The following is a 288,358-nucleotide window of genomic DNA, read 5'->3' as shown; positions in this document are numbered from 1 at the left end:
ACTGACCAGCATGTCATGGAGTGGGTGGGAGGTGTTATCCAACATTGTCTTTATCTTGGACAGCATCCGCCTCTCCGACACCACCTTGAGGGAGTCCAGCTCCATCCCCACAACATTGCTGGCCTTACGGATTAGTTTATTAAGTCTGTTGGCATCTGCGACCCTCAGCCTGCTCCCCCAGCATGCAACAGCATAGAGGATCACACTGGCCACAACAGACTCCTAGAAAATCCTCAGCATTTTCTGGCAGATGTTGAAGGACCTCAGTCGCCTCAAAAAATAGAGACGACTCTGGCCCTTCCTGTAAAGTGCTGTGGTGTTTTTAGCCCAGTCCAGTTTATTGTCAATGTGTACTCCAAGGTATTTATAGTCCTCCACAATGTCAACACTGACCCCCTGGATTGAAACAGGGGTCAAGTGTTTCCTGGTCTTCCTGAAGTCCACGATCAGTTCCTTGGTCTTTGCCACGTTGAGCTGCAGATGATTCTGCTCACACCACGTGACAAAGGAGTCGACCACAGCCCGGTACTCTGTCTCATCATCCCTGCTGATGCATCCAACCACCGCAGAGTCATCAGAAAACTTCTGAAGATGGCAGGTCTCTGTGCAGTGGCTGAAGTCTGTGGTGTAGAGGGTGAAGAGGAAGGGGGAGAGGACAGTCCCCTGTGGTGCCCCTGTGTTGCTAATCACCTTGTCAGACACACACTGTGGGAGACGTACATATTGTGGTCTTCCTGTCAGGTAATCAACAATCCAGGACACCAGAGAAGCATCCACCTGCATCGCTGCTAACTTATCACCCAGGAGGGTCGGCCTGATGGTGTTGAAAGCACTGGAAAAGTCAAAAAACATGACCCTCACAGTGCTCGCCGGCTGGTCCAGATGGGTGTAGACACGATTGAGCAGGTAGATGATGGCGTCCTCTGTTCCGAGACGAGGCTGATAAGCGAACTGAAGGGGATCCAGATGTGGTCTTACTATGGGTCGCAGCTGGTCCAGGATGAGCCTTTCCAGGGTCTTCATGATGTGGGAGGTCAGTGCCACGGGCCTGTAATCCTGGGGGCCACTGGGACGAGGCGTCTTTGGTACAGGGACGAGGCATGATGTCTTCCACATCACCGGGACCCTCTGCAGACTCAGACTCAGCATAAACAGTTTATGAAAGACTCCACACAGCTGGGGGGCACAGGTCTTGAGGACAAGGGGACTCACTCCGTCTGGTCCAGCAGACTTGCCTGAGTGAAGTCTCCTCATTTGCATCTCAACCTGGTATTGAGTGAAGGTGATGGGTGGGGGAGGGGTGTCAGGAATCTCACAGGAGGCAACATGTGAAGAGAGAGGCTGGCACAGTGGTGTGGCTCTGGATTCCAGGCTGACTACAGGTGAGGTTGTGGGGGTGGGAGCAGACACTGTGGTGTCGAATCTATTGAAAAACAGATTCAACTCGTCGGCTCTATTCTCACCTCCCTCAGCTCCCCTGCTGTTGGTTGGCCTGAATCCAGTGATGGTCTTCATGCCCCTCCACACCTCTCTCATGCTGTTCTGCTGGAGTTTCCACTCCAGCTTCCTCCTGTAATTGTCCTTAGCCTCTCTGATCTTGTCCTTTAGTAACACCTGGATCTTCCTCACCTCCTCTTTGTTGCCCCCTCTGAAAGCCCTCTTCTTGTTGTTGAGGAGGGCTTTGATGTCCTTAGTCACCCACGGCTTGTTATTTGGGTAACAATGAACAGTCTGAGCTGGAACAATGGAGTCGGTGCAGAAAGTTATGTAGTCTGTGATACACTCAGTAAGCCCATTGATGTCCTCGGCGTGAGGCTCACAGAGTGTTTCCCAGTCGGTCACCTCGAAACAGCCCTGTAGTTCCGCTATTGCCTCCTCTGACCACCTCCTAACAGTCCTGGTGGTCACAGGTTCCCTCCTCACAATTGGCACATAGCGGGGGGTGAGGTGAATCAGGTTATGATCTGACCTACCAAGTGGGGGGAGGGAGGAGGAGCTGTATGCATCCTTGACGTTAGCATACAGTAAGTCTAAAGTTTTCTCTCCCCTGGTGGGACAGTCCACATATTGTTTGAATGTTGGTAGTGTATTGTCCAGTGATACATGGTTGAAGTCACCCGAGATCACAATAAAGGCACTCGGGTGCTGAGTCTGTAGCCGAGCTATGGCAGAGTGGATAGTGTCACATGCAGCTGTGGGGTTAGCAGAGGGGGGAACATAAACAGCCACCAAGATGACATGAGAGAATTCCCTGGGTAAATAATACGGCCTGAGTCCAACAGCACACAGTTCAGTGTCCGGGCAACAAATCCTTTCTTTGATTGTTATGTTGGCAGGGTTACACCACCGGTTGTTAACTAAAACAGCAAGCCCACCTCCTTTCCGCTTACCGCTAGCGATGCTGTCCCTGTCCGCCCGAACAGTGTGGAAGCCTTCCACGGAAGCATTCTCATCGGGAATGTCCTGGTGCAGCCATGATTCGGTGAAACACATCAGGCTACACTCTCGATATTCCCTCTGACTCCGTACCAGTGCTGAGAGCTCGTCGATTTTAATTGCCAACGATCGCACATTTCCCATCACGATAGACGGCAGACACGGTTTAAACCTCCTCCTCGCTTCGAGCCTCCGCTGTCTCACCGTCACCTTTTTTCTTCTCTTCTGTCCTTGACCTCTGCATCCCCGATGTGTTTTCCTCCAAATTTCAGCTGGTACTTCTGCGGGCCTGGCCAGCGAGCCGGCCGGCATCAGGGCGATCAGCTGATCTCTGGAGTAAACAGTCCGTGCGTGTAGGAGATGTGCCGCGGTCCCGTTCCTTCATAAAAGTAACAGTTCCACGGCCACCAGAAGAACAAAAACTCTCTCAATCCACATGATTGAGTAAGAGATAGAAAACGGAGGAAAATACAAGTCAGAAAAAAAAAAATTAATTAAATTAATTAATTAATTAATTAAAATGAAGAGTCTTTTCTACTGGTTTTGAGGGGTGGAAATCTTAAAGAATAATTCTTGTTTACCTCTTTGTCAATTAAGCCTCTTTGTATACATACCTAAAACTAACAGTTGAATACCTCTGGTTACTTTCTCTTGTAATGGCTGCTAAGCCGCGAAACTGTCACAAAGTAATGAAAGCTGCAGTTACTGTTTGTTGAAGTCGATCTTAAGACTCTAGTGAATGACATTAATTGGAGACCTGCTTATTCTGAACATGTTAGAAGTGGCAAAGCAGAGAAAAAGCCATAGACTCAGAGCAATGGTGTGTCTAAAGCTCCTCAACTGTGTTTTTAGTCAAGATTACTAATCACATCTATTAGCCTCAGAACCAGGAGAGGATTTCATTTGTTGGCTTTATTGGACTTTTCTGAACACCGGAGTCAAAGGGATGCTGCTCATCTCAGATTTTTCTTCTGTCCTTCTGCACAGAAAGCTACAGCCAAAGGAGTTAGCTTTGTGCGTGTTGTGGTCAAAGGTCTTGGTCCTGGGCGTTTGGTGAGTAGTTTCTATAAAGAAATCTTTAAAGCTATTCCAGATAAAACTACGATTTATTTTTAATTAGTGTTATTATTTTTGTATCTTGTTGTTTGGTCTGTCTTCAGACTGAAGACAGTTAACAGGGATGGAAGCCTCATTAAAACAGCCTATTAAAAGAATTGTTTTGGCTTAGTAGATGATAAACTTGTACTCGTACTTTTATTTGGTATCGAAATTTGTCATATTTCTGTTAAAGGCAAGCATACAGTCATAACCCAATAAGACAACCAATGAAAAGAGTTGGCTTATTTTCAGACGACTGGACAGGCAAACATTTTAAACTGAAACTTCTTAATATTATATGTAATTTTACCAACATACTGTTACAACATTACATAGATCCTTAACCTCTGAAGCAAATTCTCTGATGGCTGTACTCTGGGAAAACATTGATTGTTTGGTCAGTATGCTCCCATCTGTCTTTCTCATTGGGGTGAGAAATTGCTGATGTTATTTTCACAAGTAGAAAAATGCTACACTGACAGCTCACCAGGACCCATCTATTGTTTTTTGCAATCGGAGGAGCAGCCTTTAGTACAGCAGCCTTCAAAGACATCATGTTAAAGTTATTGGTACGAGTGCATTTTGCTTAAATGTGCACAAGATTGACTTTTTCCTTTTGATTAATCTCATTTTAAAATAAAATGTATTTTATTTGTGTTACCTGTTTATTATGTTACCCTATCTGCACTGTTTGAAGAAGGATTAAAAAAAAAATCAAGGAACCATTTGTATGAAGAAGGAAAATTTACTGCAGGATAACAGGATGAAAATGAAACTAGTTTTGTTCCGCTGACCCTGCTCTGTGCCGATATGCAAGTGGGCGGTCAATACCAGCAAACCTGTCACAGCATGAAGAAGTGGTCCTCTAATTATTTCCAGACTTGTCATAATGAGGATAATTTAAGGAGCGGCAGACATGTTGATCTGTTCCCATTAGCTTTCTTAATGAATGAATGCATTTTTCTCTGCTCTGCAGTCTGCAATCAAAGGTCTGACAATGGGAGGTCTGGAGGTGGTATCTATCACTGACAACACCCCCGTGCCACACAATGGATGCCGCCCACGGAAAGCCAGAAGGACGTGATCTTTGTGTGCCAGAATGCACTGCAACAGGAGGAAGCTTTTGTGTTGAATTATGCTAATAAAGAGTTTTGTTGTGTAGCTTTTCTGGCTCTGAGCTGACCTTACAAAAAGCGTTTTGGGGAAATAATTGCAGATGGGTGTTATTAATGAGCAGAGAACAGGCTTCTCAGTCCTCTGCTGCTACTGTTGGCAGATGAATAAACCTTCATTCTCACTGCAGGCGCTTTTATGTTCATTAGTAGACTGATGTTTGTACACAGCACAGAAACGGCTCTGCGTGGGAACAACTAGTAGCCACAGGAACCCTTGATCCTGACTATGCTACACAGCTGAACCTACAGGACTGCAGATTGATGCAAGATTGCCCAAGTTTAACCTTCTTGTGTGCCTTTTTATATTTTCAACTTTCAGCACATTAGACAGCCACACATCTATTTAACATGATATCAGTACAAAAGTCTCCTCTCTTCCCCCCCTCCATTCTTCTTTTCTTTACATTTTGATAGGAAAATGGGAAAGAAATGCATGGAATTTTTTTTTTTAAACATGCAAGTATACATGTGAATGTAGGATTTAAGGCACAAACAGTTTCTATCATTCTAATGAGCTTGAAAGTCAATATTTGATATGACGACCTTTATTCTTCAACCTAACCTGAACTCCAAGCAAACCTTGTCATTTCTTTAAACAGCCGTCAGGAACAGTTCCCCAGGCATCTTGAATGACAGCCAACATTTTTCCTTTGATGATGGCTGCCTTTTGTTTCCTTCTCTGTCAAGACGATCCCACATTGCTTGAACAGCGTTGAGACCCAGGCTCTGGGAGGCCAGTCCATGACTCATAGTTCTCTACTGTGTTTTTTCCATGCATGTATGGCGTTTACTGGCAGTGTGTTTGAGGTCATTATCATTCTGCAAAAATGGAGCCGTTGCCAGTCAGATGCTTTCCAGATGGCTTAAATGCTGGATAGAAATCTAACCGTAGCATTCTGCATACATGCTGACAGTGATTTGAACCAAAAATTTCAAATTTATTTTGGTCATTCCATAAGACCTGCTGTCAGTCCAGTTCTTGTGTATTTTGGCATACCTCTGCCTTTTTGTATCTGTTTCCATTTCCTTTAGAATGGCTCTGTAACATCCACACGCTCACTGAGACCATGATGAGACTTCAGCGAACAGTAGATGGATCAATTCGAGGCCAGATACACGTCTTTGGTCCTGTGTCAGGTCTTTGCTGAACTTTGTCGTATTTCTTAAGGGATTCACTTTCAGATCTGTTCATTTGCTCTACATCAGAGGTAGGCAACCCCAGGCCTCAAGTGCCGGTGTCCTGGAGGTTTTAGATGTGTCCATGACCCATCACAGCTGATTTAAAGGACTAAATGACTCCTCAGCATTTCTTGAAGTTCTCCAGAGGTCTGGTAATGAACTAATCATTTGATTCAGGTGTGTTAACCCAGGGTGGGATCTAAAACCTGCAGGACACCGGCACTCGAGGCCTGGAGTTGCCTACCCCTGCTCTACATAGTATTTTAACTCCTCCCACTTCATCTTTAGTCCAGTTCATCTTAAAGTACAAATATTATTTTTACTCCTGTTAAACAGTCTTTGGCATTTTTTTGTAGATTTTGATAAATAAATGGGAACAAATTATGTTTTTGCAACAAGCTGCTAGCAACAAAGTGCCTAAATATGCAATTAATTTCTTTTTCTGAGTTATGCTTAGATAGAACACTGGTTCACCCTTGAATTAGGTGCATTTTTATGCTTGAATTATTCATAGATCAGTGTTAGGTGCCTTAACAAAATAAAAAATTGATCTGAAAATGTTCAAATACAAGGACTGGACTTAAAATGAATGAAAAGGCACCCAATGTTCAAAGAAAATTCTTTAGAGCAGGGGTAGGCAGCTCCAGGCCTCGAGTGCCGGTGTCCTGCAGGTTTTAGATCCCACCCTGGGTTAACACACCTGAATCAAATGATTAGTTCATTACCAGACCTTGGAAGATCAATCCTGAGTGGGGAAATGTGGAAATGGAAGCAAGTATATACCAAGTACCATCAATTTTATTGTGTTTCAACATCTCTTCAAGATTTTCTTTGAACCTTTCTGGATATTTTTAACATTTGAGACACCCAGAAAATTTTTTACACCTTAACAGGTGCAAATGTTTTTAACCTAGTCAGTTAGTCAGTTTTACCATATAAGTGCACATATAGTCAGTGCACGGTTTGGACAAAAATAGATTGCAACAGATGAAATGACTTACAGGGTCATGTGTTTGTGGGTTTCCAGTCTAAATGCTTCAGAGCTTTTTAAAAGCCTCACTGATACAGTGGTGATGAAAAAAAATACAGTATCACAAATAAAATACACGAAGACTAATCTGATGCTTTTGACCTACAAATATTGTATTTCATTAAAAGAACGACTACTATAACATGTGGCTTCCTGCCTGTTATGCCACCTCTGACCCCTGGTGACCCTGAATTGGGTACGTATTTAAGAAAATAGATGGATGAAGAAAAGTAGTTTTACCAACAATCTCCCGCTCTGCCTCAGGTTAAAAGCCTCATCGCTGCATATTTCAAACAACACAATGGGAGCCATTTTGTAAAATGTGGAACAGAACTGAGACTTATTGTCCTGCTGTTAATACAGACTCCACTGAGAGGTCTCATAAAATGCCATCTGCAAGCTAAATATTTTATTCATCTGCGTTCACATGGTATTTCATACACGCTAGAGGTGTTACCAAACTGATAAAACATGACTTTCTAGATTATTCTTTTATAAAGAGAGCAGCTGCAGTATCCAAACTGGAACGTACTGCAAGAGCCCCCAACTGTATTACACTGCATGTATTTTAGAACGCATAAATGAATAAATCTTGTAATTAGGCTGATCTTCCAAAAACAACACATTACCAAATCTATTAATAAAATTAGGGATACATATGCTTGTTATCGCACATTTTCTAATTTGATTAAAATAATTTTGTGACACAAAGGAAAGAAAGGAAAATTTGAGTCCAGCAGTGGATTTTGTCTCTACGGGCTCCGCTTGCATGACCTCGGATTTTAGCTCTGCTGAATACCAGAAACAACAGTGTAAATTTTTTATTCTATTCATCTTTATTTATGACACCAAATCATAACATTTGCCTCGAAGTGTTTTTTCCTCAAGGCATCACCTGACCTACCCCTGACTATATGCTTTTTTAAAAGTAGAGTAGAGAGGTTGTCTGCCTTCTGAATCCAAACTGGGAGCTGGTTCCAGTGAAGAGGGGCCTGAAAGCTAAAGGCTCTGCCTCCCATTCTACTTTTAAACCACAAGCTCTCTATTGGGGTGATACAGAACTATGAGTTCTTTAACTCATTCACTGCCATTGACGTCTATAGACGTCAATTACGTTTCCAATGGGAGGGGCTAGAATACAACCTCGGGCAGCTTGTCAGTGAACATCAGACTGCTTGAAATGTATTTTTCACAAAAAGCTCGTTTTCTCCCTTTTTGTGGTCAAAACAGGCATTTTTGGTGGAACCCACCTCTCTTCTACAGCTGATTACTAAAGAATGGCAAATGGTAGAAACAAGCTTTTTTTTTTGGATGGAAGAAGAGAGTCTGTTCTTCATTTTGGTAGGTTCAGCGTTTATATGATCATAACACACAGTTTTCTGTGGCTCTTCAAAAATGAGTAAAAATGCTCAAAAACCCTGGCAGTGAATGAGTTAAGATAAAATGAGGCCTGATTATTCAAGACTTTGTATGCGATCAAATAAAAAGTTTAAAAAGGTTGTATTCACCATGATGTCATCAGTTGATTAACAAAGTTTTGAGCCTATGAGCTGTTGCTCATAGGCTCAAAACCCCAAGCTGTTGAAAATAGAGATGGGAATTTTGACTGAGAAACAAAGGACACTGGATGCTCACACAGCAATGACGTGTCAGTTAGGCCCACTCTAAAGCATACCCTACCTTACTTTCTGTTTTACCCTACAAGAGACAATAATTTACATAATGAATGCCATGCTGTACTAAAGGTGAGTCCATAAATGCTTTGCTTTCCTTTTTACAATCAACACTACAGGGAGTGCAGAATTATTAGGCAAATGAGTATTTTGTCCACATCATCCTCTTCATGCATGTTGTCTTACTCCAAGCTGGCTCGAAAGCCTACTACCAATTAAGCATATTAGGTGATGTGCATCTCTGTAATGAGAAGGGGTGTGGTCTAATGACATCAACACCCTATATCAGGTGTGCATAATTATTAGGCAATGTCCTTTCCTTTGGCAAAATGGGTCAAAAGAAGGACTTGACAGGCTCAGAAAAGTCAAAAATAGTGAGATATCTTGCAGAGGGATGCAGCAGTCTCAAAATTGCAAAGCTTCTGAAGCGTGATCATCGAACAATCAAGCGTTTCATTCAAAATAGTCAACAGGGTCTCAAGAAGCGTGTGGAAAAACCAAGGCGCAAAATAACTGCCCATGAACTGAGAAAAGTCAAGCGTGCAGCTGCCAGGATGCCACTTGCCACCAATTTGGCCATATTTCAGAGCTGCAACATCACTGGAGTGCCCAAAAGCACAAAGTATGCAGAGAGCTCCAGTCCGACTCAGACGCCAGCAAGGTGGAGTACTGGTTTGGGCTGGTATCATCAAAGATGAGCTTGTGGGGCCTTTTCGGGTTGAGGATGGAGTCAAGCTCAACTCCCAGTCCTACTGCCAGTTTCTGGAAGACACCTTCTTCAAGCAGTGGTACAGGAAGAAGTCTGCATCCTTCAAGAAAAACATGATTTTCATGCAGGACAATGCTCCATCACACGTGTCCAAGTACTCCACAGCGTGGCTGGCAAGAAAGGGTATAAAAGAAGAAAAACTAATGACATGGCCTCCTTGTTCACCTGATCTGAACCCCATTGAGAACCTGTGGTCCATCATCAAATGTGAGATTTACAAGGAGGGAAAACAGTACACCTCTCTGAACAGTGTCTGGGAGGCTGTGGTTGCTGCTGCACGCAATGTTGATGGTGAACAGATCAAAACACTGACAGAATCCATGGATGGCAGGCTTTTGAGTGTCCTTGCAAAGGAAGGTGGCTATATTGGTCGCTGATTTGTTTTTGAATGTCAGAAACGTATATTTGTGAATGTGGAGATGTTATATTGGTGTCACTGGTAAAAATAAATAATTGAAATGGGGATATATTTGTTTTTTGTTAAGTTGCCTAATAATTATGCACAGTAATAGTCACCTGCACACACAGATATCCCCCTAAAATAGCTAAAACTAAAAACAAACTAAAAACTACTTCCAAAAACATTCAGCTTTGATATTAATGAGTTTTTTGGGTTCATTGAGAACATGGTTGTTGTTCAATAATAAAATTATTCCATAATTCTGCACTCCCTGTACAGGTGAAGTATCACTGAACTAAATCCCTATTAGCCCTGGACCTGGTGCTTTATAGTTCTGAGTAACGAAAGAAAGAAATACGGTTTTGGAAAAACATCTGAAATTATGTCTCAGAAGGTCAGATTTAGAAATCAAATATTTAATTATAAATCATATTTTTAAAAAGCATGACTGAAAATAGAGATTTTGTACACACTAGTTATACAAAAATACAATTTATTTTGAGTCGCAGTTTCTTTACACAAACATCTAAACTCTGAACCAGGCAAAAGTCAAACCACAAATGTAAGATATTAGATATTGTAGACTCCAGTCACAGAGTTCCTGTCCCATCTTGGCTTCTCTCACCAGCCACACATTCAGCAAAACATCAACAAAACAAAGCATAAACATCGAGTGCAACAATGCTTCATAACGACAGAACATAAATAACAAATTGAAAGTACATTACAACAGGTTCCACACACACCGCAAAATAAGCTCACAACTGACAATGACACTTTCAAGGGAAATGATGGAATTCTGGGAAATCCTGGGAATCCTTTTAACAGGAGTGGAAGTTTAGTAATGGGCAAAAGACTAATGATTATCCCAGGATTTTTTATGCTTCCCAGGGCTTTCCTCTATTCAGGAAAATACCATTTCCTTCATCATCAGGTGTAATGCTGACAAAGTTGTAAAGTGTCTGAATTAAGCCACTCTTTACATCACATCACTCATATCTTTACAGCAGCAAATATATGGTTTGTAAAATGACAATAGAGTCAACAACTACATGGACTGTAGCCATCTGCAGAGTGGGAAGTTTACAACAGTACTGGAGAAGATTGTCAGTCAAATCCCTTCTGGATAGGTTACAGAGAACAAATTGGAAAAAGTCTTCAGCATCTTCTGCTGATGTTGCCTTAACAAAGGCACTTAACCAGAGAGTGTCTCAGACAGCCATGAGACTGTGTTTAAGAGTGAAGCTGGGCAGGGCTGAGAAACAACGGCAGAATTTGATGAGACAAGAGCTTTGTATTTAATGCAGCAAAAGCATCTGGAGCGTATTAAATATTGCACTTTGAAAGAGGGAGATGCAACAAGGAGATTAAATATTAGAGTTACGAGGAGTGATTGTGCATAAAGCCCTCTCATTAGGAGACATAAAAGGAAAGAAAGGTTGGCACTGCAAGGTAAGAGCAGGAGTGGATTTGGTGGAGGAGTGTCACGGGAAAGTTTTGCGTTACTCTGCATCACTTCCCCTGCAGGTTGCTGAGCTCAATGTCATCCTTGCGGCGCTTTTGTTGGGTGAAGAGGGAGCTGAACGGGTAGAGCTTGGCTTTGGCCGGATAGCGCTGACCAGCAATGTCCACCTCGTAGTCCCCGCGGTTGATGAAGTCAGGAGTGATGGCTGTAGGGAGCCCCTCAGGGCCAAGGGGTGGAGACACAAAGCCCAGGCAAACATGGCGCTCCAGGGTGTAGCTGTAGGCGCTGCTGGTGGTTGTCCCCGCTAGTTGATCATTACGATAGACGGGCTCACCCCACCACGGCCACAAGTCGAGCTCGGTGTCATGGTCCTCCAGAACCAGCATGACAAACCGTCGTGTCACACCGTCCTGACGCTGCTGAAGCAATGCCTCACGGCCGATGAAATCTGTGTCCTGATGGAGAGAAAAAGGCAGGGGGTGTGAAGAAGATGACGATAAATAGAGGAAATTAGGCCCTAAGAACCTTCACTAAGTTAGTGAAGATCAACTTGAGTAAACAACACAATGGCCCTGCTATGTGCAGCTCTGCTGGAGTAGCATAAGACCACCATGTTTTAAAGTCACCCACCTTTTTTTTAACAACACCATAAAACTTAAAACAGTCTGTGAAACCAGCGTTAAACTGTAGATGCCTTTAATCAGCACCGCGCTGACACTGCTCTAAGCAGCAGACAGCTCACCTGATGTTCCACCCTTTCAAAATGAGACAGACAGTAAACTTTACACCTGCTACTTTAAAGTGCCACCTGTTGTGCCTGCGGGTGCAGCCCGGTGACAAATTCCCTGCTGCATCATGACAAAGACTGCACCAAGATGTTGAGTGCTTTAATTATTCTACTCTTCATCTCTCATCTTTCAACCATTTTAAAGCAAAAGAGGGAAAGTTTGAAACTTAATAAGTAGAGTCAAATAAAGCATCTTATGCATTTCTATCATATTGGCAAAGTAAAAATGTAGCTGACTAACTGATCAGTCTATTAGGATGAGGCAGTTCGATGTACAAAGAAAAACAGTCTCCAATATGGGTAGGATCAGATATTATATGTTTAAAACTGTCAACAGACCTTGTCAAACTTGACCCTGAACTCTCGTCCACACTCCAGCGGGGTCGTGAAGGCGTCGAGGTCTTGACCCCAGAAGGCGAAGAATTTCTCTATGCGTAGACTTCGCAATGCGTAGTACCCTGCGTTACGGATCCCGTACTTCTGACCCACTGACATCACCTCGTTGTACACGTGCAGTGCGTACTGTGGAGAGCAGAGGAACGGGTGTCTTATACTCTATATGGCATTTCCGGTACACTGAAATGTGAGAGTGTTTTTTGTTTTTTTAAACACCATCATACATGCCAGGTTCTCAGTAATCAGACAGAATAAGCCATGCAAAAATCATATCACTTTTAACCATTAACAATAAAAACACAACAACACATGTGTGACACTGAATTATCACAATTTTAAGTCCTAGAGTCCTGGTGACTCTTTCCTACATTTGCTACAAGAAACTGGATATTTTCTAGGATTTTCCTCTGGAAGTTTGTCTTGTGAAGATACTTGTATTTTATAACAACAGAGTCAAGGCAGCTAAGGACACTTTGATTCTCTTGGGACTTTAATTGGACATAATTTGACAGTATAATTGTGTAATAAATGTTTTATCCATCCTTACACCATTTTCTGCTTTTAAATGATCGTTGTAGTATAAAAAAAATAAAAAAAAACCCTCCTCTTTCAGCCATTCCTGAACTTCACACTGCAATCATCCATTTTGAAATTTGAAAATCTTCTCTGGTCCACCAAAACCTTCAACCACAACTCTGATCCTCATAAAAGGACAAGTTAAACCCTTGATTGTTTGTGTTTTTCACTCATTCATCCTTATCTTCTCACAGTCTAAGGTTGATTCCTTATTAATACACTTTTACTTCTACCACCTAATAAAGCTTTTTTTCAGTTCTTTCCCAGTAATGATGTATTACAAGAAAAAGATCAGAATCAAAAGATATTGTCAGAAATTTTTGAATAATGTTTCATTTTTTTAATCCTATGGCTATGCTTAACTCATTCACTGCCATTGACGTCTATAGACGTCAATTACGTTTTTCAATGGGAGGGGCTAGAATACAACCTCGGGCAGCTTGTCAGTGAATTTTATTTTTTCATATATTTGTAAATAAATTGTTTTGATAAAACAACCTTTCTCAGTGTTATTTCTGTTTTATAGAAGTGAAAAACTATTTTATATGTTAGAGGTGTCACAAAGCAAGAAATATTAGTGTCAAAGGCACTTTTCTGCTTGAAATGTATTTTTCACAAAAAGCTCGTTTTCTCCCTTTTTTTGGTCAAAACAGGCATTTTTGGTGGAACCCACCTCTCTTCTACAGCTGATTACTAAAGAATGGAAAATGGTAGAAACAAGCTTTTTTTTTTTGGATGAAAGAAGAGAGTCTGTTCTTCATTTTGGTAGGTTCAGCGTTTATATGATCATAACACACAGTTTTCTGTGGCTCTTCAAAAATGAGTAAAAATGCTCAAAAACCCTGGCAGTGGGGAGTTACCTGATTTGAAAATGGCTGGCAGTGAATGAGTTAATTAATTTCCTGTGAAAGTAAAAAACAAAACAAGAAGTGTTGTTTTTTTTTGTAAATGACTTGTTGTCACCCACACTTTGGAAAACAACAATAGAAAAACAATACTTATTTCCATCTTTGGCATTTCAAGATAAAACCCAAGTTATAGAAAAACTAAATGTTGAAGAATAACGGGGAGTTGTGTGATTAACTGTAAAAAAAAAAAAAAAAAAAAAAAAAAAAAAAAATTATATATATATAAAAAATAACAACTCATGTAACATACTCATGGGTTGTTGTCACTTTATCAACCATCCTGTGACGAGGTATCTATTAAATATCTGTGTGTGTGTAGGACTGCACCTCAATGGGGATGTAGAGCATGAAACCTGGTTCCCCAGTGTGAGTCATGCTCATGACTCTGATCCCGTTGGCATAGCCCACACTCATCTCCTGTAAACACACATGCACATAAACATGGTCAGTTTACTCCTCTTGGCAGGGTGAAGAGACAGACTGATGAAACAGTCATTTAAAAAAAACAAGCCATCAGCTTTGCTGTATCTAGCTTTCCCTACCTTACAGAACATGGAGGGGAAATGGTCAGGTGTCATGGAAACATATGACAGTTCAGCAAGAACATCCATAGCTCGAGGTCCAATCAGATTTAAAGCTGAGAAGAATAAGAGTTATAAACACTTAACAGACTTTCTGGTTAACAAAGCCCACATCTGATGTTATATTACACATGCAAAAACAGAATCTGGTACAACTGTTGCTCACATTTTACACAATTAAGATGACTGCATTAAAAATACACAAGATCTACTTTCAGACATGTAATTAATGCCATCCCTCCACAGACTTCATCCCTCTGGTGTCTGATTTTTAAGGTTATTTAAATAACTGGGTTGCAAGTCGACAGTGGATTGTTTTGACTTTTTGCATTGTTTCTCCTTTTAAATGTTATATGAGCACTAGATGGCGATATCAGAGCAGAAACCCCAGTTGCTGCATGCGTACCAGTGTACTTCCAGCTGACATCCTCTAGGTGGAGGTGTGGGTCATTAGGCATGTGCTTCTTTATCCAGGACCAACAGTGGACCTGCTGGTCCGTTGGAGAGATGATGAAGAAGCTGGACAGCAAATGAGAAAGTAAGCAATTTTTAAAAAATCTGTCATGTACTAGTATCTACAGTGCCACTGCACAGATGTTTCAAACCTGTTCTTGCTGAGGCGGACCACACTGCAGTCGTTCTCATAGCCACCTCTCTCATTCAGCATGCCGGTGTGGACAATGTGTCCAACGGGAACATCCAGGTCATTGGCACAGAGATGTTGCAGCAGTTCCAAGGCTTGGTCACCTGTTGACTGAGCCATCAGGACAGAGCAGAGGATTTAACCTGAATACTTTTAAAGCTACAGTGGGGCAAAAAAGTATTTAGTCAGCCACCGATTGTGCAAGTTCCCCCACCTAAAATGATGACAGAGGTCAGTAATTTGCACCAGAGGTACACTTCAACTGTGAGAGACAGAATGTGGAAAAAAAAAATCCATGAATCCACATGGTAGGATTTGTAAAGAATTTATTCGTAAATCAGGGTGGAAAATAAGTATTTGGTCAATAACAAAAATACAACTCAATACTTTGTAACATAACCTTTGTTGGCAATAACAGAGGTCAAACGTTTACTATAGGTCTTTACCAGGTTTGCACACACAGTAGCTGGTATTTTGGCCCATTCCTCCATGCAGATCTTCTCGAGAGCAGTGATGTTTTGGGGCTGTCGCCGAGCAACACGGACTTTCAACTCCCGCCACAGATTTTCTATGGGGTTGAGGTCTGGAGACTGGCTAGGCCACTCCAGGACTTTCAAATGCTTCTTACGGAGCCACTCCTTTGTTGCCCGGGCGGTGTGTTTTGGATCATTGTCATGTTGGAAGACCCAGCCTCGTTTCATCTTCAAAGTTCTCACTGATGGAAGGAGGTTTTGGCTCAAAATCTCACGATACATGGCCCCATTCATTCTGTCCTTAACACGGATCAGTCGTCCTGTCCCCTTGGCAGAAAAACAGCCCCATAGCATGATGTTTCCACCCCCATCCTTCACAGTAGGTATGGTGTTCTTGGGATGCAACTCAGTATTCTTCTTCCTCCAAACACGACGAGTTGAGTTTATACCAAAAAGTTCTACTTTGGTTTCATCTGACCACATGACATTCTCCCAATCCTCTGCTGTATCATCCATGTGCTCTCTGGCAAACTTCAGACGGGCCTGGACATGCACTGGCTTCAGCAGCGGAACACGTCTGGCACTGCGGGATTTGATTCCCTGCCGTTGTAGTGTGTTACTGATGGTGACCTTTGTTACTTTGGTCCCAGCTCTCTGCAGGTCATTCACCAGGTCCCCCCGTGTGGTTCTGGGATCTTTGCTCACCGTTCTCATGATCATTTTGACCCCACGGGATGAGATCTTGCGTGGAGCCCCAGATCGAGGGAGATTATCAGTGGTCTTGTATGTCTTCCATTTTCTGATGATTGCTCCCACAGTTGATTTTTTCACACCAAGCTGCTTGCCTATTGTAGATTCACTCTTCCCAGTCTGGTGCAGGTCTACAATACTTTTCCTGGTGTCCTTCGAAAGCTCTTTGGTCTTGGCCATGGCGGAGTTTGAAGTCTGACTGTTTGAGGCTGTGGACAGGTGTCTTTTATACAGATGATGAGTTCAAACAGGTGCCATTCATACAGGTAACGAGTGGGGGACAGAAAAGCTTCTTACAGAAGACGTTACAGGTCTGTGAGAGCCAGAGACTTTCCATGTTTGAGGTGACCAAATACTTATTTTCCACCCTAATTTACGAATAAATTCTTTACAAATCCTACCATGTGAATTCATGGATTTTTTTTTCACATTCTGTCTCTCACAGTTGAAGTGTACCTCTGGTGCAAATTACTGACCTCTGTCATCATTTTAAGTGGGGGAACTTGCACAATCGGTGGCTGACTAAATACTTTTTTGCCCCACTGTAAATGCATTAATTAAAATTGCCTGCATAATTTAAAGAGAAAAAAAACCCCCAACAACAACAAAAATTTTTTCGAGTAGCTAGTACAAACATACATACATAACACTGATAAATATCATATGCTAGCTGGGTATGACCACATAGACAACAGTAGGTAGCACAGCAGCAGTTTTTCCCCTCTCTGCAACCCAGTTCTAATTCTAAGTTTTCCAAAGTGGTTCATGACTCACAGTGAGTTCGAATTTGGTGAAGGAGGACATGTCGATGACACAGACGGCCTCTTTGCAGCATTTCACTTCTGCTCCAACTATGTCAAACCAGTCTGGCTTATAAAAAGTCTTACTCTGGTCCAGGGACAGCAGATCTACAGAGAGAAACAGTCCAATTCAACCAAGTAATTTAATTCATTAGACAAAACTGCCTTAAAATCCGTCAAAATCATTTGCAGTCCAAGACTTTGACTAAAGTATTTTTGTACCACTGCTTCTCACTGAGACAAACCTTTTCCTGGAGGAACAAAGTACTTGGGCCTTTCAAAGCCATGTTTCTCCATCCACCGAGCCCCCTGAGTGTCTAGGCGGTCGTACAGAGGACTGGTCCTCAGCTGGCGTCCGGTCTGGAAGTCCCACCGGGGAACCTTCAGCTCATACAGCAGGGCTGAACATTGACACACAAATATTAGAAGGAGAGATAGCAGAGCAAGAATTAGAATATACTGCACATTATAATAAATATCCAACACCTATAGGATTTATAATAATTTAGCTAAAGCAACAGCAGAAATTAATTATTTAAACAGTACACCAAGGTTCAGATGACTATACAGCCTTTGTCTACTTAAAAGCATGAACCAAACACCCAACAAGGCTCACTACTCACGCATGACTTCCATCACTCTGTGTCTCAGGAAGGTTCGGCTGCTCTGCAGGTTGCCAAAGCGTTTGATGTCCAGTGGCCAGACATTGGCGGTGGGGTAGCCATAGGTCATCCACTCTGCCAGGTACCTGGATACCAAACCACACAACAGGCCATTTATCCCTTCTTGTAATGCAAAAAAGGCACGTCCACAACACAGTCTTGATCGCTGCAACTGATAAACCATGGCTGAATTATTTCAGGTGACCCAGTATTGATCACGTGCTTACGTCTAGTCTTAACAGATACAATATATATATTTGTTCTTACTTTCCAGCCCCTCCAGCAAAGGCCAGGCCTGAGGAGTTCATCCCTGCCAGCACATAGTACCCAGACACACCCGGGGTCTCACCCATCAGACAGCGCATATCAGGTGTGAAGGACTCCGGACAGTTGACCAGCTGATGGATCTCAGCTGACTCGAGACTGGGCATTCTCCTCAGCAGGGCACTGAGCATCGGCTCTGAAGGCGGAAAACAAAAAGTGCTCTAAAATGTAGCAAATGCAGATGATAATTTAATACAGTTCACTCTAATTAACTTAAACAACCAACCACACCATAACCAAGAAATATTAGTGCTGCTTCTTGTTCTTTTGCTCACCTCTATTGTTGTACAATTACTGAAAAACCCTGAACCACCTCTCACCATAAATCATCTAAGAGTCTAAAGGTTCCAGCTGCAACCTTAACCCATGTTGTTCCATCAACAGTCCAACATGTTATTCCAAAATAAATGCTGAAAATGAAAATTAAAAAAAAAAAAAAAAATCTAAACCTAAAGACATCCAGGTTAGTATCACATAAGAAAAAAGAAGGCAGCAAATCTTCATATATTCGAGAATCCATAACCAAGGTGTTTTTGCCCATTAAGATGACATATTTTTAAAAATTTAATAATGGATTAACAAAATAATCAAATGAATTGCAGTTCTAACAATATCTATTACAATACATTAATATAATATACATTCATAAAATACAGTACATTCTAACATTATATATTGTGATGGATTCTTTCAACAACCTTTTCAACCCCTACACTTATAAGATAAAATAAATGGAAAAATAACGGCTTCAGAGCGGTCGATCACAGACTGGTTTGGTGATGTGTGCTGCTATAATAAACTCTTGTTTTTATGGCAGCCTGGTATGAGAAATCTCACATTACTGGTTTAAGGCCAAGGCAAACAGTCAGGTGTATTTTTACATGTGTACAGAGAGGTGGGTCAAAATCATTTAAGGTAGCCTTAAACAGAGGTGGATAAAAATAGATATGCCCAGTCTTGCTTGCTTCCTCAGTCTTCTGTAGCTGTTAAATGAAACCAATGAAGGTCTGACTTTGTGTTGTTATTTGAGAGGCAAACCTCATATATAATTTTCAACATTTTAAGACGCAGTCTACAACTGTGGCTATTTTACAGCTAAGAAAAACTAAACACACCTTGCCTTTGTGCTACATTAATGACAGGAGAGTTGATCAAGTGTTCTTCCTATTCAGTTACTCCAGCCATTAACATTATACAATTCAGTGCTGCGGGCAAGACTATTTCAGCTGTCACTGGGCAAGCAGCAGAGTATTGTAAAGTGCCCGACTAGTATTGTAAGGTTAAAGTCCTGCAATATTAGACAGAAAACACCAACAATCTAGTAACTCAATTTGCGCAAGTATTCAGTAAAGATTGGTAGGAAAACGTCCAATTGACAGGCTGAGACCCCCAGCAGAGCCAGGCTCATAGTGGGTCAGCAATCTACATGAAAGTGGTAGATACAGCTGTTACTAGAACCTGACATTCAACATAGGTCGATAAACCATGTTCCTAAAGCTGGGGTTATTTATTTGGAACAATTTTTAATGAATAAAAATACAACATTAATACTTTTTTTTTTTTTTACCAAAGTGATCCCAGTCCTCCTGCATGTTCTGGATCTCCAGCTGGTTGCGACCCTCAGTGAAGATGGGTTTGGGGTTTTTCTCAAAGCCTCCTGACAGAAGGCCTCCCTGCCACGGCCGTGCATATATCCTGCCATCCATATCAATCACCACTAGCAAAGAGACACATAGTTAGAAACATCTCCTGGCTGGACTTGTTTTTAGCCTTTCAGCAGGCATTACCATATTGCATATTGCTAAGCACATTATTTGGCTAAGTAAAAAGGTACAGCCTGTGCCCTAGTTTTTTCTTTTTACTATGGGACTAAAAAAAAGGACTAGACATAATTGTCGATCTGATATAAATTGCAATTCGTTAATTAATTTGCCAAAAAACAGGAAAAAAAAAATCATGAAGTGAATGTTCTTTAATACAGACACGATTTCAGCTGGCTACACAAATTGGACTTTAAAATTCAATAGTGTCTACTGCAAAGGTTACTTCCTAGCTTTTTAATATGTGAGACCTGGTGTCTTGGGTGGAAGTGGCTCCTGGAGAGGTTTGGTGAGGAGGTAGAAGTGTTCACATCCATGGAGGGGAACTGACACCTTCGTCTCACTAGCCTGGCCCAGCTCATAAGCCCACTGGAGCAGAAACAGTCAGAGCAACCAAATACAATCAGAACAATGTGTAGAAACAAGATACTTATAGTCACCATAGGAAACAACTGCTTCAACTAGTTTCAGAGGGAAAAAAGATTATGAAATAGAATTAAATTATTATTATTATTATTATTATTATTATTATTATTATTATTATTATTATTATTATTATTATTATTATTACGATGAAGGAGAAGGAAAAAATTGCTGCCTGTCCTGCTTACATATTTTTGACCAAGCATGACACTGAATTTCCACAGAAACAAAAGTAATTCCAAAATGTTTACAGAGGGGTTTTTCTTTTTTGTCACAGATTCCATTTCTCATGGTTTCAGTCTTATTAATGCATCTCCCATAGAGCAATCTACCTGTCCAGCACAGCTGACAAAATATTCACATTTAATGGAACCACGGTCAGTCTCTACAGCTGTTACACATCCCTTCTCTACCAGAACCTGCTGAACACTGGTTCGCTCCATGATCTGAACCCCTGAAGGAGAAGAAAGAGGAAACAAAGGACAAAAGAGGAGGTTACAATTATAGGGTGGGCCAGCAACAGCAGAATACACGATTTATGGTCTACCAAACCAAACTGCAAGTTTGTGTTACCTTGTCCAGCTGAAGCCACAGCAAGGGCATGGTTAACATCTGGTGGAGACACGACAGCATCTTCAGGAAGGTGGAGTGCGCCTACCAGGTCATGAATGTTAACAAGGGGGTGGAGTTTGGCCACCTCTTTAGGTTTAATAATATTACAATTGATCCCCATTACCCTGTGAATGAAGTGAAAGGGTCAAAAGTCATTTATGTTTTTAAATCAGTGAAAGGGGACAATCAGCTGACACTATTATTATTTTAAACAAAAACTTTTGAGTCCCCAAAAGCTTGTCCTCACAAAGCCACTAGAGCTTTACAGCTTAATCCACATAGCTGTGGTCTAAAAACTAACTACAGGACTTACTTCAGCCTTGATGCGAGGCGCTTAAGAGAAATGAAGCGATCCTGATTTTGAGCCAGACACAAAGACCCTGTCTTCACATAACCTGCAACACATACCACACACCACATATGACTCAGTCTATAATTAGTATTCTAGCTTTGCAGCTTGTTTATTGCTGGTGCACATCAAATGATATCTCGGACTTCAACAAATCTGAAATGTTTCTAAATGCATTGAGACAGAAGGCAGTATGTCACAATTTGCTCCCTTGTCTGTTTTATGCTTTAGAAGCTATAATCTGGGAAGATACAAATGCAAACTGTTCTATAATCTAAATTAATAATTAACATTTTAAAAAATATGTGGTGATGTGCATGTGGGAACTGTTAACTATCAGCACCAATAGTAAAATGGTGAAAAAGCAAACCCTTCTAAGAATAAAATAGTTTTAAAAAATTAAAAAAGTTAAATATGACAAAAGCCAAATTCTGTAAATCATCCCACCTGTTTTAACCCCCGTCTCCTCCTCCAGCTGCTGGTAAAGACTACTGGAGTAGTTGGCCATTTGACACTCGATGGAAATGGGCTTGGCCACGCTGACAATACCAGCACATAGTCTTGTTGTTCCTGCACCAAGTCTGGTTAGGATAATAATGGCCAAGAAAGTATTAACACAACAATATCAAATCTAACATTTCTTTCCACTATCACCTCCTAATGTTAAAGCTATCCCTACTCTCATATAATATCAGTGGTCTGAGTCAATAACATAAAGAACATCTCTCTCTTCGTGCTAATTTTAAGACAACAAACACAATAGCTTATCTGTAATTTGTTGAGCTGAAACACTCACCTGCCCTGCTCAAGTAGTACAATATCAGTCCAGCCCAGTCTAGCCAGGTGGTAGGCCACTGATGTTCCCACAATACCTCCTCCACAGATGACAACCCGGGCCTGCCTGGGCAATGGAAGCAGCTGGGAGTCTCCACTGACAGTCAAACACCGAGGGGAAGTCCAGAGACCCCTGCCTACCAATCTATACCCCGTCTGGTGAAGCAGCCGCAGCCGGGGGAGCATAACAGGGGACAGAGCCCTGGAGCTCCGCACACAGCTGGACATAGCTGTGCTTTCTGCAATAAGAGACACGGGATCTAAAGTTACTCTATAACCTTAAATAGAGGACAGTACCACAGTGAATACAGCAACAATGACCCTAACTTTACAAATATCATGATATAATTTTAGTAACATATGATCCGTTTTCTACAGTTTGCAGGGTGTGATATAGACCTCTTGTATTATTTTAAGTTGCTGTATTTTTTTTAATCTGAAATAATTTGATATTTGCTGTAGATAGGGTTGTGTCAATGTCACAGTTTCATTTTAATTTGGCTAGGTAGATACTAATAAAATTATTACTACACCACAATCTATACATCTCTGACAGTACTGCTGACCTTTTCTGCTAACAGCATGGATTAGTTTGCGTTCTAAAGTTGCTATGTCAGGGCCTTTGAAAGTGTCTACTATAAACCAGATTAAATTGTCAACACTGGAAGTCGCTAGTTTCCATAAGGTTACAAAGATGCACTGCTGTTCCTAAACTTAAGTTGCTACATTTAGCTTAACCAGACATAATCGAAAGTAAATACAACATTAAACACTTTGAATAGGGCCTGGGAAATCAGCAAGGTGAACTTACAACAGTCCTTCAAATGTCTTGCTTGTATTATAAAGACTGCTGTTAGCCTTGAAGCACTGCTTTAGCTTTACTTGTATTCTTAGCAGCACAGCTAGCTTTAGCTAACAGCATGTCGGTATCTTTGTGATTTTTTGTGATATTTAGATTAGTGGTAGATACCTAGCAGACGTGTAGATGACCAAAGTCACGCACAAAGTTCCTAACATTTGGGGGGTATGTGTTGGTACTACTAAAGTTAGCACTACTGATAATGTTAGTCACATAGCACAGCTTAGGCTATCGAAAAGCTAGCCAATGTTTATTATTTTTGCTAACACGACGGCTAAACCAGGCAGAAAATCTTCTCTAATCATAACACTTATTTTTCACAACTACATTAAACTTACCGATTTAGTTAAGTCCAGTGATTATGATATTTCAACAGAAGGATAGTCACTAAGGTGTAAATGAAAGCCAAATTCAGAGACTCCCGTTAGTTAAGTGGTACCTCTTCCGGTATAACCCTTCAAAATAAATTACGTCTGCGTCTTTTTAGAATGGCTTCAGTAGCGGTGGAGCGGTTATCAGCGAAAACATTGAACTCATCCAACTCAAATGCTTAGGGTATATCTAGAAAGTTGCAAACCTACTTATTGTTAATCTAATTATTTTTTCTAAAAATTTTATTTTTTTTCTATTTTTATTGTTTGTTTGTTTTTTTATTGTTTGTTTTGTTTTGTTTTGTTTTATCTCGAATTTACCTTTTCTTCCTGCCCCTTGTGCTGCTGTAACAAATTAATTTCCCCAATATGAGATTAATACTAAATTTCGCAGTGTGACTTTTAAAATATGTTAGGTTGCTGAATTGTTGCTGCAATGGACTACTTGCACTAGGGCATGTGACGTATTTCCGTTTCCAAATACTACCGCTTGGGCATTTCCGGTATGTTTGTTTATCTATCGTTTGCTATGCTAATGTCGCTTCAGAATGAGTATAAAAAGGAAAGTATTTAAAACAGAATATTTTCAAAAACAAGAGAAGAAATACTCCGAGCATTGCTGTGTCCCACTTTGTTCGGCTTCAGCCAAATTTAACGGCATACTAAGTTTTCATGGCTTTCCGACCCTTTCCGACTTGAGAAGACAATGGCTGGTAAACATACGACGGGATCATTTCACGATTACCTCTCACACCAGGGTCTGCTGCAGACACTTTGCCAGTGATCAACTCATAGAGCCAACAACCCTCGGTGGTCGAAGGCGGCTTATTAAAGGTGCTGTACCAACACTTTTTGAGTGGAATGGCTATAAAGTTGAACCACCGCGGCCTGGTGTTTGGGAGAGAACGGAGCGACGCCCAGAACTAGTTCCTCCTGACGATCAAGAAGACCACAGTCTTACAAGAGATCATGACTACTGCTCAGTCCCTGAGCCGTCTGCATTGGACATATCTGCATCAGCTGCAGAAGACCTGTCCAAAGACGTGGAGACTCTGAGGAAGGAAATACAGGAGTTACGTGTCCAGCGAGAATTTGGGTTACAGCGTTTTGCTGGCTCCGACACTGACATCCGATTCTATACCAGGTACACCTAAGTTCTATCCAAGCTAACTGTTTAAAATATACCAAGGTCACCATCAGTTAAATTTAGAAAGTTTTTCCAGTCTTAATGAAAACAAAATAGATATTTACTTTTTCTCTGCTGACTGTATGTTTCATCTAGATGCTTTAGTATTTAAACGATATTCTAATGCTACAGATAAAATACAACACCAAATACTCTTAATCAAACAATTTTATACAGCATGTCATTAGCATATTTGTCACAGTTTACATTATTTTTATGTCAGTGTGTAATGTTAATTAATGATTGACACGATGTATGTCTCTCTCGTGAATAGATTTCCAAGCTATGATCATTTGATGGCATTTTGGTTTTTGATTGAGCCTTGTATCTATAAAATGATCCGGGTTTCAAAGGCCAAGTCAGCTGCCAATCGGAACGAAGAAGTGTTGACACCTGCACGCACATCAACGGTAGGTTATGGGTTTGTTGGTAGTTAGAACTAGAGGTGTAATGTTATTGTATTTATGTACAATAACATTACATTATGTACAATAGCGCTAGACTCAGTATCCTACATACATACACCTGTGTACTACAGCACCTCATTGTTTACCCCATGGTACAGTGTAGTATGCATAACCATTACAAAACATTTAGCCAAGAAAAGCATAATTTTACTTGTTCATAGCTTAAGGAGTAACATTTTCCCTTTTGTTTTCACCTTCCAGAGGCAGCTGCTACAGCCAATTGACGAGTTTTTTCTTTTCCTGGTTTTCCTGTCAGTTGGTTTGAAGGAGAGGGACCTGGCACACCGATTTACCATACACCAGTCCACAGTGAGCCGCATTATTGCAAAATGGACAAATTTTCTTGCCACTGTACTGGGGTCTCAATGCATTTGGCTTACACGTGAAGAAGTGCAAGCTTACGTCCCTGAGGAATTCAAAGATTTCTCAGACACCCAGATGATCCTTGACTGTACAGAGCTGAGGTGTCAGACACCATCCTCACCACTTCTCCAAAGTGAAATGTACTCTTCGTACAAATCCCACTGTACGATGAAAGCCCTGGTTGGCATAGCTCCACATGGTCCAGTGACATTCATCTCTAATCTGTATGCTGGTTCGGTTAGTGACAAGGAACTATTCAAACAATCAGGCATTGCTGAGAAGTTGACTGAAGACATGGCAGTGATGGTAGATAAGGGCTTCCTAATCACCGATTGTTGTAAATGCAAAGTGTACTGCCCACCTTTTCTATCTAAGCAGAAGCAGATGCCAGCATACCAGGTTAAGGAGACGCAGGCCATAGCCAGACTCAGGGTACATGTGGAGCGAGTCATTATGAGGATAAAACAGAACAAACTTTTTGATAGCATCATTACCATGTCACATGTTTACAATATCAACCAACTGTTTGCAGTAGCATGTATGCTGTCAAATTACCAGAACACAGCATTAGTTAAAAAAATGGGTTAAGTGAGACAAGATGGTTTTTTCCCAAGACACCGGTGCCAGTACAAGTAACTTATGGAAAATGACCTGCAGCTGAGGCCACTACAGTTGCATTTCTTCCTTCTCAGTTGACAATACTTGATTACAGAAATAGTACTTGAGTGCTGATAGTTGAGTTTCAGTTATTAATAATTCAAATTCATTGCAAATGTTGAATGTTAATAATACTGTTTAATTATACTACTATATTACTATTCAGATTCAACAAAATTGTTTATCAAAATTATAAAGTAAATCACTAAATCGTTTTAAAATCATCATACCATTTGTCATTTTCTTCATTCAGTTGTGTTATTGTCTAAATGTATATCAGTATGCTAGGCATGGAGTTTTAAATACTTACCATGTAAATAAGTTCTGCACAAATTCAATCTTTTAATGTGTGTTTTTAAAAAATGAAATTGATGCCATTGCTTAAATAACTGTTTATTGATTTCACATAAAAGTAACATGTAACAACAAAAGAATTCATGAAATATATTGCAAATAAAACCTCAGTTATTTTGTTCCAGCCAGCCTGAAGGATCTGTTTTCCTTTTTGCTATGTTTTCACTGTTCATTTTTCCCCAAACACGGGTATCTTGGCATATATATGTGAAAAAATAAGTAGTCAGCCTTTTCTCTGATTGCATTGTGCACATCTGTATCCATGTATATTCTTTGCACTAGGTAGTCCTCTTGTGCCCACACAACAAAGTCACACCACTGCATCCCACTGATGAGCAGTTGTCCTTGCACTTGCCAATAATATGCGTGGCTCTTTTTTAGTTTAGGGGTACCACATTCCATTTGCACATATTTGCAGTCAAAGTTTTGCACATTGGGACATTTGCATTTGACGAGGCCAAACTGGGGGTATTCATTGGGGTCAAAAACAACACCATCAGGAGATGCAGCAAGCCAGGGGGCAATGGGGTGAATGACCAGACCACAGGGTGAGTAGTTAACATTCATTAGCCTACTATACTCTGCTGCTATTGCAAGCTCCATCTCAATTCCCCTCCTCATGTCTGCTGTCTGCCTTGTTCCCTTCAATATACGCTCTGCTAGTGACTGCAGAGCTCTGGCCTCTGACGTGACACACCTCCCGAAACCTAGAGGCAGTCACTCTGGGCCTGCAGAGCTGATGCCACTCAGACGAAGAGCTTTGCTCACGTGTAGCTTCCTCTATTTTGTGAGCCATTTCCAGAGTTACAGACAAGCTTTTCAGATGCAGAAGCTCTTCTTCTGAGCACACAAACACACAATCTGATGGCAAGATGTCATACCCCTCCAGAGGCAAGTGCGGTGTTGGTGGTGCATCACGGTGTAGTGTGATGTACCGGGTTGTCAAAACCAGCTGCTGATATGACAGAACACTGCCCTCCTGCACCAGCCCAAAGGCACTTTCCACAAGGGGCTTGTCAGGTCTCATGTTCATTGTGGTCACAAGTGGCCTGTCCTCAATATTAAATTTTGCATATGCCTCCGTTATTCTGAACAAGCAGGGATCTGGTAACGGACCCACCATGCCTCTGTAGAAGCCACTCCTAAAGAAAACATCAATGACAATAATGTAAGAAAGAAGGTTGTTATACTGAACAACAACTAAACTAAAAAGGTGTAAAACAGTGGTGCATAAGTTAGAGACTGGGATGTATATGTACATGACTGAGTTAGCAGTCTTCAGAAAGTGTAATGTTGTATGTAAATTAATACCTATTCTGACACATGTATGTATGAACAAATAGCAACATACATTTGTAACACATGAAACCAAATTTTACAAATCTAATTACCGTACTCCAGTCTGGGCCACCCTATTTGGTACCGGCTTAGTGAAGATCATGGAGTTGATGGGTCCTGGCTTCACACCCTAACAGAAGACACATTTACTATGGATGGTGTTGCTGTTCATATGTAAACATGGACTAATTCAAAAACTTTAACCTCATTTAAATTACCACTGTCCGTGGCTTGTGCCATTGCTGTTCAGATTCCATGCAGCTATGCACAGGGGGGACAACTGGCACTCTGAGTTGTGAGTAGTGTGCTGTTTGGAAGAGCAATGCCACTGTGTGATTGCACATAACAGCGCCTGCCACACAGGAGCACTCGCTATGTGTCAGTACCACCGGCGATGAATCCAGAAGCTTAATCTAAGAAGAAAGAACGAAAATTAAAAATGTAACATCTTCATGGAAGAGCCGAACAGGAACATAGTTCAGTGTTATGGTTACTGACCCCTACAGGCTTACCCTCTTGAATGCTTAGTGTTTCTTTCTCTCCCTATTAAAACAACTTAGCCATCCTTGATAACTGTAATAACTTAGATTGTGTATATTTGCAGTATTAATTTGGTGTCAAATGTTTCTGATCACCCACACACGTTGCGTAAACTATCCGACTAGTCAAATTAGGAGTGATAAAGCAGGGAGACAAGGAAAACATTCAAGTTGATGGGCCTTTAGGAATGAACTTAACTAATGCTTAAATAAACTGAACCCCACTGAACGGGGATTAACAACTTTACACAGCTTCCTGCCTGTGTGGTGCCTCACTCTTCCTCATTGACTTGTAGCACAGGGCTCTCACACCGACCTCCCCTGACAACCTGTCTTTATTGGACACTGAATAAAGATACAAGTACCATTAGCATTATTTCTGTATTACTCATGTCAGCACGTCTTAAACATATATACTTTACACTTAGCAAGAGTAGCATTAGGTAGTTAACTACCTCCTTAGTTAGCCAACTACATAACGCTATTATAACAGTGTCTAACAACAAAAGTGACATTAGTTAAGAAAACCTCAACTATAGTTTCGGACGACATAAAACACCGTTTAAGAAAACATGTAATATAGAGAATTGACATCAAATGAAGGACATAGCGGAGTAACGTAGTGTTTGCATTTGACGTTAGCTAGCGTTTCTTTGTCGGTTAATTTACGTTTTCTTACCTTCGTAGTTGTGTATATATGATGCAGCATATAACTTAAATCCTTTATCTAATTGCTGGCCGGGGTAGTCGTCAATCTGCAAATCCGATGAACATCAGTGATGTTCAATTTTGGGAGCTCTTGTAGGCAGCGAGTGTGGAACGTCGCCATGGTTTAACCACACCGGAAGCACTGGGGCAGGACTACATAGAACGCGGAAGTGATTGTGCAAGTTATTCTTCTCTTAAAAATATCAGCTAGGTTTGCACATCTGGAATATTTAAACATGTCTTTGGTTACATGGGGCCATGTACCTCATTATCGAAGTTTTTTTCTTTCTTTCAACTTCTCAAAGTCAGATTTATCAACACAACTGTCTATGCATACTTACAGTGTTAGGTATTCTGTACAGGGTTGGACACTCCTTTGCCTTGAAAACAACCTTAAATTATCTTATTATTGGTTTAATAAGGTGCTGGAAACATTCCTCAGAGATTTTGGTCCATTTTGACATGATGGCATCACGTAGTTGCTGTAGCTCTGTCAGCTGCACATTCTTGATCTAAATCTTCAGTTCCACCACATCCCAAAGGTGCTCTATTGCATTGAGATCTGAGACTGTGTGGAGGCTATTTGAGTAAAGTGAACTCACTCCAACAGGTAATACACTAGATGTTTCTTAAATGTGATGTTCAAGAAACATCAAGTGCATTAACTTTTTGAAGCCGCCTCTACTCTAAAGGAATATGAACATGGCCACCAGCAATACGCAGAAAGGCTGTAGGGTTTAAACAATGCTCAGGTGGTAAGGGGTCCAAACTGTGCAAAGAAAATACCCCCAATATGATTACACCAGCAGCAGCAGCCTGAACTGTTACAAGACAAGGTAGGTTCATGCTTTCATGTTGTTTAAGCCTAACAGAATGTTGCACTTCTATATTCATTGGACCAAGGCAGTTTTTCTAGTCTTCTATTGTCAAATGTTTCTGAGCCCATGTGAATTGTAGCCTCAGCTTCCTGTTCTTCGCTGACAGGAGTGGCACCCAGTGTGGTCTTATGCTAGTGTAGTTCTGCTTCAAGAGTTGACTTGTGTGCCCAGAATGGCCAGAGGTCGACCATTCTTCTCCGACTTCTGATATCAACAATAAGCATTCTAGAGATGGTTGCGTGGGAACATCTCAGTAGATCAACAGTTTCTAAAATGTTCAGACTAGCCTGCCCGGCACTAATGACCATGCCAAATTCAAAGTCACGTAATCACCTTTCTGACACATTCTGATGCTTAGTTTGAACTTCAGCAGGTCATCTTGACCGTGTCTGCATGCTTAAATGGATGACTGAGTTGCTGCCATGTGATTGGCTAATTACACATTTGTGTTGATAAGCAGTTGAATTGGGAAACTTAAGAAGGGGCTGGCAAGTGTGTATTGCAATAGCATAGAGCTGGGCCTGCACAGAGGTAACCACTGAGGGGAGCCAAAAACCTTCTGTATAGGATTTGTAAGTATTGTCTGCATGCTTCTGTGGCTGCAGTGTTCTAGTAAAACAAAGGGTACTAAATATGCGTTCCAGTCTATTTCTAGTTCTAATTAATATTCATGTTCACAAAAGGTAGAAATATAACTTACTCTCAGGAAGCGCTCCCTCATGTTAGTGAAATTAACTCCCAGAGGGTTAGTAACCCTGTTACTACTGCTACCCTATTTTCAAGAAGGTCAAAATGCAATATTATAATGCAATTAAGAATATTCTATAAGTAATTCAACTTTTTCAGCAGGTTTAATTTTACTGTTAATTTTGTTTTTACCTTAAATTGTCTGTACAATAGTCCAGCCTTCTCATTCAGTTTCACATTTTTTCACACAAACAAGGGAGAGAAAAATTAAATACATAGCAACAAAGTTCTTTTGAGATTTCACACGTAATCAGGTTAAACTGGGATTTGTAAAGAGGTGAACCCATGTCCACTGTGTATGGGGGTCACACAGAATAATCATTCTTGTAATCAGCTTTTCTAAATGTATTTTTAACATGTTGCACTGCAAAGTAAAATAAGTACGCAAATTTTATTTGTGTACTTATCTTTTAAATTTTAAAAGGAAGGAACCTTTTTTGAGTTTTTAGTGGAAAATAACTGACTACATTACTCCCATTAATTGTTAATAGTATATTTACATGTAATCTTTTCTTCATAAAACACATTCATGCTTATCTCTGTGTGTTTCCTTGTTTTTAATTCACTTAATAATTAGATAAGTTGCATATTTTAAATACTACTTAGTTTAAGTAGCAAAACTTTGTGTAATAATCCATTTAATATGCTAGGGGGAAAGTGCCGTGATTGACCGAGGAGAGAATCAAAAAACTGTTCCTAAAAATAAAAATGTAGCAATAGCAGATTCATCCTGAATATGGGGCTTTTATTCCAGTTTGATTTTATGAAAAGCTCACAATGAAACTCTGGAAGGTCTAAATCATTTCCATCCATCTATATTGTTTACAGCTCCTCTCTCATTGGATCAGTATAAAGATTCTATTATTAAAGCTTATGGGTTAAAGCCATGGGCTACCACTAGATTACTTACATGTATGCCTACTTGATAATTTAATAGAGAGACCAAATAATTTTTTCTGCTCTTCCAAAAAAAATGTCGTTTCAAATAGTCATCTGTCTTATAAAAACAAAGGAAAAAACACTTCAAGACACAGAATCAGTTGCTCCATGACAAGCCACGAAGGAAATATTAAACTATATTTATTGACATGTTTAAATCCAGCTATTTACAAGTTATAATAATGAGCAAGAAAAATATTCCACACTAGCACAGTTCAAGAACCCAACACTTTTTGTACACACTGGCGCTTCAAGAGCCAGTTATGTATGTTGCTCACTTGTACATGAAATAGCAATAGCCCTGTCTCAGGTGTATTTTGGCACAGTGATAAATCAACAGATTTGAGCTGATTTTTTTTTCCATTTATTTTCCACAAGTTACATACAGATTACTTTACATTACTGCTGACATTACCCAAACCATAAATTAAAAGAAAAATGATGTTGTCATTTTAAAGAGACTGACTTTTGCATTCTGCTCCAAGATAGTGGTATATTTAAGAGAGAGGAACTTACACATATTCAACATTAAGGATGCATGTACGCGTTTTAAGCATTACTGAAATAATACTAAAATTATTGGTTAAAATAATCATATAATACCTGGTAGCAGAACAGCAAGGATTATGCTACCTTTGTTGGTAATCTGACTGCCAGATTGTATAAAACAGTAAAATAAATCTACATTTTACTGTAAATCATTGCAGGACTACTATGGATTTTAAAAGTAAAAGCTTCCTTCAAAAGTAAAATGCCAATCAAATGAAACTGTTACATTTGATCAAGGGAACAGAATGGGAAGTCTGAAAAATGAAGAGTTTCAAGAGGTGGGAAACATGCCAGGTTATATGCAGTTTCAAAGGGCCTAAAACCTCCACTGGAGCATCAAACTATATGAGTGTTCAAAGGAGAGTTTGATAACATAAATACAAGGAATGGGAAAATAGAATCAGCACTTCAAATATCTCAGAACATCAAGGAACTCCAACAGAAGTCTCCGATTATGGGCTTCATTTTGGTTACTTAGATTTAATAGGTTTGATGATGTCAGACAAACATTGACATGTTAGTGACCGGACTACAAAACAGATCAATGAAAAGACTTCAGACCTCATTCTGTTGAGTGAGGTCTTCTGACACACTGTTGAACTCAGTGGCCCGAGTGCTCATCCCCAGATACTGCTTCAGGAACTCACTGAAACGTTTTTGGTTGTTCCACTTGCGGGCTGACTTCCGAATACCAACAAAGCCCCCATACCTCTTCTGGTAGGATCTTCCTGGAGACATGAGTCTCCTGTGGCCGTGCCTCCCTTTTACAAAGCCACCAAACCTTTTGGAGATTAGCGCTGCATCTCCCTGCCCTGCTGCCACATCAGGGTCTCCTCCTTCCTGACCTTCCTCCTCCTCTGCATACTCATCCTCCAGGGACATCGCATTCTGGGAATTATAGGCAGTGTTGAGGTGATTTCCCTTCCCACCCAGATCCCTCTCCTCTGCATCAAGTCCATGGGTCACATGATCAACCCTCTGTAGTGCAATAGGAAGAAACAAATGTCCATTCATCTGCTCGTCCTCCCCAGGAAACAGAGCCTCCACCTCCTCCTGAGATCGTTTCCACACTGAACCACTTGGGGACAAGATTGGTGACAGCAGTGCTTCACGACAGAGGTCCCATGAGGAGGATGGGGAAACGCTGCTTTCGCACTCAATGAAACACACCTGACAAAGACAAAGACAGGAGATAATCTTAATTTCCCAGCTCCCAACAGAGGAGATCTTTGTAACAGACAAAAGTTTGCACATAAGGTAATCTCTCAGATAAAAACACCAAAATAAATAATGCTGCTGCATTTAAAAAAAATGATAAATAGAAGCATGCACATCACTAAATTCGTATTTGTTTTGATGGTAATGTAATATCAACCAAAGATGAATTACAGTGAAGACTGAAGGCATTCTCACAGTATTCTTGGCTGACAGTCACACACTTACATCATTTTACCAGTTTCCACTTGATATCTGAGTTTACTGATGCTGATTCCCAGACATACAACTGACAACACAGCTGAAGTCCACAAAATGAAAGGACAAGGTTTATGACCAGATCTGTTTATTTTTGGCAGAGCTGTTTATATCATCTCTTAACAAATATTAAAATGAATCATAGTCATTGGTTTGCGCCATACAAAACCATACACCTACTCATGCTGACACGCTAATGACACTGACTAACATAGACTATTTGATTACTAAATTGATACATTTTGGATGAAGCTGTGTCTCTCCCATTATGGCTCCTGAGAAATCCATGACACACAAAATTAGGAAATATAACTATTACATACAACTGAGAAACTGGAAAATGCAATCATTGTTAGATGATTGGGTAATCTGAGTCCTGAACACGTCTATGCATTAAAAGCGTAGACATTTACACATGTGCTGCAGTATTAAAGCACCTGATCTGCTAGGGCTGCTTGAGTGGAAAGTCCTTAACTTGAAAAATGCCAAAATCAATAAGACAAAAGGACATTGATTAGATTTCTGCCCTTGTTATCACCTCTTTCTTCCACTTCAGCTGTTCAGTGGGCATTTGTGATATGTCTACATGTCTGCCTGCCTGCCTGCCTGCCTGGGTGTCTGTCTCTCAAAGAACACTGACATACACTAATTTCGAAGATACCCCTAAACTACTACATGTCAAGCACTAATGCTCACCTCAGCCCAAACCCTAAGCCTTAAATCACATCTTCACCGTTAAATAGGGAACCTGTTTTTCAACACCGAAGATGACATGTGTTGATGCAGTATGGATGCGGATCCATTCTGTAACTGGTATGCTGGTTTGTGTTACTGGACTGCATCTGTCAAAATAAGATTGAGGATTCGAACATGTAATGCATGAAATACTGAGGTGCTTGGAGGGCTGCAAGATTTCCAAGTGAAATTGAAAGAAATTGAACATTTAAATTAGCAAAGGTCAGCATAGCTTTAAATAACAATTTGTCTTTAAGCACTAGGCTCACTTGAGGTCCCTTTAAATACCACACCTGAGCTAAGTACCTAACACTAACAGTTTAAAAGGTTATGTTTTAAGCCATGTGGACTTGAATGTCTTCTAGTGTGCTCCCTGCCAAAATTGACTTAGAAGCAGACATGCCATTAAGTAGAGAAAAACAACCACCAGGCATAAACACGAAGAGAAACATACATCTATCCCCAGGAATCAATTAGCCACAACAAATTAAAACTCAAATGCCAAAAGGGTAGTTTGTTGAGTCAGTCAGTGAGGGAGCTGTTGAGAGGATGAGATAAATACAGGGAGGTGGAGTGAGGAGTTTCCACTTTATATTCACTAAATGAAAATAATACAAGTGAAGAGATTTATTTAGCGCTATATGTTAGCTGATTTATTAATGTGAGAGAAGACCTGTTTTGCCTTCATGACATATCTGCTGTGCATTATTATGTTATTAATATTTCATAGCTGATGTGTAGCAAAACTGAGCTTCATAGTAGTTTCATAATAAGATATTGTTGAAAAATTATTATGCATAATACCATCAACTACTGATTATATGGTTGATGGCAAATAATTAATAATTATTGATGTGAAAGTGAAGAATAGCAGCTACCTTTTAACTGCTCCCAGTTGACTCTTCTGTTGCCTTCACCTTTGTGACTATGGGTCACTCTCATAACCACAAGCGTGTGTGTGTGTTGATGTGTGTTGATGTGTGTTGAGCCCTTACCATGGTGTTAAAACTGAGCTGTTTGGGCAGGATGTTGTTGCAAGACAAGCAGTCAGCCTGGCAGTCACTCTGTCCAGGATCACAGAGACAGAGCAGAAGCAGAGCCACCACAGTCTTCATGGTCCCACCTTCTGTTGCACAACAGGACAGAGGAAAGGCAAGTGTTCAGTCCAACACTTTGATACTGAACTAACTACATCTCGGGTAACTTACATTCTGTAGTGTTTGGTGAGTGTGTAATTTTCAAACACTATCTGTCTTTGCAGAATAGCAGAGTAATATACTTCTATGTAATATAATATCAAATTGCTATGAAAAGTAGTTTCAGCTAAATGTGCAGTGATTAAGTCCGTATCTTCTGATATGTCATGGTTTGCCTTATTTTCTTGACACCAATAATAATTTCTGCGAGCCAAATAAAAATTGAAGAAAGGGACAAGGAAACAAATCCCTGCTGAAATCATAACTGTATGTCTATCAACGAAGTTTTGTTTATTTGTGGTGTCCTGCTACATTACCTATCAGGGTATCCAAAATCAAGCATGCAGTGTAGTCTTTAAAAAGCACTTTGTGCTTGTTAAGCCCACAATGTCATTTTCAATTAGCAGCATATTGTGTAGGCAGTATGAACACATGTTTTAAGCTAATGTGACAAGCTTGTTACAGAGTCCTTACTGTAACAGTTAGGGAGCAACATTGTCATAAATTTGGACTCGTGTTTCTGGCCACGAGGCAAATGTAATTGTAATATTCTGTCTCATTTAGCTCTGTTTTTTGTTTCAATAGTAGTTTTTTTTTTCTTACAAAGTCCTTGGGGAAATATAGCTCTGAAATTTCCCTCTAACTTCAGGTGCTAACTGTGTCTCTCTGACGCAGATATTGTACAAAGTATCCAACACATTTTTACAGGGTTTTCTATGGAAATATCTGCTATAGTTGATAATAGTATAATAAGAGAAGTTAGCATGAGACAAAGCTGTTTATTACTGTCATATTTATCAATTAGATTGAGTTTTAGGTTGGGTTTTTTTTTACTTTCAAATATATTTTTGATGAGACCTTGGACTGAGCTTGCCAAGCTCATTATTCTAAATTCAGCTAAATACATTGACAAAAACCTCAGTAGGCAGTTGATGAGGGATGAGGGAGCACTGACTGCATCCCTCAGTCAATCTGCCTTCACCTCTGCCCATCCCCGAAAAAGTACAGGAGAAGTGGTTTTGTTTAGTTGAACAAGTTAGCCTGCCTCACTGACTCACTGACTCTTTAAGTTAGGATGTGTAGTTCCCATCATAGCTCTAAAATACCAGTCAATATAAAGCAATAGAGCTGAAGTAGCAGACAGATTTATGCACCTTTTCTTGCAGTCCCACACATTTCACTTGGTCTGTTCTATATTACAATCTGTGTTCTTTCTAATAGTGACACTTCTTTCTATGTATTATATCAATAATAATGTTGGTATTTCTTCTCAGTTTGGCATTATGGTAATGACAGTATTGATTTTTGAGCTGGAACTGATCATATTTGGATGAGAGGATAGTTATCTCCTGTAAGGACTGAAAGGTGCATTCACAGACTGCATGGATGCATTACATTTGACAATTAGTTTTAAAATAAACATTCAAGAATGTTCTGCATGTTCTCCCTGTGTTTGCGTGGGTTCACCCCAGGCACTCCAGTTAGTTAGCAGTTAGTGGGGTTGGGTTAATTGGAAATAGGGGTGAATGTGAGCACAATTACTTGTCTTTGTCTATGTGTTAGCCCTGCGACAGACTGGCGACCTGTCCAGGGTGTACCCTGCCTCTCGCCCTAAGCCAGCTGGGATAGGCTCCAGCACCCCCGGGACCCCGAAAAAGGATAAGCGAATGGATGGCTGTTTTAAACTTTTACTAGCTTCTCATCAATGTGTGATTTGCACTAAATACTGTGTAGGGCAGACAAGAGTTCAAGAGGAAAAACAGCACATCCACATGGAAAAAAAAGAAATACTGAATGAGTGTAAGCGATAAATGAAACAGCATACAGACAGGGACAAAAACAAAATAAAACAGTTTGACCTTATTTTGGTAGGAAGAGTCTGGCAAGTCTGACGTCAGAAACACAATTACGGTTTTCGTCTCATTAAACAAACTCGTTAACTCCTTTAATTGATGCCTCAATAATGCCTCCGGCAACAAACTGAGTCATTGTTTCTTGATGACAAACAAATTTGAACTCATATGCACAAAACAGTGGAACACACACACTTACACGGCACACAAGCATATGTCCACACTGTATCTGTACTTCAATACATTAAAACAGACAGTACTAAAATGCAACTTTAACGGCTGGTTTAAATTATCTATTAAAACAGCTTAAAAAAATTTTAGAACTAATTTGTCTTCAGTGAAAAACTTTTTTAATATCTTAGAAATCTGGAATTTATTCAGGGTAATTAAAAAACGATAGAAATGTAATTGCAGTACAGTTCAGTCCAGTCTCTGACAACTCATGAAAAACAATAGCTCTGCAAAATTAATCAGCCTTCTCGTGTGCAAACAATAAAAGTGTGTGTCAAGTCTTTAATCTGATGGGAAAGAGGGTGGGTTTGCCAGTGAAGGACAAAAGAACATCACAGCTGTTTTAGGCAGGAATGTAAGACAGATGGCACTGGATTTAGACAAACAGCTTGTGCGCATTCATGTGGCCACAATACATCTCGTTCTCCATCCTCCTGTCACTGAATCTGTCCCTGCTTGTTTTCCAAGAGCAAGAGGATAATGTGCAAAGATGGCCACATTTCTCTACTGAGATGTGGTCAGAAGAGGAAAACACAGGTGAGCCACATATCCTTAATTTAGCAGTGAGTGAAGATAATTAAAGACGTACTCTTTGTTAGATAAACTGGTTTTATCTAATTACTTGGTTTTATCTCAGTTATCTCGTTTATTCAGCCATTTGCATGGCAGCAACTCAGTGCATTTAGGCATGTAGACATGATCGGTGCAACCCGTTGAAGTTCAAACTGATCATCAGAAAGGGAAAGTAAAGTGATCTTGAACGTGGCATGGTTGTTGGTTTATTTCCCAAGTGTTTGATCTACTGACATTTGACACAGCTATCTCTGGGGTTTACAGAGAATGGTCAGGAAAGAAAACCTATCCAGTGAGCAGCGGTTCTCTGGACAAAAAGGCTTTGTTGATGCCAGAGGCCAGTGCAAGAACATCTCAGAGTGTGTCCAACTTGAAGCAGATGAGCTACAGCAGAAGACCACACAGAACTGGCATCCTATCATATAGGAACAAGAAACTGTGGCTGCAAGTGACATGGCATCACCAAATCTGTACAATAGAAAATTCTTAAAAGGTTCTGATGAGTCTCGATTTCTGTTGTGGTATTCAGATGGCAGGGTCATAGTTTTGTATAAACAACATGAAGGTATGGATACATCCTGCCAACTGCTGGCGGTGGTGTAACGGTGTGGCGGATATGTTCTTACCTCAAACAGGTAAAAAGCTTTCTTCATCTTTCAACATCTAGCCTCTGTTTTAGGAATACAAATGCATGTCCCTCTGTATGCTGGATTTTAAATTATGTTTTATTTGCTTGTAAAATGGTTGCATTCAGACAAATCCATCTTCTCTACCACACAGATTAATGTTACGAGATGGAATAATTTAAATAAGAAAACAGTGAGCTTTTACCTTTAAACAAATCACATCTGGTTAAATCATGTTCATCAGGGTGAAATCATGCTGCTGCTTTTTGAGCTGAGCCTTTACTATCTCAGTTTTAATATTTTAGTATACTATACCGCTATACTACTACTAAACATTAGTAGTTATGCTTGCACCAAATGACTGCATTGCTTTTCAAGCCAATTTTCCATGTTTTAATTAAGGATTAATATTACTGTAATTTTATTTTATTTATGAATCACAACTTTCTGATTTTGTTAAATTGAAAGTCAGAGGGTGAGCTTCCAGCCGTCCATGCCTCAGTCTATTTTATTCCACTTACCGTATTCTAGGTTGGGCAATGGTGGTAACAGGCTAAGTAAATATCCTTCAACCAGAAGGACCTAGAAACCATTTTCCAGGTCCTTCTGGATGATTCTCACACATTCAGTCTAGATTAGATACATAATCCCTCCAGTGAGTTTTTGGCCTGCCCCGGTGCCTCTTCTGGGCTCTAGATAGACAAGATTTTTTTCAGTTTGACGTGCCTGGAAAACTTCCAAAGGCATTCAAAAGGCATTCTGATGAGAAGCCTGAATCAGATCAATTGGATCCTTAGCAGCAGCTTTACTTTAGGCTCTAGATGTCTCAGCTCCTCACCATACTGTATCTCTCAGGCTGAGTCAAGTCACACTAAAGGAAACTCCTTTTGCCCATTTAAATCTGCCACTTCATTCGTTTGGTCACTTCTTAGAGCCTATGACCACAGTTGAGGGTTTAAACATAGATCGATCAATTTAATGTTTTTATCACAATTTCCAGTTACTGGTAGAATATTTCACTTTAGACTGACTGACCAACAGAACAGTCGCAGAGTTATACATCTATACATTACTACTTCAACTAAGTCAAATGTTTTGGAAAGGTCTAAAAGCTTTTTGTTCAGATGATTCCCTCTTTCATAAGTTTCAGACAAAATAAGGCAACTGGCTAACCCTGTCAGAATAATATGATAAGTATTCTTAATTTTGTAAAAATTCAAATATGCTTGGGCAGCTGTCATTGGAGATGTAACGAGCAACCAGTGCTACACTTTAGGGAACAGATGACTATCCTATCTGGGCTAACTCTCTCACTGGCAAAGAACTAAGGCCCGATTTGCTATCCAGAATATACCAGAAGAGAACGAATACAGCCTGATAGCACTCACTGAGGATATTGGAGTACAGATATGTGTGTAAACAGAGGAGCCCTGAAGGTAGTGTTTATCTATATTTGACGTCTTTTCTAAATTGTTCAAAGCTCTGTAAAAATGAAGCACAGTGTGGATTTATTCTCAAGTCTGCCATGTTCTCTTGAGTGCCTGTAAGACTCAATTATTCTGCTTTTAATTAACTGATTAACCACTAAATAAACCAGTTAATTAAGTCATTACTGTGTGGCACTGTGCTGAGGCGCTACTGATGGATGTCTGCAGTCAAAATGAATAAGTCCAGCCCCCCGATGAAAGGAAATGCATTTCTCATTAGTGTCCAAACCTGTTATTTCTCACTGATTCTCAAATTGTGGGTCATAAAGTCAATGAAGGTTGGGGTGTGGCGAGCTAGGAGTAATATGAAGTGAAGCTAAAACATTTTTAAGAGGAAATAAACACTGAATGGTTGTTTCAGCAACCTCTATGTGATTAAAAATGTAATGGTATGCATTTTCTTTCATTTTCTATAATAAAAAAATATATTTTGACACAGGAACATAAGTTTGTACTTTGAAAATATGTGTGTACATTTATTTAACTCTATAATCTTCAGAATCTTCTAAATTACATCAAGGAAACTAGAAATAAGTGCTGTTAAGGTTAAAGAAGGTTAAAGAAAGGCTTATATTCCAGTCTAATTTCTGGTCTTGTCATCCAGCCACATACACCTCACTATAAGGACAGCCCTCAGAAATTCTCAAACTATCTCACATCGTATTATCGACTGTTTCCACCAGTGTTTCTCCCCATTATTGCCATTTTCTCATCAAGAATAGGAAATAAAAACTAAATTACTCCCAGCCTGAAGTACGGCTTAAAGCCGGATTATTTACGCGTGGCTGATCGGGGAGCAATGTGCATCCGTCTTGGAGTGCATCTTTTTTTAAAAGCAAAGCTGCAGATTATCGGGTAACTTATGTAAAGACCACAGTATTGCCAAATTTGCGTCAGTGCACCACGTCAGGGTCTCCGCTCGGCTGTAACTTTCCTCACTTTTTGTTTCCTCTGTGATGCCAGACACACTGTAGATGTGCATATGCACAAATGGCATTACAAGGCTGTGTGAGTTTAACTGTTGTCTGCCAAATGATGATGCAATGCTGATGATATGATTGCAATGACTCTGTTGTGTGGTAATGACTGGCTCTGAGTCTCTACTACAGACAATGCTCACTTTATGAACTGATGTGACAACCGCCACTTGATTTTAAACGTAAAAATTTGACTTGAGGAAGATGATGGACCATAAGTATAAAGGGGCAGCAAAATTGTATGAGTATAAAACAGATTACTATCCTCAGTGCATAGAGAGTTCGTGCAAATCCAAGTGTCACAAGCTACCTCTCTAATATAATTTTCTTAGCCTGCCTTGAATTTCCCCGTCTTATCTTTCTTTAACTTACTCTGCTACTTCACCGGCTGCTTTTATTGTAAGAAAAAAAAAAGGAAAAAAAAGCGCACAGGCGCAAAACAAAGTGGTAGTGAATAGTTTCATCATGTTTTATTATTTCATTCTACATATGTACATTTATTATATTTATGTTTATAAACAGTGTTGGTCAAGTTACTTGAAAAAAGTAATCAGTAACTAATTACTGATTACTTCCTCCAAAAAGTAATCCCATTACTTTACTGATTACTTATTTTCAAAAGTAATTAATTACTTAGTTACTTAGTTACTTTTTAAAAACACGATTTACAACCTGAATAGGTGATAAAGCGATAGATCTTTCAGCCCAATTCTACTTTTTCTACATAATCCATCATACAAAATGTAATCAAATGGAAAAGTCCCTTTTTAAAACTTGTTTTATTAGTTTTAATCTTTTAACTTTATGCATCAAGCAAAAATTTAATTATATGCAACATTCTCTGACTGGAAGAAATTTGTTTAATATTTAAACCTATTTTCTGCACATTCCAGCACATAAAATATTGTTTTTGTGTGCGTTTACACTCACTCTTTCAAATAGATGCAAGTAAAACACAGCAGAAAATAAATAAAGTCAAAGACTCAGCGGTCCTTTTGCTCTATTTTCACCTGTAAAGCAGGAGTCGGGTAGGCGGAGGTTTACCCTGATGCAGGTGTGCTGCAGCGGTCAGTGGAAGAATCCGCGAGTTTCTCTTTGAATTTCCCATTACGTTGTAGCGCACTCGGTGCTTGCTTGGAAGTTTAGGGGGGTTTTTTCGCTGTAAAAAGAAGTTTTCTTCCCACGCACAACGGACACTAATGTTTTTGTCACTTTTTATGGAATCAAACTCAAAGTAAGGTCAGTACTTCCACACTTTAAACGCCGCACGCTCATACTCTCTCCCGCACTCGATATATTATCCATTGTTGCTCTGCACACAGCTGTTTTCACGAACGTCGCACTCGCTTACGTCACTGTTATGAGACATTCTCGCAAAAAAAATCACAGTTTTAGTAACGCAGTAACGCAGCGTTCCTACGGGAAAGTAACGGTAATCTAATTGCCGTTTTTGCAATAGTAATCCCTTACTTTAATCGTTACTTGAAAAAAGTAATCTGATTACAGTAACGCGTTACTGCCCATCTCTGTTTATAAATATATGAATCTTAGGCATGTAGACATAGTGAAAATAACCTGATGAATTTTAAGCTCTTGTTAAGAATGAGGAAAAAAGATTATTCTGTATGTGCTGAACTTAGAACTGCTGATCTACTGAGAAAATGGTGTGAAAAGGCAAAACTGTCCAGTGAGCAGCAATTCTCTGGGTGAAATTGCATTGATGATGTCAGAGGAGAATGGCCAGACTGCTTTGAGCTGAGATGAAGGCAATACAAACTCAAATAACTTGCCATTACAACCAAGCACAAGAGCAAAAGAGCATCTCTAAGCCCACAACACATCAAGCTTTGAAGCTGAGAGCAACAGAAGACCACAGCAGGTACCATTACTGTCAGCTGAGAAGAGGCAACTGAGGCTACAGTTCATACAGGCAAAGCTGGAGAACAGAAGACTGGAAGAATGTTAGCTGGGCTGATAAATCTCAAACTCTGCTGCAACATTTGGATTGTACGGTCAGAATTTGGAGTAAGCGTGGAACCATCCTGCCTTGTATCAGGTTCATCCCTTTACAGCCACAGTGTACCCATCTTCTGATGGCTGCTTCCAGCAGGATAACGTGCCATGTCACGAGGCTTAATTCATGGATGGATGGCTTATCACATCATCGATGTGAAGCTGCCGAATCTACAGCAACTGTGTGACACTATTATGTCAATATAGACCAAAATCTCAGAGGAATGTTGAATTTCTCCTAAGGGACAATAAAGTATATTTTAAAAATAGTAACTGGTGTAATATGTCACGTAAAATTTTAATGCAACGCGTGCTTAAAGCATTTTTTTTTTACACTCTTCTGAATCCTTAGTTATGTACAGATTATTTTATGGGCTAATTCAGCTCAGACAACTTCTTCATAAGGAGTAAAATCCTTCCAACTCTTGCAGGAGTGAGGACGAGCAATTTTAAAGAAATATTAAATAACTGGAGTGAAATCACGATGTTGGTTTTATAAGCTGATGAGTCGATTTGACAGGTAATTAAATGTTATTTAGTCTTCTGCTTGCAGCCAGAGTACATTTTCTGTCAGAAAAGAGACTGTGAGTGACAACCTGTCCCAGGCCCACTCAAAATACATTGTGCTCTTTGTTGTAATATTGATGTCTAACTGGCAAAATGGCAGTGTGGTCATTGACGTGACACGTTTCAGGAGAGCAAATAAATCTTGGACATCAATACATGATTCTTCCTTATGCCTACGAGCACTCTTATACTCCCCTGTTATCAACTCTTCTTTTCTTTTAAGACGCCGTTTCAGTGTCTTTTGTTCTTTTCACACTTTATGCTGCTATTTTTTTTCACTTGCACTGTTTTGTTTCCCACCAAAACAAGATAACATTTCTACTACAACCTCTACTTTTTCTGCATGTATGTCTCAGTATCAATGTTCCAAAAGCTATAACTCATCTGTGTGAAAAACAAGGTTTATTTAAGTTATTTCTTTAAACTTTCTCTTTCGTGGTCAGAGGTCATGTCAGTTGCACCATTACTCATATAGTTTTGTGATTGATGCATCTGTGATTCGATAAATCTCAGATTTGAGGAAACATTTAGAAAAAGACCTCAAGTTTTGTTTTATTTGGTTTCTGGGGGGGAGGGGGTCATGTTCCCTGTCAGTCAGACTGAGTGTGACGTAGCAGCTAAAGCCATTAACAGCAGACACGCTAAGCTAAATCAATTTTCTTTCTCAATGCATCTAATCACCTGAAGTCAATTGACGTTGTAGAGGTGACTGACACATACTTACACAGAGGTCACACCAGACTGGTTTCCCAATGATTTTTCTTGTTATTATTGCACTTTTTTCAAGTTATTACAGAGATTCACTGACAGATGACTGAAATGAACAGGTCAAGTTGTGGCTCAGACTGCACGCCCTATCACCAAATTTCCTCAGTAAATTACTAACTCCTGATTTGGAACATGGATATGCCAGACATAATTTCCCTTGAACTTAATTTACACTTTGATCTGTAAAGTCAAAGCTGTAGATCAAGTTCCTTCAAAACCAGATTTTTTCCCTCTTTCACTGCCTACCGATTTACTACAGCATGATGTCTTTCACAGTTATTTGTAGTAGTAGTTTGAAAAGTTTTAAAAATCTAAATGTTAAAATGATTTGTTAATAAGTTTAACAAATGTTTATCATTTGTTAATAATAAAAAAATTACTGTATAGTGTTTACCTGTTTATTTATTCATTTTTAATCTTTTCTTGTTCTATATTATTATGACTATGTTAATTTAATTACAAGATTAATTAAAATCTGACAGATTCAAAAGGTATAACAGGCTGCAGGAGGTGATTGAGGTGGATATGAGACATACAAAGCACTCAGCTTTCTTGTAAAAAAACATTTTTCACATCCTGCCTCCCATCACTGGTTAGTATTAGGCAACAAATATAAAAATAAATAATTTTGCCTGAGGCTTGTACGTCATGCATAATAGCATAGAAACGTATCATGTTTCAAATCTTCCCCATATCAAAATGTAGCAGCAACAGATGTAGCAGGAACTACAAGTAAATATTGCAATGCAAGATTGAATAGTAAATATATTAACAATTATTTGTTGCTTGCCAAATGCACTAATGATCAAAGCTTTGTCGTTGCCGTAATAGATATAAAAAAAAATCTAATTGCATTTATGTCTTTCTGCTCTTGCAATTTAGTTTGAGGAAGCATGCAATTTCAAGGGAGTAGGCTCATCATTTGCCACTAAGAAGGTCACATCCAGGTCTTTTAATATATCCACGTGTTAAGACAGAGGGAAAGTATGGAGACTGTATCTAGACAGAAATAATCATGACTTCTAGTTTTTTTCTTGAGTAGATATCGAAGAAATTAAGTAACCTTAAGTAGGGTTTTCTTCCTCAACAGACTGTATCTGACATGAATCATTTCTATTTGGTGTTGAAACAGAGGGGAAAAGTGGAACACAGCAAGACGATAAGGAGAGGGGTCTGTGAAAGGATAGATAAGCATAAAAGGATGGCTGGAGATCCTGCTGTGTTAGGAACATTGCATCTTTGGATTAAGTCCACACGTTCACAGGCAGTTCAATGCTGCTGTCAGAGATGTGTACCCCGCCACTATGCCGTGTGACCTGTGATCCAGCAATCATTTCCTCATTCCATTTTCCCCTTCTACCCTAAATGAGAATGTTTTGTGAGTGTTAACGACGTGTATCCATATAGAATAGAATAGAATAGAATAGAATAGAATAGAAAAGAAAAGAATTAGAAAATAACATGTACAACAAAATTGTAGGTTCTTCACACAAACTGTGCTGGAATAAAATATATATATCTCACTATATAAAATAATGATATTGTGGAATGTATTTAGTGATAGGAAGAGAACTGTGGATTAGAAGGGATTTACAAGGCAGGAGAAGCATTATATTTGATGCATTTGGCTGAAGGCGTGAGTTGAAAATATTTCCAATAGGGATAAGAAATGTAAGAAATTTTCTTGTCTGAATAAAAACTGAGAAATTAAACTTGCAAGACAAGCTATGTCATGAACAAAAAAGCTCAGAGCTCCGTGAGTGAGCCTTCTTTTGTCTCTTTGGATTGATTCTACAATGTTTAAGATAGCTGTCTTAGATATTTCAAACATTTTGTTTGCAATTACAGTTTGTTTTGAAATCCCATCTCTCTCACTATCTCTCATTGTCACTTTGGCAGTGTTTGTCAGGTTGTCTGCAGGTACACAATGAAATCGCCCACAAAATGAAAGGATGTTCATCACTACAAGATTATGTGTTTCACAATGGTACAACTGAGCTACAATATAAACCTCATTTTGCATACATCAGTATCTCTGAATACAAAAGCGTGTTTACCTAAAACCACCCACACCAAATCCTCAACTTCTTTTCAAAGTATTCCTCAAAATGTAAGCATTACATTTTTATAGTGTTATTTAGTGTTCATGCAGCCTCACCAAAGACATTCCTTATCTGGTTTTATTCAGTCAACGCAAAACACCTGCAACGAGACAGCTATAGGAACATCTTCTACCCTGATCTGTTGTACCCACAGGAAATTTTGCTGTGAAGTGTAAGAAAGCAGACGCTTCTTTATTATTATTTTTATTCTTTTTAATAGCACTGTCTGTAAACATATTCATGAAGATGAATATAAACTGACACAAGACCAAGGATTAACAGTTGTTAAAAAGGTCTTTAAACAAAAGTTTACTACAGAAAATTCAATCATCAGTGTTGCCTTTGTTTAAACAATTTCTTTGAAGGTCAAAGGAAAAGTGTGCCCCAGGCTAAATATAACCTTAGGCTAATTATTAATATGAAAAAAGATATATTCAAATTTGTTATTGACTTTATAAAGATTTTTTTTAAGAGATTGAATAAATGCAGCTCTTAGTAATCAGTTTATTAAATGCCTAAAGGCACAGGAAGAATAATATTAATAAACTATGTAAGAAGGAGGCTGCTGCTATTTTAGTACTACTAATGCAAATAAATGACAGAAAAATAAGATTCATGTTTAAAATTGATTGATTAATAATTAGTTACAATGATTAATAGTAAATTAATTATTACATTTGTTAGTTAGACAACATGATTCATTAATTAAAGAAAATTAAAAACTATAATGGATGATGTATGTGTCATCAAATTGTCATTTGATAAATCTGATAAAAGATCCAACCATTTTAATCAATCCTATTAGCTTGATTCATTACTCCAGCTCTTGAACGGGGTAATAAAGAGCATTGAAGTCTGGAGCAAAACGATGGGCCAGATGTGTCCAGGTGCCTTAGATGTCAATAAAATCTATTTATATTACTTAATTGAACCTTTTAGTCTCTATATTTTATAAAGGGAGCTGAACAGCTGGTTCTGAATGACAACAACAAAACAAGCTTGAGACTTATTCACAGTTGTTGTCAGTAAAACCCTTGATTTCTGAGCCGCTACCTTTTAAAGTAGCAATGTTCATTCCAAATTACACCAGTGACTCAAAATAAGCTGAGAGCAGTCTATAAGTACTACATGAGAGCTCATACTGGTTAATGTTCATGTAATTGTTTTGGTCATAATTAACCCAAAGTATTTTTACTTTAATGAAGAATGTGGCAGAAGCTGTCATTAAAAACAACATAACCTTCAGGCAACTGCGTCAAAAAAAATCGAAAAATATTCCTCTGATGAAGGGAGTTCTGCAAAATCTTACCCTCATTAGGCAACATGAGCTCATCCAAATTACCTTTCATTACTTCAGATGAACCCAAACAACATATCCCTGCAAAGAGTCCCCTTTCATTCCTGGATCCTATCAGCTGTGAATCAGAGCTTGATGATTAATGACAAATCATGACCAGCAATTTATGACCTTTCTATCTGCTACCTGCCAATGTGCTTACAAATTAAAATGCATGTGTACTCCTCAGATGCAGCCTCTTCACGTCATGCTCTGTGTTCTGTACATAACTTTCTGCTTTTTAATCAACACTAATAGCTAACTTCTTAATCATACATATTAAGGAACATTGAGGTCTGTAGCTGCTCTTTAAGAGCAGATGCATTGACTCTATTGAACACAAAGTGTTTAACCTGAGGTACTGTGTTAACTCACACTGTCACTTACAGTTTGAGATATTTTTTATATTTTTTTTTTCAGTGAGATTAAGCTCAAATGTCAGAAGGTAACGACACAGAAGTAATTATTACTCAGTAATTATTAAAGTAATTATCCTGGGAGACTCCAGCAGGTGTGGGTGACAGAGTAGCAATGAAGACACGTACTGACTGGGATAATAAAGCTTTACTCTTAAAAAGGACTCACTGGTTTCTTCTTTCTCCTGTTTATCTTGTATTTTCTGCTAAATTTAGATTTCATTGTTATCTTTTGGGCTGTCTAAACAGGGCTTGCAATGCAACATCACTCACCCTTAAAGGAACTAAGACGAGTCAAATGAATGTAAATGTATAGTTTCTATGGGGTTTCTTCAACAATACACACAACAAACGGTTAGTGCATGACAATACTGAGAAAACTACAAAGGAAAAAATTCTTTATATAAAGGTCAGAGGTCAAGCAGTTTCTTTTCCTCCTGTACTACTCCCTCCTGCTCGCCAAGGATTCCTTACCTGTTCTGGGGCTGCCAATAGGAGGTCCCTTGGGTGAATGCAGTTTGTCAGCGTATGATTCCTTTCTTCTGTCTCAGTGTGGTGTTTCTGGCTACGTGGAGGCTGGAGGCAGCTGCTCTTATAGGGACCCACCCCTCCACTTCAACCTCCTCCTTCTGCTGTCTCTCTTTCTCTCTCACTCTCTTTCTTTCAAAAATCCCTCTTTCATTACTTAGAGAGAGAGAGGGATGGACAAGGGAGGAGGAGGCAGAAGATGGGGGAGCAAGGAGGAGTCAGGAGGTAGAAGCAGGGCTGCAAGGAGAAGACGAAGATAGACGAGAGATGGTAGATTAAAAAAACAAATGGACAACGTGTGTGGAAAGATGGAGAGGCAAATAAAGCTGAGAAGAAGGGAGAAAGACGTAAAGAGGAAGGACGGAAGACATATGTCTGCTGTGTTGTCATTTTCAGAAAATTGACGTCAATACATTTAAATACTAATAAAACAGAAAATACTAATACATTTAACTCAAAGATTAAAAAGATATAATATTCTTCTTTCAAAAGGTATTCTACAGTTATTTGATACTATAGTTACAACTACTACTGCTTCATTAAAAAAATACATAAATAAAAAGTTAATTTCAAAAGTTTAATTGCTGGATGCTTGAGGCATCTTGTGTGACAGAGGGCTCATCCTTGGTATATGTAAACGTGACCCTTCCCATGCCTGCATCACACTTCTGCAAGATGAATTCCATAAATGGTGACTTCAGATAAAAAATCTTTTTTACATACTCTATGTATATTTAGCTCTTAAACAAATGAAATAATGTGGACACAGCCCCCAAGTCTCTTATTCTGATGTCTTTGCACATACGTATTCAGCTGGTTCAGATTATTTTAGTCATTTTGTGTTTCTTTTAGGACACAGATGCCGATCACACTGTGCAACAGGTTGCACTTCATCCTCCGATATAGTTGTTACTATTAACTGATTCTCGTATTAAACATAGTCACAGTTTCAAATAACATATGTAAAAGTAATCTCTGTGAACCAACAGCTCAGGCTGCTTTAAACACTGTGTTTCAAACGTTTTTTTCTCCATAGACTTGGATCTATCTGATATTAATTAACCAACTAGATCTATTTTAACCCAGCTACAACAGCTGCAGGGATCAGAGGTCTCATTTTCTGACTAACAAGCTATCTCATTTCAATGCTGCAAAGATCACAGTAGGTTCCTAACACACTGCTTGACAGACGAATGAATGAGTCTAATCAGCGTCATCACCCTAAATTTATATTGCTGTTTGCTACCGCTGAGTAACCTAAAGTGAACACCACAGTCCAGGATAGTGCATCACTGTTCTCTCCCAGATCCATCTTAACCTCTGTCCATATCCCACAATATTCCTGGTGTTTATTTTAATACATGGTAAAAATATATAGCACTATAATTACTTTGGCTTAAATATAATATTTAAGCCAAAGACAAAAATCTGTAACATGTTACTATTTCTGTAACATAAAATACAAAGAAAGTAATTCACAGGGAAATAGTGATCCAAACAGTCTTGCTTAATATTTCATTTGAGCTGTTTGTTGTTTATTATCATTATATGAATGAACTCCACCACCTAAGTACTCTTATTTTCTTATAAAAAGAGATAAAACGTCATATTTAATGTGCAGAGTTGCTTTGAGGAGAGGTTGGAGGACATGTGACTGTCACTCCTCCACTATGTTGTGGGAGTGACAGTCAGATGTCCTCCAACCTCTCTTCAGGCAGTGGCAGGACTGCATTACTGTCACTCTGCTGAAAAAAAGAAAAAAATATTCTGGGCTGAAAACAAAAGAATCACGACAAGCGTGTATTTGAGAGCTACTTATTATGTGTCTGTCCGGCCTTCATTATGGGGAGGATGTGTCCTGTTTCTCTCTGATTAGGGCTGCTCTGCTTTGGCCATGCGTTCGCCTGTCGATGGAGGATGGAACACAATGAAACACAGTATCGCAATAAAGAAATAAACAAGTGAGGAAACAAGATACTGTTAGGGTTACTGTTCTGAAAGGACCAATCAAATGCAGGACACGGAAAGAGGCAGGTTGCAGTACCGAAGCTGTGCTTTACCTTTAAGCTAATATGAAATCAAAATCTTACATTAGCATAGGGAGTGAGGATGTACATTAACACAGGAAGCCAAATTAGAGGAAATTAGAAATGTCAATTTAAGACCTAAAAAAATGTAGTAAAAAGCACTTTGAGAAAATTGCTATATGAGTTCAGATCTAATTACCAAAGCACATTTTACTTTAGGCTGGGCCTATCTTGTGACTGATAGGCTGCTACAGTATGGGCTGTCCCTAACATTTTAGCGAGTTGGCGCTCTAAGAATCCTGAATATTAACCCACTGAGGGTATTGTGTGTCGCCCCTCAAAGAGACCAGCAGCAGCTAATTTGTGAAAAACCTGAGCCAGTTGTGTGTTGTGCGGTAGAGGTTAATGATTATTTTCAACATACTCATCATTTTAGTAAAGATGTAGGTAATTGTACTTACAGCTGTAAAGTGAATTAGCATTGTCCAGTGTACTGCTGGGCCAAGCCCAGGGCTGGACATGCTGATCATCAAGTATAACTTTACAGGTGAAAAACGTTTTCAACCATATTTTTCAGGGAAAAGCAATTTTTTTAAGTAGTTTTATCAGAATGGACTGGACCATCTACATTACGTGCAGAAATTAAAATGTGGCTCTCTGTCATCATCCCTGGGTTTTGTACCCAGGACTTTTTACGGGTTCATGATTCCTATTTGATTTTGATTTGTATTTTTGTATTTGTATATAAGTTTTGTTCCTTGTTTCTCTTGTAATAACTTGTAATGAATAACTGGATGAGGCAGTCGTCCCTTGAAGAACTTTAGACGACACACAGACGCACACAAATATACTGTGGACGTTTGAGTTTCTTCGCCCTGATAGGGATTTTCCTATAAGATTGTGGTTGTGTGTGAACCAAAAGCCTGTGAAATACTTATATACCTTAACACAGCCCTAGTGTTTCCTCTAATGTGAGGTGGTTCATGGACCTTTTCTTCCTTTGAGACACTACCACACAGCCTCTTCTTTTCTCAGTACTCGAAGTCTTGTGTTCTTAATTTATCAAATTCTGTACCTGTGATGAAGCTGCTTTTCTATCTCTGAGAGAACAAAGCTTGACGTATTGATCTTCCAGTAGTGTGTTACTTTTGCACTGCCTGATCGTGCTTTGGATGCAACTGATCCAGTTTCTGCAAAGCATTTTAGTGTGCCATGCGCTGCCCTGTAGGAAACCTTTAATCTAGCCAATATTTGATGCTGAGAAAGCATCTCCTTACTTACAATAAAACTTTTACTTCTTTCACTTTCTCTGATGCCTGGTTTCCCAATATCACAGTGTTACTTAGTCAGCAATGTTCTGCTGGAAACCTCAGGTACAGAAATAATTTTAAGTAATAATAATAATTCTTTAAGTAAACACACCCTTAAAGCCTACAACAATACAGGAGATAAAACCAATTAAAACTGCCAAAAATCTTACAGAGTCCCAATAGTAAATAGAGCTTTTGGATAAATAAAAAAGGGCCTTTCTCAAAATGTAGGCTATCAAGAACATGTAGTGCTGTGGCTTTCATTGTCATGATACATTGTAGATTTTCATGGATTCCACGCTGGACATGCTTCCACGGCACACTTAATTCTGCCAGATGCTTGGAAAAACATCTATGTGGCTTCCAAGACATTTCTTCTGGTTCAACCTCTTTTATTGTCCTCCAAACTACATTTGCTTTTCACAATCTCTTTTCACTTGTGGTTAAAAAAGCATATTAGTCTACCACCAAATATAATGTGTATGCCAGTGTTGCCCTAAATTAACAATCTAGGTAGTTTAAAAACTCATTTTTCATGCTTCTGTAATGGTTGCTCTACCAGCATGAACACGCTCTTTAATCAAAATGGTATTTTTAAATCTAAAATAAAATTATTGTTGTTATTCATGAATTTTGAATTTAAAAAAAATCAGAAATAATAGTGAAGCACATTTGTATTTCCATCCATCCATTCGCTTCCGCTTATCCTTTTCAGGGTCGCGGGGGGCGCTGGAGCCTATCCCAGCTGTCATAGGGCGAAAGGCGGGGTACACCCTGGACAGGTCGCCAGTCTGTCGCAGGGCTAACACACAGGGACAGACAACCATTCACACTCACATTCACTCGCACATTCACACCTAGTGACAATTTGGATTAATCAATTAACCTATCCCCACAAGCTGCATGTCTTTGGACGGTGGGAGGAAGCCGGAGTACCCGGAGAGAACCCACGCAAACACGGGGAGAACATGCAAACTCCACACAGAAAGACCCCGGCCTGATGGTGGAATTGAACTCAGGACCTTCTTGCTGTGCGGCAACAGTGCTAACCACCGTACCACCGTGCTGCACATTTGTATTTTTTAATTAAAATTACCATAATTTATTTGAATTCTTGTTTAAAAAACAATGTTTTTTGAATGATGTGTTTGAATTATTTCTTACATTTCAGACAAGTCCAGTGTGCTGGCTTAAATTTGGATATAATTTTTTTATTATTATTATAATGTTTTTCAAATAATTTTAAATTATAAACAAGATTTTGATAGATTCCAAAATATTTGTGTTTTTCTTGTTTTTATAACAGGCAATCTAACAAATGTGGACAGGTAAATGTCTTCTATGCTAATGGTCCTAGCCTAAGGGAGGCTTTCCTTGATTGGCTGGAAATCACATTATGTTGTGGGACTGAACCAAGCAGATGTAAAGTGTCACGAGTAGGAAGTAAAGCAATATCAAAACAAGAAATTTGTACAATAAAGGAATGCATGGAATACATTCATTAATATCATGCAAAATATAAAATATTTAACCAAAAAGCAAATGATAATAATAAATATGCCAAACATAAAATACAGTATAACTGCTTCCACTGGATGACAATTACAAATGCAAAACCAGCATCGGGAAAAAGAAAAGCTGCATGCTTCAAATATTTCGAGTTTAAAAAATACGCAATTTACCAGAAACCAACAAAAAGCAGACAGCAGCCATCAAAAATACACTCTTTATGATCAGCATGATTACAGGAAGAACAGAACAGAACTGGTATCACACCCCTGCTGATTCAATTACACTGACTCTCTGAACTGCAACAAATTAACTTTAAATTATCATTAACATTTAAGGCTCTTCTTTGTGCTACATATCTCCCTGACCTCCTCCAGACTTACCTTCCCTCCTGCTCCCTGCAGTCTGTATCGATAGATCAAGTGGCAGCCTCAGAGCTATGAGTGCTAGGACCTTCTTCTGTGATGTATTGACACTCTCATTCACACACTGGACTCCTTAACAGAAAAAAACTGCCTTATAATCCTGTCTTTTTAAACTATCTTAATCCCTTTTCTGTTTGACTTTTTTAATTAACAATACTACTTTTAACTCAGTGCTGAGCCATGCTCACTATTATTGTTATTAATAAAAATAAGGATTTCAAATAAGGTATTTTTTCTAAGTTGCCACAAAAGCTTAAAGAGCAGACAATTAAGGTCCTTTCCAAATTTTTAGTTGAGTTTCAACAATATGTGTACTTGTTGAAACTCAACTAAAGTACCATAAAGCATATGCCTACCGGTCCTTTTAAGGGGTCATGAAAGGATACAGTGTACTCCATCTAACACTGGACAAAAGCTGGGGTCAATCATGGAACTGAATAGGAGCTCAGGTCAATTTGGGTGGAAGCAACTTAAATAGGTTTTGTCAAGTGATCATTTCTTATGAGGATCCATGTCAACCTAGTGAGTTGGTTTACTGTTTCTGGAACGTTTCCTGCCTCCGGTCCATCATGTTTGGTTTCCTTGAGTCAACAAATGCCCTGTGAGATGGAATCTAAAAGCTGCAGCAGGGTGTGTTTCGTCAATCCTTGTATGCATCCAGACTTTGCAGCACACAATCTCCGCTTTTCTGATGGATAGACATTTCTGTTTGTTATTAAAGGGACAGCTTAAAAGGCAGAAAATACCCTTCAATTCATTCATTTTTGAGTTTAGCTTAGCATAAAGAATGATGAAACAGCCAAGCCAAATCTGCCCAAATGCAAAAAAGTCTTTAAGTACAGCTAAAACTCAACAATAAACATACTATAGCATCTAATTTATTTATTAATATGAATGGCAAGGCATTATACCATAAAATGCAGATTTTCTGGAGGCTCAAAAAGAAACAGTCTGAGGTGAAAAAAAGGTTTATACGGATTAAGTAGATGTGGTCTAATGTATTGGTCAAAGTTGCCAGAGAGATAACTGAGTCTTGGATCCAGCTTCCGTCTCTAATTAACTAGTTTTCATCCCCAATTGTGACATTTCATCAGAAGCTACAGGCGTCACGCAGGCATGCACTGATGCACCAGCTGACACAATGTTGGACAGCAACAGCAGCTACAAAGTACGCGTAAAGGGTGAATCACAAGTTTAGGAGGCTTCTAATTTGCATTTTGTTTTCACTCAGGGATCACTTTAACTTTCACGCACTGCTTAATTATGTTCCTTCAAGGAGCTGGTTGTTAACGCCACATTTTAAAAGGCTTAATTCATTTGACAGTGGGATCACTTGGGAATGACGCTGTTTGGCTACTGCTAGGCTGATGCAAGAATCCCAGCTCTGTGGCATGAAGTCAAAACTCTGAGTACCAACAAACCAACAGACAGACAGAGGTTGTTGTGGGAGTAAATGCAGTCTTCTGGAGGTCAATAGGCCATTATTGTGTTTGTCTCTTCTACTCAAAGGTTCATTAGTAGATAGCCATCAGAGGAGAGAGAGCAGCTTGGTCAAAGACTTTTCTCTTATCAAAACACAAATTACAGTGCCAACTCCCCTAATGTTTCCATCCACTGTACTGCATTGTATCATGACACACTTGAAAGTGCCAAATAACCATTTTTATTTCTGTAATATTATTTTTCTTCTTTCATTCATATAAATCGTGATCATCTAAAGTTCACTGTAGATTACTGACATGACTTCACTGCAAAATACTGCACTTTTTAATGCCTTGTCATTACCTGCATAATTACTTTTTGAAGTAATTACAGAGAAGGGAATGAAATTTTCCCCAGATGGTCTTAAAAAACTGACAGAGTGGTAATTAGTGCTGACGCAGGCTGCGGTGCTAGCTATGTTGTCAGAAAAATGCCAGAAAGAATGACATAATTTCACTTGATTCAACTCAGCCAAGCTTAGCTCAAATCAAATCAATACTGAATCAGCTCACACACAAATCACATTAACAGAGGGCAGAGAGCATGTAATAATGAGAGCAGACAGAGTCAACAGATACATATCTCCTTCACTTCAAAGTCACACTCTTGTCCATCTTCGTTTAACCTAAATGGAGGAAATAAACCTCTGCGACACAGTGATGGTCTACATTGCCGACTTATTTGCCCACCCTTGATTACACACTCTGGCATTCTGACAATCTGAAAGGTGACACAAAACGCTAAATGAGCAATTGGATTGGTTTGCGGAGCCAAGTTCCTCTAGTTGACCGCTAATTAAACCAAACCGGATGAAAGGTAACAAATGAATCTGTGCGGAAGAAATCTGAGAGATTTAAAGAAAGGTAGTATTGTCAAACACAAGGTGGCAAATGAAGACAACGACTGAGAAACAATTAAAGTCACTATTGTGTCTGATCTCAGTGTCCAATTCATGAAGCACATTTTCCTCCACCAAATGAATCAATGTCATTAATTAAATACTCGTTAAGACTTTTCCTGAGGGAAATGGCTGATAGCTAAACAGTAAATTAGACAGAACCACAACAGATGCTTATTTTAGCCTGCTACAAAACAACAAGAGGGAAGGAATCATTTAAAGTACAACAGTCACTTACATTAGCATGTCTTGCTGTGACTGAAATGAAATGATTATTTATTGACCAGTTCCTGTGCTAAGCTCACTTGCATTTCTTCGACAGGACGTGTGAGGTCATATAGAGCATACCTAATAGGCTAATCACCTGTAAGCATGCCCGCAGTAACACATAATTATTTGTAAAAAAAAAAACAAAACCTTGTGTGCCTCACCTGTCTATGTTATAGGATTTTATGAAAATTTAAATAATGTATTTATCTACTGGAGATAGTGATTTTTTATTTTAATGCCGCAAATAAACAGATTTAAATCTAGATCAATACAGTGTGTTAGTAGTATCAAGTTTGGTATTTTATCTTTTTATTACTTCTATGTTAGATAATAGACCAATTGCTTCCCCCACCATTGCCCTTCCAAAGAAAATCAATGCATGTGATGTTTTCTGCCATGTAAGTAATGATACGTGTCCACAGGTGTGTTTTGCACTCTATGGACTGTACTGCTTCCCTCCATTGGAGAGGCTTATGATAGGTGATTGACAGACGGCTTCTCCGTCGCATTGTTGCACTTGGACAAATGCCTCTCATAGGCTTTCTGCTCCTGGATTTCAGATCAACTCCAAGATAGAAGCTTCTTTCTAAACTTTGTCTTACATTAAGTCCCGCTATTCAAACTCCAACCTCCTTCTGAAAACAAAAGGTGAGGCTAGATGAACTGTGCAACTGCTAAATCTGTTTTCATTCTGTTTTCACAGGCTTCAAGTCACACCTGATAACTCTGATTTGCCTAAAACTCCACTTTATGCAAGCAAACCACTTAAGTAGGCAACTAGACTATCCAGTTCTCAAAATAAAATACAACAGTACTAGAATGCACTGCAAGGCTAGTTACATCATCAGCAAAAAAGAATGGCATTGACACATCAAGGAGAACCTGCAGTGTTGGTATGACAGAGAAAAATGCTTGGGATAAATTATTAAATGTCCATTTTTGGAATGAATTTTCTGACCTCTTGCAGGAAGTGGCAACAGGAAGTCTTGGTAACAACGTTGTCTGCATTCTTGTTCACTTATACTGAGTAGGCCACTAAAAAGCACAATCTTAACTTCAGCCAGTGGAGCTCTCATAAGACCGGGAGCTTTTTAATATTAAGACCATTATTAACTACATCTCTGTTGATTTTGTCTTCCATCTCTTTTATTCACTTTCCCCCATCTACCTGTCCACTCATGGGGAGGACAGAGAGAGGTTGCAGAAAGAGATAACGGGTCTTATCTTCTCCCCGCCAGACGCTCAGAGACCCAATCCAATCGAGACCTGGTTAAAACAATTCATCGACTTTTACGCAAAAAGCCTCAGTGGGAAATAGGTTCATGAGGGAGGGGAGACATTCTTTTGTTAAAAATTTGTGTCTTGAAGGAACAATGCATCGATTAGGTGAAGGGTGAACAGGGCATCAGCGTATAGAATGAGCAACGTTTTAAATCTATTTAAAAGAGATTAAAACCAACCAAATGAAAACAACACGTGTGCGCATGTTCTTTTAGGCCCCACATATTAGCCATAAAATGACACTTTACTGATTTTTCCTGGCAACGCAGCTCAGTTTCAGTTTGTGCTGCGCTAGGGAATTGGTTAGCATGTTGTTCATCAATAGGAAAATGTTTAGCTAAGACAGTAGCTAAGTAGCTACTTGAATACCATTTCATAACACCAGGCTGCACATGGATTTTATGCTCCCAAACCAGGTAAAGTAGCAAAAAGTAAAATATGTTGCTGTTGTGTTTTAGGAGGTTAAAAACAATCTTAAAATTTTTCTTCTTTTCTTTTCTGAGCCATGATTTTGTTTGGTTGCCGCTCTGGGGGCGTTTCACAGCACATGTAAAAACCTCTCTGTGGACCAAATGTCACAGAGGTGATTCATTCTGCAAGACGTCAGACCATGTCATTTTCCTACCCTCCAATGTGTCAGAAAGGTTACCGAGACTGCCCCTTTCCTGTCCACTGCAGACCACAGTTATTCTTTCATGTCTAATTTAGACACTTTCTATTAGGCCTAATGGTCCTCTTGCCACTACCAGCATTACACCTGATCAAGTGTTCACTGCAAAAACCTCTGGTGTACATAATTTATTAAATAACTCTTAGTAGAAAACAACCATTGCTTAGCTAAAATAATTCCAGTGTCATGATCGTTTTTTGTCTGGATTTGTATTTTTTTGAAAGGAGGAGATCATCGTGTCTGAATGTTATTTTTTAGGTTATCATGAGTTTTGTGATTGAGCCTCACTCATCTGTTAATGTTCTTTATGGCTGGTTTCTCTGAGTGTTCTCTCCGCTTCATTTCTTTGTCTCTCCAGTCTGTCGTTTGTCTCCATGTCTCTATATCCCTGTGTACGCCCTGTCTTACTTTCATAGTCTCTTGTCCTGTGCACGTTGTGTTCAGTTTTCTCATCAGTCAGACTAGTTTCAGACCTGTGGTCTGTTCCCTCATATCCTCTGTGTATTTATGTTGTCAGTCTCCCTCTGCTCATTGTCTTGTCGTCCACTCACGCTGTGTGTTTTCTAGTGTGAGTTCTGCCTAACCTGCCACATAGCCAAATCGTGGCATCTAGACTTATTTCAGCTGCTTTCAGTGAAATTTTGCAAATTTCTGAGTAATTCTGAACTAAAAGGATGCTCTGACAGTGCCTCTGCTAGTGAGCTCCGCCTCTCTACTAACTTTCACCAACCGTGTCGTGGTAATTTTGCCTGACAGACAGATAAAAAAAACAAACAGACAAGCGGACAAATGATAATGAAAACTCCACCTACAGCTTTGGTGACTGGCTTTTATTTAGCAGAAGATATTAGGGTTGGGGCCAATTAGAGTTCAATTTCACTTCTCTGCAATGGCTGATTTATCAGCCTTTAAAAGCCACACCGTAATGGCCACATCGGGTTGAACTCACGAGCAGATGGTTGAATAAATATATTTCTCCATCATTGTCTTGTGATGGCCCATTGCATCTAAGAAATTAAAGATGACTGAGAGCTGTGATAGCGCTGTAAACAAAATGCAAGACCCATAATTCATTGCAAAAAGTCATCTGCTGGTCAATGGTCAGAGTGTCAATTATCTAGCCAGAGGTTGTTCATTTAAGGAGTAATGCAGAAAATAAGGTGAATAAAAGGAGGACGCTTAGTCAGAGAAAGAGAAGGAATTTAACACACACCTCAGTTCCAAGATAAATCGGCTTGAGGGACCCAACCGGGAAATTTACGTCAAATGGTTTGATTTGCTCCCTCCCCGGCCAAAGAGCTCCTTATCTGGATGGAGACAGATCAGTGATAGAGCTGAAGGTCTCTATTAATAGGCTGAGGTGGAAGTTTGAGGTGGCATGCTTACCAGCAACAGTTCTCAACCCAGGAGGCAAGTCTAAGCAAGAGAGTGAGGAAATAACTAAATAATATGTCCTCTTAAACAACTGGAAATGATTCATTTTAGTTTATTTGGTCATATTTACTAATTTCACCATAAATATAAATGTAAAAAGGAGAAGAAAGAAGAAAACATGATTTCTGTACATGAATGCACAATTTGGAAGGAATAAAAGATACGTTTTTTTAAAAATTGACTTTTTTTTTTTTTAATGGTAAAAGTTACAGTACAGCACTTTGCATTCTTAATATATGATACAAAAAGTGAAATGAAGTATCCATTGACAGAAGCAGTAGTTGTTTTTCAATGAACTACAAAAATTCTCAGGTTTGATCTTTTCATTTTATGCATTTTCAGATCAGGATGTATAGCAAGTCCTTTACTGAGGCAATTCATTACCCATCAGTTCTTGGATCCTTTCACACTTATGTTTTGGTTCATGTTCCCACAGTCATTGATTGGGTCAGAGCTTTGGGGAGCATGTTTCTCTCTCTCTGGTCTGATTTCACTGAGCCCTTCACACATTCAAAACAGTCTTTCGAGCTGCCTCCATAGTATTTCATGTTGAGGGCAATGTTCCTTTCTTTGAAAGCTGTCTCCCAGAAGCATTGTGACTTGTCAAGATGCATTTCAGCAAACTCCAGTCAGGCTTTGTCATGTGTGTCTCTCAAAAATGGGGTCTTCTCGAGTCCAGTTTCTCCACAGTGCCCAATTTTGTTCAGAAAGCAAAAATCCTACCATGATCCACTGTTATTCCTCCATTTTTTGCCACTTTGGATCAGTTTCTGGCTTTTGGCCATACACAGAGACGTTAGGAAGGGTACCATGAAGATAAGATAAGATAAGATAAGATAACCTTTATTAGTCCCACACGTGGGAAATTTGTTTTGTCACAGCAGGAAGTGGACAGTGCAAAAGTTATGACGCAAAAATTAGAATACAATAAGAATAAATACAGTACACAGCTGTACAGAATAGAATAAAATAATATACTATATACAGTAGAATAAAATAGAATAAAAATATACAATAAGATAAAATAGAATACGAATGATATATACAACTGAGTAAAAATACAACGATGCCAGAAAAGATTATTGCACTTAGTGTTATTGCACATGTGTGGATGTGTGTGTTTGTTCAGTTAAAGTCTTTGTTGTGGAGTCTGACAGCAGTGGGGAGGAAAGACCTGCGAAATCTCTCCGTCCCACACCGTGGGTGCCGCAGTCTCCCACTGAAGGAGCTGCTCAGTGCTGTCACAGTCTGCTGCATGGGGTGGGAGACGTTGTCCAACAGGTATGACAGCTTAGCCGCCATTCTCCTGTCACTCACCACCTCCACTGGGTCCAGAGGGCATCCTAGAACAGAGCTGGCCCTTCGGATCACCCTGTTCAGTCTCTTCCTGTCCCCAGCAGAGATGCTGCCGCCCCAGCAGACCACACCATAAAAGATAGCAGAAGCCACCACAGAGTCATAGAAGGTCTTCAGGAGTGGGCCCTCCACCCCAAACGACCTGAGTCTCCGCAGCAGGTACAGCCTGCTCTGCCCTTTCCTGTAGAGGGCGTCTGAGTTATGAGTCCAGTCCAGTCTGTTGTTCAGATGAACACCAAGGTACCTGTAGCTGTCCACAGCCTCAATGTCCATACCTTGGATGTTCAGTGGTTGCAGTGGAGAATGCATGTGCCTGCGGAAGTCTACCACCAGCTCCTTGGTTTTACTGGCGTTGATCTGGAGGTAGTTCAGCTGGCACCAGTCCACAAAGTCTTGAGTCAGTCCTCTGTACTCCTTGTCGTCCCCATCAGTGATGAGGCCGACTATTGCAGAGTCATCAGAGAACTTCTGCAGGAAGCACTGGGTGGAATTGTGGGAGAAGTCTGCAGTGTAGATGGTGAAGAGGAACGGAGCCAGAACCGTTCCCTGTGGGGCCCCCGTACTGCAGACGACCCTGTCCGACACACAGCCCTGAGTCCTCACATACTGTGGTCGGTCGGTGAGGTAGTCCAGGATCCAGGTAGTGAGGTGATGGTCCACTCCAGAGTTCTCCAGCTTGTCCTTCAGAACCGAGGGAAGAATAGTGTTGAAGGCACTGGAGAAATCAAAGAACATGATTCTCACAGTGCTTCCAGCGGTCTCCAGGTGAGCGAGGGAACGATGTAGGAGGTGAATGACGGCATCATCCGCTCCAATGCCAGGCTGGTAGGCAAACTGAAGTGGGTCCAGTGATGAGCTTGTTAGGCGCCGAAGCTGAGCCAGGACCAACCGCTCCAGGGTCTTCATCAGGTGGGATGTCAGAGCCACCGGCCTGTAGCTGTTGAGGTCCTTGGGGCGTGAAGTCTTTGGCACTGGTACAACACAGGAGGTTTTCCAGAGCTGTGGGACTCTTCCCAACCTCAGGCTCAGGTTGAAGAGGTGCTCCATCACCCCACACAGTTGGTCCGCGCAGGACCTGACGACCCTCGAGCTGATGCCATCTGGGCCCGCTGCCTTCTTGCCATTAATCCTCCTCAGTTCCCTCCTAACCTGGGTGGTTGAGAGAGACAGGCTGGAGCCTTGTGTTGAGTGTGTATTGGATGCTGTTGTTGGGGGTGGGGAGGAGTGAGCAGGGTGAATAGAGGAGGTGTGAAGTGTCTGAGGTGTCAGAGGTGGAACAGCAGCAGTGGGGGTGGGTGAGTCTGCAGCCGATGTTGTAGACTGTCTCATGGTTGAATCAAATCTGTTGAAGAAATGATTCAGTTCATTTGCCCATCTCACATCCCTCCCAGGCAGAGAACCCTGCAGAATTGGCAATAGGGACTTGAGGCTGTTTCAGAGTGATCTTGTAGTCATTTCCTTGACCATATCTACAAATTACTTTTTTCCTCTCTTCTAGTTTTCTTTTTCTCTTTCACACCAAACAGTATAATGTTCAAGTTTAGATATGTTAACTGATAGAACTGGGGAAGATTTGGGTTCAGTAAATTAATCAAATCAATTTTAATCATAACAGTAAGGCTTCTAATTGACCTCTGTCTTTCTGTTAAAAACATGCTCTTGCATGAATTATTTGCCAGGAGGAACAATTCTAGAGTCTTACACATTATTCTTTCTATTATTCCCAGCCATTATCATAATATTATATAAGTATTGTAAATTATTTTTCCTACTAGATGACATCTTGTGGACTTTACAGCTTTACAGATACAGCTAAAGAAAGTAAAAGCGTATTTCTTGTAGCAACATCATGATATGCTGCAATCTTTTAAGTTATATCTACAAAATCTTATGTGCCATTTGTCACCTCACTGTTGTGTCATAAGCTCTCGATGCTGTGTTGATGTTGGCAAAATGAGGTTCAGGAGGAGCAGATAGCTGAAAAGAAAGTGTTCGTTCAAGAAGCAGGAAGAGCCGGGAACAGAACAGGAGGAGAGCGAAACGTGAAGAAGGATGGAAGAGGTGAGTCTGTGAGGAAAAGGGGCACTAATAGAGGTCATAACCATTAGCTAAGAAATCTGGATGTGGACAGAAGGCCAAAGCATCAGGGACTTAGAGATACACAACCTAGTGGTTTGCAGGGTTTTACTTCTACCTGAGGGTCAATCCAAATAAAAATGAGAAAAGTGACTCAAGGACAGCTGGTTCAGCAATACTTTAGAAATATTTAATACTTTTAAAATAGTAAATGCTTCTTTGTCACACAGCCCTTCATGGAGTTATAAGCACACACACACATTCACACATTCTCCAGTCTGTTTTCATTCCTCTGGGTTTTATCTGAAAGGGAAAGTGATTGGTATTCAGTAGAGCGGAGAACAGAAACACTCTGTTATCTACCAGTGTTCCCTGGAAGCTTCACTTCTGTCATGTCTCTGCTGTCTAACACACTCACGCACGCAAAACACTCACTGACTTGCAATCATGCACAGATTCAAGTACGCACACTCCCACATGCACGCACACATAGCGGCCACAGCCTGAGTTTGGTAAGCGGCACTGAGCACCTAATCTACAGTTAAAGCCTCTTTAAAGCATGAAAACAGTCTAAAAATGAAAAACTGACTTGGATTTTAAAGCTCAAACAATGTCTTCAAGTAATTGTAGTAAAAATCATTAATTTGGACAATAGTGCAACGGTTAGCACCTTTTCTTCACAGCAGAAATATTCTGGGTTTAAAAGTCTGCGTCAGAATTTGTTTTTTGCACATTACATTGGTGATCATGAGGGTTTACTCCAGTTTTGTACCAAAACAAACCTGCAAAAACATTCATCTTGGGATAATTGGAGGTCCGAAATTGGTGGTGGGTGTGGATGACTGAGGATAAAGCTAGTCCATTTGTGTCTCTGTGTCTATTTCCAAGGTGTGCCCATTCTCTTTCCCTGTGACAGCTCATCAAGGCGCCATCCCCCGCAACCCAAAGTTAGATACACAATCAAGAAAACTGACAAAAAATCTCTGTGTTTTTAGCCAGCTGTAACTGCCTCATTATAGAAAATGTTGTATGAGATGTTGTGGCTTTCCAACTTCTCACTAGAGTATAAAAGTGAAATTTAGCAAGTAATACATGAAGACAACATTATCGATAAATTATTAATGACTACTGCCCTTAAACTAACAGTGACAAATCAGTCAAATTACTATAAACGTTACAACAGTACTGTAAACACCTTTGCTTATGCTGTTCAAACTCACGCAGCCTTCAAATATTGCGCATATGTTCCACAATATGAAGTTACTGCTAAAATATTTATAAATTTACATGTGACAGCAAGTCAAGTATATGAAAGATTAATGTAGACAACATGGTATCACCCACTGGTTCATGGACTCGTTTTAAAGCCTCAGTGTTAGCGTTTTAGCCATCAGCATGTTCATTTTTTTTCTTTCAAAAGTGACTATTTGACTATTTGAATTGCAAAGTAGAATCCATGAGCTGCATGCACATGCACATAATTTGTGGGAAATAGAATGCAAAAAAAGTGAAACTGTAAATGCTAGAAATAGGATGCACAGTGATGTAGAGGTTAGCACTTTTCACTCAGAGCTTTAAGGTCACTGATTTAAATTCATCAACCAGCTGGGGGCTTTGTTCCGTGCATGTTTGGTTTACTTCTACAGTCCAAAGACGTGTGTTTTTTAACTACAAATTAAACAAATGTCTAAATGTGACTGTGAACGCTGTCTTTCTTTTTGTGTGTTAATCTTTTATTGTCATTTGTGATTCCTCTTGGATGTGAGTGGCATAAATTTCATCATTACATGAGGGCAAATATCTGTGCAGATGTTTGCATGTCTGGCTGTTTTTGTGAAGATACAGACACATCATCTAGGCAATGGGCTTAAAAGAAACTTCAAATAAGTATAAGGGGAAAGACTACTTAATCTCCACGTCTCGCTGTTTGTGTCCATGTCCACAACAGAGTAGGATCGAAGCTTTATACTGGTGACCTGCCGATGGTGTACCCTACCTCTTGACCTATGACCACTGGTATGGGTTTCAGCTCCCTATGACCCTGAACTGTATAAAGCAGACTTTTTTGGATGGACTGCTAGTGAAATTAACCTCACAGCAGTCTTAATAGTTTGTCACATAACTCCAGGTAAAAGCTATAAACACAACAAACACAAGTGAGAGGTCCGGCTCAGTCGTGATTGTGCTGAGGTGAAGTTTGATAGACAATCACCACAGCCATCATTCACAGCTGACATCCCCCTAATGATTTATAACTTTAAGCTCTGAAAAAAGGTAACTGACTCAAAAAAAACCAAACAAACGTCATCCTTATTGAGCTTTTTTTGTATATGGTTGCAAAAAGGTTTTGTTTGTTTTCTTGCTTGTTTTTTGGCTCTAAAGTTAATAATTTTAACATGGAAGTGGTGATGGACTCGATTCCAGAACTAGCCTCTTGTCAGGGACCCTGGGTCTGAGCGACCCAGGGTCCCTGAGCAGTTATGGACATGTGTGTTTTTGGAGTGCTGTCCCTCGTTCTCCCTGCTTGCAAGTGTGTGTGTGTGTGTGTGTGTGTGTGTGTGTGTGTGTGTGTGTGTGTGTGTGTGTGTGTGTGTGTGTGGATGCTGGTGTTTCTGAGAGCACCTGGTCTACAACTTAAGAGTGCGGTGGAGCTCTCTCCAACGCTGGATCATTGCGTGACTTCACTTTAGTCTCTTGGCCATTCAGTACGGTTAGTCTGCCGCATTGTGTGTGTCTTACGGCTGCCTGTTTGTTATCTCCCACAGGAGAAGCGTGGAGACGAGAGGTCAGCGAGCACGGGGTGCTCAGACACTGAGGAGCGGGGACAAGAAACACTGACACTGGGAAGAGGACACGTCACGGGAGTCGGAAACGCAGTGAGGATTTATTGTTATTTTCCATTTCACTGTAAATAAACGCATTGCTAAGCACACAGAGTCCAGCATTTGGGTCCTCCTTCCTCACATCCCCACGGTTGGCCAGCGTCAACCGTGACACCTCTTGCCACCATTCAATCAACTGTAGTTTTTGATACTGATGCATTAGCACAATTTGTCAAGCCGCCACTTTGTATTTCTATGGCATCAGCTGGAAAGAACAACAGGCTGCAGCCTAAGAAACAACAGAACATTCTGCCAATTACATTTATTAATTACTTTTTAATGCAAGTTGCCAAAGCGCTAAATGACCCACTTTATGTGGTTCTAGATTAAATCAGTTGCTGTGACGCTCTGCTCCTACCCTGACCACCACATGCCTGTTCCGTAACTTCTAGACCACTGTGTACCATCAAACCGTGGGTTTAAAATAACCCTGTCAGTGGTTGATGTGTGAGATGAACCAAACAAACTCCTGCAGCTCCCTATTGAACACTGCAGACCCAGGAAGCATCGGCCTGATGAGTCAATGCAGGAAGAGCTGATCATGATACTGCTGCTGTTTTTCATCACTGTCTGCCTGCCTGTTCATGGGCATCTACGCAAAACACATCCACTCACAATTATAGACATGTATACATCCAAAAGGTCCGCAAAGCCAGTGCATATAAACCAATTTTTTATTTTTTTTTTGAATTGTCTAAAATGCAAATTGAATCAAATTTATATTTAGACGGTACTCCAGAGACACTCTTAACTGAAATAATTGTAAAATATATAAAAAAAATGTAATACTTGGGTGAAAATCATTTACAGTTAAAGGTACCTGAAGCCCAGGGCTCAGCAACACCACCAAATGCTGTACTGATGCTTTTTACTGTGGCCACCTTCAGTTGCTGCTTCTTTGTGGGTCTCCAGTAACTCATGAGCATCTTTTGTTGGTTAGAGATCAGGTGACTGACTTGGCTGTTGACCAATGTCGTATTTCTTTGCCTTGATTGTAGACTTTGGCAATGCCGTACTTACCTCATTAACAGCTTTTTTCATTTTGCAAGATGAACCAAAGAAAGAAATTCCTTTCAGGTCTTTCTGTGTTGCAGAGCTGGCCAGTGCATTCAGTTTTAAGGCGGTACCAGACTGCTGATTTGGGAACTCCTAGAGGATTTACTATTTCTCATATTTATTTATTCATTTATTTATGTTTTCCAGCTAAATGACGGCCTCCTTCACTTGCATTGACATTCCCTTGGAACTTTAAGATTCCCAGCGAACAACAACAAAACACAAATTCAACATTTGAAATCAATTGGAGATCTTTTATCTGCTTAATTTGTGGTGGAATAATGAGCAAACAGCCCTCCCCTGAACATGAAACTGCATATCTAATAACTTTTGAGCCTCAGAAAATGTCCTAAACAATGTCCCCAAACAGTTAATGCAATACATTTATTAAATCCCTTTAATTTAATCTATATTCTGGTCTCCCATCACATCCGCTGTAATGGACAACAGAGGAAAAATGGTTTTATTGTCCAAATACTTACTGACCTCAGTGTATTGGAATAAAACTATTGGGTAGCTTAATCTGGTTCTGAGTTGATCATAATTAGAATGCAGGTATCAAAGATATTATAAAGCCTCATACAAGTACAATGCAGTACAGGATGTATGTATGAATGTACAGGTGAATCAACTTAATTATGGCTAGAGCTACAACACAGAAACCACAATATCTCCCAGGCTGTACAGGGAACACCCTCGGGTCCATTTTTACCCACAAACCAGTTTGCTATGTCCATGGTCATTGGTGCGGCTGATGATTAGATTGGCCTGTCTAAGTAATGAGCTCATGCCCATAAAACCGCTAAAGTCATTAACCTAATAGAGCTCACTGTAATGGACGGCCATCTTCTGCCATGGATCCCCGCCACCAAGGCCATAAAGTGCAATCTCTGATGTCTCCTGCCAGAACTCGGCTTTTAGCTTCATACCTCTACCCACCCCACCCATTAGGTCACATCCAGCAATAACTGCATCCCTACCATCCACAGAGGCAATAAAGACAATTATATTAAGCGACCATTGAGATCCTATTAAGTTTTGGTTGGTTAGAGTCTTTTGGTGTGGGTTTGCAAAGTGTGGGAGGCTCTGATGCACTGCCACGTGTAACTGACATCACATCTCTCAGGTCGTGACTGTCTGCAGATGGACATACTCCAGGTCAGGTCGTGTCCGGATGTTAAACGTCACTGAATGCTCTTCCTGAGCTTCCTGAGCTTGGGAGTGACAGCCAAAACTGGTTTGTGTCAGAATAATGTGGACTTAAAGCCCTTTATGTAAGGACGTCTGAGACCATCCACTCATTCACTCTCTATATGCTATATTCTCTATATAATCCACTCTCACTAGTTCACTGAATGGAGTTAACCAAAATGTCAGATGATTCAGACATTTATCAACACTGACCACATAGTGTACATAGCTATATCCAAAATTATTCCTTTTCATCTATTCTTACTTTCTTTATAACAACACTAAACAGTCTTCTAGCAAATTTATCATTCATTATCACTGAAAGTTGGTGCTGTCATTTTTGAGGACCGTATAACATTCACAGAAAGTAGGACATGACGTGATTTTTAATAGTTTAATTTTTAAGGCATTATATAGCGGATGACTGACACATAAATGATCCAGACACTGAAATAAAATCGATAAACGCAGTGCACTTTAACGAGGGAGTGGTTTTTGACGCAGCAAGAGTCTCACACAGCCTTTATTTCGGCCTTAATTGAGTGAGTCTAGAGATCGCCTCGGGGCTAAAAAGTACAAACAGTTTTCAATGTGAAACATCATTTAACAAAAGCTCTGAAGAGAGTGCGTGCTCATGTGTGTGGTTCACTGCTGGAGGGTAGCACCACTCAATGATGTCTCTATCCCGCCTGGACTTCCCGGATTCTTTTGGGAATTCAACCCAGCAGCACTCCAATCACCAGCTGGCTCCTGTAACCTGCTGCGAGTGCTAGATGTCTGCTGCAGACAGCCCAGGAAACAAGGATTACTGGTTAATGTCCAGAGTATGTGAACCATTTAATACATCACATTATCACACCCTGCACAGGGAGAAAGAATGTGTAATGCCCTCCTGATTTTTAGTAACAACTATCACCATGCCCATGAGCAACCTAAGCAACCGACTAAAATCTAAAAACATTTAAAACAGGGTGTCTCTCTATGGGAGCTGTAGGCCAGAGCAGTGCATCTAAATGAAGACAACAACCCCACCAGTGTTATATTAGGTACAATCCTATATACACCGATGTGCAGGGTTGAACCTTCAATTGCTTTCAGACCTGCCTTATTTATTTGTGGCATAGATGCAATAAGATGCTTGAAACATTCTTCAGATATTTTGATCCATATTAACATGATTGCTGCTGACTTGTTGACTCCACATTTATGATGCAAATCTCCCGTTCCACCTCATCCAAAAGTTCCTCTATGAGAATTTGTGACTGTGAGAGGCCATTTGAGGACACTGGGTTCACTGTCATGTTTAACAAACGAGTTTGAGATGATTTGTACTTTTTGACATGGCAGGTTATCCTGCAGCCATCAGAAGATGGGTGCACTGAGGTCATCAGAGGATGGGCTTGATCACCAACAATACTCGGGCTACTCAGGTAGGCTGTGATATTTAAATGATCAGTTGGTACTAAGAAGCCCAGTTTGTGCCAAGAAAATATCTCCGTAAATGCACTGGGTTCCTGACATGTGATTGGCTGCTTAAATATTTGTGTTAACAAACAACAGAACAGGTGTACCTAACAAAGTGGCTGGTAACTGTATGTTCCCAAGCAGTAAAAGGCACATCAGGTGAACTGTTTCTTCTTGATTCTGAGGTGCTATATCAGAACACTACACTCAAAAAATAACTTTTGAATGAACATTAAAAAAAATCATGGAACGGATTTCCATACAATTAAATTGCTTAATTTTAGCATTATGCAGCTCTGTTATTTCAACTTAATGTATTTGAGTTGGAGCTGATCCAACTCATGCAAATTACGTTAGTCCAATAAAAATACTTAATGCTAATAGAAAGCCATTTGTTAATGTGGAAATCCTTTCCATTATTATTTTAAGTTCATTTAAAGAGTTCTTTTTTTTTTTGAGTTTTCAATAAAGTCTGGTTAACATAAAACTTTAATAGATTTATAACAACTTTCACATAGTTGTCACTCCAACCATCCTCTTGTTTTTATCAAGGTTTATCAAGGTTGTTTGTGGTTTAACCTCATCTTTGGCAGGTTAAACCATAATAAATAGCAATAGTATACACATGTGTATGCTTTTCTGCCTCTTATATCCCCAGTGATTCTGCTGTGGTTTGAAATCTCACGTGATCTTGGACTCTCACGAGTCCAGGCAACCACTCTAACCACTCTTGCTACATTGTATCATGTAATCTCAACAAGAATAAATAAAGATAAGTTGTTTAATTTCATGCAGATCCTACATGATTTAATTACGTTCACCATAGAAACATGAAATTATTTTTGTTCAAATTACTTGTTAAGAGTCTTGTAAATGTAACAACCACCCATTTTTTGGAGTGTAGGCCAAGCACACTTGGACTAATTCATGAACCATTTGAAAAAAATTTTAACGTTAAAAAACAAAAAAAGGAGCTTTTTTAAAACATAAATAAAAGAACAGTTTTCACCACAATTCAGCGCTACTGCCAATAAGGTACAAAGCATAAGAATAAAAATACCTGATATTGGTGTACCCTTAAATGTACAAAAACTACTTTATTTATTATTATTGCACAATTGGAAATCATGACCCAATCAGGTTCCTCGAATACCTATTGTGTACGCCAAAATACAACAGGTATGCTTGTGAGAATCTCCAACACCCATCTCTCAACTAATCATCACGCACAATGAAAACACACACAAAGCAGGAACATACAAACAAACACACACACAAACCATCTCCTGCACTGGCCTGATTAGTGGCCGGAACAATTACTGCAATCATGTCATCTTAACAAAGGAACAGATAAGGAGTCAGTCCTTCCCCCTCCACCCTCCTCTCTTATCACTCAAATCACCACGCTCATGTTTACCCAGGCACACACACACACAAAGCCAAAGAAACACTGGTGAAAGCATCATTTCCTACAGATGTCCATCATCCTTTTCAGGTTGCTTTGGACATTTCAAGCGATTTCACCTAAAGCTGGGAGAAGAAACAATGAAACAGTTTGACAAAATCTACCTCACACAGTGAATTAATGCAGGACACAAATGTATCAATCTAATATCTGTAGTCCCAAGATGATACTGTACTTCCTGTTGATGATAGGCGGCTGACTTCTTCTGTAGCATTTGTTTTTGGTGATATATGACAGACTGGTGTGAAAGTAAGTTGAGACATTCATATCGTTCTCAGCAATAAAAGAAACAAGATTACTGTGAAAAAGCTTGCGTTTAGGTTAAAACAGGAGTGTGACTGTGTAGCCTACAGTTTCAGAGTTGATAACATGGCAGCTTGGATGTTATAGTTAACATTTTGCCCTTAATAACTCTGTCAATTTGTACCGGGTTTACAGAAAAAGGTTATAACTACAGTAAATGCTAAAAGAAGTGAGACAACACAAAACACAAAGGAAGCTTATAAGTAAATTTCAAGGGAGACAGGAAAGCTCAAAAACTACATACAGTATGCTGCCATAATTTCTGCTGTGAACTTTGACTAGCTTGCCTTAAGAGCCTTTTCTTTATTGAAGAACCAGCAGTAGAAATAACCAAACAAACCTCTGAAAACTCAGTTATAAAATGTGAATTATTTTTCTCTGTGGTCTCTTCCCAGCTGACAGGAAGTCAGCTGACCCCTGACCTTTCATTCCTCATTGCCCTAAATGGAAGGTGTTGATTTGAACTGAAAAATGTACACAGTAGGAGTGTTTTAATATTCTTTAAAACTCCTGCCCTTTGCCTAAGAAAACCCCTTAGTGGTCTTAATCATTCTTGGCCCTCCTAGTTTCTTTCTGTAAAATAAGTAAGTAAATAAGTAAACAGACGGGTAGGACATTAAGTAGGGTCCTTGTCCTTGTCCATCCTTGTCTCCTCTTCTCCTCTGACTCCCACCTCTTCTGTTTCTTGTGTCTGCTATTTCCAGTTCTCCTACGTATAAGAGGAGGGGTTTGTTTCGGTAATCATTTGACATCTACTCAGTCACTCCTGCTTAGCATTTACGTAGACACATACGTCATATGAGTGGCAAAGTGAACGGATGGAATAGTGGAGCAGAGTGCTAAAAATGAAACATACGCACGCCTTTTAACTGAGAATAATAAACAATAAGTCCTGTGTTTTCTTATACTTATTTATCAATTGATTTTCTATTATACATCACAATTATAAAAGGTCACAATGAATTCTGTGTAACGCATGCTTCCTGGGCTAGCATGTTATTGGAGAGTCAATTAAATGATGACAGAGGGATTCAGAAAAACTGCAGAGAGATACAAAATGATGAGACAGTGAAGCAAAACAATTACAAATGGACATAAAGAGACCACCATAACATTAACAATTACAAAGAAGCGCAAAACAACTACAAAAGATTAGACAATGATGAGACACAAGAAAAGGAAAAAAGAAACACAAAATTGCCAAAGACAATAAAAAAAAAAATTAAAAAGAGACACAAAATTACCACAGTGATAAAAACACAACAAATAAAGCCGAATAATCAAACAACTAGCAATTAAGATGGTTATGCAGACAAAATATGACTTGAGAAAAACAGAGAAGAGACACAAAAATACCAAAGCCATACAAAAATCAATAACAGACAAAAAATAGGATAAAAAAAAACTTTAAAAAAAAAAAAAAAAGCAAAACAACCTTTTCGTATCATTTTGTGTTCATTGTTGTGTTAGCATTCATATGATTTATAAAACATAATGAAACCTCAGGCAGCTAATGAGAAAGAGGGGAGAGAGGAGATCATCATCAGAAGGTCATATAAATGCCCTTCAGCAAGTTTCCCATTTTACCAGTCTGATCACGCAACTTTGGCTTTGCTGAGTTTTATGGTAAAATAGTTGGTGTAATAAAATGTTTCCTGTACATCTGATTTATTTCATTATGATTAAAGTGTTACAAGTGTCAAAATGATCATAGTGGTTGTCAATCAATATAACATTTCAGCCTCATGGCCTTCATCAGAGCATAAGACAAGTTGGAGGTCCTGTCATTTCCATGCACTTACTTACATTTGACAGGTAGTTGGCTGAAAGAGTCACCTGGTAATTCACAATCTTTGAGAACTCAGCATTGGAGTTACATAATCTCCATTTAGTACAGCATCTTTTTCACAGATTTCATTTCTAAATGTCATTTTTAGCGATGCTTTAGGTGTGTGTTTCCTTCAGCACCGTGGTACATGTATTCTATGAGGCATTAACAACAAGGAAAAAAGAAAAGTCTTTGAGATGCTAGTAACGACAACAGATGATGGTCGTCCTAGTAAAAATTGTCAGTATTGCTACTTACAATTTTGCATTTACTCTGACCTTCTGATAGCTGCAGACCGACAGATCTTGTTAGCTTATTCTGATTGTGAAGGTCATATAATTTAAAAATTTTCTCATACAAAGTTAGAGTTAGTAGAGACAAAAGAAACCATAAAATCAGCTCAGCAAGGTCTTGTCTGTTCTCCAGTGCCTCACCTTTAGTGCTGCCACATCTTGAGGCAGGGCATCCTCTAGTGGTCTGAACCATACACCACTGATTTATGTTGAACGACCATAAACAAGAAATGAAACCCCAGACTTCACTTTTTATTGTTGTTTTTTTGTTGTTGTTTTCTTGTTTGATTTTGTCATTAAAAGGCATGAAGCCTGAGCCATCTTAAGCTACTTTTAAAATATATTATAAGGCAGACACATTGTGAGAAATTTGGTTGGAAGAACATATGAAGATACAGCTTTCTTTCCAAAAAGTAAAATGATTGTTCTTAGGAAGGCTCAAATCCAGAATTGTATTTAAAAGTCTTTTACAGTCCTCACTATAGCCGGTGTCCTTTATCTCATTTTGCAAACTTTAGCTCCACCTAGATTCAACTCCAGAAACTTCCTAGCAGCCACAGTGGAAGCAGATCAACCAAATTTCTTTGTATAAACACATCTCACCCTTTGGCAGCCATGTTCAAATGACCATTCTGTAATAGTGTGATCCCAAACAGAATGGGGACACACAATCACCCCCACTATTTCTACCACTATCTTTGCTGTTCCACATTTCTCCCTCAGATTCAGTATTAATTTAAGTGCCTTATGATGTCTCTGGATCAAAGGTTTCAACTTTATCCTTTCAGTTTCACAGACCGAATGTAAAAATGAAATTATTCACTTACAGGATGATGTAATATAGTGTCATATTATGCATATCATTGTACAGTAATTAAACTATGGTGTCATGAATAAACAAATAGCTGTTGTTAATATAAGTTTGACTTTTTAAAAATTGATAATAATAATTTGACACAAATTATTATTACCAACAGTTCAGGCGTCCTTTTTTTGCTTGCAGCTCCACCTGTGGCCACTAGGTGTCAGGAATCTTCCAGCACGTTCAAAATCAAAACTGACAGTCCTTTGTTCATTTATGGATGTGAACTGACTTCCGTTATAAGTTTTTAAAATTAATAGTCAATCAACCTCGTTTTTTTGTTTTTTCTTTTTTGCAGATTTTTTTCTTGAGGCATTACACACTAATAATATGCATAGGCCTTTCTGTATATCTAATATAAACTATTCACGTTGATGAAATTTGTTACTTGTTACTGGTTCTGCCTGTTCAGTATTTTCCACGGACGTACTCAGATAATTACCTCCGAATTATTTCTCATTAAGGTTATTAATTATGAAGTGCTGTTTGCTCAGTGTTTGGACAGGCCATCTATTGAGCAGGTTCTTACAGAAAAGCTGATCGCTACACTGATATTTGGGTACAACTGTAAAATTATTAACTGTACTGCATAGCTAATATTTGAAGACATTGCTTTCTGTGTTAGCTCTTAAATGTTAACTGTATTTATTGATTTTGCTTTGTTCATTTGTCGCGCCTGAATTTAGAATTTGATTTTGTAACGTTATGTTATGATGTGACTTAGGAACATGACCCGAAATTGCAATGAGTGTCAAAAGGAGTTGTCGTGTTATATTTTGGAAAAAAAAAATATCGGAAGTATTCCGTATGCTGCGTTTAACTTGACGGTGACCACCGGAAGTGTCGCGTGACTGACTGAGTGGCCGGGGTATTGAACCGTTTTGGTAAAAAGTACTTTTTTTTTATCAACAATTTATCCAAAAGATTGTGGCATTTGCTGGTATCTGCTGTATTCACGCTGGTTATAGTTTAAAGTCACAAGTTAGTATCTTAAGAAGGGAGCTTGTTGTGTGGCTAGCGTGCTGTTAACGGACCCGGCTGGGCGTTTTGATGACGTACTCATGGCTGAGCGAGGAATGAACTTTAAATGATGAATAAAATTAAATTGAAGCCCACTGATGAATTTGTTAAAATCCGGCGCAACTAAAATGAGTTTGTAAAGTTTATACGTAAAGGTAATTGGCATAAAATCATGAAAGCAGGCGTAAACTGAAGCAGCTGAAATTTAGTTGTCAATGTGTTTGGTATTTTTCCTTATTTGACCTTTACTGTCAGTTCGTTATTTTAAGATAATTCAGTGTACTTAGTCGATGTTTGATAGCGGCGAGATAGAACAACACTTCGGGGCTTTTATTATGAAGGGAAAATAATTAAGCGGAAGGGCGGATGCTGCTCGGTGTTTGCAACTCGACGCAAAGGGAGGACAGCGGATTCCGTTGGGAAGCTGCATATCATCGGCAGGCAGTTCTCATCGGATCATTTCGCTTTAACTGACAGGTTAACGGTGTCACATCTGGGATGAATTCCATTAGGTGTGTAGCTCGTAGACTGGGTGTTGTTTTGGCATGTTATGGAGTAAAATGGTAGGAAAGATTCAAAACTTGCTCTTTTCCTGCCGCTGCTCCCCTTCAGTTTGCCTGGCAAATTAGCTGGTTAGCCCCCCTTTTTCTGGCTTTGGAGATAGCATATGTTTGCTCAGTCACAAACCCCAGCTACTGTAATATCTTGCTTGATTTACATTTCTCCTTCCTCTTCCAGCCTCCACGCCCCGGCGGATTTAAATTAGCCTGGAATATGAACAGAAGAAGAAAATAAGCAGCAGCGGCGGTGGTGGTAGTGGAGGTGGCTGTCTTCCTGCAGGATTTCACCCAGGCTTTTTGTTTTTTCCCGTGGACATGCCTGGTCTGTGGAGCAAAGCTGAGAGAGGCTAGCCGGCCCAGAGTCCGGCTAGCGGAGCATTTCCCGAGTTTTGGATGATTGTTCAGCTGAAAGGCGGATTTATTTTGGACAAGCGCTGCTTTCCCTCCCCGGGTAAAGAGACAGCATGGGGGAGCCGAGCCTGGACGACTCCAATGTCAAGGTGGCTGTTCGTGTACGGCCCATGAACAGGAGAGGTGAGAGGGTGGCTTCAGTCTGCTATGACTGGGGTTGATATCCATACAAAAAACTTTTATTTCATTTCTCACATTGTTGTCCATCCCAGAGATATAATCAGTTGCTCCAGTGTTTCTAGAAAGAGTGGGTAGAATCAGTTGGCTGACACATCAATTTCAAACATTTGGTGTGCACTTGTGTCTTTGAGGCTTCATCAGAATCTTGAATGCATCTCTGTGTGCCACCTGAGTCTTTTTCAGCTGCAACACATGTTCTCTAAAAGGAGGGCTTTTGACATCTCTGTACACATACAGCATGATTGCTTGTGCAGAGAAATTAAAACACTGACACTGCACATGATTCCTAGTTCTTCTTGACATACAGTAATGTCATGTTGGCAGTCTCACACTTTTATGCTGTATGGATTATTCACAGGAACCTGGGCTGACTTAACTGTTCCCCTTTTTCTGTTTTTTTTTTTTTTCCCTCTTAGGAGTAGGATGGCAGTCAGAGATTAGCACCCATTAGTGAAATGAGCTGGATGGCACATGTTTGTACAGTGCTGCCATAGGGCTTCCCTGATGGCTGCCTGCCATCCAGCCAGATTTAAAGCTGAGCTGCTGTGTGAAGATCTACTGTTTGGAAGTCTAGACGCTTTGTCTCCTTTACTGGCTGATACAGATGTCCGTAGCTTTTTGGCTTCAACTGTCATATGCTGAGGAGGCATGTTTTTGGTTCATTTAATGTAAATAACCCAAGAAGGCTGACCTAATGATGTTGGAGCAGAAATTTAGGCTTTTGTCTTTGCATCTCTCACTGTCTCTCCTGGGCTGCTAACATCTTAACATCTACATCTTGTTACATCTCTAATTTTAGAAAAGCCCAGATAACAAAAGCACAGTATTGCACAAATCTTTTGTGCATGCTCGAATGCGCCGGTCAAATGCATTCCAGATTTTTTTTTTTCCCTGCACTGCAGGAAGGAAGACACAGATGACATTTCCTGGTCAATTTCCAATTTGTGTTTGTGCCGTGGGATACCATGTGTCCCATAAAAGGAGGAGAAAGAGGAAAGCTGCTGAGGTAGAGTGGTTGACCAACAACCGGCAAAATGAATCACGTGTGTCCTCCCCCTCATTTGAACTGGAGATGTCGGTCACAAGATCAAGGCAGTGGATCACCACACTGATCTCACTGTGAACTCTGATGTAGAGTAAACTCTGCAGGGAGAAAGATGATTTTTTTTTTTCTTCACTGATGGCTCTCTGTAAAATTAGAAGTAAGTTTTCCACTTTAAAAAGTCCAGTTTTTCACCAACAGCTGCAAGGTAGTTGACAGGGAGTGAGGGGAATTTACTTGAAGTTCATTTGTCCTGTTTTGTCTTAGATTTCTTCAGTTTGTCCTCATTCAGTTATCCCTTTTCAGTGTGATATCTGACCTAACGGGTACAGCTGATATCTATGAGGGGATTTTATTGATACTTGGAGCACATTCTTTAATGCTCTTATTATTGATTCCATAAATAATAAAGGCTTGTGCAGCATTTTGCTGAGGATGGAGAAAGGCTTACATGTGAGTCAGGTGTGGAAAAAACAAACATAGTTTCTAAAGTCACAGTTACTTTACATGATTGCTTGTAGACTTGTGAATTTGTTACACTTAACAAAGTGAATTTTAATTCAGTGGATTTCCTGAACTTTGACAACATGCCCATCAGCCACAGCCACTTTAGATACACCTGTTCAGTTGGTGGTTAACATAAATAACTAATTAGCCAGCCAAGACAGCAGAAGATTGGAAAAAGATTCCCTGGTCTGATGAGACTTGATGTTTGTGGTGACATTTGCATGGTAGGCTCATAATTTGGCATACACAACATAAACATGGAAGCATGGCTCCATCCCGAGTCATGTTAATGGTTCAGACTGGTGGTTGTGGCTGCTTCCAGCTGGATAATGTAATATGCCAGGTCATAAAGCTTAAATGATCTCAAATTAGTTTCTTGACTATACTCAAATGGGCTTATATTTTCAAACCACTAAAAGCAACTTTCAGAAGCAGATTTAAAACTAGATCAAAGCCAGCATCCAGGTCTAGTAGTTAGTTAATGTTGTACATAAATCAGTTCCTGTATGCATCCTCTATCTTCCAGCAAGTTGAACCAATTATTATTTTGGCAAAAAAAGGAACAGGCAGGAAAATTGAGAGTTTGCTAAATGCAGTGGGAATAGGTTTGGAACTGGCAGTGCCACGTTTCCATAAGGGCCTTTTTGATGGTTTCTCTGTCTGAATGGAGTTTCTGTCCACATCTACCAGCATTCAAGTAGTATTTTTTTGATTTCATAAAAAGCAGTGGGCAAGAGTCACTCCAGGAGAAGTGCACTCACAAATCCTCTCAGATCTCAGAAAAATTGCTCTGTGTGGTTTTCCAGTTCACACATTCGCACCTTTGATCTGTTCAGCCACAGCTCTTACTCTGTTCTCCACCATCACACAGCTGTTTCTGGAAACAGTCATGGTAGTTAAGGGAGAGCACTTTCCTCTCAGCTTTCCCTAGCTGGTGTGGTGATTCAGAGTCTGAAATAATAAGCAGGCCCCTTTAACCCAAGGCCACTGTCCCCATGTATCCCAGGTTGAGGAGGAGAGGTGCTGTAGCTGCCTAGCTGGACAAAGGCAGGAAGGGAGTGAGTCTGAATGAGTATTTGCTAACGTTGCATAATCCTCCATGTTCCCATGGCTGTGGACTTCGAAGAACAGAGCAACCTCAGGCGTAGCAACGGCAACACCGCGGCCAATCAGCTTCCTGGCTGATGTCAGTGCTGTGGTGCCAAACCTCAGCACCGGTAGCCCAGGGAAGGCCAGTGGAAAGTGGGAGCTGGTTATGGAGCAACGAGAGGCAGATAACAATGGGTACATTTATCCTCTCAACCATGCTACATCACACTTTCCTCTCTGCTGAGCAGAAAGTACAGCTGCTGCACATGGGGCACATGGGTAATGTAGGCTGCAGTAACAGAAGGAAAAAGTAGAACAGAAAGTTTGCATTCTAAAAGCTGTATGTCTGTGTCAGCCCCCTTGTTTAACGTTTGCTCTTTCTGTCTGTTATGGGCTCTCTGTTGAATCAACCTGCCGTTTTTTCTTGCTTTCCTTTTTTTTGCTTTGTACTGCCCTTGACAGCAGAAGAATTGGAGCGTGATTCAGGTTCTCTGACCTTTGACATTAAGTTTCCATGGCTCTACCCTCATGCCTGAAACAGTAGTGCAAGCTCCACAAAGCAGACAGTTCAGCTTAAAATACATAATATTTCTAATTTGAATGACCACACTTGGCCTCCCCATCGGACGTCAGTTTTTCCAGCATACAGTAAACTTTGGTGCCGACCAGACAAGTTTTGCCCTTCCACCCACGGAAAATCACAAGACCTTTGATTTTGAACATCTTTGTAAGTTAGACTGATTTTGCTCAAGCATAAAGTACACGTTATTTGTCAAATTAACAAAAAATTCTGTAAAATGCGCTGACTTCTTTTAAGTCGAGCAATACAGCCTTCTTGTGCCTATGTGCCTTGGACCACAACTGTATGTGGTCCAATCATGCTCGCATCCATAACCCTGTCCGCTTAAGCCAGAAAAGCCTGGAGATGTACAACTACACACATTGGGATTCCCATTTGTATTGTATGTAAGAAATTGTACCAGCTAGATAAAGTGACTATTTGCATCTTGTTTGTTAGGCAAAGGCAGCTATGCTAATAATTCAGCATGTAAAACCACATACAACCTATTCACCAGCTACACAGCAATTGGAAATGCCCTTTGCTAAAGCGTGTTTTATTGCTTTATTTAACAATAAAGCTAACTTTTCATACTTTGTCACCAAACCATGAGAAAGGCTACTAATGTCTTCTGTGCACTAGGGTTATAAATATTCTCAAACTGTCTTACCCTCCCAGCTTTTAATTCTGTGAAATTAATTAATGTTTAAAGGCCATTCAGGTACCAATTTACCTAGAAATGGATTAGAATAAGCAAGTTTATTGCTTTGTGATCCAATCAAGTGGATTAATTGTGCAACTGTGGTTCAAAAATTATTTTATGGAATTTGGGAGATATTGTTGCACTCCTCTCATAGTGATATTGAATTGTTGGTTGTGAAGCTATGATTTGGCACATGGTGAGCGAGTGTATGCGTCACCCTGACTTGTTGATTATACCAGCAGTCATGACTTTGTTACAAAAAAAAAGAAACGACTGAAGAAACAGCACTTCTGTAACGCTACTTTAGACAGTTCTTGTTGCAGAAAGGAATTGAAACCACAAACTGTTTTTCCTGTCCTAACACATTTGCTGATGATCGAAACATCCCTACATGTTCTTGCAAGCCTACTGCACAGTTGAGAGGTTATTGACAGTCGTCTATTTCATATACTGTTTGTTTAATAAAAAGTCTAACAGCCCATATCTAAAGATTTGGCTGAAGTATTTACTGAATATGGTGGTAATTTGCACAGCAACAATGTAATAAAACTGCTACTCTATCATGCATATGTACACATGGCCTGAACAAGGTCATATGGTGGTGGTGGAAGGATGGTATTTATTATCAATAAAAATGACCTTGAGCAAATACTGATTTGCATTTTAAGGAACCCCATTGTGACCTCTGATCACAGGGTAATTTTATGATACTTTAAAGAGGCTATCGTTACCAGGGAGAACACAATTCCCAGCCATATATTTATGGTCTTAAATATGCTTCCCGCTGACACAGAAAGACATCCTATTGATGTGGTATGTAGCTGTGTTATTATTATGATTAAACATTAATTTATAACAAACTGACTAATTATGTTTATTCAGTATTTTGTGGCATGTAACCACAGTCTTAACTATAGTAATAATGTATAATTGTACACACTTGTGATTTTTTTTTTTTTTTTTTTTTTTTTTTTAAATTCCAGTGACTCTAATGTTATATTCTCCTATGAGTACATGTTTTTTTTTTAATTCAAATAAACAAGCAGTTCTGTCAGATGTTGGAAGCCCAGGATATGCTGGCAGCACCTACCATGCGAGTATGCAGACAACTATTATTAGGTCTCCTAAGGACGGCAGATGAATGGAGAGACATACCAGTCTCAATTATTTATTGTTATTTTCCAGTTTGGTTACTTTTACAGCTAGCTTTTTTCTTTTTTATAAATGAAAAAGGCATCAAGATCAGTCCTTATGCATGCTTTTAATTTAATCTATATAGTGTCAAATCATAACAAGTCCCCTCAAGTTGTTTTATATTATAAAGTTATGGATCTTACAGTAATAGCGAGACAATCAAACGCCAAGAATCGACCCACTTTTACTATAGTGTGTCATCTGATCTAGATTTAAGTATAGCCTTTATCAAACATGTCTAATCTTAAAAATAGAGAGAGTGTCTGTCTCCCGACAGACATGCTGAGTTGGAAGTGGGCAGTGGGTGGTCTGAAGGCCAAGTGTTACGTCACTGCACGAACAGGCCACGGTCAGAATGGAACGTCCTTAGTTCTGTATGTGTTTGTGTGCCCAAAATAACCAGGGTATTGATTAGCCAAATGCTTACTCTAAAGTAAAAGGTCATTTTTTTCTGAGTCTGTGATTGCTTTTCTGCACACACAATTGTTTAAACATAACGTTTGTTCCACAGGAAATTACGGCTAATATCTAATGCAGTTTAACTCCTGCTTGTTATGCAGGGAGGACGTGGCTATCAGAGCAGTGTTAATAAAAGTTACTTGGTGTCAGCCATGTATATAACACTAAGGATTCTGGGTCCAAATATTATGTTTGCTTGTGAATGGTTGCATTGACTGGGATGTGTGAGGTTTTGAGCTTCAGTCGTTTAGTAATAACACTTTGTGTTTTCTGATCCACAGAAAAGGAATTAAACACTAAATGTGTTGTGGAAATGGTGAAAAACCAGACGATCCTCCATCCTGCAGGAGGTAACCTTGGAAAAGGAGACTCTAGGTAAGTCTGTTTAGAGTGTGACTCATGTCAACAGCTGATGTATTTTCTTCACTGGCACCTAATTCCTCCCCCCCCCCCCCCCCCCCCCCCTTTTTTTTTTTTTCTTTCTCAATGAGGGCTGCAATGCATGTCTTGTGCAGCAGTGAATGAAAACAGTCATTTTGCATTGTTATGTGTTGACACAATTCAAGAGGATGTGGGTGGAACAGACTTGAGAAATTCTCAGAAAATGTTCTGAGGACATTACCTACTATGACCATTACAGATGTACATCCATAAATGATTTTAGTAATCAATGGAAAAAAGTTGGCTCTTACAACTCTAGAACCTGCTTGAGAATACCCCTATTTGACTTTTATTCTGACAAAACTATCCAGGGGTATTTAAAAGAAAGGAGCAATTTTTAGCCTGGGTTTTTACCAGGAAGTGAAAGTTTTTTGAGTGTCCTAGGCCAAAATAGGCAGCATGTTTTTTTTGGGTTTTTTTTGGTATTGTGGCAGAGAGTGGAACTCCCAAAGAAATCCCGTACAGGCATAATGTTAACTCCACTCCAGTGGTGTCACACATGTGACCTAGTCATTACCTACTGTAAATTCATCAGTTAAAGTGCAGTATCATGCCTTTTGTGGTGATGTCAGCCTTACTAAATATGTTTAGATCTAGAAAAGTTTAAATCATTAACACTTAAAAACTATTGGTGTTTAGGGTATAGGTTTCAGCACTCACACCAGGGACCCAAGTTCAAGTCATACACTTTATTTGTCATTTTAGAAGGTTTCAAGCTCTGCTGTCTTGACTGCAACAGCTACCTGTCCACACTTTGTCCATTCTAAACAAAATACATGTTGCGGACATGAAAATTAAATACCTCCGTTACAAAGTTGCACGAACTGTAATGTAATTTTGTGTTTTTTCACTTGAACAGATTGTTGTTTTGTGATATTTATTTTCTCTCTTCTTTATAAGTGAGTTAACTCTACACAGAAGGGTCCTGCCTGTATTTGAACCTTTAGCTATGAGGCAACATTGATAACCACTGAGACACCATGCTGATACGGGCTGAATAGACATACTTTTAATGGTTAAGCCAAATTGTAAGAAAATAAAGGATAAAATAATATTGATGTGCTTTCAGTGTCTTACTTTTAACGGCCTTAATAGTCACACATCTCATGAGCTGCCAGTAGCCCTCTTTTATTGCCCTCATACAGATTTATAGTTGGCTTTTTTTCTTATTCTTTTTTTTGCCCTTTTGTCTTCTGAGAGGTTTGCAGTGCTTTGGGAATTTTCTTATATCCTCCCTCTAATTGCTGTTTCTCAAGAGGTCTTGTCTCAGATTTGTCTGGAATGTCCTCATGATGTAGTTTTTGGCAGGAAGCAGACCAGCCACCTGTTGGGCCTCTTCAAGGCAGGTGGATTTTAACTCACGCCACTTGTCTCTTGTTTTCCACTCTTGGCTTTCCCTCCCATCTTGTTAACCAGCTGCTGTTGGTGGTAATGGCATAACTGTGCTCGGGGTGTCTGAGTTCCTGTACTGAAGGAATTAAGATGTGTTAGATTTGGTTGTAAAACACAGAACAGGATTGTGTGTGTGCTGTTAATTTGTGTCCAAGTTGTTCCAGACTAATGGTGAGATCGCTCAAACTGCGTCTCAAATTGATGGGAAGTAAGCGATTTTAATTAACCTTTTTTCGTCTAGTCTGATGGTTTGAGATCATCTATTAATCATTCTTGACTACGGATTCTGACTACTGACCATATTGGTGGAAGCCAGCTGTGTCAGAAGAAAGACCTCCTTGTGACTGCTGAAGCCGACTGCAGACTGCCAGATCAGACGCGGTGAATAATGGCTTCAGGCTGACGTTCATGAGCAGACAGCAGCACTGTGTGTGTGTGTGTGTGTGTGTGTGTGTGTGTGTGTGTGTGTCTGTGTGTGATATGCCTAGAAGAAAGACTTCACCATCGAGATGCACGGAGACAGAGAGAGTTGTATATATAAAAAGACAGACTTGACTCCTGCTCAACTCCTTGTGCCTGGGCTTCCTCCCTTTTTCTCAACTCTTCTGTTTCCTTAGCAACGCACGAGGAGGTTAACTCTGGGTCACTGCCAGTGACCGTAAAGCCCCTTCCTTGATTGAGGAGAAGATGGAAGAGGGGGGGAAAGCCTCATTTACACGAGCATCTGTCGCCCATAAACTTCCTAGAGGTGACTTTTATGGTGGCCTGAACAAGAGCAGCGCTGCCGCTTCTCCCACTGTCTGTCAGTGACAAAGGACTAACGAAGTGACAGAAGGATGGGCTGAGTGTTGTTTGCAGATGCTGTTTTTATTTTGTTTGCTTGGGTCCAGGTTTCATTGACATGGTGTTTACATTTGAGGATTATCTTTTACTCACCAAGTTTCCTGGTTGTTAAGGTTTCGAAAGACTGGAGTGGGTGCAATAAAGGTTAGGGTGTTGCAGGTGCACACTATTTGTTTAAGTTACTGAGTTATAAAGGTCCTCTGTTTAAAGCTGGGCAGAAGATAACGTCATCTTTACTGATAGCTTTATCTGCACAAACTAGCTTTATTATTATTATTATTAGACTCTCATTTAAATTTATTTACTTTAATTGGCATTAAGTAGAGTCTTATTACTGCACTTGTTAATATAATTCAAACAATAATAACAATGTTAAACAAATCACTACAGACTGTCAGAACTGTGGCTTACACTGTGTAAAAGCACTTAGTGTGGAACAATAGGCAGCTTGAAAATTGGACAGGACATTTGCTATACAAATGAGCTCAAGGAAGGAAGTTTTAAGTCAGAGGTCATGTGACATGTGGCCTTCACAAAAGGATTGGGATCATTTTGCTGGGCATCTACAGAGCAGTGACAGGTTTATTTAACTTTAGGGTAGCTCAATATGCATTTATATACAGCCCACTAGTACAATATATAATCAGCATAGTGTTGGTGAAGGATGAAGGCTGGTGTATAAGATAAGATAAGATACCTTTATTAGTCCCATGAGTGGGAAATTTCATGTTAAGGCTGCTGACCTATTGCACGCTATGGCGGCGCCATCTTACCCTCCGACCATACATACATTACACAAAAACATCACATGGGGAAGACAGGTCAGAGAGGTATAACAATGGAAAATGCACCACATGAGGAAAGATAAGGAGAAAAAAAATAACTCCCCCCAGACTGAGCTTCAATAGGGAGATCAGTTTGAGAACAGAAACACCTCTGCACATAGCACATGAAAAAACTCTTAATACACCAAAGAAACACATGACAAGCAACAGGGATGGGTAAAGGGTGAGAGACAGCCAATGTAGACAGTACATCCGGGCCTGCAGCAGCGCTGGACTCCTTGATCCACCATCGGCATGGAAGGGAATAAGCGTCGAAGGCGTTTGGAGGGGGAGGGGGGATGTGTGTGTGTGTGTGTGTGTGTGTGTGTGTGTCCAGAGTTATTCTCAGTTTCCTTAACCTAAGGTTGCTTTCTGACATACCGTTAGCTGTGCAAGAAAACACACTGCCTTGTTATTAATTAAAAAAGAAGCTGAAAACTTCACCTGTGGAAATGTTCACCTTCTAATGTAGTAGACCCCTAATCTCTGCCGTGAGACAGTTTTCAGTAACGTCTCCAGAAGTGTTTTTGTTGGGGGTTGTTGCCGAAACTCAGGATTAGTTCTGTTTAAATACAAATGAAGGATTTTCTTCTCTTAGGTTGTCAGGACCTGTGTTTCTAACCAGGCAGATAGGGGAAAGTCATGGCCACTGATCTGATTACTTGATCTGATATCTAATGGTAGCTTGGGAGCACAACTTTCATTTAAAAGGTATCTGCTCTCAAGCTTACTCCTGATTAGTAAATGCATGCATCCAGATGGACTTGGTGCTGAATGCCTTACAGCTGATGCACAAGCACCTGTCGGTTGTTTCATTTTAGACATATACCTCCAGTTTAATGTGGGTCAAAGCAGAGGACACTTTTTTTTTTTTTTTTCCAAGGCTAAATGACGATTACTTTTTGAAGACTTGTAGCTTATTGTGTAAACCGATACAGACATCAGCATATAGAAATATAAGGATTAGGACTTTTCCAAATGTAACTTATGTTCTCATTCCTGACTGTCTTGTTCAATGTGGAAGGAAAGAAAGGCAGCCAGCAGACAAGGTTGTGTACAGGATGGGTGAATAATAATAATAATAATAATAATAATAATAATAATAATAATAATAATAATGGATTGCATTTATATAGCGCTTTTCGAGACCCTCAAAGCGCTTTACAATTCCACTATTCATTCACACACTGATGGAGGCAAGCTACAGTTGTAGCCACAGCTGCCCTGGGGCAGACTGACAGAAGCGAGGCTGCCATATCGCGCCATCGGCCCCTCTGGCCATCACCAGTAGGCGGTAGGTGAAGTGTCTTGCCCAAGAACACAACAACCGAGACTGTCCAAGCCGGGGTTTGAACCGGCAACCTTCCGATTACAAGACGAACTGCCAACTCTTGAGCCACGATCGCCCTAAACCTTAAACAAAATTAACACAACAGAGCTTGTCCTTTCTATTTAGGCTTACTTGCAGCCTCTTTACGACAGCCTGTACTACAATAAAATTATTAAATAATAAAATTATTAAAGCACAAGTTTTCTCTGCTAGCCGTTTTTCAACATTGGACTGAAAAGATGCACCTCAGCACTAAGACGGTTCATTTACAGGGTGTTCACTTGCCCGTTAATGACTGTGTATTGTATTATTATTGTAATTATATTTTAAGTTAAAAATATTTTATTACACTACTGGTGATTTTCTTTCTCCCCTGGGTAAAACCTTTGAGGGAGGAAACAAAAACAACTAACAAAAATAACCAAAAAACAACTTTGCAGTGCGGATACCAACTACAAGTATTTGAAAGGACTCAGCAGGCATTTCCTTATTTTTTCCCTTTCAGTTGTGTGTCCTGTGTGTGGGTCTGATTCAGTTCTTCCTGGGCAGACCACTTTAGTTGTTCAGGGGACCACTCTATGACTCATATGTCTGTGAAGGTTCTCAGTCATCCAGGTCATCGTAGTCAAAGGAGCTTGCAAAGAAAAGCGTCTGGACTTCTTTAAGTTGCTTGAAGACGTTTCTCGGATGAGAGGTGAAACGTCTTCAAGCCAACTTAAAGAAGTCCAGACGCTTTTCTTTGCAAGCTCCTTTGACTCCATGACTCACTATAATGGTGATACATTTTTGATTGAAGTTGGAAATTTCTTGACCATCAAAGATACATTAATGATGTAATTATCTACCTCCCTATTCACTCTGTCAACCAAGGTTAATGAGTTTTTTGTGGGGGATTTTTTTGGTCTTTTTTTCGTCTTATATTAAATCTCTCATTAAACTTAGTATCCTTGGTGTTTTTCCATGTGTCCTTTCTCACCAGAGATGTCCTTACCTCCAGGATCTGCATTGCTTTGCCAGGGTACTTTGCACTTGTGTGTCTGATAAGCAGGCAGCTAACTTCCCTACAGCCACGTCATCAGTCGCTGCAGTTTGCATGATGACCTGAGGCTGTTTGCTTTGGACTCGTGAAGCTGAATGTTGACACACTCTGACAAAGATCTGTCTCCCATCAGATGTCAACGAGGCAAATACAGGCGGCTTGGTTTCCAAGGCGATACACAAAAGTGGCTATGTGGCCCCTTATCTTGAATTGATGCTGGATGAGGTGTGTGTAACACCATATGTCTGAGGGCAGTATACATTGTGCTTGTAAGAGTGGTTTTATTGTGCTCACTAAGATTTGTGTTGGGAGTGAATGCTCTACAGTGTTTGTGTTAATGTCGAAAAGATGGCACTTGAATGTAAAGTAAGGGCGGGTGCTTAACTTGTTCAGTGTGAACCAACCATGTGTTGGGGGTCCACTAATAAAATGTCTGCATTAGAATCAAGATGGAAAAGACTGACACACTGGCTTATGACTCCACATTATTCCTGCTCTTGCAAGTAGAGGTGATACTGATGCATTGGCTTTGTGAATTGGAAGGAAAATGTTATATAGTGTTCATTTTCTTTTTCCAAATAACAATCTAAAAAGTCTGGTGTATTCAACCCCCTTTACTCAGACAACCCTAAATAAAATCCAGTGCAACCGGTTGCCTTCAGAAGTCACCTGATTAGTAAATAGTCCACCTGTCATACTTGAATCTCAGTATAAATACAGCTGTTCTGTGACAGCCTCAAAGGCTTGTTTGAGAATTCAGAATTGATTCAGTTTTTCATTTATATAGCACCAAATCACAACAACAGTTGCCTCAAGGCTCTTTATTTTATAAAGAAGCCAACAATCTGATGATCCCCTATGAGCGAGCACCTGGCAACAGTGGGAAGGAAAAACTCCCTTTTAACAGAAGGAAGCCTCTGACAGAACCAGACTCAGGAAGGGGCAGCCATCTGCTGCAACTGGATGAGGGTGATGTGTGGAAGGCTGGACAAAAGGCATGCTGTGGGGGAACCCCCCCAAAAAAAGATTAATAATAACTAATGATTAATAGCAAATGGCATCATGAAGACCAAGTAACACACCACACAGTTCAGGGATGAAGTTGTGGAGGTTTTAAAAACGTATTCCAAGCTTTGAAAATCTCGCAGAGCATTGTGCAGTCCATTAAAGCAAACCTACCAAGATATGGTCATCCACCTAAACTGACAGTCCAGGCAAGGAGCACAAAGTAGAATTTCCAGTAGTACAACCACACCAAGCCTACAGTCAGAACTACAATGTTGCATATTACAAGCATATTTGTGTTAGAATGGCCCAAAGTCCAATAAATCCTATTGAGAATCTGTGGCAAGACTTGAAAATGGCTTTTCACAGACGCTGTCCCTCCAATCTGACTGCACTAGAGCTATTTTCACAAAGAGAATTTGGGGTGGAGCTTGTGTTGTCGTTGTTGTTATTTTGTTTTTGTTTTTTTGTTTTTATAGGAGGGACAATGTACATTAATAAACATTGCTGTAAATGTATCAGATTTAGCCATATGCTAATTTTTATCTATAGTCACTGCCCAAATCTTAAAAGTAGATACTTAGCAGTTGAGAACTACCCCCAAAAGACTTGTAATTGCCAAAAATTAAAGGTTCAAAAAAGAATTGGCTGAGGAGGGCTAAATACAAAAGTTTTATTTTCTTTCCACTTCACAGTTATGGGCTACTTTGTGTCTATCACATAAAATACATCCGTTTGTGGATGTAACAAGAGAAAATGTTGAAATGTTCATCATCATCACTTTATTTCCAAAGCGCTTTAAAAACAACATAACAACTGACCAAAGTGTCAATGTAACAATTAATCAGCTATAACTTAATTCATAGAAGATGGCCAAACATTTGAAATGGTAACGGTACATACTAAGGGTAAAAATTTAAGATGGATAACAACTTACTCTTGGTTGAAAGCCAAGGAGAAAAGATGTGTTTTTCAATAAGTTTTAAAAGCAGCAAGAGATGGAACCTGTCTGACCTCAAATGGCAGGGCATTCCATATCTTAGGAGCCAAAACTGCAAAGACTGTCTCCTCTGGATGTATAAAATATCTTTGGGACAGTCAAAAGCATCTAGTTAGCTGAACTAAGAGCATGGGATTGTGTGCAAGGGTGAAGCAACTCAGAGAAATAACAAGGGGCAAGACTATTAAGAGATTTAAAAAAAAAAAAAAAAAAATTGAGGTCAAAGCTTCATCTCATTGGAGATTTACATTCCTATCAGATCATTTTAGTCATCTTTTGCAGTTAAATGAAAACCTTTACCAAACACACAAACAAAAGGTGTTGGTAAAGGTGGTGTTAAATACCTCCAAACTGTTTCTTCTTCACTGTTAGCTTCCTACATTAGCTCTCCTGCTAGCTCCTGTTGTCACATGTAATATAAAAACAGAATACATCAGTGCAAAAATAAGTACATTGTGACCAGTATTCCATCAGCTTTTGAATTTGGGTCGAGCTGATCTTTTATCCGAATGTCAGATAGGATTTAACCAATAACAGCGAAGTCCAAGCTAACACGTTCATTTGCTTTTAGCTTTAATATTTGAGAAGAGAATACAGAGTTGGGTCCACAGCAATCTTTAATCCATAAGTTTTGTTGTCTGAAAGTGACAGCCATAAAAACTAAAATTAAAATGTGTGAGAAATTGAATTGTTTTGGTGTACTGTGAGCAGTCGATTGAATATTTGACTTTTCCATGAACATCTTGGAGATAAATGGACTTTGTTTGGCCTGTAGTGCAGCGATAAGAAGAGAGCTTAAATGTAAGCACATCAATAAATTGAGCATACTTTACCTGCTTAGCACCAGAGGGAAGCAGGAGAGCACTGGCTGATCGCACAAATATATAAATAGGCTGCGATAGTCACTGCCACCTTTACTATATCCTCTCCCAGCTGTGGATTTTAGTAGTAGTGGTAAACTAACCCTGAGTGTATGAGATGGTGGAACTTAAAAAAAAAAAAAATCTGCAGCCTTAATTTCAGTGTTCATATCAAAGCCAAGCCGCATAAACAGCTTGGTCTGTCTTATTTGTGTACAAATTGCTCTACTGTTCAGTTGCCTGATAATACAAATGATGCAATCTATTTATATTTTGTAGGTCAAGTTTTCTGTCATATTGCTGCAAAGGGTTGAATGCAGGCAGGGAAAGTAACCATCCAGAACTCCGCTGAAAGTGCATCACAGGGATTGAGAAACTGAACTAGATTTACTTGGGCTTCAATTTGGTTTGGGGCTTAATGTCAGCAGTACTTACATGATCACTGCAGACACACTTAAACTACAGTGAGTCTTGATTTTTTCTGGCTTTATTTTTTTTTGGGGGGGGGGGGGGACTTGATACATCTAACTGGTTAATTAATTACTCATTCAGAACATCGAGCAGTAAGAACTAGGACAGAAAAAGCAGACTCTCTATATTATTTGACTTTTGCTCATCGGAAGAATAGCAGGTTGCTGTTGCACATATACAGTGAATGTGCAGAGGTTTAAAATGTGCTATGTATAAAACATTGTATGCTGTCTGGAGAGTACAGTTTGTTAATATAGGAGGATAAATTCAGGTCATTTAATCATTTACACACCATGTGAGGGCCAATTGTTCTATAACATACCAACCTGTGTAAACTGTACTAAAACTGTTGTCATGTGCCATCAGTATGTGCCGTGTTGCTCTTATGCTCTTTGTGCTTCAGCTTAACATTCCAGTCTCAGACTCAGGCTCTTTCCTCCTTAAACCCCTTGGCTACCTTCAGCCTTCTTTCCATCATCCACTCCTGTTCCTCCCTACATCGCCATGGATGGTACAGTCCGAGAGAGAGAGAGATAGTGAGAGAGAGAAAGCAGGAATGCAAGAACAGAAGAGAGAGAGAGAGAGAGGAGGGGGGGAAAGCAGCCATGCATTAAGTTATTTTTTTAAATGACGGCGATCAGAGCAGAGGAGTAGGCCGAAGCAGGGAGGGACTAATAGAAGTGCACGAGGCGGGTTCACAGCTCTCCTGACCGTCTCATTCTCCTCGCTCATTGGTCAGGGGGGGTCCCTAGCTTCATATCACGCAAAACATGGGTGACCCTTCTTGCCAGCAGCCTTTGAAGCAATTGTGACAGCTGTCATCACTGTGTATGTCAAAACCTGTCAAGTTAGCTTCATCCTTGAATTGGAGATGCATCTGCAGGGAGACTTCTGAAAAGCCCCCAAGAATAGGATTTAAAAAAAATAAAAATCTGAAAATAAGGGTGTGGATGACAACTATAGTGTATAAAATTACTCCTACCTCATCCCCTTTTTTGTGCTTTAAGAGAGTAAATGTTATTAATGAATTTTAACTTGGGAACTTAAATAAACTTCACTTTTTAGCATTGACAAAACCCTCTAAAACATTTGTAGGAAGTCCTGATTGGATACTTATTGAAGAATAGCTACTGGTATCAATTACACAGCAGATAGGAATCGGTCTGCGTGCATCTGCTCTCTGAATGCAACACATCAGCAGTGGAACGTCTGTGAAATATGAAGTGTTACAGATTGCTGGCTGGTTTGTGCAAGAACTGCAGCTATAGTGGTTTATAAAGAATGTGCATGGGTAAAAGGAAACAGGTGTGAGGATGTCTTTGTGCAAGTGTGTTTTCTCGTGATGCCATCTTTATGAGGGCCTAAATGTGTTTCAGATATTTAGACAAAGGATTAATGCTAATGGGAACAGTTCGGTTAAGCAAGGTTTTCATTGCCGAATGTTAAGCTGTACAGTAATGTGTTTTAGAAGGAAGCCGGTGAAAGGTTGTAGGCCTTGGTGGCAGAAGTATTTCTGAGTGTGGGTTTTTAAACCGCTAGAAATCTCTTTCCTCAAGCCATCGAGTCAGATGATGATCTGACTTGATGCAGCTCTTTGGCTGACAGCTGCCCTCACCCTTTGGGCAGCACCACCACTGCACTAATGGAGGAAGAAGGTGACAGGAGAGGAGAGTTAGGATGAATAGAATAAAGGACAACAGACAAAACCTTATTGCATTTGAAGTGAATATGAACTATGGTAGAAGGAGTCACAGGCACTGCCAGAGACTCCCTCTCTCAGGGAACACCAATCTAATCAGTGCTTGTGGCTTCACACTGAACAATCTTGATCTTGAAAAGAATCTGCAGGCCTGGGTCACACTAGTATGCTTTGAGAGTTCGGCCTGACCCTAACCACAGATTGGTAGTCCTGTGTAGCACTGTGAGAGGTTCAGGGTAGGACATTTTAATAGATAAATCCTGGGACAAAATTCAGACAGTGTCAAATTTAGGATGACTGTCTCATGCTGTGAGCCCTGGTTTGACCCGTGTCGACTAACAAACCAATAGGAATGCAGCGTGAAGTGCAATGCTGATCAAAAGAGATTGGCACTTAGAACGGGTGTGAGTAAACCATATAAAACAAAATGATTGCAAAATCCAGTTGAGTTGCTGCAGTAGAATGTTTTGTGTATGGCCTCCAGCTCTTTTTCTTTCTCACTAAGTAATAACGGCGTCTTGGCACCAATTCAGCAAATGCGTCAAATGCGATCGCTTGCCTAAGTTTAAATGATCCATCTTGTAAAATGTGGCCTGAAGTGAACTTGCATAATTATTGTGCTTAAGCACCTTAGGAGATTTGACAGTTAAGCTGGCTGCTAGTAACCTTACACCAGGCTTGATTTACCAGTATTCAGTCATACTTCATATTGTAATGACAATTCTAAAATGGTTGGTTTTCTCTGCACACTCAGATTCACACATTTTGTTGTGTTTTTTGTGGGAAGTAAGAATTATTGAATTGATTGAACAGTCCACTTTTACTCCAAGATGTGGAAACTGGAATCACATATGTGTCTGCACATATTTACAGACACATACTCATTTACTTCATGCATATAATAATGTAAAACCATGCTCTAATTTATGTATTTCTTATAATCTGTGGAGCAGGTTGATGTCAAATGTTTATGCTTCTGTAACTTAGTTATTGATTTGCCAGCTTATAATTCATTTTCAGCACATACTATTTAAAATTAGGTTAGCCTGTACTGACATTTCCTCATATGCAGAGAAAACCAGATGGAGTTCCCGTCTGTTTACTGGAGGAAACCATTTTGAAGGACATAGCTGTTGGCTAAAAGCTCATGATGTCTGTCGTGTGTATGACTGAGGCTGCTTGTGTATATATTTCCTTAGTTTTTCTGTAAAAGCTTGCACAGATATACAGAGCTGTTCCACTTCTTTTTAAAGGTTAACACACTGCCAGCTTCAGTACCCCTCTATCTCACACATCTAGTGCTATTCTCACACACGCATTCCTGAAACGATTTACTACGCCCTCAGAGATGAATGCAGCGCCCACCCTAACACCCAGATACACACCCAAATCCCCCGAGAGGCTGTTTTTGACATGTGACACAGAAGCTGTAAACAACTACAACAATGGCTATGTTTTAAAGTAAATGTTAAAACAAGGAAAGCCTAAAGCAAATGACATTAATCCAGTCTGCCTGTCTGTCCACCCACATATAAATTTCTTTCTCTTTTTATCTCTGCATGCTACACATTAGGGTCAAAATTAGCCTTGAAAGCCCATCCTACTGCATCCTTTTAATTTGCACTAAATGCAGTCTTTCTGTCTTTCCACATGTTCCCGTTGACCTCGATCCTCCCAACATCATCAGGAGTCAGTCCAAGGTAACGGCACACAAATACACACACAGACATTTTCAACACTAATTCCATGGTTGTGAATCATCTGTTTTAAACAAAGGCACCGCTGTACTACTTCAGCTCAGTTTCTGAGCTGTGTGCAACCATACAGGCAGCGATATAAAGTAATGATTTGTAAAACCATTATTGCCAAAATGGTTTGTTTAATTTATGAACCTTTATTTTAATCCTGAGGCAATACTTGTTCCCTAGAAACTGAATGTTTTTTCCCACTGGTTCTCTTTGCTGTGTGTGATTATTTTTATCGTCGTTTGAGACTTGATGGTCGCTATGATTACACATTTTGAGCATTTGAGCATTTAAAAACACAATATACACCTTTTTTTTTTTACTGTGGTGGCTTGTGCGACTACATATTCCAGTATAACATGTCATGGTGGTGCTGTTTTGTCTGTGTGTTTACAGGTTTTTGCCTATGATTATTGTTTCTGGTCCATGGATGAGACAGATAAGGAAAAATTTGCAGGTATGTAAATTTTTATTTTAATCATTCAAAAAGAAATTGCATTAAAATATCACTACCAGATGTGTTAACTAAATATATACTTCAGTTATACAGACTATGTCTGTTTGTGCCACTTAACTGCAGGTCAGGAGGTGGTGTTCCAGTGCCTTGGGGAAAGTCTTCTCCACAATGCCTTCCAGGGCTACAATGCCTGTATATTTGCCTATGGACAAACTGGTAATTTACACTTGGACAACTCACATATTTATGGTGAATCTTATTTTATGACAGAGCGTCTAACTTAACAACAGGGGTTGGTTACAGTATGTGGCAGATTTCTATCTATATTTTATTGCCTTAAAGCTTTTTTTAGGAGTGTCTTTGTGGACTACCACTTGTACCGACTTGCATTTCTTCAGTACAAATAAGACACAGAAGTTAAAATACATGCACATGTTTCAGATATCTCATGTCCCATAATGTGTAGAGCGCTTATCATACTCTTACTTTACATATAATCTTGACCCTGCGACAGCAAGTTGGAGCTCATAAATTGATCCACTGTCTACACATGAGTCATAATGAGTCGAACCTTTTACTTGTTTGTCAGGTGAAATCATTCTTTAATAATTTCACAATCGTACCATCATTACTTTGTGTGTTAGTGGCAGTGTTTTGTATCAGCTGCCACAAAGACAAGAAATTATTTTACATTTAACTATACCTGCTGCAGTCAGTCTCCTGAAACTGGAGTATTTGTCTCCGTGTTTGCAGGCTCGGGAAAGTCGTACACTATGATGGGCTCAGTGGATCAGCCAGGGCTGATACCTCGACTGTGCAGTGCTTTGTTTGAACGGACACAGAAGGAACAGCGGGAGGAGGAGAGTTTCACTGTTGAGGTCTCCTACATGGAGATCTACAATGAGAAGGTCCGAGATCTGCTCGATCCCAAAGGGTATGATTTCATTCCTCAATCAGCCCTTTTACAAATGTGTGGGTGGTTTCGTTTTTCATTTGAAAGGTGTGGCAGCTCTGATAAATCCTAAACAATTCAGTAGTTGCCTTTGGTTGAGTTCCCTTCCACGAGCCAAATTTAAATCAATAGAGTATTAGATTTACAGAACGTTTGTCTTTCGTCTCATATCCTTATAATGCAGATTCTGCCTTTCTAATATTAGTATCCTATTAAACTAGATTCAGCATCTTAGAGCTGACTCACTGTAAAACCCACAAAGGTTGTAACAGCACCAGCAGGTGTAGAATTACATCAGTCTTCGGTGTATTTTCAAATGCAAACTCATTTTTACATATTTAAAAGACTGTAAACACAGGCACTGAAGAATAAGAACACATTTAAATTTATTGTTCAGTTTATTAATAAGTTGATTCTTAGAAAATGCATGTGAAACTGTTTTGAAAGTGTAGAATTGTTCAAGGCATTCTTCAAGCAAAAATGATTGAAGATATTCTGCATTTGACTTTATTGTATATTGAATATCTGGAGAGTTTGACCTGCATGTCAGGCACAACCCCTGAAATTGTTCTTGGAGAAACATTGATAGAAAATGTTTTATATTTCTAATATTTTAGACGCTAAATGTTTTATTTCCAAATAATTTGAAAAAAAAATGCACATTAATAATGATAATGACAATTCCAATAAACTAAAATACATCTGCTGTAAGTCTACTTTTCTGGTTAATGACCAGCTTGCAGCTCTGCTCTAACATAAACTCAGATTAGCTGATAAATCAGTGAAAGTCTGTCATTTGTTCTGGATCCACCAGCTGCTGTGGTCAGTGCATAAAAAGATTAGCATTCTGCCCTGCAGTCACTGTTTTTGTCCGGTTCGTGTCCAGCAGGTCAGCTGTAAATCAGGACCCCAGGCCTGTGCCTGCTGTCCCAGACACTATAACCTTTGACCTTCACTCACTGCATGACTTTTAACCTCAATAAAACGGACCAAAGACTAGCAGACCATCTGACTGCCATATGCGCTCTGCTGTGGGTCAGATAATGATGAAGTTCTTAGATCTGCGGCAAGTTAGAATTGGGGTCAGAGAGCCAAGTGCTCACAAAGTGTGAACTGTGCACTGTGGACTTCTATTGGTTACCAGAGCAAGCCTAGCCTCTACTGCCTCCCCTGCTTGGACATCATTGTTCAAGCATTGGATGCAATTGGTCACGAGTGACCATGTTGCGTGTCTTTGTTTTAAACCTCATTTTCTTCTATGCCCAGGGGTAGGCAAACACTGCGGGTGAGAGAACATAAAGTTTTGGGTCCATACGTGGATGGCCTGTCTCGACTAGCAGTGGCCAGCTACAAGGTAAAAACAATTCACTGAACAAAAAAACCTTTCATGCATTTATGTCACCTACTACCCCAAACATCCACCATGCAGCACTGCACCACACATCCTGTCTGATCAGTTCTTCAGATTTTCTGTGACACCTGAACAGAGTTTCTTGCTGCCATTTCCTCTCACCGTCCTCTTTGAGTATTTATATCACTTGAAGTACCAAATGTTAGTAGTCTCACCAACCAAATCAAAAATGGTGATAACATTTTGTTTTTTTATATTGTGATTTTCAGGCGATTCAACCGCACTAGTTATAAATTATAATCATTATAAAATATAAAAATAGGCGAAGAATGTGCCGTGTAATTTATGGCCATGTTGACAACTATTCTTTGGAGTGAGGTAAAGCACGTTCAAATAAAAGTGAAACAAACAATTTTATAATTTACAGCTAAATGTCATGGTTACAGTATCTCTGCATCCATCCATCCTCACTCATGAACTTGTCGCTGCATAAGTATTAAAGGTTGGAGTTTGAGCTTTGTAATGATGCTTGTCACATTTTCTCTTTTATGTGACAAAATAGTGGTTTTTATGAAGGCATGGCAAAATATTTTAGCATTTTCTTTTTTTAGTAAAATACTGTCATGTAATCTGTTTTTGAAATTAAAGCAAAATGGGAAACTATGAAAATGATTGTATTGTTTGTTTATTGTGTCTTCTTCCTTCAGGACATCGAGTCTCTAATGTCAGAGGGCAATAAGTCACGCACTGTCGCTGCTACCAACATGAATGAGGAGAGCAGTCGATCGCATGCAGTCTTCAACATTATTCTCACACACACACTCAAAGATTTAAAGTCTGGGGTAAGATATAACAACACAAACACACACATGCTCACACAAGACTGGTCTGTTATTTATAAAGATGACTAGTTAACATCTGTTCCAACTTGGATTCAAACCATGTTCCCTCAGTCCCCATGCCATAATCTCATCCCTGCACCATCAAGCTGCTGCATCATCCACCCACTTCTAAGCTCTCAAATATGCTCTACACTGTCTAGCCACATCAATCACACACAGATTTTCTTCAAAAGGCCTGCAAGGATTTGCCGGGCACGAGAAATCTAAAGCTTTAGAAATGATTGAGACTTTACTTTTTAATCATTATGATTGCTGAACTTTTTTGGGGTGCGATAATGTTTCTGCTATTTTTAATAATATCTAAACCACAAGAAAAAAGAAAGCTACCAAAAGGGATGATGTCAGCTCCGCCATGTGACCAGGCACTCTTAAGAAAAGACTTAAATGACTAATTCTCCGTCCTGACTGACCCACTTAGTCTCTCCTGATCCTTGCTCTTATTTCCAGCTAGAGTTGCTACCAGCAAGTCCTGTTAATAATTCACAGACATGACTGTGAGTTTGTCAGTTGATACAGCCTGCTCTCCTTTCAAGTCACGCCCAGAGTCAGTCACTGAGTTGGCCAGACAATTCGCCGGTAGGTTCATCAAGCTGAACAAAGTCTAACAGACAGCAAACGCATAAACTGTGTAGTCAGTGAGTGAATCACTTAGCTGACACATCCTTCTGCTACTTTTAACACTATAGTTTATTTTATTATCCCGTCATAAGTGAACATCAGATTAAAAATCTCTACTGGTTTGTGTTATTCCAAAGAACACAATTTTGACCATTCAGTGCAATTTGAGTAATTTTATTTCTGTTTTTGCCGTGCTGACTGCAATATTTAGGTTGCTTTGTGATCCTCTGACTAGCAGAGCATTAGTCATTAGGGAGTTGGACTCGTTTCATGGCACTGAAACCCTGTTAGGCAGTGGTAAGCAGTATTTCTGAGACCCTGAGAACACCATTTAAGGTAGTCAACTTCAATATTCAACACGTATTTAAGCTTCCAAGTTTCTTCAATCTAAATATATAATCTGTCCCCAGTTTTAAAGAAATAGTGACCGTTGATCTTTGAATTGGAGCTCATCTCCGCCCTCAAATGACGCAGCCTGTGTTGGGGGCAGGTTAATAAGAGGCAACCTTTGACAAGTAGCAGAATCACCTGTTGCTGGATGAGTCATTCTGACACTCAGAATCTTGTCACTGGTTTTCCTTTCAGTATCCTGTCCTGTTTGGACTTTTCAGCCACGCTTTCAACTCAAAGGTCAAATTTGTTTGCGCTTTGGCCATGTGTACCTATCTATATCTCAATGGTTTCCTGATGTTTCTCTGTGTCATAAAACACTTTGCAGGCTGTGTAGTATAATGCAGAGTTTTTAAAATGTATTCCAGCAGTTGTTTTCTGCACTGCAGAGTTGACCCTATTTCTTACCATGTGTATCTGTGTGTTGATGCCCCAACACTCGTTTTATGAGCAGACACATTACAGCATTACATTTGTTACTGACTCGAGTATCAACTCCCCTGCTTTAATAATAAAGTATTTTCCTCTTTTTACTATTCGAATAGCTAGTTAGATGTTAAGACTCGAACAAGACAAAAGTGTCAGGGTACTGTAGACTTTTGTGTTTATCTCCAAGTCTTATATTTCCGGGCTACAGATCCTATCGTTGATGATGTAGTAAGGAGCTAAAATTACTGAATTACAAAAGGTTGTGGCTTCTCATGTGGTAGTGCTATTCAGTCATCAGCTTTGCCTCCCCGCTCTCTGTAGCTGTCTAACATGACTTCTCAGTTCAGGGCATTATTTAAAAAAGGTCTAGTTTTCTGTTACGGATAAACATCTCTTGTTTGTTTAACAATTTGCTCAGTCCTGGGGGATCTACACTTGTGCTGGTGTGAGGCTGATCTGTATCACTTGTCCCTGAGGGTGAGCTTTATCTCATAAGCGAGTCTTTTCAGAATTCAAGTTTGAGTTTACTTTACCTGAGATTTCAAGGTGACAATGCAATGCAGCTGTTTAAGATTTAAGATTGAACTTATCCGCTTCTCAAGATAAGGTTGCTTTGCTTTCCAAGCACAATGAAAACCCCTTTAACAAATGTTTATTTTATAGTAACACATACACATTCTCACAACTACAAACAAACTGCTGCGAAATGTAGTGTAGAAAAAATGTAGAAAAGCTTTTCTGTATGTAATAAAAGAAAAACATGTAACAGAACACATGGCTAAAGTTAGCTTATTATGATTTTCCTTATTTTCTTTCATTTATATATCCTGATAAAATAGGTTACAATAGTGTATTCTCATATTAGTCATGGTTGTATTTCTAACCATGACATCACCTTATATGCTCGAAATCCTTCTTAGCCGAGATTTCAGATTGCCCTAAACTCTGTTTCAGAGGGTTTTTTCCTGCTCAGGTGCAGCTTGGCCAGTGAGCATAGCAGCCCCTACGGCAGGGGTGGGCAACTCCAGGCCTCAAGGGCTGGTGTCCTGCAGGTTTTGGATGTCATTGATCCAACACAGCTGATTTAAATGGCTTGAAGTTCTCCAGACGCCTGGTAATGAACTAATCATTTGATTCAGGTGTGTTGACCCAGGGTGAGATCTAAAACCTGCAGGACACTGGCCCTTGAGGTCTGGAGTTGCCCACCCCTTAACTATGGCCTGTTGTTCAGACTTTGGTTGTTTTTTGTTCTTGGTTTTTCTTTTGTTTTTTGGGGGGGGAAGGGGGGGTGTGTTTTTTTTTTTTTTTTTTTTTTTTTTTGTTTTTGTTTTTTTGAGAGTCAGCCATTCAGAAAAGACAGAAACACAAATAACAATATTGGTAATACTGTCAGATATATAGAGCATCAGTTTTTTTGTTTTTCAGCTTCTAAGTTGCTTCTAATGGCTTAAAGCAACCGTCCCCAACCCCCAGGCCACGGACCGGTACTGGTCCGTGAGTCGTTTGGTACCGGGCCGCGAGAGTTGAGGCTTGGGTGTGAAATTTATGGTTTTCAAGGTTGCTATTGTTTTTTAGCATTATTTTTTTTAAATCTTTTTTTTATCATTAATTCTGTTAACCCTGGGTCTTTTCCTCTATGTTATGAATAAATCTTCTGTTTTTTTGGCACCAGTACTGGTTTTAGTTTGTTGTATTTATCCGCGACACCTTAAAGACTGGTCTGTGAAAATATTGTCGGATATAAAGCGGTCCGTGGTGTAAAGAAGGTTGGGGACCGCTGGCTTAAAGGATGCTAAAGTCGCTTGTTTCAGACAGTAGGCGAACCAGATTCAATAAATCTCCAAGAATAAAAGCTAAAAATCCTCATAGTAGGTCAGCTTTAAGTCTCAATAGTCAAGCTTGTTGAAATGTTGAACAACTTGTAAAGATTTTGATGAAAGTTTAGAATCAGAAAAATGATGAATATACACTAAAAAGAAAGAGCTTGTTTTTGTTTTAATTAAAACCAGTGATGTCAAAGAATAGAAGAGCCTAAAGGTCACAACACTGAAACTAAAGCAGTAGAAGGTTAAGTATATTCGGCTTCACCCGTAGCACAGTGTGAATCATGTAATGAATTTGGCGTTTTGTGTACTGGGGTTACTCTTCTGGTAAGGGAGCAGGTAGTCTCATCTTGTGAAGTTGGCTTGTTGAGTCTGCAAGGCTGCAACTGAAGTGGAGCAGTGTGGACTTGATAGAGATTTATGGAGTTATGTGGGAGTGGGAGTGAACCAGTTCTTTTACAAGAACACCATTATCATTGTATCTGTGTGCACATTCAGCCAAAACCTTTTGGAGGCTCGACATAAGAACACCTGGTAAAGTTCAGACATGTCACACCACAGATCATCAGCCGCTTAGCTGATCAGTAATTGCATGACATTGTATGCGACTTTGTTAAAACATTGATGTGTGCAGAAAAGCAAGGTGGCTTGACAAGTGCACAGTTGACACACACGGAGGACTGCATCTGCTGATATTTAGCTGATGGGCTGCTTTGGCTTGTCAGCAGGTTTTGATCAGGTGTTAGATTCAGCCTTGTCAGCTGCTGACCTGTCACAATCAGGAGTGGATGTGGCATACAGATAGAGATGTGATATCCACCTCTTCAACAGCCCTTGGGAAGACACAGAGGGAAACTGTCATCAAGACACTGAAAGATAACGGTGTGCTCTGGTTGGTAGAATTACAAGAATCAGAAGTATAGAAGACAAGAATGGATATTGCTCAGTTAAACTTCAAAGCATACAGAAATGTGTTCAGGTAGTAGCTGCTTAAAAATCAGCCTCCTTAAGGGTTATTAGAGATTTGTCAGACCCCTTGTGGGTCAGTGTTACGGCTTTCTGAAGTAAGTGAAGTTAATTCAGATGTGCCTAATCATCTTTACTGCAACCCCTGGATATGTTTTAAACCAGCCTAGGAACACCATGGCTTTTTGTTCCATTGCTTGTTACACTGGGGAAAAAAACATCAGTGGAAAGTCAGAGAAAGGAGGGAAAAAAATACATTTACAAATACATTTTACAGTGGACAGAAACACCAACGCAGGTTGCAGGACCCTGCTAGAGCATCTCTAGTGCATAAGGCATCATGGATGCAGCAACAAATGGGACAGTAATCAGACTTTATTTTCCTTTTTGCTCTTTCTGTATCTCTGTAGACGAGTGGGGAAAAGGTGAGTCGGCTGAGCCTAGTAGACTTGGCTGGAAGTGAGCGAGCAGCAAAGACTGGAGCAGCAGGAGAGCGCCTGAAGGAAGGAAGCAACATCAACAAGTAATGAAGCAATTAAAACATGGATACAGAGAAACAGTACATAAACAGTTTTTTAAATGTTTTCCCAATAAAGGTTATATTTCTTCCAAGGTCATTCAAGCCTGACGTTAAAGTATCTCAACACACAAGCAGACAGAGCTACATGATTGCTATCAGTCCATCAGCTGGTCTCTTCTCTTTGTGTTTGCAAGGTCCCTCACTACTCTGGGTCTAGTGATCTCAGCTCTGGCTGAACAAGGAACTGCCAAGAACAAGACCAAGTTTGTTCCTTACAGAGACTCTGTTTTGACATGGTTACTGAAGGTATGATAAACATAAACGACCACCTGAGCAAAAAACATTTTATAGCATTTTTTCCTCTATATTTTACTTTTTTCTTTTTTTCCCCCCTTATGAATTCTCCAGGACTGCCTGGGAGGTAACAGTCGGACAGCAATGGTTGCTACTGTGAGTCCAGCGGCAGACAACTACGAGGAGACGCTGTCGACACTACGTTATGCCGACCGAGCAAAGAACATAGTTAACCATGCTGTTGTTAATGAAGATCCCAACGCTCGCATCATCAGGGAGCTCCGAGAGGAAGTCGAAAAACTACGAGTGCAACTGACACAGGCAGAGGTGAGAGATCTTCACAATCTAAGCAATCACCGTGTTGAAGTATTTGCCTCACCTGCTTGTCCTGTGCTTTATTATCGCCAGTCTTTGAAAGCTCCAGAGCTCAAAGACCGTCTGGAGGAGTCCGAAAAGTTGATTCAAGAGATGACGGTCACGTGGGAGGAGAAGCTTCGCAAAACTGAGGAGATTGCACAGGTGAGACGCACAAGAAACATCAAATGTAATTGATTTTGTTTTTATTCAGTGTAATAATTACAGTGCACAGTGTCTTTATTTTCTCAAACTGCATCATTCAGATACTTTAAAAGCTGAAAGTCTGATGTTTTTTGTGTGTGTGCGTGCGCAGGAGCGTCAGAAGCAGCTGGAGAGTCTGGGTATTTCTCTTCAGTCTTCAGGGATTAAAGTTGGAGACGATAAGAGTTTTCTTGTCAACCTTAATGCTGATCCTGCACTCAATGAACTGCTTGTGTACTACCTGAAGGTTTGCATGAACACACAGACACATACAGAGTCCCCATCATGCTTTACCTAATGCCTTCTAAAGTATTATTCCTGACTTTTTTTTTTTTTTTAAACCAGAGTTGTGTAACTGCAGCTTAATGAGCGATCAGTCTTTGTCCTCTAAAAACTAAATTTGATCAGATGTGTAAGAGATTTTTTTTTTTTTTTATACACAGTTTGAATCATAGAAACTGAAGTTTCATTTTTCTTAATAGCAAGCTGAAGAAGAACCAGTTGTCATGTGACTTGCACTGGGTTTTGAAAACGCTTAAGAGGAAATTTCATTCATTTATACGAAACCTGAAAGGCAACCAGCTGTTATGGAAACATAATAATGTTGCTGTTTGATGGGCTCGATTAGAACAGATAAAGTTTAAGGAGTAAAATTTAGATCAGTTGTGATTGTAATTATAACTGGAACATCCCATAGATTTGTGATGTGTTCCTCTAGACAGGCTCTTTATTCCCCTTTTGTTTGGGTCAGCTGATTGTAACATGTTGAACATCTCAGGAACACACAAAAGTGGGCTCAGCAGACTCCCAGGACATTCAGCTGTGCGGGATGGGTATCCAGGCAGAGCACTGTGTCATTGACATCACAGCAGAGGCAGCTGTGATTCTCGCCCCCTACCGCAACGCTAGGTAAGGAACGCAAACGTAACACAAACAAAGTTCAGAGAATTACACTGCAAGGTTTTAATTGGGTAACTTTGGATTAAAATTAGGGTTTTTAAAGTTCTAAAGGTGGTTTATTTCTCAGCAGGTTATATTCAAAATAAGAGATCAGCACATACAAAACCACTGCCCACTGGCCAGCTGGCTTCTCTCACCAGCCTCAGTGCACAGAGAGAGAGTCAGTAGTTTTCAGCAATCATTCTAAACCTTGTATTTTTCCCTTATTAACTTGTGACCAGTGGAGTGAAATTTATATCCTGATTCTTTTTCCCCCCCTTCCTGCTGGCTACAGAAACACATAGTCCTTTTTCTGGTTGACCTTTATGTGGAATTTAGAGGTCAGCCTACTTATCTGTTGCTCTCAAATAGTTCGGCACCATCACTTGGGAAAAGGTGCTAAAAGAGTTCTAAATTGCATAAGGATATCTTTATGCTACACAAACCTATATACATACTTTATTTCTCCTGTCTCACACTGACTGCTTTATATCTAGTAAGACTGCAGCAAATATGTTGCTAAACTGCTTGTAATATGCATTTGGCTTCTTTTTATTTTACTAAAGTTATAGCTGTCTTTTCTAAAATATACAATTTGTCACCCTTGTGCAAAAATGCCTAGTTTATGTGAACACACTTGTAACTACACTGGGAAACATTAGGTTGACTTATTTAGTTAATAAACGCCTTCGTGTGAGCGTTGCTTATGTTAGAGTAGTTAAGTTTAGTTTTACTCTGTATTTGTCAGGGACCGTTCACAAAAACATTCTCATGAGAGAAACAATCCCTTGTGCTAGATTTAGCTACTACCTAATTGTATGTGCAGTTCCTGGCTGGTACATCGGTGTTAAATAAGCTATAAAATACAAATACACGTCCAACATGTAAGATTACAAAGTAAAGCCAGATAAGAAAAAGATGTCCTGGTTATTTGGAACTTGCTACATTATACAGGCCCTATGCTGATGAGGCTAAACATAGTGTAGTTAACCCCACCAGGGTTAAAGTCCTCTTACCAAAAGAGATGTTTTCTTCAGTCGGTTGCTTCAGCTTCTGTTTGAGGTTCTTTAAAAATATAAATGCAACTCCCAACTATTGTCACCATTTTTTTTTTTAAACAGGACGTGTGTTAATGGCTCTCCAGTAACCAGTGCTCTGCAACTCCACCATGGGGACCGAATCCTCTGGGGAAACAACCACTTCTTTAGGTAACCGCTGTTCTTTCTATTTAATTTATATTTTAAGTCTTTAAAAAACCTCCCATCAATCGGTTTGGGCTATTTGTTAAAGTTACATAAAATATTTTTGAGTCATGGATGAATGCATTTAACTCACTTTCAGGATCAACCTGCCTAAGCGGCGCTCTCGGGCTGCTGATGATGAAGAGGGTGAAGGTGGCGTGATGAAGAACAGTGGTAGCAGTGAACAGCTGGATGCAGATGGTGATACAGCCAGTGAAGTGTCCAGTGAAGTCAGCTTCTCGTATGAGTTTGCCCAGACAGAGGTCATGATGAAAGCCCTGGGCAGCAATGGTAAGATGTGTTAGGACACTATTATGGAAAACAGCATGTCTTTTTCACTTCCTGTCTGACTTCTCAACGTTGTGTCAATTCAGACCCCATGCAGGCAGTCCTCCAGTCTCTGGAGAGGCAGCACGAAGAGGAGAAGCGGTCTGCTTTGGAGCGACAGAGGCAGATGTACGAGCAGGAGCTCCAGCAGTTGCGTAAGAAGCTCAACCCAGAACGCCTGTCCACAGGTCAGTCTGGAGGGCCAACAATTGGGCAGCAAGGTCCAGGACAGCAATCTCACTATCGCAGCATGGAGAGGCTCAGTATAGGAGGGATGAGCCATTCAAGCAGTGCTCAGAGCAGACTGAGGCAGTGGAGTGAGGACAGGTGAGTTTCTTTGAATTTTAGGAATATGCATAATGTGCTGATTAATACCAACTTGGTTTTCCTAATCCATCCGTTCGCCTGTCTCCCTTCATGTTGTTTTCCACCTGTTGTCCTTCTGCAGGGAGGCTGTGTTGGTGAGGAGTCTTCGGAGGTTGAGGGAGCAGATAGTCAGGGCGAACCTCCTGGTACAAGAAGCCTGTTTCATTGCAGATGAGCTGGAACGTCACACAGAGTACCGAGTCACTCTGCAGATCCCATCAGACAACCTTAATGCAAACCGCAAGGTCGTAAACACAAACATGAAGACCTTACATGTGGGTGACCTGTCCTCTGGTGTTCCCAAAAGCTTATAAGTATGTCTGTGTGTAGAGGGATGCAGTGCTCAGTGAACCAGCGATCCAGGTTCGAAGACGGGGTCGGGGCAAACAGATCTGGAGTTTGGAGAAGATGGAGAACCGTCTGGTTGACATGAGAGAGCTGTACCAGGAATGGCAGGACTACCACTTAAATAATCCAGACGACCAGGTGAGTTAACAGCCATTTGCCACCATGATAGCTTCATTGTAAACTTATTGGGAATCTTATGAAGTCACACATAATAAGCACATCTCTAACATCTACCTATTAAAATTTTCCTTGTCCAGGCAATGTGTCCATATTTACGCCGAGCGGACCCGTTTTTTGATGAGCAAGAAAACCACAGTCTGATCGGCGTCGCCAACGTCTTCCTTTCCTGTCTTTTCTATGACGTCAAACTGCAGTACGCTGTTCCCATCATCAACCAGAAAGGAGAGGTAGAACACAATTTGTCACCAGTTTAATTCCTTAATTTCTTCTTATAGAAGTAGCCCTGACTTACAGAAACAGTCTCTAGACTTGGTATGGTATTACGCTTTTCACTGTGACTCAGGAAGAGTTTCACTGAGATCAGAATTTAAAAGTAAAAGTTTGCATGATATTCAGGGAATTGTGTTGGTAAAATGTTAAAAGATTGATAGCAAAAATTGACTCCAGGAAGCTGATGTAAACTTTCAGCTGATTTTCATGATTGCATTTGAAATCTGAGTGGTGAATGAGCAGCTATAGAATAGAACAGCCAGAGATACAGGAAGTCTTTGGGGACAAGGAACAAATTCTGGGAAAAATTGACATGCTTTTCTCATTTTCAAGTCTGTACTTTTATTCATGAAGTCTATTAAAACAGCTTTGCATCTTTCCCCGTTAAAAAAAAAAGTATTTTTCTTATACTAAAGGCTAAAGGATGTTTTCTTGCTGTGTTTAGGTTGCAGGTCGCCTGCATGTGGAGGTGGTAAGAGTTGGAGGGGGCTTAGAGGATAACATGGCTGGAGGAGATGAGCCTGACAACAACCAGGACATTGAAGTTCAGGATCGCAAACTGGTCTGCATGGTAAGACTCATAGCTCATCAGAAAATTTAGTGCATTCAGACCATCTGAATCTTCCCAATACTTCCTGGACTATTAGGTATGTTTAGTTGGCATCTCATTTTTCCCGTTTGTCATCCACAGATTAAAATCCTGCAGGCTACTGGTCTTCCTCAGTACCTGTCCAACTTCGTCTTCTGTCAGTATTCTTTCTGGGACCAGCCTGAGCCTATCATCGTGGCTCCCGAAGTTGACACGTCATCCTCATCACCCAGCAACAAGGACCCACACTGCATGGTGGTGTTTGACAGCTGCAAGGTAAACATGGGAGGGAAGACGAGAATTTCAAGTCTTGCAACAAATCAAGAAGCTTTCCTGAGCGGTGTCTATTTTGATTTCTAGTTGTGTGAAAATGTGTTGTGGATTGGTCTGAATGGCACTTGTTTTTTGGGGGCTTATGTAGGAGCTGGCTGTGTCCGTAACTGAGGAATTTATCGAGCACCTTACAGAAGGGGCAGTCGCCATTGAGGTGTACGGACACAGACAGGCTGATGCTGGAAGAAACCCCGCACTTTGGGACCTCAGCATCATCCAAGCTAAGACACGCACATTACGAGACAGGTAGATATAACAGAAAGAGTACATATAGATTCTTGTTCTGCAAGGAGCACAGGTGTGCAAACAGTGTCTGATTTTGTAGATGGAGTGAGGTAACACGTAAGCTCGAGCTGTGGATTCAAATCCTGGAGATAAACGAGAATGGAGACTTTGTTCCAGTGGAAGTGGTACCTGCCAGAGATGTGCGGACCGGAGGAATCTTCCAGCTTCGGCAGGTGAGGATGACACATCACAACAAAAACAGTCAACCTGTTTGAATCAGAAAACTGGAAAAGCGGGCTTCTAAATATTCTAACTAGTGTCTTGTCTTCTTAATCCTCCTCAACCTTCTCCTCATGCTCCTTTAGGGTCAGTCGAGAAGAATCCAGGTGGACGTGCGCTCAGTTCAGGATTCTGGCACTATGCCCCTGATCGCAGAGATTGTGCTCGCTGTATCAGTGGGCTGTGTGGAGATCAGAAACACCACAGCAAACCAGGAAGCAGATGAGATGGACAGTTATCAGGTAGACCACTCTGTCTACAGTGTGATTTACACTTTCATTGAGTCATAAATTACCTTTGAAGTAGCTGACTTGAAGAAGAAGATGGAGTGATTAACTGAGTTGTTTGGTGGACAGGAAAGAGACCTGGAACGGTTACGGCGGCAGTGGTTAGGTGCTCTCACCAAGAGACAGGAATACCTTGATCAGCACCTACAGAGCCTGGTTAGCAAAGCAGGTAAAAATACGTAGATTAGTATGCAAAATATTGATGTGCACAGGTATTTAACAACTGTTTCTGATCCTAATTCACAGTTACAGCAATTTACACTTTGCAAGTGGAGTAAGGTGAATGAAATGTTTAATGCATGCATGTTTTGTACAGAAAAAACAGAAGATGACATGGAGAGAGAGGCGCAGCTCCTTGAATGGCGTTTGACTCTAACTGAGGAGAGAAATGCTGTAATGGTGCCCTCTGCTGGCAGCGGCATTCCTGGAGCACCTGCTGAATGGTACAGCCCATTAAATGATGTTCTTATTGAAAACAGCTGAAGCCCCTGTGAGCCTAAAGCTGCAGCTTCAGACTGCTTTAAACGCTCTGTATCAAACCGCTTTAAAATTTTAAACGGCTCTTTGTGATGTCAGTGAGCGCAGATATCCCTAATATGGTCATATAAGGCACACACTCTGGTTTAAACACAGAAGTCTCATCAAACCTTCTGTTTGCAGTTTGTAATAACTTGGCTTGAATGGAGCTAAAGTATCTTGTTTGAACTGAGGAGGTGCATGTAGGCCAATTGCAAAGGATTACTGTCTGAGAACAGAAATATCGAGCTGGAAATTAGCATTCATTATAACATTTTAAGACACAGAGGTTTAAGCAACATTTTTTTTTTTTTTTTTTTAAAAAGGGTTCCTCTGCCTGGCATGGAGACTCACATCCCCGTCCTCTTCCTCAATCTCAAACGTAAGTCAGTCATTTGCAAAATTGTGCAGAATCTCACAAAGTGTTTATCTTTTTATATAAGTTAATTTGAAATATCTTTGATTCCCCAGCTGATGACCTCAGCTCTCAAGACCAGTTTGAAGTTCCAGAGGCTGGAGGCTGGGATGCTATCTTGAATGGAGAGGATGAGGATGACTTTTTTGATCTACAGATTGTCAGACACTACGATGGAGAGGTGAGGATAAACCTGTAATTCTCATAAAGGAGGCCTTTTCATTAGAAACCCTTGTAGTAACTGAGCTGTTCACTCCACAGGTTAAAGCAGAGGCATCCTGGGACTCCACTGTCCATGAGTGTCCTCAGCTCAGTCGAGGGGGATCATATCCTGAGCAGCGTGTCTATCTGACCATACGGGTGGTGGTCCAGCTCAGTCACCCTGCTGACATGCAGCTGGTGCTGAGAAAAAGGATCTGCGTCAATGTTAACCCGGGCCGCCAGGGATTTGCCCACAACTTTCTCAGAAGGATGTCAACCCGCAGCACCGTACCTGGCTGTGGGGTCACCTTTGAGGTGGTTTCCAACATACCTGGGGTAAGGCCAATGGGAAGAAGCATTGTTTTGCCAAGCATATTATTAAACATGTTGTTAATCTTTATGATGCTTTGTCTCCTTAGGATGCTCCTGGTTCAGAGGACAGGGAGATGCTGGCCCGACTCGCTGCAAGCGCACACAACAGCCAGTCAGGCGATGATGAAGCTGCCATTGAGAAATACCTCCGGAGTGTCCTGAGTCTGGAGAACATTCTGACACTGGATAGACTCAGACAGGTAGGTGGAGATAAATAATAGAGCTGTAGATTGAATTTAAACCCACATTATGAATAGGCAAGCATTCATCCAGTCACACAGCTTTTTTTTTTTTTTTTAATTGATGATCTTCTAATATTTTCTTCTAATATATACATTAAAATGCTGTGTTTTAGGAAGTGGCCGTGAAGGAGCAGTTGACTAGCAGAGGGAAGAGTAACAGACGGAGCATAAGCTCTCCTTCTGTTAACAGGGTAAAGCATGAAATATAGTGGCAGACCATCATAGCACAGATGGCATTACATTTTATTGCAATAAGATGTGATGTTTCTCAATATATATATATTTTCTTGGCTGTCCCTTCTGTCAGCTGTCTGGAAGTAGACAAGACCTGTCCACAACCTGCCTGCTGGACGATAAGGTAATACCCACTGTTCAACAGCACAAAATCATGTGTTTCTGTTTGTGTAACTGCTGGAGTATTGCCTGTGCAACGTTGGAAGCTCTCTTCATTAGCGTGCATAAAGAGAGCTAGGAGAGCTGTGTTATTATTGCATGAAATCAAAAACTTTACCTCTTTGTATTTAACACTGCATTCAGTTATTAAATAGACCCGATAATTATGTGGTCATTTAATTTACTTAGTTTAATTAATAAAAGAAGAACTTTTTTCTAGTTAAATGTATCTACTAGGGGTGCAACGATATTCGTATCGATATTGAACCGTTCGATACAGTGCTTACGCATATGTATCAAACAATACAAAATTTGTAATTTATTTTATCAACTTTCCTTCTGACAATGCTGTCTGTGTTGAGCGCTCAGTGAATCTGCGTTTGACTACTCCGCCTAGGCTGCACTGTCGAGCGCAGATCCACTGAGCGTTCAACACAGACAGCATTGCCAGAAGGAAGAGCGCAGGGGAGACAGAAGTTAAGCTCTCCTTGCAACATGGCAAATTGAACCTCCCCCACCCTCATTCAGATCTTGCGTTTGGAATTATTTTGGTTTTCATGTGACGTATGACCCTGAAGGTAAGCGCGTCATGGACTAAAGTGAAACAGTATGTTGGATGTGCCACGCAATGCTCAATTACATGGGTGGGAGCTAGTGTGTTAGCGCAGTTAGCTCGTTAACGTGTTGGCCGTCTAGCCCCACCACGGGCGATCAGGGGTAGCTCGTTAACGGAGATTTGCCGTGTTGTGGCGTTAACGTCATTTCGACGAGATTAACGCTGACAGCACTAGTGGGAACACAACGAATATGACTGTGCATTTACGCCGACATCATCCTAGTGCAAAGACAAGTGGAAGCAGACAAAAACAACAAGCATGCATGCTACAAACTTTACCCGAGTCATTTAGACAGCCGTTAGCACATGATTCTCCTTATGGGGACCTGATATGTTTAATATTGTGGCGAGCTCAGACAAGGAGGAGACGGAGGTGTCGTTTGGTCTTGCTTCCCGTGAGCTAGCCAGGGAGCACAGCCGTTTATTGACATCTGCAGAAGAACACTGCCGCTAGCTAACTGCTCAGCGCGGCAACCGCACAGCAACAACAACAACAACACACAGGGCGCCCTCTGACCCCGGAAGGACACACCGTCGCAGCGAGAGGGCGTCACCCGTCACTATGGCAACATAAACAAAACATAACTGTACAAACAGAACCCCGACCAAGCCCTGACCCCTACATAGCCCCCACCTAAGGGGTCAGTCGTCCCCGACGACCCCATTACCCCACACAAAGTCCTGCAAATGTCCAAGTGCCTTCTTTTGGCGCACCAGCCGGTCACGACCGGCGGGGGAAAAGTCACTTGGGTCAGAACATGGGGTGCCACCATCATCCCACTTCTGACACCAATGTGGCGAGCTCAGACAAGGAGGAGACGGAGGTGTCGTTTGGTCTTGCTTCCCGTGAGCTAGCCAGGGAGCACAGCCGTTTATTGACATCTGCAGAAGAACACTGCCGCTAGCTAACTGCTCAGCGCGGCAACCGCACAGCAACAACTACAACACACAGGGCGCCCTCTGACCCCGGAAGGACACACCGTCGCAGCGAGAGGGCGTCACCCGTCACTATGGCAACATAAACAAAACATAACTGTACAAACAGAACCCTGAACAGCCCTGACCCGCTACAATATGCTGCTGAGAATATAGCCCAGAAGAAGTGTATAGTATTGCTTTTATTTTGGAAAGAGCCATTTCTCTGTAATAAACTCTCTTTTCCAATGATGAGTGATTCCTCAATCAGATACAGGGCTTACAAAATCGGTAGCCCGACGTCCCGGGGCTAGCGATTTTTCCAGTCGGGCTACCAAAATCTATCTCTGCCCTGCCCGTCGGGCTATTGTAGGAAGAAAAATATATTGTAGCATCCCTGGCTGAATGATGGTCTCTTATACTGATGCTTCACAGAGGTTTTATTGGAAATGTTTTTATTGAAACATTCAGTGAAGACACCGTAAGAGCTAGGAGCAAAACAAAACCAGCAATATTAATACCATAAGATCAAAGGAAACAAATTTCTCCTGCTCACATATAGCATATACATCAAATTTACATCACTCAATTCATTATATCACCTCACTAACTTACAACTACACATAAAGGTCAAGGTTAACAACATAAACTCTATTAAATGACATTTTGATTGCATGTAACTTATTCCGTTAAAGGAAACATTAACAAACCTTGTGCCACTGTCAGCCAGGTACTAATTGGCAAAGTAAACGTACATATTTTTCACTTTAAGGCACACTATTTTACCATATCCTAAAAGAAACGTTACTAACAGCCCTTTAACGGTTTTGTGCCAGTTTCCTGTTTCAAAATAAAAGCATTGATTTCAAAATAAAACCGAAGTGCCTTTCAAACAAACGTAAAAATATTTACCAAATTCAAAGGTCATTTACACATATGTCAATGCTTTTCTCATTCTTTCGGAAATGTAGCTGGGTAATTATGTCATTGGCATCGGTGAGCCACTGTCAATATGTGACATATTGAAATCGCGTTTGAATTTGCGCTTGTTTTTTGCTTTCACTTTGCAATCGCGCGAACTGTGTATAGAGAGCGACAGTACTGATTGGTGAGTGATGATAATTTGCGCACCAATTCCTCTGACATTGTCTTATCAATCGTTAGCTTACTATGCAAACATGACAAGTGAAATCTCCCGCAGCAAGCTTAAACATGTAAGAGGTTGATCGTGCAGAGAATCGCTGACCTGTGTGTGTGTGTGTGTGTGTGTGTGTGTGTGTGTGTGTGTGTGTGTGTGTGTGTGTGTGTGTGTGTGTGTGTGTGTGTAAAAGCAGCAGGATATATATTTTAGTTCTGCTGAGCCAAATAAGACGGGTCAGGGTGAAGAAGTGACAGCCAAAGAAAAGTTTACCACAAAACGGAAAAGTTATGACAAATCAGACTATAAGGCAAAAAGAAAGTGCAGCTTTATGGTTTCATGGACAAAAGAATTTCTGTGGCTGCAATATGAGCTATATAACCGGGGCTGCACATAAGTGGTCCGCAGGTGCGCATTCGCTGTCAAAATAAAGAAAAAAAAAACGCGCACAAGATATGAAGTTGCAACACGTGTTTGCATACATAAGATTTTCTGGAGGAGGACAGACATTTGTTTAGAACTCTTAAAGATGTCGAAGAAGCTCCTTTAAGCAATTACTTTGGTCTTCCTCCACCTCCAAGTCCGAACCACAAAAGAAGCACGTATTCTCGGAAAAGTGTTTGCAGGAGGTGAGCTGGCTTCAAACAAATGATGAACGCACAGAGATGTGGTGCGGAATGTGCCGTGAAAATCCCACTTTAACGGACAAAAACAGTGCCTTTTATATGGACGCAAACGCGCGTTGCAACTTCTTATCTGGTGCGCGTCTTTTATTTTGACAGTGAATGCGCACATGCGGACCACTTATGTGCACCCGTGTAAATAACATAATGTTCTGCCGGGTGTGTTGTTGGTTTTCTCTCGATTTCTGAGTCGACAAGCGCCTTTGTTACTGGGACCAGTCATTTTAAGAAAGGCCCCCATTAGAACCCATGAGAAATGCAAGAAATGCATTATTGCTCAGTCTGCAATATCTTTCCCAGAACAAACACCAATTGCAAATAACATACTAAAATAAACCTGAAAAAATCTGTTTAGAACAGCGTACTATGTTGCAAAGAGTGAACTACCACTGGCAAAATTTAGCAGTCTTTGCAAACTTCAAAAAGCAAATGGCCTAGATCTTGGTTCCACTTGTCTCTTACCCGTGACTTCAGTGGAAATTTCAAATTCAGGATCTGACACAGACTGATTCATGTCCTACACAGTTCTTACAAGTTCATAGAAATTTCTGTTCAATTAGAACCAAGTATTTGAGTTGATGATTGTAATTTTTATACAATGTTGTAATTTGTTTTTCAACAGTTTTTTGATTTATGTTTTTTTGTTTCCTTTACAATATTATACTTTAATGTATAATATTGTAAAGGAAACAAAACATCAATCAAAAAATTGCTCTCTTTTTTATTTGGGCTACTTAAATTTATTTTGGGCTACCAAAAACTGAAGAGTCCCTGCCCGAAGGGCTACCAGGGATTTTGAAATTTTGAGAGCCCAGAGATATATTTATTTTTTTAATTACTTTTGTTTCAGCAACATTAAATTTAAAAACTGTACTTTTGAGTTAAAATATATATTTATAAGTTTAATAAATGACAAATTAAAAAGGCATGAACATTTTTTTGTATCGAAAAAATATCGAACCGTGACACCAAAGTATCGAACCGAACCGTGAATTTTGTGTATCGTTGCACCCCTAGTTATCTACGTAATACTAGTCAGATTAATCTCAGCACCAAACACTATAGAGTTCAGCACTGAACCAAAGTAACCAACCTTAATCATTTAAATAAGTTTATAATTGAAATAAGTTTATAATTTATTGACAGTGAGTTTTGAGAAAGTGACACAATTTTTCTTTTTCTTAGTCTGCTTATGCTTTATGCTTCAGCCAACATGCTTCAAAAGGCCCAACTTTAATGTCATATTGTAAGGTGCATTAGCACACTGGAACACAAACCATGTTGAAAGACCAAAAAACAATATTTCGAAAGGTTTAGGAACCCTGTTTGAAGTTTTTCAGTTTAAATCAACAGAAAGACCTGTTTGCTTTTACCCTATATTTGCATAAAACAATTTATGATTTGTTTACATATGGGTTACCATGTATATCTGAAAAAGGGGTATTTTCCTGTTGTTGTTTTTTTGTTTTTTTTTTCTTGTTTTTGCTGTTGTTGTTGTTGTTGTTGTTTTTTTAGTTAATATGCTTATTTATTATTTAAAAATAATGTGCATTAGCACAGGTAGTACATTGAAAGTAGAAACTAACCAACTTGCATCTTTTAGTTGACAAGAACAGCTATACATAAATTATACTTTGTGCTTGGAGCAGTAATTTGTGTGCTTTTACTTGTGGATGCTGTACGACTCAGATATTTCATCCTTTTAAATCCAACATTATCTCTGTCTGCTCCCTCAGGGTCGATGGGAGAGTCAGCAGGATATCTACATGCCCTCTCAGTTTCCTCGCACCCTGCCCCGCCCAGCCTCCTCCCCTTCCACCTACTCTACCTCCCCGTCTTCATCAACTACTCCCTTCGGCACTCCTCCTCCACAGAACCAGGAACCAGAGCAAGGTAAACCCCTCCTTCTTTTCCCATCTCCTTTCTCTCTTCAATAAAACACTTTGGGCTCTGCTCATTGCTCCATCTTACTCCCCCAGCCATTCTTTTCTCCTCCTTTTTCTTCTGCCTGGATTCATCCACTTGAGCTGCTCACAGATTTCACCTTACTTTCTCTTCCACCTTGTCCTCTTTTGTCTGATGTTCCAAAGATATTTAACCACACCATCTGATGTTTCATTGTTCACATTATTAAATGCTAGATCCTCCATGTCCAGTGTGTTATCACACTATCTACCTGCTCTCTTTGTATTCATTTCTAGTGTAAAGGTCTCCATTCTCTCCTCATCTCCTTGAACAGAGCTTTTTTTTTTTTTTTTAATGTCTGCTGTGATTAATCTGAATATTGTTTGTCAGTTAGTTGATTCATAGTGATTTCATGTTAATGTCAGTTTGAATCATTGTCACTGTGATGTCCTTCAGCGTAATTCTGTTTTGAAAATAAACAGAATTAATGATGTTTAAATAATTTCTCTTTCACAGTCCAGTAATTTAGAGTGTTTATGAAATCATATCCTAATGGCTGAAATCATCTTTGTGTTAGTTTTTTTGTTTAGTTTTTTTTTTTTTTTTTGCCAGCTTCCTCTGTTAGTCTATCCCAGTATTGGGGTTTTTGCCATTTTCTGGACTCACTTTCAACTTCCAATCTTAATCTTTCATGCCTCCTCTACCTCCCGGACCTCCTCTTGCTTCCTTCTCTCTCTTCTGCCTCCTCCCTTCTCGCCTCGTCTTCCTCCTTCTCGCCTTCTTCCCTTCTTCCCCCCCTCCAGGTCGTTCAGGACTTGCTGCCTCTTATCTTTCAGTTAAGGCGCTGGTTCCCCAGATGCCCAAACTGCTCAAGTCTCTGTTTCCAGTGCGAGATGAGAAGAAGGAGCTGAGACCTTCGCCGCAAAACCAGCAGGTCAGCAGATGGTCCAGTGCAATTCCCTGGAAGCCTTGTATTGAGTTTGTTACATATCTGTAATAGATATAATATCACTTTTTTATTTTTCAACTTTTATTTTTAAATATTTGAACCATTATTCTAGGATCCTTACCTTACAATATAAAGCGCCTTGAGGTGACTGTTGTTATTTGGCAATTTCAATAAAACTGAAATGACCTGAACTAAATTGTAGACGGGTTAATCAGAATTGATTTCTACTCTTTCTGCCCATTGAAATAGTTTATTGATTGCAGGTGACATTTTTCACTCCATGTTATGAGTTCACACATAACCATACAGATGGTTACGTGTGGTTACACCACTAAGCAGTTTTTACCTGCGTTCCACACACTCACGCTGCAATCGGTGCATCGGTAGCAATTTGGGGTTCAACATCTTGCCCAGGACATTTCAGCATGCGTTAATAAGCTGTAATGCTGTAGCTGCACTCATGACCAGAGGTTTTCGCAGGCACAAGTTTGTTTGTTTTTTGTTGTTGTTGTTTTTTTTATTCTTTCTTCAGGGTTTCAGGGTTTCATGGTTTCAGTAAAATATTGATGAATTATAATTGACAAATTAATGACTAAAAGAAAGTGTGCATTGTGCTGTTCTGTGTGGCATGCTGGCTATCAACTTATTGGTCAGATTTAGACTACTGGTGATCGATTCCTGCCATATCAGTGGTCCTAGCTGATCAGTTTGAGGATTTCTACTTACCCCCCACTTTTTAGAACTTCAAGTTATGAAAAGGAAGGCTCGAAAATGTAAATACTGACTCTTCATGTGCCAGTAGAAGTCGTTGTTTTTCACTATATCATAGAAACATCCATCCATTTTCTTCCACTTATTGGCTGCTTTCCAAGTCCCACAGTCTAACCAAGCCTGATAGGACTGCTCCTTCAGGCTGGGAGTTGAAGATTTCGTGGACGGTAGCCTCTGTCATACATTCCCAGTGCAACCTCACAGGTCCAACTCGCCACCAGCTGGTGATCAGTTGACAGCTCAGCACCTCTCTTCACCCGAGTGTCCAGAATGTATGGCTGGAGGAGCTAACCCCTAACCCCATTATGACACAATTACAAAATTGATCATCGAGCTGCCTGGGATGTCCTGGTGCCCTTATGGACACCCTTATGTTCAAACATGGTTTTCTGTGGACAAACTGTGGTTTGTACAGAAGTCCAGTAGTAGAACACCACTCAGGTGTGGCAGGCCAGTCACACCCCTCCAGGTCTCACTGACAGAATCCCCAGGTGGAGCACTGCCAAAGATAACTCCAGAGCTGTGTGTTGAGTTGAGCCTCACTATCTCTATCCAGTACTTCTCAACCTTACACATTAGCTCAGGCTCCTTCCCCACTGCTAGCCTTGGTAGCCAGGAATCGGCCCAGCACACACTGCATCCAGCCCTTCCTGTGGGTGGTGGACTTACGAAAGGGTGGGCCCATGGACTAAGGCCAGGCCACCAGGTGCTCGCCCTCTGGCACACTTCCGGGGCAGGAAAATGAAGGAACAAAGTGTATGAAATACACATTTTAGCAGTCTGAAAACTTTTGGCCATGACTGTAGTAAACGATCCTAATAATCATAATGTTGCATATGCAGCATGACATGATGTTAAATACATAGCATTGATTCAGTGCCATTAGCCTGCCACAGCCTGTTTATTTGCATTTCTTTTTTCTCTGTTGTGTCCTTGTCACTCAGCAGCACGTGCCTCGTATAGTGACCTCATCAGGAGGGGACGACAACAAAGTCAAGACCGAGACGGTGAGATTAAATCTCGTCTTATCCTTTACATGCTGTTTGGTTTATCGGTAACTTAATTTTAATCAGGTTTTTTAAGATTTTGTTTGAGATCAAAATAACATGAATACTTTTGATTAGTAATTTTTATTTGTAGTTTAATCCACTTGGTTCTTTGAGGAAAAACGGCATTAGGTAACCACAGTCTCTGTTTGTTTTCAGTTTGCAGCATTAGAGGATGATTTCACTTTTTTTCCCAAGTGTATTGCAAAAAACAAAAGTTGCCTCCATTAATCCCTGCTGTCCAATTTATCAACTAACAAGGGTCATTGCAACAGTCTGATAATGCACTTTTATAAATTCAGGGATACTAAAAGCAACTGAAGATCTAGTACCCAAATCACGCAGTCCCATAATACAGTTCTGTAGTTCTGTTTATTCTCTTCTTTCTCTGTAAGATGCATCCTTACTAGATTCCAATTCCACATCGGTTCTTAATGTGGTCCCATTGTAAGTTTTAATGAATTGCTCTTTATGTGCAGTTTAAGACCTTTTCAGCGATTCACTCATTAGCGTAATTGCATTGTGCTTGATTTATAGAACTGCACTAAATCTGTGCCGTAGCTCACCCTGTACACAGTAACGTATGCTTTAGCCTGATATGCACCTTGGGGCTCTATAGGGAGTCAACGCAGTCAAAAGATGAGATTCGCAGACCCTAGACTTCTTCCTGTCAAGTTTTATTTTGAAGGTTGATTACTGTTGTTGATTACTCTTTTGTTTTGCCTTGTCTGCATGCTCTTATCTGTCCCCCCTGTTTCCTGTAGACTGCTATTCTACGGCCCCCAGCCAAAGACAGACGGGCAGAGCTCCCAGAAGTCTCTCCTCTTCCTGTGCATGACCCGCATGACACCACCCCTCTCAGCCCCCTCAGCCAGTCGTCAAGCGGCTACTTCTCTGCTAGTGTTTCTACAGCTACCCTGTGTGACGTTCTCCAACCCTCCTCCTCATCCTCCTCCCTCCTGGCTGTCGAGACCACGTTACCCACAAACCCCCAGCAGCAGGGCGCTGACAGGAACGATATTGTGACCTCTCCTTCTCAGTTTGGTGCCAAGGTGTCAGTCGTCGCTTCGCCTGCTTCTCACAACTCAGCCAATCACAATAGCATCACGTCCGACGTCTCCTCCGAACAGAAGCTGATAAACTCCGGAGGAAATGAAGGCTTTGAGAGACTAGAGATCTTTGTGGATGATGATGAGCGAGGTGGTGAAGACGTGCTGCCTGATTGGCTGACAGAAGGAGCATATGTTACAGTAGGGAACAATAAGGCGGGGACGGTGCGCTACATTGGGGTGACACAGTTTGCTGAAGGAGTTTGGGTGGGGGTGGAGCTGGACACTCCTGTAGGTATGTATCCAGTTAAAAGGATCAGCGCAGTCCACCATAGTCCTAAATGTCTGTCGATTGATGGAGATGACCTTATGTTTGCAGGTAAGAACGACGGCTCCGTCGGAGGTCAGCGGTATTTCCACTGTAAGCCGGGTTACGGGGTGCTGGTCCGCCCAAACCGGCTGTCCTCCCGCGAGCGGACCAATCGGCAGACAGGGGAGTTTACCCCTTCTGCCCACGTCCCCATCCTGCGAGGAGAGGCCATTGTTGCACGCCGAGGGGAGAATCGCAAATCCTGGAGCAGCTGAGACATGAAAACTAGGAGCCCACAATCGTCGTCCTCCTCCTCTCAGCTATGCAACAGGCTCATACTCTACAACTGACCTACTGCCTAACCTCCTACAGTTAGATTCTACACTCACTGCATCCATTCATAGAGTCTGGATGGATATAGAATAAACACGGTAAAGAGAACTTTCAAGAACAATTCAAGTAAGATAATGAAAGACTATGCAGGATATTTGGAAGTACATGGGAGGACCAGTTGTCATGCGGGAAGATGATTAGCAGTCAGTGGGAAGACTGCTGAGACTGAATGAAAAGCAGAACTATTTGGACCAGGAGTGAGGACTGAACCCCGCAGGCTGGATGATGCTTTCTTAGCTGATATACAGGGATGCAAACATGTGGCTTTTTTGTGGTCACACTGGGGTAATTTGGTTGGGAGCAAGGTATTTTTACAGTGGGATGGAAGACTTTCAAAGGACGAGGCTAATGGATTTACTGGCCCCATCTTATTTTATTTTTTTTGTGTTGTCGTTCATCTTTCACGATTAATTGTCAGCCTATAATAGTTGTTAAAAGAAGTCAAATGATCCTATTTGACCATAAAGATTTTATAAAGCTGACTATTAGGCAGTGAAGATTGGCGTCACTTTTCTTTGACATTTTATTTATTTATCTCAGTTCCTGAGTACCACAAACCTCAAATCATATTGTGGCAGTAGATATTTGCTGCGTTTTCACACTTGACATGTTTGTATCCCTGCATATGATGCCTCTACTTGATAGTCCAGAATTTAACGCTACGGTTGCCACCTTCCTGAACTCTCCAGGTCCAATTTGCAGACTGACACTTTGACTCTCCCTCTCGGACTCCTTTTTTTCCCATTTTCTTTTGAAGATTGATCCTCCCAGAATGTGCCTTCACCATGGCTTGGTTTGCATTTGTCTGTATATTTAACTCCTTGTAGCCGTGTTTGTGTTGAAGAGAATGCCTTGTGCTAAGTGTGAGGTGATCTCAGGGACTGCAGAGGGGAAAGCACAGTGTGCGTGTGTGTGTAAATGTTGTACAGTGTTGCTCTGTGTGTACGTTAATGTTGTAGTCGTGATGGTGTTAAAGATTAGCTTCGTACAGCAGGAATAGTCGTGACAAAGCCACTATGAAACTGGGAGGCTTTAAAAGTTGATTTTTGCACTGGAGACGTTGGATAAGGAGCTTCTGTACGTGAACAGAACATGTCTGTGGTTATGATGCAGCGACCAGATAAGGTAACGAGAACAGGTTGGCTTTCTTTGGTGTCGTCTTTGTTTTGTTTGTTTTATTCTTTTGTTTGTTTGGATTTTTAATCCCAGTCAGGATATTCCCATGTCCCTGAAAGTGACTGATGATATCCGGACACCAGGAGGCGCTGTTTGGGCAGCACCTTAGTGCTGTGGAGGTGGAAATGGGCAGAGTATGTGCTGAGGAAAAGAAAGTGACTTAAGCTTGAGAGAAGGGTGAATTTGCTTCTATGCATTTGATCTTTTTAAAAGTAAGTTTTTAGTCCTTGTTTCTTTATACTGACACAAATGGGAGAACGAGCTATGAGTACATTTTGGGAAAGTGTTAAACCCAGAGGCAGTCCTGACTGATCTGTGGAAGAAAATTTAAAAGATATCGTAGACATGTGGATTATTACTTTTTTTAAATTAGGTTTTATGAAACATTCCAGAGGGATGATGACATTTTTACACTGAATTTTATTCTTGTGATTTAATGTGATTTAAATTGTTTCAGTGCACCAAAGCACTATTAGGAGTGAAGATGGTATATGTGTTTGCAGTGCTTTTACAAGTTAAAGGACATCTATTATGCTTTTACTCATTTCCTGTACTGTATGTACTTTTACAGTAGTGAACGATCATATCTAAAATAAATGTTTGCACAAGTAATCCCTATAAGCCAAAATCTAAGGCTTTAAGCTTCTCAAAATGCTCTGTTTCAGACAGTTTTTATATTCTTGGCTCTATATGACCTATTCATCTCAGGTTAATCTCAGGAGCCAATCAGGAAAGGCATCCTGAAGCGAGGGGAATGGAGCTAAAATAGCTTATTTCATTCTATGAATTGAGGGGCTCCACTGAGTCCAACTATAATATAAATATGGGTTATTTTGAGTAAGTTGTCATTTAATCTGTTACATGATGGAAGTCCAAGGAGAAAGGCAAAAATTTGAAACATGTTAAATCTGTTTAAAGAGTTAAAGTGTCAGCCTTTCTTTTTAATTGTGACTCTCCCCCGAGTTTATGCAGCTTTCACAAGAGGCCTGACAAAAGGATGATATTCCAACATAAGTGATACAAAGCAAACTGTATTCAGTCACATGGGAAAGAATGAAAATCCTGGAAATGAGCATAATAGGTCTTCTTTAAAGGGCCAATCCAGTTCAGTTCACATTGAAAATTTTACTGCCTGTGAAAACGTCCTGTAGCTCTGAGGAGGAGCTCTGTACACCTGAGCAAATGACACTTTTCTATAAATTTATACCATGAAGCCACAGATGCATTAATCTCGTGGTGAGACTCTAATAAAAGCTGCTACTGAGTTGCATAATGGGAGATGTTTTTTGGAGGGTTCTGGAGTTTTGTTGGATTTTCCTTTTTAAATTTGGCGGTCCTTTTTGAAAAGGCAACACTAAATCTCTGGAGTAATGTCGAGACTGAGGTGAGGAAGTGTTCGGTTTGTCTCAGAGAGGGAGGATGAAGCACGGCCAGATGGCTTTAAAGGTGGAAAATAATTAATTTTGAACGTTCTTGGGGTATTTTAGCTCTATGGTTCCTTTAAAAGAGCCTCCCAATGAACTGAATAAGTTTTATTGAAGGATGAGGCAGGTTTTTGGTGTCTGTAATGGTTTTCAGGTTCCTGATGTTGATGATGGAACGGTTATCTGGATTACTGTGTGCTTATACTGTAAACACACTATGTCTGAACACTATCGTCTTTATGGATCCATCAGTGAAGTTACTATTTATGCTTAAATGCTTGTGTGCACGCAGTGATCGCACACAAGCTGGTAAAGCCTTTTTATTTGAATAAATAAATGTTGCACAAATGATTTAATTAAAATCGCTGCTATTAGCGTTGTAAATTTACCTGTAAATGAATCAGTTGATTACTCGTGTCTCATACTGTATGATAGATTGGATCTCAGTAGTAGTGTTTAATTCCCGAATTGACAAACAAAACTAAAGTCCGTGCTCCTGGTTCAGTGGCCCATATATTTTTATGACTTAGTAAAATTCTTCTGAATGAGGCACTTTGTCGTATGAGCCTTGAAGAAGCGATGGGCAGGATATTTTCTGGGTGAAGAATCACTTCTGTACAGGAAACTGATTGAAATATAAGATGAGGCTCCACAGTCTATTTTATTATCTGTGTATTTATTGTCTGGCCATAAAGTCCAGACCTCTGGAGTCCTCTTATTGGCTAGTTTCTGCCTGTTGTGTCATTAGTTAGCAGGTTGTGAAGTGCTCTGTCGGTTAGTTTTCAATAATGTGGTCTGTAACGGTTCGGTGGTAATAAAGGAAGTGTTCCTGTGTGCGTTTGTGTGTGTGGGTGAGTGTCGAGTGCACCTGTCTCTGATTCAGTTGTGTCTTTGAGTCGTTGCCAAGATGGGAAAATAACCGTCAGCGGCCGTTTCACGTACATTTCCTGGGACTTCAGCATAGAGCGGCAAGCCTTCGCCCTCGCTGCTCTACTGGCAAAAAATACTAATTCCCGTCCTGGTGTCTGCTCTGCTTTGTGTGTTTGAGATCACTTCAGGCTTCTGGATGTTCTTTTATGTTGTTGTGCCTCAGAAACCATGTGACCATGTATCTTTCACACACTTTTTTCATATCAACGCTTCAATTCATTTGCACAAACGCCTCCAGATGGAATTGAAGACTTAATTTCTGGAATTATTGTACATGTAAGAAGAAAAATACAAACTGTTTTTTTGTTTGTTTGCTTTTTAGAGATGAAGTGGGTTTTTTCTTGTTTCAGATTACCTGTTTTTCTTCTCCTTCTCCTAGTATGATTATTTAAGATTACTCACTGTTTTCCTCCCAGAAGTTAAACTGTAAAATGTAGAGCTAAGCTCCAATGTAGATGGACTTCTCTTCCAGCACAATCTCCTGTTTAGCTCCCCATAGCAGTGGATCAAGTGTGATGAGGGCATAAAGCAGATAAGAATATAGCTCTGTAGACTGCAGGATGCTCAAGATCCACACGTCAACAAGGGTCGATTTATTTTTCTTTTTTTTTAAAGGAGAACTGAACAAAAGGAAGTGTAGCGTTAGTAATTGCTGTTTGGATGAGTTTAATATTCTAGCTTCAATTCAATAGGCTCCATCTCTGCTGCAGTAGTTATAAAGATTAGAGGTAGAGATTGTTTCCATGACACTACCATCAGGACCACATTTAATTCTACTTGTATTCCTGTGATATGGATCCAAGCGTATGTCGGTCTGGACGAATCTTTTGTCCCTCGCAGTTTCTTTTTTTTAAGGTTTTTTGCTTTTATTTTGCTCATTTTCAATCCCATGTCTTTGCATCGTCTGTCGTACTGCCTGCAGCTGCATGCTGAGTATAGGATCACTGGTTTTGAGCAAACCCCCGCCTGCCTTAATGTGGCCTTCAACCTGGAGCCAGACTAGTTTCAGCAGCAACAATTTCAGCTCTGCTCTGTACTAAACTCAGCAGTATTCAAAAGGGTCATTCCAAAACCACAGAAAGCCAGTCTGGTTAAATTTTTAATGGTTTGGTCCACAGGAGCTGTCAGGTTTATTACTCTCTTCCAGTTAAAGGAAGGCTAATGTGTCGCCCCCTAGTGGGTACCATGCCTGACTTCCTCACAGGGAATTTTCTATATAGCTAGACAGTGAAATCTAACCTACCACTGCCCTGCAGCAGCAACCTAACAGCTACTTGGGATGAAATCTTATCTCCGAAATTGTATTTTCTTGGATTTGTGTTGGACAAAAGCATATTTTCCTGCCTGGGTAGTTAGTTTTCACCTTGAAACTACCTCTGGCCTTGCTTATGCCACCTCCTGCTCCGAGGCCCTTTTATAGTTTTTTTTTTTTTTTTTTTTTACAGCCTTTCACTGCTGGCAGCAAGTTCCTGTTTTCTGTGCTAGTATAAACTGCACAAATGAGCAATATGAGGGCATCGGGTGATGCATTGCCGCCTTGTTGCATGTGCATCATTTAAGATACAATGTCTGCTGGTGTATTTTAAAGGCTGTTATCAATATTCCTCTGAGGTACCAGCTGCCATATTTTTACCGAGCTGAGCGATTGGTGCTTGCCGAGTCAGAGAGTTTACTCCTCTTGTTACTCCTGCAAAAAACAACAAAAAAATATTTTCAGTCGTGTATCTTTTAACCAATTCAGCTGAAAATATTTAAATATTCAAGTGTTTGTTTATTGGGCTTCAGCCTGGTCAGCAGTATTAATAAAGCCCATCTATCATCTTAACTAATCATTATCAGTCACTGCTACTATTGATCCCTTAGGGCAGGTTTGTCCTGATGTGTCATTTGTATGTGTGAGTGCACCATCCAAGTGCTTGTTCGATGTATGTATGTGTGTGTATATATATGCTCATATTAAGAATTATAAAAGAAAAAATCTGAGCACAAGTTTGGGTTTTGATTAATTTAATTGTTTTATGTAATTATATGCTGCAATCCAAAGAATAAACATGTATTATAATAAGTTTTTTCTTTTTCTTTTTTTAAAACCATCTGAAGGGTAATCTGATAAGATTAAATAAAATTTAAAAAAAGAGGAATATTAACAGAGTATTTGTTTGTGCCTAGAAGATCTGATGCTTGAAGTTTTTAGAAATAACTGCATTTTGTTTGTTTCATTTGTTATCTCAAAACACAGCTGGCACCACTGGAACTTTTTTCCATTTTCTGGAACTTTACCTGTAATTTTACAGATTTTCTGTTGTGTTTCTTTCATGTGGAGAAACGGGTGTAATGTTGAAACAGCACTTATATAGTATACATAAATTCTTAATACTGGAAGACACCACAACTTTTTTGGGGGGTTGATTATGGACTTGTTTTACTGGTCAGCCCATTTAAGTTCAAATAAGGTCAAATGAATTGAAGTGAGTCAGTCTTGCTGCCAAGTTTTCATTAGACTGTGTAATTTGCTCAGATTATAGCACAGAATTAATCGTGTGTCCTCCGACGAACACTCCTCTGATTTAAAAATGTCACAGCTGAAAACTCAAATATACAAGTTAAGGCGGGATTGTTTACACCACTCAAGGCCAAGACAAAAAGTTATTAGGTACTTTAAAATCACTTTAATTCCAGTCAGATTCATTACAAAACTCATTTAAAGGATACCTCAGCCTTCAACTTGGTGTATTAATTGATGTGGCTCAAACTGCTTTAACTACAACTAAGTCGAGTTTAAAACAGATTTATTTCTTCATGTAGAAAATATCTATTTTCTTAAGACTTCAGAGCTTCTGCTTTTTCCAAATTGGTAACTGAGCCACATTAACAGGAAATACAGAAGCTTAAACTGGAATTATTTTGTTAATACTGTGGAACATATATTCCTTTAACCCAATACACGTCTCTGCATTTAATATCTGGCTTTCTTCCTCTTCATGGCTTTTGTCTCGTCTCCTTCATCAATCCAACCAGTAGCTGCAGATGGCTGCTCCATCCTGAGCCTAGAGGTTTCTTCCTGTTAAAAGAGTGTTTGTCTTTCCCACTGTCACCAAATCTCTTGCTCATATGGGGTGTGATTGTTAGGGTTTCTCAGTATTTTAGGGTTTTACCTTAACCTCCTAGGACCTGGTGTCCACATATGTGGACATCACATTTTGGGTTATTTACTCAAGTTTGCTCTACAAGGGCCTGATATCCACTTACGAGGACATTATACTGCTACTGTTCTACCAAAATTTTAAACTAATATCCTCATATGTGGCCCTGATTTTTCATAAAAACAAAAATAAGGTAAAAAAAAAAAATCTGGTAATTCTTTGTTTTTACATTCATCGGGCCCCAATCAGCCCAAATATCAAAGAAATTAAAAATGCATGCCGTGGAAGAGTTTGGGTCTTAGGAGGTTAAAGTACAACATGCTTTGAGACCATTGCTGTTGTGATTTGGAGCTATAAAGAAATTCAACTGAACTCCGAATTATTTATTTATTATTAAAGCAGTAAGACTACAGAACTGAGCAGTTTGCATATTTCGTGTCACTGGGCAGGGCTCAAGTGGGAAAACACATACTTCAAGAGTAAAATGCTTAAATCATAATGGTATGAGTGTTTCACGCTAGTTTCATTGAACTGGGAAAAGGGAAAAAGCTTATGGACAAACAAGTTTTCCTATTTTCTGGTTTCTTTTCTTGTTGTCCAGCCCACTGCACATACTCATTAGTTTTCTCCCATGGTTCCAGGCACAGATCACACTGTACGCATAATGCAATTGCGCAAAGCTGTTTTACAGATCTTTTATATCGGTGGGGTTATTTCTTTTTCCCCAGTTCCAGTACCACAAATGACTACTTTGGAAATTAGGCAGAAATCTAATCACAACCTCTTGGCCCTCAGGAAGCAGATGACCTTATTTGGATGTCAAATTCTTTTACTTGTGCTGGTTTTATTTTCAGACTGTATAGTGACAAGAGCAGACACTCAGGTCAAACCTGATGACTTGAACGCATTTATATCTTAGTTTGCTCACTAGTTACCGGAGATTTCATCCAAAGTCTCAAATGCCTTAAATATTCTGTAGTGAGATGTGCAGGTAAAGAAAGCACAGCAGCACACTGATGGAGTCTGATCAGTTTTTATTCCCTTGTAAATAGAATATCAATAAAAACACACCTTAAATATAACATAAGGTTTATCCAACAGATGAAAAAGTAACAAAAGGCCTATGTAGAGTTTCTACATAGCGATTACAGAACAGTCTACTGTCCAAAAAAGGCACTAAATCCTGAAATAGAAAAGAAGCAAATAAACAAAGAAAAATCAATTTAAACTGATACAACAAAGATCCTGCTGAGGTTTGATATTTTTCATTTTACAGAGATTTATTGAAGAGCTTATTGCCACAGTGAAATGGCAACCACTGCTTGTTTTCCTCCTGGCTGATTACATGAGAACATCAACACCGGAGCGTCTCCATTTCACGTTGACCACATGGATGATAGATGTGTTTTTCACCTTAATTTAAAAAAAAAAAAAAAACCCAAAAAACAGATTTTTTTTTTTTTTAACTCTTTAAACGTGAAACTGCATATCACAACACTGAGCAATGAAGGAGGAATGAAAGCACCTCACATGAGAGGCATCAGTCTCAACCTTAACATGCACCCTGATTTTGTTAAAGGAAGCATCGCACATCCAAACTTTCCTGTTGAATAAAGTATTTGCTGTACTATGTGGACCACCGGCCAAAGTGACGGCGGGATATGGCACAGGTAAAGACGAGTCAAGGTGTAGTCAGTGCCAAACATATGCACAGGTAGATGTTCCAAAAAACAAACAAACAAAGAAAAACAGTTCAACAAGGCAACAGAGGGCTGAAGGCAGATGGAAACACGCAGCACGAGCAAAGGCTTTTCTGTTTCTGTCCTACTGCTTTTTATTTTATGAGAACTTTAACTGTATTAGGCAGTTTCTGGCACAAAAAGAGTCCATTTAGATCAAAACAGACAAACAAAAGCACAGTAAACACCAGAAAAGACTGAGGTTTCTGTTATTAGAAGCAAATATGGGTTCTTTATGTAAGAAGGTTTAGCTTATTTCTTAACGTTTAAATCAGTGTTTACTCTCACTTTTTTAAGGTCTCCTGGTGGTGCTTAACAAATTATTGACACAGATCCACCTCAGATTTATCTATCCAATCGTTTTAATAGACCGCGATGGGTAATCAAACTAAGACTGTGACCTTGCCTTTATTTTTCATTTGCAGTTTTCTTTCCCTTTTTCTTATGTACAAAATAGCTAAAATGACACAAACTCACACTAACTGGCTGCTTCAGACCTCCAAAATGCAATGTCATGAGAAGACCATGAAGGCAAAAAAGAATAATCTCAAAATAGCACAATGGCCTAAATGAATCCATAGATTCATTTCAGAAAGGCTTCTGCTTAGCAGATTAAAAAGAAAAAAACTAAATAAAAAACGATCTGTAACCCTTTGATGGGTTTGTAAATTTTGGTGTAAATCATTAAATGACAGAAAGCTACATAACTGACTAATAATGTCTCAAATGCTTAAAGCAAAGACACCCAGGACAGCTCTGCTGCCGCACAATTAAAGAAATCCTCCACCATGCAACAAAGTTTCTCAGACATTTAGCCCGAAACACTGAAATCCACCAGAATGACAGAGAGACTATTTCGTATTTTATGGACCCTGGTGGACGTTGGAGCTCATAAATGAGTAAATTCCCTTTAAACGTGATATTTACTGGCTCTAGTTTGAGGAGAAATTTCCCTTTTGAAAAGCCGCTGACGCTTCTGTTGTCAGCCAGCGTGAATCATCTTTACGGCCTTGTCACAGTTTGATCCAGACGGGACTGACACAAATCAGCTCGACAGTTAGTTTGAAGCTTTGATTCACATTGAAGCAGCTGTGAACAAACCTGCGGGGAGTAGCTTATAGCTGAATGGGAGGGAGCGAGGTATATATGTTGAGTTTTTAAACTCTGAACTAGTAGCTTAGCCTGTAAAGCACCTGGTGACGATGAACCGGTTTGAATGAAGCCGCTTTAGTGTAACAGAACATCATGTTATTAACTCGCCTGCATTAGTACGGTTAAAAATGTACAGCCATTGTAGAAGTCTTCTTCATGCACTGATCCTCTGTTAGTGCGCTGAGAAAAATGAGGCACTTAAGCATGAAGCTGAGGTGTGCTGCACCTTCATAAGCATTTAGGTTTCTATCAAGTGTTACACTGCACTGTAGTATTATTAATGTTTTAGCCTTTGAGAAGGTTTTAGTGTCAGCTGTAAAAGGTAAGCAAATGTAAGAGCTGGACTGATAGTGTTGAATGATAGTGTCAGCAGTGATCCCCCACTGAGCTGCACTCACTTTTTTTTTATTTTGTTTTAAAGGTTAGTAAGTGTCTGTCTGTGTGCGTGTTGCTCATACTGGAGACTGCAGTCATCCTTACTTTTTTTTAGCGTGTTTTAACCCATTGTTTTGCTTTTCTCGCCTACAAACTTGAGCTCATTTTCAGCCAAAGCCAGAGTCAAAATTTTGTCAAAATCTTCAGTTAAAATCCTGGATCCTTCAGACATACTTGTGACCGTATATCTTTCAATTATCTTAATGTTCATCAGCGGAACATTAAGCAGCTGAGGAGCCATGTCTCCTCCTTGACTCTGGTGGAACAGGACGTACGTACAAAGCTTGGATCACTATGACATTTCTGTTAGTGTAGTTGAAACGCTCCGAGCACGGTGCTTAGTGTGCAGAACATTTTGGGAGTGCATGACTAGGACGGCGTTTAAACCAAAAGCCCCAGAGCCCTTACTCACTTTTGACCGGTGGATGATTTTGTATTCACTACAAAACTGATCTGGAAATTATTTTAGGGTTCTGGAGCTTTAACAATATGAACCACGAGCAGTTTAGTAAAGACGGCATCGCTGTGACGTCACCCACATCTGGACTTCTTCGCCATTATTGTCTTGGGTGTTTTGAACCCACATGTGAAGACCAAGGAGTGTATCTGACTTAGACAGTTAAATTATGGCTTATTAGACGCTTCCATGCCTTCAGCTTTTAAAAATACTTCTACAATGGCTGTACTAACCTTAAATATCCTCAATTTTACCTCAAATATTTACTTGGTTTTTTAATTATTAAAGGAGATTTCTTCTTATGGTGATTTCAAAAGAAATAACCTCCTCTGGCCTGTCAGTCAGTCTTAGTGACTAGTGAAATATATCAACAAGGACTCAAAGCACCATAAACAAATTAAGTGTCATTCAAAATGAAAATACAGCTTAAAAGTGACAGTGTGTGTTTTGAACACATGGCATATCGAGCACAAACACAGATATACCTGAAAAAGAATATAAAAATGATGCATTTGCTTGAAATAGTTTTTAACACATCTGATGCGTCTTTGATTAGCATATCGCAAACACACAGTTTCATCCATGATTATCATACACTCAGAAAATACACAAAATTTTAAAACTTAATACTTTGGCTAATGTTTCACTCGTCTTTCACCAACATGATAAGACTCATACTGATAGTTTCTCTCATTTGAAGCTAATATGTCTATATAGTGTACAAAGAAATGGATTTGGATAGATATACTGTATTTAAGTATAGTCTGTGTGTCTACGCACACACACACATATTAGAAAGATGGGTAACAAATTAAAGGAAAAACCCAATGTCGTGTCAAGGTGTTGGCCCTTCATGCACTGGAAATTCAGTGATTCTCCAAATTTCTAAAACTCTACTACAGGGATGAACAGCATTCCTCCAAAACATATTCCCTCATTTGGTGTTTTCAGAGTCCTCTCTAACTAGCCCACATTCTCCCATAGGTGCCCAAGTGAGTGTAATTCTGGTGACAGTCTGGTGACTTCACAGCTTACAAGAGTCTGCTTTCTGTTTTCAAAAGTTGTTTTCTTGGCTCATTTTTTTCTGTTCATCGGCTCACACAAAATAAGCACAACCCAACACTGCCAAACTGGTGAACGTTAAATAGACCTGTATTCATATAGTGCTTGCATACTATGGGCCTTTAAGAATATGGTGCAAACACTCGCGCTCTGATAGATACATCGGGGGCAATGATATTAGCCACTTACCGATCTATTGCATCAGCACTTACAACAGCAAACACGTTTCAAATGTCTATGTTTGGTACAATGCAAACACAAAAACCAGAGTGTAAACAAGTAAATAAATAGCTACACAACAAATGTTAGAGAAAGAAAAAACATATGGGCCAATATAGTCGGAATATCAGGTTTTTTACATTACTAACTATCATATCAGCACCCGTATTGAACATCTCAAATGTGTTAATATGGGGTTCAGCATCTTGCCCAAGGACAATTCAACGTGCAAACTGAACCACTAATCTTCCAATCAGTTTATGAATGGCTCTCTCAGCCACAGCTGCTTTCCAAGCACCAAATGTTTACCAATCAATGGCCTCCAGCCAGTGACATTAACACCAAACATACTTGCTTTTTCACCTCAAAAGATAACCATTTAAAAAAAAAAAAAATCAAAATCAAAAGATAGACCATGTTTAGAAAAACTTAAAGCACGTCTGAAAGCTATATGCAGACTGCATGCCTAAAGATACAATGCACTGCCAGCCTGGAAGAGAACGCCCTTATTAGGAAAGTAGAGTTATTGTGACCTTTCCCTCTACAGGGACAAACAGGCCCAAACTGGATCCTAACACTGTAGGTTCAGTTTCAGTTAAGTGGTTCAGTTTCCTTTAATTTATCACCCATCTGTATTTATTCACTTTACATTTTAATCTTTAGTATTTAAACAGCTTTTTGACACTACTGACTTCCTCTCAGCTGAATGATATGTGTTGATTATTAATTATATAATCCAGCAGGTAACTGGGTACGAATGAATAAACGTCACCCGGTCACAAGGACGCCCAGGTTTCTAGTTTTCATACAACTCTCTCAAAAAAAACAAAACAAAAAAATGAAATAAAAAAAAACAAACAAACTTGTTACTGATTTGGAAGCAAAGTAAAGCCATACAGGATTTAAATTCTCACTGGAAACTGAGGCCCTAATTAGTTTAAACGCTACTAAATTCACAGTATTTAAATATTTATAAAGGGTAATTTCACTATTGTAAATAGAAATAAATCACATTTAAGTCCAAATTAGTGCCTGAAAACCTTAGGCGGCTGAATTTTCAATATAAACTTGCAGCATATAAGTAACCACACGAATACAAGTAAAATCTGAATACAAGTAAAAACAATAAATTCTGAAAGATTTAGTAATGATAAAATTGCATTATCGGTGTTTCAATCATTATGGCCTTTGCTGCTTCTACACATTGAGTTTATCTTATCAGGCAGGGGAGGCTCATACTGTTTTTCTCTCTTTTTTTTCTTAAACATTTTTCAGACATTTTGGGCCCAGAGACAGATTACTTATATGCTGTTACCCTAAGATTAAATATAAAATTTTAAATATAAAGAACTGTGATGAAATGTGCTGCAACACTTTATAACTATCAGTTAATATAAACTAAAATGAACGCATTTATCTTTTGAGGCTGTTAAGTTGTGTTGTGATCACAGTGCAAGACCCTGAAATGTTTGGAATTCCATGTCAAATACAGTGTTGTCCTGCTGTGAAAAAAAAAGCAGTTTTCCAAGAAAATCTGCACAATGCATGAAAGTCCTGTTTATCAGCCTTCTATGGAAGATTTAAAATGCCTCAACATAAACAATCAACAAAGAAAACGGACAGCTACAGCATGTGTTCCCTTATAGGTGCGTCCTATTTCACTTTCTTTGCTGAATTTGTTTTTAGGTACATTTTAAATTTTCCACAGGTTGCTGGGGAACACTAACAAATAAAAGCTTATTGTTAATATTATAATTATAATACAATAATAATGCCTATACGAGCGTAGCAGAGCAGGTTGGTGGTTGGAGGTAGGGTTGGGAGGTATCTCAGGGTTGGACTTTACACGACTTTTGGTCATTTTTTTTCCACTTATTATTACATTCCTATAAAATCTGCTTGCATATAATGACACCTGTTTATCGCTCTGACAGCTGTGATATCTGCCCCTCCTTTCAGTCGTCCTCCAGAGTCTCCGTCTTGATGTCATTCCCCACGCTGCACCCTGCGCCATCCCCCTGATTGGTTACCACCGGGCTGCTGTCACTCACTGCCGCCGCCTTCTCCAAACTGACTGGATCCTGGGCCTCGGACAGGGCACTGTGAACTGTGGGCTCGTCCTGGAGAGAGGGGGAAGGAGGGGACCAGGAAACACCTGTTAGTCTGGAACCTTCCATCTGAGGAACCGCGCCTGATATTAGGGAGCGACCAATAAGAGATGCGGCCCTCTGTCCAGACACGCCCCCTCTACCCAGGGCAGAAAACCAGCTCGGAAGCAGTGTGGGAACCTGAGTGAGGGGATAAGAAAAAAGAAGGTTGAGTGGATCTGTAGCTCCGTGTGGAATCGCTGATAAATGTAAGGCGGGTGTAGATGTGCTCCAGCTGTACCTGGGTTGGAGAGGACAGGTCAGCTCGACTGAAACTGAACTGCCTTGCTGAAGGTCTCTTATCAAATAAGGACACCTCACAGCCCTGTGAAAAACCAGCAAACAAGTTATACAAGGCAGAGGCAAGTTATCGGTGTCACCATATATTTCTGTGATTTTGATCATTCACACACTGGGGCCAAACATTAATTTTTATTAAACATACAAGCACTATGAACAAATTCCCACGCTAAGTCGACTTATCGGAGAGATTTCTCCTCATATTGGAGCAATACGAGCGAGTTACATTTGTGTTTTGCTATTTTTTCATGTGTCAAACACTTTTTATTCCCTAAGTATTGACCGACTGTAAATAAAGAAGATCGTCAACACTCTGTTGTCTCTAACAATCTGTGGAGTGATTTCTGTTCGAAGGACTGTGACAAACATTTCAGTTTTCAAGACCAAATCCGACCCTGAACTTTCTTTCTTCTGCAAATACTTGCTAAATGTAGTGTCCCTGTAGCACTGATTACATGCAATTGGTTTCATGTGGGAGAACACTGCCTTGAAAGGATCAGGTAGACCATTTGATCCAAAGGCTTTGGGCTGATCAAGTAATTTGCTAACGTTACAAACTAATCATCCACAGATTTACAGAGCAAAGACGCAGAACTGCTACATGCTTTCTACATAAATAGTCAACATTGTGACAGTTGTCATTGTAGTGATACAGAGTTGTTGAAGGCACAAGATATATGGTACATACAACAGTCCAACACAAGTGTTGAGAAGCAAAAATCTAGCACAAACACAAGCTGTGCACAAGTGAGCAACATAATCACAACAGCAACAGCTGTGGGTGTCATTAATAACAATGGCTTATTGAGGTTATGCCGAGCCCCTTGAAAAACAATTATGGAGACCAGGACAGTTCTCATGGGGAAAATCAGAGAGGCAATTAACTTTAAAAATACAGAGTTCCTGCTTTGTTCTTTTTAGGGGGTTTGTGTTTCTATGTTCAGACATTAAGATGTAGGAATTCACGTATATAGTTTACCTGGTCAGGGAAGTCGTTGCCATCCACGTCGTCGCTGTTGGACTGACCTCCTGGACTCTGAACCTCGATGCCATGACTCTCCAAGATGGCTGCTTCTTCAAAAACACAAACGTCATCATAGCATATCGACTCAGCTACAAAACAGCAACACACTCAAAATAAGGACAACAGTGATTCAACTATTCAGAAGCTGCTCTTCTCGGAAAGAAAACAACATCCTGTTTCCTCTTCAGGTGTGCGAGAAATTTAACACTGTCTATTGTGATGACCAGCAATACTAGTGTGAACTGGGTGACACAGAAAAAGAACCTCACACAATTAGGATTTCTGTTAAAGTGAAACACAAGCTCTTGTGCGTGCTACTTGCACATAATGCTCTTAAGCACATAGATACAGCACAAGTGATTTCCTGTGGGTTCTTTATTTATTTACACCAAACCATAGTGTAGTATACAACATCTAACGTGTATCTCTCTTTCACTCCCACACACACACACACACACACACACACACACACACACACACACAAATACAGACGTAGACATTACCAATATTAGCACGCCTCTTGATATCTTTGCGGCGGTTCGCAAACCAGTTGTAGACCTTCAGGGATGTTACCCTCTCCAAATCAGACAGCTTCTTTCCTGTAAAACACACACACACACACAGTCTAGGACATAACTAGCTTTACAATGCAGTTAGAAAAATTAAGTTTGGGATCCTGCAGTTCTTCTAATTAATAAATACATATTAAGCCAAAGAAGTAGTTAACATATTTATACTAAATAGCAAATCTAATAATTTGTTTCCCCAATCACTAATACTTAATTTGGGATGCAATTCACAACCTTTCGCCAGTAAGACTGTACCTGGTTTCTGTATGACAGCATTGCAGGCAGTGGCAATCTCCTCTCTCTTGGCTTCATCGGGATACTGGTTATCATTGAAATAGCTGCAGATACACATTGCACTTTGTTACTTTCAATTCTTCTTACATCAGTTCTACAATTCTACATCAGTACCCCTCCTCATCCTTACCCCTCCATGACAGCCAGACACTCCTTCCTCCAGGTAAATCTGCTCCCTCGTCGCAGACGGAAGCCCCCGGTGGCCGAACCAAATGTAGGAGGAGCTTGATTCCAGTCCATCACCTCCTCCAGTGGTATGGGGGTGGCTCGCATTGCCAGAGTAGCACCTGGAGCATCAAACATGACAAAAGATCAATGAGATTTACTAGGTTCTGTAAATTAGTAGGTTCTGGAAGTCAGTTTCGTGCCATTGGAAGCATTTACTGTACATTACCACAGCAATCCTTGTCTAAATCAAACTTTTGTCTCTGTATAAATCTTTAGACACATAATACACTGATTAATGATCACTAACTTATATGTCATAGTTGGTCACATTGATAGAAAAATGTCAGTCAGAGGTGGTGATGATGTGAATAACTAATTTCTAACTTAGACGAGGCTGAAAGGACTTTAACATTCTGAACTAAATATATTTTAAAGCATTTATTTTTCAATATGCAGCTGCAGAGAGGAACATGGATTCAAGCCGCTCCAGGATCTGTATCCAATTTAGATCCAGTCATCTGATCTGTTTGAAATATCTAAAATCTAGCTGATTAGCATGTAGATAGCTCTATAAAACTTACACATTTCTTTTAATATGTTTACATTAATGTTAACATATGTTATAACTTGAAACAGCTACTATCGCTTAACACTTAGTAATTGTAACTCCTTACAAAGATCTCTGCTATGGTTGTAAGAGTGCCCAAATTATAAATGCTTATACTGAAAAACATTAAAGAAGACTTTTTGTAAATCTTATTAGGCATTTCTTACCCAGTAATGGCAGAAATAATGAACTCCACCATAAAACATAACTTTGTTTCAGCCCACTGCTGGTCAGAAACTATTCAAAAAACATTTTTTCATTCAATAAAAACTTCCTTTTGACAGCGGAAATGTGCCAGAGTCTGTTGTTTTACTGTGTAACTAATAGCACAGGCAAATAAGTAACCTGTGTCCATTTTCCCAGAATTTTATCTCCAGTTTCTGTCACAGACATTTTATCCCTGTCAGGTTACACCTGATTAGATTAGGTAAGAAAAACTTGATATAAAAGTCAAATGTAAAATTCCAGTTTCATCCAATGAAAATTCAAGTTGGGTGATGATGACCAGAAACCGTTTAAACAAAATGTATATTGTGGGCCAAACTAATTAAAATGTTTCCTTTCTCCTGTCTTGTATTTATAAAGATAAACATCATGGCCCACACTGAAACATAATCATATTCCTCCACCGGATTAAAATGAAAGCTCCGCTCTGTATTTACCCGTTGCCATGGTGAATCCTGGTATTGGCACATTGATGATGGCTTACTGTCTCTACTCACGCACACGCTTAACTGACGGTGGACATGCTCAGAGTTGCTTGAACTTACTGTGATCAGCCTTTCTGAAATGGGAAACTGAATTGATGACAGAGTTTGTTGAACCTGCTTTCAGGGACAGGTCAACTACATTCTTAATTCTTAAGTTGTATTTTTTTTCAGACCGACTGGGAATCAGTACTTTATAGAGTAACAAGCTAATAAGGCAGATAAGAGTCATAATATCTGGAAGAAGCACCACGACAGTTTGTTTTCCCTATAGGGAGGTCACGTGCTAACTAGAAGTAGACTCCACTGTTTTTCCATTCTGTACATTCCAATATGCTGATCCCATGTTTAACACAATGTAGCCATTGTTTATTCCACACTTTGTTTCCATAACTGTAGCCTTCTCAAGATTCCTAAAATGTAAAAAAACAACAAAAAAAAACCAAGTTTTCTTTTCTTACAAAAGAATTTACACGGATACTATCTATCAATGCAAGTCCCACAAGCTGTCTGAGCTTGGCAGAACTCTTCTATGCTTAGACCACCTGGAATTCATTACAATGCTCCCTTTAGAGTGAATGCTTTAGTAATTGTTCAATTTAAATTTGTCGTCTTCTGTCTTTACCAGTTTTGTCTCTCAATTAATTGTATTTGTCAATTTTTTTGTTTTTGCTGTGAACCTTTTAATCCAAAGTCTTATTATTTATTATTGATCTATTACAGGCTGTAAGCTTCTTTTGTAATTTTAAATATTCAATATTAGTTGTTGACTCGTGTCTAAACATCTCTGATTCTGATTAAGCCTAAAAAAAAAAAAAAAAATCTTTCGCTCTTGCTATAAAAAAAAAAAAAAAAAGACAACACAGTGAGTCACACACTCAAAGCAGCACACTAGTTATTAAAAAAACTCCCTCCTACTGTTTTATTTTACAGTATTTTTTCCACAGGTGGAAAAGTTACAGAAAAGTTTTATGAGAAATGTGGAGCTGTTGGAGAAATTAGCTGTTACCAGGATTGGTCTTCTCCAGCTGGTACCAGCGGAAGAACGCTCGCTTCTTCTGCTCGCTGAGGTCCGATCCCTGCTGTAGGAGCCAGTGGGAGATCCGGCTCTGACTGATCCCTGGAGGAGCGGGACCAGAGTCACACTTGTGGGGGTCTGGTGCTTGTTCACACACCAACATTTCTGCTTGTGTTTTACCAAACAGATTCAATTTATACTCACCTGTTACCTGAGCAACCACAGCCTGGGATATACGTCGGTTCGCCAGGAAGGATTTAATCTCTTCCTTGATCACAGCACTGTCCCTCCTACAAGAAGGGAGAAGAAAAAGGTACAACACATTTAAATTTTCAACATTACAAGCCTGATATTAATTAACACACGGCAACACAACAATCACTATTCTTATACCAGATATAACTGTCTGCAGTTCAAATATACATTACAGGCTGTTGTACCTGAATGTGTGCTGCTGTAATATTCCTTGCTCTCCTTCTCCTTTGATTTCATTTTCACACATCTTCAAATCAATACTGCTGATTGCTGCCGTCTGGCTGCAGACTACAGATGAGAGGCACTAGACTGGATGTGTGTACTTGTGTTCATTTTGTATGTGTGAGTATTTGTTTGGCAGCAATCATCGCATCATATTCATATTCAGAGTGAGCTACAAGCAGCCTTGTCAGGAATCAGGACCCTCTGTATTAACACATACCCTCTGCTGCTGCTGCAAATTACTGTACATGTGTCTTTAAAAGCAACATGCACCTATCTGAATTCCAAATTATTATTGTTTTTGCAGTAAACTAAAGAAAATAGTGTTATAATCTTTGTAGCACTAAATGCAGTTGGTTGGCAAGAGTCCCTTTTCCGTCACTCATTACCAGGGCTGACTATCAAAATATCATACATGCAGGTTCCTCCTATGCTGACTTTTCCAATTGAGTGTACATGCAAGTATTACATGTATGTATTTCAAAAATACCGGTAAAACTATTTTATAAAAAAAAAAAAAATTTCGAGGTGTTATATTATTGAATCAAGGGAAGGCTGGTCTACTGGCATTTACGGCATGGAGTACCAGACTAAAACACTTGACAAAGCACTTGTCTGCTGTGCTTTATGATTGCTAGATGTAGATCTGGCAAACTAGCCAGTTTCTCCTCAGCCTTGAAGTCTTTCATTCAAACTAACCCTTCCAATAAACCAGAAATATCACCTTTGTGAGTCCTGTAAAGGGAAATAAAATCATTGCTGTCTCTTGTAGTCAACATTTAATACAAATTAAAACAATAAAAAAAAGCTGTTTCCTAATCTTGTTGTCTGAATGCACACCCTGAAAAACAACCTCCAAAATAACTTTCTAGAACATCTAATCTGCTCTTAGCTGGTGTGCCCTCGTTTTACCTGCCATTTAAAGGGCTGTTCTTACCTCATCAAGTCCTCCACCTTTTCATCAACGTCTATGTCCTCTTCACTAGCTTCAAACGCATACCCTGGTGTGGTTACAGTAGCGCTAACCACCCCAAGAGGAAACCGGGGTGGTGAAAGCTTCCCATTGGTAACGGCAACCAAACCGTTTGGCACTACTGCTGTTATGGTATTAGGTGAGGCTACCGGAACAGGCAGAGGTGGGGAGGTGGTGTCAAAGTTGTTATTAGGGGACAATGAGAGGCGGTTGTTGGGAAAACTTGTCTGAGTGGCGGTAGAAGTCATGGAAGAAGAGGCGGCGACAGTGCTGGAAGACGAAGGTGGCATATAGGAAGGTTTATGGGTCAACTTGTGCCCATGCTGCCGATCCAGGTGATCCAGGGTGTCCAGAGCATGGAGAACCTCTGCCTGGGTGATGCCCGTCCTCCGTAGCCTCTGGAGGAGGTCAATTTGCTCGATGGTGAAGCGAGGCTCCTCACACTGCTGGAACATCCTGTACGAGATTATTTTAAAACTGTTTAGTAGAGTTGTCTGAGCTAACACTGGTATAAATTTTAACATAATATAAAAGTGTCATATTGCAATACCTTTGCTATAGCAACGCCATGCATTTACAGTCCCTTATTTCAACAACCTCCAACAAAAGCAAGAAAACTGTTTCAGCTGAAGGTGAAAACAACAAACAAACAACCAGTCTAGGAAGGAGAGATGCTGGTAGTCCGTGATGTGCAATCCAAATGTAAACAAATGAATTAACCAAGCATTGCCAGTTGAACTCCATATGACGGGAAGAGCAAATGGCAGATGGAAATAACTGATGCAGTTCTGGTTAAACTAAAGTGTTAAGCATTTAGTTTATATTTAAAATCTCCAGAGAAAACACTAAAAAAGAAAAGAAAAAACACTGGCTTACATTTGACTTATGCCATGTCACTGCATATAATGCTGTGTCATCACTATTGCACTATAATGCCCTGCTGCTGCTGGTAGCTTGCTTCAATAGATTCACACTTTGGATTAGGTAGTGTGTCATCAGTGATAGCAGCTCACTGGATAAGAGAGATTGAAAACGCCCTTTATTTGGGTACACTTCTATATGCTGTTGCCAGCAAGCTACAAGCATCAACAAAACACTGTTCAGTATTTTTTAACATGATGAAAAACACCATTATTGCACATTTTCACGAAATATTGTGACATAATTTTGAGGCTATATCGCCCACCTCTAGCTGACAGTAATCAGTGCCCACTGCACAGTAACACTATCCTCATGACTGCTGTGAAGTGTTTGCAATGCAGGCATGCGTAGTGCTTCTATGTACTGACAACAGAACTAAACACTTTAGAGGTGTTTAAAAAATGCATACCTTGAAATGACTAGTCAGAAATATAAATGCTTTCCATAAATAGTGCAAGTTTTATGAAACAAAATGAAAATCACTAGTTTTTAGCTCATTGCAGACTTTTTTCTGCACAATGAGCTTCACATCTGAAAGAATCACAGAAAAAAAATGCCAGTATAGTCACATCTGGTAACTTCCTGCCTGCAGATTTACAACACACACACACACGCACACACACACACGCACACACACACACGCACACACACACACGCACACACACACACGCACACGTCACCACTCAGCAGCTGCTGTCCAGATATGAAGCGCATTCCTACACATTTAATAAGCATTTTATTACAGCTGATGAGCTTTTGGTTCCTCTAATCATTTTAAAGTTACACAAATATGTTATTCACCCAATTCACTGTGTGCTATTGTATGATTTTTAAATCAAATGCATTCCCCCCTCAATGCAGCCCTGGCGCATTAAATTTTAATTCTTATCTATAACTGCACAGTGAATTTGTCACTTCTGAAAAAAACTGTCATAACAGTCACAAGGCTGAACCGAGGGAGGAAAGCGGGAGAGCAAGCGAGGAAGATAAACAGAGAAATAAGAGATAAAACATCTGTCTCAGTGCTTTTCTTTCTGGCGCAGAGAAGAAAAACAGGCCACAGCAGAAAATCAAAGTCAGCAGGCATATCAACACGTACAGATATAAGAGAGGGAGGTTGCGGGTGAGTGTGTGTTTGCATCTTGGGAAGAATGCCAAGAAAAATCTACATTTCAGGCAGCAAAGCTTCATACTTTCCCTCCCTGCTGCAGAGGATGACTCATACTGAAGTTAGACTGATACACAAGATCAATAAAGAAAACGTTACCACAAAAATGATTATCTAAACTATTTATATACTTCATTTAATTTGATAATCACTGATCGCGATCACCTGTGCAACATTTTGTTATGCGTATTCAAAAATCAAACATATCTTCAGTTGTTTCACAGTCTGTTTGCTTTACTTGGCTGTTTTTTTTTTATTTATTTTTTTACTTCTAACACAAATTCAACACAAAAGGAAACATCTGTATTCTTTACAATATGCCTTAACATCAAGTACCACTGGTAAATCAGTTGATCTTTGTGCATACTAAAAATAGATGTTTATTTTGAGGGGAACTGTCTTTCACACATTCACTGCAGCGCTGCACTTGTTCTCCTCATTACTCAGCGGAGCTGTAAGTGAGAACGTAAATGTCCGACTCAATCAAATTGAGCATTAAAAACTCTTTAACTTGCCAGCTCCCTAGTGCAAAGTCCTTGCGACATCCCATTGCGCCTGTATGAGAAATTAAAAAGAGTAATTGTCTGGAGAATTTGGAGAGAGCGAGTGGGCGCCCTCCTACACGCTCCACCCAGGCATCACCCTCACCTGAACCAGGACTGCCAGTAGTGACAACGCTTCTGGAGCAACTATATAGTGCCACGTGCCCCATGTGAGAAAGGACAATTAAGGACAGATAAAGTCCAGCATTTAAGAGTGAAAAATTTTTAGGTGTAATATCACTAATCCACATGAAACTGGAGGAGACGTGGGGTCCAACCGAGGAAGACATGCTGACTAAAACAGCTTTAAAAGAAAAAGGTTGAAGAAGCTTCTAACTAAAAACATCTGAACCTTCACATTCTGGAGATTCAACCTCAGTTTGTAACCTAAGATTAACATTAACAATGGAAGATTACCAAAAAAATGAAGCCAAGGACTGACTTTAGATTTTTATATTTATTCCACTTTTAAACAAAGAAAGATCCAGTCAAGGCATTTTCAAAGATTTCATGTACCGTAAGTGCAAACTAGAAGAACTCATCAAAGTCTGGCTTTAAAGTCTCAAACTGAACCTCTCTTAACATCCAGCGGGTCAACAGTGAACTGCTCAGGTGCAGCACCAGGGTTGGCATTGCATTTTAGTTACATAACAAAGAAGCATAATTTCAGGAAGAATAGAAGACTCTTGCATTGACTATAGCTTTTCTTTTCTAATTAAAGTTACAAAATGCAAAGAGCAGCTCTGAATCTAACCCTAACCTGATCACTGGTTGCCAGCGGGACTTTAAGAGGTTTAAAAAAAAAAAAGAAACCTCACAAAAAGTTTTAGCTAACACAGATTTTTTTCTACTTGTTGTATTACTTCTCTGCAAAGTCAGGAACAGACAGACAGAATTTTAAACATGTGACAACATGTGATGAGGAGGCAAATGAGAAAGTAATCAGATAGAGGTCAATTAACAATGCCTAGCAGACATGAGTGAATGCCACCAAAAATCCACCTTTCCTTTCAGCAGAGAACACTAACAGTAAACCATATTAAGGCAGGAAACCAACATTTATTCGCTGTATTTGAAACTGTAGCTTCCATATCAGGTTTTCATCCAGCCAGCTGAGGTTTGCCATTAAAATGTTAACACCGTCTGGCAACCACACTAACTTTGGTAAAAGGATAACACAGATAAAGCACAGACAGACAAGGTACCTTGTTAAAGCAGTCCAAATGTAATCTTCAACAGTTGTAATCATTGTTAAAATAAGGAAATAGCAGATGTATCCAGTAAATGTACACTAGCACTTTACTGAAGTGGATTTTAATGTACTTGTACTTTAAGTATTTTTTATGTTCTACTCAATTTGATGCTCTTTGCCACATTTTGTACTCCATACAATTTATTTTAAAGCTGCATTACTTAATATTCTGGAGCTTTTAAAAATATAAATTACGTGATATTATGCTGTATTATTATCGATAAAGCTACTCAGTGGCATATAAAGTATTTAAAAGCATCTCCAGCTAAAGCATTAAAATTATATACACATCAAAGAATCAATAATTGTAATGTGATAATATAGCGTCTACGATTCTGCCGGTATATTTTGATGGTAAACCTTTAATACCTTTGTGTTACTTAAATAATACTCATAACCCTACTTAAATAAAGGGTCGGTTTAATACAAAACAACGCCCATTGAAACACTGAAAAATCTTTCCCAGTGTTTTCTGCACCAAGTTCCCGCACTGTATTTACTTTTTATCAAATATTCTGATTTTCTGTGGGCCCCTCCTGCCTTGTTCTTCTTTTGTGCCACCCCATTTAAACAAAATCAGAGAAACGCCCTTCATAAGATGCCACAATGTCAGTAAAATAATATCCCTCTGTCTAGCTTTTAAATGGATGTGTGTAGCTTTGATAGTCTTTGTCACAAAACCAGCAGATAAATAACAGGATATGTGTGCAAGCACAGACAGATTTACCGATAATTGAATAGTATTTGGCACTGGCTCATGCCTGCTAAGCACTGTATGGAGTACATGAAAACACACATATGCACACACTTCCTTTTTGAGGTGCAGACAAGAACAGTGCCTAATATGATTGATTCATGCTGTATGTAAAAAAACAAAAAAAAAGGAAATCAACGGTTGCTCTTTTTAAGGAAGTTCCTCGTTTTCATCATCTATAATTTGCCACTCTCCTTGTGTTAAAAACAGAAGCAAGCGTGGCAAATCTGTCAAGGTGTGCTCCAAGATTGCTGGTGTCACCCTTAGTGACCTTCAGCATCTGGAACAAATGTTACGGACCATTTTGAACCCTTAGCATCCTTTGAGTTGCAAATGCTACCTCCAAGGTGAAGGTTTGCTCTCTCTCTCCAAACTTAGCTTCAGAGAATGAATTCATATTCTTACTGATTCCATCTGCTATTTCTTAAAAAAAAAATTGAATGTTTCCCTCTTGAGACTGTAGGATACCTGTCTCTTTGGGGCATTAAAGTTTTACTCTACAGATCTTTTTAACTAATAATCAGTCAAAAATAAATAAATAAATCCAGCTGTCTCCCTGAAAAAAACCAAAAACAAAACTTCACACTGTGGGTTATGACTTTTCTTTCTTCAAGTAGAGCAAATAAAGTCAAAGACATTAGGAAAGCTATTACCATTCCTGAACCCAGTGACCTACTTAAAGTCCTATCCAGACGTGGCATGAACTGGTAGCAGACATGTGCCAGCTGTGCACATGCACAAAGTCCTTAAATTACAGTAGGAAACTTTTTAACTGGACTCTAAACCTGAAACGCAAGACAAACTAGTCGACTGTTGTCACCAGATGTTATACTGTAACAGCCAATCTTAAGGTAAATCCGATGCAGAGGTCCGTCTTTAGATCGTCAACTTCAACGCCGAATCGCGTTAAAGAAAACTGGATTTTATTTTCCTCCTGCTTCGAGGAAAACACTGACTTCTCGATAGAAAATGTCCTAATACGTTTTACATATAATGGATAACAATACATGAATTCGGCATACATCTTATAAACTAACTCCTAGTAAACACAGTAGAATAGGGCAATTATTATGACTTTCATTATTCAGCGTAATTACGACGCTCTGCTGGAATACATAGTGCACCGCATTAGCGAGCATTGTACAGCAACTGGAAAAGTTGACATTATTTTTTATTAAGTGACTCTTGGAGAACTACACACCCGCCGAATGAGAGCCCGAGTCGTTATTTTTCAGACAAAACCGCTAATATCAGTTTTGATAGTGTGAAACTTAACCGCCGCGGGAAAACACCGCTGCGGTGGCACTGGGGATTTTTTAAGGAGTTTGCAGTTATCAGACAGAAAAAAGGAAATGCATCGGGCTCCTGGCAGGACCGTTTGAAGACAGCAGTAGTTGGAGCTGGAGGACTTAACTTACCTTATTATTCCAGTCCAAGAGCCTCCGCGGATGTTTGTTTTACCATATATCTATCGCCTCGGGGCGCAGGGACACACAGACACTGACAGTTTTCCCAAAATGTCTCCTCTGCTTCTAATTGGGCTTCAATCCGCCGTCAGACAGATTCGCCTTTTGTCCGGCAGACAGGCGCCATGTTGACACACCGACGCAAAGAACGACGGGAGTCGCAGTTTACTGAACGTACAGTAAATAGAGTTGCCAGTTTATTAGAGACACCTGGCTGCAGTTATGATTCAGTACAGTGGCAGAGGGCTGTTGCTTGGAAGCAGTGCTGTGGGATGTTTCTAATAATTTGGTCTGACATATATTTTTGGTTATACTTCTAAACAGGTTCAGAGCCAGTTTACCCATTTGTTCTACTTTTTTTATGCTCACTAAATGTATTAATTTTCATTGCTGTTTGTGTAGTTTTAGATTCCTTTTTTCTCACACTGCATTTCTTTGCTTTCCCTCCCTCCCCTTTCCCTTCCCATTGCAGTATGTCTCACACCTTATTTAAGAACTGCACTCACATTTGTTCTTGTTCACCTTCACACGGGTGAGAAGTTATGCTATATTTCCCCCTATGTTATGTAGTTTAACCAGTACCTTTATTAATCTTTCTAAACATAAAACCAAGCAACACAAAGCAACAGATAATCCACAAGATAGGTGAAGAAGAGAGTGCAGGCAGGGTGGAGTGGGTGTGACAGAAGAATAACAGCAAGAGTGAAAGGGAAGGTTTACAAGTTGGTAATGAGAGCTGCTATGATGTATGGTTTGGAGACAGTACCACTAACAAAAGACAGGAGGTGGCAGGAGTTGAAGATGCTAAGGTTTTCCCTTGGCGTGATCGGGAGGGACAAAATTAGAAATGAGTATGTCAGACTGACAGGTTGAGCTGCTTGGAGACAAAGTTAAAGAGGCAAGGCTGAGATGCCTTGAACATGCGCAGAGCAGGAAGAGTGAATAAACTGGTTATAAGAGATGTTGAAGGTGGAGCTGCCAGGCAGCAGGAGAAAGAAAAGAGGATGACTAGAGGGCAGGTTCATGGATGTAGTAAAGGATGTAGTCTGATGTGACAGAGGAGAATGCTAGGGATAGGGTGGAGGTAGCTGATCCACTGTGGCGACCCCTAAAGGAAGCAGACAAAAAATGAAGAAGAAATTTGAAACCCAGTAGAAGCTGAAAGTATAATCTTGCTTCTTGTTCTGTTTACACACTAGGGAGTACATCCCAATGTTTACATTCCCAATTGCAATTATTTCTAAGCTGTAAAATAACTTTTTATACACCGAATCCTAATTTAACTCCTAATTCAGACCAGATGCTCATTGTGTGAATTTACAGGTGTAGCGTACGCATTAACTCGTTTAGGAAACTACAAATATAACAAATATAAAGAACATGGATCTACAGACTAAGCAGAAAGATTGAATTGGAAAGGATGTGCAGCCTAATAGAGATGGAAATGTACTAACAAATGGAGAGCGCGTCTTGAGAAGATGGAAGGAGTACTCTGAGGAGCTTATGAATGAAGAAATCGAGAAAGAGAAGCCTGGACAAAGGATCGGGAATTATAGAGAATTAGAAAGAAGGGCAGATATTAAGAGGATGAAGAGTAGAAAGGCACTTGGTCCAGGTGACATACCTGTGGAGGTATTGAGATGTCTTGAAGAGAGAGCAGACATCTTTGACTAGATCACTTAACGCAATCTTGGAGAGTGAGGAGATGCCTTACTCCCCAAGACACTTCTTCCCCAGGAATGGAGAGGAAGCGTCCGATGCTGGAGAAGATGTGCAAAGCTGTAGTATTTACTGTGGGATGAAGATGATGAGACGATGTTGGAAAGAGCTGTTGAAGCTAGATTAAGAAAAAAAAAAAAAAGGGTATTCAGACAGCAATGGACAGTTGCTTTTTAATGCACCCTGGGTTTTTAAAGATCTAGGGAAAAAACATACTGTATTTGTATAGGTGCTAATTTGAGGTTTCTGGTAAATATGTTTAATTCTAACCAGTGTAAATATGTAGTGAGCTAACATTAAAACACGTAAAAAAAAAAGCCATCTTGCTGAGATGAACTTACCCAAGTTAAAGAGAGAAAACGTGGTTGTGGCTCTTTCAAACTGCTTAATCAGTAATGAATTTACCCCAAGGGGTACATATACGGATATAATCATTAACCTGATAGTAAAAAAAAAACAAAGTGCTGTAAATCCCGACCACCAAAAATAGGAATGCGTGCAGATCGGCGATTAAAAACAAAAAAATGAGCCATTAATGTTCTCCCCAAATCCTATACAAGCTTTATCCTTTATGATATTAAGAAGCAAACAAGCTTATATCGTGAACATTTATGAATCTGTGCAACAGGTTTCACTTAAAAGGGATGTTTCATACAGAGCTGTCACTTTAAATTAAGTAAATTTACACAGAACCTCCCCCATTATGCCAAAATAAGACCACATCAGACCTCTCCTGGGATTCTAAATTGGAATTACATATGAAGATTTATAACTCAAGCTATTTGAGTGCAACCTCTTATGTTTAAATCTTATTCTAATGCTGAAAAACAACAACTGACATTGCAAATACACAAATCTAACAATATTTTATTTATTGGTAGAAATCATATGAGTATATGGTACAGTATAAAAGTATTCAGAAAAATGTTAATACCACTAACAACTAAACACAGTAACTAACAGGTACAGACAGCAGACTTTCAAATGAGACGTGTGTGCGTGTGATCAGGAGGGAACCCAGATGTTGCCGTGTGTGTCGGGAGCCTGGCTGTAAGGAATGTTCCAGATCCAAGGCTGATCTGAGAGCAAAGAAGGAAAAGAGTGAAGTAAAATTCAAAGTGTTGATACTTTGATTTACCAGATAAAAAGGAACATTATGCAGGACATAGAGTCAGGACTGGTGGGTGCTAGATCCACACTGATAGGGTTTTCAGAAACTATTAATGTGGATGAAAACACGCAAAAACCTCTAGGACTAAAAAAAAAAAAAATAAGTCAACGTTGAAGTATTGAAAACTACAGTTCCTGGAGTCTAGTTCCAAAGCAAGAAAACACCCAATACCTTTAGTAGTGTAGGATGTAGGGGGGAGATCGAACGGCACTGGGAAACCCGAGAAGGACGCAGAGACCGGAAATGGATTTTTGTCAACAGAGAATGTCTTCATGCCCTGTAGGGAGACATCCATCATGTAACTACACATCGGGTCTTTTATAATAATGATAAAAGGTAATAGAAATTTTTTTCTTCACAATTAAATTGTATGTTGCTCTTACAAAGGCGGACGGCAGATAGAGGACTCCCAGCTCATATGAACGCACCATCATCTGAGTGTTGTTCTTCTCTAGCGCACCCCATGCTGCCTTGGAGAGATTCGCACTGAAACCCACCAAAGAGACAAAGTGAAACTTTTTATTACAGCTCAGGCGACCAGGAAATGATCAGACTAATGGCAAATACAATGATACAACACAAGATGCAACCATTACACAAGAATATGCTATCACTGATTATAGAAAACAGAACAACTAATTTTATCAACCACATCGTTGTATTACTATTTATATAAACACAGGAAAAGATAACTATAAACGCATACAACTCTTAATTCTGCAACCCACAAGAAAAGCGTATTTCTAGTCTAGCATGAAAATGTAATTCTGCCTGTTTTAGCAGTAAATGCTATATGAGAAATAAAAGAACAGATGCAAAGACACACACTAACACAAACCTTGTGACAAGGAACCAGGCAAGCTGAGAGTAATCTTGAGATGCCCTCATGTATGTCTTGATATGTGGCATGGCGTGACTCCTCCCCGTTGCTTCTGCCTTCCAGCGGCTAAAAACAACCACACACAAGAATCCGCAGATCACTTAAAAGATGTGTGCAAACTGTACCAAACTTTTTTGGGTGCAGGAACTGGTTTTATTTTGTTGTATATATCCATATTGTTGGACATAAACTGGTTTGTGGCACAAAAAAGGTTGGGGACCGCTGTTCCAAAACATACAGAGAACGCAAAAAGCAAAAGTCAAGGCCTAGTTACGGCCCACCTCATGCATGGAATAACTCGGACACCTGGATGTCAAATATAACCCAGAAGATAACAGAGCAAACCATATGTGGCCATCAGTTCAATGTTTTTCCTGTTTTTGGGAATGTTACGTTATGGCTAATCTAAATACATTTTCTCATATCTCAATAATTGCCTCAATAGGCAAATCCCAGTGTTTCTGCTAGACCTGAAAAACCATTATAACTCTGGTCATTTAGCTGTGTTAGCTGATCACTGCTCTTAAAGTACAGCTGCTCAGCAGCAGCTCTGAAACTTCCAGACTTCAGGCTTTCCACCTCATTAAAATCTCAACTAAAAAACTTTTCCACTACCAAATTTCAGACTAGCCCCAACTTCGAGATTATGATTTATGTGCAGTATTGACCACCTCTTCAGATCAAATATTGGGTTTAAATGTTTCTCATTTGTTTAAAGCGTTTAGTAATGTTACATTATTAAAACTGTTTTTAAGCACCTCAGTCAGTTCATCTGTTTTAATTTCTCCCCGATGTTCTTCAACACTTTAGTTGCCATCTGTTGTGTTTGTGCTACAGTAATAAATTGTGGTCCCATATGCACACTGAAATTAGATACAAGCTAATAATCTTAGATAATTCAATAGTCCAACTCAACTGTTTATTTAAACTGGTATGTGCAGTGAGTTATTTGGAATCAGCCGCACTATTTGCTTTCCTTCTGGTGCTCCTGAACTTCTCTGATTCTTCTGAGCTGAGTTTGTTTTTTTGCTTTTATTTACTGATTTGTTCTGATTTGTGATCAACCTGAAAGATTCTGTGTTAAAAACAGATGTGACAATAAACAAAAAAAAAAAAGGGCTGGAGACTGCAATCATACTTGCACACTAGAAGTGACTGATTACTGCTGCGCCCTAACAGCAGGACTGAATTTTGCTTTGGTAGAACTTACTGAAAGTAAGAATGGAGCCAAAGTTGTTTCTGAGCTGTCTGGATACTGTAGGGAAGAGAGCCTCCAGCTGGAGGACAAAAATGTTTAGATTACAAGTAAATTCACAATAATAAAAACAGAAATATTTAAAAGCGCAAATTGAAAATACTAAAATTAAAAGTATTCTGAAGAAGTTTAGTTTTTATATGAGTTATACTGTATTTGAAATGTGAGTAAAAAGAATATTTACCTGGATATCCCTCTAAACTTGTCCTCACATTTTCTACTGATGGATAAAGCTGCAAAAGAAGGTCCCATTAAAAACTTGTTTTAGAAATATAGAGCTTTGTAACTTTTAATAAACTGTGGTCAAACATAGCAATTGCCTAGTAATTATTAATGCTAAAGAACACAAAAGTCATAAAATGAGCTAAGTGGCTCAATAATGCAAGCTGGAGAAATATCTTCTCAAAGTTTTCTAACAAAAGGAACGACCGGAAGTAAGAGTGGAACAACAAAACCCTGACTATATACGAAGTGGGCAACTGCTTGATTGATTATTTAGTGCTAAAGTTTTCAAATATATAAGAAAAAAAAAAGTCTGAAAACCTGAGTGAAAAAGTTTCCTGTCTTAATAAACTCAGTGACTACAGCAGACAGTTCTTTTAAATCTGATCATGCAGCAAACAGCATTATCTTTGCTGTAGTTGGACAGACCAAGTGCATAGGAGGGTCTGGGCGAAGAGAGGATTTTCCTAGTGTGGTCAGGGTGCGCTGAAATTCCCCCGCCAACCACTTAGATTTATCCAATCCCATAGAGCCGATGCTGGAAAACTGGCCAATCACTGGCCACCTTTCCTCGCCAGGAATAGGATTTGTATGCTCGTACAACAGCTTAAAAACAAACAAACAAAAAAACAGAACAAGGGAAAATCCAGTCATATGTTTTGCATATTATAGCCATTTTCCTTCTAATCACTTGCATTTTGCAGAAAATTATCTATTCTATAAATATTATAACCCAACTTTTTAAGAGCAACACCTCAGTGGTGATATAGTTACACAGTAAAGTTGAAGGGAAATCGTTACCTTCCTCAGCCTCAGGTGGCCCCAGCGCTCCATATCTGAACCTACATATCTTCCTGGGGTTGAGCCAACTAAATATACCCTGATAACAGAAGACAAAGGTAGAACAAACTGTAATCTGGGCATTATTGCACTGATTATATTGTTCTGTCTCTTTGCATCTCAAAAAATAAGATAATAGGATATAAGATAAGATTGGATACATTGTCAGAGCTGGGAAGCTTCTTCGTTACAGAAACCAAAACTTAAACTACTTATAATAAAAGTTAGACTTATACTCTAAGCCACTTCATTTCATTTATTTCACAAACTGCTGCTCTACTGGGATTTTCCCTCACAGCCATATCTTTCAGCTTTATAGAGAATGATCCAAAAATGAAAAAAAAAATCCAGTGACTGGCAGTTTGAAAAAAAAAAGAAAGCAAAAAAAAAGCCTTGTTGGTGCTAGAGGTCAGAGCAGAAAGACCCCAGACTGCTTTGAGTTGGTAAAAAGGCATCAGTAACTCAAATAGCCACTTGTTACAACCACGAAATACAGAAGAGCATCTTGTGTATACCTGGTCTCTGACAGGTCATGCTCTTTGATTCTCTGGATCCACTCTTCAAGTTCTGGAGCGCGGTACGATGCCAGATACTCCAGCAGGTCCCTCTTAAAGAAGGTGGGCGACTCACCAGCGCTTGCACTGCTTTCCTTTGGTAACCGAGGGAACAGAGGGCTCATCCACATCCTAGGTTGGGAAAAACTGATTTGAGGACATTTTCACAACCAAGCGACACATTTAATCACAATATGATTATTATTTATAAGTCTCTATACTTTTAAAGTGGCTCATAAGAAGTAGGGCTAGTAGTCCAACTTGCAGACTCCAAACCCTTCTTGAACTAGAAGGGCTCTTTTTCTCTGGTGATAAACCACATTGCTACCAAGCGGCATCAAATTTGGCTTGGTAGTCTTCCCATGTCCTTGATAACAGACAAATAAACCACAACAACAACAACAATAAATAAAGAATAGACGTACCCTTGTGTTTTCTGGTACCAGTCAGCTCTGATGAGATTAGAGGTCAAAATGATGACTCTGAAGCCTTCCTCATACCACAGCAACATCATTTTCCTGATGACACACAGCAATACAATACAACAAAGAGCAAGCTAAAAGGCCTATAATATCTGCAATGTGGATCATATAAACGTAAACATATTTTCAATGGACTGTTTGCAGTCTTGTGAAAAGTCACGCCCTGATTAAGTAGCTTGTAAAACCACTTCCAGTAGCAATGACTTAAAGCATTTTTTTTCTGTATGACTTTATCGGTCTTTCACATCATCATATCTCACACCATCTTTACTATAGTGTTTATCGAAGAGCTTTTAATGCCACATAGAATAGAATTTAATACAATTTCTGACAAGAAAACAGCCAAAATGACAACAATGATGCAAAGCCTGATATGGTTACATAACAGTCGTGCTAGTTTGTAGTCAATAAATTTAGATTGACTTTTTATGCTCATTTACATCTGTATTTTTATGCTTTTTTTTTTTTATTCTTCTAGGGTAGCTTTGCATGACCAGGGTAGCTTTGCATGACTCACATTCACTTTGTGTATGAAACAAACAGTTTTAGCTCTTTCCTCTTTAAAACAACTTTCTTCTTATTGATTTTTCCTCACAAACAAAAGCACAGCAGGTGTGTTGGGCTTCTGTGCTTACAACCTGGATCTGTACAATGTCATAGACATTGGAAAAAAACAGTCTAAAATGGAGTTGATATGTGAACCAAAGCCTAAGGCTTTAGATTGCTCTCAGCACCCCTTTTAGACATCAACAATGCTTACGTATGGTGAGTTCCAAAAGCAATGTCCAGCTTGGCCTGCAAAAATTAAAAAATGATTACAAATAAAAACATTAGCTCAACCTAAACGGCAATCCAAAGTGGAAATAATATCAACCATTTCCCTTTGATAAACAGCTGTTTCCTGTGTGGGCCAGCCTGTACCTGGCAGAAGCGCACATGTGGAAAGGGCTGAGCCTGCTGGATGAGTCGAGCTTTGGCCTCCCTCTTATCACCATGTACGATCAGAACTGGGCGATCCCTGAAAACATAAACACAGAGTTTAGCTTTCCCTGCACCATTACCTTCCTCCACCCCAGTGTACTTTTCACCGCTCAATGGTCTGACTCATTTCTCTCATTTTACTGTAATTTTTAATTTAATAACTTTTTTTTATATGAATATCATCAGACCTGAGATCTGGGAGTTATAGTACAGTGACAGGAAAGAAGAAGCAGAACTTACCTAAACTCTGATGGGTACTGCTTCACCATCCAGGCAATATCAAAGCAATAGTTAAACTATAAAGAAAGAGAGTGGAGTTTATAGCCATACTTTTACTTCTTTGCAATGTCCCAAGTTTTTCACCTGACACATGAAAAGTAAAGTCATCAAATTCATCCTTAGGGATCTGTCGCATGTTTCATTGTAACCCATCCAACAGCTGCTGTTTACCACATATTTCCGCATATTACCGCATACACAGTATGGAGACCAGGGCTGTGGTTGGCTAATCGGGTTTGTTTAGGAAGGATCCTAACTGAGTTATACATCTGAAGGCATTAAGAGCCAGTTGCATTTTCTAAGAGCTTAAGAAATGTGTGTCAACACCACCTTTATCAGCTCCTTAGGCAAAGAACACACTGGACCATCGCTTATGAAAGGATTGAGGATAGAGGATAATAAGGTCATTTCAAAATTTACCATCAGTCACCAGCGTGACTGATAAGTTATGTTGGTGACCTAGATAGAAATTAATAGTGTGTTTTCAGTTTTGTTCATAAACTGCTGATATATTTTAAGCCTTTAACGGCAGCCTGTTAAACCCACAGGTGAGCTATGAACATTAAGCTGCTGTAATAAAATCTGCTTCTCAAGAAGTTATGATCTTGCGTCAAGAGCGTAGATTTTTATATATAATAATAAGATATTTTCTATTATATTTAAAGTGCATTAGTTCTGCCCTCAGCTAAGGCAGTGCAGTATTTTGACTTCAGACTTCAGTCACAGGAAGCTTTAATAAAAACAGGAGCTACACTGGAACCATTCCACTGGGATGTGAAAACATGAGTGGACAGGATGAGCAAATAATCTCAACGTGGCAAACATTTCATTTCACTTTATAGCCTGTTTCTTCCACAACACCTACTGTCATATTATTAAGCAGGTTTTTGTAAGCACAGTTGGATTCTCTGATCACCACAGTTGTTTTTCCCCCCAACTCCTTATGAATTCTCCTCCACACATCTTCCCTGGACTTCATTTTCCACTGAGGTCAAGGAAAAGTGATTTGGAAAATACACAGGGGTAAAATTTTTCAGAAGCCCAGTAATCGCTGTTTCGGTCTGAACACAGTGGATGAGAGAAATGATTTCCAACCTTTCACTAGAAAGAATAACATATGTACAGAAAGGTAAACATTTTTTTTTTATGTTTTGGGGCTTTTTTGGAGTTTTGTAGGAGATGTGACTTTAACAGGAAGTCAAGCAGACATGCATTTTTTTGATTTGCTGCCCTTTTTTCTGAGTGGACTTTTTCTTTTGAGAAAGTGGATTGCCATGTGTGAACTATCAGGGATAGATGGTTGTTGCTTTTTGATTGTTTGTTTTATCACTGTTGTTTAAAATGAAAACATCTGTGGAAAGAAAAAGAAGGCATAATTATTTTTACTCACCTGAACCGATTCTTTCAAGGTGCCAAATAATGGGGAAAGAATGTCTAAATAAAAGGAAAAAAAAGTTTGGATTATAAGTTAAAGCCAAACCATTAAGCCTGAGGAGTTTGCAGCAGAGACATGTCCAAGGGGAAATCACAAAAACAGCGGAAGTGAAACTAAAACCAAGATTTCAAGAGCTGAGCCGCAAATGGCAAATATAACTGCCAGTTTCCCTTTTTTGTTGTTTTTCTTTGCTCGTCGCATTGTTCGCTGTGCCTTTGACAAAGAATTTGTCACTTAGCAGATGGCTGCTCTCTTGGGTCTGCCAGATGTTGCTTCCTTTGATGTTTTATCTCCCTGATGTCTGCAAATGACTGCTGAAATGGGATAACTAAACTTCTCGCTACATTACTCTAAGGTCTTCACCACAAAGGATAAAGGGCTTTAAAATGGTCATTTTTGTGAACTGGTACAATGGTTGTACCATTGTACCAATTCACAAAAATGGAGACAATGGTTTTTAACTTTTCCTATTTCCATTTGATATGTATATGAAAAAAATGCCATCTCACCATGGTAAAGAAAGGTTCAAAAAGTTATCGCATCCACTCCTAAACTTTTTCAAATAAATCCATAACTGTGAGTAAACCTGCTAACAAACAGAGAGGAAAAACAAACCAATCACATAAGCTCTTTGGTGAAGGTAATAAAATGAAATAAAAAAAAACTTTCCCTGCTAGTTTGAAAGCTCTAACCGGTAACCTGTCTCTTCACCAGTGTCTGAAGCTTTGTTCTCTCTAAACTCACCCCGGATATGCAGAGCGCCATTGTTGTACTTCTTTTCCAGTCCTGTGACTTTGTTGAGGTAAAACCTGTAGGTGTCATTTAGTGGAGGAAGACGGGATTCAAAGAAGTCATCGGGCTCATCGATGTAGTAAAGTCGGCCGTGAGGACTTGGAGGACGCTCGCTCTCCACCTTTGGCTTCTTTGTTTTGGGGTTTGGAGGCGCCTTCTTTGGCAAGTCACTCAAACTCTTTCCCTTCACCTCTCCATCATCTTCATCACTATCAGAGAGAGCCCAGCCCGTGCTATCTGACGCCACTTTCTTGCGTTTTCCAGCCAGTGAAGGGCTGGTTTCATACTTCACTTGGTTTAACTGGTTCTTAGCGGCTGACTGCCTGGCTTCTGAGCCAACAGCGAGAGAGGACACCGGTGGTTTGGCTGGCTCTGGTTTCACCTCCACGGGTGGTGATGGAGTAGCAGATCGGTAGGAACTGTGACTGGACTCAGTGGGTTGACGGGAACCAGATGTTGCAGTCCCTGAAGGAGGAAGAGCCTCATCGTCATCATCATCACTGCTGGAGATGGTCCACTTGCCGTGCTGACTGTCCTGAGACATGCCTGAATCATAAAAACAGAGAAGCCAAGTCTATGTCACACACAGAGACACAAATAGCTGAAACATCCACTTTGAGCTTCCATTATAAACATATAATCTATGAAATTGGCAGTAAATATACAATTTCAAGTGAAGCTTAAAGAATTTTAGAAATCTAGTGGGAATCATTACTGACAATGAGAATGGTTTGCAACTGAGCAAAAGTCTTTATTTTGCCTTATCTACACTACTGGGCAAAATTCTTGAGCCAGCCCTCATTTCTTTATATTTTGCTTCCAGTGGAGCCAAACTCCCTTGTAATTCTTTTACAAATTGAGCAATACTTCTCCAGACTCTCTAAAGGTGTTTTAAAGTTTTTCTTTTTCACTCTTCTTCATCCAGTCTTTGTACCTGACCATGTTTAGAGGAATGGTTAAGCCACTGATCCATGAGTCACTTAATCACATAAGAGCACATAATTTAAGGAATTACAAACAACTTAGCAGTAGAACAAATATTAAACTGTATCTTTCAGCACTTTGTTACTGACACCCATTCACAAAAACACAGAATTTACTCCCATTTCTTTAGTTTAATCTATAAAAAATGCCAAAGATAGCAGCTTGACAGGGATGAAATAGTATTATTTCATGAACAAGAACTATTCCAAAGAACTATTACCCAAAAACCTGGGAAATCTCAGCATAGTGTGCAGTGTTCTTAAAGAAAAATGAGGAAACTGGACAAGGGGAGGATAAAAGAAGAAGTAGCAGGTCTATAATTCTATTTGCAGTAGACGAACATTATCTAAAAATAAATCCCTTAAAAAAAACAGAAAAAGGCCAGACACAGGCCCCGAGAAATGTATCTGGACCCTCGGGTGATCCATCTATTCACTGTGTTCACTCAAGCCTCATCATAAATGGTCTCAGCCTAAGGGTGGCTGTCAGGAAGCCATTCTTGAGGAAGGGAAATGGGAATAAAATAAAAATACACAGGAACTGTAGTGAAAATCAGTGGCAACAGGTCTGTGTAGAGAAGTCAGTGAGTATCTACAGCCATCTGTAAAACACAGTGGAGGCTCTGCAGTGGTTTGAGGCAGCATTTCAGTAGTGTCGGGTATCTTGTCAACACGGATGGAATTATGAATGGAGAAAAATACCATCAGATTTCGATCCAGCATGCAATACCATCTGGAAATCATCTGATTGACATCAGCTTCTTTTTGTTCTGCGTGACAATGATCCTAAACACTGTCAGTATACTAGAGTAAAGGTATACCTGGATATGAAAACACACAATAAAGGACATTAATTGGCCTTCCTAGAGCCTGGACCTCAACATTATTGAAGCAGTGTGGGATCAATTTGAGAGAAAATAGGACAAAATGCAGCCAACATCAAAAGAAGAGCTTTGAGTGTTTGTTTCTGAAGACTGCTTAAAGAAAAGACAAGAACGCTTCCCGAAAGAGTTCAGGGTGTGCTGAAGAATTAAGATAGAAGAATAAAAAATATTGACTTTCACGCTCATTAGATTTTACAAACTCCACCGTTGCCTTATACGCTGCATTTACATCCAGCTGTTTCAATTAATCGCTCTACCTATTTCCCATTTCACTAGCAACATATATAAATAATATTAATAATAATGAAGATAAAAAAAACAAGGGGTGGGTCCAAAATTGATATACAGTACTGTAAATAAAGACAAATTAAAAAACAAAACAAAAATAAATAACAGTACAGAGAGCGCATTTCCTGTGATCACACTGTTGTATTAAAAACAGGTAAAAGCAGGCCTCATGCAGTCGTGCAAAACACCACGATCAGACTACATATTTGGCTGGCATAAGAATGAATAAGTGCATAAATTCACACAGCAGAGAAAGCAAGACGGCATTTATGAATCAACAGTGCAGAGGTGTGCAGACTGTGGCTGAAAGCGGCACTGCTGTACTGAACGAATGCACTCTTTGTTTTACCGGATCAGATCAATGCGCAGTGGCGCGGGTTGTTTCTGCTGGAAGAACAGACTCTTATCAATCCACCGCTACCAAACTTTACACAAAACATTCATAAAGAGAAACCACGGTGCAGGAGAATCACAAGCAGTGCGAGTCCGTGTGGGAACTTGCGCTCTGTCATTTAGTTCCGCTATAACGACACCGGATCCAGATGCAAAAGAGTTACAGGTAATGCATGTTGTAGGCACCAAAGATTGTATGAGGTTCATTAATCTTTCTTAGTTAACAATAAAAACCTGTCTGAATACGTTTCTCACCTGTGACTGTGTATAGATGGTTCTGTTTTGTTTGAGGTGGCAAAATTACTGTTACTGCTATCCAGAAATCCAAAAGTCACTTATGCCTATTATATGCCTATTAAGTGCAGATAAAACACGACAGAAATACACTAATATTTCAGTGAGATATAAAGTTAAAGCTAAATGATCAAGGATTAGCCAGTTAATGCAATCTTGAAGCACTGTTTAAGTATTGTAATTATTGTTTGACAACATCGTTAGTCGGCATGTTAGAAAAGACAGACCCTACACAGGCCTAGAGCTGAAAGATGAAACAGAAAAACATTGTATTGAACAGAAACTATTATACATATTAACATCAATATAACATTAAAATAATTTTATGGGTCATATTTCCTGCAAAAATACCAATTTTCTTTATCTTCTTGACCTTATAGTTATTAATGAAAGCCAAGAGAATCGCAAAAGGGTTGATAAGATACAAACTGTAAAGGTGCGACTTTTGACTCTTGGTAAATCTTCATAGATTTTAACTAATCTAAATTGGTAAAAATGGAATTATGTGAAATAATTTGATTTGAACAACTGCATAGCAGACGATTGACCATTACAACCAGAAGAGGGCAGTAGTGTAACTCAAAGGGATGTCAGCTGCCGTAAATCGCAAAGAAAGGCGAAGAAGAACGACTCGGCTCGTTCTCTCTCCTGTGTCTGGAGTAGTGTTTTCTGTGCTGTGGACCTCTTGTACATGCCAGTTAACTTCAGCTGGGTCTCGTAACCACCTGTGTGGAAGCCGGATTTTGCAGTATGGCGTTAAATCTCACCATCAACACAAGCAATCCTCCTCTCGGTGAGTTACACCCTGAGATCCCCAAATAACGTGACTTTCTGCTATTAGCCGTGTGTGTGCATGAAAGGTTGCGAGTGACATCAGCTTTCTTACACCTATGTGTCATACTAAACTGGAAAATATATAATTATAATATCAAAAATCAGTCGTTGTGATGAATCTTGTTAAGACAGACATGAAGATGTGAAAAAAATAAGTTGGAGTTTTATTTTGTAATTAAAACGACTTATATTTTATCATTGTACACGACCCGAATTTAATAGCAGATGATATAAAGTGTTAAAATATCGTGAAATGAGTAGTAGCTCTTGTTTCAAATAAAATATGAAGTTAAGAGTGTGACTTCATCCATAAATCAATGGAGATTGGTGATCTGTAGATGCATACAAATACTAGCTAAGGCTAGCTAGCCAGTAGGCACTTCTGAAACCAAAACCACAACACGTGAACAGTTCACGAAATGTTCTTTTTGTTCAAAACAGCGGTTCTAACTCTTATCCACCTGCTTCCACTGTAACATCTACATATCATGAGTACACTACACATAAAAAGTCTTTTTGAACTTGGAAATGAAACACGTTGGTTGACACGTTGACATTAGCTAAAGACCGGCCGGTTAGCTCAGCTGGGCAGCTTTCGGTTTTTATAAGCTGCTGAAACTGAATGCATTGTGGCAGACCACTCTGACACGTTCAATCAACTGTGGAAAATAATTTATAGGGATTATTTTTGTGAAGTTATTTCCAAAAGCAAGCTAATGAAATGAATAGCGTTCATAATTGCTGAACAGCGCCCCTGTGTAGCTATTTTTTTTACTGAGCACAGCAGGCTGATGCAAGCCTCCTGAAACGTAGTAGTACTGGATGGGGATGATCACTCCTGCACTGTGTTCTTTCGGTTTTTTAGAAATGCAGGTGCTTGGAATGTATGCGAGGGCACAACAAATTCAGAGAGAAGCTTTCCTTTATAATGGTGATATGCCGGAATGCACCTGTAAACATACAGTTACAGCTGTACATACATGCATATTTATACAGAGCATGTATACACCAGCTGTAGACAGGCCAATATATCACTATATAAACCTTACAATAAAATCTGTAGGTATTTAGATACTTTCTTTACAGCTTTGCCTCTGTACATGAAAAAATCAAGATTGTGATTGAAGTTCAGACTTTCAGCTTTAGTTCAGGAGGTTTAACAAAAGCACTGGTTTGGGTTTATTGCTGTTTTTATACATAGTCCTCCATTTCTCAAAATTAGTTGGACAGGCACTTTTCATGGCCAGGTGAGGTCTGCTCTTTCATTATTCTATGACAAAGATAAGTACACAGTAAGTATCACTTATTTGTACTTCAAGAAGTTGGACTCTGTTGCCTTATCTAAAATCTGGAGGAAAGGGAGTACTATTTATATTTTACTGTATATACAGCGGACAATTAAGCTCTAAACCCTGCTCTTCTTTTGGTCTTTACAACTTACATCATTTTTAAGGACTTGTGTTCCACAGTATGAGCAGACACCCACCACACAGCTTTAGATTTTCTATGAATGTTAAGCCATTTTCCAAGGGAACCATGACTTTACAATATTCTACGAAACGGCGAGGGTCCACTTTCTGAATCACTCCGGTCAAACTGGCAGTAGGAATTGTATGTTGCAGTCACTAGTGAAGTGTGGTAAAAATCCTTAGAAAATATTCACGGTAGCTCTATGAATGTTTGGCATGCTCATCAAAAGATTACATCAGTTATTCAAAGGAACGTCACCTCTGTGTATGAAATGTTCAGCAACTCTGTCTCATGGGCTTGTTCAGTGTAGCAGATTACAGAATTTTGGGGGTTATCTATTTGAGTTCTTTACCAAGGCTTGTTATGAGCTCAGAAATAAAAATGAATTTTTATTGGCCTCCTAGATTAACTGTGGCATACTGTTACAATATTAATGTGAAATTGTGAGACCTGTAACACAACTAATAATGTAATTTTGTCTGTATGTGAGCTTATGCCATTGTTCGGTTTGTTTAGTTTGAAAACAAATGAAAAGAAATAAGCAGATAAAAGGTCTGGAGTTGAATGTGGATTCAGTACAAAAAGCGTTTGAAGCAGACTGAACTTAAGGTAGGTGTTGTGCAGAGTTACGGGAAAGATTGCAGCTTGCGTGCTTTGTGTCACTGGACCAGTTCACCTGGTTGTCAGATTTCATATCTGTTTGAGTGTGCAGGTATGCAGTGATCAAATTTGACTGTTTTTTGGAGCTGTGCTTTGGAGTGTGAGAGTAAAAACACTAAAAACACTGTGTTGTCTTGTCTGTCTTGCAGGGGCACTTCTGACAGCTGAACATGTGAAGAGCAGTGTGCAGGTATCAGTGGAGGAAGGCAAAGACACGCGGCTTCACATCTCAGAGTAGGTGCCACAATTATCGAGCTGCAGGTCGAGTTTAATTTACATGCTGTACAAAATAAGAGATGTGGAGTTTACATTAGTTTATCTCAACTGTCTCTTCTCATTTTCCTTCTCTCAGTTCAGTCCAGTTCAGCGATGACAACTCTATCTGTCGCTACTTGGCTCGGGTTGCTCCTGCTCTTGGCCTGTATGGATCCAACATGATGGAGCAGACTGAGGTGTGTATGTTTGTGCATATCTGTGATGTTTTGCAATTGTTCTGAATGCTCATTTAATTTTTTCTTCATGATGTCTTCAGGTTGACCACTGGCTGGAGTTTAGTGCTCGCAGTCTGTGTAATCAGCCAGATTTGACTGTGGCACTGGCTGAACTGGACAAGGCTCTCTCACTGCGGACCTTCCTGGTTGGGCATGCCCTCACCCTGGCTGATCTGTCTGTCTGGGCTGCTCTCAAAGGTCAGTAACATCCAGGATATAACAGCTTTTTTCTCTGACTGATTTTAGTGTGAAATATATGTAACTAAACATTTTAAAATCAGCACTACAGATTGTGACTCTTTATCCACAGATCATGGGGAATGGCCAAAGCAGGGCAAATCCTTTTCCCATGTCAGCCGCTGGTTCTTCTTCCTGAGCTCACAAGTTCCTTTCACTGCTGTAGGCAACAAGTACACCAGTAAGAAGGCTTCAATGAACAAAAACAAAGTAAGTGTTATTTTGTCAGTGTTCATTGTGGCAAACTATGATTGTAAAACTGGGTGAGCATGACCCGAATCCTTAACCTGAAGATGCAAAGAAAAAAGAATAGATGTTAATGTTTATAAAGCCACCAAACATGTTGTTTTTATCTCTTTAAACTAAACTGGTACATTAAACTTTGATGTTTGAATGTTTAATGCTTGATTATTATGTTTGTGACCCATGTAAGATTAAGATATAAATGCACTTTTTAATTCCATTCTTGACTGATTGTGTCATTTTCACAGTTGGAAGGGAAAAAGGCAGATGTCGGGAAGTTTGTGGAATTGCCAGGAGCTGAGATGGGCAAGGTGGTGGTTCGGTTCCCTCCTGAGGCCAGCGGGTACGACTTGAATCTGGAGTTTAGAAGAAACGTTTGTTAATTTACTAGCTTCCCTAACTTTTTCTCTGCCTCCCTTGGACAGATACCTGCACATCGGACATGCCAAGGCTGCCCTGCTCAACCAGCACTACCAGGTCACATTTAAAGGCAAGCTCATCATGCGCTTCGATGACACCAACCCTGAGAAGGAGAAGGAGGACTTTGAGAAGGTAAGATATTATTTATTTATTTATTTTGTTGTTACTTGGATAAATAAATATAATAACAAAAAAAACCATGAAGTGTAAGTTTTGTGTTCACATTTCTTTGCTGTGCTGCTCTTTAGGTGATCCTGGAAGATGTTGCCATGCTCCAGATCCGTCCAGACCAGTTCACTTACACCAGTGACCACTTTCCCACTATAATGAAGTTTGCAGAGAAGCTGCTTGCTGAGGGCAAAGCTTACATCGACAACACCCCACCTGAGCAGATGAAGCAGGAGAGGGAGCAGCGTGTTGAGTCCACCTGCAGAAACAATTGTACGGCTTAGGACGGGACGATGATGATGACCTGTCAGTGAATGCTGAAGCCTAGCAACATGTGATTTTTCTATACAACTCCTCTCTGTGTCTCTCTCTTGCAGCCGTGGAGCAGAACATGAAGATGTGGTCGGAGATGAAAGCGGGAACAGAGTACGGTCAGACATGCTGCATGAGGGCAAAGATTGACATGAACTCCAACAATGGCTGCATGAGAGACCCCACCCTCTACCGCTGCAAGAACGCAGCCCACCCTCGCACAGGAAACACCTACAAGTATGTGGCTTTATTCTATTATTAGTCTGAATTGTAGCATTTATATACACAGAATAAAAAGAAAAGCGTAGAAAGCAGAAATTAGCATTAACACGAACAGAGGAAGTCATGTTATTCAAAAACTGCTCTGGTATTAATAACAATTTTTATTTATTCCAGTAATCAAAATCCTAAAATTGATGAGGAATTAATCTCTAGTTTCTGTGGCATCCAAAATGTTGACTATAATTTGCACTTTTTCAATTTGTATTAAAGAAAATGTGTGTTGCATACTTGTCCTGTGATTTTGCATATTGTGTTGTAGGTTTATTTTAGTTGGTCAAATTGATCACTTTTGTTCTTTTTTTTTTCATTTTGCATTAACAAAAGAGAACAGCATGAAACCAAGGTTGTTGTTTTTTGTTTTTTTTGTTTGTTTGTTTTTTTAAATTTAAATACGTGGAAATTTCTGAGCTTTATTCACAGCCTTTGTAGTGGCTCTTCACATTTATCACTTATCTCATGAGGTCTGTCTAGATGTTAACTGTCCACCTGGTAAAAATGGAGACGCATGTTTTTTTTTGTTTGTTTGTTTTTTAGATGCATGCTAAAGTAACCAGCAATGCGCACTGACAAAAAACAAGCAATCATATAGAACTTGGCAATAAACGTAATCCATGCAGGGGTTTAACCCTTTTCATGCATGAATTCTGACAACCTCAATCAGGATTTTTTTTCTTAAGTATTTTTATTCATCTTTAGGCATGAAACAAAGATTTTTGAACTTCATTTTTTAAACATGTACTTTTCAAAGAGTTTTTTTTTACATATCCACTTAGGTGGATAACTGATGTGTATGGAGTGACACATCAGTGTCCAATGCAATGGTTTATGTGCAAGTATACCATCAACACTGACACAAATACAAGGAAAAAGCCTTTGAATAGCTGTCCACTGTAGTGACCGCTATGCGTGAAAAGGTTAAAATGTTTTCTAAAGTTGACTGGACCACTCAAGTTGAGTTAACGGGTTGGTCATTACAGCAGCAGTCGGTCAGTGAAGGCTTTATTGTTGAGCATAACAGAAGTCACTCTGAATTTGCTGTGTTTTTGTGTACCTTGGAACAAATCACGGCGTGTGTGTGTGGTAAAAATTGAGCACATTCAGATAATTAAGTTTGATAATACATCTCATCTTCTTTGCTTTCAGCATCTACCCAACATATGACTTTGCCTGCCCCATTGTGGACAGCTTAGAGGGCGTTACCCATGCTCTCAGGACCACTGAGTATCATGATCGTGATGAGCAGTTCTACTGGATAATCAATGCTCTGGGCCTCAGGAAGCCCTACGTCTGGGAGTACGCCAGACTCAACCTCAACAACACGGTGCTCTCCAAGAGGAAGCTCACCTGGTTTGTTGATCAGGGATATGTTGATGGATGGTGAGTTTGGCTTAGTTTGTTTTGCTTTTTATCTCTCTCTCCCTTTAAGTGCTCTTTTGACTTTTTTGGGGGTCTTGTCCTTCAGGGATGATCCTCGGTTCCCCACTGTCAGAGGAGTGCTGAGAAGAGGAATGACTGTGGAGGGTCTGAAGCAGTTCATAGCAGCCCAGGTGCATTTTAAAGAAGATGCAATAATCTGTGCTAAGTGAAAACCACAATGTTGATGCAAATGAGTACATTCTTAAATAAAAATGTGCTTTTTTTTTTCTATTTATTAATCCCTGTTTTTTTTCCCTAGGGTGGATCAAGGTCTGTGGTTAACATGGAGTGGGACAAGATCTGGGCCTTCAATAAGAAGGTACATTTAAAATTTTGTTATATTTCATCTGTGTCGAAATTTTTGTCAGTAGAACATTTAAAATGTTTCTGATCATGAATTTTAATCAGTTGTTGTTAAAGCCTGTTTAGCTTTGCTGCAGCAACACAAATAAATGTATTTATTGGGCTTATATGAGCACAGTGAACATAAGTTTGATATATTAAATTGCACACAAAATAACTTTATTTCCTGCTTTGTGAATTAGTTTTGGATTTTTCTTCAGTCAAAACCTGACTTATATGTTAGAGATGTCACGTGTGAGCATAGAGGTATAAGTGTAAATCTACCAGCGTTCAAGTATATGTAATGAATCTGTAGTAAAAAAACAGGCTCTGCAAATTCACTGCTGGCATGGCTTTGCTCTTTTCATTCTCTTAAATGCTTTCATTTGCCACCTCCTCTTCTGCCTCATTACCCCCAATCTCAGCCTGCTTATTAACCCCAATAACACAGAAAACCTGAAAAACCAAACTAGTTGCTTCATTTCACGTCCCACATATGTTGGTATTCATGATTTGATGTCCTCATTTTCAACTGTCTGGACGTCAGTGTTGCTTCCTCTGTGTGGTCTTCCTTGCTGGCACTTGCTGCTTCATCCCAGAGTCAGGAAGAAGGTGTGAACCATCAGTTTAAATGTAAAGAAAGTGAAAGCAGTTTTTTTTTTTTTTCTCAAAAAATAAACAAAAAACAAAGTCTGTTTTAAACGTATGACCTATACAAGGATTTATATTCAAGGGTGGTTAAATTCAACAGCTACCAATTGGCAGTGATCATGTCGCAGTGAGGTCGATTTAAAGACAGCTGTCTCTGTTTTTGCAAAGGTCTCATGTGCATGTTCAACTAACCAGCTGCTCCTTGCAGTTGTCAGATAGTTACATTATTCTCATAAACTTTCTTCATGCTAGCAAGGGGATGTTTTAAGGTGGCTGTTTTTTTTTTTTGTTTGTTTTTTTTTAACAGGTATTTAAGAGATGAGTTTTGTCTAATTCTATTCTGCTAATCAAGACTTTGTAACTGTGAGCAGCTGTCTGCTTTTAATTCACCTTTTATTTTCCTTTTATTATATAAATCTTCAAATATGGAGCTTTTTAACAGACAGTTTACTCACCAGTGCCTCGTACTGTTCCTACCATTCCATCCTAGTGTCTTTGCAGGCATTTGGGTTTGAAAGCATTTGATTTAGATTTACTTATTTACTTATGTTTTAAGCTCAACCAAAATCAAGTTAGAAATAGGGCATTAATGGCCAACACAATAATGAGTTGTAATGATAATGATAATAGTAATAATAATAATTGTTACCTGTTACATATTTGTTAATGATCACTTTCATTTTTGTTTTGGACCACATGAATCTCAGTGAATGTGATTCCACTGTGTGCTTTAGTCTTATGTGCCAGAACAGGTTAGGTCAGTTTTTAGGAACTTTACACTGTTGGTCTGTTTGACAAGGCTAAAATATTTTCCTGTTGTTGAAGTAATATACCTGCCATTTTTAGGCGTTTTTGAATAGTAGCCATTTTTCCACATTGTGTAAAATCAAAACATGACTTCAAAGCTGATTTCTAGGTGTGTATTGTATCTTTGGACTGTACTGCAGTGGTTTTAAAGGGTTAATAATCCAATATAATCCTTATTCATCTTAAACTCGACCATTATGTAGCTAATCAATTCACCCACGGTAGCTCTTGACCCTCCATTAAATAAGCTTTATTCTGATTTCTGTTAATAAGGGCAGCCAGAATTTAACAGCATGTGGGAGGAGCTTTTATGCTGACAGCAAACTGATGACCATATTAGCAATATCCACAATTACTGACATCATAGAGACACATGCTTAATGGCTCATCCACCACTGGTAGATAAAACAAGGCAGAATAAGTCTTCTTTTATTGAATGTAATGGATAATTACACCAAGCTTAGTGAAATAAAGTAGGCTCCATATTAGTTTATTCTTTAGTTGCTTAATTACTCTCATCACTCAGCTTTCACTTCCTCTTCTGCTTCCCCTGTTTTGATTTCCCTGTCGTCCATTTGAAAAAATTATAATTCACTATTTTATTCATACATGCATTTGTGGTCAGGGCGTTGGACGTTGACATAAGACACAAACCAAATCAGGAGAGTGTAACAAAGCAGCAAGGATAAGTTCTGTGAATGGATCATTCTGTGTAAATGTGTCTGTCTCTTCCTCTCTCTCTTCCTCTATCGTATCTGACATTAAACAGCATCTCACTCTTCTGTTTCCAAGCTGCCCGTTAGCTGTCTGAAGGTACTCCTCCACCTCCTGCTCCTCCTGCTCTTCCTCATTGTCACTCTCCCTGCTTCCATCATGTGCTGGTTAATCTGAAAGCCCGCCAATGGCTTGCGCTATTTTACCAGCCCAAACAATAGGATTCCAAACAATAGGTTGGCACAATGCAACAGACAATTTTAAGTCAATACAAAATAAGGTTTTTAAAATAGTGGTTATTTAGGGTCACGTGACTGTTGGCTTCCCTTCCCAAACATTCTGAGTAAAGTAAATATGGTTGTTTTTATTCTATACATGTTTACACAGATTGAACAAATGTCAAATCTAAAGCATATTCATTGAAGATACAGGAAATGCTTCAATATATTCCATATTAACTGCCCTGAAAGGCAGTTTGTCTTTATCTTCCTATGAATCTGTTGTCTCTTTTTCATCCTTTACGCCACTTCAGTTTTATTTATGTATTTTTTGTGATGAAGAAGTTGCCCTTTCATATAGTTAATCATGCATTACTGAGTGAGAACACCCAAGTCTTTAATTTGTGAACAGGTCACAGGTCTTCCAGTGGCAGATTCATAAAATGGTACATATTGGTAAGACAATTTGTAAAGGGCTTCATACAGAATGTGTATGAGATCTTAATTTTTATGAAAATAATATGTGAATTGTTACCCTGACAACTTTCAAAACCATGTTTTGTTTTGGTTTTTTTTGCTTTTTTCTCCCCATTTTAAGATTACATTCAAGCCCACAAGGGCTGATATTCTAATCAACCAAAGTTGTTGATCTTTAACATAGTAAACTTGCATCAGAGAAACCCGTGTGCCACTGAAGCACATCAGTGATGGTTGCAACTTTTCTGAATGTTTTTGTTATATTAAAAAAGATTTTTTTAAATAGACAAAATGACTTGAAACTTTTTAGCAGTAGTATCTGTGAGAAATGGTGACTTTTATGACTAGATCTTCAATAAATAACTTTGTGGAACAACATGAAAAGTGTGTGTACGATACGTTATAATCAGTTATGAAAACGTTTTTTCAAATCCTTCAGTTGTCATTTACATCCAGGCTGGCTGGTAAAATAGTGGAAGCGGATAGCGACTAAGTAAGCAGCTGAATAAAAGCTTGTTTCCCAACTTGCATACAGTCATTATTCACTCTTGAAATCATCTTTTTTTTTCCTCCTCTGGCTTAGTTTTATTTATCGCTTACTGAGCTGAAGCGTCTCTGTCCAGATTTTTGTTTCTTTTTGGAGAAGCCTTCAAAGTTGCATCATATTTTGCTTTTTTCTTGCATTACTCAGCTTTTTGTATGTGAAGTGCAGATTTTTCTTTTACTGACCTCTGCGTGTGTGTATGTGTCTCTCTCTGTTGGTGTTTTAGGTTATAGACCCGGTAGCTCCCAGGTACACAGCTCTATCCAGCTCCTATGTGGTGCCAGTGTCTGTCCCAGAGGCTACAGAGGAGATGAAGGAAATTGCCAAACATCCCAAGGTTTGAGGGGATTTTTTTGTTTTGTTTTTAACAGCTTGCCGCCAATTTTGATTACTTACATATTTTTGTCCAGTTTGTCCCATCAAAACAGCTGTCATTTAAATCTCATTGTAACTGATTTTTAGGGGTGCAACGATATTCGTATCGATATTGAACCGTTCGATACAGTGCTTTCGGTTCAGTACGGCTATGTATCGAACAATACAACATTTGTAATTTATTTTATCAACTTTCCTTCCGACGATGCTGTCTGTGTTGAGCGCTCAGTGAATCTGCGTTAGACTACTCCGCCTAGGCTGCACTGTCCAGCGCAGATCCACTGAGCGCTCAACACAGACAGCATAGTCAGAAGGAAGAGCGCAGGGCAAGCTAGCAAGACACATGGACCTCCCCCACCCTCATTCAGATCTGGCGTTTGGAATTATTTTGGTTTTCATGTGTATGACCCTGAAGGTAAGCGAGTCATGGACTAAAGTAAAACAGTATGTTGGATGTGCCATGCAATGCTCAATTACATGGGTGGGAACTAGTGTGTTAGCGCAGTTAGCTCGTTAACGTGTTGGCCGTCTAGCCCCACACACGGGGCGATCGGCGGTAGCTCGTTAACGGAGATTTGCCGTGTTGTGGCTTAAGGTAATTTCAACGAGATTAACCTGAAAGCACTAGTGGGAACACAACGAATATGACTGCACATTTACGCAGACATCATCCTAGTGCAAAGACAAAAACAACAAGCATGCTACTAACTTTAGCCGAGTCATTTAGACAGCTGTTAGCACATGATTCTCCTTATGCTGCTGAGAATATAGCCCAGAAGAAGCGGATAGTATAGCTTTTATTTTGGAAAGAGCCATTTCTCTGTAATAAACTCTCTTTTCCAAAGATGAGTGATTCCTCAATCAGATACAGGGCTTGCAATATCGCTAGCCCGACGTCCTGGAGCTAGCGATTTTTTTCAGTCGGGCTACCAAAATCTATCTCTGCCCTGCCCGTCGGGCTATTGTAGGAAGGAAAAATATATGTCAATGCTTTTGCATTCTTTCAGAAATGTAGCTGGGTAATTATGTCATTGGCATCTGTGAGCCACTGTCAATATGTGACATATTGAAATCGCGTTTGAATTTGCGCTTGTTTTTTTGCTTTCACTTTGCAATCGCGCGACAGTACTGATTGGTGAGTGATGATAATTTGTGCACCAATTCCTCTGACATCGTCTTATTAATCGTTAGCTTACTATGCAAACATGACAAGTGAAATCTCCTGCAGCTTAAACATGTGAGAGGTTGATCGCGCAGAGAATCGCTGAGCTTATGTGAGTCCGTGTGTAAAAGCATTTCAGTTCTGCTGAGCCAAATAAGACAGGTCAGGGCAGGGCCGGCCCGTGGCATAGGCAGTATAGGCAAATGCTAAGGGCGCCGTCCATCAGGGGGCGCCACGCCAGTGCCACAAATGTTGAAAAAAAAAAAAGTTGGTACTATTATTTCTAAATACAAAAAATAATCCCACGTTAATTAAAATGCAAAGTAAAGCTTATTTAATAGAAATATTATTTGTTACAACATTACACTACACTGCTGATGTAGGGGGGCGCCACCTAAAATCTTGCCTAGGGCGCCAGATTGGTTAGGGCCGTTTCTGGGTCAGGGTGAAGAAGTGACAGCCAAAGAAAAGCTTACCACAAAACGGAGAAGTTATGACAAATCAGACTATAAGGCAAAAAGAAAGTGCAGCTTTATGGTTTCATGGACAAAAGAATTTCTGTGGCTGCAATATGACGAGCTATATAACCAGGGCTGCACATAAGTGGTCCGCAGGTGTGCATTCGCTGTCAAAATAAAAAACACGCACAAGGGTTAGGGTTAAATTTAAAAACTGTACTTTTGAGTTAAAATATATATTTATAATTTTAATAAATGACAAATTAAAAAGGCATGAACATTTTTTTTGTATCGAAAAAATATCGAACCGTGACACCAAAGTATCGAACCGAACCGAACCGTGAATTTTGTGTATCGTTGCACCCGTACTGATTTTATTCCTAAAAATCTTTTTAGCTCTAACATGTCTTGTGTTACTCTCTTTTGGGAAGAGCACCTTGGTTTTTAGCTGAAACATCTCCGTTAATAGCATTCAGCATCTTTTGCTATAAGGACTGACTCTCCCTTACTTGAAAACCAGCCACTCCAGGAACTGCAGTTTATGTCACTTGACTATAGCATGAGTCAGTTCACTGATGCATACTTACCAATGTAGCTTTGCTGCAGTGCTACTGAGCTGATGCCATTTCTGTGCCTATCTAGAATGCCGAGGTTGGGATGAAGGAGGTTTGGTATGGTCCTAGAGTTCTGATTGAAGGAGCCGATGCTGAGACTTTCACAGAGGGAGAGACGGTTACTTTTATCAACTGGGGCAACCTCATCATCACCAAGATCAACAAGTATGACCATCGTTTAGATGATCTGTATTTCTTTTAAGAATCAGAATTCCCTCTGATCTGTTCATGCTGTCGCCCTTTCTTATCACTTAGAGGGGCTGATGGAAAGGTTTTGTCCATGAAGGCAAGCTTGAATCTGGACAACAAAGACTACAAGAAGACAACAAAGATCACTTGGCTGGCTGAAACAAACAATTCCCTCCCGGTGCCAGCCATCTGCGTCAACTATCAACCACTCATCTCCAAAGCTGTCATCACCAAAGACGACAACTTCAAGGACTACATTAATAAACATAGCAAGGTCAGTTATTTGCTCTGTGTGTGCATTATACTGCATGGATGTGGTTATTTTATTATCTGTTTTTGATCTCAGTTGGAAGAAAAGATGCTTGGTGACCCCTGTTTGAAGAACCTGAAGAAAGGTGACATCATCCAGCTCCAGAGGCGGGGCTTCTACATCTGTGACCAGCCTTATGAGCCACTCAGGTAAAGAAGTGGAAACCCGAATCTGCTCAGTACCAAAACACCTTTTGGGCATGTATCCATTTTTTTGTATTACTGTTTTATTAACTGGGGTTGTGTCTGCAGTCCCAACAGCTGTAAGGAGAGTCCTTGTGTGCTCATCTACATTCCAGATGGCCACACTAAGGAGATGCCAACAGCTGGATCCAAGGAAAAGAGCAAGACTCAGGCTTCTGACAACACAGTGAGTATTCAGTAAGGGGTTTGCAATTATACGCCTAATGGTCCTGTATGAAAGACATAAAGTCATCTGAATTACTTAAAGTTTGCTCTGATGTTTGCGTTGGATGTACTAAGACGGAAACAAAAAGCACAGTACAATTAGTGGCAGTAGCAGGAACCTACCCTGTGAATCCTAACTGGTTTAACCAGTAAAGCAAATGCTAGACTAATAATAGGTGAAAACTAAACAAGGTTCAGGCCCAGTTTGAAAGCTACCAGTCGGCCTTTTATATTATTATTTGTTATTGCCTGAAAACCGACAGCTTCTAGCTTAAAAGTTGAATATTAGTGAAAAGCTAGCCTCCTTCTATTATACTTGTTGGTCACACAGCGTGTGAAGGATTTTATTCTGGGAATTTTATGTGGATTTTATTCATTCCTACTTTTGAAGAGAATGTATTGTGTGTGTGTGTTTATGTCCTAGTGTGTATATACACCAAAGGAAAGTCAAACCTACCTGTCTTAATTATTATGGATAAAAGATAAATGGATGGTTATCTGCTAAAACTATTAAGTCATAATACTTTTCTGGTTCTTTACTTCTTCAGAGTTTTATCACGTGTTCTTTTTTTATTGTTAGCAACAGTAGGCTAACGATATTTATGTTTGTAGCGTCTTTCTAAAAATAAAAGTAAATAAATAAAATTCCCTGGCATCTAGGGCCTTCAGGGCATCAGCTTAGCATGCAAGCTTGGAATAAAATGGGATAAAAATGTGAGACATCTTGGATAAACTGGTAACTGACAGTTTCTTCATCTTCATCTCTGTTGTATAAGCCTGCCAGCCCTGCCAAGGCTCCTAAAACCTCTGTGCCAGCCCCAGCAGCTGACCTGTTCTCAAGCATTGTAGCACAGGGCGAAGCTGTCCGCCTGCTCAAAGCTGCCAAAGCTCCCAAGGATGAAGTGGACAAGGCTGTTAAGCAGCTGCTTTCTCTAAAGGTATGCTGGCTTTAAATAAAAGTATTATAAAGATAAAGACATGTGCTGAAGTGATCCTTCTGGCAAATATTAAATCCAAATTCTCTTGAAATTGTCAGGAGTTGATGTTCAAAAAGGGCTTTGCTTGAAAAAAAAAATACTGACAGTCTCATCTGTTCTTTATCTGCAGGAGCAGTTTAAGCAGCAAACCGGTGTGGAATACAAGCCAGGCATGGCTCCTCCAGCCTCAACGCCAGCCCCATCTACCTCTTCCTCAGACTCAACGTCCTGTCCATACAGTCGTGTTGTCCAGCAGGGTGAGCTGGTCAGGAAATTGAAAGCAGAGCAAGCACCAAAGGTAAAGGGCATTTTCCAATCCATAGTCACATCCTCATCTGTTTGTCAGATCTTCGTTTTATGCCCCACGTTGTTTGTCCGCTCGTTTTTTGTGTCCCATCTCATATCCGCTGAATTCGTGCGTCAAAAATCACTTGTCTGGTCCTTCCCTTGTGATGTCCCACAACATTTGTCCAGTGACCGTTCCACCTCCTCGTGCCATTTGCATGACAGTCAAGCTTATTCTGAAATACCCATTACTATAAGATCACTTTTAATGGTACCAGGACCAGATTGACGCTGCAGTAAAGCAGCTCCTCGCTCTCAAGGCAGAGTTTAAAAAGCTCACCGGTCAGGATTATAAACCAGGGATGGCCACACCCGCCCCCTCTGCTTCATCTCCCGTGACTGCCACCTCTTCTTCCTTGCCACCTTCTTCTTCTTCGGGCCTGTATGAACATGTTGCACAGCAAGGAGAAGTAGTGAGGAAACTGAAGTCGGAAAAAGCCCCCAAGGTATTCAAATGCATGATGAATACAGACAGTAGAAAAATTCCTGCCTTATTCATATGCCACATTCCGGTCACCTCGGAAATCGGATGTCAGAAATTTGGAGTTACTTAGTCTGAAACCACTAATACTTATTAATGTTACTCAGACACACACACAAGTGTTAAAATAAACAATCCATCCTATCATGGCTTCAGTGCCGAACCAGTTAGATTTATTCTTGGAAACATTACGTGGTTCCTGGTAACAGGGCTGGTACAGATAATTGTACGTTTGATTATTTCTTATTTTGGCATGAATTATGTGTCACCACTTAAAAAAAGAAAGAAAGAAAGAAAGAAAGAAAGAAAAAAATTACTTCTCTGACTCTTCTTACAAATACCCTAGTTGAAAGTGCTTTGTCTTTATTTGCACACATTTTCTGCACTACTTTAACTTTGTTTTAGGGTTTTAAATTAATTTTGCAGTAAATGTTCCGTATCGGCATGTGCTTAACATACTTGTTTCACACAATTATAACAGTGCTTATATTAAAAATGTGTGTGTATTTGCTTTATTACTATTACCAAATTATCTATTTTCTCTAACTGCTGTCTGCGAGAGGGTAATCCAGAGGGATTGTACTGATCAGAGTGATAGCTGAACACAAGGCTATAGGCAAAAACTGCTAAATGTCTGAATTAACATCAAAAATGCATGACCAATCTTAGGTAATACAATGATCTGACACCTGATAGAAAAAAAAAAAACTGATTGCTGTCGCCAGCATGTAAATTGTGGGAAAACAATATTCACCATGCACTGGAATGGGAATATTTTTACCCACAAAAATCCTAAACATCGTAATAAATTGGGTTACAGTTTCCTTGTTTCATCTTCTTCAGGACCAGCTTGATGCAGCAGTGAAACAGCTGCTTGCTTTGAAGGAAGAGTACAAACGTATCACAGGCCAGGAGTATAAGCCTGGAGCGGCCCCACCTCAGAAAGCACCCGCTCCAGTCCAGAATGGCTCCACCAATGACCTCTATGAGAAGGTCGCTGAACAAGGAGAACTGGTCAGAAAACTGAAGGCTGAAAAAGCTCCTAAGGTGAGATTTTACCATTTGCCTAAATTTTTGAGGCTCTGTAGCTTTCAGTAGTCCTTGAGGTGTTGACTTTGACTTGATGTTTCTCCTTCCATTGGTTCTTTTTCAGGATCAAGTAGATGCTGCAGTGAAGCAGTTGCTGGCTCTGAAGGCAGAGTACAAACAGAATACTGGAAAAGATTACAAACCGGGATTACAAGCCCCAGCTACCCCTGCCCAGACCCAAACCCAGGCCAGCTCAGCCTCCACTCAGTCTAACTCCTCTCTTCAGGCTCAGGAGCTGTTCTCACAGGTGTCCCAGCAGGGAGACCTGGTGAGGAAGCTAAAGTCTGAGAAGGCCCCCAAGGTAAGAACTTACAGAGTGGTATTAAATACAACTAAAATTGCACAGACATAAACATAAACAATCACATCTCCTTTTTAGGACCAGGTGGACGAAGCTGTGAAGACTCTACTGGACCTGAAGAGCAAGTACAAGACTCTCACTGGACAAGACTACAAACCAGTGGCTGCTGCTGGTGGTACAGGAGGAGAGGACAAAAACCGCAAGGAGAAGGAGAACAAGTCTGAGAAACAGGGTGGAGGAGGAGGAGGGAAGAAGGGTAAAGGAGACAAAGGAGGCCAGAGCAAGGAGTCCTCCGGAGGAGCAGGAGGTGCAGGAGAGGGTCAAGGACCCAAGAAACAGACACGGTGAGAGACTGGAAGTACTCCTTCACCCATCTCTCTTCACATATTTCCAAATGCAGATGAACTAGCTCGGGCTTAAATTTAGATTTCAATTTTCAGCTAACACAGTTTTTGGTTTAAAATGGGTCTCCATAACAACAACTCTGATATGATTTCAGCTAAAATGATAATCCTTTTTACATGCAATACCATGAACATTGAATATTGAGGAACATAGTAGTATTTTACTGTTTGCATTGCATACAAGTTATTGTTTGTCTTTGGGTTTTCAACACATTAAAATGTGTTCTTTGGGTACATGTGACTGTGATGAATGGGGGAAACATTTATTGGGGAAGAAAGCAGATTATTGTAAAAGAAATAGCACAGCTGTCTGTAGTTGGTTGTCCTTGAATTTGCTGAAAATTGACAATAAATGGAGAGTTAAATTAAAGCATTTACACTTGGTCACATTCTCATACATCTGATTTGAGCTCATTAGAATATGCACGGTTTAGTAAACATATATTTGAATGTTTAACATGAAACCCCCAGCAGGTGATGGAGGTTGTACTCCAATGAGTAGTACATTTTAAGCAGGACTGTTGTTGGTATGAACACCACCAGCTTCCTGTCAGGTGTCTTGTCTTAGAACAATAAACACACACACACACACACACACACACTCACACTCACGCACAGGTATTTGGGTGTGTTGATTTGGAAACCGAAGATGGTTGAAGCACAAGCCTATGCTGCTGTTTCTTACCGACTGAGGAGGGTTTTTGAAATCAGATTCGGTGAGTCTGACGTGGTTGCTTTTTCCTGCATATTCAGTGCCTGTTGTGTGCTAAAATTACTGGCTTTAAGATGGTGCTACATTACTAATTTTTTTAATATTCATGATTTAGCCGTTTGTCAAGAGAGGGCACTGTTGCCATGGTTGGTCCAGATTGAAATATCTGTTTTCTATGATCACCACAGCATCAAGAGGTTGATATTTTTGGCTTTTAGTGAATCATCTTGACAACTACCGGATGTATAGTGATGGAATTTGTTGTAATAATATAATAATTATAGGTTCTGTCTGAATTTGCGCCTTGTTTACTGTATAATACACTACATTTAATGTGCCTAGAAGTTATCCAATAAAACAAATGGTACATGTCTAAATATAGGGAGTGGTAAATAAGGGGCTAGGGCAGGGGTCTGCAACCTTTTACACCCAAAGAGCCACTTGGACCCGGTTTCCACGCAAAAGAAAACACTGGGAGCCGCAAATACTTTTTGAAATCTAAAGTGAAGATAACGCTGTATATATTGTTTTTTTGTTTTTTTTTGTCCTTTATGCTTTGTGTGAACAACTAAAGTAAGTAAAGTTTATTTATTAAGCGCTTTTCACAGACAGGCAGTCACAAAGCGCTGTACACAAATATTAAAATAAACAATACAATCAATAGGCATTATACACAATGTAAAAGATCAAATGTACATAATGTAAAGAATATAAAATACGTAGATCAACAAAAGGCTTGTATGAACAGAAAAGTTTTTAACTGCTTTTTAAAAGAATCCACAGAGCAACTAAGGTGTGTTGCTTATGAAATTCATGAAGTGCTACAGAGAAAATTACATTTATTTATGTAATTAACACATTTTGAACTCTTAAAGAAAGATAACAAAAGGAAAGACACCCAGCTGAACTAAAATGATCCATGTAGGAAACAAACTGTTGTGAGCCGCCACCCTTATATCGCCTTTGGGCTTTTGGAGCCTTGACCTGACTTTTAAAAAGTAATTGGGGAAAAAAAGCACTATGCTGCTAAAAAAAAAATAGATATTTGCAAAATTCTGCCTAAATATGTATTTTACCTGGTTAATGTGTGTGGCGGGGCGTGGTCTGCAGCGCCGCTGCAGGGGAGGCGGACGCACCTGAGCGGCACCCGCAATCGCGCCTCACTGCCTTAAAGTCTGTGCTCTCTCTGCTGTTGTGTTGAACTAAACACAAATAAAATACACTTCAGCTAAATACTTCTAATTTATTTTCCCAAACCACCCGGAGCCGCAGGTTGCCGACCCCTGGGCTAGGGGGAGAGTTAACTCCTTAACGCCTGGTGCATCATTTTTGATGCACCCAAACAATACATATTTACAATACATATTACTTAAAAATGTAATAAATGGCAAACATGATACAAATAAAAATGTTTAAAATTCTCCTGTATGTAAAATATTGTCTTTTTTTTTTCAATTGCCATATGGTTCAATAAAAGCTACATTTTTAAATAAGTTGCATTTTCTAGCAATTGTTTCCTGACACTCTGACACTCCCCTCAGCCTGAGCAGTGTTTTGTGTTTAGGATTACTAAATGCTAACCCACTGAATTAATGCTTACCATGTTGGCATGCTAAAGTTCTAGACTGAGTACAAAGCCTTGATACTAACATGGTTTTAGACTCGTAGTCTTGTTTTTGGCACTTTTGTTTTTGCACACTTGAAGCTGTCAGTTGGAGACCTGCTGGGAGAGAAAAGGGTTTATATACGTCTATATGGATATATAGAAAGTAGATTTTGTTCCTCAGGCAGTAAAAGTGTCATTGTGCCAAAAAAAAAGGATTATCATTTTGCCCTCATGCTCCAGCTCTGTTTTGTCAGTTAGCTTTAGAAATACAGTTTGCTTTAAGCAGCATGATGGACTTGACTTGAAATTGCAGTCATTACTCTTGTGTTTGTGCACTCAGGAGCAGTGATCACTAACCAAGAATTACCCGATTGTTGTGTTCGTGTTTCTCTGTCAGTGCTTCATCACCGCTTTCTCAAATTTGTGAAGAAAATAAATGAAATTCTGTCGAAGAAACACATGATTAACAATAAATTGTGCTTAAAAGACCTATGAAATGTTTCTATAACTCTTACTCATTTGTATATCTCCTGTCAGGTTGGGTCTGGAAGCCAAAAAAGAGGAGAACCTGGCTGACTGGTACTCTCAGGTGAGTATCACCCTTTACTCCAACAGCACAATTTGCTATGTCAGTCAAAATCTTCTGTTAATATTCCTCTCTTGTCCTCCTCAGGTCATCACTAAAGCTGAGATGATTGAGTACTATGACGTCAGCGGTTGCTATGTGCTGCGACCCTGGGCTTTCTCAATCTGGGAGTCTATTAAAGACTTCTTTGACAAGGAAATTAAGAAACTGGGTGTGGAGAACTGCTACTTCCCTATGTTTGTCTCTCAGGCAGCCTTGGAGAAGGAGAAGTCCCACATTGCAGACTTTGCTCCAGAGGTAAATGAGACTTTGCACGGACATCTTCTGATGTTTACAAAAAGCAAACTGGGTAACATAAATTAAAGAAATAGGCAACTACAAGAAATCATAATGATATGCTCGCGCATGCATTTATGGATCAAGCACAGTCTTGATCCATAAATGGGACTCTGCCATTATTTTTATGGTCTTCCGTCATTTATATCCTAGTGATGTCAGGAGGTTAATTGAAAGGTTCAAGTCCTAACATTTAAGGTGGCTGTCGTAAAAATTCTCTCAGCAGGTCAAAACAGTCAGTCCTAGCTGCCCAAACAGACGAGTGCTCTTTACAGAAAGAGCGTGTATGAGATAATCATACAAATAAAACTAGTAGTAAAAATATAGAACTGTAAATGTGCAATATCCTGTTATTACAGTTTTGGTTTCCCCTTTTTTAAGGTTGCTTGGGTAACTCGGTCAGGAAAGACTGAGCTTGCAGAGCCCATCGCTGTCAGACCCACCAGTGAAACAGGTCTGAACCACAGCTCTTTGGCTAACATAAAGCTATGCAGACTCACATTCAGCATATCAATTTGAAAACATTTAACATTGTTCCTAACCCCATTTATCTCTCTTTATTCACCTCAGTGATGTATCCAGCCTATGCAAAGTGGGTCCAGTCTCACAGAGACCTGCCAATCAAACTCAACCAGTGGTGTAACGTTGTGGTCAGTGTTCCCTTCTTTTCTTTAGTTAATGGTTGCAAGATTGCTCATGGAAGAGCACCCAGTTTAGTGTGCATCTCTTCTCCATTGTATAGAGATGGGAGTTCAAACATCCCCAGCCTTTCCTGAGGACAAGAGAGTTCCTGTGGCAAGAGGGACACACAGCATTTGCCACAAAGGAGGAGGCAGCTGAGGAGGTAATATACATGACAGAATGTAAAACAGTCGTACCTAGGCAGACATGTTCGAGTACAGTTTTTCTGGAAGGCTGTTTATGCGTCATCTGTATGCAGGTTCTGCAAATCCTGGATCTATATGCCAGGGTGTATGAGGAGCTAATGGCCATCCCTGTGGTAAAAGGGAGGAAGACTGAGAAGGAGAAATTTGCAGGAGGAGATTACACAACAACCGTGGAGGCATTCATCTCTGCCAGCGGCCGAGCCATTCAGGTAACACACTGGCTTTATTCTCTCAATCCTCTTACTCAAGTAAGCAAGTAAACATTGCATTGAAGCAAGAGTCCCCTTTTCCTCAGGGTGCCACGTCCCACCATCTGGGCCAGAACTTCTCCAAGATGTTTGAGATTGTGTTTGAGGACCCCAAGAGGCCGGGCGAGAAGCAGCTGGCTTTCCAGAACTCGTGGGGAATCACAACCAGGACCATCGGTGTTCTCGCCATGGTCCACGGAGATAACATGGGACTCGTGCTGCCACCCAGAGTGGCTTGCCTCCAGGTGAACACTCAGTCACATGTACACATGGGATTTTATTTTTGTAACAGATGAAGATGTTAAGGTCCTTTTTTTAATTCTATTATATTGATGTAAATGATGCTGCAACAGCCAGTCTAAGATTTCTCTTTCCTTTCCCAGGTTGTCATCATTCCTTGTGGGATCACCGCAACCTTGCCAGAGCAGGAGAAGGAGGTGCTGTTGGCTCAGTGCACCAAATACCTGAAAAGGCTGCAGGAGGCTGGTATCAGGGTGAAGTCTGACCTCCGAGACAATTACTCACCTGGCTGGAAGTTCAACCACTGGGAACTCAAGGTCATTAACAACATGATCATAATCCTTATTATAGTTTTAACCTGATGCAGAGGATATTAATTGGAAAAAAACAGATGTCAGTTTGGTTTCTGACTCCTTGTTCTGTATGCTGGGGTCTCTCATCCAGGGAGTGCCTATCCGACTGGAAGTGGGCCCTAAAGACATGCAGCAGAAGCAGTGTGTCGCAGTGAGGAGAGACTCAGGAGCAAAGGTGACAATACCAGAGGCTGAAGTGGAGAAGAATCTGCTCAACATGCTGGAGGACATCCAGAACAGCCTGTTCAAAAAGTATGTTATACTTACTACACTGAGGTTTTGTTACAAATGGACACATCCCCAGTCGAGGACAGTTCTACCACAGGGCTTTTTGTTAGAGGATTTAATAATTGATACAAGTGTCAAAGTTAAAATATAAATAAGTGTACACAGATTCTGTGAGATTACATGGTGTCTGTAAACACTTGGTTAATGTCTATTTGTCAGAGCTTCAGATGATCTGAAGAGTCACATGGTGGCTGCAGACACAATGGAGCAGTTCCAGAAAGAGTTGGACCAGGGCAAGGTGAGTAACACAAACAAGCCACAACAGCTCAGACATCTCACCGTCTTTCCTCATCAGAATAAATAATTGATCTCATATATTTTCCTTTGCTTGATAGATTGTCCAGATCCCATTCTGTGGAGGAATTGAATGCGAGGACTGGATCAAGAAAATCACTGCTAAGTAAGTCTGACATATTGGTATTGTATACATAATGTTTCCTGTGATTTCCCCCACAGTTTGCTTGTTGTGCTCAGAGTGCTTAATTTCCACCACTGAAGGACTATTTGCTTGATCTTTTTTTAGGGACCAGGACCTGGAGCCTGGTGCTCCGTCCATGGGAGCCAAGAGTCTCTGTATCCCATTCACTCCTCTGAAGACCCTCCAACCTGGACAAAAGTGTGTCAGCGGCAAGGAGCCGGCCCAGTACTACACTCTGTTTGGACGTAGTTACTGAGCACCTGCTCTTCTGGGGCAAGAGAATAAGCATCTTAGTAGAAAAGGGCTTTCCCACCTTCTCTGTAACTGTTTTTCCTTCTTGGTGTTTAACTTAAGTGAGGTGACTAAACTTTGGGATTCAGGAAGGGAACATGCTCTCTTTGTTTTGTTTTGGGTTTTTAAAAAAAACAAAAACATGTCATCATTGTTACAACACTTTGGAAATGGAGCGGAGACAAGAGATGTTTACTCTTATAGCCGTTAATATCTAAATTGTTGATTATCCTCTAAAGGGCCTGTCAGAAAGAGACTCGCTGTCCAGAGGGGGGGACACAAGAATGGAAATGGCCAGGAGTTAGGCAGGTGTGTCAGCATCAAACATCTGATGAGTGAAAGCAACAATTGTACTTTAAAACCACTTTCTTGAATACTTTTCAAACTCCATACCTAAAATGCAAGATTTTCTGTACTTGAAAATTGATGAATTAAGGATGTTTGGCCTTTTTGTAAAACTCTCAAAGGAGAATGTTACTGATGGGGAGGGGAAATCCTGAGAACTACAATGTCTCTTTGCCTGGCAACAGCCCCATCTCCCTCACAGCCAGACTATCTCAGGAACTCTGCAAGCACTCTTGCGGTTTTGCAGTTTTGTCAGCCCTGCTCTGTCTGTATGGTTACAGTATGTGGCTTTATATTTAACGGCTTAAAAAAAATCTCTTATCCCCCTGAGCCAAATGGTGCAGCTGTGATGAACCATGTGTATTGTCAATATCGCCTTCTGTCTCTTCTCTCACATGAAAGATCTCTGCTGCCTGTCTAAAATAAAGTAATTTCCATGGCAAACTATCCAGTGTATGTGTGTGGTTATGTTTTGTTATTGTTTTTTTAAGCCTGGGTAAAATAGGGGGAGATAATCAAGTCCAAGATGATCTTTTTCTATTTTTGGAAAGCTGCATGGGAAAATAATAGTAACTAAAAAAAAAACCCCAGAAATATTACATCGGTGCCAGTTTTATGCATATCAAAGCTTGCAATCTAAATGTGCTGGAGAAGTACTTCAACAAACATGCCATCAATAAACTACAATCAAACAGAACTGAGTAAACTTGCATAATATTTACACTGGGTTTTAAATTATTGTGCGTGAGCTGTTTACTGAGCATAAGGAAGTATGTAAGGTAATTACAATATTCACATGATAAACCTTATCTGTTACGTAACGAGGAACTTCAGTCAAGATTAAAAGATTACACTAATTGTCTGTTTTCAGAATAAAAGTGTGTTATATGTTCACTTACAGTTATTTGAGTAATTATACTTCATACTGTGAGCTTGCTTTTCTTGCACATTCTGTGTTATTTAATAATTAAGAAATCCTTTGAGTTTGCAGAGATATTTTTCCTGCAAAAAAGCAGAGAATAAATCGCTGAAGCAAAACGAAAGGGAAAATGGTTGCCACTCTTGTCTTTGTGTAATTTTGGCAGAAATTACTTGGCTTTTCCTTAGTTTCTAGCATATACACCATTAAAGTGGTGGATGATGATGTGAAATGTCTCTAAAGTTTAAAATCATAAACACATCTTTATGAACAAAAACAACAGCCTGAAAATCCCACTCACGGTTTTAGGTATGGGTAAATATTCCGTTTTTAATCGGGACCACATTTAAAAATTCCTGGAAGCACTCCTGGTGCTGGGTTTCAGTCAGTCAGTCAAATATCTACAAGTATCTTTAATATGGCCATCTTAGAAACACACTTCTGGTCCCACCCACTTTCTATTCACATCTTCTTTTTGTCAGTGGAAGCCAGTCGGAAAAACCACTAAGAAGCACCGAGTCATTACATGGAGAAACCTTTGGAATGCAAGCATGCTGATCCACACAGGTATGCACACATGGGTATTCACAGACTCGGACTAAAGCTTTCTTGGCTGCTGCCTCAAAGCACACTGTGCGCTGTCTATCTTGCGTGCTGCACAATATCGTTTATTATTTAGTAACTATTGATATCTATGACTAGCTAGTTTATTGTGATGGTGCTTTGTTTTCTCTATTATTATGTTGCTCTTTGTTGTTTGCTGTCTCCTCTGTTTGTTTTTTTTGTTTGTTTTTTTTTCTCCATACAGGTGACCCAGGAGTTTTTTTTTTCTTTTTTTTTTTTTCTCTCTCTTCCCCCCCCCTTCTCACCGTCTCTTCTCCCCTTTGGTTTTCTTTCTTTCTCTCCCCCTCTTTCTCTCATTCATTCCCCCTGTCCTATTTATTAAAAAAAATAAAATAAAATAAAAAAAAGACAAAGGATGAACTGAAGCTCTGCCATCACGTAATGTCGCATACTGCTGTTTCTGATGTCATTTAAAAAAAAAAAAAAAAAAAAAAAGCACCGAGTCACGGTTTAAAGATGAGTAAAGTATATTTTGAGCTGTGAATCCTGCAAAGCTTTAAGAAAAAGACTGTGGAGCAGGAAACGAGCGATCCTCTGCATTTTCCTCTCGGTTACTGTGCCTTTTATGTTGAAATCTTGTGCCGGAAGTATATTTTTCTGGAACTCCCTCTGCTTAGTCCCTTTCCCTGCCAGTCAGTCTCTGCCGAACTGCACTCCAGCTTCTTGTAGCAAAAATGAGCAATAAAGGTTTGTCAGACGAGGCTGTGGCAGCAGTGTGTAAAGATGGAGACCCGATCACTAAGGTAAGACCATCGTAGCCCCTCATGGAGGTGATCTAAATTTACATATTGGCAATAATTCAAACCCAACAGGATAGCAGCTCCCAAACAGGTTAACCCGCTTTTAATGCTACGTCCATTATCGGACACATTCCTCCACAAAATTCGCGGTGGTTTTGCTCTCGTTTAGGGGGGATTCGTTTCTCTTCCACACGGTTTAAGTTGCTTTAGTTAATGATGTACCAAAAAAAAGAAAGAAAGAAAGAAACCAAAACCCCATGTGGTTTCATGGCAGGCGGATGTGAGTTCACCTTTCTAGGTGAACCTTCCAGTGGCTGCTGCCGTATGAACATAAAACTCGTCATCCAAGGCGTGCGTAAAACAAGTCTGTGCGTAATGGGAGAGCCGCCTGTACTGTTTAGAAAAGCTGCTATTTAGGTGCGGTGAGACCAGAATATACTCCGCATCCTGTTGCGAAAGGTCGGCAGGAATGGAAATACCTAACGTGGTCAGCATGTGTCGCAAGATATGGAAGTTGTCCAACAAATAGGCTCACCAGGCGTCCCACTCATGTTTCGTAGTTCCACGTTTAGATTTTGGTTGTAAATCACAGAAATGACACACATTTGAGTCTTAAAAAGAGCTCCACTGTTGAGCCTGTGGTTCCCAAACAGCGTGCATTTATAAGGAGTAGGTGTGAGGTGGAATTGAGGAGTGGTTTGAGGTGTGGCTTGGGGTTTTATGTCAACCACATATTATTACTATAGCTGTACAAAAAGCAGTGAATGAAGTTTACAATGTAAGTACACGTAAAAGGCTCTGATTTGTAGTGAGGAAAAAAAACCCTGTTTGCTTTCTCATGAAGAGAAAACCTCTTAAAGAAAAACTGTTAGGAGAAACTGCAAACTAAGTTACCTGTATTAAGGTTTCAGCCAGGCTAGAGATTTCAGCAGCCTTCAGCCACAGTGCATCTTTGGTTGGCAAGAGTGAAATAATGCCAGCATGGTGCCATGCAAGTTTAATCGGCACCTGGAAACCAGAGAAAAGTTACAGACTTAGAGAAGCGTAAAGATGGTTAACAGACAGAACAGCATAGGAAATAATATATAAATAGTTAATGATAAGCTCTTGATAGTTAAGGGCTTATTATTAACATAATGACAATAGTCTTGATTGAGTCCAAAGGCCGTCAAATGAACTTTATGTTGAATCTATGCATATAAGAAGTAGCAAAAAATGCATTCAGTTGAACACAGCTTATTCATCCTTCACAGGTTTCATTCCCAGACCTTTGTGAGGGTCATCATTCGTATGTTTATTCTTTAAGATGCTTTAAGATTTATAAAAATGTGCCTTTCAGCAGTAGCAATGCATCCCACATTGCCCTGCATTTCATTTATTGAGTTCTTAGTAACTTACTGTTCATGTTATTCACTGGATAGATGCTGTTTGCTCCACTCAGTCTGTTTTTGAAGTCACTACGTTAACGTGCTGCAGCCCACTTACCTTCCTGTTTGTATGGCTTCAAGTGCCAGTAAATACACCTACAAACAGAAACAAACCTAATTGTGTAGCGGAACTAAGTGGTTCCCTCTATTTTTCTTTAGCTGTTTCTGACTTTTTTGCTCTGGCTGGCACTCACATGCTTTGAAATTGAAGTTTAGGGTTTGCTCCCACGTGTAAAATATGAGGTTTGACCTGAGAAATAAAAGGCACTTTCATTTTTCAGGGGCTTTCCACTTTTGCTTTGTTGGTTTAATGTGTGCTGTATGAGTGATGAACTACTAGTCGGAAATATGAATGCAGCTGTGATGCTATCTGGGGAAATATATTGCAGCTGCGGTGTTTGTAGAGTTTCTATAGATATGAAACATTAACACAGAAGGAGGAAGGGCACAGGAAGGACAACGCACAGAGATAGGACTTAACTGTGAAATGCAGTCAAAGAGCAAAGTTTGGTTTTCATACACTTCAAACACAGAAATACGGAGGGTAAAAACCAGACGCCCACTTTACCACATTTTTCTTTTCTTATATTAACTCTGATAATTTCACTAATCAGGTGGCACACGATTGTTTGAACCACTGCATATCCATATGTTAAACACCTGCAGCCTGATGTCCCATTTGGAACTGAAAATGTGTAACACATAGTGGCAGTTTGTTTGACTGATAGGCGAGGCTGCCATATCGCACCATCGGCCCCTCTGGCCATCACCAGTAGGTGAAGTGTCTTGCCCAAGGACAAAACGACCGAGACTGTCCGAGCCAGGGCTCGAACCGGCAACCTTCCAATTACAAGACGAACACCCAACTCTTGAGCCACGATCGACTACTGTCACTGTCTAAATCTAACTGAACACAGGCAAATCTGGCACGTTCAGCCCTATGATGCTGACCGCCTGTGTTTGTGCGCTCAGTAACACAGAGGTACAGTTCGACTGAAGGTGTTTTTCGCCGCTTAGTGCCAGGATACAAATTTTTCTCAGTCACGTTGCTAAACGGAGCCAGAGGTGAGGCTGACTGTCTCACACAAGAATGAAATGTACAGTGCTTAACATCATAAAGAAATATAAAATGATTGTCTTGTACTCTGCTCACTGAAGTCCCGCCACTCTTGAGCAACTAAATGTAACGTGACAATTTGTGTTTGTTTTTTTGTTGAATGAATCTGAATTCCTCTGCAGTTTAAGGAAACATTAATTTTCATCCCTGTCATATTTGTAATTCAGTTATACTGTTACTTACCTCGAAGACTTGTCCTTAATCTATTATTATGTTTTTGTGTTAGGATTTCATGATGCAGCAGACGATGCTGAGGGTTAAAGATCCAAATAAATCCTTAGATTTCTACACCAGAATCCTCGGAATGACGTGAGTATCCGTGCGGGCTTCGGTTTACTCAGCTCTTGAACCGAGTTATATTTGTTTACATCTTTTTATTTGTCACTGCAAAGAGAGACATAAAATCGTTAAATGTGTTTTCAAAGTTTGTGTGGACGTTTCCTGACTATGTAAAATGTTTTCTCTGCGATTGATATTTTGCAGGCTCCTGCAAAAGTTTGACTTTCCCTCGATGCGTTTCTCTCTCTTCTTCTTGGGCTATGAGGACAAGAAGGAGATCCCTGCAGATGTGAAGGAAAAAACGGCCTGGACTTTCTCAAGAAGAGCCACCCTCGAGCTGACACAGTAAGGGTGGATGTTAGATACTACCAGGAACAAATTCATTTTATTGCATTGTGTGCATCTTCTTCAACTGTTATCTCCCTCATCCAGTAAAAAATGATCCTCTGTTGTTAAAATGTAGTCAAAAACCTAAAGTTAGTGTTGTAAGCAATCAAAAAGCAAACCAAGCTCAAGTTGGAATATTTACTTGAATCTGTTCTTCCAGTAACTGGGGTTCTGAGTCCGATGACAGTCAGACTTATCACAATGGAAACTCGGATCCACGTGGCTTTGGTAAAACTGCTTTCTTGTTGTGTTGAGTTGATAATGTATGTTTGTGTTGGGTCTGCTGCTTTTTGTGGATACTTGTGTGTCTGTCTGAGCACCGTCTCCGTTACTCTTGACAGGACACATCGGAATTGCAGTTCCTGATGTCTATGCAGCCTGCAAATTGTTTGAGGAGCAAGGAGTCACTTTTGTTAAAAAGCCTGATGATGGTAAGATGTGACATATTTGTTCAGGGTTATGATACTTTAATCATAGTTATTTATGTAGTAAATCAATATTTTTTCCACATAATAATTCCTAAAGTAGCTACATCTTCCGCACAGGGTTACTTTAATTACTTTTAATTTAATGACATGTTGATAGCCGGTTTCTGTAAACCTTTAATAGCTAATATTTAATATTTGTACTAATATGAAATTGAATTATCTTGTATTCAGCCTGTCTTTGTTGCACATGTCTGAATCTGAAGTTGAACTTTTATCCACTCAGTACTTACAGTTTATATTCACCCTCTCGTTCTCTGTTATGTTTTCCCCCCCTGCAGGCAAAATGAAAGGCTTAGCCTTCATTCAGGACCCCGATGGTTATTGGATTGAGATCCTAAGTCCCAACAATATGGTGTCCATCACCTCCTAAAAATGAACCCATGCAACCTTCTTCAGTGTGAAAGCTCAGGCTTGCTGTGGGTTCAGGGGTTCAGTGGGAGAAGAAAAGATTTTTTGGGGGGAGTGGGGGGAATGAAGAATTTATCAACATCTGCCGGAGCACTCAAGAGCATACGGAGTGGGATTACTTGCACAATGGCAATCAGTCTGTCCAAGCACAAAATGGACTGTTCTCACACAGCTGATCAGCATTTTGGTTACCTTTGTTACCCCAGCAACTATTTTCCTGACTTTGTCATGTCATCATATTCTATTTTTTCAAAAAGTGATGTGCAAGAAAAACGGTAATACTTTGCAATAAACATGAAAGTCACATTTGATACGGATTTCTGATTATTTTTCTTTCTAAAGGTGAAGTAATGAGTAATTTTTCATAACCAATTTACATTTAGGTCAGTCACACTCACGATTTCACCAAGGAGCAACAAGATAATCTGGGTATTTTATCCATACTTATCAAAGTTTAAAAAAAAAGGATGTTTTTTCATGCAGCAATTGTTTTCTTGAGAAAATTAAAATGACGTCTTAAGGGGACTAAGGCTGCTGTTACTAAATAATGATTGGTGGAAGCATTTTTTGTAATTTTGTTTTTAATTTATATTACTATTATTAATGCCGTAGTGTGGTTGAGGAATGGTGGGCCTCTTGCACCCTCCGTTGTCCAGCCATATTTTTTATGTTCTGTTTCTATTTGTTATTTTTTTAACCACATGGTTTCATTAGATTGTATTCTTCACAAATTGTCAGATATCGACGGCTGTTGGATCTATGATGGGTTAGATTCCCCCTGTGACACCTTTATATTCTTCATTTTATTTAACCAGTTGGAAGAGATCTGAAGAGAGTGATAACCTGGAGGTCATCACCTACAAACAACCTTTTCACGCTTGGAGTTTTTCTTGGGAAAAGGTAGTGTTATCCTAAAACTGAGGGCTAATAGATAAGTCACAAAATGAACCTTTCCTTATTTATTTGAATATGGCCTCCTTTACTTATTTTAAAACTCCATGAACCTTTGCGAAATTTTTCCAATCAATACCATATTCTAAGATTTATCTCATAAAAAGTGAATATCAAGAGAAAAATATATATTTTGTATGGTTTCTGGGTTTCTTCATTATTTACCCTTAAATCATATGTATGTGAACTAGGGTGAGTACGTCCTAAAACATGATGTTGAGATGGAAGGTGATGATTTGTTATGACAAAGGGACCAACAAGAAGAAGAGTAAGAAAAAGGTTTTGTTGCAAACTATAGAAGTAAATATTTATGTTTTTGTAAATTGCTTTTCCCAACAAAGCAGGGAAAAGCTGTGGAGAAGGAAAATTTGGATCCTACCTGTGGTTGTACAATTTAATCTCTCATATCATAATCCATAATTTTAATCCAGTAGTGTTTATGGGGGGGGGGGGGAGAATCTGTCTACGCACTTCTTTTTATTTTCCTCTTTGACTTTCATAGTGTGGAATTTGGAATCCATCAGTAGGGGGAGTCAACACTAGCCATGTATAATGTAGGTGTGCTTTAGGTTCAAGGAAGGCCCTGTTTGAGCTTGTGTGCCACTAGAGGGTGTTCTAGTACTAAATTAATTGGACATTCAACCTCCTACTGTGCTTTAGAGAAATCTAATACTCTTGAATATATCCTAATTTTTACATATCATTTTAAGATCTTCATTTACATAAATGTGCCTCCCTGGTTTGCTTAAATATGCAAAACTAAACATTTTTTTTGTCAATGTAATTTCAGGCACATTACAGTGAATAGCTATTCTTCAAGAGTCAGAGCCTCAGAGCTTCCTCTGCACATCTTGTGTTTTTAACATTATATGAAGAATTTGTTATTGAAAATGGTCAGAATCTACACTGTGATTGTAAGTATAAAAACATTTAGAATGTTTTTAAAAATGTCAGTTACAAGGACAATACCGTTTACAATACAGGACATCTTAAACTCAAAGAATCATCTTCTCTGACAGGCATGTCAAACTTAAATTAAAAGGAACGATAAGTTCTGCGGCTAAGTAATCTTAATTGGAGATGTAAAAAAAATAAAATAAAATAAAAAATCTTTACGGACAACATCTCACATCCTCTGCACAGTGTTGTGGTTACCCGGCAGAATGCTCTAAGCCTGAAACTAAATGATTGGTTCAATGCCACAAGTGGTCCATCCTTCTTTATTGCATCTATATGAATCAACTTTCTGCTAAGTTGTATAATTTCAGAACTTCCACAAAAACGAATTCAAAGCAATTTTGTTCTTATTTTGAAATTAATATTGCATTATAGGAACCATCTTAACCAGAGACTGACTCAAATTAGGATGCAGATGTAAAGGTGCTAAAATTTCCTGACTGCATGTCAGGATAAAAACCAAACCGTAAAATCAAAGAACGTCTCGGAAGCCCCAAGTAGCAATCATGCAGTAAGACACTGATCAAACATAAGTTAAAAAAAAATCACCTCCAAAGCTTTGTTTCAAGGCTTTATGGAGGTTTTTTAACCACAAGAAGACCTCCACATTGTTTCCCTGCTTTTTCAGTAGCCACCTGTTTGTGCATTTATGCAGTGATTTGGGTGGGGTCTCTGTTATTCTGGCTCTCGGCTCCACTCATCCTGCACAGTTGCTTGCAGTTAGCTCATTATCTCCTCATCCTGCTCACCTGCCTCTCAGCTCATCGCTATGCAGTGCACGTACTCCTGCTCCTCAACTGTTCTCTGGTAGATTGTTGTTTGCTAGACTGACTAAAACTTTTTTTTCTCCTAGTAATTTAGCTTTTGATGTTTTCCAGTGTTTATCTTCCTTTAATTTCATCACCTATTTGCTTTCTCTCTGCTCAGCTTCATGGCTGTTTGTTTACAACCTCACTGTGCTGTGCCGATCCCTCGTTCCACACACAGTCCGACCTCCAGTGCCGTCCTTCCTAGCAGCTACTTTGCCATCTGAGGCTGTTGTGCTCCTGGGAATACTCAGAGTGAGAGATTCAAGTGCAAGCTACAAACACAGCAGAGAAAACTTTAATTGAAGAGTTAATAAGGTGGAGAGTCCAAACCGGGGGAGTAAGAAAGCCAAGATTTGAAACCAATTGTTCTCTTCTGAGAGCTGGCTGTCTCTCTAAAGTCTAAACTGAGCAGCCAGACTTTTTTCTGAATTTAAAAAAAAACTTTTTTTAATGAATTATTATGTCCATTTTTGATATGTTTTTTGGACAACAGATGGAAATTAGCCTTTGGCTATAATCTGGTATGTTTACATTCATGTAATTTCTTTTTTTTACATGTATGTTCATCAACATGCACCATCCCAAATAAAGAGAAAAGGACCCCAGACAAAAACAACCTTGGTTGAGGAGGTTGGGTAGAGCTAAAAACCAGTGACTGAGTTCTGTAGCAATTTGCAAAGCACTCAGCAAAGACTAGAGAACCTGCTAGATGCATTAGCCAGAGGCATTTTCAGGATTTTTTTTAAAAGGTGACGTGTGGCAAGAGGTGGAATAAGCAAAGCTGATTGAACAGGTCTTTGTGGACTTTAACTAAAGAATGAAATTGTAAAAGTAAAAATGAAAAGTAATTTTAAAAAGATCAAGATTTTCTGATGAGAGAAGTTAACATTTTTATTAACTTGCTTCTTCTCTTGCTATCGGATATTTTTATAGTTTAAAAAAATGAATGAAAACAATTCTAGCTGAACTTAACTGACAACAACAAACATTATATGCTGTGCCACAGTTATTTACTCTTCCCTGCCCTCTTTACTGAACCTAGACCATCCCTGTGTCATATCAAAGTTGACTTGAACTTCTTGAGCGTTTTATGACCAAACAACACGCTGACTAAGTGAGTCAGTGCTCCAAATCCTGTGACTCAGCTCAACACATGAGACATCCAGCTCAGCTATTTCTGTGTTGTCTGTTAAGATGTGATAACTCACCTGTTTTTTCAGTGTCCTCTCCAGGGTGCTTGGGGAAATGTTTCCCAGGGGGGTCGTGACAAAGTGGATGAGCAGTTGTAATGCTCTCCATTTGTCCCAGATGTGTTGACCTTTTCTTTTGCACATTATTCTGTCTCTGTATTTATTTGCTATGATTTTCCATTTGTCAAAGTAACATTGCTGCACTAACTATCCCGGGTTTGTTTATGTAAGCATTCTGTTGCCGGCAAATCAAACATTCTGCAAATTAAGGCAAATACTCAGTTACATGTTTCTTTATATTTTATTATGTTACAGATTAAGCCATTTGTTCATGCTTACTTTGTTCTTTCTTTTCAGTCTTCATGTAGGTCAGGTGTGGGGAAAGGCCCGCCTAGCATTTCCTAATTTTAAAGTGCTGATGACATCACACATGACATCAGCAGGTTGAACCGAGAGGAGGGGTTTCTTTTACCATAGAAATGCTTCCTTTTGTTTGTTTCCAGGTCCGAAGGGATTTGTTGAATCTTTTTTTTTTTTTTTTTTTGTCAATACAGCCATTTAGTTGTGTAAATGTGCTAATTAGAAGTGTGAGAATGTTTTTGTCATTTTTAGTCAACTATGTAGAGTTCTAGATCTCTCAGCTCAAATGAGTGGTACTGGCTGGAATAATTGAAGGGAGATTGATGGCCCTATATATAGTCAGTCTCTGCCAGACTCTGATGAGAGAGGAGAGGTGAGCTGTGTTACCAACCCAATGTATGGCTGAGTTTTGCTAATTACGTTACTTTGGGGGGTTGTTAAGTTTCGTGCAGGATGGGGTCCACTGTAAATAAATTGCTCACCTCTGAAAACCCAAAATGTCTGCAGAGTCTGCTTCCCTACCACCTTCCTTGACGTTTGAATCTGACTACTTCACAGAGGTCCAGACACCATTTAAAGGTTCCAGGAGAGGCCAGTTGTTAAGGGAGTGTGGGGAATTGTTGTGCATGGGGTTTGGGGCATTTTTATAATGATTATTGAGCTTTAAGGGTAAAATATTTAATCATGTGAAAATGGTAAAATGTTGGTGGAAAGTTAAAATTTGAAAAACCCAACTGACAGTAAAATAATGGTTTAGTCCTTAACAGATGAGAGTATTTAAGGCAGCTAATTGTCATTAGACAGGAGAGTGATTGTTTGTGCTGTGAGAAGGCTTGACATGCCAGTGATTGTCATGGCCTTAGAGCTATATGTTGAAATAAATGCCTCTTGCTTCCACTGTACTGTCTTAGTCTTCTTCACTGTAAATCCAGCTGCTAAATATCGCCCTGTTACAGGTGATCAACTTCAGAAGGAAGAGGACAGCTACACAGCCTGTATCTGTCATGGGATAATACACTATATTAATGTGGCGGAGGGGTAGAAGTACCTGGGTGTTCACATTGACAGTCTACAGAGGCTGTACACATAAATGGGATGAGCAACAAACATTTCTTAAGTAAGTTGAGATTTTTGTTTTTACATGTGCAGCAAAATAATGGAGAGTTTCTATCACTCAGCAGCAGCAAGTTCAGTTTACTTTAGCGATATTACAGTCACTTCAAAGATCAGTAACAGCCTGATTCTACTTTACTGCTCTCTCTTTCATACCACATGTAGAAACTATTTATATTACTACTTCAGCTGCTGTAACAAAAGAACTCCCCAAATATGGGATAAAATATCTCTTATTATTAAATAGCCCACTCCTGAATGCTTTTAAGTGAACCAGAGATTATATTAATTTAGTAACAAGTAGTTAAATGAGATTTGTGATGTCGTTTATTTATAGCCTGAAGTTAACGATTTACTTTTAGCAACAATATCTTGCTGAACATAAACATTTGGAGATTATTTTCTACAACAATAAAAGAAAAAGGTAATGCTAACTTAATAAAATAAAACCAGGGCTGTGACGGCACCACATGACATCAACATGTGACTGGCTCTGCCACCGATTGCCTAGCAACAGGGAGGAGAAAATGGAACCACTCCTCATTCACTGCACTCACTCAGGCCGCAGCAATACACCTGCCAGGTTTAAATGTAGATCACATGAATGATTGTTCAGACGAGATGAACCAGCAGATAGTGGTTTTTATATGTTTCCCCTCTTTGCTTTAAGTGTTACAAATGTCCACATTGCAAACACTGTGATGTTCACAATCACTCTACCCCCCCTCAAATGTGGCAGCAGAGTGCACTTCTTGCCATCATCTTAGATTAATTTTGACTTTGCCAACCTCACATGATTCTTGCTCAGCTTGATTGAAACACAACTTTCTGGACCTGCTGCTGCCAGCAGAAAAAAGCCACACTCCAGACAATATTCCATATTCCTGAGGATTTTTTACATAATGTCCACTGAGGTCTGTAGACCACAGCTTATGTTCAAACGGACATGTTAATTATTTTCTGTCATTGTACATCTGAGTGGTAATTGGAATGGATGGCATAAAGCTTTCTCCCTGGCTTGGAGATAATATGATATGGACAGCATATGTGAGCTATGAAGGTGGGCTAGTTGAAGCATGTCATTTAAATTAGGTTAAATAGAACAGCTTAAACTGCAGTTTGTTAAATAATCAGAAACACGGCTGAAATAAAATTACTGAATAAAGATAAGGAGGATATTTAAATAAGGTCACAGAGTGAGGAGGCATAAAATAGATGCAAATTTACATTGCATCTCGGTTATGTTGTAATGCAGGACAACATCTCTGAAAGCCACTCATGCTATTATTCTGTTCTGTTTAAGACTTCTTACTGAAACATACATATCCTGCAGGGGTTGTCCTGGGGTTTGGTAAAACAGCCCTGCAGAAATGGTCTGATATTTAATAGGGGAAAAGTAGACAACCGTACAAAATCTTATATATTTTATTCATTTTTTTTATCTGGAATTTTTATTTCTGTTGGTAAATTTTGAATTCAAGAGTGATTAGTTAGCACGACAGCTACTTAAATTAATATTACCAAAGCATTTAAATACTTGTATAATAAAATTGAAGAGCAGGACTATAAAAGGAGAGTTTACTCAGTGTGCAGTGACAGACCAAGACAATTTTATAGAGGTGGCCAGGCTGAGAGCATTAAGTACACTGGAGGACGAAGGATAGGCTCCACCTTGTGCTTCTAACTTGATTAACTGGTTAACGAAATTAATTGGTGCTACTTGAGTTTTAATGAGAATGTTGTTAGCTTTGTATTGGACTTTACAAATGGTTATGTTGGGTGAACAAAAGGATAATCAGTCTGTAGTTTGTAGTGTTCGGCCCTTGGCTCCTCTTCTGCTGCTATACCCACCATCCTTTACATTTAGCTAGCATAGGAAATCAAATATTTGTTTGTTGATTGTTTTGTTCAGTTCAGTTCAGTTCAAAGAAGCTATTCTGTAGGTACTACTGTATTTTGTTAATTTATTCATTAAATGCTAACTGGTTGGTTTTAGTACCATCACTTCAAAGATCAAAGATCCTGCATCACAAACAACAAAGCCACATTTTTACATTTTACATATCTGTAACTTTTACTGTCAGGAGTTTTGTTAAGGTTCTTTTAGCCCATTGGTTGTTTGTTTCCACCACAGTTTAAAGACCTTCATGGTAAACACTCCTTGCACTGATTAAGTCTTTTCATGCTTCCACTTGTCTTGAGAGACCATTAACTTGAAAGTTACTCCCCTAGACCCTGTAGACCCAGGTCTCTGGGGCTCAAGCACAGCTTTCTTTTATACTTTTGTGGGAGAAATGGAAATTATGCACTATTCTCTTGAGAACCTTAAAGAAAGGGACCTCAGATCTGAGGGACCCAAGAATGTCATCCTATTGGTTTGGAGTATAATACTGCATACATGTACTAGTATCATACTTTCAGTTGAACATAAACATTGATTATAAATAACATTTTCCCATCTATTCCCTTCATTTATCTGAGTCTGATTGCTCCTCCTCAGCTAATACCACCTTAAACACAATCAGATTATGTTTTTGTTATTTGGTATAGTTTATATCTGATTATTGTACTGGCACTGGCATGGTTAGAACATTTTTCTGCTATTTCCTGCCATTTGTTAAATAATTTGATTATCCATTTTGTCTTATGGATAATATGTGGATTATCTAGAAGTCTCAGAGGTAACACTGCAACACTTGTTTCCCCATCATTACATTATGAATACAAGAATAATCTAAAGCTACTGTAAATCACTGGCTTCATAACACATAGTAGTAAAATGTCAGCTGAGCTACGAACTAAAGACCGTCTCTAATTAGTGTACGTTACGATGGGCTGTGAAGCTGCAGTTTCACTTAGTTGGCTGTCTTCTCCTGGCAAGCCTTATCTTCAATGTGATTACTCTGCAGTGTGAAGAAAATCTTTTTACATGGTGTATGCTGCCAACTCAGCATTTAATCAAGGCTCATGCCTATTCTTCAAGTTAACTACATCACTCAATAAAACCGTTTGATTTAGGTGACCTTCAGGTAAAGAAAATGATGGTACTGAAGGAAAGATGCTCATATGCCGATGTTTATTTTTTGTATCATTTTAGTATCTTATTTTATAGCAGCAGTAGATTACTGGAAAAAAAAATCCTATGTTTGGCAATTCTGAGGGTAGAAAAAATTAAATTGCTGATGAGAGCGGTCAAAAGACTACAGCTGGCCTTGTTTGCACTGACAGAGAAGCTATGATAAGTCAGGTAACTGGTCTTCACAGCTGTGATAAGTAGGAAAACAAAGTCTCAGTGTATCAGAAAGCACAACACGTCTGACCTTGAGGGGGGATGGGCAACAACAGCAGAAAACGATGTCGCATTGCACTCCTGTCAGCTCAGAACAGAAATCTGAGGCTGACATGGTTGGCTTTGTATTTGGTGTGAATATTTGGTGTGAACAGCTTTAATGCATGAAGCCAGCCTGTCTTATGTTATGTCCAGGTTGCCAACCGTGATGTAATTCTGTGGAGAGTGTTTTCTTTTCGCTTTGGGTGCCTAAATGCCATTTTATAAAGATTTTAAAGCCAAATCCTCCTTGAGAATTGTTCTTGCATGTGTGTCCCCTTATGGCCACAGTTTTCAGCATCCTCTAGTGGCTACTTACCATGAAAATGAACCACATCAAAGCAAAAATCTTCTCAAGCTAGTTTCATAAACATGAAAATGAGTTTTCATGTTTTACATCAGTGGATTTCAGTGACCTCCCCAGTTGAGAGATCGGAATCCAATAAAATACCTTTGGGATGTGGGATAATGGTGCTTGAAAGTTTATTTAGCAGAAAGTTTGATTTTTCAAGTAGTGAAGTTTTTGAGTATGCACACCTGTTTAAGGAGAGTTGTCTCAGGGTTGTGAAAGCAGCAGGTGCAATTACATGTTGTGGATTGCTGAAGTGGAAGGATTCATAATGAAGCAATGAATGATCTCTTTTTTTAAAAAATGCCCAGGATTCACCTGTTATCCATTCATCCCATTCTTTATATTCTGGCTGAATCTGACTCTTCCATTGACAAACTTTAATTCTGACCTCAGTTTTCTCTCTATATTTCTGGAGATGACACCTATCTGTGTCACAGCAGACATAGTCATGGAGATACAGAAAAGTTTTACCAAGCAAAACCGTTTTTACCAGCCAAGATTTCAATGACTTCTTTCCAAAAAGGACTTAATCTAACTTGTGATAATACTTGAGTTCAGGACAAGCACAAAGGTCACTGTGGATTAAAGTGAAAATGAGTTTAATTTCTGTGGAGCTGAAAAGATTGTGGCTTGTTTGGACAGTAGCCCAGAGTGTGTCAACATAAGCCAACAGCAAGCACCAATCAGCTTCTCCGTTGCTTTGAAAAATGGATAATCCTCCGCTGCAAATTATTAGAAAGTCAGGGATATCATGACATTAAGTCTTTCTTTTCCTGTGCCTTTTTGTTCAAAACAGCACCAATAATTAAAATGCATCATCCAGCCTTTCAGTAATTATTTGATTTCCCCTGCATGAACAGACATGCTTCTAATTGAATCTTTTATTTGACTTTCTCTCTGGTAGAAGACAGAACAGCTGGTGTTTTCATAAAAGTTTTTTATAGGAAAACTATGTTCCTTTCTGGCGCTTAGTAAAGCTGCAGCAAATAATTCAGACTTCATGTCTTCATATATAAATTAACATCTGCTTCTACAGGTCTTTACAACTGAAGTGCATCTTATTATAGCTCACATTTTCTGCTCAGGTGCAACTCGTAAGGGGATAAATAGATGCTTTTCTCTCCTCTGGTAAAACCAGATGCCTTATCGCATTGTTAAAACAATCGTCGCAAAGTGGAAAAAATGAAAACAGGCTTAAACAGCTTTCCCACAATTTCATTCTGTCTCATCATCATTTCCATCACTTTTTGCTCAATGCAAAGGAGTCAGATATTTTTACATGCAACGCTTTTGGTTAAATTGCAGATTTTCAATTTTGCAAAGCCATTCTGCTGCTAAATCTTCAAGCAGTATCGAAAAGAAGGCACTTCCCCCCAAGATTTGACACTGAATGTATTCTTGAGTGCTTTTATTACTTCATAAAAAGAGCAGAAATTAAGGCCTTTTTCATAGTAGCTATAATTAACCTCCTAAGACCCGAACTCTTCCACAGCATGCATTTTTTTATTTCTCTTTGATATTTGGGCATATTGGGGCCCGATGAATGTAAAAACAAAGAATGACCAGATTTTTTTTTCTTTCCCTTATTTTGTTTTTAAGAAAAATAAGAGCCACATATGAGGATATTGGTTTAGAATTTTGATAGAACAGTAGCAGTATAATGTCCTTGTAACTGGATATCAGGCCCATGTAGAGCAAAATTGAGTATTTTAGTCTAAATAACCCAAAATGTGATGTCCACATATGTGGACGCCAGGTCCTAGGAGGTTAAAATAAAGAAAAAAAGAAAAGACATATACATTTTGCAAGACTGCGGGATGTGTTTGTTCTCACATTAATGTGCTGAGAAACTGTCGTGCGAGGAAGAAGCCAGCTATGAGTGAGGCAAAAAAGACTTCTAGCTAGAGGGTTTATGTAGTAAATAGATGTATACTATATAGTATTTTTGTCGTCTCTCTGCAGTGGAAACACTACACCGACAGGCTGACATTTCTATTAAAAATGGATCAGCATTTTGGGAAATATGTGTATTGATGTTTTTGCTGATACTGAGGAGAACTTTACTCAACTTTTTTGTAAAAATGAAGGTGCTTTCTAATGCTAATGACAGGGCTAAAGGCAGTTACTGCTCTCAATCTAGAAATAGTCACAACACCTTTTGCACTCTAAATATGTCAGTTTACCCGATCGCTGGTTGTTGGTTACTGTGAGCAAGAATTTGCTGACAGTGTGAAGGAAAAACTCCCTTTTAACAGGAAGAAATGCCCAGAAAATCCAGCCTCAAGGAAATGGGAGCCATCTGCCATGATGACCTTTTGGAGACGAAAGGACTGAGACAAGACAAAAGACACACTAATGGAGCAGAGTTTAATGATAACATTGATTAAATGCAAAATGGTGTATTCATGAATGACGAAGAATAATTTAGGGCACCGTGGGAAACTGAGCAACCTAAGCCTAATGCAGTGTTACTGAGAAAGGGTTCAGGGTCTGAACTATATGCTTAATGGTAATATGCAGTTTTGAAGATAAGATTGTGCCTGATTATTCAAGACCTTGAAAGTGAGGAAAAGGATTTTAAATTTCCTTCTTGATTTAATAGTGAGCCAAAGAATAGAAGCCTATATGAGAGAAATGTGGTCTCACTGTCAGTTCTCTCACTGCAGCATTTTCAGGAATTTCTGATTTGTTTCCTTCTTTTTTTAGAAGAGCCAAAGTATGCAGGGTCGTGCACAGTGAGGATGTCACACTATTAACAAGATATTCGACCTCTGTTGGAGCAGAGTTTAAGTAACTGCTCTGCACAGTGTTGCCACATGCCACTGAAAAAATAACAGTGGAAGATTTACACATTTTTAGTGTAGCTAAGTTAACTAGCTGGGACCACATCCTCATTTTAACTTTGACAGCATTTCTAGTAGATGTGTATGTATGGAGGTGTGGACCCACTCCTGAAATTCAGATAAATTAATTCTAATTACAGCACTTTCAGATAGACATCTACTGTAGTGAAATTTATTCCCCACTGCCATATAATCCGTTATTATAAATTTAAATGTTATTTACAAACAGGAGGCATTGTGCATTAGTAACATTCATGTGGAATCTTATCTTCAGTTTTCTTTTAGTGTCCGTTTAGTCTTAGCCCTAGCTTTTTGGTCAAACAGCATACAACATGCATCTTGCAGCGTAGAAGTCTGTGGATTTATTTATATATAAGTGCACCGAGGCCTATTCCAGGAAGAAGGTTTAGCAAATAACTCTGAGTTTGTTGACCCTAAAATGAGAGAAACTCATTTTCAGTGTTTGCTTGCAGGTTTTCTTCAATCATTATTTTGTGCCTTGTTCAAAATAACTCAAACTACAAAAAATTATACTCAACTGTCTAAACTCTAGCTGACCACCATAACTCTACAAAAGCTTGGACCATGTGTAGATTATGGAATTTAGGAAAATGAAACCCAGTTTTGAGTTAGCTTTACTTGTGGAAATAGATTAAACCATATAATAAATTATTTAAGGTAATTTTTTTTTAATTTAACTCTTGAGTCATTTGGGTGAGAAATACCCTCTGATTAGTACATAAGTTAAAGCAACTTTTTAGCTACAAAACATTGCTGAGTGGGTGTTTTGTGCTACCTTTTCCTGCTTTACATGAGCACAAATGCTTTGATGAAAACGGTATCTAAAAGCAAATTTATATGTATTTTAACAGTCTGAATTGGGCTACAGTAGGCCTGCTGCATCCAGGAGCAAGATGCTGAAATCAACCTCATGAGTAAGGTGTTTGCCTTCAGCTCAACACTGAAGTTTTATTTTTTAGTATTTTCCAGTTTCGTAATTAGTAATCGACTAATTACGTAATACTAGAATAGATTTGTGGGCTTCTTACCTGACAGGGAACATTAAAAAAAACAACAAAACAAAAAGAAAACAAAAGGAAACAAACAAATAAACCTGTGTAGGCCATCAAAAGAGACAATTGCTTTATGGAAGTTAATCAGTAAACATTAAGCTTTAGGGGGATGAAACAATAAAGCTTCACCAGCTCAACAAGAAAACATTATGCTTGTTATAGTAACAATCTCACGTCGTTAACAAGAGCTGGTTTGGGATGCTGTGGATAATAGCGATGCTAATAGGGGCTGTAGTGCCTCATTGAATTAATTCAGCCAGAGATAAAATTAGAAACTTCGCCGGAGCTCGGGCTTCATTGAAACTGACGCCCCTGGATCAGATGCGGGGACCCTGGTGTAGCCGCGCCCACAGAGCGGCTGACGCGCTCACCGGAGGGAGTAATAAAAACCGAGATGAGCTCCTCAGAAGGGGTACGGAGATAAAACTGTGAGGGAACATTTGAGATTCTTCAGTTATTATTCAGAAGCTCAGCACTGCACTGTGCCTGCTGCAGGGACATGGAGCCGCACCGGAATCTCGGACTTCCATAAAACGAGTGGGCTTCGATTTGGTCACCGTCTGGAAAGTACAGTGATCTGCAACACCAAAATGTGAGGGTTTATTTTATTTTATTTTATTGTACTTTAGTACTTATAAATGTATTTTTAATTGTTTTTGTTTTCAGGCACAGTGCTGTTTTTGACGCTGACTACGACTTCTAATTGTTGATTTACATTTTAAATGACACACATATTATTAGACGCATAAAAGCCACAGCTAAGTTGCATTTTTTTTCACAAGTGAGAGATGCTAAACTTTGTCTCATAAATATAATAAACTTAGTATTAGTATTATAGTAAGTATTTTTGACTCATAAAATTGATGCCATTGGGGTGTAATTATCTTGACTGGTTGTTGTTGATGCTGCTTCTATTCAGAGAAGATGGGTTGTTAGAAGAAGTCAGCGTCTTTCCACCTCAGTGAGCACATCCGAGAGATGTGCTCTATGCAGCAGACTGCTCCCTCTTTGTCACCGACTGTATTAATCACAGAACTAATATTTTTTAGTCCTATTATGCAAATCAATGCAGATAAATCTTGTGCATCAACTTCATGCGTAAGCTCATGTATATTATATTTATGCTTGATCTCACTTTAGCAACTGCAGCCTCCACATGTAGCTGAGCAAAATGCTGGGTTCTTGGTGAGGGTCAGAAAATGAACGGCTCCTCCTGCTGTGATCCTGCAGCTGTCATGTACCAGCAGAGATCAGGACTTGACCTCAACGCCAGCTGTGAATGGCCAGATCCTCACTGTAACTGGACATCAGTGGACGGTGCTCTGCAGCTGCCTACTTTTTCCACTGCAGCGAAGATCAGAGTGATTGTTACCTTTATCCTGTGTGGCATATCCACTTTTTGCAATTTGGCTGTGCTTTGGGCTGCCAATGGGCACAAGCGTAAGTCCCATGTTAGAGTTCTGATAATCAACTTGACTGCAGCTGATCTCTTGGTTACCTTCATCGTGATGCCTGTAGATGCAGTGTGGAATATCACAGTTCAATGGCTGGCCGGCGACCTGGCCTGCAGATTCCTCATGTTCCTCAAGCTTCAGGCCATGTACTCCTGTGCCTTTGTCACAGTGGTGATTAGTCTGGACAGACAGTCGGCTATCCTCAACCCTCTGGGCATCGCTATGGTCCGGAAAAGGAACAGGGTCATGCTAATGGTGGCTTGGATCATGAGCGCCTTGCTCTCAATCCCACAGGTGAGACCAGAAGCCAAGACACATGATTATAGTTTGACAAACCATTTTTTAAGTAATTCAGAGAAGGTCTGAGTCATAGTAGTTACTTTAGTGCTGACCTTTTCTTCTGCAGATTCCTCATGCACTTCCTGTGCAAGTGCAACCTTCCTTGAATGATCCATAATCTATCGCAGTGGGCTGGCTATAGATCAGCTTTATAACTGGCTTTAGATGAAGATGAATATTGTGTCTCAGTCTTATAAAACTGTAAAACTGTGGGCAAACAAATGTAAGAGAACATGAGATTGTGTTTTTACATTATTAATACATGATTAATCATTCTGTGTCCCAGGGTGTATTTACATCAGATGTGGTATTTTCTAGACACTGATGCATGAACTTCTGCTGTGGGCTTTAGGGGGGCATAAACCTTGGGGATTAATAGCTCTATCATTCAGATTTCTAAAAGATCAGGACCTGTTACCCTGGCTGTATGGCTTTTACCCTGTAAACAGCGTGGTAGTGAGTGCAGCCTGTAACACTTTTTCATTGTGGTGTAATGATAAACACAAATATAGCCCATCTTCTCTTCAAGCATGCTAGATGATTCTGCACAGGATTGCAAACATTTTGAAATGTGCAAGAATTCCTAAATTAAATAATAATTAATTGTAGAAAAGAAAGGATTACTTGCTTTATTGATTAGTTATTTTCCCAAACATTTACTGCTCACATGTTCTTAAACATGGACAGCTTTTCTTTCTCATATATGAATATAAGTGCAATATCTTTCGGTTTTGGGGCTTAAAGTAAGCTATGAAAATATTGTATTGTGTTGTCTGGAATGATATAGTTGGATATTTCACATTTTTAACTGATAGCGTTGGAACAAAAATGAGTAATTTTCAAAAATGAAATGATTAATTATCTGTAGACTTCAACTTCAAAGGGGCAATAATTATCATTTAGGTATTCTTAATGTAAATTCAACCCCTGTAAAAGTCTCAAGTAATTTTTGAAACTGTGACAAAGAGAGGTAGACGAAAGCAGTCTTCCCATTTATAGCAAGCAACTGTTTATTTTGCCACCAGATATGAAAACTGCTGCTATCAGACTTTACAAGCTGGTGGATAAAATAACATGTTGCTGACTTTACACTCCAAGCTGACCCATTTTAAAACATCTCTGCATAGGCACTTAAATGTGCTCTTGATAACTCATATAATGCTTTAAAAGTGTATCAGGCGTCTGTGTTTTTAGGCAGAGAAGTACTAGTACGCCTTACTAGCTAATGATCAATGTGCAGCTATAAAATACTTTGAAATAAAAATACCTAGTTTTTAAAGGGATGTGTAGGTTGAATTTACACACTGTTTCCCATATTTTCAGAATAGCTTTTTGCTTTTATTGATATAAGAGAAACTACTTTTAGGTTGAGGACTGTGTGGTAAATCTTACATTCTTGTAATGTCTTTAAAGTAAATCGTTGTTTAGCTTCTACACAGGGTTAAAGTACTTAGCACTGGGTGTTAAGTACTTTAACCCTGTGCAGTATTTTTTAAATATTAAAGTAATAATAACCACTGCTTGGGTTTTCTGAACTTTTAAACTGATTCACATTTCAATCCTCTCCCCAAACCTAAAAATCTCTGGTACACTACTAATTGTCATTTCACGCTTACTGACTGAGGCATACTGGTCCATTTGGTCTAATCATTTGGATAATATTTTAATCTTCAAGCCAACGTTCAAATAAAAAAATATGTTGGGTGACAGCTACTGCCTGCAAAATTCTAATTTTGTTTTGAATTTTTAATCCAACAGATGTTCATTTTCCATAATGTGACCATTACCTATCCAGCAAACTTCACTCAGTGCACCACCAGGGGAAGCTTCGTTACGCACTGGCAAGAAACTGCTTACAACATGTTTACCTTCTGTTGTCTCTTCCTGCTGCCGCTGGTTATTATGATTATTTGCTACACCAGGATCTTTATTCAGATCTCCAAACAGATGACAAAAAAGAACAGTAAGTGTCCAAGTAAATGGTAGTTGATCCAAACACAGGCAAAACTACAAGAACTAAAAAATATGTTCAAGCTAAAAGGTGCTCGCAACATTTAACTTCAGTATCACCAACTTCTGTTCAGGTTATGTTTTTCTTGTTTCATCGTATTCTTGTCATTTTGACCCATCAGCACACTCTCCCACCTTTTCTCGCTTGACCATTCCTACTTGCCATGCAGTCACCTTAACATCTCCGCCACCAGCAAAGATTATCTTTCTACTACCAGAGTAAATGTGAGAAAACACTGAAAATTTGACAAATGTGCATGTGAGAATGCAAATGTCCAATGTAGTGGAGCAGACGTTGGCTGGTCTCCCCAGTACAAAGTCTGTGTGATGTTAGTTGTGCTGGATAGACTGATGTATAAACTGTTGCAGTTAAAGAAAGAACGTGATTCACAGCAGAAACGTATAAATGAAATGATAAAAGTGTGTTCTAAATGTACTTCTTCAAAGAAATGCTCGATGTATTTATTTGACATCAAATGTGTTCCTTTCTCTCCTATAGTGCCCTCCAGTGAGCCACATCTCCGCTGCTCAAAGAACAACATCCCAAAAGCAAGAATGAGAACTCTGAAAATGAGCATTGTTATTGTGATCTGCTTCATTGTGTGCTGGACTCCGTACTACCTGTTGGGTCTATGGTACTGGTTCTTCCCAGATGACCTGGAGGGAAAAGTCTCTCACTCTCTGACCCACATCCTATTCATCTTTGGTCTTTTTAATGCCTGCCTGGACCCCATCATATATGGCCTGTTCACCATACGCTTCCAGAAGGGGCTGAGAAACTGCTATCGCAAAGCCGCTGTAATGTCCAGCTTGGAGACTAATGCAGTAATAATGGAGTCCTTGAAATGTACTGGATCTGTCTTACCATCTAAAAGAGGCATGACCAGTGGTGAAAAGGACTTCAGCTCTGAACAGGCTGAGGCAAAATCCACTGACAACAGCGTCTGACAGTGTTTAGTCGCAGGGAGAGGGGCAACATTGGCATTTCATTGTTTGGGCTGTTTGTTTACTGAACTTATTGTTTTTTTACAATTACAACATGCATGTGTAGAATAAGTCTAAAGACACAATCTATCTATCACTTGTAGACAAATTATGTCCATGTGTCTGTGTAGCCTGTGTGATGCTTGAGGTTGTCCATATTAATTTAAGGTTACATATCTTCATTACCCAGTAAAACACGTTTACCGCTACATGATATGTTTAACTGGTTTTGAGCCTGCTATGTGAGCTATACATTCACCAAGATGTGCTAAAGGATACAACATTGAATAAATGATAGAAGATGCTGATTGGTTACTGAAGAGTGCTTCCTGAGTTCTGATGTAAAGGGTTTGTCGGAGCTTAAAAGTAATCGGAAGAGTCCTTCATGTGCAGATAAAGAAAGAGCTACAGATGCATACCAAATGTCAGTCGTGGTCTGAAATACGATGATTTCATTATGTATGTCACATGACATTTTCGCTTGTCATTATAAGTAACACGCATGATAGCTATGACAGACTTTTAATATCAGATGCCTGAAACTTACCAGAAAGCACTATTATAGGACTATTTTAAAACAATTAGGTTTTGTCTCTTTATTTTTCTGCTAGAATTATTTTCACATCATATATTTAGGACATCATGTATAATGGTATCGTTGTGTAGTGGTTTTCACATTTGCCTAATGAGCAAAATATTCAGAGTTGATTCTGGGCGGCATCAGAAAGGGGATCCAGTGCAAAACTCAGACATGTGGAGCTACTCACTGCGGTGACCCATTGTGAATAAGGGAGCAGCTGAAACTAGTTTTCTATGCAGGACTATTACATGCACTTTTAATGAAGATTGTTAGGTTCCTTTGCATGAATAAGTTGGCTCAATTGGCTGGACTACGAAAAAGCTGATGAAACAGATCAACTGTTTCAACTTAAAGTTGTCAGAAATTGGCAGGAAAATTTTTTTTTCCTTGTCTGTGGGTCCAAGAAATGTTTCAAAATGACTGCTTATCAAATATGTCAAGATATTTAAAAAAAAAAAAAGGAAAAATCTGTTTAGAAGAAATCTGTCACTTTAAATGTTTACTGAACATTAGCATTTTGTTTCATTAGACAAAAATATATTTGATTGACTTTCCTAACAAGCCTCCATTTCATAAAGGCAATAATTAAAATGCAATGGATCTAATGATTAGCATACAGTTTTTTCTGCTAATTATATAATTAATAAACTTATTCAAATTATTCTATGTTGTGTAATCACTAAGATTATTTCATGTAGCATCAGGTGGCTTCAACAGCTCAAACCCCGTCTCATAATATTCTGTTAAATGAGCCCTGAATACCAAACACAGTAGAGACAAAGCATTTTGACCATGCAATAGACAGGGCCACAAATCACAGCATGTTATTTTCCCCCTGCACAACAGAATGAGTGTCTCAAAAAATTGAATATGACACAACCTTCACACAAAATGTGACACTGTAGGACTGGCTAACAATTACGTTAAAGCAAGACAATAAATCTAAGCTAGGCTCCTAGTAAATCTTCTGAGTTACACTTCAGAAAGGGCAGTGGGGTTTTCACCCATTCATTGATTCTTCTTTTCATGTCTTTATGATCGCAGGGAACACAGTGGTGACCATAGAAGCGTTAGTATTTTGCCTAACTTCTGGGACTCACTGGCCTCTGAGAACGTCAGCGGCAAGGAGTGTGAGCCATGAGTATGGGACAGTGAATAAAAACATGAGATGGTGTATTCAGACAGTCAACATGATGTGTCACAGAAGATTAGTGAAAAGCTTCTTAATTAAAAAAACAAAAAAACAAATGTCTATCGGTTCTGGTGCAGATGAAGGAGACCACCTGGATACCTTCCTGTGGGCAGAACAGAAGCTACCAGTGAAGGTAATCTAAGTAGACATGTCAAAGACTGCCGCTCCAGCTGGCAAGGGAGAATTTAGAATATGCAAAGCATGATGAATAGATACAATGTAAGTGTATGTAACTACATTATGTGAAATTTATATTCACTTTGTCAGAAAAGGACTAGAAAAACCAACCCTAGAGTTGCCTATGTGGGAAAATACCAGTAAGATCAGTAGCTGGTCTGAAATATTCAGACCAGCTACATTTGAACAGGAACAACTAATGAATATTGCTTTTGTAGACAATTTAAAAGGTGGACAGAGCTACTGACACATCTCACAGTTTGCTGAAGTCCCTTTTTGAAATCTTAAGATACGCGAATCAGCTGTCACCATCTTGGTTGCAAAAACTATATGTGATGAGGAGGTCTGCACACTCATTGGCTAAAGACTTGTGGTTAACTAATTAGCCTACAATTTTGAAACATGATGTGACCAATTTATACAAAAGAACCTTAATTTTATATATTAGGACCCAAAACAAATGGCTGAGCCCATAAACTTGGCAGGATAGAATGTAAATTGTTAGACATTGAGAAAGTGATCCACGCCTTTGTTAGCACTCGGCTGGATTACTGTAATGCACTTTATATTGGGGTCAGCACATCATGTATTACTCATCTACAGAGGGTGCAAAATGCCGCAGCTCGTCTTTTAACTGGCACTCGAAAGTTTGAGCACATTTCCCCTATTTTAGCTTCACTTCACTGGCTGCCCATTTCTTTTAGGATTCATTTTAAAATTCTCTTATTTGCTTTTAAAGCTCTCCATGGCTTTAAAAGCAAACCATATCCCCATCTTATCTCTCTGGACTGCTACAGCCTTATACACCCACCCGCTCTCTTAGGTCAGCTGATCAGCTGCTCCTGAAGATATCCAGGACTGGGCGTAAACTTAGAGGAGATCGTGCTTTTGCTGTAGCAGCTCCAAAACTGTGGAACGAGCTTCCTTTAGAGATTAGACAGGCCACTTCTTTACCTGTTTTTAAGTCACTCTTGAAAACCCACCTCTTTACCCTGGCCTTTGACACCACTTGAGATGTTGGTTTTTATTTTTATTTTTTATTTTTATTTTGTATTTTAGTTGTTTTTAGTTGATTCGATGCTGTTTTATCTTGTTTTTGTTTTTCTTTTAATATAGGGCTGTTTATTATGAATTATATTTTTATTTATTTTTATTTTTGCTGTTTTCTGTTATTCTATTGTTTTTAACTTATTTTCTGTACAGCACTTTGTTCCTGTGCTGGGTATTTTAAAGTGCTTTATAAATAAAATTGGATTGGATTGGACATTCCACACTGGCTTCATATTTCCAACCAAGTATGTCCGTGTTTTAAACAATCCATGATTACATCTGAAATATTTGTATTCTTAAAATGGTCAAACTATTCCTTTAACCTGCTTCTATATTTCTGGTAGTACATTACAATACAAATATGTCAGAGCCTCTATTTGTGATACGTGTTATGTGTTTTGATTTCTTTCTCTCTTTTCTTTTTTTGGGATCTAACACTCTTTTTCCAGCTTTGCTTTTAGTGGCTTCCACTATCCAAAGTCTCTGTCAGTGATGTAGTAATTTTCCAACCAGTCTCACTAAAGCCTCTGGATACCATAAAGCCATGTCCCTACTTCCATGCAAGTCAGCAAATCTGGTCAAGGACAAACTAAATGACTGAACTGCCACTGGCTTAATGAAAAGGGGAAAAAGCAGCACACACAGCTCTAGTGACCCATATGTGTGCTGATATTTTAATCTGGTTAGTCTTGCAATGACTGACAGATACTCATCTCACTCTTCCTGTGAACTTACAGTTCAATGACCTTCCTCACATTATGGCATCTGGGTAAGATAGAAACATCAGCCTGAATACATTCTCTGGCTTACTGTAGCAGCTGTAAGCCTCAATGGTGTTTGTGGACAGTAGCTAAATTTAGCTGCCGTCCAAGCTAAATTTATGGCTAGTTGAAGAGTTTATTTTTTTAAACAAAGATACTTAAATGGCTTGGTGTGCCTGGTGGTTGTTAATCCAGCATGGCAGACAGTGGACAACAGGGAGAGAGCAATTTTGACTGACTTTTCAAATGTTGAATTACAAGTTTAAAATATCATATTTGTGTTGATATCCTTCTACATATTTGTGATTGTTTTTTGTATGACTGTAAATTTAAAAAGCAGAAGTGTGTAGAACACAAGTGAAAATTTCAAAATTCAAATTATTTTTTTCCTACACACATATTTTTCAAGTTCTCATATTTCACAACACACACACACACACACACACACACAGACAGGTTGAAAATGATGCAGAACATATGAGGATAGTCACATAATGGTTATGTCACAGAACACGGAGTGTTCAAGTAACAGGACCCCAAAAGCAGACTCAGCACACCGCAGCTCAGAACTATGTACAAGTTTTATTTAACTGAGGAATCTTTTAACAAAGCTAAGGAAACGTGGCTCATGCCACGGGGGGAAACGAGGAGCGTGGAGCCCAGGAGCGCCGTAATCGGGACCGTGGGGAAACTGAAACAGAAAGGGGAGACACAGTTAACAGTAGGCAGGTTGTCAAGAAACGAACAGCTAGACTTCATAAGTTGCCGAGGCTTACAGGTAGAGCAGGACCGTGGAGCTTGGAGGGGAGAGGTGCCCGTGAAGGGAATCCTAGGGAGGGAGGGAGGGAGGCAGGCAGGCAGTCAGTCAGTCAGGCAGGCAGGCAGGCAGGCAGGCAGGCAGGCAGGCAGGCCACAGGCTTCCACGCCAAATGCTGGTCACACTGGGAGGAGACTTACGGACTGGCGAGGAGAAGCCGTCAGAGCTGGCTGAGGTAGTCCTCCGGTGATTGCCTCAGATGAGACGCAGGTGGTTTGGAGGCGGCCCAGCCCGAGGGTGTGGCCACCGCAGCCTCCCACGGCTCCCTGGATGCCGAGCCACGGGCCGTGACAGGTTAAGTGTGTCGAAGGATTGACAGAAAGGTTCAAGGTGGGGGGGACATTACACCAAGAATTAGATCTGAGCCCTTCCTTGTTCTCAGTGGTGATGGACAGGCTGACAGATGAGGTCTGGACTCTCTGTGGACTATAATGTTGGCAGATTACATTGTGATCTGCACTGAGAGTAGTGAGCAGGTGGAAGAGAGCCTGGAGAGGTGGATGTATGCTCTGCAAAAGAGAAATGAAAGACAAATGAGATGGAAGCTGATGCTCTGCCATGGCGACCCTTAGGGGGTCTAGCTTTAAAAAAGATTTACCTTCATATAAATCTGCTTTCCTGGTTGTCACAGCAACACATAAATTCAGGTAATACTGATTAAGACAGGGACAAATGAGTACATTCAGGACTCTGGCCTGAATTAAAGGATAGGGAGCACGACTATCTGGCTAGTTTGGTGGGAATGGCTACACAGCACTAAAGAGCAGGGCAGGCTGGTGCCAATCGGGGCTGAGAGATGCTCCCTGAGTTTAGTTGTAAAAGACACGAAGGAGATCAGAGCCAACCGATGAGGAGTGGAGAAGCCAGGGAAGATATCCAACTAGGTTTGAAGAGTGAATGGACATCAGGTGACAGGTTGATTGGCACTGGGAGTGAGAACAGAGCACCTGGCCTTGACACACATGTGCAAGCACACTCATACATACACACAAGCACAAGGTAGGGGGAGGAATACAAGGAATGAGGGAGGAGAAATGCTGCCAGGTTCATGAAAGTTTGATTGATTCTGAATCCTGCGGGCATCAAAGAAGGTTGAAAAGATAAGGTGAAGATTGTCCATGAAGAGACCTTCTGTTTACTTTCAATAACACATGGCTTAAAGCTTAAAGTGAATCATTAAAATGTAATTATCATGTGTTTTGTATTCACTATATTTTCACAAGATTGCATGAGCTTAAACCAATTACATATTTACATTATAGATTAACAAGAATCCTGTTCAAAAGAGGACTCATTGATATAACAACACAGCTGGATGCATTGCTTGAATATCATTTTATGTAATCGAGCACAGAAATATGACTTTATTCTCTTTACATCAGTTGAAGTTCTGTTAAAACTGTTGATTTATTCACATTTGTTGTCTCTTTAATGAAGAATCTGACAGCTAGTGTTAAACCTTTGTATTTGCTTACCAAACACAGAAGCATGATCAATGAGATTGTCAGACAGAAGCAGTAACTGCAAATCTTGCAGTATATTCAGGGAGGCATATAAAGTGATTATTTATTTATGGGGTTTATTCTTCTGCCCTGAAGATCTGTTTTTTTGTTGTTGCAATTATCAGTATAACACAGAAGGAGGACATGAGGTTGCTGACCATGCCCCTTTTAAAACAGCATATATTCTCAAAGGTTGTTGGATATTACACTGTTTTGCTCAGCCAACTTGCTGCATTAGCAGAACATGAGAAAATGAAAAGGCTTGCTCATATTTTGACTTAAGAAAAGCTCTTTGTGCTTCTCCTGCCGACAACCCCCACTGAAGATTTAAATATCTCAAGAAAAGATCCAAGAGCCGGTGGAAGTTTCACTTGATGTCTTAAGTTGCCATTCTTTACCAAACAAAAAATGAAGACAGATGTTAGTTTTCCTACGGTGGAAATAATATTTCAGGAGTTACAACTAATATAAAAGTGCATAAGTACAAAGTTAAGAAATATTGACTATGGAAATACTTGATGAGAGATCATCCTATTATGAAGATTATCCTTCACAGAATGGTAAATGGTAAATGACCTGTATTTATATAGCGCTTTTACTAGTCCCTAAGGACCCCAAAGCACTTTACATATCCAGTCATTCACCCATTCACGCACACATTCACACACTGGTGATGGCAGCTACATTGTAGCCACAGCCACCCTGGGGCGCACTGACAGAGGCGAGGCTGCCGGACACTGGCGCCACCGGGCCCTCTGACCACCACCAGTAGGCAACGGGTGAAGTGTCTTGCCCAAGGACACAACGACCGAGACTGTCCAAGCCGGGGCTCGAACCGGCAACCTTCCGATTACAAGGCGAACTCCCAACTCTTGAGCCACGATCGCCACAGAAGGCTGCACTGAGCTTTTATCAGCTCCCATATTACACAACAATCAGCCAGGTTCTTGAGACAAACCAGCCTGGCCATACAACCTGCATGGAAAAGAAAACATACTTGTTCACAGCATAGCAACCCCAGACCATCACACTACCAGCAGCACATATGTGAGATGAGCCTTTCCGTTCTTTTTGGTCAGCAGTCAGTTTCTCCTTGGAAATCCCGCATGGATGCCATTTTTGCCCAGTCCATTTCTCATTGTTTAACCATGATTGCTGATCTTAAGTGAGCTTTTTAGCTGTTGTCCTGGGTTTCTTTCTCCTTGTGGATGAGTTGTCAGTGCATTCTTGGGGTAATTTTGTTATTCCTGCCAGTCCTAACAAGATACACCTGTGTTACAAATGATCTCATTTATGTATAATACTTCTCACTATTACTTGTTGGAGTCCAGAAGTCTTAGAAATGGCTTTATAACACTTTCTAGACTAATAGAAGCAGGTTTGGATAGCTTTTTCCCTTAATAAATGAAATCATCATTTAAAAACTGCATTTTCTATTTACTTAGGTTATATTAGATATTAAAAATTATTTGAACTGAAACATGTGTGACAAATATACAGAAAAAAAGAACAGTTACAATATGTAAATATCTGGTGTTGGAATTTTGCTTCAGTTTTAATTTATGTGAACAAATGTCAATGAGCTGGTGTTTGAAATTTACTTCAGTCTCATGCATTTTTGTCCAAAACAAACTAAAAGGTAACCACATTCCATGTCACGGAGCCTGACGCTTTAATACTTTCAGTCTTTAATAGATGGACCCTCAGAAATCTCTCTGAAAAGAAACATGAGCCTCAGTTATCTATTAGCCACTTTGAAATCACAGTCTGCAAAATCTCATTTGATATGTCAGCAAATGTAGTGTGTTTTTATCCAAAAAGGGAAGATGACATTTTGGACTCAAGTCTCATTTCTTTTTAAAGGTTAGTTTCATTTAATGGCAGATTTGATGCATTAAAGACTCTGCATTCTAGCTGGTGTTCAACCACTTTGTCATACAGCCTAATGCAATTTCTGTGTCAGAGCTGAGCGTCATTAAGAGCAAACTAGACACTCAGCCCACATTTTCTAGATTCAGAGAGCTGCGATCATTGGTAAATAGTTTTGTCATTTCAAGGTGCTAAACATTAGTGATCTTTTCAAATATGCCGACGCTGTCAGGAAGTTGACTGTACTTTGAAAGCTTCAGCAAATTTAACCTGGAAACACTCAGATCCCCCATAATTAACATCAGTTCCGCATTTTAACGCATTTGCGTATTTTTTCTCTTTATAGTAAATATAAATAATTAAACTAATTATGAATATTTTAGCAGTATATGACTTTATTTCAGCTCTTCTTCGGCTTCTTTATTTGGTAATTTGAGAATTTCCTTGAAGTGTCTTTTATCCTTTAATGTTCCTGCTCATCTTACCTCAGAAAGGCCACAACTTGTCTGGACTTCATCCTCCTCTCAACACAAGGACCAGATAAAGTGTTGTTTTTCTCTTTTAATCTGACCTGTTTCTTTACATTGCCCAGCACATCAGCAATAGGGGCTTGTTTAGTAACTCAAGCCTTTACGAGGTTTGTCTTAACCTACTCTGGAAGTGGTTGACACTTAAATGATCCTGCTGATAACCTCCTGGTGGACACCTTCTGAGGTAACCTTCCAGCTTTCCCCTTAGCCACCAGAGGTCCAGATGAATGATGTTAACTCACTAAACACATACATCCCTACGGTTGTTTATACTTTGTGAATTTTCCAAATCACATATTGTATGTGACTGTGGTAAATGACACAAATGTTTTCCATAGCTCTTCTGTCTACAGATAACATAAGAAACTTGACAATATCATTAGGCAAGGCAAGGCAAGTTTATTTGTATAGCACAATTCAACAACAAGGTGATTCAAAGTGCTTTACAGAGACATTAGAAACAAGAACAAATAAAAAGCATGATTTAAAATTGATTAAAACAAACAAACTAACTAATTAACAAACAAACAAACAAACAACAGTATATAAAATCAAAACAGATAAAATCAGAACAGTAGATAAAATCAGTAGTTAAATGTAAGTTTTGAAATTTAAGCTTAAAGTGTGGATTTGGTGCTTTATTCAAATGCAGCTGAGAACAGGTGAGTCTTCAACCTGGATTTAAATAAACTGAGTGTTTCAGCTGATCTGAGGCTTTCTGGGAGTTTGTTCCAGATATAAGGAGCATAAAAGCTGAATGCAGCTTCTCCGTGTCTGGTTCTGACTCTGGGAACTGATAAAAGACCGGATCCAGATGACCTGAGGGATCTGGATGGTTCATACTGGGTCAGGAGGTCATTGATGTATTTTGGTCCTAAACCATTCAGAGCTTTATAGGCCAGCATCAGAACTTTAAAGTCTATCCTCTGACGGACAGGCAGCCAGTGTAAGGACCTCAGAGCTGGACTGATGTGGTCCACTTTTTTGGTCTTAGTGAGGACTCGAGCAGCAGAGTTCTGAATGAGCTGTAGTTGTCTGACTGATTTTTTAGGTAGACCTGTAAAGATGCTGTTACAGTAATCAAGCCTACTAAAGATGAATGCATGGACTAGTTTTTCCAGGTCCTGTTGAGACATCAGATCTTTTATCCTTGAAATATTCTTGAGGTGATAGTAAGCTGACTTTGTTATTGTCTTAATGTGTTTTTCTAAGTTTAGGTCTGCATCCATCACTACACCCAAATTTCTCGCCTGGTTTGTGGTTTTTAGATGTATAGATTGAAGTTCTCTGGTGACCTGTAATCGTTTTTCTTTGGCGCCAAAGACTATTACCTCAGTTTTGTTTTTGTTTAGCTGGAGAAAATTGTGGCACAACCAGTCATTGATTTCCTCAATGCATTTACCAAGAGCCTGTACAGGGCCTCGGTCTCCTGGTGACATTGTGATATATATTTGTGTGTCATCTGCATAGCTGTGATAGTTTATTTTGTTGTTGTTTATAATCTGTGCCAGTGGGAGCATGTAGATGTTAAACAGAAGGGGTCCCAAGATGGAACCTTGGGGAACTCCACATGTGATACTTGTCTGCTCAGATGTGAAGTTACCTATTGATACAAAGTATTTCCTGTTTTCTACGTATGTTTTGAACCAGTTTAGTACAGTTCCTGAAAGACCTGTCCAGTTCTCCAGTCGTTTGAGTAATATGTTGTGGTCAACTGTATCAAATGCTGCACTGAGATCCAGTAAAACTAGGACTGACATTTTTCCACTGTCTGTATTCAGACATATGTCATTAAACACTTTGGTCAGAGCGGTTTCAGTGCTGTGGTTCTGTCTAAAACCTGACTGGAAGGCATCGTAGCAATTATTCTGTTTTAAGAAGTAACTGAGCTGTTGAGAAACTGCTTTTTCAATGATCTTACTTAAAAACGGGAGATTTGAGATCGGCCTGTCGTTGTTCATTTGTGTCTTGTCAAGATTGTCCTTTTTCAGTATAGGTTTGATTACAGCAGTTTTTAGTGATTCTGGAAACACACCTGATAATAAAGAAAAGTTGACGATCTGTAACAGGTCTGACTCTAAAGTCTTTGAGACCTTTTTGAAAAAACTTGTTGGCAGGACATCTAAACAGCAGGAGGAGGAGTTCAGTTGACCTAAGATGTCCTCCAGGTCTTTGCTGTTAATAGGTTGAAACTGTTTCATGGTGTTTAAACAGTTTTTTGGTGGACACAGTACATATCCTGGATCTGCTGTTGATGTACCAATTGCTTGTCTAATTTTTTGGATTTTTTCAGTGAAGAATTTGGCAAAGTCATTGCAGGCCATGGTCGAATGAAGTTCAGCTGCCACTGACACAGGGGGGTTTGTTAGCCTGTCAACTGTAGAAAATAAGACCCGAGCATTATGGCTGTTTTTAGTGATGATGTCAGAGAAGTAGGACCTCCTTGCACTCCTCAGTTGTAAATTATAATTGTGAAGTTTCTCTTTATAGATGTCATAATGAACCTGGAGGTTTGTTTTTCTCCATCTGCGCTCAGCTTTCCTACACTCTCTTTTTTCATTTTTCACCAGTGTGGAGTTTCTCCATGGAGACTTTTTCCTTCCAGAGATAACCTTCACCTTAATGGGAGCAATAGTGTCCATTACATTTAACATGTTAGCATTGAAGCTATTGACGAGCTCATTGACTGACCCTCTGGACAGGTCAGGTGTTAATGGGAAGACCTGGTTAAAAATTGCACTACTGTGTTCAGTTATACACCGTTTTGTGATCACTGTTGTTGATATATTTGCGTGGGCTGAGATTTTACTTTCAAAGAAAACACAGTAATGATCAGACAGGCCCACATCAGACACAGTAACCTTTGAAATGCTCAGGCCTTTGGAGATCAGTAGGTCAAGAGTGTGTCCTCTATTATGTGTGGCCTCTGTTACATGCTGAGTCAGCCCAAAGTTGCCCAGAGTGTTACTCAGGTCTTTAGTCCCTTTGTCCTGAGGGTTGTCCACATGAATGTTAAAATCCCCAGCAATAATTACACAGTCAAAATCAACACAGATCACAGACAGCAGTTCACTGAGGTCATTAAAAAAGTCTGTGCAGTATTTGGGAGGCCTGTAAACATTAAGAAACACAACTTTGGATGGGGCCTTCAGCTGTAAAGCCACATATTCAAAAGACTGAAAACTTCCAGGAGATAGCTGCTTACATTGAAATGATTCATTAAATAAGACAGCAACCCCTCCTCCTCTCCTGCTCGCCCTGACCTCACTGATAAAACTGTAGTTAGGAGGGGTCGTCTCGATGAGAACAGCTCCACTGTTACTTTGGTCCAACCAAGTTTCAGTTAAAAACATAAAATCAAGGCTGTGCTCAGTGATTAAATCATTAATTAAAAATGTTTTCCCAGCTAGAGATCTAATGTTTAATAAAGCCAACTTAAGTGTTTTAGAGGTATTACTTGTCCCCTCGTGTTTGGGAGCAGTCTGTGGCACACAAGGTATGTTTACTATGTTTAAAGATCTTTTAGAGTGCAGCTCTCTGTGTTTTGACCAGGCCACATGTCTCCTTCTGTCACCTAAAAGTACAGAGATTTTAAAACCTTCTAGTAAACAGGGTCCCAGCTTCTCCTGGGAAAAGTCACCACTGCCATAATCCTCACAGCCCGGACCCTTCACACATCACACATCAGACTGCGGAGACAGGGCATGAAGAGGAACTAAGGGGGGCGAGGCTGGGCAATGTGACTTCGATTGCTCTGTTGAGGGTGGGGCTCGATGGCGAACCTTTGGCCGCTCTGGTGGGGGGTTTATGGGGGACAAAAAGGGATTGGGACGGGGGGTAGATCTGAGCCCAGCATTGACCCGCTCCATCATCTCCTCAGTGAATTTCAGGTGTGGGGAGGAGGGAGAAAGGGAGGGGGAGGAGGGTGATGGCCTGTCAGGGGTTTGGGGGACTGGGGAAGGTCGTGGTCCCTTGTCCTGGTCGTTGGTGTTGTTGAGAGAGTTGGAGGCAAATAGGGACCCCTCTTCTTGCCTTAGATGTCTCTCCTTTCTGAGGCTCTTCCTCAGATGCCAAATTGCGCGATCCTGGTTAAACGACTGTGCATAAAAGCTAAACATACTCATTGTGATGTCACATATTGATTTGTTAAGTTCACCATTTTGTTGACATGTTGAGGTGAACATTTTGCTGCTTTAAAACTAGATGCTCTGAGAAACTGGGGAATGCTGTACCCTCATGGTGTCTCGTTAACTACGATGTGACCTCTATTTTAAATGCACCCAACATTATCGCTCCTTTTGAATCCAATGGGTGTCATAATGTACAAAATAAATATCATATTGTTTTCATTTGGTCTAATGATTCCTAATGATCCTGCCCAGAAAACACACCATGAAATTGAATGCTGAGGCCATAGATTACGCATGGCATACACTATGGGCGCTTGACAACTGGACTTGTCTGAGCGCCATTTTCCACTGGCTACAAGTTACATAACTCAAAGCTAAATGCATGTTTTAAACACTTTAATAATAAATATTTTGACCCATTTGGTTACAATAAACACTCCAAGCAGTGTTGATCACGTGCTCTCTGGTTGGTCAGTTGACACATTGTACTAGAATGTAAACATTTGTACAAAACCCACGTGTAAAATAACAATAGCAAATATAGCAACCTTCCTTAACTGGTGACCAGTCTGTATCCTGGTAGCCACTAAAAATGTGGGCTGAAATCACCGAACAGTTTTAGTGAGTTTTTCTTAGCATTTACTTGTGAATGCACAAAAGAAATTCAAAGGCTGGTAGTGTGCTTTAGATGCTGATGCATCACAGAAGTGTAGGAAGGGATATACATATAATATTCTTTAGTGCAGCTTAGCTGAATCAGTGTGTTTTTTGCATACTTGCAGAAATCTTAGTACCTCAGAAAAAAAAACCCAGCTTGAATTTGGAGATCATGCTGGTGCATATAAAGAAATCATTTCCATATTATCTGATGATGTTGTTCAGTGGCTTCAGTTTAGACTTTCCATGTTTAAACCAGTTAAACTGTTATACTGAATATAAGCAGTAAGTACACTAAAAATAACAGGTTAAGAGAGGCATGTTTATTTTTCAGCTTTAGTGGCAATGTTATTGATATTATCAATAAAGTGAATGTGCATCACCAGATGTGAGGTGACCTGAAGCAGAATAAAAGGGAAAATCGATTTATTTCCAGTAAGGGTTTTCGTGTTATTGTTTGTCAGGTCTAATTAACCAATAACAATAAACATGATAAAGGTCTCTCCTTAGCACCAGATTGATTTTTTTGTTTATCCAGATCCTGTCTTAGCACACACCTGAATCCAGACAAAAAAGGGACACAGTATGACTTCAGTGCTTCACTCATGGTCAATTTCCCACGAGGATTGTGTTTGTCTGCTCGAACACTTGATGTAAACATTCGGATCAATTACTCACGTGGAGTATTTTGCTGCACGACAACAACAAAATGAATGCAGTATTTCAGAAAGTAGAAAATGTTTTCTTCTTTTAAATATGATAAATACACATATAATATTTGAGATTGCTCACTTGAACTAAAAACAAAACCCCAAACAAAAAAGAAACAAGGAGGCTTTTTTTAGTTAAGACAACTTCAAGCACTTATTTGGAATTTTGGGAAATATCCCTGATCTCCTTCTTTTTGAAGGATGGGAAGAAAGAAAGCCACTTTCATTTATTGACACAACAGCAAAGTTTTAGGAAAAATGCTGGAAACAAGATAACAACATAACTCCCACTGACACCTCAAAAGATTGCTAAATATGTTTTATAAGAGCCATGATGTAATTTTGTTTGGTAAAATCTGCCATCACTAGGGAGAGGAGAGCTGCTGCCAATTACACCACAGCAATTAAATCAATCGCCTGACACATGTGAGCTATTCAGGACAGACTGGACTCTCAGTTTTGTGTTTTGGATTATTATTGGATTATTAAGCATCTTTTTAAATAATAATTATTATTAAGTTTAGTCATTTAGGATAGGAACAATAGGAGAAATATTTGCTATTTTATGTTCATGTATTCTTTTGGTTCTGCCTTTGTTTATTTTATGATCTATAATTTTGATTAGTATTCCAGGGGTTTTGAATTCCTTCATATTTCATGTCTTTAATTTTTTCCGGTTCTTTATTCTTTGTCTTTAATGTTTAGAAATGTCAATTTTTCTGCAATTTTGTATTTTGATGTCTCTTAATATTTAAAGTTGTTAGTTATATTTGGTACTTTGTTAAAATAAAAAAAATATGATTTCAGTATCTCCTTTACGAGGCAGTAGATACATAATAGTGCAATGTTAGGATAGAGCCACAGGGCAATCCAGGGATGTTTTGAATATGAGCCCCTTAAGTGATGCCACATTATAATAATGATGTAAACTTTCCTGTGGTGATATTCTAAACAGTATGTCTATAAACCATAGTATTGCAATATAATCCAGTAAAATATATGCTAAAGGATGAAAGGGATGAGTTTATAATTTCCTTCCCCCCAGTCCTAAATCTACCTTAGAAGCTATGGCCTCCTGTGATCTCTAGACCAGGATATGACAAAACGAAATTAAAGTTTAATGATCTCGGTGGGGGCATCGTGCCATTACAGAGACAGATAACAACAGACAGGAGAGAAAAATGTATGGAGTGCATACAAATGGCAACAAGCAACAGCTGAAGGCAGGTTCAGCAGGGAATCCACGGACAGCTTGTTAGGAACTACTGCCATCTAGTGGCATTAGGTCCACAAACACATACACATCGAGCAAAACAAGGACCAGTGTCAGCACTACTGCATTACTGATGGCTCTATTCTCTCTACATTCTCTCTACATGCAGTGACAGTATAAAAGCATCCACAGTACTGAGGACCTGAGCAAAGCAGCAATCGATAATTTTATTAACTACAACCTTTAATTTGCCATTTGCACCATAGTTTGGTTACATTTGATGGTTTACTGGTGCACCATGTTTTGAGTAAATTTCTGGCATTTTCAGGAATAATCACAGATTTGGACATACCTATTTATTTAAGGGTTTTTATTTACATTGATTATTTTCTATAATAAATAGTATAGTGGTTTACACAGACAAAAGACCTGCGTTGATCCTACGGGGAGACACAAATCCCTGAAGGGTTGTGTGTAGTATAAAAGTCTGCGAAATTAAATACGCACAGCTAAGAAGAAAACAAACAAAATTAAAACAGGTTAAAACCCCAGTATGAATGCTTTCTAGCACAGGAATGTATATTTCCTACAGGATTTCTATTTACTATTACTATTTACTGAGGAAGTAGTTCATTAGATTAACCAGTTGATGGATGGCACCTCAGATTAATGGTTTAAAATAAAGAGGGTCTCTTCTTCATTGTTGCTACTGTAATCGTACTGGATCACTAAGACAAGTGATGAAGTTCTCCATCACGTTACCTGGACTCCACAAACATTTGATGAAGCCCTTTTATTTGTCACTTGCAGTTGCCTGCAGCGAATTTGGACAAACATTTGACGCAAACCTGAGTTGGCCTGGAGACAGGCGCATTTCAAGTTGTCCTATTACAAATTTATGTTAAAACTGGTGCTGCACAGGACTTTAAACATGATGTGTTATCATTTTGCAAGGTGGGGGAAAAACTGTTTAAACATTTTTTTTTACTTATGTAAAAATCTGTATATAATATAGTGCATGTACTAATTGTAAAATCAAAGTACCTAAAGTAAATATACTCACAGAATGACGCTTTCAGAATGATATACATTATGCTACTTAATTGGATGCCATCATGAATATTATTTGATTGATGTGTATACCATATACATTTTGCAGTTGTTCATATATACTGATGATATACAGTACTTACCTGATGGGTAACTTAATCCATAATAATGCAATTTATCTGAAAAATAATAAGTAGCTAAAGTGTTAAAATAAATTTAATGAGTACTAATTACAATATTTGCATAACAAATATTGTGGAGTAGAAGCAGAAAGTATCATAACATAGAAATCCTAGTCTTTGAGTGAACGTTACATTCCTAATAGTAGGATCTATGCTGTTATCCTGTTGTGTTGAGAACTTATAGTACTCTAGTCCAATAGCATACACATACAAGACATGGTTTCATGCACTGATCACGTCAGAGAATTGGATCAAATTTCCACTGACATCAACTGCAATGGCCTCTAGATGGCACTACAGAACGCTATAAAATCTGAACTCACTGACTTTTATATTGAACACACTTCTCAACAGACTAAAATATGACGGCAGTGATAGACCGTGCAATTCGATATTTGATATAATTTTTTGTAATAATTAATAACAGAGAAGGTCTGCTTCATTTTGGGTATTTCAGTACATCAGGCAGTAGAAAAAAGTAAATAATACAGTAAATCCAATTTAACTCGCCTATTTTGCCATCAAACACTGAGTAATCCCACAAAGTGCATGGTGTTAAGAATAAAAACAAAGCTCTTGTGCTTGACATTTTATTTTGACCTATATCTGTAATGGCACAAAACTGTTGTTTTACAGATAATTTTCTGTAAAGAGCATTATATTGCTGTTCAGCAGAGCTAGAGGCAGCTTTTGGCTTATATATTGTATGTTAGAAGAGGGCTCTCCATATGCATTGCAAAGCCTGTCGGAAACATCCCCACTTCATGGCAGAAATGGTTGGCAGGCAGGCAGCCGAGATGAGAGATACCACAGGAAGACGAAAACAGATGGGACGAATATGCAAACGGCTCCTCTCACTGTGGAAAAGGGCCAAAAAAAAAGTGTTACAACAGCAAAGCTCATCCATGATCCTTAAAACAAAGAAAAACTATAATGGTCAATAATACTCGTGTTATTATTAAGAGAATAGCTCACAGTTTGTATCCATTATCTATACAGCTGACATTTACTGTCCCATATTTTCAAACAGCAGATGAAGCCCCCCCACTTTCTCCCACCCACTCAAATCACACCCCTACTGGGCTATAGGATCTGAACACCTGTTTCATTGTGGAGCTAAACGAGGGCTGGTTATTCAGATGTCGCGCTGAGAGACGTGTGTTCCTCTTTGCAGCCACTTCCACCAAGAGACACAGTGACAGGAGCCAGTTTTGCTTTCTTGTGACAAACTTCTTCGATTTGCTAATGTGTGTGAATGTGTGGTTTTTTACAAGCATGTACGGAAATGGGTAAAATGTGTAGTGGTAGTTTACTTTTGGACACAAAAGTACTGATGAAAAGCCAGTAACGAAAATGTAATTTAAAATCGTAACCAAACTCTGTGAGGAAATCCACTAGTTATTTTAGCTCTTCAATCATTATAGACTGTGGGAAAAGTCTGTAGATCAATTTACACTTCCTCCCTCTGGCTGAAGTGGTCACAGAAGTTCCGGATGTAGGGTGATGAGTCCTATTTGTAGTGATGGAGAATGTTACTCTTCCATAGTGTGCGATGGAGCAGTCATCTCTCCAGAGTATTACCATGCAAACGTTAGCTATAAACAAAAAATAGAGCTGAACCTTTGGCAGCCACTTGGTCAGAAACCAAAAATTTAAACAAAGTCAGTGGATCACTAAGGTAACTGTTATTCAAACACACTGTGGAAATGAAAAGGTCAGGGTACTTCATGGTCACTGAGGTCATTTTTATAATGCATTATAAGGATATTTATGAGTCACTATATCACATTTATGATGCTATTTAAAAATCGTTCTGCATTGTATAGTCCATTGGTGGGCAACTCCAGGCCTTGAGGGCTGGTGTCCTGCAGGTTTTAGATGTGTCCTTGATCCAACACAGCTGATTTAAATGGCTAAATGACCTCCTCAACATGTCTTGAAGTTCTCCAGGCGCCTGGTAATGAACTAATTATTTGATTCAGGTGTGTTGGGCCAGGTTGAGATCTAAAACCTGCAGGACACCAGCCCTCGAGACCTGGAGTTGCCCACCCCTGGTATAGTCATGTGATAACCTGATGTAAGGTTTATCAAGTATTATAAAGGTAAGTTATAATGTTTCATTGCTTTCATACTGCTTTAGCTCAACACCAATGTGATATTTTATTTATTTATTTTTAATTTTGGTATGTTCTTAGCTTTAAAAAGCAAGTAAAATACACAAGTGCAGATTCAAAATGATTTTTTTTCTCTTGGTCTCTTGAAATACAAGTAGATGTTTCTTTAGAGCCACTCTACAAAAATATTCAATATTCGCTGAGAATCCAAACAACAGCAAGGGCAAATATGTAACAGATATAATGCCAAAATAAAATACCTGAGTGAAGCCAGATTCTTCAAAGGGCATCAAGAGAACACATCTCTGTTCAGGCGACGTGTTTGTTTGCCACTGGATAAATGCATAAAATCATTCTTTCAGCGGACCTTGTGATTAAGATGCGTCCTGAAATAATGCCTTCAGTGGTCATGCACCGCATCAGCAGGCACTGTGGTTGATCTTAAATCACCCCGGGTGCTCAGGGTGACTCCATGAGAAATGGATGTTCTCCCTGCTGAGTCCACATTTCGCCTGATGGATTGCGCTCCTTCAGATGCTATTGAATTGGTCCTGATAGAGCATCCGAACTGTCCGAGGAATATTGCGAGCCAAAAGCTGAGGGGAGCGTGGTAAGTGACATTGGCACTCACTCCTTTTTTATTTTAGAGTTATAATAGAAGAACCTTTTAGAGCTGTCTCTGTGCTGCTGTGTCCTGCCAGTCTCTTTTCATTTCTTCTGCTTAAAAATGCCAGAATGAATAAGTCATCAGTCAAATCCCTGCAGCCAGACAGTGATTTGATTTAGAGTAAAACATGCTTCATGATGTTTGGTTTTTCATTGAAGAAAAAGAAAACAAGTAGCTGGCTTCAGTTCTCAATGGAAATGATTGAACATGATACACTGTGTCTGAGCTAGGTACGTTAAGGATGGCAATATAATACATTTTTGTGACCACCAGATATATTTTGGTCTATTCAAACAGTGGTTGTAGATAATATAACCCTTTGTGAGGAGAACAGCCGAACAGCTGGTGAGCTGTCCGGGGTATAGCCAGTATATATACACCTGGATGGGCTTCATCCTGAACAGGATCAGCATTAAAGAAAATTTATGGATGCACTATATTCAGGTTTTTGCAATCTGTGTTATTTTATTGCACTTTTTCTTTTTACCTTACGGTGCAATCTTGCTTTGCTGTGTTTTATTTTGAGCTATTCTACATTATTTAAGCTATTTTTTGCTCTAAATTGATTATAATATTTTGGCTCCTACAACACAGGGCTTTCCCAACTTTTGGATGTAAGAAGTATATCTTGTACCTAAAAGCACTAAGGGAGAAAGATGTGACTGTACCTCTCACAAAAAATCAATAAGATGCTATACCCAGGGATTTGAACTACTCTTCTGATTGTGCGAGGTACAAAGCTATAAGACAGGATATGATATTAGTCCCAGAGATGGGAAATTCACATGACAGGGCATAAATAGATGCCGCATACCTAACAATAATATTATGCAAATATAGAAGAAAACACACACTATACAGTGCAGATGAAGATTAGCTAAACTATTACCCCACACAAATGAAAATTCACAAAATAAACTTTAATGCTTCAGATAGTGTCTGTACTTGGTTCAGTTCTGGTACAGATAATATAATTTTTTGGTTAATGTAAAGATTTCTTCTGCGCTATTTGAATAGGAGAAATTGTTTTAGTATGGACAGCTAGTTCACAAATTATTCAAGATCTAAGCAATGCCGACACAAATTATTTAATTATAATAATTTCAGCTTTGAACAGGAGCCCACAAGAACAATTATACAAGCATATGCTGCTGTGTAGATTTTTTTTGTTCCTATTGTGAACCTTGACAATGATGGCACTCATTGTGACACAAAAGTCTGGGACGGTCCCAACCTTCAGGATATGAAAATTTGTAAAAACAAAAGAGAAGACACTGTCCACCTTCTCAATCTTAAAAAACTTAAAGTGAATAAAACAAAGTAAATTAAAGCTAAAAAAGCTTAAATCATCAAACAATCATGGTGTACACTCACTAGCCTCTTAGATAGTGCTTTTACCGCTACCGCTTTTGCCTTAAGAATTGTCTGAATTCTTCATGGCATAGATTCAACAAGGTGCTGGAAACATTCCTGAGACTTTTTTGTCCACACTGACATGATAGCATCACACAGTTGCTGCATAGTTGTTAGCTGCACATCTGGGATGTGAATCTTCTGTTCCACCACATCCCAAAGGCGCTCTATTGGCTTGGTTGGTATCATTTGAGCACAGTGACCTCATTGTTCAAGAACCCAGATTGAGACAATTTGCAATTTGTGACATGGTTCCTTATCTGGGTGGAAGCAGCCATCAGAAGATGGTTATAAAGCCATGAACATGGTCAACAACAATACTCCAATAGGCTGTGGTGTTTAAAAAAGCTCAGCTGGCACTAAAGGACTCAAAGTCTGCCAAGAATATATCCCCCATGCCATTACACCACCACTGCCTTGAAAGCTGATACAAGGGAGGATGGGTCCTTGCTTTCATGTTGTCTACTTAAAATCTGTTACTCTACTATGCAAATGTCATAGATTAGAACCAGACAAAACATAATTTTTCCAATTCCCTGACCAATTCTGATTAAAACCGCATGCTCAGGCTCCTGCTATTAGCTTGTAAGCCAACAAACTTACAAGCTTGTAAGCTAGAACCTGAACACCCAGTGTGATTCTGCCTCTGTAGCCACCTGCTTCAAGGTCCAATGTGTTGCATTCTGGGCATTGTCCTCTGACATCTTGCATCAAAAAGGCATTTTTCCCTATAGAACTGCTGTTAACTTTATGTTTTCACTTTTTCCGGCCCAAATCTGTAAATCGTAGAGAGGCTTGTGCAGGAAAATCCTATTTTTTCTGAAACATTCAGACTGGCCAATTTGGCACTAACAATCACGCTATGGTTAAAGTCACGTAAATAATTTTTTTTCTCTGTTATGAAGCTTGGTTTGAATTTCAGGCAGTCATCTTGACCATGTCTTCATGCCTCACATGTGATTGGCTGATTAGATATTTGTAATTACTAATCAGCAACAAGTGTGTATAGGTGTATTAAGTGTCCTGTGAGGTTATATGTGTATAGTGTATATATTCCCACAATAAACTTTCTTGCTGCCAGGATCTTTTTTGAAGAGTGCATCATTATAACACTGTCCTGTTCATCCACCGTTTCTTTATTTGTTATCATCCATAGTTTGTCACAGTGACGCAGCTTAGGACCTAAAATCTAACTTAACACATCTAAATATCAGCTACTCTATACAGCGACTCGCCAGAAGTTGTTGAGGAGTCAGAGATCTTCTCAGAATGGAATATAATGCGAATTGTTGAATTAATCTGCAATGCAAGGATGAAAATTACCAGCGAAGTGCAGAGAAAACGCTATGATGAAGTTACGGGAATGCTTTATCGAAGCTTACTGATGCAGTGTTCTGTGGAAATGATTCAATCTGTAATGGATGATGCGTATATCGAAAAAGAAAGGGAGGAACTGGGAGGAGAGAAGGGGTTGGCAGTGAGGTAAGAGCGCTGTGGTCCATGGATGGGAGGAGCATCATAACATTGCTTACGGGACGCAGAGCTGCGTCTCGGAACCGGACTGGGAAACCAGAACCAGTCGGCTTGGGGAAATTTTGAGTAAAAAAACAAAAAACAAAACCCGGATGTGGGGAAGCAGAGCGTACTGTAGTTCTACGCTTAAGCCGTCATATATAACACTAGCGTAAGTTACGTATTTAAATGTGATGTAGCCGATAGGCACTGACTGGACAGGCGGTGAAGAGAGGTCGCTGACGGACTGTGCGCACTGCTGAGTGGACAGCAGGGTTTCTTGCTGTATATTTAAGCTTGGACGGGCTCCTGACAGCAGGTTCGCACTTCTTCTGCAGTGCAGCTCGTCATCACCATCATAACCAGATGCCCTCCGCCGGACCGGACCCGTTCAGTTTCATGCCGTCCAACCTGACCGGAGCTTGAGCCGAAGGATGCAGGTTAAAAACCAGATCTGCACAGAGCGGAGCAGCAACGACGACCCGGAGCAAGATGACAATCAGAAGAAGACTTCGTGTTTTTCCAACATTAAGATATTCCTGGTGTCGGAATGTGCTCTCATGTTGGCACAGGGCACCGTGGGCGCCTATCTGGTGAGTTTGGGGGACACAGTGTTGGTCTGAAGGAACGTCATGTTTCTCAGGTAACATGGGGTTAACGCAGCGCCCTTCAGACCGGCGCGGGCAGACAGTGAAAAAACGCTGCGCTGCTTCGGGTGCTCAGCTGCTGCGTTTAATAGCCATATTATTTTGATCACATTACTAAAATTACATCCTCCAGGAGCCACTGACTGATGACTTGCTGCGTATTATCCATCAGGCCTATGCGCCATCTGCATGTCACAAAGCGCGTCACAGCGGCAGTAGACTCTACGATATATGGAAAATTTTACTTGCTCATATGGATGGTCTGTTAGAGAGCAGCTTACGAAACACTGGTCAGGAGGTCCATACTGCTACACGCTCTGCACCCATATGTCTCAATAATGCAGGAGGCCTTTGACACCGGAGGATATAGGCCTAGGAGATGACGTGATCTCCACAACACAGGAGACAGCAGCTTTTTTTCTCCCCCTCATTAACCAGACTGCATTTCCTGTGACAGCTTGATCAGAGTTATAAGCTGTTACTGCACTGTTATGATTAGATGTATGTCAACATAAGAGATCAAGTTTATGTTGCAAGAGCACGGGAGAAAAATGTGTTTCTGACTCAATAAATAAAGATTTCATCAGCCATCGCTAATGCAGGAGTGAAATGAATGACAAAGCCTTGAACTCAGCATTTAGAATAACTGTCAGCACTGGTTTTGGCTCAGCCACTTACTGGAAATCAGTTTTTTTTGTTTTGTTTTTTAAGAACAAATACGCTATTGTAATCAGCATTATTTTATTTATTTTTATCAAAGCCAATTCCTTGATAAATGTCAGCACAGTCTTGATACCATAAATAACTTTGTAACAGGAAGGGAATGGAAGTTATTTTTAATGAGCTTAGGAAGACAGGATCTTTTTTACCTGTCTGCTAAACACACTCTGAAAGGTGCAGATGATTAGAAGCACTTCTTTGATATTAGTCAAAACAGCAAGGTTAATTTAAAAATGGTGAGTTCAAACATTTCATTAGAGCCAACTTTTTGGTTTAGCTTTTGTCCTTGAAGCCTGTTGTGGAGCTTTCTCTTTTAAACATCCCAAACCAAAGATGCACCTTTAGCAAATATCTGCAAATAAAAGCATCACAGAACCAACATCTCTCCTGTCCTATGAAATAGTTTGCTATCACTATTTAATACTGTTTTATTGATTCACAGTGGGCTGCTAAATGTACTACAACAGACTTGTCTCAACCTTGTCATCCAAATCTTGGAATGTTATTGAATGGAATTGTTTAATAAGTTGAGCATTCGGTGAATTTAAACAAATCTGAATAATAATCAGATGCATATGGTAGCAGATCTTGTTACTTAGTTTGCCACAGTTGAAATACATCAGTGTTTGACTCAGATCTTTTCATGTTAGTAGTCAGACAGCGACTGTACACTTTTTATGGAAGGGTGACTGTTTTCTAGCCTTCTCCAAGGACAACACCAGTACAGCATGACTAGGCTGAGGTCTTGGTACATGGATCCATCAGCAGATATATGATCCAGTTTTTGACTCTGCAGTGGAGCTCTGTGTGACAGGATAAACAATACAGCACAGGATGAAAAGCCGTTATGCATAATTCACCTGAGCTCACTTCTGTTGTGGGAATGAACATGATTCATTCGCTTTTTTTATTCGGACCTGCTCTGGGCTTATTCTTTAGTTTTGCTGTGGATGAAGGATTACTAAAATAACTTCTAGCTAGCTGTTTACCTTCAGTCTTGTAGATGATCCAATACATTTGATGCAAGGAGCCACTTTAACACTTAGGCACCTTGAACACAGCTGGCACATGTTTGTGTCCATTTAATTAGAACAGCTACGTGAAGCTTCTTGCCTTGAGCCACACATATGCACATATTCCCTTTTCCCAGGTTTGTATCAGGTTAAGCCTTGGGGACCTTCTTGGCAGCTATATAGCAGGAGGATGGAGATAGGCACATTTGCAGCTTGTGTGTTATCAACAGATTGATATGAGCTCTAAGGTAGTGACAGATGGCTGATAGCACCTGAAGCTAAATACTCGTATTATTGTAAACAGATTTAAAATGGAAAATATATAAACTTTATACTCCCATAACTTTAATTGCAGCAATTTATAGCACAGAAACTAAACTCAAGTATATAAACTCACTTTAAACGAGTTGCTGTGATACCATTGGCTGCTAGTTGTAGCACTTGTCCTTCATCTCTCTTCCTTTTCTCTCTTTTTCTGCCAGGTAAGTGTTCTGACCACTCTGGAGAGACGCTTCAACCTCCAGAGTGCAGATGTGGGTGTCATTGCCAGCAGCTTTGAAATCGGCAACCTGGCCCTCATCCTCTTTGTCAGCTACTTTGGCGCCAAGGCTCACCGGCCCCGGCTGATTGGCTGCGGTGGCATTGTCATGGCGTTGGGGGCCTTGCTGTCAGCCCTGCCAGAGTTCCTGACTCATCAGTATGAGTACGAGGCCGGTGACTCGTGGCATGCCGAGGATGGCAGGGATGTCTGCTCCAACATCTCCAGGTCAGAGAACAGAGACTCTGGGTTTAAATGCGGTAATCGAGCCAACACCAACATGATGTACCTTCTGCTCATCGGAGCCCAGGTCCTGCTGGGCATCGGGGCAACACCTGTTCAGCCCTTAGGAGTGTCCTACATTGATGACCATGTCCACAGAAAAGACTCCTCACTGTATATAGGTGAGTCAATGCAGAGGTAAAACACAGAACATGACTATCAAGTGTGTATTTTTTTATAGCTATAATTTTTATTCAGTACATGAACAATGTAACTGTGGATTCTCAGGCTAATTACTGCTAGTGGCCAGATGAAGAGCTCTTTTCACTGATGCTTTGATCACAAACACCACCTCTCAGCTTCAAGCAGTCTGCTTTTTGTCCTCAGACCTCTCAAGGTGTTTTCATGCATCTCGCTTGTTGTTGTTTTTTGTTTTGCTTTTCATACCATGTTTCTAATGCTTGATGTGAACAAAGATTGATGCTCCCAGCCGGTATCTGCTGTACATGCAAAAGTTTCACGTGACAGACTCATTGCATAGTTGCATTAAAAAAATGTGTACAAGCTCATTTGCAATCCAAGGGTGTCAAATGCTGACATTTTTATCAGAGTCAGTGGCATCTCACAGATATACATGGTGTCCTTTGGCACCTTGGCACGAAGCATCTGAGTTATGCAATAGTAAGACGGGGCTGTCACTCCAAATTTTTGTTGAACTGTTTTAACCCAAACCGCATTATTTTCCTCAACTGAACCAAGTCATATTTGTGCCTAAACCTCAATAGCGAGGCAAGGAAAATAAGGCCACACACGAGGTTTCAAAGAGGACATGAACCTCCTCTTCAATGACAAACTTGCAGCTTAATGGTGGATGGGATAAAAAATGGATGCAGCCAGCGTGAAGTCTCCCACAGGTTTTGGACTCTGCATTTTCATGCCTCAGTGTTAGTGATTTGGCTTCTACCATGCTGTTTTATTTTTAAGCCAGAATTTAATCAGTGTAGTTGGATGAAATGCTGACTTATAAAATTAACAATAACAACATTGTTTGGTAAACAGTATCGTTACAGTGTATAAAGAAAATACTAGAATTTCACTCACCAGAATAGATGGACAAACTTGGATGGGCTGTTCCACACAGTAAACCATATAATATAGTTCCATTAAAAATGCCAATAGTACAAACACAGTGGAGAGATCTAGTTCAGTGACTCAACTTTGCAGAGGAGAGGGCTGGCAGACAAGATTCAGCTGCCTGTGTCAGGACAGCTGTCAGTCAAAACAGACACACCCCTAACTCCAGTATCCTAACGAATGAGGAACAAAAAAATTCATGCCCTGAGTCCAGTACCATTTCCTTCTACCAGTCTGTAAACATATTTTTAATGCTATTAGTTAGGCATTTTAACATTAGCGTCTATGGGGACTAATTCAAGTGGCTATAAGAAGAACTGCAGATTTCGGCACTTTTTTTTTTTTTTTTTTTTGCCCTGAGGGTTTTTGCTTGGTCTTAATCTGCTGTTATCCCTTGAGTCACGTAATGTGGACTGTGTAGCACTTTACAACAAGGCATTTATCTCACAGCATCCAAAATTGCTATGGCTCCAAAGAACAACGCCAAAGGAGACCTTGTACGCAGTTCCGTGACACTGGCACGATTTGATTTTCTGAGATGAGAATGCTGCTAGTAAATTTTATTAATTAAATGCTCAGTAATGGTACATTGCACTGTTGCTAAGTGTGAATTGGGCATTTGCAAAAATAGATGAGGAATATTGATTTTTTTTAGATTAAATTCTGGGTCTGATGTTGCCCTCTTTCATATCTGCAGGGGTTCTTTGGCAAAGCACGCGTTCCCAACTTTAGTAAGCATTTGAAGGTCAGCAGCAAAAGGCTGTGGTTTTAGTTACAGCAGCAACCGAGAGGTCGAAATAACCCTGTGTGCCAAAGTTGCCAAGGCAACAGTTCAAAGGCAGTGACTGAAGCTATGTGCCATCCGTGTGACCTGCTAGCAGCAGAGCTCTATCTGGGCAGATGGAGAGAAAGAGAACTTAAGAAACATACATATCACTTGCTACAAAATTTAGAAATATATATGTAAAGGGCAATTTTGGTGTTTTTTTCCCCCCCAGTTTTTTTCCTCTGTTTAGAGCCCACAGTCAAGTTTAATACAACTTTTATTTTGAAAGCTATGTCTTTTCATAATCTGGAGTCAAAACCATGCCACAGACACCTTTAAGCTGGTCGGAGTAAGCTGGTCAGCTTTCCACTCTTGTGGGTAACAGGGGCCCTTATAATCATATCAGAGAGATTCAGCAGGCACATGCCACCTAACTGGACTCTCAGCATCTTTTTATGTAGTAAGTTTAAATTGCTTCCATCAACGCTGAGGTTCTATCGCTAGACAGATCTGTCCTTTATTAGCTGTGGTTGTTTGCTGATATAGTGATGGCATTAGGGTTGTTAACCTGTATATTAATGTATGCACATATTGCATAGGTACATTTAACATTTTGTTAAATGTATGTGATATACCTGGTGTCTGCAAGCAAGACTCCCCCTTGGTGATATTCAAACTACTCTGCTTAAATAGGTAGGTGGGCAAAACTGCCAATGTAGTGTATATAGCCATCATACGTGGGGGCTATCCAGGCATTTAAATTATTTTCTTATATTGATCTTAATCACTTTCCTCATGTACAAATTAGAGCTCTTATAGGTTAACCACACTTCATTTCAGGAACCTGTAACAACAGTAGGTACATATAATAGCTAGTATTTAAAAATACAAGTTATTATCAGTTGATATCAGTTAATATATGTTGTTATCGTTTTATATTTGGCATTAGTGTATCAAGAAGTATTGAAAAATTACAACTTTTTTCAGCTAGATGTGGTGTTTAGTCTGATGCAGGCATCACCAACACATTAAAGCTTTGTGATTCAATAAGGCAAAGCCGGCGGCATATGGGTTTGTTGCTTTAATGGAAACAAAGGTACTGAGAAATAAACATATGCTGTTCAGTTTTCATTTCCCTGAAGCTACAGTAGTTGCTCCTCCTCACAAGCTCCTTGGTTTGTTGCATTTTTTTTCTGCTTACATCTCAGCACAGACCTCTTTGCAGGGTGAGTAGGCCTGCGGATTCTGTGCCTGCTTTGATCTGCACAGTCTCTGCCAGCAGACCTCGGTGTAGGGGAGGGAGGTAAGGATGGACAGAGGGTGGAGGAAAGGAAGAGAGAACGCAGCATCAAGTAATCCACCCTTGAGTTACCCTCCTGCTTGGTCAGAGGCCTATTCATACCAGATACCTGATGTTTTTCAGTGTAAATGTAATTTATTAGCCAGATAATATCCCACTATGAACACATGATCCATGTGAACAATCACAGTCATATTTAACATCTGTGAAATATTGTAATACCCCCTGTAAAGAAACTATAGCAATTACCAAACATTTTAGATACATTATATGTATTAACTGGACAGCACAAATCAGTATTGTCTCACAATGCTTCATGGTTACTATTCTTGTTTATTTAAATTTCTTTTAATTTGACAAAATGATGAATTTGCACACATTCATATTAAAGACGAACAAAAATGCTGTTAGCCCAATACTAATGCCAACATAATAACATTTTGATGTTTAACAGGGCTGATATAATAAACACCACCTTAGTTTATCATGTTATATGGCTAACATTTACTAATTAGCGTTAAACACAAAGGACAGCAATGGCTGGCAATGATCCAAAGTATTTCATCTGTTGATGGCACAGTTCATGGTGAAAGAAATTGTTGAGACATTTGGTCAAAACCACAAATGTCTGCCTCAGGGTGTTGCTAGAGAAAACGTCAAGAGGTTACTAAAGCCATTCATAATCATCGTTTTTATTATAACCATTTCTTGCAATCAATCCAGTCATGACTAAGTGCCAAAACTGGTCCAATTTGCTAGCTCAGACTTTGGACGTCACGCTAAACTCATTGATTTGTGAAATCTATGGCTTGACTTTTTCACTGTCATCTTTGCAAATTTTGAAAGACAATAAACTGGATAAGTGACTTTACATTGTAGTGGTTTACAGATTTACAAAACAAGTTTGAGCTTCCTGGTTTGATTCCAGGAGATAAAAATCCCTTGGGCATCAGGAAAGGCATCTAGTCTAAAAATCTGCCAATTGAAATATGCGGAGGTACCTGCTGTGGCGACCCCTTCTAACTGAAGGAGCAGCCAACAATAGGTTTAGACAATAAACTAAAGGCACCCAATTTTTTTGGCTTTAAGCTTTACTGTATGTTTTAAGTCTGCAATTTCTAAAAGTGAAACAGAAAATTCTATTGGAAATACACCATTGAATTTTGATGCCACCAACGGTCCCCCTCTTTGGAAATATCTCGATCGTTAGATGAGAGCTATGGCTAAATATCATTTTTGGAAAATAACGGATAATAATTAGTCCCGAGATATAATGAAAAATGCATTATTATTATTGTTTATTTTATTGGTTGCTTACAGAAAGCATTTGAATTACTGCTAATTTGGACATCACTTGGCATAGCAGTGGTTTAAGCTTAGATTTCTCCTGAATGGGGTTAGCTCTAATAAATCGCACTGCAGACTAAAATTGAGCCTGATTTGGTATGAAGTCTACTTTTATGTGCCCCAGCCTTTTCTCTTTCATAACATCCCCCAAGCTTCTTCCTTTGACACTTACAGATAGTACTCTTATATTAGTCTTTTCTATCCACCACCCCCTCTCTGTTCTGTCTCTGTTCTCCATTTTTTGACAATCCAGGCATGTTGATTGCCATGGTTACCTCCTACAATGTGACTGCTGTTGTGTTATTGGTATTTACACAGTACGTATGTGTTCTGTGCTCCTTTGTATTTCCTTCTTCTAGTCTCAGGGCGGTGGTGTTGTTTGACAAGACTGACGTGTGAAGGCACATTTAGACTGTAAGAAAACCTCCTGAATAATGCAGTGTGACAGAGAAGCGGTTAGGTGTAGTTTAGCAAACATCTAACCAAATGATTAAATATTAAAGCGGCAGCTCTCCACAGGCTTGCTAACAAAGCAGAGGATTGAAGGAGAGGCTGCTCTTTTGTGGCCACATCTTCACCCTAAATAGATCAATACTGCCTGGAAGAGAAGGGCACGAAAGAATACTCAAGTGTAATGCAGGAAACATTAAACACTTGTCATAGGATATATCTGCTCCATGTGCCTGTTCTTCTTCAAATGTTATGTGGCCTTTCTCTTGTGTGTGTCTTGTACTTCACTCTGTTTGTTTTCCTCTATGAGTGTGCCTGTCCTAATCATTGTGAGCAACAGTTCAGGCAGCAGGCAGCTAAAAAAAATCAGAGACTGCTGCTAACTGTTCAGTTAGTTGCCCATCAGACCACAATGATCAGACCATCAAATCATTGTGCTTTCTGGCAGTTTATGGGGGGGGGGGGGGGGGATGGCGGCAATGCAGCCATGATGACCTGCAGTAGTAGAGTGAGATCTGTGTGATGAAAAGTGTTTCTGTGAGGCAGCACTCTGGCACTAGCAATGCTTTGAACTAAGTGCCAAAGCCTGCGTGCCAACATTAGCACAATGTATAATGTTTGGAGTTGTTGCCGTCATGATCTATGATGGCTGAAGGAAAAAAGAACAGATATGGCTGATGGGAAAGTTTGACTAACAGTGAGGCAAATGAAATGCCAATCACATGGCAGTGCTTCATTATAAAATAGATTAGGATTCATCTTGTGGTACCCATGAATATCTGTATCCATCCAGCAGTTGTTAAGATTGATTTGGCTGTAAAAATTTGCTCTTTTCTGCCGGCACTGCTTTCAGTGCACCACCATCGCTGGTAACACTTCATAGCAGTTTAGCCATTAATTATCATACAGACGTATTGGTGAGCTTACAACTCACTGAAGCTGTTGTATATGCATAATATTTTGCGTGCGTGTGTGCGTACTATAGCTATAACTCACATTAAAGTCTTGAACTGTATTAGAGAAGCTTTTCATGATTCACAGGTCAGTATAATCCTCATTTATCTTTTACTGGGCCTTAGTGCAGCATTTTTGCTCCCTTCCTTCTTCCTATGAGCCAACTTTCTTCTGATCATAAGATCTGAAAAGCTAAAGTTTTGAAAAGTTGGACAGAACTGTGCGCGTACGATTGTCTTATTAAGTATAACCCTTACCACTGACATCACACTGAGCCAAGAGTAGAAAAAGAGCAGAGCCACAAGGAATCTGAAACAGTCTGAAGAGTTTTTGTCTCACAGCGATCTTTGTATATACACGGGCCTTTTTATCTGAAACTTTGACCATGTTTAAAATAGTTATCCGCCACTGTTACAGAATAAATGTGATAAAGCACAAAATATATTCCCTTCAATGTCAAACTATTATTTAAAGTTTGGATGTGTGTGGGCAGCTGTGAAAGATTCCTCAAAAAAGGAGAAAATGGCTTCTTTCAGAAAGACCAGCCTGCTGTTCAGCGCTGTGGACTGTGAGTCCAAGCCAGATTGTAATTGTATAATTGATTGCTGTCAGCTGCTTGACAGATACCCCATGTGAAGGCAGCTAACCCTCCTATCAATTGTATCCACCACAGAGGGTCTTAGAGTAAAGCAGCTATTCAGTTAGAAGCCTTCATGCTGTGTGCATTTTTTAACAAGTATGTAGCATCAAATCGCTTCTGCACTACATCTTAACACGATGCAGTAAATGTTTCTGCGTCCATAATGAAATCTTTAAAAAAAAACACTGTGAGTTACAAAGCTAGCCAAAGACCCTCCTGCTTTATTTAGTTTCTATGCATTCGCATTTTATTTTTCAAGTTAAAATTCAATGCTATGACCATTATTACTCATTTTAGGCCACAGTAGAAGGATGGAGTTAGCTTACCACTTTAGATCCACACTGAAATACTGTATCTCTGAAGACTTACTATGAAGTTTTGTACAAATGTTCCCAGAGAAAAAATATTCTACTGATTTTGGTGATCCTCTGACTTTTTTGAGTCATGCCATTTGTGAGTTTTAATAAAATGTCTGAGCAAAATTCGGATTTGGAGCATTTATTCATCTGGACCTCAGGATAAATTGTGATAATCCCGTACTTTAGCCAGCACACTTAGGTCAAAATGTTACTTTGTGCAGCATTGTGGTTTATGACTCAATTGTTCTACAACTCACTACATTATCATCAGTCCCAGCTGTAGGTTTGTACAACTGAACTAGTATTATCCACATAACAGGACGGTATATATAAGATGATCATAGTGACCTTGATACTACTATTTTGTGAACTAACCATTTAAGTACTTGGCTGTTGATTGTAAGCCCTCAGCGCACTTGATCCATGATGATCATCATGGATTTCTTAACATCAGGTCAAGAGAAGATTGCAAATATTCAGACAAACCAACAATCTTGATTACGCTTTCTGAATATCAAGCGAATGTACAAGCAACTCAGAGTAAGCTGGACTACAGGAATATTACAAGCATGCAGCAGAGAATTGCATTGGTTGTATTGGTGACAAAAATACAACAAATTACAGCACATTGCTTTAAAGCACCGTACAGAACAATAAATGAAAGTACAGTAAAAGAGCAGCCTAGGAGGAGCATGGAGTCCAGTTCTATAGCTGCAGGGTCAGCTTCTCTTATCTTAGCCTCTATTCATCGCTTTAATGTGTGTAATGAAGCAGTGTGAGGCTGCAAGTTTAGAGTCCACTGCAGCAAAAATGTTTTTATTCCACTGGAGTTATTACTCCTCCACTGTAGGACAGCAGAGGAAGGGAATGGGCGCTGACTCAGCACACACTGTCCGCTCAGATCGGCACAGGTTGTTTTATATGAGCACCTTTTAAGAGCACCTTGGCCAAGATACAAAGTGCCAGTGATTGAACTGTGCCATAATGTGAGCCTGAGTGTGAAATTATTCATGCGCTGGCAGTGTGACCAGGTAGAAGAGCCTTGTCTAACACAGTATGACCTTGCATCTGCTGCATTCATTACTGCTAGGCACAAAAGGCACAATATGGAGCTAGACCTACCATGAGGTTGAGTATAATTTTTTATCACTTTTTTCTTTGTTTTTTGCACAAGGGTTACAGGATTAAAAAAGAACTATAATCTGTATTTACTTACATTACTGTCCCCCCAAAAAGCTACATATCTATATTTAAATCGGTTTAGTACTGCTTTTACTGCTGCTTCCATCTACATGCATCAGCTACTTGTGCCATATGTTGTCATATCCATGGTTACGTGCTTATTGATCAATCTCACCCCAGTAGATTGCAGTTTTTTAATGTAACTGATCACTGACTAAATTACACAAATAACAAAATGTGAAAAATAAAAAGGACTGATATGGCGTGTGTCAAAATAATATGGAGATCTGGACTCGATTGTCTGGTGAAAACCTAAACTGTGGCAAATATGAAACCTGCTCTGTTTAAGAATTGTGATACTTTTAAGGCTGTTATAGTCCACTTAAGGCTATTATATCTGTGTGTAATGGATTCAATTCATTTTAAACATCAAAATTCTACACATAATATCCCATGATGACAATGTAAATAGAGTTTGCTTGAAATTCTTGCAAATTTCTTTAAAAAATAAAACTCTAGAGTCCATCTGTGGTAAATATAGTTGATTAATATGTGTTGGAAAGGCACACAGTTGTCTGTATAAGGTCCCATAGTTAACAGTGCATGTGGTTGTTTTTAAAGAACAACTGAAAGAAAAACGTACCTAATTTGGTATATGTATACAATATAGTTATACTAATTGAATAATTTACTATTAATTCTAATATTTATCTCAATATTTTAAACACAAACCTGTGTTCAGTGGTGCCATATTGCAGACTTGTGATAAATGAAAATGGTACCTCTTGCTGAGTATTCATGGTCTCCACTAAGGAGGTTGTTGTTCTGCAAAAGCTTGACTTAAGTGGAGTGCCTCTATTGCCAGGATGGTCATCTTCATTTATGTGACACAAAGTTACAGCTCTATGTAAAATAAATAAGTGTACTGTAGATAATAAATTGACATTCTGTTAGTATTGGCCATCAGGTTTGTATTACCTTTAGCTTCACGTCTAGCTCATCTCAGCAGGTGGTGTTCAGAAGGAAGGAACAACAGCTTTACGTCAAACAATAGAAGTAAATTAAGGTTGTCACCATAGGACACTGTAGCCAGTGTAAATTAGAAGGGACTGAGACATTTTAGTGTAAGGTTATATTTATTATTTGTGTGGGCTATATTTGGAAAGGAATCCCTGACAAATATTCTGTTTTAAGTGTATGAAAACACTATAATATATATACATATATTAGTATGATTGCTCTCAAAGAGCCCCACTTTATAGTGGCGACAGTCTTCCTGTACCTCACTTTCCGCTCCCGTTCCAAAGCTATCAGTGCTTTGATGCTTGCAGGTACACTGCAGATACTAAGAGCATCTTCCATCCCTCTACAATTACTGCAAAGTCAATAAGTCATGAAAGATTTACATTCCATCTATAATGAGCAATCAGAACTTATACCAATCCTGTGAAAGTTAATCTACTGTATGTCAGAAGAATAATTATTTTTAAGAGCGTAGTTAAAAATGTGTGCACATCATCAATATCTGCGGAGGAACATAAGTCTGGCAACTGCTGATTTTTCTAGTAGTTCACATATTGCATTGCAGCAACTCAGTGTAAATTACAAGGGGGAAAAACCATGTCGGATCAGCTGGTTTAAGATTGGGTTTGAAACATGAATTGTGCAATGCTGCTCTACTAGTCTAAAAGTACAAAATAAATTGCAATATATATGCATATATTTGTTATATAAATGTAAAATCCCACAAATGATTCCACATAAAGATCATTTAGTCTTTCTGTAGTAAAGTCCACTTGCTATCGGATGTGAGTCAAATAAATAACATGGGAATAGAGCAGATGACTAAACAGTAGTGAATGATATACTGTAAGGTAAAGGTTGCTATGTTTATTATTGCTTCAGTACTACTCCTCATTCTGGGTTTTCAGTCATGTCTCCATGGATATGGTCTCGGAAGTACCAACTGTTGAGTTCAGACAGCAGACTGGCATCACACATCTCTGTCTTCATGCTTATTGCTGCTATTGTCATCAGCACTTTCACTTTGACGACCACTCTCCGGCTCTTTGTCTCATGTAACTGGAAACACTGAGGTTTTTGTACCCACACTAGTTTTCAAAGTATTGAGCGTTGGTGTACTGTAGATCAGATTGGCAGGGGCCCAATATTTTCTGCTGGTTCACTGCCATGTTTGTGTGTGTTTGCCAGCCTCACTACATCACATACATTATAGATTAATTGCCCTTTGTGTGTCTGTGATTGGAACCCAGAGGAAGGCAGAAGAGGATATCGGAGGTCATTATTTGGTTGCTTGTTGAGCTGGCCCTGCTCTTACCCCTGACCTCCTCTATTACCTGACTTAAGCCCCGGCGGTATCAATGGCTCTGGTCAAATAAAAATAGCACACAGGGAAAGTTAGAGCTGGCAAGACTGACTCCTCGCCAGAATCAGTAAGCACACGATAGCCTGTCTCTCTTCATAAACAATTATGCAAAGATAAAAACAAAATTTATATTTGAAATTGTCTTTTTGACATTAGTGGGCAGGGAGACATTTGATTTTCTTTGAAACAGTGCCAAAAGTTTCAAGAATGATTGAACTGTTTTACAAATGGAGCTGAACAACACCACAAGGGGAAAAAAAGTGAAATTACAGTGTGTAAAAGTGTCGTAGAAAAAGTAAATTGAGTTAAAAGAAGGCCTCAGATCCTAGTATTGCACCTCTTAAAACTGAAGCTGTGTTTGCATACCTTTGCACAATTCTCTGAAATCGGCTTTGTGAACTCTCATTTCTTATAAAATTCAGTTCAATTATTTATATAGTGCCAAATCACGGCAACAGTAACCTCCAGGTGCTTTATTTATAATGAAATTCCTTCACTGCAAGATGTTTGTGGTTTTTCAAGGGTGTTCTCTTGAGATTCAGATTTGGGCCTTTGTTTTGGTAGATTTGTTACTGCACTTGGCGTCATTATCCTGGCTCGGCCTGGTTCAGGCTAGTTCAGACTCATGGCTTCACCGTTAAGAAATCTCCAGAATTCAGATTAATCAGTGATTGCATTTAATCACCAAGCTGTCTTTGTTCTGCAACAAGCATACTGCTTTTGTAGCCATTTGACTGGTCTGTGCAGAGCACATAATTCCAGAGAGCCCAGTCCTTACCTTGATGTCCAACGCTGGCAAACTAGTTTCCAAACTATGGACAGAACAGACTTTCTTTAGTATGCCTGCTACGTGGGTTAAATTTGTGCTCTTTCTGATTACAGGTGCATGCACTTTAATGACAACAGTTGCAAGACTTTTTGCAGGTCCCGTGAGGAAAGTTTGATGTAGTATCTTGCCAGACTAATAAGCATCCACAACCTTTACTCTGAAGGCCTGAATTTACATCTTAGCATGACGATAACATTATACACTTCATAAGCAAAGGAAATACCAGACCCTAGTTTGATCTGGAACCTCTGATCCCAATCTTATAGACTTGAAACTGTAATAAATGCTTTCTTATTTTCTTGTGATTGATCTATATTTTTTATTATTTGCACTTATACCTCTAAATATGAGCCTATAATACTACTCTGTTCTCACAAACAATAACTGGTGATGTCCAGAGGAGTAATCATTAAATCGCCTACAGAGAAATTGACTGGCCCTCTCATCCTGTCAGGAGTGAGCAGCGCTTCCTCTGCTTTGGGATCCATTATTAGCAGTCAGGCTACTGGAACTCACTCCTATTGTTCCACTTACCACCAGCATGGGTAACAGATTAAGTGCCACACACACAGACACACACAAACAGTCCAGCACAGTGTGATGCTTTATAGAGAGCTCTCAGCCTCTGTGCCAAAAGCGGGCCGCTTTTTACATTCAGGGGAATGTCAATCAGAAAGTGCATCAGTCACTCCCCACTGCTCTTACAGTAAGAACCCATTTCCTGCTTGATTATTTATGATGCTGCTGGATAATCTAGCCTTGGATCAATTACACTGTGCAACCTATGGGCTGCATATTACAGTGATGGTGAATAAATCTGTCGCTGGAAGACTTCGGATGAAATTATAAAATCTCTTGGCATGGATTTCATACTTAATCTTTAATCTTTAAACAACATACCTTTGATTCCTAATCACAAAGTGCAATTAACAAGTATACTTTATAATAGGAAGCATCATATCTAATAGAATAGAAGGTGCTGGTAATAAACAGCTTGATGCAAGGCTGCCCTCTGCTGAACAATGAAGTGAAATGCATGTGTCCTCTTGGCTTGGGTCATTTTATGGTGCAAACACTGAAATGTGTTGGTGTTTTTTGTTTTTTGGGGTTTTGCTGCATACTGTCATTTTCTGACAGACTTGTTGTTCTATACCTTTGTTTTGTCTTGCAGGTATCCTATTTTCAACTTTAGTGTTCGGCCCAGCTTGTGGCTTCATCTTAGGATCTGTCTGTACCAAAGTTTATGTTGATGCTGTTTTCATTGATACCAGTAAGTTGGGAAATAAATGGTTAAAAATATTGCAAAATTATACCACACTGAAACAGAGGTAATTTTATTGTGACCTCTACTAGTACACCAATACTCATCCTTCCCTCTATGACTGCTGTGAATTTTCTTACCCTCCAACCAAGGTAAGCTGGACATCACCCCAGATGACCCTCGCTGGATCGGGGCGTGGTGGGGCGGCTTCCTCCTGTGTGGTGCCTTACTCTTCCTGTCCGCCCTCTTCATGTTCGGTTTCCCCCAGGCGCTGGATGAGCAGGACATGGACAGTGGAGCTGAGAGTGAGCAGGCCATGCTGCCTTCTTCCCTGAGCCTGGAGTTCCAGGGCTCTAAACCCAATGGAGCCATTCATGGCTTTGATATAAACAGCGGACTCTCAGTCTGTCAGCATCTGAGAGGTGAGGAAGTCAAGAGAAGAGTGGAGGGGGTTTAATAAGTGACAAGATTGTTTAATGGAATATTTAAATTCATACGCATGCTTCTGCTCTTTTCTCTCAATCCTTCTTCATCCTTTCTACTTTTTACTTAATTTTCTTCTCCTTTGACCCAGTGATCCCCCGGGTTACCAGGCACCTTCTCTCCAATCCAGTGTTCAGCTGCATCACGCTGGCAGCCTGCATGGAGATCGCTGTGGTTGCTGGCTTTGCTGCCTTTCTGGGCAAATACTTAGAGCAGCAATTCAACCTTACAACATCCTCAGCTAATCAGCTGCTAGGTAGGCAGTAGGGATGGATATTGATAAGAATTTATTGATACCAGGGCCATTATCGGTTCTGCTTACAGCTCACATTCGTAGATTCCATCACAATTTCTTGTGTGGGAGAAAGAGTACACCCAAGAGGTTTTAAGCATCAACACAGCTACATAATTATCACTGAGTGGGAACACATTGTAAAGCAGAGGAAAAAGGCTTGTAAAGCTGTGCTGCCAAGAGTTTGACTTTATTGTTTTGCAATAGGCTGATGTCAGAAAACCTTGCCAGGATTGATGAGCGGGGTAAACTGAGAATTTTAAATAACTTTTTAATATCTCTTTAAACAAAACTCAGGACTAAACTTGCGAGTAGTAACATAACCAAAAGTAAAAATGTGTCGTAACTAAAGATAATAATATGGTGGATTTATGCTTCGAAAACTGGAAAACAATAGATAACTAAAGTGTTAAAATAAGTGAAGTAAAAGTAGAAAGTAGCATAAGACAATAACACTTAACTCCATTAAAACTGTATTGAAATAAAGTACTTAAATGAAGATATTCATTTACATTCTCTCATCTCAATGATATTGGGCTCTGTAGCATTAACAGTACTCTAGCAAAATACTTACCATCATGGTTACCATGGTGAGGCAGGTTTCCTTTCTCTCCTAGAGGGGTCCCACTCTTATCTCAATAAAAGGAAATTATTTATGTTTTTTTTTTACTGTCAAATCATGAGGAATGTTGCTCTATAAATATAGAATTTACTTGTTTTTCCCTCTCCAGGTATGACGGCCATCCCCTGTGCCTGTCTGGGAATCTTCCTCGGGGGACTCCTGGTTAAGAAATTGAACCTGTCAGCTCTGGGTGCTGTCCGCATGGCCATGCTGGTCAACCTGGTGTCCACTGCCTGCTATGTCTCTTTTCTCTTCCTAGGCTGTGACACTGGACCTGTCGCTGGGGTCACAGTGGCCTACGGCAATGAGTAAGAGTGATGACTTACTGATGTGAATGAAGAGTCTTTCCAGGAACTTTTAGTTCTGTATAGTACTTTTCCCCACAGGGATATACTGTAGGTCCATGCAAACAAAAAATTAAACAAATCCCAGAATTAAAAAAATCCTTCAGAAAAATTGCATTAGATTTTCAAATTGTACATATGCAGCATTATCCCTAACGTGACCTTTGACTTCCTCTATAGGACGTTGCAGTCTTGGCAGCAGCCTGAGTCAGCATGCATTAGTAACTGTAACTGTTACACTGCATCGGTGAGCCCTGTCTGTGGCTCCAATGGAGTCACCTACCTCTCAGCCTGTTTCGCTGGCTGTACCAAACCAGTGAGTTGGGACATTACTGCTGATAATCATTGCTCCCCGGTGCCTGAAGGGCTCACAATAAATATAAATACTGCAGATTTACTTGATATATCATTATTACATTATCACCTCATTTCTTTTTGTTTGTCAGAACCTGACCAACTGTGCGTGTATACCCAGCAACAGCGAAGAAGCAGTGGCTTTACCAGGAAAGTGTCCCAGCCCAGGCTGTCAGCAAGCCTTCCTCACCTTCCTGTGTGTTATATGTGTGTGCAGCATGATTGGAGCTATGGCCCAGACACCCTCTGTCATCATCCTTATCAGGTATGAGCACGTCCCCCCCCCCACTTGCTATTCATCAACTGCTCACAAGAGGGAGCTGGCGACATTTCAAAATACCGGTGGTTCTTCAATGGAAAGGATTGATTTATCAAGCTGACAGTGATACGGACAAATACAGACACACGCAAGTGTATATTAACTCATATATAATGACAAATAACACTAAAGGCATTATATGCACATTGTGTGTGTGTGTGTGTGTGTGTGTGTGTGTGTGTGTATACATCATGCTTGTAATCTAGATAGGTAAGATAGAGAGATATGTACAAAATAATGAAATTTAAAACTCAATAGGTCTACCAATTAAAACAGTTTTCCACCACAGTACTTAAAGGGTTGAAGTATTCTCTTAATTTTCAGAACTGTCAGTCCAGAGCTTAAATCCTACGCCCTTGGTGTTCTGTTCCTGCTTCTAAGATTAATAGGTAAGAAACACTTCACTACTATTGGCACTCTGTATTGTGTTTGTGCAACAGCTGTTGGTCTGTAGTTTTACTCTGTGACTTAAACGTCAGGGCAATTTTTCACCTTGCTTGAAATGAACTTCATCAGTCTGTCTGCCTGGATACATTAGGAACATGAACTCAAACTGGTGTTCTTCTTGACCTTGTGACCTGCTGTCTCTCCGCAATCCCCACCTGCTCCAGGCTTCATCCCTCCCCCTCTGATCTTCGGCATGGGCATCGACTCCACCTGTCTGTTCTGGAGCTCCGTCTGCGGCGAGAAGGGAGCCTGCATGCTGTACGACAATGTGGCCTACAGGCATTTGTATGTCAGCATCGCCATCGTTCTCAAGTCATCAGCTTTCCTCCTGTACACCACCACATGGCAGTGTCTGAGAAAGAACTACAGGAAATACATCAAAAACAACGAGGGGTACCTCACGCCCACCGAACTCTTCGCCTCCAACGTGACTCTGGACAATTTGGGAAAAGATATCACGCAGAACCCAACCAACAGGACAAAATTCATATACAACCTGGAGGACCGTGAGACATGTGACAACATGGAGTCTGTTTTATAGTGCTGGTCTGCACTGGGGCTGCAAACCGGAGCCATTAATGTGCAACAGACCTGAAGCGTGATGTTTCTGAGTTCAGAGAAATGTCCTCAGTAAAGTTCCAGTCTTCTTATCATCCAAAACATGACACATATTGAAAAAGAGAAGATTCCCCAAATTTGCCACGCCCACGTTTTTGTCAGCTGAAATTAAGCTGGCTTTAAGAAAATTGCTTTTACTTTTTCTTTGCAAAGTTGGAATAGAAAGTGACGAGGAAAGAGGGGAAAAATCACATGCAATAGATTACTGCTGACGAAAGTTTAGTTCAAAGTTTTGGATTTACTATACCAGAGTTTATGAAATGGTTTATTTTCCTTTAGTATTTCTCAGGTATGGTATATCAGAAAATGCAAAAAGGGTGACAGTAATCAATTTTCAGTCCATCTGCAGTGCATCTGGGGATCCCTACAGGAGACTTCTTAACACATTTGTTGTAAAGCCTTTATTAGGTTTCGACTCCATCCAAAACCAGTTATCAAGCCCTTTTCACTGCAGTCATTTTGATATTGAGCATGCACAATACCAGAGCCTCTGCCCATGTATACGTATGGAACAGAGCCACTATTGTTGTGATTAATCACATCCGTGTTTACCCTGCAATAACATTTCAGTGTGGCTGCTATGAAAAGGGCCCATTTCAAAGCCAGTATACAATTACTGTACGTTTCTTCAACCTTAACCCCCGGCAGTGACTCAAACAGACATACAACAAGCAATGAAAAAGGAATCAAATGGTTCAAAAGGTGCAGAAGTTTACAGCAATATAGAAAACTGATTTATTTATTTAGCTCCTGCCACCAATTATTGCAGGTCACATTTTCAACAAAACATGGATTATCCCACTTTGAAATGGTTAAAATGTGGAAGAGGTTTCTAACATTTTTCAGAGAATTAAGAAACAAATTCTTTCATCATAGCTTTCAGTGTTTACTTTAGTCGAGAAAGTTGTTGGAAATATGTGAAGTTTTGGCACTGATACTCGACCAAAGTCTGAGATTATATTTTAGTTTCGGAGCCACAAAACGTTTCAGTTTTTTGTTTTTTTTACTTGACATTTATGAAAATTAGATGCAGCTTCTGACAGGTAATCAGAATAAAAGCTTAACTGTTAAAGTTTAAATAATAGCCTGACTCAAAGGAACAGAGTAAGATGGCTTTTTCATTAATGTTTAGACGAGATGCACATGATCAGATTCAGTAAATGAACCTGTAACCTTTCCTAAATCACTGATTCAACAATGCTCATGCCAACTGCAAACAGATGCAGAATAAGAGTTTGTAATGTAATTTCACTCTTGGGGACATCGTTTACAGCATTGATGCATGAAATACAAAGCAACAAATATAACAAGCAGGAGACACTGCAAATAAGACACTCCAGGTACATTATTTAGGAGGGCCATAGCAGGTGGCAGCTGTGGGGAAGGAAGCTTTTACCAAGAGCACCAGTATGACTAGTGAGCTCACACTGGGTGAAAGTGAGAGTGTGAAGGCCTTTATGTGGAATACCAAGTCATTGTATTGAGACTGTTGATTGTAGTGGCTAGCTGTCAACAGACACAGCATAGCATGACGCACAGTGTCCAGCCAGAATGAGTTCATTAAAAAGCATGCTGGTAATGCATGCACATAAAAATAAAATATGTTCAGAATGATGTCACTATATTGCACAGACTCTGTGGTTTGTTGGCCATTGTAATGGTTAAATATACATTTAACTCGAATGGCCTCCAAATTCTATTTTTGACCATGGAACAGCTTTATAATGCATACTGCATTGTGATGATGACTTTTTTTCTTCTTCTTTTAAATCAAACCTCAGCTGTCACAATCACTCACACTGAAGTGATTGTCTACATGCAGATACAATACAGCTTTTTGTTAAAGAATTCAGCTGGATTCAGATTTTTGACATATCCACTTTATATATAGTGTTTTTCTTCTGGCTTACTCTGTAAGTATTTAATATGTTTTGCATCAAAAATCCAGAGAGCAATCATCACAATACGTTTCATTTTTAAAATGCATATACCCTTTGAGGCTTTGGGAAATACGCTTTTGGGAAATTCTTTTCCTAGCCAGAGTTAGAAAGACAGGGTTGATAATACTCTGGCCAGCTGTACAGTAAGTACAAAGGTAGAGCTAGCTGTCAGTTAGCTTGGCTTTTTTATAAAACTGAGTACCAGGCTCAGTCCAAACATCGAAACAATCAGTCTATTCAAGTCATCTTATTATACTAACATGTTAGACCTACATTGTCTTTGTATACTTTGTATACAGAAACTGAAATGTCAAAATTGGGGTTTATTTTCTCAGGTTTGGGCCTGGAAATCAACCAAAAAAATGCCCATGAAATTAGAACTTGTTAGTTTTATGCCTTAGTTGTTGCATATATGAAACAAAAATGTTAATAGGTTATCTTTAAAGGTGCTGGTCAGTAGATTATGTCATCATAGCCCAGTTAGCTGCTCTGCTTTATCTGTTTGTGCTAAATTAAGCTAACTACTGGTTATAGATTCACATAAGAAAATCTGTATGTTTAGCTTGTTTCCCAAAATTTCAAACTGTTCCTTTAAGCTAGCTTTGAAAAGGTTCACAAATTCTTTTTGCCACCACCAGTGTCTCAAGAGTCATTTATTAAGAGTAAATACATGCACATTACTTGTAGGTCTACAGCATTTTAAGTTTCATATGCAATGAACCAAAAGAACAAGATTTAAACTCTACATATAAACTCTACACTAATAAATACTTTTATTTTGGATGCACATTACTTGTAGGTCTGCAATATATTGAGTTTCATAAATAATTAACCAAAAGAATAAGATTTAAACTCTACATTGATGCTGCTATAGCTTCAAAAATCCTAAAATCACAGTGGGAAAATAAAACAACAGATCAGTGCTTTATGAACCTATGTTGACCACAGAGACACGCTAAACCACATCACATCATTGTCTTTGTGGATTTTCTTAGAATAGACTATAAACAAGTTGAGATTTTTTTTTATATATAGTGAGAGAACTTTTCGGCACTGATTAGTCAGTGCCTGTTTTCAAGCTCAAAATCTAACGACGATGGAAATATTGGCTCCAAACGGGATATTTGGGATAATGCTGAGCTGTACAAATAATTCAAAAGAAACAGGGTGGGGCACCTTCTGGCCACCATCTCCTCGTCAGCAATCCCAAACAGGTGGCGCTGTCTTTGATATTTATAGCACCCCAGTGTGTCTAGTGTTGACTCCTCTGTACATAATAGTGCCATAAAAGTGCCGAAGTGACACCATAGAAGTGTTCTGTGACGTCCTGCAGAGAACTTTGTCTGAACACGCTGGAGCTCAAAGCAGATCCTCCGGTTGTATGTAGCCTTTTTGTGATATCCCTCAACTTACTTTCACCACATCATCCTAAAGTGTCCCAAAAATATATTGCCTATAGAATATTGTACATTGGTCTAGAAAACAGTAACACTTAGGATGTAATAACTGTTAATATGTAGAAGTTTTCTACTAGTGAAGGTATTGTCGAATTTAGATTGAATTCTCTTTCCATCAGTGACAAAGCTGATACTGTTGCTTTGGTACAATTGAAAACAATACTTTGCTTGAACGTATTGTTTTTATTACTGTGGCACCGATGTTGAGCTGTAGTCTGAATTTGTACAGTAGATGAGGCTGACTGTAGAAGATCAGCCAAACTTCACTGATAGCGGTCCTGCAACTGTGCCTGGATGCGAAGCTCTACTCTAAGACTTTATGATCGGAGCTCATGTTGTGCCATATCAACCTGTGCACTGTAACATTCAACACTTGCAAAGAAGAAAACAACATATTTTAGATCTGTCCGACAAGTGCAAGGGCAGCAGCATTTGCTTGACCTTGCATTGACCTGTGGCAACAGGACTGTTTTCTTTTAGCACCTCAATGTGCTCAAGACGTTTTGCCTTGTGATGGAAAATAACTTTAAAGCTTAAATGTTTTTTTTCATCCTATTATTTTCATTCATCTCTTTTGATGGCCTTGCCGTGTGGTAACAACAGTTTGACTTTTATAAAGGACTTTTAGTGGCAGGAGTATTGACCTATGAAGAGTTCACTACCAAAATATGACATCTGCAAAGAAAAATTATTATTATCTATGGTGGTTAAAGACACATTTCGCCAACAATAAATAGGTTTCCTGTTTTAAAAAAAAGAAGATATAATTTGTTTAAAATTTTTGTTGCTATTATGTATTTTGGATTTTTTTTTTTGACATTTTGGAAGACAACTCTTCATATACGGATTGATAATCCTTTGTTTTGAGCCTTTAGGCAGCATGTTGCCTTTGATTTGAGAGAAACATTATGCTAACAGTGACGGCTTTAAAATGACATGTCTGCTTATGCTGTTGGTGGTAGTCAAAATGAGAATTGTAGGATTCTTTGTAAGGGACCTTTGCAAAAGAAAAGGGTAATGAAATAAGAATATATCACCTATATTTTCAAAGATTTTTTAGATATGCTCTGTTGCTTCTTGGTATTTGTTTTCAATTTTTTTCTGATAAATTTATATTTAAAAGCTTTAGTTCTGTATATTTCTTGGAAATTACATGATTGTATGTTTATTGTAAATACATTAAATATACTATTTTTGTTTGTAATACGAACTTGTCTGATGAGTTAGCAAAGGATTATTAATTAATAACACTTACAGCTAATTTAGAATCAACAATTGCCTAGCATGAATGTTTTCGGACTGTATGAGGAAACACTGGCAGGCACAGGGAGAGCATGCAAACTCCACACATAAGGGCTACAGAACGGTATGAGCTGTTAACTTTCTTATTCAGTGTGAGAGTGGTGGTGCACCAGCATGCCGCCACTTAATCCAGCCAGAGATATTGCACTTATTAAAAGATGCCTTGACTGAGAATTCACTACAGCAATGCTAGCAGCTCTTTTAGACTTCAAGGTTTTCTTTAAGATGTCAACCCTGCAGAAATGGTGTCTTTATTTTAAGCACAAATAATGATCTTCTGTGCAGACATTCCATAAGTAGAATTTTTTTCTTTTTTGTTATTTGAAAGAAAAGAAAAGAAACGTCTGAAGGCATATTTTCCCCACTGGCTGATGGAAACGTTGTATTCTTCAGGTCATGTGGTCTTTGAACAGATATTGTTCAGGGGTGAACTGATAAAAGAAAACTTCATGGACATACATCTAATAGTTGTTGAGGAATTCCTTTTGAACAAAAGCAGTGGTAGATTTATCCATGTGTAAACTAAATATGGTTACTGAAACAGAAAGAGCCACATTGCTATGATGCTACAGCAGTGGTCTAAAGATTGAGCATTGTTGTGGTGCTGGTTTCCAGCCTGGCCCATGATAAATCTAATTTATCATATTATGATTAAAAACATAGAAGTGATTTTTTTTTAGCACTGTTAATTGGATGAAAAATAAGCAATGCTCTATAAACATGCAGCCTGTGAAGAGAACACGTTTGTATTGTTTAAATGTCACAAATAGAATGTTGCTAAAGGCAGCACTAGATAATGATGCAGCATACAAGATATGTATTTTTTTATTCACTCTTCTCACACGCAGACAAAATGATGTAGTTTGTTACATTGCATGTAACGCTATTCTTGTGATAAAGGGCTATTCACTCGGTCAGTGCTTGATCAGCTGGGGTTAAAGGTTACATTTTCTTTTCCCATCTAAATGCACTGACGGAAGAAGATAAATCCTGACATCAGTTTAATCGAAATGTGCTGGTGCTTTGCCATGATCTAATTTCCTTTCATCCAAGCCCTCTGGTTATCCACAGGCATCTCGCCGCGCTACAGCAGCCAGTGGAGATAATAGCCGGGGTTATGGATTGACCGGTGAATCATCTTGTACTGCTGCTGTGAGCGAGCCAGGTACGTGTTCGGGGCCAGGTTGCTGCGTTGCTTTTATGCGAGAGCCTGGGCTGAGAGCTCTCCTGTTTCTCGAGTGCAGACGAGGTCTCGCCAGGGCCACGGTGCAGTGAAATGGAAAGCATGCCATTCCCTGTTCCGCTTGATGCCGTGTGACTGTGAGAGGTTGTGTCATGTTCCTTGGCTATTGACTCAATGACTTGGGACTTCACGACAAAAGCCTGAACCCGTGCGGGCTCTCTGCGTGCTGACAGAGAAATGTGTCTTCCACTTGTCTTCACATTGACCTGCGGACTCTGCAAGACTGACGTGTCCACGTCCCCAAAGTCTCAGCTCCTGAACCTAAAAAATAACCTTTCCACGACCTCGCCTGTCTCTCATGCTCTGTTAGCCTTGGGTCTGGCTGCCATCGAAACAATTCAGTGAACTGGTGTTTTTTTCCCTGATACAGCTATGGATTACCTGTCTGCGGCAGCTTCCGCTACATGGATGACATGGTTGAGAATTCACCCTTATGTGAATCATATTATTCTCTGTCACAGTGGGTTGAAAAGTCAAAGCACAGAGTAAGCATAAGCCATTAGCTGGTACTCAAATGACAGCACACAGAGCCAGACCTTCAAGGCTGCCTCTGCCCTGGGGTTCATCCAAGAGACAAAAATCACCATATGTCCTTCGTTTGTTGGAAGAATTAGGAGATGTGGGCTTGCAACTGTGCTCGTAAATGATGATGAATTCTTTTTACATTGTATGCAAAGAGAACATTCTGCATATCTGACTAATGCCTTGTCCAGTGACGTGGCTCAGACAGCTGACCTGATTTATTGCAAGGTTTCCTGCATTGTTAAAAAACAATCTCTGACTCAATGACAGAGGCCCAATTAGGGCCATTCCTTTGATGCAGAAAAGGTCCATATACAAAAGAGACTCTGAATTGCAAATCCAGTTGTAGCCCGTCCTTGCTTTCCCCTAATCTAATAATGTGATCCATCATTTCTACGGCGACAGCTCTACAGCCCAGGCATAGGACAGAATCCCACAGAGGATTAGTAAGATGTTTGAATATCCATATATTTAGCCCTATTTAGAGAGAAAAAATGCATATTTAGAATAATGCACTGGGCTATTCTTTTACATTTCACCCAATTATACCTCACGAGATACTTCAATTTCATTTTTCCAGATTTAACTGTTACTGGTTGTTGGTAACCTTCTAAAAAGCACTTGACATCCATATACCTTCAAGACTCAAGGTTTTTTTTTGTCGACTAAAAAAAGAGGCCCGTTTCCTGCTCAGTGGTGGCGCTGTTGTTTGAGGGATGGCTCTGTTGCAGAATCATCCATTACCCTGATGAGCTCGCAGCCCCAGAGCTATGACAGCACAGCCACACGATGAGCGAGACAGCCGACTGCCACTATTTGTTCCACTAAAGCATTCATCACACTAATTACCCATGGTGCCAAACAGCTCCAGCAGCCCAGTGAAGCTTTGGCTGCTCGTTTGGAGACGAGGTGAGGTAGGGAAACCTCAGATGAGTCTAAACAGGAGGCTGTCCTCTTTTTTCTGGCTTTCCTGCACATAATTAACTTGGCACACCAGCAACTTGACAAATTGGAATGATGAATCTGGCCTCTATGAATAGATACAAATACATGATCAATCAAAATACCGGACAGTGTTCTCAGTCTGAGGAAATGTGGTGCTGTGAAGGACAAAAGAAATGTCTTTGCTGTGAATGACATTTGGTCTTCTGGTAGAAAAGTGAGAGGGAGGGTTTGTGTCTGGTGTGTTTGAGCTGCGAAAATGTAGAAGCAAGTCAGTGCTAAGTGGGTGGTGGAGAAAAAAGTGGTTGCAAAATCTCACCATTTCACAATTCAAGTGCCAATTTAAAAAAAAAAAAAAACATTATACTTTATCCAATTTTCAATACATAATGCCTTTTTTCTAAAGGACTACACTTTCAGCCTGCTTTCGATAACTTTTCCTTCGATGCAGACAGATGCAAAAGCACAGTCTCTCTGAATTATAGTCATGTATGCCACCTGACCTTGGAAAGTACCAAGAAAGACTCTTTGGTTTCTTTAAATTTCTGTCTCATTCACACTTAGCCCCCAACTGTCCATGTCCCTTCTGGCCTTCACACTGCCGTCTGAACTAATGTAGCATCCAGTACATCAAAACATCCCAGCATTACCTCCCCGCAGTGGCCACAGATCAACTGATCAAGCACAAAGAAACTTCCTAGAGACAGCAAATCCTCCCAGCCTGCCTCACAGCTGCATTTTAAGAATATCACTGCATCTCACTAACTAGGGCAAGAAAAACCACCAGCATAAATGACACATGGCCAGCCACATGACAGCTGTTAAAACACTCAACTAATTCTTTGATGCCATGTTGAAAAAAAAAAAAGCCTGTCATGAAAAGTGAGTGTGTTTGAAACTCTTCATTTCCTGATAAATAATAATAATAATAATAATAATAATAAAATCACACCTGTAATATTTTTTGCATTGTTTGTTATGTTAATCATAAATATTGCTCTCTATATATTTGTATTCTTAACTTCACTATTTATTGTTAGTTACTGTGATTCAGCTTCTTGTACATTACAGTTAAAAACTATAGTAATTACTCATTAACACAGATGTTTTCTGATGTAAACTGACTAAAAGATTACTGACGACACTGTTATGGTCAGTCACAATTTTAACTGTATATAACGTTGACTTGTGCATATAAAACTATGGGGTAAATAAAGTCAGAAGTAAAAAAGTAAATGCGCAATTTGATCACATTGCTAAAGGAGCATCTCAGAAATGTGTAGATCCAGAACTAGATCAAGCTCTATAAATGAATCACTTCTAAGTTGAGCTGAACCTCACCTCTGGTAAAGTCTTCCTCAAGATCAGTACCAAACTTTTAAACAAAGCTGTTAATAAACAAACGAAAGCAATCCTATGTCCTAAGGTAACTAAAAGCACTGTTAACCACAAGTGGCAGCCCTTTCAGACTGCCACTGATTAACCCATGAACTGAATGTGATATGATTTGCTAAATTAGGCTAAAGAAAAATCTAAGATGCACAAATAATAATAAAAATGCACAAAAAAATCACACTTAAGTATATTATCTTAAAGTAAAGTTTGAATTATGTCTTTATCCTCTTCCATTCCACTTAATTAACCACTTAGTGCCTCCACCCGGACGGTAAGGTGTGCACAGCGCCCCCCTGGGAATTTATTTGGCCTTAACACCTGAAAAACAAAACACAACAATGTAAGAAACTCATCATGTTATTGCCCTCATTATCCATGACTTTAGAGACTGGACAATAAAAATATTTTGTAATGGCATAAACAAACCTGTCAAACTAATTATGCGATCCTTTCATTCGAAAGACCTCTATCAGCATCAACTGAAAGGCTACCAGCAAATATGCCTCAAATTTTGCACTTAAATATTAAAATACTGCAAAATGTTACAATAATAATACAGTCATCTTTAGTTCTCTTATGCATAAACAGGTCAGAAATGTGTGCAGTCCACATTAAAAGGTTTGACTAAAGCATATGTCTTGTTTAAAATGTTATCTTATTTGATCAGTTTCAAAACTGTTTACAGTTCAAAGCTGAGTTGAGTTGATTCTATCATTTACAAAGCAATGTGGGTTAATCTCATACGAGATAATGAGTGCTAGTCTGAGTGAGGTCAAAGGTTAAGTAGGATTTTGTACAATTCCTAATGAGGATCCCAACATTTCGCCAGGATGAATCTGTTCATGAGTGAGACGAGCGTTAGCGGTGCGTTATAACTGCACACTGACCTGTAGCACAAAGTGTCTCTCAAGCGTGAAATCCACCTCATGAAGAATTCTGCAGTTGGCCTGAAGGAGTCAGAGGTCAGCTGTCTGGGGTTAATAAAAGGTGAGAGATGGTTCAGCGGTCACAGGTGAAGCAAAAGCTGTGCCGTGTTAATCTAACTCACTAACTATTGTTGCTCTCTGACCAGGATGTGAACCGGCTAAAGAGCCGGCTAAAGAGCCTAAGAGGTACCAGCTTTGTTTCAGTGGCTGCCAAGGTTCACAGCAGGGTGACAATCTACAGGCTCTCTTTACTGTCCAGCATCTATTACCAGAGACATAAACATGAAAAGGTTTTAGTCACTAGTTACTGTAAAAATTACAATTGCTATAAATGATAATGTAAGATACTGATTTTAATATTAATTGTTGCTCCGGTTCAACAATCTGTAGCAGAAACTTCCTTGTTCTTTAACTGTAAAATGCATGAAAATCAACTTTTGCTCATTTTTTAAATGTCTTGTTTTAATAAGTAAAACTTTGTTGTTAACACTTCTTATTATAGTTTAATTTAACATGTAAAATTCAGTAAATGTCTAGTGTACATCTGCTTATTCACAGAAACTTGATTCCCACTGTATTCAGGTTAAAAACTCTAGAAATTTTATTCAAGATGAAGTTGTTCTGTGTGTCAGAAAAGTTGGATGTATTCTCAAAAATAAAATTTAAAGCAAACTAATTGTGACAGGCTTGCACTTTAGACACTTCCCACACAATTGCAGTCAGAAGAGTCACGGGGATCATATTCTCTGTATTCTCCGGAGCTTACTGTGATTTTTTGGTGTTAATTGTTTTTTTTTAACAAAAGCACATTGAGCTTATTTTGCAAGATTGTAAGTAAGTTATCAGATATAAAATTCTAGGTTGTTGATAAGTTTGATAAATATAAGGTTGAAACTTGTGTAACTGGATTAGGTTTCTTTTCAGAAAAATCTGGTTAGACACAAACTGTGATTAATTCTTCATTAGTATTTAAACAATCGAAATATCACAGGGATATAGGGACTATCCTTTGAAATAAAAGTGGATGCACATTTATTCCACATAATTAAATAACTGGTAGAAGCTAGATGTAATAATTAATTTGCTTTCCGCTCACAAAATGGCAAATGTTTCTTTCTTTTCCAGAAATCATGCTAATGCTCATGTATATTTCACTTTTGAACTTAGGACTGGTTATATGCTGACCATAACCTTTTCTCCACATGCACAATCCCTTTGTTTTTATTTTATTCTGATTATTTTTTTAAAATATTGATGTATTTTGCCTCGCCCAACCACATCCAGACACTACACATTTCACTTTGCTGTGGGTACAGTTCAGATATTGAGTTGTTATTTTGCAGGTAAATTGGACAATTTGATTTGCAATGGTTTGTTTCTACATCATGGCCTCTGGGTCAGGTCATGACATTTCGGAATCTGCACACTTACACACAGTCACTGCTAAAACACAAACAGAAGACATCCACTGCAGGATCTGAAAGGCTACTGTGCACTTTTAGCTCACAACCATTAATCTTGTTACCGTAATGACTTTACACCACACCCATTCACTGCCAAAGCTGAGAATACTACCGGATATTCCTAGAAGACTATAATGTGTGCTTTTCTAAAAGCTCTTTTGGTCAAGTAATTCCTTGACAATACGCTTCATCATATTACCTGCTGAACGTAGTTTTCTCATGTCATATAAACTCATCAACCACCTTCACACTATATTTTTTTCAGATTTTAGCTTGACCAATGTTTGTCATGTTCAGAATTATAAGAGCAAATTTTCAGTAAAGTGACATCAAGCTTGCATTAGAAACATTCTGCAGATTTCTGAGCAGGAAGCCAGAGCTGCCTCCCACTGCACTGCAAACAGTCATATCCTGGTGGTTTTGCCCTGTTGGACTCTTTCAGCCCACACAGCAGGTCTCTCCTGGCCAAACTCTCCCTCATTTTGTTTCCAATTAGCTCGCTTTCAGCTCCCCCACTGGTGATAAGTCTTAAAGGGCACCAGATCACCAAAAACAGGAGGGATTTATCATCTGTAAACTCCTAAATCTGTGATTAATATTAACCGGACCCATCATGAGGGAGAGCGGGGGAGGGGAGAGGTCAGTGAAATAAACAGTGTGAAGGAATGCATCATCCACATTCAGTGTGGTAAACACTTTAGCCTTGACCTTCCACTGCTGATTGGTATTGGACATCAGCCGTGTGTTTTGTTAGCAGGCGGGGCAAGGCTTGTTTTGTGTGCGAGCAGTCGCTGGATGACTGCAGCTCTGGCCGTCTGGAAGAACGTGACAGCACACTCAGCCTCAGGACTCATGGAGCATGAGTCAACAGTGAAATGGCCATACAGACATTTTTACATGGCACTGACTTGCCATCAAAGACATCCATGGACATCAGACTGATTCCATTTGAGAAATCCACAACAAATGAAAAGAATGGTTGTGCTACACGTAAATACACCAAAATCAAACAATGGAACTGTATGGAGACACACAGCAACACTGAGTTTAATACCATAATCAAAGTCACCAAATCTACTCTGAAAAATGCAGTAGCTTTATGGATATCAAGTAGCGTATGCGCCAATGCAGCTGCTCTGAGTGAAATTCAATAGATCATGAACATGAGAGACAGAAAGGGCAGAGGCGCATGTGAAGGTGTCATCTCTTCAGCTAGACATGTAGCCACTCTTGTATATATTTAATTCCCATATATCTTTGTATTATTGCTATTTGAGGAGGGATAACATCAGTTTATTTATTCGGTTTGTTTAATTTATATTTAGAATAGATTTTACAGCCTGTGCTAAAATAATAATTTTTGTGTGTTTATACTGAGCATTTCACAACAATCTTTTTACAGTAAATCTGCACTGGAAGTGAGGATGTTTGGCAAGTTTACTGATGAAAGCTAAAAGTCCAATATGTATCTCACCCATACATAAACTAACTTGTAAACGTTCTCTCTCAAGAAAGAAAGAAAGAAAAAAAGAAAAGGTTTTAGTAATTTCTAAAAATGTCTTCTTATCTGATTAGTCATTTGGTGTGAGTGGATGATTACGTGATTACAAAGTCCACAAAGTGACTGCAGCTAAGACAGGGCAGAGGAGAGGTGCATTAAATGTATTGTTTATAAAAGAAATGTATAAAATCTATCTCTTTTTGTGAGTGAAGTGGATCTAAAAAAGGGAATTTTTCTGCGTAATTTACTGACGACACTAGGTGGCATCAAATAACTGCATTTAGAATCTGAATTGGCCCCTTCGGGGTCTTCGCGGGCAGAAGCAGTCTCTTTATGTACCAGTATAACATGAGTACTCATAATATACATTATGGGTGATATGATGCAAACTGTGGTTTGACCGATTCACGGCAAGTAAGTAGTCATAGTGCAAAAAACAAAATAAAAAAAACAAACAGAAAAAACCCGTTCGTGTGCGCACACATGAGAGAGAGAGAGAGAGAGAGAGAGAGAGAGAGAGAGAGAGAGAGAGAGAGCGAGCGATTGGACAAGGAGGGAAAGCAGAAAACATAACAGGGAGGATGTGAACTCCTTCCCTCTTTAAAGTCAGCTGAACCCCCGCACTGCTGCTCCGAGACCAGCTTCTCCACGCGTTAACTCCGCCCCAAACCCGCGTCACCGATTCACAGCCGGTGACGTGCGGGCGCATCACTCTCCTCCTCCGTCCCGGAGCAAAGCATCGTCAAAATCAACATCCATCACTCCCCCTCTTTGACTCTCTCTCTCTCTCTCTCTCTCTCTCTCTCTCTCTCTCTCTCCCTGATGTCTTTTTAATGTAACTTCTTACTGATCGGGAGAGCAGGGAGCGTCTGGAAAGCCTGGTCGCGTGACTCCATCCCTAATGAAGGATCTGCTCGCACGGCATTCTGTTTAAAGCTGGACACACAGAACAGAAAGGATCAGATTGTATATTTTGGGGATAACGTTTCCTCCCTGTGTGGATGGCTCCGTCTTTATTTCCCCCCCTCTGTGGATGCTATAGCGCACTATGACGGTTTGAATGAAGCTGTCTTTTTGGATTTTGTCCGCGCCAGCAGCTGCTTCTGGGTGACTGCTCAATCTTCACTTGTGAACTCGTTTTAATTTTCTGCCGTTATCCTATGAGCTCGCTTTTATTTATTTTATTTGAAATTGTATTTCGTTTCGTCAAACAATGCCGCAGTTTCCCATGACTGTGTATTAGCTATTGATGCCGACAGTACGTGTGAGTTAATTATCGCGTAAAAACGAAGTTGGGCGCAAAAAAAGTTTTGGAGAAAGTCGAAATGGCGATGGTAGCGTGGAGAAACACCGAGGCGGTCGGGGACTCTCAGGGGACTCTTTCCTCCCCGGTGTCTCAGGTTGCACCTCTGTCTCTGCCCGGAGAGCTGACGGGACACATGAACCCGGCGCCTTCTCTGGAAATACCCCAAACAGCAGCTGCACCTCAGGGAGCACCGCCGTCCAATCCGTCCGGCAACACCGTCGCGACCACCACCAACAATAACAACAGCACCTCCTCTTCCTCCTCCTCCTCCTCCTTGTCCATGGACAAACAGCAGAGCCAGCAGATCGAGTGCATCGTGTGCGGGGATAAATCCAGCGGGAAGCACTATGGACAGTTCACATGCGAAGGATGTAAGAGCTTCTTTAAACGCAGCGTCAGGAGAAACCTGAACTACACCTGCAGGGCCAACAGGAACTGTCCCATAGACCAGCACCACCGCAACCAGTGCCAGTACTGTCGCCTCAAGAAATGCCTCAAAGTCGGCATGAGGAGAGAAGGTACGCGCTGGCATCAAACTGTTATTACTGGTACTATCACATCCATAACACTTTCACATGCAGCACTCTTTTATGTTTGAACGCATATCTGCCCCATATCTAGTTGTGTGGATGCTACATATGTGTAGCCTAGCTTATGTTTACATATTTCTTTGTGGACCCAGGAGCCTTACCATCGCCACATGTTGCCTTTGTTTGACACTAGGGATATTTTATTCATTTAATAATGTCTATATATTTTTTTTTAAAATACGCGGTGTATAATTATTTATTTTGTCTCGGGTACTATAGCTTTATATTGTGTAGACCTCAGTGTGTAATATTACACATTATTACAGATGTTCCCGCTAGCATCCTGTAGCATGTTAGGTGCACTATTGTTGCTCCCCTTCCGCTTTATGTCCATCATCCCCGGTGAGTGTGAGTCTGCAGAAGCTTTAAATGTCAGGAGTTCACATTCGGCAGTAGATATATTTAACTTTAGTTTCAGTGCCTTTTTTTCGTTTAAATTGTAGCCATAAAAATGTAAAATACATTTTTAAATGATGTGCTCGTGCGGACCATGTGTGTCTGCTCTTATTCATTATGCATGCTTTTCATATACAGCACTAGGCCCAGACCGCAGCCTACACTAGTCTACTAAGAGTCTGCTTTGTTGTCTAAATGTGAAAGTTTATTAAAGTTTAGGCTATTAGAGATTTCACAGCCAAAAAATAAATAATTAAGTTACAATAAGCCTACTCACTTGATGATATTAGAGAGCATTAACTGAAAACGGAATCTGGGCTGTGAACTGGAGCAATTATACATTTGAAACAAAAAAAATGCAACGCTACTGAATACCCAGAAACACGCTGAGAAAAAGAAAAGAGGGGGGGAAAGGAAAAAAAATCTCACACGCCATTATCTGCAGGTTGTGCTCTAGATCTCCCAACACCGAGCTGAATGTGACATTTCTTTCCAGGAGCTGTCCACAACACTTATCCATGTCCACTTCTGAAGAGCCAGCCAACCATAAGCTAGCTCACTACTGACATTAGAAAGGAATCCCAGCCTAATCTGACTAAAATAAGCGCGAGGTTTTAATTCACATATGCTGTTGTAAATGACGTCCCGTGCGTGATGTATAGTTTTAGGGTTCTTTAAATGTCATCTTCGTTGTTTTAATCGCCTTCTAGCGTGATGTGGCATTTCTGCCGTTTCTTTCTTCCAGCTGTCCAGAGAGGCAGAATACCAACCCAGTCATATCACGGCCAGTTTGCTCTGACAAACGGGGATCCTCTGCAGTGCCACTCCTATCTGTCGGGGTACATCTCTCTGCTGCTGCGGGCCGAACCCTACCCGACCTCCAGGTTTGGCTCTCAGTGCCTGCAGAACAACAACATCCTGGGCATTGAGAACATCTGCGAGCTGGCGGCTCGGATGCTCTTCAGCGCTGTGGAGTGGGCCCGCAACATCCCTTTTTTCCCGGACCTGCAGGTGCCGGACCAGGTGGCCCTTCTTCGCCTCACCTGGAGCGAACTGTTCGTCCTGAACGCCGCCCAGTGCTCCATGCCCGTCCACGCCGCCCCGCTACTGGCCGCTGCTGGTCTCCACGCATCCCCAATGTCTGCTGACCGGGTGGTGGCCTTCATGGACCACATCCGGGTCTTCCAGGAGCAGGTGGAGAAGCTGAAGGTGCTGCACGTGGATTCGGCGGAGTACAGCTGCATTAAGGCCATCGTGCTGTTCACCACAGGTAAACTTTACCTTTTCACCCCCACACACGCTGTGGCTGACATTTTAGCGAAATCACGCAAGCTTAAAATCTAAGGAGAATTGTGCCGCCACCATCACGAAGAAAACAACCGCTATCAAAATTAAAATCCTAATTTAATTAAATAAATTATTTTCCAAATGTAGCGAAAACAAAATTAATGCGAGCGGACGAGAACGTTACTTAAAAATCGCCCGAAAAACGTAGGAATAAATATTTCCAAAAAAACGACAGAAAATCTTATAAAAATAATTTTACAGATTTTTTTATTGCTCGTGGCATAATAGTTTGCATAACACTCGGTAACTGTGCGTTCGGGGTTGGGGAGGGGGGCTAAAAAGAAAAATCAATAATTTGTATTAAAACTCTGAAACACCTTAAAAGCAAAATCTATATAAAATAATTCTTTTGCAGATTTTAGTATGATCATAAGTCTGATGATCCTCTGATATCGTTATAAACGGTCATTAAAAAAGGAATACAAATCATATATGTTGGATTTGCTCTAGAAAAGTACTCCCTTTAAACCTGAGCCAGCTGCTTTACCTCTGATAGAATTCATAGTGAACTTAAGTGACCTCATACAGTTGTCAGATCTTGAAGCAACAGTTTATCTGCATTAAAATAATACTGAAGAGGAAGTGTGAGTGAGTGAGTTTGATGGTCTTAAAACGGCATCAAATCCTTACAGCCCTTAAAATATGAAATACTCTGCCTGAATAGGTTATGCAAATGGGTTTGAGTTAAACATTTGACAGCATCTATATTCCACTGCTGCTTCACATAAAAGGTGCCTCAGCAGAGTGATTTATTACATACATACATATATATATATATATATATATATATATATATATTAATTTCAAGTGAAAAAAACTTGTTTTCAGGCTTAAAATTTAGAGGGTTTTTTTTATTTTAAAAAGAAAATTTTTATATTTAAATCTTGCCACTGTTTTAAAAACGATCATAGCATGTAAATGTAACTGCATAATACATTTTATTCTTTAAATCTTTAAATTTGAAAATATCTTCATAAAGAAGCTTTTTTTGTACTGTTCATAAAGCAATGGGAACTATTAGTTGACTTTGCAATGCAAAATGTATGCCAGTTTCTTCACAGCCTTTTAGATGACAGAGGGATGTTTGGTTGTTAGATTGTGAGTGGGTTCAAAAAGACAAGTAGCAGCAGAGTAAAAAAATAAACAAAGAAGGTTTCCTATTGGTCTATTTTAGTCCCCGTGAGCATGTGAGCACATGTGAGCACGTGCCTTTTAAACTGGGACAGTCCTGCTTTAACCCCTGTTTCCAGCCGGCCTGCAGTTTTACAGTACAGACAGAAGAGTCTGGTGTGCGTTGAAATGCAAATGACTCAGAGCAATCAATGCTCTTGCCGTGCTTCCTTCCTTTTGTCTGGGCCCTGAGTATTCTTTTTTTTTTGATTGGATGAGAGCAGTGGCACCATTGTTGATCCCAGATGGCATCAGATTGACAAACCTCAACTATTTGCCTATACGTTTTATTTTCAACCTGCCACTGCGCTCTTACAGTATCCAATTTTACATTTTTAAACCTCTACATTTACCCAACCATGTCTGACTAACTAGTTTATTGGGTGTTCTGTGTTTATGGTTGATGGTTCTGATACCATCTTAGTGAGGTTCACTCAAATCTGTTTACAAAGTAATAAAATATTTAAATGCATCCACTAATATTTGGCATTCTGCTGCCCTGACCTCTTCTTTAATGTCTTACCCAGGGATTTAAATAATATCTGTAAATAGTAATACCTACAGATTTTTGTTTTTTCTGGTGCTTTTTTGACTTTCGATCACTGTAACTTTTCATCTAACTCCACATTCAGACTGTACCATCGCGAGTTTTGGTGATTTTGTATTAACACTGAATAAACGTGAAACTGAAGTATTTTTCAGATGCCCAGTTGAACCACTGGTCCTGACCTCTTCTCTTCTGCCTATTTGTTTCTGTGTTACATTCTCTCTGTAGATGCTTGTGGTCTATCAGATGTGGCCCATGTGGAGGGTCTCCAGGAGAAATCGCAGTGTGCTTTAGAAGAGTATGTGAGGAGCCAGTATCCCAACCAGCCTAACAGGTTTGGGAAGCTGCTGCTTCGCTTGCCTTCCCTCCGCAGCGTCTCTTCTTCTGTCATAGAGCAGCTTTTCTTCGTCCGTCTGGTGGGGAAAACACCCATAGAAACTCTGATAAGGGACATGCTGCTTTCTGGTAGCAGCTTCAACTGGCCTTACATGGCTATTCAATAGAGAATAAAAGCTGCTGTGGTGCTACTAAGGTCAGGAAGGGTCCCACTTTTCAAATCAAGTCATTTCAAATAGTAAAATCTCTGTTGATTTAAACAAGAGAAAAAACTGCCAGTGGAATTAAATTCTCTAAAGTATCTTAAGGGTAAAAATGTAATTTAATTTGCTTTTTTCATCATACCGGAGGTATTAGCTGCCTTATTTTCCATTATGCCACTTTTAGAGGGGTCCATAAAATACAGGAAATCTACCAATGACGAAATGATCTGACCGCACTGGCAGAAATTTTCACTTGTTTAAAGGGAACTAATGTCAGTAAACGAAATGACTGGTTAAGATGGACATCTTTTTGCAGTGTGGTGACCTCTCACAGTCTATGGTTTTTGGGATAACAAACAATATTTATTGGACCTGTGTGTATATTTATCGTGCTTGTAAATTATGTTTTGGATCCTTTTTGTTTTCTTTTTTTTCCCTTTTTCTTTTTTTTTATGTTTTACATATTTTTACCCCAGCTAGTGAGAAAACTGCAGGGATCGTCTTGTGTTGATCTGTTTTTTGTTGTTGTTGTTGTTGTTGTTTTCATACCTTCCAGACATAGCACTTTGGACTAAAGGAACATTTCAGAAAGATTTAATATGATTGTTTGAAACCCGACTTCTTCTGACTTCAACCTTTTTGCTCGGTTGCATAGAGACAGAAAGGTGAGATTGATGCTTTGTTTTAGTTACTTTGTTTTCTTATTCTGGTTTTCTTATTGACATGCAAAGAATGAGAACAGCAAAAACATTTCAGAACTGCACTTCTCATGCTCAGTGCTCGGTTGCGCCAAGCGTTAGTCATTTCTTCGTTATACTTCTTGGCTAATACGATTATTTCCCTTTTGCCATAATGTTCCAGTTAAATTCTTTAAAATCCTATTTCAAAGCAATTTATCTCTCCCGGATTTTTGTCACACTTCAACTTTTCTGTTTTTTTCCTCATCTGAACTGAGAGGCTAATCATGGCGGTGAGCTGACTGTTGGATAGCTTAATCCAATGTTTTTTATATTTAGAGGGGTTAAAGTCCAAATCATATTCCCGTGACAGGTAAGAAGAACACGAATGACACTACGAGATTAAGGACAAATGCATTACCAAATACTTCTAATGAATTTATGTTTCCTGGACTTTTACACTGACTTCCTCAGAGATTTTAAGAGCACTGGGTCTATAAGAACTACAATCTCTTAATTTCCCAGGCCAAGAAACAAATTTATTTCAGTATAACTCATGCATTAATGAGCCCAGGCCACTTAATGGCACAACAGACCACTGCAGGGTATTGCTGAATTTAGAGTGTATGTGCATGTGTGTGTGTGTGGGTGTGTGTGTGTGTGAGTGTATTTGTGTTTACTTCTTTTTGACAACCACTCTGATGTACTGTGAAAGCATATTGGTTAACATATTGGTACCGTATTAAATTATAACTCAAGATTTATAAATAAAGTGTATTTGCTTTATTTCGTCATTTCAGCTCAACAGTGTTCATGTTTGTCACCTTCCAACAGGAATCAAGTGTGTTTACACAAGGGAGCGCATCCGTTATAATTTTGATTTTTTTGTACTGCAATGGAGTAAGGAAACGTAAGCCAAGTGGAGTCTGTCTGGTGTTCTGGAGCCCATTTCTTACTATAATATTGTCACTAATTGGGCGTTTTAATCAAACTAATTGCTTCCACTGACAGTGATAGCTTTATGTGAATGTCAGGTTGTATTTACATTTGCCTTATTTAACAACCTGCAGGAAAACAGTTAACTTTTCTCCTGCACTTATCTTATATTGGGCTTGATCACTCAGTTTTAACATCTTTACAACTTAAGAAAACACCTAAAGGGAGGGAACAAAGAGTGTCACGTTACATCCTTTTCTTGTAGCTTGCAGCTTGTAGCCTGTAGCTGTGCTTTTTTTTTTTTTTATAACTTATTAATAGTTTTAAATTAACTATTAAGACAAAACCTAGTATGATCTTGTAGTATGGCTGTATCAGTACATCCACACATGCAAAAGAAAACTGTATGATATAAAAACATTTTCTTTTTAGAATACTACAATAAAAGTCTGTCTTCAAATAAGGTAAAGCTGCTTTTCCAACTTGTCAGTAGCACCCGCTGACAGCTCTTTTTGCTATTAAATCTTCTATTAGTTAAAAAAAAAAAAAGCTGGTTAAACTCTTCATAAGAGAATGAAAATGGAGTTAAAACCGTGACTGTGGTGCCAGATTGAGGAGGACAGAGAAGATTAAATCAGCTTCTTTGCTTCTAATGAACACAGAGCTAATGAGGGGGCCCTGCGTGCTCTGTCACTACAGTTTACCCTGAGGAGGCCGAAGCTGGGTGCCCGTCGGCCCCTGGGTGTTCTGGGCCCAAGGGCCAACATAAAACAATGGAGCATTTTCCCACACACGTACAGCTCCAAAGAGACGACAATGAGAAAAGAGTGTCCAGGCTTTATGTGGTGGTGGAAAAAAGAGTTCAGCCTGAGATCAATACGCGACACTACTCAAATGGACTTTCCTTCGCGGCCACGTTTTTGCCTTTTTTCTTGACCGGAGTAATAAATAAGGGGGGAAACATCTCTCTGCTGTTTTCTACGAGCACAGGAGCTGGATCAGTTATCAAGCAGCGTGGTTTGTACCTAGCCAATCAGCTTTCGAGGATGAAAGCGTGCAGCCAGTCATACCGCTTGAGATCTTTTTTTTTTTTTAAATATTAATATTCATCGTCAAGTGAGAAGTAGTGAACCATGATGCTCAAGCCCTCAGGAAGCATTACTGTCGGAGTGTTTATAGCTTTTTAAGAAATGCAGCGCAAATGCTTATAAATAGTTTACTGAACAAATGAAATAACACTGACCTACCTGTTGTCCGGGTTCCTGCGCGGTGCTGTGATTAATGTAGTTCACGAAGCTTTTGCGCAGTTCTTCTCGAATAGAAACCTCCTGAAATGCTTGATTTAAAAAAAAAAAAAATCAAGATGTGGACGCTGTTAGAAAGTTCTGAAACTGAGTTTATATATATATATATATATATATATATATATATATATATATATATATATATATATATATATATATATATATAATGTTAAAAACATGTCTAACCAAATAGTTTCCAGAAAAATAAGATTTAAGAAGCGAAGAAAAATAAATTGCATAACATCTCATGTATTTCCCGTTTGTTGGAATGATCGATAATTCCACATACACGTACATACTGTTTCTTATATGGTACATTTAAACACGCGGTAACTCAATGTGCATAAAATATAAAAAGATTAAAAAACTGTATTGTTGCAAGTTTTCCACCCGCTCTGTGTTATTTAAAGAAAAGACCAAGACTGACTTTTTTTCCTCTCACATTTTATTTATTTATTTATTTATTTTTAGAACGCCTGGTGGACAAAACGGTTGATTTAATAAAAGTACAAAACACAACTCCTGAGAAATTCACTTGAGTTGCTGGAACGTTGCGCCTTTATTTTCTAAATAAAAGCGCTTTAAATTAATTATCTTTCTAATCAACTATGATTTTGAAGGGATTCTTATTTTAAATTTCACTTTCAAAGCTACCATGTTGTTTTGAATTTTATAAGTTAAACATTTAAATGTATCTCTTAACTTTTATATAATATCGATATATTATTAACATTATAGAAATCCAGAAAATATTTGAAATATTATTTCTTTTAAAGAAAATTTGTCACCTGTGTTTTCTCGCCAGAAACAAACAATTAATATATTCAGTTTTGTATTTTTTCCTCTTCTTCTTTGGTGGCAATGCACCTTTAAAGTGGTTTTACTTTGAAAAACAGAAAGCTGTCAATATATTATGGAATGCGCCTTTCTGTTGGATCCCTAATATTTTTCTTTTATGTCTCTCTGCGTTGGTTGAATTGAACCGCTTACTGTGGGACTTCAGTGGGTTCTTACGCCGAACGGGAAGAAACTGCGACACTTAAATTAACTATTGGAATGATTTGATAATTCAAATATTTCTTGAAACGGAGCCCAGTTAATAACTGTTATCTCTGTGCATTTAAACATTTTACAGGTGAATGTGTTGACAAGTTTTACAGCACACTTTATATTATATATTTCCTCTACATATTTATGTTAAAATTTCACATCAAAACCTTCAGTTCTCAAATCAACTTCCACCGACTTTTTTAGCCACATAAAAACAAAACAATTTTGACCATTCCTTAAATTTTATTTTAATAATAATGTGAAAATAAAATACAAGACTTTTGAACGTGTCTGCTTAAAATTCTCTTTTGGAAAAATATCCTAATAAAAAAAAATTATTGTGTATTTGTGATAACGCTGTAAACAACAAAGCAAAATACTAGATGAAACGAAAAAGGGAGCAGAAGAAGTTTCAGAGCAGGAAAACAACAAGAAAAATAAAGAAACAAATGCTCCCACAGTGAGGCAGGGTTTATGTGCGAGTAAAGGAAGCTTGGTCTTTTAATCGATCTTTCGATCTTTACTGTATATTTACTTCAGTCGTTCATTTTATTTATTTATGGGCGCCTGAACTTTTTATCTTATTTTCTGTAAGAGATATATCCATTTTCCCCCTAATATTTAGTGTAACTTTGTGCTTTTATTGTGAAGCATTTTAAAGAACTGCAGCCTTGAACTTTGTCCCGTTGAGGAAAGAGTTGTTTTCAGCGTACATACAGTGGCTGCATTTGATACCGCCAAAGAGACTCAGAGTGAAGGTAAACAGTTCCTCTTCTCTGAGGACATTTTTATATTCTACTGAGAGCAAGGTGTTTAATTCTAAATACAAACGTCTTCCCATACAGTGGGCTAACAGAACATAAATGATTGTACAAGTCAGTAAAGAGTCCATTGGCTTGGTACAGAGATTAAGTGTGATCGGAAGACTTAAAAGCACGTTTGTTTCCGAAATGGGGCTCCATCTGTCTGGAAACTGGCATTAAAGGGACCTGAAACATCTGAGAATAAGTTTCACATTTTGCGCGGAAAAGCTGTTCAAAAGCGAAGTTTCTGGGACACATTTAACACGGAAGCCCCGTCGGATCAAAGAAACATATTTTTAAATCTTTTGCAAGTGATCAAAAGCAGCAGTTTAGAATTGCTGCTACTTTTGTTTGTAATAAAGTCCCAGAAATACGTTATACTGTGAAAAACGCCTTGATGCAGATATGTTTGTTCCCTCTGGTCAGTAAATTAGGTCAAACTAAAGCACAGTTTTGTCATCATTTTGTGCTTCTACACATGGAAATGGGTGAACTTTGCTTACTGTACTCATTTGTTTATCTGTGGGCAAAGCTAAGCTGTGGGAAGAAGGGGCCAAGTTCTGGCTTTCCTTCTTATTTCCTTTCCTTGTCCCCGAATTGCCCTACTAATCCTGTTCAGACTGACATCATGCCACTCCAGCTCCCTGCTTAGATGCCTTGAAGCTGATGGCAAGATTCAAGAGGTTCCCCTGGATCCATTCAATGACCTTTGACCCCGGTCTGCCCTTTCACCTTATACCAGCTAAAGAGAAGGCAGACATGACAACATCAAACCACCAAACTTTAGCCGTGCAGCCATATCATTTAACACCGTTTGCCAAAACTTATGCCGGCAAAGGTTATTAAGATTCACAGCACAATCATCATTAAAGGAGCATTGGTCTCAAATGCTCACTGAAAAAATTCAATTTCTGTCTTTTTTTTTCACCCTCACTTGAGAAATGCAAATGTAAACCCGTGGAGGTGAAGATACAGCAAGCGCCACGCCTCAGCGAGCCCATCTGACGCTCATGGAAACAAAATCTTAAAAGCACTGAATATGCGAGGAAGCCTGTCTGCTGAGGAGCCCCCCTCGCAAAACATTTCAGCGACCAAGGAGGGAAAAAAAATACACACACACACACACCAATCAACTCAAGGACTGTACAAAGAGCGGTCTGTCGTTGCTAAGAGACAGATGCAGAATAACCTCCATGAGAAACCTGACCATGACCCTTCCGCCTCCTCCTCCTCCCAAACAGTCTCTCCCTCTCCCACCCAATTACTACCAAACATTAAAGCCCACCTCTGTCACATTAAAGCTGAAAAGCAGGGATGTTGAGGGAGGGGCGGGATTCATGGGGTTTGTTTTAATAAGAAGCTGCATAGAAGATTTTGGATTATTCCTTAAAGCAAAAAGAAACCAATTTTCTTTATTTTTACACATGAGACTGAATGTTGTTTGGGAGCAGCAGGCATGGAGGATTGGTGTTGGTGTGTTTTATACAGGCAGGCGGATGGGCGGAGTTTGCGTTGGATAAGAAGAGGATGGGGGTGGGCAGAGGGAAGTCATCAGACGAATGAGATGATGAAGATTTGACAGAGAGGTGACAGAGAGTTCAGCTTATAGGAAGCCTGTCGATTAGTGCCTGTGTGGCTGACAGGTGGAATCCCAGGGGCGCGTCTGTCACCGCAGTCTGCTGCCAGGCCCAGCCCCAGCACCTCCACCACCACAGGAAACACCCATGTGCGGGGATATTCTGCAGACACGGCAGCGTCTCATTGGCCCAACCGGCAGCCCTGCCTCACAAGCAGAGCCTAGATTAAAGCTTTATTGTGCACAGAAACCAGGGTGAAAGTCATGTTAATCCTCCACTAATACATTGCTATCAGTGATCTCTTTTTACAACCCGATCCAAACAAGCTTCCTGGAATGGGTTTTAATCTGACTGAGGGCAGAAGAAATTTTAGGGCCATGTGAAATACTACTTTTTTGTTTGTTTTTATTATGTACTGTTGCAGCAGAGCATGGGAAACTGAAAAGCACAGTGCTGAGAGGGCCTCTGCTGTTGCTAAGATCCATTAACATGCAAATCTTCCTTTTAAAAAGTTTTTTTTTCCTTTTTACTGGAAAGGCAACAGGGGCAAAAGAAAAAATCATACTGGGATGAAGAAAGCAGATATTATGGCACAAAGACGAAGCCAAACACAAATGAAAGTCTTAGAGGATTTACATAGGATCAGGAAACTTCAAATATCTCAATTTTGTTTTGTCTCTCAGATTTTTCAGTCTGCATAGTTCAGTCTTGCAAGGTTGTACAGAAGAGATGAAATAAAGATAAAGACGAACTGTTTTACGTCGAGAGTGATGAAGGAAATATTCAGCTACAGCAGTTTTAATTAATAGTGTAAAAAAATGTATGTCAGTGTAAAAATAGTTGCATTAAGCAGATCCTCTGAGCTTTACAAAGCTTTAGTGAGATCATTGGTTTGCTGGCTGGGCTGCAACTTCACTATTTTGGTTAATTGCTTTCTTAGCATCATTTTCAGCTGTTTTCACTGAGGGAGTACAGTGTCTTAGAAATAACCAAGTAAAGTAAATGCACTTCACGTGTACTTTGTTTAAAAAAAAACTGGTTTCTTTGAACTAGAACTGCATAAACAAAATACATGCCACACTGCTGAACGCACAGTCCAATCTGTAAAATATAGATCTATATCTGTGATAATGGCATTACAGAATCAAGAATAATCATAAAGCTAGGTCTCAAAAAGGACAGACATATCATATAGTATGAATGACAGATCTGAGCAATTACATAACATGCCTACATGCTGCCTACGCTAACAAGAAAGTACCTACTGTTTTTCTGTTTTATTGAAAATTGTTTACATACCCATAAACACACACATTTAAAGCATCGGATATATCTAAAATATCCTATTTATCTGGCATCTCAAGCACACATCAGGCATGTTGGCATTTTGACAAAAAGAGCATTTTTTCATTAATCCAGATTCCATTAAAATTGCGCTGGTACATGCAGAAGGTTGGTGTGGCCGAGGAGGATGCTAGGGATAGGATAAGATGCAGGTAGATGGTCCACTATAGCGATTATTGTTTGAAAATTGTGAAAATTCAAAACAAAGCTGAGAACACTTTTACAGCACTGCACATTTTAGACATATCTACAAGTTGGTCATAGAGGTTTCGATCATTCCTATGGTGATGAGTCAAAAGTGCTTTAACAACTCGCTACTGCTCACACTGTGCACAGTACAGTACCATCAACAATAAGGCACCTGAGTATAAATTCCCCAGTCATCTCAATGTTCTACATTTGTATGTCATTCAGCATTCTTTAAATGTTATGTACTTCACATATAGCACTTTGCTGAAAGCTTCAGAAAAAAGTACAACAAATAGAAGTCCATAGATTTTGAGACAAGGCGCTGCCTGATGATTAACTTCTCTATTTTTAACACCTGTCCTAAACGCATTTGCTTCCCCAAGAGGAGTCTAATAATCTTATTATTTCAGTTATTTATTTTTATTTTATTATTCATATTATTATCTGTGTGCCTGACAACTCACTAGCTACATAAAGCTGCATAATTAAACATTGATAATTTGTTAAATACTACTATACATCCCTCCCATGCTTTTCCTTCTGCCTATTTGTTGTATGGCTGTTAACAAAGATAAGAGGACTTTGATTTCTCTCTTAGCACTTCTTAATCATCATTCACAGGTCACTGGAATATTGTCCGTGTGCTGTGACCTTTGACCTCTTGATCTCCTGACTGCTGTTTGTTTGTAATCTGCTGATCTAGGAAATTGGATGACAGCGGATTATGAAATCATTGGAAGTCCTAAAATTTTGCTTGTTTTAATACAAATGTTTTTGCACCCTGCCATGTTCTGTATCCATTGCTCATAAGATTATATGAAGTCTTTATCCAGTTTCAGTTCAATGAAATGTAGACAAAATGTTTTACCACTGGTTTATCATTCACAATTTTGGAAGACAAAACTGTCTGATTGTTGCTGGATTTGTTCCCTATGTTACAGTTATATAACTCAAAAAAGTTATCCATTATTTCAAAGGGTACGAGTCTATAGTGTGTATTAGACATGTCCATATGGGGGATGGGTAGAGAGAAAAAACTTGTAAATGTTAATGTTACAGTACGATTTTCTCATGAAAGTGGCCTCTTGACATAATTATTGGTTTGAATAAACATTGTTTAAACATGGCTTTTTGAGAAACGTGAAAGTAGCTGGTTTCACGAGTAAACACATTAGAGTTGTACACGCACTTGCAGTGTAAGAGAACCCAGAGGGGATAATGGTCACTTGAGTGAGACAGATTAGCTCAAGACTCACATGTTGCATCTTTGCAGTGCCAGTTGATGCATTAGTCCTCTGAGCTGAGCTATGTAATTCCATTACATAGTTAACGTACATTACATTAGCTTGGTATAGGCCTTATTTAATGTGCTATCAGGGTTACTTTAACAACAGTATGCGTTATAGTTAAAACATGACACATAAAGAGTTTAAGTTTAAAAATGTGAAAATGAAAAAAGTTTTAAAAAAGTCAGAAAACTGTAGATTTATTTTGTGTTTGCAAAGTCTTCATTGATCGTTTGTGTTTAAAGTACATTTAGAGATTTAGAGTCCCATAGGTAACTTTTCATTTACAGTGGTTTTCTAGGTATTGCCAACAAAGTCTTAATGTCAAACACACACACAATTTAAATTAATGAATTAAATCTTAATCAATAAACTATCATCAGTTTTGCATGTGACTGCATGCAAAGAGGGTTCTTGCATTTTAGATGTGTTATGCAATGGGGATTGGGGGGGTTATAATCTGTTATATAACAATAGAGAAAGTGAAATGTAACACTCTTAAATTGGAAGATTCCAGCATTTGATTTTTACCTCTGACAGAATTCTTGTTCTTTCCAACATCTGTAAGATTTTGAATATTTAAAACTTGAAATATTGCTTAAATATCGTTAACCTTTGCGCTTGGAATGTGGTTTATACCTAAAGCAAAGGGTGTAGTGGGAATCACTGGGATTGATTGTGCTGGATTTTGATCCATCTCTTTGTTGAAGGAAGGTCTTGTAGAGAAAACAAACTTAAATGTTGGGTTTTTGCAGTCAGGGAATTTAGTCTTGGGATGATTACATTTAAGAAAAAACTGCACTAAATTTTTCCTTCATCATAATGTATAAGCATTTATTACAGACACTTAAAAAGCTAGAGTCTAACCTACTTTGAGAGCTCAATAATTTGATGGAAACATATTTGAAGGGGAAATTTTCTGTTTTTTTTTAAGTTTGATACTGACAATTATTGATTAACCTGCTGAATTTTTCCTCTTATTTTATAAACCATATACTCAAAAAATTCCTTTAAAACGGCTGATTATATTCCAAAAGTAACATCATGAAACTTCTTGTTCTGTTTAACCAAAAGTCTATAAAAAGCAAAGATATTCAGTTGATTGTAGAAGCTGGACGAAGGCAGCTGCAAGCCCCAAATATGTTAGAATTTTCAAATTAAAAAGGCCTCAAGCTATAGTTCAGTGTTTAGAAATAAACATAACTGGACATAACTATAGCAAACTTTCATGATGTAATACAAACAATATGAAGCTGTTCTAAATGTAAATATAAGCGTGAACAGTTTTACAAAACAGCTCGACACAACAAAGCGAGCTGACAAGATGATGATCATTATATTCAAGCAAAAAAAAAAAAAAAGGAGAAGAGTGGCGAAAGATTCAGAAGGTCCCATACAGCAGATCTGTCAACTCCATTCAAGCAGCAGAACACAAAACAGCATTTCTATCTTACCTGTATGTTGCCCCTATTATGACATTTTGACTTTATCGTCAAGGGAAACGTTTTGAATAAATATTTCTTTTCACCCTGATTGACTGAGGAGTCGTTTCATCTTCATCAGACTGACTCACACTCTGTCATGAATGGTTTGAACTGTTTGGTACACTCTTGATTTCTCGCAGTGGAGGATATTTTTGGCACTCTGCTGTGGCAAACAGAGTGATGCACAGAGAGAGAAAAGAGAGAGAGGCTCACAGGACTCTCTCGGTAGGCAGTGTGTGAGATCTGGGGCCCTGGGGCCCTTTGGATGGCTCACGCTGAATGGGTGCCCTGGAGAGGTGACCAAGCTCATTGAGAACAGGTTACGAGGGGAAGGGAATGCTTTTGCTCTGCGTTTGGCCCCCTGACCCACTGTCCAACGTCTGCCTTGGCAGCTTTGAAACCCAACATATTTATTTGCAACGCTCTGAAGAGAGAGGGTGGAGCAGCTGTCAGAATAAAGTCATCGTCCTGCTGACAGCTTCATCTGCTGTTGAAGGGCAGCTATGACAGGCGCACAATGTCGCTGCGTCGGCCAGCCGTGGGTAAAGGCCTGTCATATGTGGACATGCTGGGAACCTCCCCTCCTTCCCCTCTCTCAAGCTCCCTTGATATGCCAGAATTATTTCTTTGGCCCAGTTAGAGACATTTTTCATCTCAGAGTATAGTACAAAGATGTCAGCTGCGTAACATGTGGGAACACTCCACGTTTATGCTTTACTGAGCCTCGGTTATCATTATGAGACATAAAGCATCAAAGAGGAATAAATCTGTAATGCCTGTCCAGATATACAATGTCATGATATTGCAGAATCATCAGTTTCACTTTTAAGTACTCTAAAGATTGATAAAGAATGTAAATTAAATCATTATACTGACCAATTTTTTATTTGTAACTTATTTATTTGGTGACATATAACATATTACACCTTGCTTTTGTCTTAGATTATATGCAGTCGATGTCTATTTTAAAAATTTGGTGGGGGGTGGGGGAGATCTAACCATACCACTATAACACTGCATGACACAATTTTATAGAAACAGATAATAACATCAAAGCTACCTTCGTATGCAGACCATCCACAGGTAATTACATTAGCAATGCTCTGGGTGATGAAAGCAGCAGCAGCAGCAGCACCGCGACCAGCTGGCGTCATGCTAATATGCACAGGGCACCCAGCATCCTTTCCTATCAATAAGTCATTATCTAAGCCATTCCACTGATGGGCGTCCAGCAGCCCTCTCTGCAGTTCCGACAAAGAGGGTGGAGAGGGCACAAGCAGGTTTGAGTGCTGGAATGCTGCCCGTGTATGAGGAGTCATTCATGCCAAAGAAAAGCAGCAAGCAGCACCACTGCAGCCATAAGAGAGCTTGTCAGACTAAAATTAGCACTCCATTTAAAAATGGAATGTGTTGGTGTGTTCTTGCACGCTCTGGTCTGAAGAGGAAGCACGATCCAAGACAAAGGTATAATTTCTAACAGGGATGGGGGACAGGTCCCTCTCATTTTCAAAAGCCTACTTTTGTGCCTTTGCCCACTTTTAAAGCTTCAGTTTTGTTTGCTCAGCCAGATCTCTCTAAACACTGCGACTATAATCAAGAGAAGCTCTGAGTTTATGAAAATGTTGACACACTCGTCTGAGTCACTTTCGGTTATTACTGACAATAAACCTTTATGAGCAGCAGCAAGTGGCTTCTTTCTTTTTCAAAATGAGCTCTCATGCACATGAATGCTCTCTCAGCTTCTTGGTGGAGACTGTTGGCTATATGCACAAGGTAGATATGCAATGTTAAATTTATATCTGGACATGAGATGCAGTCTGCAGGTTTTTGTATATTTTTATAAAGCGTCTTTAATACAAGGTGTCGTGTGAATTTAAGTTTCTGGCAGATTTGCAGTTTTGGACTTTGTGAGTGCATAATTTTGGACCAGATCCAACAGGAACCTGTACAAATTCAATAAAAGGAGAAAATAAAGTACAAGCAATCTGGGGAGGGCCTGAACACATCTAAAGAGAAGACACACACAGACTGGAAGCATTGTGATGCACATCAGTTAAGATTTTAGTTAATTGTTCTTTCCCACCATGGCATCTTGAACAGCACTGAAGTAACCGGACCTAAAACAATTAGTTTAAAATTAGTATATTAAATTTATAAAATTTGCATTAAAAAATAAGAAAAATGTAATAATTTTTTTAAATAACCTTCTGAACTAACACAAGGTAATATGAAAGAAGTATGCTCTGGTCTATCCTGATCAACTCGAGTATCGGACATACTGGCAAAATGACCCCAGACCTGCTGCAATTAACGGAGATGCTACTCCACATGGGGCAATTAGTTTTCCCAAGGGGCCACATGAAAAACTAGGACTGTTGTAGAGGGCCACATTAATACATTTATAGAGATAAAAATTAAGTGAGTTTAGCTAATTGGTAATGCCCCTCACAGCAATCCCAGGTTCACATGTGCCTAACTGAGCTGGATGAAATGGACTTTACATGATCTGCTAGAGAAAAGTTGGTCTTGGGATTACTGGTCCATTCCAAATGTACACTAAGGAGGTTCTTGCCTAATAAATCAGCAGGCAAACCCAACAGTTGACCAGCTTTGTTCACTCAAGTTACTGAGTTATTGTTTATTAGGCATTTGTCAATTTTCACAATTCACTTTATTCAAATCTGAAAACAAAGCCTGATATAGATGGATGAGCACAGTACGCGACCCACAGAGGTCCTGGTTTAAATTGATTGTGCTGTGTGCTGTGGGTCTTCCCCTGGTCTCTCTGAGCTTTCCTGTATTCTCAACTGTCCTGTTATAGCAAGGGCTAAAAAAGGCCCCAAAATATTTTGAAAAATCTGACAATATTATCTTCTAACTGAATGTTTTTAATAATGTCCCAGCTGACCGTCCAATTAGATGAACCACAAATATGAATTTTATTGAATATAGTTATGCTACAAAGTATCTCTCTTGTTACAAATTTACCAAGGAAGAACTAAGTGCATGATTCCAGAGGTCAAAGCAGTGTGTGGACCTTAGATAACTGTGGTTATCTACATGGTGCACTGCCTCCAAAAACAGCCAAGACAGGAAGAAAAAAACACTGAGGAATGTTTCTGAGCTCCACATGCTGCCACAAACTAGCTGAACAAAAGATGGACTTTGTTGCGGCACTAATTGCCCCCCATACACCCACAACATCAGCACTAAATCACTCAGCACTGTCTCCACCATCAGCTCAAATTACCATCCACCTCTAATTGATATGAACAATAACAGAAGAAAGCTTGTTAATGGTGAACATAATTGTCCTAGACAAAAAGGCCAAACACCACAAATCACACTTTACAGCAGGAGCGAGCAGAAGGCGACGTCTGGGCTGCAGCCAGTGAGCCGGGAGAGATATTTCACTATAGATATCCATCTACCACCTGAATCACATTTCATTACTGGGTCACCCACTGACGCCAGAAGCTCCACTTAAACCTAATACACAACATGGCATTGTAAGTAGATTTAACGTTTATGAGTGGATATGACATAGGTAACAACTTGACTGTTCGTGTGCATATTGAAAGGGCAACAGTGTGTGTATAACTAAGCGTATAAGTATGCTCTGTAAAATGTATTTGCAGAATATATTTAATTCATAGATAAGTAAGAAATCCATGTTCATTATTTTTAAGGATCGCCTAAGGACTTTCCATTAGTGCGCGTACTTTTGCTTTTATTACATTTGGCACAACAGTAAATAAGTGCAGTCTGTTGGAGATGTTAAATGAGGTAGACAAGGCTTAAATCCTTCACTGTGCTGATAACTGGCACACTACCCTTTCTCTTTCTAACACACTGCTGAGAGGAGGCGGGTTAACCATCAGCTATGATGTGTAACTGAAGATCCAACCCCCCGGCTTTACTCCTCACACCCTCCCAACCCCCCCGTCACTGCCGCCACCACTACACCCACCTCCCCCATATCCCAGCCCTCCTCTCCCCTCCCCTCCTAGCTTCCCCTGCTGCTGTTGTTGGGGTGGTCTCTGCTTCTACTGTCACCAAGCTGCTGGTCTTTCAGCTGTCCCGATCGCTTCCCTCCCGGCTTTTTTTTTTGCCGCTCTCTTGCGCGTCACAAGATTACTGAAGCAGTGCTGACATCTCTATCAACCTGACCTAATACTCTGCCCTTTTCCCTCTCCTCCTCCTCCTCCTCCTCCTCCAGCACTCCAGAATCCATCACACACTGGCTTGAGCCAAACATAAAAAAATGAACAATGAGCAGAAAATTAAAAAAGAAAATATATTGCAGAAAACCAGACATTGTATAAACATTTTACTTCCTCCAGCCTTTAAAAGTAATTTAGATAAAACTGCTCTATCACATCTCTGAAAGGCATTTCCAGGAGGTAGGTAGTGGTTTGACTGGCTAAGGTATTATCTACTGTGTAGCCATGATTTTTAAAATTAAATACGTTCATTCTCACTAATCCATCCTTTTTTTTTCTTTTTTTTTTTGTTTCGGCTGTATAGCAAAGCAGCTTTTTGTTCCACTACATTGATTTGAGAACTATGCGATGACACAAATGTATCAGAATTAATCAATAGTATGTACTGGGTGCTTCTGATTTGGAGATTTTAAGATTGCCAAGTGATACTTGATCTTTCTGTGATTACTGGAGTAAAATATTGTATTACTTCTCACTTCTGCAGAGAGGCATTTTCCCCTTGTTTAACACAGGAATCATTAATTCAACAAGATGCAGCGCAGGTCCAAATACAGATATGCTACAGTTCTATGGCTTGAAATTATACCCTACTTTCATAACCTGTGTAAAATACGTGAAAGAAATGAAGGAGAGATACAGTATAAAGAAAGACAATGTTCCTGTGTTTTTAATGCCAAGGATAAAAACACTGATATATCCTGGGCATTGCTTGTAACCACAGACATTACCGAGGGTAATGAGTAAAGCACTCTGCTTATACAGGGAGTGCAGAATTATTAGGCAAATGAGTATTTTGTCCACTTCATCCTCTTCATGCATGTTGTCTTACTCCAAGCTGTATAGGCTCGAAAGCCTACTACCAATTAAGCATATTAGGTGATGTGCATCTCTGTAATGAGAAGGGGTGTGGTCTAATGACATCAACACCCTATATCAGGTGTGCATAATTATTAGGCAACTTCCTTTCCTTTGGCAAAATGGGTCAAAAGAAGGACTTGACAGGCTCAGAAAAGTCAAAAATAGTGAGATATCTTGCAGAGGGATGCAGCAGTCTCAAAATTGCAAAGCTTCTGAAGCGTGATCATCGAACAATCAAGCGTTTCATTCAAAATAGTCAACAGGGTCTCAAGAAGCGTGTGGAAAAACCAAGGCACAAAATAACTGCCCATGAACTGAGAAAAGTCAAGCGTGCAGCTGCCAGGATGCCACTTGCCACCAGTTTGGCCATATTTCAGAGCTGCAACATCACTGGAGTGCCCAAAAGCACAAGGTGTGCAATACTCAGAGACATGGCCAAGGTAAGAAAGGCTGAAAGACGACCACCACTGAACAAGACACACAAGCTGAAACGTCAAGACTGGGCCAAGAAATATCTCAAGACTGGTTTTTCTAAGGTTTTATGGACTGATGAAATGAGAGTGAGTCTTGATGGGCCAGATGGATGGGCCCGTGGCTGGATTGGTAAAGGGCAGAGAGCTCCAGTCCGACTCAGATGCCAGCAAGGTGGAGGTGGAGTACTGGTTTGGGCTGGTATCATCAAAGATGAGCTTGTGGGGCCTTTTCGGGTTGAGGATGGAGTCAAGCTCAACTCCCAGTCCTACTGCCAGTTTCTGGAAGACACCTTCTTCAAGCAGTGGCACAAGAAGAAGTCTGCATCCTTCAAGAAAACATGATTTCCATGCAGGACAATGCTCCATCACACGTGTTCAAGTACTCCACAGCGTGGCTGGCAAGAAAGGGTATAAAAGAAGAAAAACTAATGACATGGCCACCTTGTTCACCTGATCTGAACCCCATTGAGAACCTGTGGTCCATCATCAAATGTGAGATTTACAAGGAGGGAAAACAGTACACCTCTCTGAACAGTGTCTGGGAGGCTGTGGTTGCTGCTGCACGCAATGTTGATGGTGAACAGATCAAAACACTGACAGAATCCATGGATGGCAGGCTTTTGAGTGTCCTTGCAAAGAAAGGTGGCTATATTGGTCGCTGATTTGTTTTTGTTTTGTTTTTGAATGTCAGAAATGTATATTTGTGAATGTGGAGATGTTATATTGGTTTCACTGGTAAAAAATAAATAATTGAAATGAATATATTTGTTTTTTGTTAAGTTGCCTAATAATTATGCACAGTAATAGTCACCTGCACACACAGATATCCCCCTAAAATAGCTAAAACTAAAAACTACTTCCAAAAACATTCAGCTTTGATATTAATGAGTTTTTTGGGTTCATTGAGAACATGGTTGTTGTTCAATAATAAAATTATTCCTCAAAAATACAACTTGCCTAATAATTCTGCACTCCCTGTACATACTGACATCGACTGGAAAAGTTTGAATGTGCCCGGGGTTGTTTTGGCTACAAATTTGCCCTTCAGATTTAATATAAGTCCCTTTCACCTCACCGCCGCTGAGTGTTAATGATAAGCAGTCTGAAAATCAAACCAAGGACAACTATGTCCACACCTTTGTTAGGATTAGGCAGGACCACTGTGAAAGTTTACTGCCTGTAAAACAAAATCAATATGAAATGTGGACAAGTGTATGAATTGTATTATGTGCAAGTACGTTTAATTGAAATAAAGGTACTCATGTCTCTATTACGCCACTACATCAGCTAACAGAGCGAGGACAGTCATTATAGTGTATCTACAACGTATTCAACTAGTGCCAAAAACAACATCACAAGATCAGTGCAGATACAGGGTGCTATGCATAGTCTTTCATGGCTGAAGTCTAGTATTGTCCTGCATCTTCTTTCTTAGCATGTCTGACACAATTATCACCTGTCTGTATCTCTCTGCTATGGATAAAAAAGGAGTGCCTGTAATTTTAATGTTCTGCTGAATGAAGAGATTCCAATTCTGTTCTCTTTTCACAAGTTATATTGAATTTAATCCACTGAATGCCGTCTTTGCTTGCTGGCTTCATTCATCCAATCACCCCCCCAGTGTTAGCTTTTGAGATTTGAGAGGGGAATGATTTTCATCTGCAAACAAACTGCAGTTCTCGATAGAATTCCTCTGTCGGTCAAAACTGAGTGTTGTTATTAAGCAACTTAAAATGACACAGTCTGCAGAGGGGCCTGCCAGTGGAAAGATGCTGTCCATTAGCTGTCAACAATGACCACTGGGTCTACCCTCCCATGGGACTGGCAAGCAAGGCATCGTCTCATCCTGAGTCTGGCTGAGAGATCACACAGGCTCCATTGTCTCAAGCAGCCTGGGGTCTTATTGTAGCAGCGCCTCTGGGAAAGGACGAGCCTTCACGTACGTGGTCTGTTAAAGAATGGGCTTTCTCCAGGCTAAGGCCATGAAAACTGTAAGGGATGAATTTAGGGGAACACAGAGAGGCTACGGAGTAGATTTGGAATAGGGGCACCCCTCCTTAGAGGAGTTTGGAGTCCCCTTCCAGACCTCCCTCTCCCTCTCCCGGTGCTGACCTCTCTTCTCCACCTCAGTTTAATAATGCCTGGGCCTTGGTCATTATTTTGGGCAGATGGAGACGGGGGCAGGCAGTGAAAGGAGTTGGTGTCACTCCTGAGGAGAGGATGGTAGGGATGACAGAGAAGAAAAAGCGAATCAGAGAAAAGATCAAAAGCAGAAGCTCGCCTTTCACTCGCCTGAAAGCGCTAAAGAGGATAAGGAACGATCAGGCCTGGGGTCTCCTGTCCTCTCTGGCAATTAGACTCAGCTGATGGAGAGAAAGGCGTGAATGGCAGGGTTCAAGGCCCTCTCTAGGACTCACACAACGGGAAGGAGTTTTTTCCCCAACGCCTCCTTTATCTTCCTCTCCTTTCAGAGTGTCAGAAATGCAGCTGAAATATCTCTCCAAAAAGACAGCACAATCCCCAATGCCAAACCTTAATCACGGTGGCTGATGAGATTGAGGGGGGGAGCATTTGAGAGAAAACACACATTCTTTTCACAATTCATCTTTACACTTTATATGAGACCAGGATTCAAGGGCAGTATAGTAGGTTTTTATGCGATAATTAAATAGAACAAATAAGGGTACACATTTTTATGACAAGAAGAGGACATATTAACTACCAATAAATCACGAGATCTGATTATGTTTAAAAAGTTTCTTAAGGG

At 39.6% G+C, this 288,358-nt stretch overlaps 13 protein-coding genes and 1 long non-coding RNA gene across 24 annotated transcripts in view; 8 read left to right on the top strand and 6 right to left on the bottom strand.

Annotated features, from left to right (window-relative positions):
• Positions 1–4,831, top strand: part of mrps11 (mitochondrial ribosomal protein S11) — a 9,913-nt gene extending 5,082 nt beyond the window's left edge. Inside the window, exons 5-6 of the mRNA XM_082528928.1 lie at positions 3,424–3,489; positions 4,511–4,831. Of these exons, the coding sequence (XP_082385054.1) occupies positions 3,424–3,489; positions 4,511–4,618 (174 nt within the window). The 3' untranslated portion in view covers positions 4,619–4,831. The remainder of the gene's footprint in view (positions 1–3,423; positions 3,490–4,510) is intronic.
• A 5,405-nt stretch (positions 4,832–10,236) lies between these two features.
• On the bottom strand, positions 10,237–23,489 carry pdpr (pyruvate dehydrogenase phosphatase regulatory subunit). Its single transcript, XM_082528838.1, has 18 exons — positions 23,361–23,489; positions 22,126–22,402; positions 21,777–21,910; positions 21,294–21,375; positions 20,942–21,105; positions 20,701–20,822; positions 20,197–20,314; positions 19,693–19,842; positions 18,069–18,261; positions 17,763–17,887; positions 17,385–17,540; positions 17,114–17,247; positions 15,079–15,227; positions 14,880–14,992; positions 14,435–14,529; positions 14,220–14,309; positions 12,352–12,534; positions 10,237–11,680 (listed from the first exon to the last, which is right to left on the bottom strand). The coding sequence occupies exons 2-18, from the start codon at positions 22,389–22,391 to the stop codon at positions 11,273–11,275; spliced, it is 2,682 nt and encodes an 893-aa protein (XP_082384964.1). The 5' UTR covers positions 22,392–22,402; positions 23,361–23,489; the 3' UTR covers positions 10,237–11,272.
• A 262-nt stretch (positions 23,490–23,751) lies between these two features.
• On the top strand, positions 23,752–25,997 carry LOC309704948 (uncharacterized protein; the record flags this gene model as incomplete). Its single annotated transcript, XM_082530468.1, has 3 exons — positions 23,752–24,537; positions 24,854–24,989; positions 25,248–25,997. Exons 1-3 carry the CDS (start codon positions 23,942–23,944, stop codon positions 25,995–25,997), a joined length of 1,482 nt encoding a protein of 493 aa, XP_082386594.1. The 5' UTR covers positions 23,752–23,941.
• Positions 25,998–26,539: 542 nt separating this feature from the next.
• LOC309704956 (uncharacterized protein) lies at positions 26,540–29,632 on the bottom strand (the record flags this gene model as incomplete). 3 transcript variants are annotated; one of them, XM_082530491.1, is made up of 5 exons in its annotated part: positions 28,977–29,628; positions 28,546–28,642; positions 27,977–28,171; positions 27,812–27,888; positions 26,540–27,562 (listed from the first exon to the last, which is right to left on the bottom strand). In XM_082530491.1, exons 3-5 carry the CDS (start codon positions 28,100–28,102, stop codon positions 27,025–27,027), a joined length of 741 nt encoding a protein of 246 aa, XP_082386617.1. In that variant the 5' UTR covers positions 28,103–28,171; positions 28,546–28,642; positions 28,977–29,628. The 3 variants fall into 3 exon arrangements, with proteins under 3 accessions (XP_082386617.1, XP_082386616.1, XP_082386615.1); XM_082530490.1 differs by having other exon boundaries at positions 27,977–28,642; XM_082530489.1 differs by lacking the exon at positions 28,546–28,642 and having other exon boundaries at positions 27,025–27,562; positions 28,977–29,632.
• Positions 29,633–31,727: 2,095 nt separating this feature from the next.
• On the bottom strand, positions 31,728–49,065 carry pnoca (prepronociceptin a). The gene is made up of 3 exons (XM_082528915.1): positions 48,946–49,065; positions 35,322–35,452; positions 31,728–33,288 (listed from the first exon to the last, which is right to left on the bottom strand). The coding sequence occupies exons 2-3, from the start codon at positions 35,439–35,441 to the stop codon at positions 32,674–32,676; spliced, it is 735 nt and encodes a 244-aa protein (XP_082385041.1). The 5' UTR covers positions 35,442–35,452; positions 48,946–49,065; the 3' UTR covers positions 31,728–32,673.
• A 27,107-nt stretch (positions 49,066–76,172) lies between these two features.
• kif13ba (kinesin family member 13Ba) lies at positions 76,173–127,525 on the top strand. Of its 3 annotated transcripts, none has more exons than XM_082528801.1 (39): positions 76,173–76,613; positions 76,840–77,195; positions 83,087–83,180; positions 95,397–95,409; positions 95,851–95,911; positions 96,035–96,127; positions 96,665–96,845; positions 98,130–98,217; positions 98,922–99,056; positions 103,753–103,865; positions 104,057–104,168; positions 104,271–104,483; positions 104,565–104,675; positions 104,827–104,961; positions 105,493–105,623; positions 106,775–106,861; positions 106,995–107,185; positions 107,269–107,548; positions 107,670–107,832; positions 107,918–108,073; positions 108,193–108,342; positions 108,831–108,956; positions 109,077–109,250; positions 109,396–109,553; positions 109,633–109,765; positions 109,898–110,053; positions 110,168–110,267; positions 110,415–110,541; positions 110,941–110,996; positions 111,086–111,210; positions 111,291–111,566; positions 111,650–111,802; positions 111,958–112,035; positions 112,152–112,202; positions 117,326–117,482; positions 118,331–118,428; positions 120,159–120,221; positions 121,025–121,604; positions 121,689–127,525. In XM_082528801.1, the coding sequence occupies exons 2-39, from the start codon at positions 77,126–77,128 to the stop codon at positions 121,892–121,894; spliced, it is 5,394 nt and encodes a 1,797-aa protein (XP_082384927.1). In that variant the 5' UTR covers positions 76,173–76,613; positions 76,840–77,125; the 3' UTR covers positions 121,895–127,525. The 3 variants fall into 3 exon arrangements, with proteins under 3 accessions (XP_082384927.1, XP_082384926.1, XP_082384925.1); XM_082528800.1 differs by having other exon boundaries at positions 118,298–118,428; positions 120,162–120,221; XM_082528799.1 differs by having other exon boundaries at positions 118,298–118,428.
• Positions 127,526–129,702: 2,177 nt separating this feature from the next.
• Positions 129,703–148,302, bottom strand: LOC309705858 (homeobox-containing protein 1-like). Of its 3 annotated transcripts, none has more exons than XM_082531902.1 (10): positions 148,089–148,302; positions 141,998–142,489; positions 140,788–140,873; positions 140,575–140,685; positions 138,214–138,370; positions 138,045–138,127; positions 137,724–137,819; positions 137,176–137,270; positions 136,138–136,221; positions 129,703–136,037 (listed from the first exon to the last, which is right to left on the bottom strand). In XM_082531902.1, the coding sequence occupies exons 2-10, from the start codon at positions 142,486–142,488 to the stop codon at positions 135,705–135,707; spliced, it is 1,536 nt and encodes a 511-aa protein (XP_082388028.1). In that variant the 5' UTR covers position 142,489; positions 148,089–148,302; the 3' UTR covers positions 129,703–135,704. The 3 variants fall into 3 exon arrangements, with proteins under 3 accessions (XP_082388028.1, XP_082388029.1, XP_082388030.1); XM_082531903.1 differs by having other exon boundaries at positions 137,176–137,267; XM_082531904.1 differs by having other exon boundaries at positions 137,176–137,264.
• Positions 148,303–150,664: 2,362 nt separating this feature from the next.
• On the bottom strand, positions 150,665–161,434 carry tdp1 (tyrosyl-DNA phosphodiesterase 1). Its single transcript, XM_082534141.1, has 16 exons — positions 161,251–161,434; positions 158,699–159,292; positions 157,910–157,953; positions 156,481–156,536; positions 156,181–156,277; positions 156,020–156,054; positions 155,203–155,295; positions 154,739–154,909; positions 154,185–154,263; positions 153,813–153,989; positions 153,346–153,394; positions 153,117–153,183; positions 151,865–151,972; positions 151,410–151,512; positions 151,198–151,303; positions 150,665–150,934 (listed from the first exon to the last, which is right to left on the bottom strand). The coding sequence occupies exons 2-16, from the start codon at positions 159,288–159,290 to the stop codon at positions 150,861–150,863; spliced, it is 1,851 nt and encodes a 616-aa protein (XP_082390267.1). The 5' UTR covers positions 159,291–159,292; positions 161,251–161,434; the 3' UTR covers positions 150,665–150,860.
• A 759-nt stretch (positions 161,435–162,193) lies between these two features.
• On the top strand, positions 162,194–185,743 carry eprs1 (glutamyl-prolyl-tRNA synthetase 1). Of its 2 annotated transcripts, XM_082528824.1 has the most exons (35): positions 162,194–162,381; positions 164,702–164,786; positions 164,905–165,004; positions 165,085–165,241; positions 165,354–165,490; positions 165,772–165,866; positions 165,949–166,075; positions 166,192–166,384; positions 166,489–166,660; positions 167,849–168,082; positions 168,168–168,252; positions 168,381–168,440; positions 172,101–172,211; positions 174,512–174,648; positions 174,739–174,946; positions 175,019–175,131; positions 175,234–175,351; positions 176,166–176,327; positions 176,497–176,664; positions 176,930–177,157; positions 178,036–178,239; positions 178,346–178,582; positions 178,661–178,926; positions 181,842–181,893; positions 181,978–182,187; positions 182,608–182,680; positions 182,797–182,876; positions 182,969–183,070; positions 183,167–183,322; positions 183,409–183,606; positions 183,745–183,918; positions 184,046–184,206; positions 184,402–184,480; positions 184,578–184,642; positions 184,766–185,743. In XM_082528824.1, the coding sequence occupies exons 1-35, from the start codon at positions 162,339–162,341 to the stop codon at positions 184,914–184,916; spliced, it is 4,941 nt and encodes a 1,646-aa protein (XP_082384950.1). In that variant the 5' UTR covers positions 162,194–162,338; the 3' UTR covers positions 184,917–185,743. The 2 variants fall into 2 exon arrangements, with proteins under 2 accessions (XP_082384950.1, XP_082384951.1); XM_082528825.1 differs by lacking the exon at positions 176,930–177,157 and having other exon boundaries at positions 162,195–162,381.
• Positions 185,744–187,327: 1,584 nt separating this feature from the next.
• glo1 (glyoxalase 1) lies at positions 187,328–191,996 on the top strand. Its single transcript, XM_082527266.1, has 6 exons — positions 187,328–187,582; positions 190,350–190,432; positions 190,607–190,747; positions 190,950–191,017; positions 191,131–191,220; positions 191,556–191,996. The coding sequence occupies exons 1-6, from the start codon at positions 187,514–187,516 to the stop codon at positions 191,645–191,647; spliced, it is 543 nt and encodes a 180-aa protein (XP_082383392.1). The 5' UTR covers positions 187,328–187,513; the 3' UTR covers positions 191,648–191,996.
• Positions 191,997–204,978: 12,982 nt separating this feature from the next.
• Positions 204,979–210,592, top strand: LOC309711351 (putative gonadotropin-releasing hormone II receptor). Its single transcript, XM_082541617.1, has 4 exons — positions 204,979–205,253; positions 205,802–206,409; positions 208,213–208,417; positions 208,964–210,592. Exons 2-4 carry the CDS (start codon positions 205,861–205,863, stop codon positions 209,410–209,412), a joined length of 1,203 nt encoding a protein of 400 aa, XP_082397743.1. The 5' UTR covers positions 204,979–205,253; positions 205,802–205,860; the 3' UTR covers positions 209,413–210,592.
• A 17,023-nt stretch (positions 210,593–227,615) lies between these two features.
• LOC309712273 (solute carrier organic anion transporter family member 3A1-like) lies at positions 227,616–255,396 on the top strand. 3 transcript variants are annotated; one of them, XM_082542939.1, is made up of 11 exons: positions 227,616–227,970; positions 228,345–228,592; positions 234,437–234,896; positions 247,233–247,331; positions 247,475–247,744; positions 247,897–248,061; positions 248,829–249,027; positions 249,244–249,379; positions 249,510–249,682; positions 250,061–250,125; positions 250,348–255,396. In XM_082542939.1, exons 3-11 carry the CDS (start codon positions 234,602–234,604, stop codon positions 250,722–250,724), a joined length of 1,779 nt encoding a protein of 592 aa, XP_082399065.1. In that variant the 5' UTR covers positions 227,616–227,970; positions 228,345–228,592; positions 234,437–234,601; the 3' UTR covers positions 250,725–255,396. The 3 variants fall into 3 exon arrangements, with proteins under 3 accessions (XP_082399065.1, XP_082399064.1, XP_082399063.1); XM_082542938.1 differs by lacking the exon at positions 228,345–228,592; XM_082542937.1 differs by lacking the exons at positions 227,616–227,970; positions 228,345–228,592 and adding an exon at positions 231,364–232,167.
• A 4,226-nt stretch (positions 255,397–259,622) lies between these two features.
• Positions 259,623–264,368, bottom strand: LOC309688299. The gene is made up of 4 exons (XR_014271039.1): positions 264,340–264,368; positions 260,672–260,790; positions 260,490–260,573; positions 259,623–259,920 (listed from the first exon to the last, which is right to left on the bottom strand). It is a non-coding gene; the product is annotated as an uncharacterized lncRNA (long non-coding RNA).
• On the top strand, positions 264,145–270,817 carry LOC309688197 (COUP transcription factor 2-like). 2 transcript variants are annotated; one of them, XM_082503744.1, is made up of 3 exons: positions 264,145–265,316; positions 266,530–267,054; positions 269,077–270,817. In XM_082503744.1, the coding sequence occupies exons 1-3, from the start codon at positions 264,818–264,820 to the stop codon at positions 269,349–269,351; spliced, it is 1,299 nt and encodes a 432-aa protein (XP_082359870.1). In that variant the 5' UTR covers positions 264,145–264,817; the 3' UTR covers positions 269,352–270,817. The 2 variants fall into 2 exon arrangements, with proteins under 2 accessions (XP_082359870.1, XP_082359869.1); XM_082503743.1 differs by having other exon boundaries at positions 264,145–265,346.
• Positions 270,818–288,358: the final 17,541 nt, after the last annotated feature.

The sequence above is a fragment of the Aulonocara stuartgranti genome (assembly GCF_965226115.1).
Source record: "Aulonocara stuartgranti genome assembly, chromosome: 1".
In the NCBI taxonomy this organism is placed as follows: Eukaryota; Metazoa; Chordata; class Actinopteri; order Cichliformes; family Cichlidae; genus Aulonocara; species Aulonocara stuartgranti.
The sequence above is the reverse complement of the archived record's forward strand: the minus strand, read 5'-3'. Positions and strand labels throughout refer to the sequence as shown.

Bases quoted from the DNA above. Each gene is read 5' to 3' on its own strand.
- LOC309712273 (XM_082542937.1), top strand. From the start codon at position 232,009: ATGCAGGTTAAAAACCAGATCTGCACAGAGCGGAGCAGCAACGACGAC. The intron at 234,897-247,232 runs GTGAGTCAATGC...TTTGTCTTGCAG, and splicing joins AGACTCCTCACTGTATATAG to GTATCCTATTTTCAACTTTA. The intron at 249,028-249,243 runs GTAAGAGTGATG...CTTCCTCTATAG, and splicing joins ACAGTGGCCTACGGCAATGA to GACGTTGCAGTCTTGGCAGC.
- glo1 (XM_082527266.1), top strand. From the start codon at position 187,514: ATGAGCAATAAAGGTTTGTCAGACGAGGCTGTGGCAGCAGTGTGTAAA. The intron at 187,583-190,349 runs GTAAGACCATCG...TTTTTGTGTTAG, and splicing joins ATGGAGACCCGATCACTAAG to GATTTCATGATGCAGCAGAC. The intron at 190,748-190,949 runs GTAAGGGTGGAT...CTGTTCTTCCAG, and splicing joins GCCACCCTCGAGCTGACACA to TAACTGGGGTTCTGAGTCCG.
- eprs1 (XM_082528824.1), top strand. From the start codon at position 162,339: ATGGCGTTAAATCTCACCATCAACACAAGCAATCCTCCTCTCG. The intron at 182,188-182,607 runs GTAAATGAGACT...CCCTTTTTTAAG, and splicing joins TTGCAGACTTTGCTCCAGAG to GTTGCTTGGGTAACTCGGTC. The intron at 182,681-182,796 runs GTCTGAACCACA...TATTCACCTCAG, and splicing joins CAGACCCACCAGTGAAACAG to TGATGTATCCAGCCTATGCA.
- LOC309688197 (XM_082503743.1), top strand. From the start codon at position 264,818: ATGGCGATGGTAGCGTGGAGAAACACCGAGGCGGTCGGGGACTCTCAG. The intron at 265,347-266,529 runs GTACTATCACAT...TCTTTCTTCCAG, and splicing joins GCATCAAACTGTTATTACTG to CTGTCCAGAGAGGCAGAATA. The intron at 267,055-269,076 runs GTAAACTTTACC...TTCTCTCTGTAG, and splicing joins CATCGTGCTGTTCACCACAG to ATGCTTGTGGTCTATCAGAT.
- pdpr (XM_082528838.1), bottom strand. From the start codon at position 22,391: ATGTCCAGCTGTGTGCGGAGCTCCAGGGCTCTGTCCCCTGTTATGCTC. The intron at 20,823-20,941 runs GTAACACAAACT...CTTCTCCTTCAG, and splicing joins TGTGGCTTCAGCTGGACAAG to GGGTTCAGATCATGGAGCGA. The intron at 20,315-20,700 runs GTAGATTGCTCT...TTTCTGCTCCAG, and splicing joins TTGTCAGCTGTGCTGGACAG to TGGGCTTATGAGCTGGGCCA.
- LOC309711351 (XM_082541617.1), top strand. From the start codon at position 205,861: ATGAACGGCTCCTCCTGCTGTGATCCTGCAGCTGTCATGTACCAGCAG. The intron at 206,410-208,212 runs GTGAGACCAGAA...TTAATCCAACAG, and splicing joins CCTTGCTCTCAATCCCACAG to ATGTTCATTTTCCATAATGT. The intron at 208,418-208,963 runs GTAAGTGTCCAA...TCTCTCCTATAG, and splicing joins ACAGATGACAAAAAAGAACA to TGCCCTCCAGTGAGCCACAT.
- tdp1 (XM_082534141.1), bottom strand. From the start codon at position 159,290: ATGTCTCAGGACAGTCAGCACGGCAAGTGGACCATCTCCAGCAGTGAT. The intron at 156,055-156,180 runs GTACAGGCTGGC...TAATTTTTGCAG, and splicing joins CACATGTGCGCTTCTGCCAG to GCCAAGCTGGACATTGCTTT. The intron at 153,395-153,812 runs GTCTGTCCAACT...CTTCTTTTGCAG, and splicing joins CAGACCCTCCTATGCACTTG to CTTTATCCATCAGTAGAAAA.
- pnoca (XM_082528915.1), bottom strand. From the start codon at position 35,441: ATGAAGACTGTGGTGGCTCTGCTTCTGCTCTGTCTCTGTGATCCTGGA. The intron at 33,289-35,321 runs GTAAGGGCTCAA...TGTCTTTGTCAG, and splicing joins AGCTCAGTTTTAACACCATG to GTGTGTTTCATTGAGTGCGA.
- kif13ba (XM_082528799.1), top strand. From the start codon at position 77,126: ATGGGGGAGCCGAGCCTGGACGACTCCAATGTCAAGGTGGCTGTTCGT. The intron at 104,484-104,564 runs GTGAGAGATCTT...TATTATCGCCAG, and splicing joins TGCAACTGACACAGGCAGAG to TCTTTGAAAGCTCCAGAGCT. The intron at 107,186-107,268 runs GTAAGATGTGTT...GTGTCAATTCAG, and splicing joins GAAAGCCCTGGGCAGCAATG to ACCCCATGCAGGCAGTCCTC.
- LOC309705858 (XM_082531902.1), bottom strand. From the start codon at position 142,488: ATGTTCCAGCAGTGTGAGGAGCCTCGCTTCACCATCGAGCAAATTGAC. The intron at 140,686-140,787 runs GTGAGTATAAAT...CCGCTCCTCCAG, and splicing joins TGTGGTTGCTCAGGTAACAG to GGATCAGTCAGAGCCGGATC. The intron at 136,222-137,175 runs GTAAACTATATA...GGTTTTTCACAG, and splicing joins GCAACGACTTCCCTGACCAG to GGCTGTGAGGTGTCCTTATT.